The 245,966-nt window shown below is 35.1% G+C and overlaps 9 protein-coding genes across 13 annotated transcripts; 4 read left to right on the forward strand and 5 right to left on the reverse strand.

The window, feature by feature from the left end:
• The first annotated feature begins 18,592 nt into the window (after positions 1-18,592).
• Positions 18,593-37,159, forward strand: LOC138325041 (uncharacterized). Of its 2 annotated transcripts, none has more exons than XM_069270397.1 (5): positions 18,593-18,922; positions 27,503-27,588; positions 30,888-31,011; positions 33,667-33,899; positions 36,460-37,159. In XM_069270397.1, the coding sequence occupies exons 4-5, from the start codon at positions 33,690-33,692 to the stop codon at positions 36,814-36,816; spliced, it is 567 nt and encodes a 188-aa protein (XP_069126498.1). In that variant the 5' UTR covers positions 18,593-18,922; positions 27,503-27,588; positions 30,888-31,011; positions 33,667-33,689; the 3' UTR covers positions 36,817-37,159. The 2 variants fall into 2 exon arrangements, with proteins under 2 accessions (XP_069126498.1, XP_069126497.1); XM_069270396.1 differs by having other exon boundaries at positions 27,503-27,578.
• A 41,376-nt stretch (positions 37,160-78,535) lies between these two features.
• On the reverse strand, positions 78,536-83,822 carry LOC138325038 (uncharacterized). Its single transcript, XM_069270392.1, has 3 exons — positions 83,545-83,822; positions 81,706-82,105; positions 78,536-79,723 (listed from the first exon to the last, which is right to left on the reverse strand). The coding sequence occupies exons 1-3, from the start codon at positions 83,701-83,703 to the stop codon at positions 79,299-79,301; spliced, it is 984 nt and encodes a 327-aa protein (XP_069126493.1). The 5' UTR covers positions 83,704-83,822; the 3' UTR covers positions 78,536-79,298.
• Positions 83,823-89,796: 5,974 nt separating this feature from the next.
• LOC138325039 (lethal(3)malignant brain tumor-like protein 3) lies at positions 89,797-128,673 on the reverse strand. 3 transcript variants are annotated; one of them, XM_069270394.1, is made up of 20 exons: positions 128,565-128,615; positions 126,554-126,597; positions 124,307-124,520; positions 114,647-114,849; positions 112,638-114,260; positions 111,732-111,879; positions 111,142-111,277; positions 103,597-103,730; positions 103,102-103,184; positions 99,852-100,086; positions 99,501-99,595; positions 99,011-99,239; positions 98,529-98,611; positions 97,987-98,212; positions 97,531-97,633; positions 96,124-96,297; positions 95,360-95,551; positions 95,057-95,127; positions 94,485-94,729; positions 89,797-94,201 (listed from the first exon to the last, which is right to left on the reverse strand). In XM_069270394.1, exons 3-20 carry the CDS (start codon positions 124,509-124,511, stop codon positions 94,073-94,075), a joined length of 4,314 nt encoding a protein of 1,437 aa, XP_069126495.1. In that variant the 5' UTR covers positions 124,512-124,520; positions 126,554-126,597; positions 128,565-128,615; the 3' UTR covers positions 89,797-94,072. The 3 variants fall into 3 exon arrangements, with proteins under 3 accessions (XP_069126495.1, XP_069126496.1, XP_069126494.1); XM_069270395.1 differs by lacking the exon at positions 126,554-126,597 and having other exon boundaries at positions 94,485-94,726; positions 128,565-128,673; XM_069270393.1 differs by lacking the exon at positions 126,554-126,597 and having other exon boundaries at positions 128,565-128,673.
• Positions 128,674-128,847: 174 nt separating this feature from the next.
• LOC138325042 (protein-L-isoaspartate O-methyltransferase domain-containing protein 1-like) lies at positions 128,848-144,109 on the forward strand. Its single transcript, XM_069270398.1, has 5 exons — positions 128,848-128,954; positions 132,478-132,810; positions 134,703-134,977; positions 138,062-138,179; positions 139,390-144,109. The coding sequence occupies exons 2-5, from the start codon at positions 132,504-132,506 to the stop codon at positions 140,514-140,516; spliced, it is 1,827 nt and encodes a 608-aa protein (XP_069126499.1). The 5' UTR covers positions 128,848-128,954; positions 132,478-132,503; the 3' UTR covers positions 140,517-144,109.
• A 425-nt stretch (positions 144,110-144,534) lies between these two features.
• On the reverse strand, positions 144,535-185,649 carry LOC138325043 (myelin transcription factor 1-like). The gene is made up of 21 exons (XM_069270400.1): positions 185,511-185,649; positions 184,372-184,454; positions 179,303-179,381; positions 173,538-173,566; positions 172,436-172,478; positions 171,865-171,925; positions 170,832-171,670; positions 170,376-170,445; positions 163,563-163,603; positions 163,097-163,124; positions 162,427-162,492; positions 161,980-162,050; positions 160,890-161,039; positions 158,359-158,848; positions 156,313-156,336; positions 155,198-155,416; positions 153,996-154,139; positions 152,311-152,373; positions 150,122-150,232; positions 149,444-149,604; positions 144,535-149,045 (listed from the first exon to the last, which is right to left on the reverse strand). Exons 1-21 carry the CDS (start codon positions 185,527-185,529, stop codon positions 148,660-148,662), a joined length of 3,177 nt encoding a protein of 1,058 aa, XP_069126501.1. The 5' UTR covers positions 185,530-185,649; the 3' UTR covers positions 144,535-148,659.
• A 2,140-nt stretch (positions 185,650-187,789) lies between these two features.
• On the reverse strand, positions 187,790-200,788 carry LOC138325044 (EARP and GARP complex-interacting protein 1-like). 2 transcript variants are annotated; one of them, XM_069270402.1, is made up of 9 exons: positions 200,713-200,788; positions 199,252-199,335; positions 198,810-198,942; positions 197,520-197,664; positions 196,970-197,069; positions 196,222-196,358; positions 195,167-195,334; positions 190,334-190,498; positions 187,790-189,532 (listed from the first exon to the last, which is right to left on the reverse strand). In XM_069270402.1, the coding sequence occupies exons 1-9, from the start codon at positions 200,770-200,772 to the stop codon at positions 189,358-189,360; spliced, it is 1,167 nt and encodes a 388-aa protein (XP_069126503.1). In that variant the 5' UTR covers positions 200,773-200,788; the 3' UTR covers positions 187,790-189,357. The 2 variants fall into 2 exon arrangements, with proteins under 2 accessions (XP_069126503.1, XP_069126502.1); XM_069270401.1 differs by lacking the exon at positions 200,713-200,788 and adding an exon at positions 200,325-200,512.
• Positions 200,789-200,951: 163 nt separating this feature from the next.
• Positions 200,952-209,965, forward strand: LOC138326223 (trafficking protein particle complex subunit 12-like). Its single transcript, XM_069272349.1, has 10 exons — positions 200,952-201,000; positions 202,633-203,730; positions 204,230-204,483; positions 204,801-204,917; positions 205,570-205,692; positions 206,073-206,211; positions 206,535-206,647; positions 208,728-208,800; positions 208,972-209,045; positions 209,744-209,965. The coding sequence occupies exons 2-10, from the start codon at positions 202,644-202,646 to the stop codon at positions 209,963-209,965; spliced, it is 2,202 nt and encodes a 733-aa protein (XP_069128450.1). The 5' UTR covers positions 200,952-201,000; positions 202,633-202,643.
• Positions 209,966-215,363: 5,398 nt separating this feature from the next.
• LOC138325045 (trafficking protein particle complex subunit 12-like) lies at positions 215,364-220,375 on the forward strand. The gene is made up of 3 exons (XM_069270403.1): positions 215,364-215,391; positions 218,908-218,995; positions 219,892-220,375. The coding sequence occupies exons 2-3, from the start codon at positions 218,921-218,923 to the stop codon at positions 220,132-220,134; spliced, it is 318 nt and encodes a 105-aa protein (XP_069126504.1). The 5' UTR covers positions 215,364-215,391; positions 218,908-218,920; the 3' UTR covers positions 220,135-220,375.
• On the reverse strand, positions 218,086-242,367 carry LOC138325046 (uncharacterized protein C8orf76-like). The gene is made up of 11 exons (XM_069270405.1): positions 242,267-242,367; positions 230,403-230,537; positions 228,853-228,976; positions 228,035-228,147; positions 224,609-224,693; positions 223,719-223,872; positions 222,145-222,217; positions 221,290-221,349; positions 220,899-220,958; positions 220,438-220,531; positions 218,086-219,527 (listed from the first exon to the last, which is right to left on the reverse strand). The coding sequence occupies exons 1-10, from the start codon at positions 242,273-242,275 to the stop codon at positions 220,463-220,465; spliced, it is 882 nt and encodes a 293-aa protein (XP_069126506.1). The 5' UTR covers positions 242,276-242,367; the 3' UTR covers positions 218,086-219,527; positions 220,438-220,462.
• Between the last annotated feature and the right edge of the window lie 3,599 nt (positions 242,368-245,966).

Genomic DNA, 245,966 nt, shown 5'->3' on the forward strand with positions numbered 1-245,966 from the left:
TATGGAGAGATGGGATATGACAGGGCACTTTGTACTGTATATGGAGAGATGGGATATGACAGGACATTTTATATAGGTTGGGATGGGATATGACAGAGCACTTTGTGCTGTATATGGAGAGATGGGATATGACAGGGCACTTTGTGCTGTATATGGAGAGATGGGATATGACAGGGCACCATGTACTGTATATGGAGAGATGGGATATGACAGGACACTATTGTATAGGGCGGGATTAGATATGACAGGACACTATGTGTTGTATAAGGCGGGATGAGATATGACAGGACACTATTGTATAGGGCGGAATGGGATATGACAGGACACTATGTGTTGTATAAGGCGGGATGAGATATGACAGGACACTATTGTATAGGGCGGGATGAGATATGACAGGACACTTTTGTATAGGGCGGAATGGGATATGACAGGGCACTTTTATAAAGGGCGGGATTGGACAGTACGGATATGGGTAGCTGTAAATTAAACCTTTCACAATTAAAAGACACATGCTCCATTCTATTGTGTTTCATGATAGCTCTGTGTTTTGTGAGGGTATACCTGAGTTTCAGGAGAATATTCGTGACTTTTATAAAAAAAAACATTATGAACTTCATGAGTATATACGTGTGTTTTGTAAGGACATATCTGAGTTTCGTGGCCCAGTATTACAGTTTATATTCCTCCTTGACACGGTGTCTGTGACAGTTCTGACCTGAAGCATAGTGATGTAAAAATAATTATTATAAAAATAACGTATACACTACATATTATTTTAATAGATAAAACGTTACACACTTAGAGTTGTCTCTCTTTTATTGTCCTTGTTCAACATTCATCATCTAAATATATATTTTACCTCCGTATTCTAACGATACAGTGTTCATGCTTTCTGTTTTGTTGCTGGAATGTGAACATTAAAACTTTACAAAAACAATTACATTACATGTACGCAATGACATAATGACTATTTAAAGTTATATGTGTCGTATTTTTCATACTCACGAATCAAGATAAGCTTTTAATATCTTATTCATCACCAAAAGTTATTAACATTTTGAAAATAACAGTACTTTCAATGCATTGGTTTAAGTTTCACAACTATAAATAGGAGCAGAAAATGATTTTTAGCAGTACTGCCAAAAATCATTATATGTACATCTATAGTAAAGCGAAATGAGTTTCTGCAGGAAAGTTTCCATCTAAATATACATAAGGCATAAAAAACAACAATTTTCCAGTACATAATTTCTGTGTTGTAACTAACGTTCATAAGGCATTTGAAGCCATTTGAATGATTTTCACGGCTTAATTAACCAAACCTTATCATTTTCAATTGATTAACGAAGAGAAATCAACATGCCGAAATTTTCGCCCAGTTACGGCACATATAACTTTAACACAATCAAAGGAGTTACGGTTGGACGGTTTTATCTCCATCTTCATTCCTTCCATAAATGCTGGACCAATGTAATAAAGCATGTACTACAGTAAGCCATTAATGTGATCAATTGTGCATTAAGTTAATATTGGTAAATCTAACGTGCTACACACACAAGTGATCACAATAAACCACAAACGATTCTGTAGCGTAACCAACGTAAACGCACACACAATCTTGTAATGGTAAAATGAGCTATATCTAACCAAGACTTAATATCTTTCTTGAGATACGCATCACTGAATTAAAACCTATTTTATAGTCTGACAATTAAATGTTTTAGTCTACTGGGACTGTAATGTCATTACACTGAGCTAGTCTATTTTACATCGATTGCGAAACAAGTTATATAACTTATACAAATCACTTTCGATAGCCCGAATGAAAGCGCACTAGGGGAAACCGGAGTGCCCAAAGAAAACCCACTTGATCTGACAGGTACCCCGACTTTTTCAAGTCCATACCGGGTATCGTACTCCGGCCGGCTCGGTGAAAGACGAGTGACATAACCACTCTAATACCCTCCCACCCATTGGCAAAAATTGCCTAAATATAATAAAACATTTTCAATGGAAGTTACGTTTGTACATGTCTTGATTCCAAAATTTTACAAAACTTCAGTGGAGAAAACCTGGAGAAAAAGATATATGGATATATTTGGATCTGATTGATATTTTGTCAGTAAAATACTGGGCATGTTCCGTGTATGTGGGTCTTGTGCTTTCAACAGCAAATAATGTCCTCTGGATACTGTTACTTGGATGCAAAACCGTACATGGCATAACCTAGATAAATTCAACATACATGCACGTGCACCAACGTTGAATCCTGCTGTTGATTCGACACTAAACAACTTCCTGTTATGAAGCCAAACCAACCCCTGAGTATCTCGTTGATTGGTTTTCCGTTTTTGTACTTAAGGGACATGGAGTTCATATCGATTATACACACTGATGTGAACATTGATGAAACATGGCCTACACGAAGATGGCTGCACTGGTATTGCTTCATTACTGTATATTAGGTAGGTAACAATATATCTACTGTATTGACTTCATTGCTGTCTATTTGGTTAGAACGAATGTACGTACCCGGCCTATACCATATCTATCGGCCACAACTTAACGAACTCTTTAATAATGGTGTATATAATCATCGCTGTGCTCCATTAGCAGTAATAGGTACCAATTGTAGCTCTAAAGACGACACCATTATCTGTCTAAAATCTGTTGAGCTACATTATTGCAGCTATTTGGTATGTTACAATGAATCTACTGTATTGACTTCGTTGCTGTCTTTTTGGTATGTTATAATGTATCTACTGTATTTGTTTTCAGTTTTGTAGAGACTAGAGTTCGACATTACTGCATATTTATTACATATTAACAAAAAATATGTATCAAAATAGGGTTATGAGTTAATAAAATACTAAATTGTTCAATAGAACAAACTAATATTTTTAGATCATAGTCTATTACAAAGGACCATGGATGGTTTGTGCCTTTTTTTGGCCTTCATATCCAGCCAACTTCCAAACCTGTTATTAAGTGATTAAGTTAGTGAATTTCAAAAAAGGAGTGTATCCTTGATCCAATATATATGGTGGTTGCGTATCATTGCAGATGAAGTTGCTTCCGTAGCCATGCTAAACACGCAATTATTTTTCAAATATAAATATTTAGTCAATGTTTGTTTTTCATTCAGAACCCATAGAGCACACTCCTGAACATTTGCTTTCTCATAAAGAGATATCTACACGTTTTCAGTAAATATTTAAAAAAAAATTAAGATTGCGGATCATTGTTCCTCAGACAAAGACTATCAAAAAAGGCAAAACTTTCAAATTAAACTTAATTTCTATCTATAACTAGCTGATACGGGTGTAATATTGGTTTTTTCCGACCCAATACACTCATGCTGCCTGAGGTTTTGTTACACGGCTACCCATGCAATACAGCCTCATGACGTCACGGCGTCAACAAAATTATCATTTTATTGGTAATATTTAAACGTTATTTTCAGAAACACGGCTGGTTTTCTATAGAGAACACAAACAACGAATTCTGTGTTTAAAACATCACACAACTGGCATGTATAGAGAGTTGAATTGCAGTCACGATTTTCTTCGAAAATTTCTTCATAATTGTAAAATTGTAATTAAAACATCAAGGTAGGAGTGGAAAATATTCTTTCATAAGTGGATAGAGATATATTCTACCTTCGGGATCACAAAATGTAAACCCCGAGACTTTGACCCTCGGGTAGGATATCACTATCCTTCATATCCACATATGAAAGAGACTTATAATGTTACATCTTTCTCTCTTCTTTGGCTTTGTAATAACTGTTTGAGTAAACATTAGCGTAAATGCATTAAGCCGAGCAATCACTGTGATCGTAGTTAAATGTATCAGCTTATTCTGTCTAAAATGAAATCGCGCTCCATGGAATATGTCCGTTGGCAATGACGTTCATACTACTCTATGCACAGTCAAAATGATGATCACTCTTTAAATGAAAGATAGGTGAAAGTGAGCAAGTTTACAAATGAAATTATATTTAATCTTTTGTTGTCGTGTTTTTACATGGAGTGTAATACACCGTGCGTGCTCTGGGCCCGGCACCATAAAACTTTCTCAGACAGATTTTTTACTCAAGTTTATGTAAAATAATACATTAGAGTAAAACATCTGTCTGAAAATAGTTTTATGGTGCCGGGCCCTGGCATAGCCAAAAGTGTGTAAGACATATTCCTTAAGTTGCAATTTAATTTCCTTGATAATTTCCTTCCGTTCATTACATTGTTCTGTTAAATCGACATAAAGATCCATATGGCCTATTTTTAATGAAATGAATTCTTTTGTCCGCTTTTGCTTAGTTGTTTACTTGTTTAGACTGGACGGCGAGTCAATTTCTTTTATGTAATTTAGATAATTAATATTACTGTGTTTTAGGAGTTTTCCCCTTATTTATATTTTTATTATCTACACAAATGTATTTGTTTAAATTCTGACAGGAACCTATTCTTTGAATGATCTCTTGAACTCCGATGAAAGAATTACTACACCAGAGCATAACTCCAAATTATTGTTCATTAGTTCTAGTAACATAGAGGTTAAATTTAAAAATTAATTATTGAGAGTAAATGGGATATTGACAGTCACGCGTTAGGGAACTTATAACCTCTATCCTATTACCTTTATCTCTATATTTCTTACCGTGATGATCATTTGTTCTTGTTTACATTCAGGGAAACTAACCATTAAACACTGCGTCATAATGTCCTTCCGACACAAAATGTTATATAAATACTACCTGAATTAGAGGGTGACAGTGCCTAGTGTCACCCCAAGGATATCACTGTCACCCGTGGCGAATACCAAAAGTCTAGAAACAAGACTAGTTTTCAAGTACTTGCAATCATTGAAACATATTAACTGATTTTAGCAAAAGTCGAACAGTGTCACCGTCGGCAGTGGAATAGCATATCAGCTTCTATTCAGTAGCGCGAACTATCATTGCATTATAAAAAAGAATACTCACAATAAAGCATTCAGTGAAATATTCTTGTTGTCTTGTCTCCTGCGTTTGTTAAAATCTGCGTTTTTGTAAATCTCAATGAATTTTGGTTTCGTCCCGTCGTCTGTTTACAACATTAACGTGATGCTACCCAATTTGGAACGCTACCCAAAATGAAACGCTTTTAAAATATGCGATACTGAATTTTCAGTTTACGATCTAAAATAACAATAACAGTCCTGAACAAAAAATAAGGTGCTGACTAATAAATGTGACAATTTTAATATGTCGTTTTCTTTCCAGTTGCTTATTATCTGTATTTAAAAATGAAAATAATGAAATTTTGAAAAACTCCAGGAGACGACGTCGTGCGACAACCCTAAAAACACCATATATTTTAAAATAAGAAAAATAAATACTGAATGGAATATTTTTGAAAGATATGTGACTTGAATAAACTAAAAAATGTTTGAACTTTCTTTTAATGAATTCAAACATTTTTTATCATGCCAGGGCATTTAATAATCAAATTTTGTTTAGGAGGTGTTCCATTTTGGGTACTCAAACCTGCTGAAACACAGGGCTGGACCGGGCATGCTTCCAAGCTCTGTATTTATAAATATATGCACTGCTGACAAGTAAACAAATCATGAAATTAATAATAAAAGCATCTATTAGTGAAATGTTAAGAAAAACATCTGGATTCAACCACAAGTAAGAAAAATTTTACAATTATCTTGTAAATGTTCCAATTTGGGTAGCGTCACGTTAGCAACGTCACGAAGACGCTTGAAATCGCATGTCTTCCGTTCACCTAATCACCAACGGGATTAAGCAAAACCACCACATAGCGCTTAGACGGTAAGCGAAAAGGTGTAAACGGAAAGCTCCGTACTTAATTTTAAAAAAATATTGATAAACAGACTGATATGGCAAAAATATTATTAAATAGCTCGAGATAAATTTTGAAGCGTCGCTTCAAAAAACAAAGATGGCGTCGTAAAAGGAAACGAGTGCGCATCTTTTTCGGGCGGTTATTATTTTGCACTGTCAAAAATACACTATCACCCGTTGCTAGGGGGTTGCTACGAAGTGTCTATTGTCTCCTATTGTTATAATGCTTACTGCCGTGTGATAGTGTAAAATATCAAATTTCTCTCGACCAATCAGAATGCAGGATTTTCACTTGAGGTACAATAAAATATAATAACAGTCAGTTTTCTGTTTTTTTAGTACTTAACATAATAAGCAACTATCTGCGCTAAATGCGATATGAAAAGTAGTCCGATGTTTAAAGCCAATCGGAAACAAGAGAAATATAGGAGTTAACCAATTAGAGGCGCCGTTCGATATTTACAACCTGGGGTGTGTAAACATAAACGATCAAAAGCTGCTTTGATGTTTTTTTTTCATATTTTTTTCATTGTGAAACAAGCATAGTTATGTAATAAATACGGTGACAATGAAATGACAATGTAAATTTTAATAGTGAAAAAACTAACATTTCTATCTTTCACGCTTCATTTAAAAATGTCTCTGTTTTACATTTACAGGTATGTGTTTTCACACAGCCTTTAGTAATACAATGGAAGACGTCAAGACTCTGATGTCAGATCTAATGGAGAACTACCCCAATAAAATTCGGCCGGTAAAGAACCAGTCTGAAAGTGTTAAAGTTTCTGTCGGCCTGTCGATTTTATCAATTAAAGATTTCAATGAAGCATCCGGAATTATCTCACTAGTAACTAGTCTGTCTATTTATTGGAACGACGAATATCTTCAGTGGAAACCTAGGGATTATAATGGTATTAAATTAATCCAAATTTCTGACAGCGACATTTGGTTACCGAGGATGAAAATTGATTATCTTGCTGATGAATATAAGCCTTTAGGTGAACAACATTCGATACTTACTGTTAAGCCCTCCGGCAGTGTCTATTGGAATCAAGGAGGTTTACTCCATGTTCTGTGTAATACTGATGTAACTTACTTTCCATTTGATCACCAGAAATGTGTAACTTACTTTCTGCCAGCGGATATGAGTCAAGCCAGGTTTCGGTCTTAACATCATCATTCTATAGTTCAGACACACTGTTATTTTCTGGTGGTGAGTGGGAAACAACGTCGATTGACTCCTTCATTGGTGGTGTGTTTACCATTAAGATGCACAGAGTACCCGTCATGTTCATCATGTCTGTGCTGCTACCTATCTTTTTCCTTGCCCTCATTAACCCGTTTATTTTTTTACTTCCCATTACATGTGGTGAAAGAACGTCTTGTTTCCTTACAGTCCTGCTCGCATTGACATTGTACATGACAGTAGCTAATGAAAGACTTCCACAGACTTCGTATTCTGTCTTCACAGCCTTTTTGTTTTATTTACTTATTTCAAACGTTTTAATGACCCTGGTAAATATTTATCACATCAGATACTTCTCATATCAGCAAGATACAGCGACCCTGCCGTGGTGGTTAAGAAGGTGGATAGCACCAGGACTTACCTCGGAAGCTGCTGCTAGATTTGCAGACAAAGTAGTTTTTCATTTATTTGTCTGGATAAATATGGGCGCATGTTTACTTTTCTCGTGTATAATATACTTCGTTAACTTCAAACCTAATTGGTCATTTTAAATACTTCATATAAAATAGCTTCAAGCAAATGCCTATAGAGTGAGTAAAAGGTTTAGTCACTATCATAAACACTAATTAGTCTGTGTTTATACATGTATCAGGGTGATATAAAGGGAGAATACAAAATATTTACAATGATATTATGCATAATGCAGTTGAAAATGATGTTCGACCAGTTGGAATTTCAATGATGAAGTACGTAACTTTTTTTAATTTCGGAAATGATATACGAAAATGGGTGATTTTTTTCCAAAATAGTTCTAATTCATCTGTTAATTAGGGGGGGAATTTGTCTCCATTTTTTCTTATCAATCGAGAATGCCGATAAACTGATCCTATCTCCCCATTTTTGTTTATTTTTTGTGATGAAGTATTAGGCTATATGGTTAGAAATAATGTAAACATTTAAGGGTATTAACATTGAAGACACTCATAATTACAAATGTACGATCCCAATGATACACTAATCTTTCTAGATGGGCCAAGATAATCATTAAGGGAAACATACAAAGAATTGAAAACCTTTGCAGATATATCTAACTTAAAAGCAAACAAGGGTAAGACTGATTTAATTTGGATAGAGAATAAGAAATATAGTGATGAACAATTTTGTCCGGAGTGGAGTTTACATTGGGGAAATGGAGTTTTACAGTTTTTAGAAATGATTTCAACGTAGAATTGCATTGAATATGACAACAATCTTGTTAAGCTTAATTCAAATCTGAATACTTGAAATGAACGCCTTCTTACACCTATAAGTAAAGTGAAAGTTGTTAAATCACCACTAATTTCACAGCTAAATCACCTGTTCATAGCACTGTCAAATCCTGATATGTCATTCATAAAAGTACATAACTCCGAAATATATAAATTCATTTGAAAAAGTAAAGTAGGCAAAGTTAAGAGGGATATTATGATAAAGGAATACAGTGACGATGGTCTTAGAATGGTAGATATATATAATTTTACACTTTTATGACATCTTTTCGCAGTGAAATATAAGGTTTTACGGTGAACATAAAAGCGAGATACCTCACTCCTGTGAAAATATCAATTTGTCAATTTGTCAATATCGTATTTGACCAATCGGAATGCAGCATGACAGTAAAAATATCATTTTGTTTGTTACGTCATTAGTTTGTGCACAAAAATGAGGTCATATTTTTTTTAAAGAAATATGACATTATACTCACAAAAATACGACGTAAAAATCGCAAGGGTAAATAACTCTGTAAAATATAATGACGGAATAACCTTTAGTGGAACTAGTAGTGACGGTGTTCTGTAAATGGAAGCGAGAAAAAATGTAATAAATAGAATATTCCTTGTTTCTTGATAAATACCAGTAATAATTCACATCGTGATTATTAGAGCTCTGAAGTTAAGCATTAATCAGAAGATTTTATACAAAGTCGAGTAAATGGTAAATCATTCTATTAACATAAACATATTGTCTAATTGTGGAGAAGGATACATTGAAGAATGTGAATCTAAATATAATCATCAATTTTAGAATGATGTTTTTTATTCTTAGAATTGTCTTATTGAGAAACGAACATAGTTTTTAAAATGATCATGATATATCAGAAATATTAAAAAATAACAATTTAGTACAATAAGGATATAATAGGGAATAGTGGGTAGGAAAAAGGTATTCTATAAAGACTGGTACAAGAAGTGTTTTATTTTTCAAAATGACATTGGAAATGTCCTTATTCGTTAGAAATTTACAATTTTCGTGAATTTACGGAAAAATGTAATGTTAATACTAACTTTGTAATTTGCCAAGGAATTATCAATTCATGTGGGAACTACTTTACGCACAAAACGTTTGATTATATTAATTTGTCATATTCATTTATATATTAATTTAGAAATATTGTTTTCAAATATAAAAAAATCTTCAGATTTCTATCACATACGTTGTCAAAATATCATCAGATCGTTTAGTAAAAGAAAATGAATCAATTTATTTGAAAATATTGATGAAACAAACTTGCAAGCAAATTTATTTTCAAGATCAAATATTCAGTGATCACAATACGGAATAAAACAAATATCCTTACAACAAATTCATATGCATTTAAAATTTCAAAATGGGCTTAACTGAAAATTACCATTGCTCTTTCTGTGTGACAGAAATAACAATTACACAAATTTTGGTTATGCAGAAAAGTGCAATTTTTTTTTTAATTTTTTTTTTTTGGTATTTTGAATTTTTCCTAGACTCATACATTTCCTTTGTCTTTTAAGGATGTACTCCTCTGAGAAGTCAAAATTTTCTTGTATTAAACTTTTTTTCTCATATGAATTTTTGGAAAGAGGAGTTCATACCATGAAAGAAAATGGAAGAAAAAACATATGTCCGTGTGCTCGTTTTTTGAGTTATTGTCACTCAAAGATACCAAAATGACAAAATAGTGGATTTTATTGGAATTTCGCCGTTTTGACCACATACACTAGAATTTAAAGCCATAATTTCCTAATGAGGTGTTTGATATGTATGGATGTTTGAAGAATTTATTTTCCAGTAGTCTTCATTAAAAATGTATCAGTTATGATTAATAAGAGTCATATTTTTTCTCAAAATAACAACATATGCTACCCCTACCCCTTAATTTTGAGCTCCAAAATGCATCATTTTCAGCCATTTTTTCAAATTTAACCCTTTATAGAAAAAGTTCCGGTATTAAAGTTTTTGTATTGAGTTTGCGTATCAAAAGGGAAAGAGTTGTTCTTTCTAAATCAGGCAGAAAATGGGGGGTCCGTGTGCTTACTTTTTTGCCCAGTTTCAATATTTGTTATTTTAAAAGTGACAAAAGTATATTATTTCACACATTAATGTTCCATATTTTAATTTACATGAACCCAGTGAAGATTTACAGCAAGAATTAACTCGATACAGCTGAAAATACTGACGCGGTGATGATTTAAGTAAAACCAATTTAAGTAACAAAAATGGGAAAACGCTGGCTCTACTCAAAGCCAAAAAAGACACAATTTCAAAATGGCCGCCAAATGGGCCATTTCTTAAAATCGTTGTGTAAAAAAATCTACCAAAAATAGAAATGTAATTTTTGACAAAATTTGCTACAGACCTTATGCTACATATATTGATAAATCGTATTTGAAAATTTCATAACGTTTTTTATCTATGTCATTGAGCACAAAAAAGAGTTCTGAAGTTATTCATATCTAGGTAAAATTATACACTTTTGATTTTTGGGTTCAAAATATCAAATTTGATCATGGATATGTGAAGCATAGGACCTAGGCTTTAGTTATAGAATATAAAAACTGTATTTAATCTAGCAGTTTTGATAAAACATACCAAGCAATTAACACTGCTAGTTGGCTGGTCGTTTTTAGTGTACCGTTGTAACATGTTTCTGCATTATCCATTTTAGTCTTTCTATTAGATATTTTGGTTTCATAGCGCTGCTTTATAAATTCAAAGCAAGTGTATCAAAATGTCCCGACTGAACCCTGTCCCTAGCTCGTAGAGTAATGCAACTTTTGTCTAGAACTGCTCAAATCGCTCTGACAGTAGTGTGTTTACCTTATTAGGTGCATTGTCTTACCTAAAAATCATTTTATCACCTTCTCCGTGTTTATGAAGTTCATATGTTTAATGTGCGTGACTTTGGCTCGAGTATGGGTACAGCGTCCATAATGTACCTGCTTAATTGTATTGATCAACGATTTGATATTTCAACGATATTAATTAAAATACTTAACCATGTCGTGGAATTTGTCAATGTTTTACGTTATATGTTTCATAAGAAATGTAGAACAATACATTTATGCTATATTTTGCTTTTTGGTAATGTAAAAGAATTAGCCTGAGTGAATTGTCTCATATCTTGGGCTCATATCAACTGTATGTCCAATCTGGTAATAATTTATTGCTTAATTATGAAAACAACTTTGTCTTTTTTCCACAATAGTATCATTGATTTTAGAAACTGAAATATTCTGCATAAATATTTGTATTATTTATGTAGTTTGTTACGTATAATTTTACTAATCCTAAGGACGTCAAATCTGCCATTGGTGAAGTGTTATTTATTTAGGTCAATTTCACCTCGGGTTTCTCGAAGGAAATACAAATTATAAATATCATGGGCCGAAATAATGATTAAAACATATTCATCACGTGATGCGACTTTCAACGTACTGAGAACAACAATTTTCGGAAGAAGTAACTACCGCCCTGTTCCATATCTGATAGCTTTGTACCGTCCTGAGTCGTTCTATATCCATACAGGGCATTTCACAAATTTGTTTCTCGGAATACATGTACCCATTATAAACAAAATAAAAGATCTTATATATAAATCGCGATGAATGGCGATGTCAAACATTCTGAATCATCTCCTGATACCAGGAACATTTAAATTATGAAAAGGGAAACAAAGTTAGGTGATGTAGTTAAAACTCAACAATGCTCGGAACAGGTATATAGTACTTACTGGTAAATTGTGCGTTTATTGGAATGCATCCAATTAGTATAATGGACGTAATTATTGGAACCGTATAATATTAAGGGAGCATGTTTAATATCAAGCAAAATAAAATATAACTATATGTATATATTTATCTTTCTAATGAATAAACTAGACCATATAACTCACATAAGACAACTCACAGTCAAAGACTTGTTATACGATTTAAAACTAAAGTTGAATCCTTATTTAACAATTAGTCTTTTTTCAGGGCTTGTAGAAGTTGTAGAAATAACAACATCAAAATGAAGCTAAAAAAACCTTTTATAGACCATTTATACCTATTAATAGCCACATTCAGATAATACTAAAAATACTAAATGATCCAAACATATATACGATGCCCCCTCTACATTAATACTAATAACATTAATGAATTTTTCTAAAACAAGATACTATAATACATATAATCACATTAGCATTTATACCGTTTATATGGATGTATCAACTGTGATATTGATATAAATAGATAAACGCTTAATGATATTCATTGATTTTTATCACTGACAATGCACGATCATTAAAAATGCAAATGATGTTAATATTTTAAAATGAATTAATTTCAAATGACATAACGAAACTAAAACATATTTGAAATACAGTTGTATCAGCATAGCAAATTTGGTTTTAACTATTTCGCATAATGGTTGATTACACGAAAAATGCCAAAAGCGACCAAATGGCACCATTTGAAATCTAGATTTTCATTTCTTCCCTTGGAGACTCCCTCGGGCCCCTTCGAATCTTTTTCTCGCGCCTGTGGCGCTCGCCTAAAAAATGCTTACATCAAACATAATTCAGCTTCACGGCATAAGTCCCTTTATCATTACTTATAACATGGGAAATGTTAGATAAGGTTGAATACCACATCTTGGCTTTGAAAATGTGAACAAATTCGATATTCCTGTATTAAAACAATTTGTTTGAAGGTTTTATTTCTTGTCTTGAACTGTCAATCAATTAGATAAATATCCATAAGTTCTGATCTTCTAATATATATTAGATAAAACTGCTTTTGTCTGGATAGGCAGATGAACTACATTTGTATAGCAGGTCCTTTCTGAGATGGACTTCAGATATGGAGTAGATAACTTCAGTCTCCTTGGGACAGAGTTCCACGTAGATCTTAACGAAAATGCTTAAAATGAATTTTGAACATAATCAAGTCAATCTTAAAATCGCAAATTAAAAATTGTTTTTTTTTTTATTATTATTCCCTTTGCTGGTCATGGTCGTATATCAATCCCCGTTTGACTTGAGTAGTTATAGGAGAAACTGATCGTGTTAACTAGACTATGAAACTCCCTAGATAAAATCCTTTAATTATTGAAACGATTACAGAGGAGATATGAGCTATCCTTTTATATGTAACAAGACGTTAAATGGTTACAATATACAATCAATGATAACTGTCTAACAAACAATTTTTATTTGTACAAATTTGGCCATGTTAACAATACATATTGTATTTGTTCTGTATAATGAAAGGGAGATAACTGCTAATATTGTATGTGAATGTAGAGAAATTCAGCTCTTTTTGACCAATCTCGAAAACAAAGTAGGTACTCTTGATATGTTTTACCTTAAATAAAGAATTGATTGATACTGTTTGGGTGTATAAACTAAACTATTATTCATACCAGTATTAATAATAAAATAATGAAACTGCGTTGTTTATCAAACAGTATATTTGTACAACCACATGTTTCGTAAGTTACTTAAAGCTTAGAGGTATAAGTGTAATAACTGAGCATATAATTTCGACATGCTTTTTTTTTTCTTCAGAAAATTAAATACAGCCATCAGGTTTGATGAATTAAGCTGTGAAAATCATTCAAAGGCTCGGACAAAGATGTATGATGCTTTATAAACATTTGCAGCAGATTTGATGTCCTCTAATATAGTTCTTGTTTTTAAGCGTGTTTAGATGAACATATATCTGACGAAATCACTTTATAATTACTAATATCACTGTTAAAATGTTAAATGATCATATAGACCACAACTTAGCCTCTTACTTTTTTTTTTTTTTTTTTACTTGTTTTTCTTTTCTTTTTTCTTACTTTTTTTCCACTCAGAGTTGAGAATATTAACTTTTTTGAGCATTTTCTTTTATTCTTTTTATTTTCTTAAAAATACCGATTCATGCATATATATATACATACATACATACATACATACATACATGCTTGGACCATGTTTACATATTTCACTGTAATTTAGACGTTAATATCATGATTTTTGGCAGTGCTGCCAAGCTCCATTTTGAGCTTTTGCTTGACTTTGTAAACCTACAATGTAAAACCTATGCGTTGTAAGTATTGTTATTCTTAAAATGCTGATAACTTTGGTGGCGAACAAGATATCGAACGCTCTACTTGATTCGTGAGTATGAATATTACGCTATATATAACTATAATGTAAAGAAAACCTACTGATTCAATACCAGATTATAACAAGATAAAACAATAATATTCCTTTTCCTTATGACAATATAAAAATTGAATAAAAAATAACCTCACCTTATCCTGACAACTTTCTCTTACTTGCCTGATAACATGATGTATAATAATTTGTCATTTAATCATCATACAATTATCCAACCGGATTTGTTTTTCATCTACAAGATATCCACATATCTCTGCATAGAACTATGTTAAAACTATGTTAACCCCCTCCTCCACCACACCCCCAACGCCGTAGTCCCCATATCAATAGGATGTCTTAGCGTTGTCTTACTGTTATGATGAGGTTGCTGGTTTCAGATGTAGTGAAATCGAAATTGCTAAGCGAGAAAAGGGAAATAACTCGTATAAAAACAGAATGAAGTGCTATGTGCAGTAATTTTCATACTCACAAATCAAGAGATTTGAATATAATATTCACCACCAACTATTATCAACAATGTGAGAAAGGATAAGGTACGTTAGACTCGAATATGGCCCCAAAATTAATTCTCCAGTAAAGAACAATGTATTTTGCCATATAACAGTTGAATACATTTGTTAACACATTACATCCCGAAAATATCCCGCATGTGCTAATTATGTTCACTATGACGTCATCAACAGGCAGTTTCCCGTCATTTTTCACAAAAAACATTGTAAAATCGTACTTTTTGAGTGGTTTTCTCTAAAAATGAATGTGGCCGCCTTCGTGGAGCAGAAAGAGATTTCCACACGTTGTGTATCGTGTATTTACCCATATCCATGCAAAATATAAAGTTGCTCCAAGGTGGCGGCCAAATCCATTTCAAGCCTTTTTTAACTAAAGATGATGAATTTCTAGTAAAATTTGGCGAGAAGAGGAAAATCATCAATTTGATGACGTCATAGGTGGAGCACATCGTGTACATGGTTATAAAAAGTTATGTTTTGATAAATGGCAAGTATGGGAGTATTTATTGATGTGAAATTAATGTGGATCAGAGTTAATATTTTTCGGCCTGAAAAATTAAGGCCAAATACTGGTCCTATCATATCTACTCTTTTACGATGCATAGAATTGTTTTTTATGTACAAAAAAGAGTTCGAAATAAATTATGGAATTACTGCCACATATCATTGTATGTACGTCAACAATGCTACACACGGAAATCCATTTTCTAAACACCACTACGTTCCGTACGTGGTACAACACAGTAAATTAATGCGTGCGGCCAACCACTAAGCCAAGTTATTGTCTACAAGTTTACGTCACATTTCTGCAGTGTTATTAGTAATTGTAAATTGACTTATGCAGGTATGCTGTAATTTATGTTAATAAGGTATCATCTATGTTTGTCTGGCCAATCCAATGATTTTCACATCTTAGTTCATCACAACTTAATAATGGTTTTCAATAGATTACCGAAATAAAAATTCTAAGTCAAAATTTTCGTCCAGTATTGGTACATATGATTTTAAGGTTATTCGAGTCGTTTATACTTGTATTATGTGAAAAAAAAACTTTTTTGGTGATATTTAACCTTAAATTCTCATTAAGAAATGCTGAAGTCAGCTTAGCAATATAGAACATATTTGGACACACGTAGGAAGCAAAATACGGTTTCTTTGTAGATAATTACCTTTTCTGTTCAGTAAAGAATATTTCTTTACGCGTGAAAGGCGATGTAGGTTGCAGGAAGTCAGAGCGGGGATAAGTAAGATATATACATGTAACTAAATCGGTGATATTTAAATATATTATTATTATAGGGATGATATATCCACCACTGGACTTATTTCAAAGCAAAACTGAAGTCAGTTCATGAGAGTAAAACCCCATTGTATTGCAGCAAGGGATTATGGTATATGTTTTACAATAGATTCGATGTCCTTTCGCTAGCTTTAGTTAGATTGTATGAATAAATAAAGTATTCGGTTAATTTTCATCATAATTCTACCATAAATGTTGTTTGTTTGGATTACATGTTTTCGTTCACGTCCTATCAAGCTATTGCCAGGAACATTTAAGGTCATGTTATGGTGAACATACAGCGAAATTCCTGAGAAAATCATCGACTTACGGTATCTGGTAACAGTCTCACAAAGGCTTCAAACTCGACGGTGGAGGGCTAGAGAGATTATACTGGGAAACCTCAACCAATCGGTCATCGCGACACCATCTATCCTTACAGTAGGTGTAATATAATTCTCAATCGCTCGTTTGAGAATAACATCCTTTGATAGATTCTACACATTCTATTAACAGTATTCCAAGTGATGTGGCCGTTAAACAGTTATATTAACGTCTGTTTAAGATACAATCGTGTCCTTGATATTTACTTTACTTCTCCAACACATTCAACTCGTGTCTACATCGGTAATTTAATGAGGTAAAACATGGGGAATTCAAAGAAACAAACAAAGCGAACTCCTTTGACTCTATTTTATATCATTTGCCCATGCTTTTTGATGCAATTAAGGTCTAATTTATGACTATCAGTTACATAGTTTTATTACCTGAGTTTTGTTTTAAGACCGATATTTAGCAAATTGTTTTAAATTATATCTACGTCGTAATATCAATGAGTGTTAGACGTAAAGTGGCGTATCTCTCAATCGACCCCAAGCAAAAAAAAAACTCAATATTTCTGGGTTAATTGTGTATGAGATTAAAGGAAACCAAGACATTTTCCTACAAGTATTTAATTATTTTCTCATACCCGATAGGCTATTGATTATGCTTTAATAACTTAAAATACATTTGGAGTAGGCGCGAGTGTAAGATCCTCTATTTTTCATATATGCCTTGTGTTGTTCTTTTATTGTTTAGATATCCCTGTTAGTACTCATATCTGCCTGGTGACTTTTTGTTGTTTAGATATCACTGGTAGTACTCATATCTGCCTGGAGACTTTTTGTTGACTAGATATCCCTGGTATTACTCATATCTGCCTGATGACCTTTTGTTGACTAGATATCCCTGTTAGTACTCATATCTGCCTGGTGACCTTTTGTTGACTAGATATATCCCTGGTAGTACTCATATCTGCCTGGTGACTTTTTGTTGATTAGATATTCCTGGTATTACTCATATCTGCCTGATGACCTTTTGTTGACTAGATATCACTGGTAGTACTCATATCTGCCTGGAGACTTTTTCTTGACTAGATATCCCTGGCATTACTCATATCTGCCTGGAGACTTTTTATTGACCAGGTATCACTGGTATTACTCATATCTGCCTGGTGACGTTTTGTTGACTAGAAATCCCTGATATTACTCATATCTGCCTGGTGATATTTTGTTGACTAGATATCCTGGTATTACTCATATCTGCCTGGTGACGTTTTGTTGACTAGAAATCCCTGATAGTACTCATATCTGCCTGGTGATATTTTTTGACTAGATATCCCTGGTATTACTCATATCTGCCTGATGACCTTTTGTTGTCTAGATATCCCTGGTATTACTCATATTTGCCTGGTGTCTTTTTGGTGCCTGGATCCATGGATCGATATGGCCAGTCAAATGTCTGTCTTCATATTTCAATATCTTTTCCACCTTAAGTCATAAATTGTTATCGCCCAAAAACACATTCTGAAACTGGTTTGATTAAGAAGCAAGATAATGAAAAGTAAAATGATATATCATCATTTTTTAATAAATTTCTCCCAGTAATATTTATATTGATGCATGACTTTCCCTGCCTGACGAAGGGGTATCACGTGTGTATATACACGGACTGATAACAATCACTAAGGTATACCTACATTCACGAGATCTTACAATACCTGTATATAAACTGCAATCGATTAAATGAAAGCTTAGAGGTGCGACTGAATATAATCCGAGGCAGTGATATACAAATCGGATTGTGCAACATTCGCGTGAGCATTTTACAACTATAAACTTTGTAGTAGTATGCTAATTTATGGTAATTATGTTGTTCCCCGGGATTGGATGCTTCACGTATGTCTACCTATAGCCGTATTACCTGGACGAGATCAAGCTGTTCTCACTCCAGCGGGAGATTATTGTTACACAGAATAGTTAGACTGGGCAAAAATAGTTAGACTGGGCAAAACATTCCAAGCGATTGACTTCTGTGACTTATTAAGTAATAGGTTACATAAAGCAACACAGGATAGTTTACCTAACTAACTGATTACATCATAAAACATCCCGAGACGACCTTTATACCACGAGCGTAATGACAGATCATCAGGTGTTAATTACAGGTAGATCGGAGATAACATTAACGGAGATGTAACGATACACATCATCCAACACCATTCCAGAAAAGGTCTGTCAACCGACATCTGGACCAGTCAGCTATAACAGAAAGATTAAATTGATGGACGGACACCAACAGTTTACGTTATAGTAATACTTTCCAGGAGGTAGGTCTAAACTTTATTCATTAACATTGTTGCACTATTCGTCTTATTTTAAATAGTTACATACACAAAAGATTTGCAATTGTTAGGTTTTATAACCAAAAGTATTTTAACAAAAAATATTGTTCAATTTATCATATAAATAAGAAATTATTTCCTTTTCGCAGAAGCGCTCTCAATTTTTCATATTTGGTTAGAAAAACGCTTACTCTTACTTAACTACAGACATATCTAGCATTTGCACTTGTATACACGTCAAACATTCACATCCATTCAAGATATTTTTTTCCTTTTTAAGATTTCCACTAAATTCGCAATTTGATCCAAGCTAAATTAATAAACATTTTAGAATAACCTTCATTCATTTCCAAGCCGCGATTTTTAAATCGCGATAGTTATTTTGTAATTCGGTTCATACTAGACTGAAAACATAGAAATTAATCGTAAATTTCTGACAATTAGTGCCACTAAAAGCCAATGTTTAGTTTAATGTCGTGATAGACTTACACCTATAACAGAACAACCTTCATATCACAGATTGATAGTGACAGTTAAGTCGTTTTCGTTATGTTCTAATAATAATATCACAACGAGAATATACAACTTGGGTACGACGAATCATACAATGAAATACAAATACAGTGTAATCTGTTAAACCAATAGAAAATGAAAAATAAAGTAAGCTATGTTTATGTAAGCTATGTTGAAGTTATATGTGTTATTCTTTTTATCAAAAATGAATTAGCAACTGTACTTTGATTATGGACTTGCTGTGTAAATCAACGTCACGGTATTGGCCTCTACAATGTACATGGTGTGATGATAATATCAAACCCAAGGTCAATACAGTTAAATCTAAGGTAACGATATAATGGACTTCGAATGCAATGACAAAAATACCATCTGGTGAATAAAAAGCACAGAATAATCTTTACAACATCTTAGATTAAATAAAATTTAATGAGGCAACGTGTTTCAAATATTTTATTTTAAGAAACATTTGAAAGACAGCTTAGAGTCACAGACACTTTCTGCCAAACTAAGCCCTGTAAGGTGTTTGTGTACAAGATTAAAGTTGTATTGCTGCTAATTTCACTGTAACGATATGTAACTTAAACATTTGATATTTAAACATTGACATGTAACTTGATGATTTAGCTCCCCAAAAACATATGTCGGCCTATAAGAGAGCCGAAATCTAGGAATCATGTATTACTGATTTTGAATAAAGCGCCTTCAATCACCGCCATGTTCAGTGACTTCGGGTTTTGTCGGATTCCTAATCGTATCACGTGACTGACGTTCGACACGACCTGCACGTGGTGAACCAGGTAACTAGCGTAAGCACACATGTGTTTGTTTAAGTTTTCCTTCTGGCTTATATGAGCAAATCATGCTGGTACATCCAATTTACACATTACCGTAAAATGTTGTGTGTATCAAATATTGTAATGTGCGAGCATTATTTTCTTTGTAGATAGAGGTCTGATGAGGTCGACCACATATTTTGTTTATGAAAAATTGTTGATATTTTCTCTTGGTTTCACAACTCTCGTTTTACTTCGAGATTGTCGCGACGATGTTCGGAAGAGTTCGGAATGATTCGGCATCCTTCGAGCCTATTTTTCACGTGTACACGTTAAAAAGATTTTTTGTTTTATAATTAAAGATACTCCCAGTGCTGCAACTTTATAAAAAGTGGTAAAATTAGAAAGTTTAAACGTCAGGAAGACGGAGAAAAATATGTATAACACTTAAACAGTTTTCACTATGACCAAAAGAGCGAAAGTTATAGACCATACAACTTTAATCTCGCGCGTATTATTATTTATTTGTTAGTTTACTTTAGGGAGCATTGCGTTCTTAAACGTAGTTGACAAGGAATTATGTCGTTCTCACTACGAATTTACGTGGTTCGATTCACGTGCTTTATATAGGTAGTTGGTGAGAGTGTTGGAATACTGGTAGAAAGAAAAAATGGCAATTTCGCAACAAGAATATTTCATAAACTATTCTTGTAATATTTTATTTTATTATCTCACTTAAATGGGTTTTTAAACTTGCATTGTCAGCATCAATGTGCATTTATGATAAATCTTTATCCAAACCCCTATTCTACAAAGTGTTGTACCCATGACCTAGGGATTATTTTCTCGGTGTTCTAAGGTCAATGTCAGCTTATGTATCATTTATCTCTGTCATCCGCTAGTGTCTTAGCCTACTTAATACTTATACAATGGATGACAGCTGCTCCTTTAGTTTGATTAAAATACAAAAACATGATTATGTAGATAATTCGTGAAGGAAACATCCATTAGGATAAGTATGTATATATTGATAGAAACTTGTAAATTCGTGGAAAAATTCCTTATCAAAGTTAAGAAAAGAAATTATAGAATATATAAAGGGCTTTGTAATTATGAATATTTTCTTAGTGTTCTTAATGCCCATTAAATGAAAAGGCGGGCGATTGAAGTCTTCGAAATAATTTCGTGTAAAAGGATATTTGTGATAAACAAACCATGTGTAAAACGTATATAATTGAATATAGTGCAATCTCTGAGGACATTTTATAGAGGTTATTTGTGTAGTTAAGTAGCAAGGGTATGCTGTAATTCCAACTGATATCCCGTATCCTAATGAAAGCGTTTATAATCCCATAGTTGTTTTTTATGTGAAGACAGTTGTAAATGAATCGATGTTGTGACACTTTTATTACAGTTTCGGTTACACTTAAATCTAATGCTGCGCAATAACAAAGTTTAAAAGTGAAGATATTCGATTGGTTGTCACATCCTTGATAAGCTGTGACATTAAAACATTTCCATTAAAATACCATATTACATTAAAAAAGAAATGTATATCATGTTCACCGTTTTATAATATTTTAGCTTCATTGGGTTTGTACGAAATATATATTTCGACCCAACTCAATACGAGGTAATATGTTTGGGTCGGTCAGGAAAGCTTTTCAATCGTTTATAAAAGTCATGATTATTAGAGAAATCCTTTATACCCTGGGTTTAATTAGAATCGTTTAACTAAACCTATTTATCTACAATGCCAAATATAACGCTTCATTTGAAAATAACATTATAGAATTAAATGTATTGAAATTAAACAAAATCAATAACTATTATTGTACAATAAGTTAAACAAAGTGTTTATTGTGTAACAAAGAAAATGCATTAATTTAAACAACAACAACAACAACAGACCATATGTATTGGATTAGCTATGGTAATGTCCCGCACCAGTACTGGGGGACAATGGACGTCTTATTACATACCATCTAGATGGTTAGATTTATTCCCCGTAGAGTCTTTTTTATTTATATTTGTAATTCAGAATTTTTCAGTGCTTTTAGATAAAGCTTGAGTGCATAGGTATATGTCCATGAGTCGTCCTTATGACTTTAAGTGTTTATTTCAGTTAAGTGATCGTGGTGTAATTACATGTAAAATTTTACTCAAAACGTGTTTTTGTAATTTAATATCTTTGTCTTAATTGGCTATCGTAGAGGACATAGTGTCAGGAGAGAAGTGATTCAACATTGGGGTTTTTTTTTGTTTTTTTTTTAATGTGTGTGTGTGTGTGTGGGTGTGGGTGTGTGTTTGTTTTTTTTTGTGTGTGTGTGTGTGTGTGTGTGTGTGTGTGTGTGTGTGTGTGTGTGTGTGTGTGTTTAATGTTATACAGCATTACATTTTAGATTTCAACGTTGTAGAAAACATTTCTAGGTTGTTGTTTTTTTTTAATTTTTAAACAACTAATCTTTCAAATTTTATCATGAAACAAGAAACCAAAATACCATATTAAAGGTAAATGTCTTTAGTTCATAAAAGAAACCTATTGTCCTAATATCATATACTTTAGGCCTTTATTTCATTTTGATTGTTTTTATGATATACACATTAATAGCGTTTATGTTATTTATCAAACTTGTCTGAATATAGGTAAAGTGATATGTCACTCGCCGTAAATAAATACGGCATGACATAGTAGTTTGGTCCCTCGTCGTCGGTTAGATATGTCCCTCACCCACTCAAACACATTCATCACCATCTATTTATTTGTCACCTCTGCTTTTCGGTCGTCTTTCGTGTGGGGTAAAATAAAGGTAAGAAATGATACATTTTTATGTTAAATAATTCCGTCTGTTCTGGAGGTAAAACGATGGCAAGAAATGATACATTTCTATTTTAAATATTTATATGACCTCAGTAATTAAGCGAGAGAGCTAAAATGAGAATTCAAAATTCACGAATAATTGTATGAAACGTATTTACAAAATGTTATTACTTTATTTGTGAGTATCATAAATTTAATGAAGACGCGATATATTACACACGTGTCATAAAGTGTTGTACAGTAATGTTGATGCTGGTGAAATAGAAATAGTTTAATCTTTTTAGGGCTCTTTCTTTTGGTATTTATTCGCATACATGTATATCTTACCGATATTTTGTAAACAAATCGACTAAATTCGCATTTTTGTGCTCAACATCATTTTGACTACGATTTATTTTCTCTTTGTATAGGTAGGCATTCTATTCAAGCTGTAGCTGAATTCTACTTACGACCATCAGATTTTGCGAATTTGAATCCCCGCGCGCGAATATAAGTATGTTCGCATGGATATATTTTACTGCTTTTTCTTTTTCAGTTTTGAGCTGAAATATTCAAGTTGGTTATCACCCTTTGTTTTTTTGTTTTTTATTATATTCGGTTTTTCTTAATTTGAAGTTTATATCTATTTAGTAAGGAATTACATCCCGATGATGCTTGGATAGTTGCTTGGCGACCACTTTATTAGCGCCTGTTCCATCTTTGCAAATTACAAAGTTAGCTCCCTTGCGGGTTGGTATCGATTGTTACATCATTATTTTGTGAGCGCAGTTCACGTCGTTTTCTCCAAAAAATATGACGTTACGCTCACAAACAATTGACGTTGATACCTACCTACCAGGGCAGATAACTAATATGTAAATACATAATACGATTTGTTATACCCCTATAAAATAGTTTCTATATAAACTCTATTGACAAAAATGCCAATAAATGTACTGTTCCGTCGAGCGGTTCAAAGAACTGTTAAAATCGGCTGTTAGATGTGCTGTTGGACCGGAGTGACGTCACAATGGGGTATAAGAAAACAGTTTTCGACTGGGGTTGAGGGCAACAGGTGATTTGTTGGACCCTCACACAAACTGTTGTCCGAGGCCGGCCTCGGGCAACAGTTTGTCTTCGGGTCCAAATGTTGCCCTCAACCCCAGTCAACAACTGTATAATATCGCGTCGTTGTTATTTTCAACGTGTTCCAGCAGAGTTCTAACAGACACGCGATGTATTTTAATTCACGTTCAAGCTCTCCTTCGTAATGAAGCAAAAATAAAGTGTGTTTTACATTAAATGGTTTCCAATGGGCTGTTAAACATTGGTTATATCAGAATAAGTAGTGCTATCATCTTAGTGCATATTGTTACACTTTAGGGGATAACTGGAGACGATCAAATGAAGCGTTGCACATTTTTGATAAACAATGCAATACCTTTGGACGTGCCGTAATTGTCTGCCGTGGTTATATCTATATCTATATATTTTCGAATCCATGTTTTTCGACAAGAAAACCAGCCATTCCAGAATGTTTCCCTGTAGCTATGACAGGGGGAGGGGATAAACATGCGTGGTGAGTAACCGATACATTAGTCAATAGACGGGTCAAGTACCTTGGTTACCAGGTCTCCCCGTAACAGGTATACCCACGGAATATCTAATAACTTTTGCACCCAATACGGCGATGTTTCCCTATTTCGCTGTTTTTATATTTATTCTTGGTTTTTTTTTTTTTTTTTGGTTTTTTTTTTTTTGGGGGGGGGGGGGTTGTTCATTTTGGAAGGTCTCATGGAGGTGTCAATATTCTTTCCTGTGAGTCTCGTTTAGACCGGTAACTATTTTAATCACGGTTAGGGCTCAGGGAACCAATGGTTACTGCGTTCGACAATATGTATAATCTTAAAACTTTATGCTCGAATACTGTAAGTAATATATAATTGTCTAATGTAATTCTGACCTTTTTCTATTTAAAGATGTTCCACCGCTTACGAATGGCATTTTTTCTCAATCAAAAACAGGAGTAGACGTATTAATATTTACTTCAGTTACAAAAGTTTTTTTTTACATCATTACCATCATTGACAAGTGAATGAAGTAGAGATTACGGATGTACCAAAAGCAAAAAAAAAGTATTTTATATGGTTTTTTGAGCTAATAAGACACATATATACACGATTAAACATCAGATATTGTTCAAATGATGACTATCGTTAAAGCTCTGTCGGCGGTGGAGCATCTTTATATAGCTTGTAATGCTTTAGGGTATTTGTGAACCATCATCAGAAGAGATGAATGAGATTATCGACCTTGAAACTTTTCACGGAGTATTGTTCAATATTCAATAAATATTGATAAATCTGAAAAACATAGATCAAGGTTAAGAACAAATCCAAAGTTCACAAATCTGATAGACCTTATTGTGAAAAATGACCAGTAAAATCCATTTTAACCCGAGGCAGTGACAGACGTTTGATAAGCCTGTGTTAGTGACTTTACATTAAGTTGACCATACCACTGTCACTAGGCTGACCGACTGACAGTGTGAAAGTACACACCAGGCTATTGACGACCGGTCATCGCTTTCAAACATTTTGTATGGGGGAAAGTATTCCTTAAAAAATGCGCTCTCCGTAACAGACATAAAGTGTTCCTTTAAAGATGCGTTCTCCGTAACAGACATAAAGTGTTTCTTTAAAGATGCGCACTCCGTAACAGACATAAAGTGTTTCTTTAAAGATGCGCTCTCCGTAATAGACGTAAAGGTGATGTTGGGATATCAACGTTTTATTTATTATGGGTTCAAAAAGTTCTACTTCTAGTAAATGGCTACCGTATGTAAATATATAAATCTGTTTTCAACACAACACTTGTACAATAACATAAAATAAAAGTAAAATAATCTTCGCAGAAAATAACAAACAATGAGCCCAAGAATCAAACTTTAATAAACAGGCAACAATGTAAAGTTGGTAAAACATGTGGGAAAATGATTCAATCTTATTCCGTTCTTACATTTATGAAAACACAATACCATCACCTAATCAATCTCCATAAATATACCATCATAGATAATATATATATAATAATTGTACATCGGTGGTCCAACAAGGATTGACATACTTATGTTAACACCTCAGTGGTAATATTTTTTGGATTTTTCTTTTTTTTTTGAATTTACTTTAAAAGATACAAACAACGGGATTTGCTTTGAAAATATCAATCATATTTCCATGCACGGAGAATTGACTTGCATTCGCGTATTTTTTCGAACTTATTTCAAAATGACGGAAAATTATAGTAGTAAAATTGCAATAGGTATGAGAGAAAATTACTATTTCATACGTCGATATGAAGGCAAGTCTCGGGATTAACAACATTTTGTCATCCTCGGGTAGAATATCCCTATCCTTCATATCTACAAATGAACGAGTCTTATATTACTGTATCCCATGTCATGCGTTGCTTTATATTTGAAATCAAATGAACACCTGTTACCTTTTAAAATATCACATATCCCAAAATAGGTGTCAGAAAATAAATGATCTGAGTGAGATAATGGTTTGTTTACCACTCACGGATAAATATGCGTGACAAAGTACGACAGATATGTGCGATGTCCATGATTCGTCACGTAAAACTATAGGGCATGATTTTTATCACAATAATCATCCAATCTGGCTGTGTATGATGAATTGCACGAAGAGTAATTATAATAAAATCCATTACTACTCAGTAACGAGCTCGACTGAAGTGCTAGCATTTATTACTATAACATATGTCGGTAGTATGAGGAAGTATGCGTCATTGCTATCTGTGATATTATTTCATTCCAAAAGTTGTACGAGATGAATTATTATTATTGGTCATTGTATGAACATGTAATACCTTAATGCCGATGAAAGCCTTCTCCCCTAACTAGAGGCACACAATAATTTACAGGACATAGTACGCGGTCGGTCAAAGAGAAGATAGCCGCACGCGCATCCTTGCCCGACACCAAATGGTCATTAGCAATGCTTAGATTAAATTACGTTGAGAAATATTCTATTTGCATCATTGTAATTCTGTGTCCGCTTATTTTAGGAAATGGTTATCAATTGGATTTCAAGATGAACCCAATGTTAATCAGTACTGGCTGTTAGGGCTTATAGAAGGGCGGTAAGATGACCTTTACATCTATTTGACATCGCCTTCCCATCAGTTTTATTAAGATCCGGACAACCTAACTGTGATACGGTATCTTCAGTTAGAGACAGAATGGCCGACCTTGGATATGGGAGACCTGCGAATTACTCGCTTAACTCGCGCCAATTATGTTTGCGGAGGCAAGAAACAATGGAGAAGTTGGACGTTTTATCAAAAACCAAATTAGTTTTTAATAATGTAAACGGTAGAGTTGGCAGGAATGAGATTAGTGTATCGTTTCCTACTGACGAGTTTATCTCTATGTTATCATACTTTCTTTGCTAGGTAGGACCGCTGGGAGGTGAGGTATAACGCTGGAGAAAGTCACAGGTGATATCGAGGATACGAGGAGTCAGTACAGGTAAGTACAGGTAAGGAAATAACATAACAGACAAAAATACAAGGTTTACATTTGTATAACATCAAAACTTATAAAACTGTATCATTCACATATCATATAAATGTCATTATTTCGTGCTTATATACTATTTGTATTCAAATTGTATATTCTGATTGTACACTGACATGAATTTCTGTGATTTTATTTTGTTTTTATAAAACCCTCTTATTATCATATAGACTCCCTAGTGTATTCGGGATAAAAACTGTGCATTCCGATACATTTCTGTTATCCACAGCATCGTATATACAGTTTCCATAAAGGATAATTGTGCAGTGTGTATACTATATATATTGTTATTTTATTCATTTTTAAGGCTGTAACAGATAAATGTATTTATACACAAGTATTATATACCACCAGCGATCTCTATTGCTTTTCCGGTATCCTCGTTTATAACTAGACCAGATACCAAATATATACCATCATGTAAACTCCGCCAATCATTTCTGAGGTTAATGATCAAATTTTGTGTAAAATAGAAAGAGTTTTCTATCAACGCACATTAATTATCTCTACAAAGTAGGTAATTGGATTGTAAAGTTTTTTTAACCCATTGACGTCATAACATTCGGTAAAATAGTACCCTTTCCTCGAGTCCTATGGTATAGTTGGTGGTTCAACGTATTTCACATTCACCCTTTCCTAGTTTTAAATGATATGTACTCTTCGATCGATCTCTATCGTATAATACTCTTTCTATTGATAACTTGATTCCTGTTATAATGTTGCATGTAGACACCTCGATCCCTAATGTAATGTTGTATTTGAATACCTTGATCCCTGATGTAGAGTTGTATGTAGACACCTCGATCCCTGTTGAAATGTATGTAGACACCTCGATCTCTGTTGAAATGTATGTAGAGACACCTCGATCCCTGTTGAAATGTATGTAGACACCTCGATCTCTGTTGAAATGTATGTAGAGACACCTCGATCCCTGATGTATGTAGAGACACCTCGATCCCTGTTGAAATGTATGTAGACACCTCGATCTCTGTTGAAATGTATGTAGAGACACCTCGATCCCTGAAATGTATGTAGACACCTCGATGAAATATGTAGACCCTCGATTCATGTGGATCCTGTGAAATGTATGTAGACACTCGATCCCTATGTATTATACGTAGACCCTCGATTCATGTGTAATGTTGTATGTAGTCGATTCATGTGTAATGTTGTATGTAGACACATCGATCCCTGTTATAATGTTGCATGTAGACACCTCGATCCCTGGTGTAACGTTCTATGTAGACACCTCGATCCCTGTTGTAATGTATGTAGACACCTCGAACCCAAATATAATGTTGCATTTGAATACCTTGATCCCTGATGTAGAGTTGTATGTAGACACCTCGATCCCTAATGTAATATTATATGTAGACACCTCGATCCCTGAGATAAAGTTGTATGTAGACACCTCGATCCCTAATGTAATATTATATGTAGACACCTCGATCCCTGATGTAATCGTGTATGTATGTAGACACCTCGATCCCTAATGTAATATTATATGTAGACACCTCGATCCCTGAGATAAAGTTGTATGTAGACACCTCGATCCCTAATGTAATATTATATGTAGACACCTCGATCCATGATGTAAAGTTGTATGTAGACACCTCGATCCCTGAGATAAAGTTGTATGTAGACACCTCGATCCCTAATGTAATATTATATGTAGACACCTCGATCCCTGAGATAAAGTTGTATGTAGACACCTCGATCCCTAATGTAATATTATATGTAGACACCTCGATTCATGATGTAATTTTGTATGTAGACACATCGATCCCTGTTATAATGTTGCATGTAGACACCTCGATCCCTGGTGTAATGTTGTATGTAGACACCTCGATCCCTTATGTAGACGTTCTATGTAGACACCTCGATCCCTGTTGTAATTTATATGTAGACACCTCGAACCTAATGTAATGTATATGTGAATACCTTCGATCCCTGATGTAGAGTTGTATATGTAGACACCTCGATCCCTGTGTAACGTTTTATGTAGACACCTCGATCCCTAATGTAATATTATATGTAGACACCTCGATCCCTGAGATAAATTTTTATGTAGACACCTCGATCCCTGTTGTAATATTGCATGTAGACACCTCGATCCGATTCATATGTAGACATGTGACCTTGTAATGTATGTAGACACATCGATCCCTGTTATAATATTGCATGTACACACCTCGATCCCTGATGTAGAGTGTATGTTGACACCTCGGTCCCTAATGTAATATTATATGTAGACACCTCGATCCCTGTTATAATGTTGCATGTAGACACCTCGATCCCTGGTGTAACGTCCTATGTAGACACCTCGATCCCTGTTGTAATGTTGTATGTAGATACCTCGATCCCTTATATAGAGTTGTATGTAGATACCTCGATCCTAGATGTAGAGTTGTATGTAGACACCTCGATCCCTGACGTAATATTATATGTAGACACCTCGATTCATGATGTAATGATATATGTGGACACCTCGATCCCTGGTGTAATGTTGTATGTAGACATATCGATCCCTGGTCTAATTGTTGTATATAACTAACATTAAGCAAGTCTGGAATGTGTCTTACACGTCAAATTTATTAGCAGTATTTTGTTAATATTATACTGGGGTCAGAATGACATTTATAACCATACACCTGCGGTACCTTTAACCTCATACCGGAGTATTTATAACTACATTAGTGTTGATCGATCATCTCGTCACACAGGGGAGCTTATACTACTGTACTACTAATGAGAACATTTTACCTCTCCGATTGCCTTCCAACAGAATATTTGACCGTTTGTATCGATGTAATAACATTCTACTTGACAGGGTACCTTCACCATTAGAGTTTTTTAACGTTTATATCGGATTTTAACATTCTTCCTCTCAGATTACCTTCCAATAGAGTGTTTGACCGTTTTAATCGATGCATTAAAATTCTTCATCCCTGATTACCTTCCAATACGTTCCTCACTAAAGTGATTGTTGCAAAGTTGCCAACATGGCATTTTTGATTCAGCCAGCTAATATTGAAAACACGCCATTCTAAATACGTTTTTTTCTGATTATCTCCATTATAAGAACGCCAACACATGGTCATATGTAATGCTCAGTGATTTTACTGAAGAACAGATTTACTGAAAACTAAAGTGTGGTTACCTAACCCCGAAAGAGTGCCATTTTGTTATATGATAGACCCTTTCTTTAATGGAGAACAACATTTTTGTGTTTATTAAAATATGCCATGCTCTTCGTTTCAGTTCCAAGAGTGACAGTAATGGCGGAAAAAAACCAAGAACATCCGTTTCCCAAGCCAAAACGATAAATTTGTGGAACACGTCAGAAGTATCTAAACACCACACGACAACTTGATCCTCACATGTGGTAAGTATTGGTACATTTTGTAACATCATTTACGATGTGAATTAATTTAAAGATAGCCGTGCAAAGTAGAAATGCCAATTACACAATAAGTACCAGTATTCATAAGCAATAGAAATAAGATATTTCTCTTTGAATATACAGATAGGACAGGACCTGAGAAAAAAAACTATTGGTATAAAAATTTAAATCCATACTATTTTGATATTAACTTAACAAATGCTAGTTCTTTGAATTGAAAATGCATTTTAAGACGAAACAATTGATCACCAAATTCATTTGTAACGTTTGATGTTATGTGCATAGCTGGCTTATGTATGGATTATGAAGTTGGGTGTAAGTTAAAACTAAGTATCTAACTTCGTGTCTGGATACTAATAACGTGGTTGATCGCCTATGACACCACAATCCACTATGTATACAGAGTAGCATACAAAGAAAACTGGTGCATGAGGTTTAGATGGCTTCACTTAAACAGTTTTATCTAGACCTATATCACCAACCGTGCTAATTCATTGATATTACACCGGCTGTTACCGACGTTCATTTCACGCCTGAACGGTCAGATTTTTTACCGTAGGGATAAAAAGACGCTCTGTGAAAATATATCTGGTGTTTGCTTAACATTCCATCTTCGGCTATAATGAGCTTTCAGTCGAACGATAAAATACCCTACGTGTGCAGTGATATCTTATGTCGACATATGTCAGTCACATATAGTATAGTATGACATGTATATTTATGAAACCTTTGATTAAGATAATGTCTGACGTAGATCTTTCTACAAATCAATATATTTACCAAATGTGGTGTGTGTTCATTTGAATCTGAAATTTAAAGAAATTCAGAAAGAATATGGTTAAGTGAATATATTTTATCCCAAACACAATTTCATGAAAATTATTTCAATAAAGACACAATCATTAAAATCAAAATATTTGAGTTTTGTTCCGACCGATAATTAGCGGTACCATTCTTCGGAGGGATATATATTTCATTGCAAACAAAAGTGTACAAAGAGATAATTCACGAAATCCCTCATGAAATCAAAATATAGGATATTTGTATATGATTTGTTGATTTTCAACATGGATATTGGTGTTTCTATTGTGACACGTTCAACTGCATTCCATTGTGTTTTGGATGAGTGAATTACCTCCCTTTAACTATATATTACGCTTGTAAGGTTGCTTACTTTTCCGTTGGCAAAACTTAACTAATAAATTAAAACTAATAACTCTTTCGTTTTTTTGAATTCTTATAAGATTTTTTCATACATTTCTTATGTTCTTTATGTTTTTTATGTTTGTTTTAGAGTATGACCCACGAACAGACTGTGCGTTCATCACAAAGCAATTCCATACTTTAATTACGCCGTTTGCATTAAAAGCCCACTACCTTTCCGAAACGGCTTTTAATTTTTAAAATGGGAAAGTAAAACGAGATCGATATTTTTGTATAGTCGCTAAAGTTATTAACTTACCGTTAACGCTACACGTGTCATCACATTCTGAACAATTTGATTGAAATAAATAAAATGTTAATTTTCATAACGCGGGTCGTCTTATGTTTCCCGCCGTCGTCCTAAATACCGCGCGGTAGTTGACTATCACTGCGCCAGACGGCAAAACAGCGAAATAACTCTCCACTGTTATCAAACATTACGCAGGAAATCTTGCATATGTTTGGTTTTCTAACCTCAGCTTAGGCCATTGGTATATATTTTCTGATGTTATTAATGTTTTTAAGAAACCTTTATGTTTTCCTCCTGAAAGGTAGTGGGCCTTTAAACTACAATAAATTGTTCATGATATTTTATGCATTTTATATATTTCGCAGTTTGCCAAATAGACAATATCTACTACCGAAAGTTTTATCTCTTTCTAGACGAGAACCAGTCTTTGTCAGTAAACAACACGCATTAAAAGGAATACGTTTACAATTAATACATAACTTCGTTAGATATTTGGATCTCATCACATTGTTTGGCAATAATACATACGGCGGTCTACATAACTTCTTTGTACACAAGGTAGCATCCCATTAAGCTGTATCGGTATAATGTACCAGGCCTACTAAAGATATTTAAGTTATTAAAATTCTTTTCCTTTGCATTTTTCTTACTTTTTTATAATTGGTCCTTTTAATTAAAGTAATACATACTTTTTTTTATATTCATATAATGGTAATTGACGTATTGTGCCCGATATCGTATAACCCATATTTTACATTCATTATTTGTAAATGCAATATCAATGATAATTAATATGAGTCCTAAAATCCATTCGCGTCATGCAATGTTAAACCAGGTAAGGTTATAATACTTTACACGTTGTCTACCTTTGAGCAGCTGATCTCATAATTAAGGTTTATATCCTTAATGCAAACTCAGTGAGTCAGAAGACAGGATTTATTCTATGTAATACCGGTGACCTGGCTGGCATGCGTTGATAGACCTGTATTCCGCAATTGGCATGTTCTGCATAACTCGCCTCTTTTTAGGACATTTGATAAAATAAGTACTGCTTACGAAACGCATTCATATATTATTCGCAGTGTGTATTTTGATTACTGATAAACATATCTTAATTTTGTTTTTTATTAAAATTTACTTTCATTTTTAACTTCAAATAAATAACACTGTTACTATCTTTTCAGACATAGAGACAGAATGGACTCTGATGAGTATGGCGTTACAAGAAAGTAGTTGCGTCCCACTCCGACATTCTAGTCTCCCCGGTATTGTACGTCTACCAAGACGGTACAAAGTAGAGGAGTCTCGTTCGCTCGATAGTCGAAAGGGCAGCATTGATCATCTCCGTGGTGCGGATAAGATCGCTGAACGACTGTCAGACCTCAGCCAAGCCTTACTATGGATCAAACAAGAGCTGGTAAGCTTGTCAATCACTACCAATTGAGCTTCGATTTGCCGCTTTGCAATGTTTTCCTATTTCGTTTCTCATCTACCATTTTTACGATGATATCCATCAATGGTAAATATATGATCTGAAGACAGTGTTTCAATTTTTGAAACGGGCTTAGAGGGTTTGTTTTTCTTATTAGATTTTGTTTATAAACAGAATTGACACTGCGAGACGAGTTTTACGTTTATAAGAATTTTCGTTCCTTTCTCTCACTCACACATTTATAGAAGTTGTCGTTCCATTCTCTCACTAACACATCTATAGAAGTTGTCGTTCCATTCTCTCACCAACACATCTATAGAAGTTGTCGTTCCTTTCTCTCACCAAGACATATATAGGAGTTATCGTTCCTTTCTCTCACCAACACATCTATATGAGTTGTCGTTCCTTTCTTTCGCCCACACATTCATAGAAGTTGTCGTTCCTTTACCTCACCTACACATTTATTTTTCTCAACCACACATTTATAGGCGTTGTCATTCTTTCTCTCACCCACACATCTATAGGAGTTGTCGTTCTTTTCTCTCACCCACACATCTATAGGAGTTGTCGTTCTTTTCTCTCACCCACACATCTATAGGAGTTGTCGTTATTTTCTCTCTCCTACACATCTATAGGAGTTTTCGTTCTTTTCTCTCACCTACACATCTATAGGAGTTTTCGTTCCTTTCTCTCACCCACACATTTATAGGAGTTGTCGTTCTTTTCTCTCACCCACACATTTATAGGAGTTGTCGTTCTTTTCTCTCACCCACACATTTATAGGAGTTGTCGTTCTTTTCTCTCACCCACACATCTATAGGAGTTGTCGTTCTTTCTCTCACCCACACGTATATATATATTGTCTTTCTTTTCTATCACCCACACATCTATAGGAGTTGTCGTTCTTTTCTCTCAACCACACATCTATAGGAGTTGTCGTTCTTTTCTCTCACCCACACATTTATAGAAGTTGTCGTTCTTTTCTCTCACCCACACATTTATAGGCGTTGTCATTCTTTCTCTCACCCAGACATTTATAGGAGTTGTCGTTCTTTTCTCTCACCCACACATTTATAGAAGTTGTCATTCTTTCTCTCACTCACACATTTATAGGAGTTGTCATTCTTTCTCTCACTCACACATTTATAGGAGTTGTCGTTCTTTTCTCTCACCCACACATCTATAGGAGTTGTCGTTCTTTCTCTTACCCACACGTATATATATATATATTGTCTTTCTTTTCTATCACCCACACATCTATAGGAGTTGTCGTTCTTTTCTCTCAACCACACATCTATAGGAGTTGTCGTTCTTTTCTCTCACCCACACATTTATAGAAGTTGTCGTTCTTTTCTCTCACCCACACATTTATAGGCGTTGTCATTCTTTCTCTCACCCAGACATTTATAGGAGTTTTCGTTCCTTTCTCTCACCCACACATTGATAGGAGTTTTCGTTCCTTTCTCTCACCCACACATTTATAGGAATTGTCGTTCTTTCCTCTCACCGTCATATCTAAAGAGTTGTCGTTCCTTTCTCTCTCCCACACTTTTGCAACTGGCTAAAAGAGAATAATCTGTATATTACATGTATATGCAGTGATGCAAAGTTATATATGGTAAATTCAATTTGATACATAACATTCATTCCTTTTGTTAGAGGTTTATTTTACATAGACTAGAAAAATCGTGTATGGAGTATTATGACGTCACAGGCGGAGAATGGTTTCGCGGGAAATTTCAAAAGCGGCACAGTCATTTACCCAACTAAATTGATAAGATTATTGGCTTTTTTTTAGATTAACATGTTTTATTGTCGACATAAAAGACAAAAGGATGAGGTTATTACAACTTATAAAAGCCTTCTCCTAACATAAAAGGACGAAACAAGAGACAATAGACATAGACAATATTAATAACATTATATACAAAATTAACATTTTTATAAAATCAAAATCTTTTGCTGAACTTTATGAATTGATACACGTGTATGAAAATGCTTTGATTTATATGATCAGCATTTAGCTCGCTGTCACATAATAAAACTTTCAAATTTACAACCACATTCAAGTTTCTTAAGTTATCAAAGAAAATGATTCTAGTATTCACATACTTATTTACATTTGATTGGCAGAAAAAATGATAGGCAATCTCATACTTATGACTACATATACAATTTAGACTGTTGGTGAGGTTTATACGAAATAAGTCGAAATTTAACTCGCTACATAGATGTCTTAACTTTGTATGTACAATATTTGTATTTCTGTCAACAAAATTGTAGTAGGTTGGCTATTTTTCATCAGAATTACAGAAAATCCATTTCTAATAAATACCTTACTGAGTAATTTGCATTATTCTTAATCATTTTAGTGTTTATGAAGTCATAGACAAAACGCGCACGGACATTCTTTTTTTTTCTCATATATTTGCATCTATGAAGAATATACTTCCATTTTTGTCTGACTTCATAAACCCAAAATATATTGAAAATAATGCTTAATAAGTCGACTTAAAGTATATAATTATTATTTATTTACTTGCAGATTTTACTTCGCCAACATGATATTCTCCTTAAACGTCAGTTCTGTGACATTCATGACACTATAGTGTCTCTAAACAAAGCCAAACGGAGGGCGTGTTTTCGGGATAAACAGACATTAACCAGTTCCAATACAAGTCTACAGTCTAACACAAGCTTTCAGTCCAACACGAGTATTGATATCACACTGGACTTGGAAAACTATGGCGTCAGAAGTGCTAACAGCGTGACTTTGTTAAATGAGGAGGAGTCAGAGGACGATGATGAAATCGAGGAATTCCGCCCTCGAACGTGCTCAATGAAAACAACGCGAGATTTGACAGCTCTCGCGAGAAGACGTGGCAGTAAGGAGCTTATCTGACGGGTACATATCTATTGGTGAATAGATCAATCTGATATCTCAGATTGTGTTAATAAGATATCAAAAGTCTCCGCTCCCGTCGGTTAGTATAGTGAGACAAACATAGCCAATTGTGCCAAGGATCAGTGTGGCCAAAGATTACTCAAAATTGAGTTATGTTTCAATATATCATACCGAAACAATAATATATGATAAATGTATCAACACTGTTGATTAGGATTATGTGTGGGGCTATCCTGTGGCAGCTCGTACCTCATATTATAAGGGACGCAACTCCAACCTGATATTCATTGTGAAAAATTGTGTTTGTGCTTTCCAACCATATAAATAATGATATATAGTATTTTACAACGTTATTTGTTTATTGTTTATCGCCCAACGAAGTTGGCGGGGGATATACAAATGGGTTCCGTCCGTCCGTCCGTCTGTCCGTCCGTACGAATGGTTTCCGGAGCATAACTCTAAAACCAGTAGAGATATTTCCACGAAACTTCATACACACATTGGTCTTATGGTCTAGTAGTGCCTTTTGCTATTTTTAGGTTTTCATTTTTTGCATTTTTTCCGTAACCATGGAAACATTGCTGAAAATATCATATTTTTGTACCAGGTTCATTTCCGGAGCATAACTCTAAAACCAGAAGAGATATTTCCACGAAACTTCATAGACACATTGGTCTTATGGTCTACATGTAGTAGTGCCTTTTTGCTATTTTAAGGTTTTCACTTTTTGTACTTTTTTCTGTAACCATGGAAACATTGCTGAAAATGGCAGATTTTTGTGTAAGAATCGTTTCCGGAGCACAACTCTAAAACCAGCAGAGATATTTCCATGAAACTTCATAGACACATTGTTCTGATGGTCTAGTAGTGCCTTTTGCTATTTCTAGGTTTTCATTTTTTGCACTTTTTCCGTAACCATGGAACATTGCTGAAAATATCATATTTTTGTACCAGGTTCGTTTCCGCAGCATAACTGGAAAACCGGTTGAGATATATGCACGGAACTCCATAGGCACATTAGTCTTATGGTCTAGTAGTGCCTTTTGCTATTTTAAGGTTTTCACTTTTTGTACTTTTTTCTGTAACCATGGAAACATTGCTGAAAATGGCAGATTTTTGTGTAAGAATTGTTTCAGGAGCAAAACTCTAAAACCAGAAGAGATATTTCCATGAAACTTCATAGACACATTGTTCTTATGGTCTATTAGTGCCTTTTGCTATTTTTAGGTTTTCACTTTTTGTGCTTTTTTCTGTAACCATAGAAACATTGCTGAAAATATCATATTTTTGTAGCAGGTTCATTTCCGGAGCATAACTCTAAAACCAGCAGAGATATTTCCACGAAACTTCATAGACACATTCTTTTTATGGTCTAGTAGTACCTTTTGCTATTTTTAGGTTTTCATTTTTTTGTTCTTTTTCCGTTACCATAGAAACATTGCTGAAAATATCATGGTAAATGGTAAATGATACTTTGCAAAACTCAACCCATCTTTCTGTATATAGTCTGATATAAATATCAAGGCCTGATTCAACAATTGCAGCCCCGCTCTACTTGAATTATACTCCATCTTTCTTTAGCTCAACTTCCTTTTTCCGGGTTTTTTTTTCATACACATAAGTCTCCACAATCAAACTTACTTCAGCTTTGATATCTCCATTGGCGGGGGATCTGAATGACTATGTTGTTTGTTTATTGTTTATCGTTATCGTTTCTATTTATTTTAATAACAAAAAACTCTTAGAATTCCACATATTCTTGGAGTTAAATGAGTTTTCGCTAAAAAAAAGTTCAACTGCGCTGGGTTTTACACCAAAGGTAAACTATGAATATAGTTATTTTTGCAATAAAAATCGTTGAAATAATTTTTGGAATAAAATTATAAGTTTGCAATGATTTCACAATAATTGATGAATTACAGGAGTTGCAAAAATTGCAATATCATATTTAAGAGCAAAATTTCTGGCGCAAAAATTCTCAAGTACAAGATTACCTCAAACTATTTGTTACACGTGTGCGTTTGTTTATAGTTGTATGTGACCAAAAATATTTCGAGACTAATTTTATTAATTTATGCTTTTGTTGAAATGTACTTTTACCGATTATCTTCTTAACCTATTACCCCATTAAGTTACGTGTTCGTCTTTGTACAATACTATTAACTATCGCTAATTAACTGTAAACTTTTACTAAACGTCATGCACGTGTGGTCACAGATTTTAATATTTAGGTCTGTGTTCTTTTGATAAAATTACCTCACTTTTATTTGACAAACTCATACATAGGTTTACGGAGTCAGTAATCTTAATTCGTCTTGCGTATGAAAACAAAAACAGCACTCACATTTTTTAAAGTAATATTATGAGACTGCATGACTTATATATGTGTAGTATTCTTTCATCATTATTTATGTGTATCGTAAAAAAATACTAATAACCCGCACCGATACAATATTATTTTGACTGCATATAGGGAGATGCTTTCTCAAAAGTCAAAGATCGGAAAGTATGCTAAAGTTATGAACTTAGACAGTAGACAATTGTTTTGACCCGACACTTTATATACATATGCGAACATATCTTAAACAAACTATAAATACAATTTAATGTTTTAGCATGATGGATGAACATCAAATCATTCAGTGAGCTAATTTGGTATACAATTAAAACATCAATACCGTTCAAGTAGGTAAATTGCCCAATGATCCAACAATAGAATGGAAAATATTTCAATATTGAAATAGTAGAATAACGTTAGCGCATGGATGAAGCGAACCAAAGGAACGAGTTTGTACCCGATAACCTTTGATCACGTTTCTATCTTACCCCGCAACCCTCCAACTATTCTAATTAACATCGCGCTGCCTGATTTTTTACTATACATAGAAATGTATTTTAGTTTAAAAAAGGGGGGTTGACTACCATGTTTGAAACCACTTCATTCTTATTCGTTAAGTATTTAATAGTTAATCGGATAAGAACTTGATTGCTATCATTTGCGAATATTAGTCGAGAACTTGATCTTTGTCAATTATTTTTATGGCAGTGAAAGTTTACAGTTAAAATTGAAAGTCATCCAACTTTCTATTACAAGGCACTAACACCTGTAAATCCGATAATTACCGTTAAGTACATTCTGTTAACAATAACATTATCTTACCTGAGTAGGCATTACAACGATTATCTACTCAACTTCTATAGCGGTATAAACCGATTATGATCGTTTGTCTTGGAGAACAATCTCAGCTCAATTGCCACGCTGATATAATTTCTCTTACTGCATACTTCCAACCTCTCACAAAGGAAAAGTGTGGCCAATAAATGTCTTGCTACTACAGTTGACTCCACAATAACCCCCTTTCATGGCCAATCAAGATTACTTGACCATGAAAGGGGCTGAATCCCCCATTCATAGCCAATCAGGATTATTACCTGACCATGAAAGGGGCTGGACATGTGTGCAGTCAACCATGTTAACAAATGCTGTAAGAGAGGGGAGATAATCATTACTCACCTTGTTCTAATGATAAGACCAACTAACCAATGCTGACAAAATTTTTAAAAATACAATGCAATAAGAAAATGGCATTTATTTAAATGTACACCTAAAAGATTCATTAATTATTATTTCAAATAATTATATGATAGCAACTTCGTATCGTAAGGAGTTTTAATTTTTTTTTTTTTTTTTTTAAAGTTTTTAATTTTAAAGTTTTAATTCCTCATGAACCTGTATATCAACAAATGAATATATACATTTCATCAATTGAAAGCACATATGGAATTAATTTTAAATAAAATTTACTTACATATAAATTTTCCAACAATTCATTTTTTCCCATTTACTTATTTTTCTTGCAATCGCTGAACAGGGCTTGATAATAATCCAATTGTTTCGTACTGTACATATCTCCTAAAACATTTTGATGCAGCATTTTGCAAAATCAAAGTTTGTATCTCTACACGTTGCAAAACTCCTTGTGCTCCTTACGATGGACAATGACAAACTGAAGTATTTAACATTGATCAAAGAACCTTTAGCTAATACTGAAAAAATGCTCACAAGCATAATAGGTACAGGTAAGTCAAACAGAGGACAATGGAGGAGTGGGAGTATAGGGATGGAAAGGTGTGTAATTTTTCAATCAACCTGTCTTTTTGTTCGAGGTTGAGAAGCATGCAGTAAGTCAGTTATTGCATGATTTCTCGTCACTCGGGACTTATTACCCCCTCGCTTCGCTCGGGTGTAATAAATCCCTTGTTACTCGAAAGCCATGCAATAACCTTTACTTATTATTTACGGTCAAAATTATTGAATATTCAACAAAGAGATCTGATACAGTTTATCATTAAATACATACAGCAATACACATAAATAAATAGATAAAACTTACCACTTAATTTCCACTATACAAGTCGGTTGGTTGATTCTATTATCGTCCTACATGTATTAACAGCCAGGGTCATTTAAAGATGCTCCACCGCTGACAGCACATAAATGATATTCATTATTTGAACAATAATTGGTGTTTAATCAGGTATATATATGTCTAATTAACACAGAAAATAATTGAAATAATTAATTTGGCCTTTGGTGAATGGGCAATCAGTACTTCATTCCATATAGAATATAGTGCCACAGAATTTTTTCGGGATGCAATTAATTATTTTTTGTATTTTTAACTTAAAATAAAATTAGAAGCTCAAACTTTTCAATGGTGGTAATGGTGTAAAGTAAGTAACTTTTGTAACTGAAGAAAAATACTAAATCGTCTGCTCCTGTTTTTGATAGTGAAAAACTGCCATTTGTCAGCGGTTGAGCATCTTTAAGCACGGCTTCCAGTGTATGCGGTGTGTTAAGCGTATGCGTGGTTTGGGAGACTGCGGTATGTTAATGTTGTGACTCATTGTTACACTGAAGCTCGTGTCATATTTACAGTGCTATTCCATATTCCTGAAGCATAACACCAGATATATAGAGCAAGCATATCATAATCAAGACATTGTCGGTCACCATAGAAATATTTTAAGAATGACAAAACAATTACATACCAGTACCTTCCTTACTGTAGACAACTTCATTTTTGCAGCGACACCATTTCGCGTCTTTTGTCTTATAGCATTTTACTGCGTTTGTATTCATATGATTCCACAGTCCCTGTGCCTGAATCATTTTACAGCGTTTGTAGTCATATGATTCTACAGTCTCTGTGCCTGAATCATTTGACAGCATTTCACAATTGCCGTGCCAGCGATCATAGCGAATGCCTGTTTAAATGATTGTTCCATCCCTGACGATAAAGAATGATTAATTTGTTATAGATGCAAAATTCCTTGGTATTTCAACACAATATTTTAACCCAACAGGCCATAATAAATAAATATTGTATTGATTCTATGAATATCAAACAGATCGGACATCAGACTACGCCTATTTAAGTCCTTTCCGCAAAATTGAAACCAAATATGGCGAACCGATGTCATATAACATTTATTATAGAAATTATAATGGTCGAGATTTAATCATTTAATCAAATTATGGAAGGTGTTGTCAATAAGATAAACAATTGCTCAGCAATTAAACCGTAATGTAACAAAGGATTCTCACATGAAATTAAAAATGAAGACATTAGTTTCCAAGAAGACATACAGATAGAAGACCAGAAGACATCAGGGGTATACAATATATGTCACTCAAAACAGAGCTCTGGTCAGCTCGTTGGGTATCGTTAAATATATCAGACAGTCACGAAACATATATAAAAAAGTATTATTTCTGACGCAATATATCGTTTTGATATTTGACCCAAACTACAGTGTCACGTCACAAATTGTTACGTCATCAATATTTGAATGACACCATAATGTCAAACCCCTAAAACACGTTTCTTATGTAACATTCACTAGTGTGAAATAAATTCCCTATCAACAACCACTCCTTATGTAAGCTCTATATATTCATCATTTTTTGGAAGTGTTTAAATCATTGACTTTATACTACAGCGGGGACTTTGATTTATTCCCACGTGTCATCAGAATAATTTAATTAAACATAGAAATACCTAAATATACTTACATTGTTCTGTTTGTCTGTTAGAATTTAACAACCATCGACAGCTCGGGCCATTTAGGGTCAAATTTGAAGTTTAAAAGACAACAATGGTATATCGTTCAAAAAGATATTAAGGGAAAAGTAGCCACGTGCGTTCAAGCATTCTAATGTAAGTAACTAGGTTAAAGTTCACAGTATTGCCAACCTCTGGTAAGGGTAATCGGGTGGTCACCCTTGAATACAATGATAAAACAGTTAAAGCATGGGTCATGTAAAAAAAAAAAAACAATTTAACACAATCATATAGCACATAGAAAGCAAAACCAACAATATCATTATTGTATATACTGAAAATAAACTTTCTTTCGCGGCTACTTAATTTCAACATTTCAGTTTCACAAACAATTTTGCGAAGATGAAGTTTCGCGAATTTTAAATTGAATCGAAATATCATCATAATTGTGCAAGAATTGAGGAAGATATCAATTTGCGCGGAGATTAACTTTCGCGAATTTGTCTTGATCGCGAAAGTCGCGAAAATAAATCGCACGCGGAAGATAGTTAGTTTACAGTGATGCTTTCAAAAATATTTTGGAAAATGAAAAATATTTTATTTCGAAAAAAATTATCTTTATTAAAATCCGGATTGATTTTTTTGGTTTTTTTACGTCTATAACACCAGGTCAAAATCTTCGATAGATCCGTACTTTCTATTAAACATGAGTGCGGCTTCCATTGATATACAACGATAAATCAATAGCTGTAAAACTACAACGTCATTATGGCGGCGTAAAATTAAGTGACTCCATAATGGACTGGTGTTCAAGATCTGCCATAAAATCGCCATTAACGCGTCTACTTCACACGCAAGGTCGACTTTAATGATGACCGACTTGTTCTATTTTAAACCTGTAAGTCTGTTACAGGGATCCTCACATAAACAAACGCCCTATGTCTCTCCTGGATCATTACAGATGTCCGTATGGTTGGTCAGCCGAGTGCGAAAGTCACACGGATGATGTCACTGAAGTCTGGTTACACTGACCCTACCAATGTTAATGTTTTAGTACACATGTTGTCATGCAGCGAGATAAGCTATCCCACATACGGTCACACAGACGAAATGTCTTCAGGAAAATCTAGATCAATTCATTTCAGGTAACAAAAAAATGACAATTCAGGTTCGAGAACTTTCATTTGACATTACATTTACCTAATTTCTACGTATAAAATTGACCTCAATTTTAAGTCATATTTAATTTCAGATCAAGATTATTTTGCATGTGAAATATAACGTTAATGCATATCCATTTGATAAATGCCATCGCCATGGTTTAAAAAAGGGTCCAATTTAATTTCACACGTCAAAGGGTTTATTTCGACATCAAACCGTTATCAGATGTACTGGAATTTGGTGTTACAATGAGACTTAAATAGTCGTTGTACGCCAGTCAGGTTAATACGACAATACGTCTGATACCGATCACGGAACCAACTACAGAACATATAATTTAACTAGAAATTGTACTTTTCTTTTGACGTCACTGTTATATGATAAATCGATAACCAAAAAAAAATCGATAAAACACAATTACCGCACTTTCACAATGACACATGTATTTCTACTCATACATATATTTCCATGAGGATTTCGTGACAATATGAATCAACCAACTGACGAAAACATTTGCCAATGAAAACACTATGAATACACTATGAATACACTATGAATACACTATGAAAACACTAAATACACTATGAATACACTATGAATACACTATGAATACGACGATTCTCATGCATCGATCAGATGATTTCAAACATTACGCCAGTGTCATATCAATAAAAAATAGTCCTCCACAATATTTAAATGTATAATCTGCAATGCGTTTCTTGATGTAGAATCAACTAAGGTTTACTGTAATAAGTCAATCAAATCTTATTTAACTATCTTCCCTTTTCATCGCTTTTCATTTTCAAAAACAGGTCGACCGGAATGCGGAAGTTTAAACACTCGACGTTGTGGAATGACTTTGTCATCCAGCTGTTCCATTAATCTCGTTTCTCGTCGTATATGGGTGTCATGATTTTGAATATAATATAAAAACCTTGCAATATTTTTTTTATAAATCATTTTAATGTTAATATATGGATTGAATGAATTTTCTATTTTTCGTAGCGGCTATGAATAGCAGAAGCTTTCTACGTATCTTCCGAGGAGCGCTAACGCGATCCACGTGATATGCATAAATGCCGAATGATGAACGAGTAAGGGGAATTTTGGTAATATGCTTCGGAAGGCTGAGCGTCATATATGTCATCATCAACGACTTCCGTTATTCCGTTATTACCACCCGAACACCGGGAATTACCATTATGTCACCACCCGAACACCCGGTGTTACCACTATATCACCACAAAACACCAAGTGTTACATGTACCACTATATCACCACCCGAACACCCGGTGTTACCACTATATCACCACAAAACACCAAGTGTTACATGTACCACTATATCACCACCCAAACACCAAGTGTTACCACTATATCACCACCCGAACACCCGGAATTACCACTATATCATCACTAACACACCTGGAATTACCACTTTACCACTACCCATACATCTGGAATTACCACTATACCACTACCCAAACACCCGGAATTATCACTATATCACTACCCAAACACCCGAAATTATCACTATATCACCACCCCAACGTCTGAAATTATCACTATACCACCATCAAAACACACGAAATTACCATCACATCACCACTAAACATAAAGCTACATTGTAGTTCCGTGCCTTCCTTCAATTTGAGTAGTGGTTGTTTATAAATAGTAATGCCGTTTTTTTTCGTTCACACCTTGATAGTGAACATGTTAAATACGATGGTAATCAGTAGTACCTACGTGGGTTCAGTGTGTGGTGAGTAAGTACATTTTGTATGACTCGTGTCGAGTACTTTCAGTTCGATAAAGGATGGATGATTGATTTAATTAACACTAACACGCAGAACTGACATAGGTGTACCTATACATAGGAATATTTCAATTACTGATCCAAGGGCTTGGGTTCAAATTCCTATTTATTCCATATCACAATAGATCATTTCAATCTAGTGTCACAGGTATGGATACTCCATAACATAAACTGTTTTACTGTCGTGCCGATTTATTTCGAATTGTGTTGTTGTTGTTTAATGTTCGTTATTTGTTGTCGGGTGGATATACACTCATAACCAGATCGCAGATTATATTGTCAGTCCTTTTATTGCTATTCGGCTCTGACTTCAGCTTCGGCTTTATAGCTGATTATTCTAAAATAACATTCAACTACCCTGACCTCATCCAAGTGCACATTCAAAAGCAAAGCAAAGTGAAAGAAATTACACATGTAATCCTGAATATAATTTACTCAAAATACGCTCCGGACATTTTATGAAGTATCGACGTGTGCACATCCAAATACTAGTAGTCGACTCCAGTTTATTCATGTCAATTTAAAGACGTATCAGCATTAGGTGTAAGTTGAATCCGCAATTTTTGGCCAGGCCATCCTCTTCTACTATGTAGGAAATATATGGTTTAATGATGGCGATATAACTCATATTTACTTGTTTTCATACTAAATTCATTATGATTGGCAGATTCTTTTTCTTCATACTGCTATGAAGAAAAAATCCGACAATGGCGAGAAAACACGACGTTTTCATGATATCAAAATTTTAGAGACGTCGACGTTGCGTATTGATTTGGAAAAAAATAATCCATCGGAAAATCAATGGAATCGTACATTTACACGTACCTAATTTTACCAAATAGTCTGAAAAATTATTTGTAAGCATTGATGTTACTATCTTTTAACTTCATGGAGTTATGAAATAAATTGTGTTTATAAAGATTCGTGAGAATCCGCTTCGCGAATTTATACAGTTTTCAAACAAAATTTCTTTTATATCCCGATATACTCCCACTGATGAAGGTATGGGATGATGAAATTCGTAACACAGCCTCCAAAAGTACCAGGGTGTCGTCAGTAAATCAACATTAAAACTAGCTCAGACTATATTTGATTGACATAGATACATAATAAAGAAAATAAGACATTCTACTTATGGAATTAACACCTTTGAATTGGTTTATGAGTTAATTAATATTATGTTGGTCATATATATCTATCTATCGCCAGTTAGATGAAATCGTCAGGTTTTTGTCGTAGCTACCCGAATGGTTAAATCTTGTTTGCTTATCAGAACTATGTATTAATAATATTTAAATAAATTGTATCATCTGTGTAATAACAAATATACTATTAACTATACGTAGGTTTAGTCAGTCTTAGTATAATCATACTAAACATACTCATATCACTGAAAACCTTACCAACTTAGTTAGGTCTCAATCATTCAATTTTTATTGTAATGTCGTATACTAATGTAGCACATTCTTGTTTGTAACGAGCCTTTTCATTAGTTTAAATCATGTTAATGACGTCTCAGTTTGTAACGTCGAATCTGATTGACTGATACATGACGTTATGATATCTTGGCGGGGAAAGAGTCCCGCAAGAAATTTTGAATTTTACTGAATGAGATTTTGAATATACATTTTATCATATGGAGCTAGATCACAAATATATAGCTTAGTGCGATGATAAAGGAGTGCTAATCATGCTACACTCAACCACGTATTCTGCAATTGGATGATTGATGTTGCCAGTACGTGTGCGATATGACTAATATTTAAAACAAATCAAGATGAAAATATATTTAAGTTTTGTATTAAAACCACTTTCAATATGCTGCCATATCATGTTTTTAATAGTTTTCCTGAGTTTTACTAAATTAGATTTTTCTCGACATAATTTGTAAAATCGAGGAACACTATTCCCAGAATCTTACTCATCAAATGTAAGATCAGGATTGGGATATCTAACCTGAAGAGTTACAAAGAGTAAAGCACAAGACTCGAGCCGAGTGTTTGGTTTCACCTAATTTATTTATACCGAGGTTGGGATATCACTCATACCAGTATATGCAAGAGGTTTTTTTCACTCATATTGCCCCCTGTCTTAGAACGTATTACTGAAATTATATAGAATTCTGCCCCTAACGGGTCTATCTGACAAAGATAGATATGAGAGAATAACTATTCTTTTATCGCCCATTACCACGCTTTATGCGGAAACATCGACCTCTTTAGACAGATGAAGCAGAAAGTTATAGGGTTCGTGCCACCGGAAATTACACTTTAAATGAACCTTATTTGTCCTGATGACCTACTTAATATATTGTTATAACTAGATTTGAATTAGTAAAGACGTTACGTTTGTGTCATGGTAACAGATGTAGTCAAGACATTGTAAATATATATGGTAATCTTAATACAGTACGTGGTTCTTCCTTAAACCGGGATATATATGGTAATCTGAATATATTATAGGGTTTTTCCTTACACTGAGATATGTATGGTAATCTGAATATAGTACATGGTTCTTCCATACACTGCGGTATATATGGTAATCTGATTATAGTACATGGTTCTTCCATACATTGCGGTATATATGGTAATCTTATTATAGTATATTCTCACATAGCTAGCCATGTAAGATAGAGTTGTCCCATGAAAGACAGCTATGTAAGATAATCTATCTTACATAGCTGTGACATCACAATTGCCGAACAATCAGATGACGTCATATCAGCCAAAGATGACGTCATTATTCTTATATTTCGATTGATTTGCCGGATTTATTTACCATATCATTTGTTTAATTAGCATTTCAAACCGTTTTACCTAAGATTTCTTGTTTATATTTATTAATATAAACCAAACCAAACGATGAACTCTTTAGAATGGCGTTCTTATTTTTAAAATCGATCAATTATTTAAGAAGTTAAGATTTTGTCACAAAATGGCTGCCTCACCTTTCGTGCAAGTAACTCGACAAGCAATGTGAGAAAATAACTCTTTCATATGTAAATTATGTAGGATAGAACTATTCCACCCTCGGGTACAGAATTTTGGGTCAGAAACCTCGGCAAGCCTCGGTTCTGACCCAAAATTCTGTACCCTCGGGTGGAATAGTTCTATCCTACATATGTACATATGAAAGAGTCATATATGGTTCTTCCATACACTGCGGTATATATGGTAATCTGATTATAGTACATGGTTCTTCCATACACTGCGGTATATATAGTAATCTGATTATAGTACATGGTTCTTCCATACACGGGTGTATACATGGTAATTTGAATATTGTACATGTTTCTTACTTACACTGGGTATATATAAGGTAAATGTGGTTGTGTAAACAACTGGTACTATAATGCCATTCTCATTGGCACTTTACTCATTTTTTTCTCATTTAGAATTGATCAAATGTTATCTACTGACAAGGTTATCTAGAGGTAGACTGCAGGTCATCAGCCTTTAGAAAATTGAAAAAAGAAATCACAAAAATTTGGTTTCATTATTTTTGTCTCAGCTACATGTCTGATCCTAAGTTTCAAAATTAGGGGAATTATCTGGTAATGAACTCTGAGAAAGTCTTAACAACTAGTAAGGGTTTGGTGTCCAGTCTAATCTAGAGGTTACACTCCCATTTTCCATCCTTCAGATTGACAATACGTCAGCTGTCTAAAGAATTGGCGTATACATGGGATAATTAATGAAGTTTCATTTCAAATGATGAAACGAGTATATATATTGAAAGAACTATATGTTTTAAGACATGGCGAACCAAAAAAAAAAAGAAAGTTTGAGACAGGTTTGACACCCTATAGGAATTGAACAAAGATATCACATCACTACAACCTTGATCGAAACGTTATAATAATAATAAACTTATATATATCTGAAACTAAAAGATTTTTTTTAGATTTTTCTACTATGATAGGTTCGGGAGATACACTAAAAATAATATTCATTCATAATGTAATATTGAATGTTAAAATATTTTGTTGATAATTGTACTATACCGGATTTGTTTGGAGATGGCTAATATAGGCTTTGCCTGTTGCCAAATCTATTTGCATATTATTTGCAATAAAATTTGTTGAAATGAAAATAATAAACTTTATTTTCCGAGGATATCAACCTGCTTAGCAAAAGTAATCTTCTACAGGGTCCTCTGTTAATAAAAATTGATTGGTAAAAGACATCAAATAATATCACCAGGAGTAAATGTACACAAAATAATAATCACTGTTATAGCTATTAAGACAAAATATACTTGAATATAAAAGAGCAATTCATAATACTAATTTTACAATATATAATTGTAGATCTACAAGATATAGTTGTTAATAAAAAAAAACCATCAATTTATATTTACAATTACAATTCAATGATATATAGACAACTACTTTACAACTTTCACCTTAAGGGAGTGGCCAATCTGCAGTAATGACATGACCTAGTGCAGACAATGAAAACCATACTTCATGCTTTTCTAGTCAAATACGTATAAAAGTACTAAACTGACAAGGCTATATTATAAAGAGGCGCATTATAGATAAAATGAGAATGTTACCTGCATGTGTTGTTATATATTTTATCATGATAACAAAAAAATAAAGGCACATTAAGTGTCTGTTGATATGGTCATAATAGTTGTACACGCAGGGCAGAGTTTATTAAGTACATGAGTACTCGTGCTGTAGTATCTTTAAAGGATTTAATGTTAAAACAATATAAGAACATCATTATAAGACCATAAAGAATACCTGTGATACAAAACAATGACCTTCCTACTCTGACCTCAATAGCGTAAAATAGTGTGTACGATCGAGGTGTCAACACAAGAACGGTCACTCAACCTTATAAGGACCGGTTCAGCTTAAACGACAATTATTTGTTATTATAACGTCTTATCATTAAAGACTACTAAAATTTTGTTTTCTCTTATATGCGGTTAACATATGACGATATTTAAACTCATTTCCATGTAGTCTTTTTTCGCCTACACTCGGAACCTGCGGTAGTGTTTATTCTGAGCCATTAGACAATAGGTGACAGGGGCTATTTAAACAAGTGATCTATTGTTTAATGCTGTTAAAATGCCCTGTCGCCTTTGGGGGAAATTCCTCTGTTCCGGAGTGATGTTATTATCTCTGAATTTCCTTGCCACCATTTATTACTTTACATCCTTTCTCTTCAGTGGAGAAATCGGTTAATGTCTGATCACAAAGGCCGTCCATTTGTCCAGTAATTATGTTAACAAGCGGTTATCCTGTATACTGCTCTGTCGCTCTGTGAACCGGAAGTGTACTCCGGAAGTGGTGTCTGAAGTCACTCACACTTGTAAAGTATTTCACATTAAGAGCGTCGCGCAACAATAGTTATGATCAGGAACAAGGGTCGCCTCTTTATGTGTGAGATGGTAGTTCATTCATGTAATTAGAAACAAGGGCAGCGAATTACTCCATACTCTTTACAAAAAGTTTCACTTATGAAAAATCAATAGGCATGCATCGCGTGAGTCAGGGGTTGGGTATATAAAGGACTGGTTTAGTAAACAGCTATCAGATAGTGAATCTACATGGAGGAACTACATCTTAACAAGGAATAGAAGATCCACGCACACTTACATTAATTATTAACGATCAGAGTTAGTACAGTTTACAATAGCACGAGAAAATATTCTATCATTGATGAATTATCACGTTTTTACAGAATGTATGTAAGCATCAGTTGGTGGTCGTATTAGACATTAATGTATTGGTGATACTGAAGAGAGAAAATGAAGGGTTCTGGAAATGACCACTTCAGATATTATCTCCATCGAAATTCGCTTGAGGAAAAGGAACTGAGGCTCACGTTGGCAAGGATCGACGAAGCAAAATGCGAAAGTTTGAGTAAACTCCGAAGAAAGAAGGAGAATTTTGTTGAAAAGAACAGCAGGCGTATGTTCATGTTACATACAGACAGTCACTGTTCTGGAAAATGGGCCGTAAAGCCCAACCTATCAACAGAAGGTAGAAACATTACTGGTTTTAATTCAGCTGATAAAATGAAACATTCAATCCGTAAAGAACAGAAGTTAATGTGTCGACGGCAAAGAATGACAACATTTTCAACGATACAAGTCTCATCGACACGAACATATCCTCCCCGACTTGTGAAACATCTCACCGAGGATTGTATCAAACTGCCTTCCATCAAACATCTGCAGGCGTGTCCGAGGACTGGGAGGACAGATAACGCAATAACCCATGGACAGAGTGTTAACAACAGTCGGGATTCTGAGATCAGTGGTGACAGGGTCGAAGACGCAGCCGCGGAAGACGAAATACCAAGCACAGAGAAACTTGTCAGGACCAAAAGTGAAATCAGTATAATGAGCATTATACCTGGTTCTAAGCTTGAACTGTTCCGTCAGTTAAGTCATCGTGTCAATACGAGTTCGACGTGGACCTATTTATTACGGAACGTCTTTGAGAGGCTGACCAACGGTCAAAGTGAGCATATGACTGGTCAGCAATGTAAGCCTCTGACAGATGTGTATGACCAGCTAAAAGCGTGTCGGTACTTACGCATGCCAGTTCTACATAAAATCACACCTACGTACGCATACGATGCCGACGACGAGCGGGAGATAAATGAAAGCAATAACGAGGATTCTGATATGCACCAGCGATTGGAGGCGTAGCATAAAAATCCAGATAATATATATAATACTTTTAAATATGATGAATTTTTGACAATGGAAATGACATTTATATATTTAATTTACGTTTATAAACCGAATAAATCATTTATCAATAAATGTGCAACATGCCATTGAATACGATGACTTTCTGTGTTTATAGAAATCAATGGATATGCTGTTTATTCCTGGTAGCTACCAACAGAAAGCAACGCAGATATACAAAGATATTGACTGCCCAATCTAAAGCAATAATATTCATAACATCAAAGTAACCAAACACATAAATGTTGGAACAAATGCAAATTTCTGTATTGAATGGGTCGATTTCCTTTGGAGAATTCGATATCGGTATGATTTACAAGTGAATATTGCATAACTATGACGTTTATCTTCCGAACCGTATTCTCCCTGAGGACTCCACCATTAGTGCCAGCGTTCGTGAAAATGACTGTGTGTGTTCTGTAAGGTTTGTAGAATGTTGTGCCTTATCATTACAACACAGTAACTACAATGAGTTTGTACGAAATAAAACATGATTGCTCTTTATCTTGTTTTGATCATGTAAGTATAAGCATCATTTTTACAATTAGATCTTAAACTAAAAATTTCATCACGATATGAAATTATTTCAAGGTAAATTAAAACACATTTAAATTCATATTGCTTTAGCACGGATTTCTCTGTCAGCAATGACGATCATTACACTGCTAATGGTACATTATTAAATGGTATTTAGTCATAATCAAATTCATTTCAAAAAGAATTTTCCATGCTGTATAATCGAAAATATCAAAAAGTGATAAACACCATTTTAAATATCCTGGCAAACCCAAGAAGACATGCTGTATGCGTATATTCTAGTCTAGACATTTTATGTGTGATGTTTAAATACAAACACCTATTAAAACACGGATTTAAATACAATGTATTAAGAAAATGCAAATTAATTTACTGGTTTTTATAAACACAAATATAGAATATATATATAGAACAAATGCTTACTTCGTATTCAAATAGATACCTTTATTGAGAAATAGCTTCAAGTATATATCATTTATTTATCATTATGCTTTGTTTTATACATAAATTTCTGTAATTTACTCAGACGCAAAATTAAAAAAAATAACTTGGACTATAACATGCCAATCCCTAGCAATGTGAAACTGCGACAAGTACTACTGGTGTGTTATCATTGTCTTTTATAACGTTGAAAGGCCTCATCAAAGAAAATACTGTTTAAAAAATTAGACGAAAAATTAAAGGCCACTACCTTTCGGAAATAACTTTTAGTTCTTAAAATGGGAATGTAAATCGAGATTGATAATTTGGGTTGCAAAAGTTATCAGCTTGCCGTTAATACTTCACTAGCCATCAACTTGTGGACAATTACATTAGAATAAATTAAATGGCAATATTCATAATGTAAGTCGCATTATATTTTCTGTTGTTTTCATGGCTGACTATCATTGCGCCAGATTACAAAACAGCGAAATAAGTCTTCACTCTTGCAGTGTTGGTGTTGTAACCTCATCTTAAGCCATTGCTATTATTCTTTTTAAATTAATGTTTAAGTTTTGCTTCGGAAAGGTAGTGGATCTTTTTTTCTTTTCCTCGCACTTTTTTCTCAGATTAAGTTGACAAACCTATCTGTACAGCGTTATTGTCGCCGTCTCGTACGGCAGCTTCAGTATCATTCGAAATTAGTCTGTTTATTATTTGTCCTCAGGCGTTGTGTGTGGTCTGATAACATAGCTGCTGGCCCCAATTTCTCGAAACAAACTTAAGTCAAAAACATACTTAAGTCATAAATTTTCATATAAGTTACATAAGAAGAAAAACTTAAGTTTTGACTTGAGTCTGCACTTTTGTTTCGAGAAATCGGGGCCTGGTCCTTACATGTTGGAACATTGCTTAAAACAAATATAAGGTAAAAAAAACCTCCACCACAGACAGAGCATAAATGTTTCTCATCATTTGAACAATAATGATTTTTATCGTATATATATGTGTCTAATTAACACAAAATACCTATGAAATAATTCATTTTGCTTTTAGTTCATGCGCCATCAGTACGTCATTCCATATAGGGCATAGTACTGTGTTTGTTTTGTTTTATTTTTATTATTATTTTTTTTTTTTTTTTTTTTTTTTTTTTTTGTGGGGGGAAGGGGGGAATTAAATTATTTTAATAGTTTTGTCTTGAAGTAAAACAAGAAGGTCAAACTTTACAAATGGTGGAAATGGTGTAAAGTAAGTAACATCGTCCTGTTTTTATAGAGAGAAAAAAGCATGAGTCGATGGTGGAGCATCTTTAGGATTAAGAAGTGCCATGAAAAAAAAAATAAAAAAAAATTTTCGCGTAATTCAGATGAAGTAAAATATTAGCGATTTGCACTGTAAAATATTAACATATTCATGAAAACTCAATATCAAAAGCACATTTACATCCGCTTGTTACAGCATAATCACAATCCATCAATAATTACTGATTTGTTTTGCATTTAAACGCTTTTTCGTGCTGAGTATGAATTTCGGTACACGCCATGTGATAAAACTAGCATATGCTATCAATCGTTCTACTACTGCATAGCACAATCAACGCTGCAAAAATAATAGAAAAAAATATTTACTTATTTCAAATTATTCATAGTATTTTTACCAATTTGTTTTGTGATTTGTGTAAATATGTTTAACAACATTTTGAACTTGACAATCTTCGATATTACAGGAGTTACTATCACTGCCGTCATATTCACCCATAGACTATGTCATAGTAAAACTGAAGACTCTGCATGAGACAACCGACGAGCAGATAATTTGCTCCTTTAAAGATGCTCCACCGCATCAAAAACATGAGCAAACGATTTAGTATTTTTCTTCAGTTACAAAAGTTACTTACTTTACACCATTACCACCATTGAAAAGTTTGAGCTTCTAATTTTACTTTAAGTTAAAAATATAAAGATATAATTAATTGCATCCCGAAAAAATTCCGTGTCACTATACCCTATATGGAATGAAATACTGATTCCGCATGCACCAAAGGCAAAATTAATTATTTTGTTATAATTTTTGTGTTAATTAGATATATATATATATACGATTGAATACCAATTATTGTTCAAATGATGAATGTCATTTATGCTCTGTCGGTGGTGGAGCATCTTTAATGTACTGTAATCAAAACATTGAATAACAGTACAATGTGGTTGATCTGTGCTTTTGAAGATGGGCGTCACGGTTTCTGTAAGGAACTCTCTAAGGGAATGTGATTGGTAAGGTGTTTTTTTCATGAACTGCTTAGATTTCTAGAATCGTCAAGGGATAAGCGTAGATTGTAACTCTTAGACTAACGAGGTCGATACTTGAGGTATGTCTGTAGTTATCTGTGTTTGTACTGTTCCTTACTTAGTTTATGTCGGTTAGTTTATACTTGTCTGTAGTTATCTGTGTTTGTACCTGTTCCTTCTTAGTTTATGTCGGTTAGTTTATACTTGTCTGTGTTTCTGTGTTTGTACCTGTTCCTTACTTAGTTTATGTCGGTTAGTTTATACTTGTCTGTAGTTATCTGTGTTTGTACCTGTTCCTTACTTAGTTTATGTCGGTTAGTTTATACTTGTCTGTTAGTTATCTGTGTTTTACCTGTTCCTTACTTAGTTTATGTCGGTTAGTTTATACTTGTCTGTAGTTATCTGTGTTTGTACCTGTTCCTTACTTAGTTTATGTCGGTTAGTTTATACTTGTCTGTAGTTATCTGTGTTTGTACCTGTTCCTTACTTAGTTTATGTCGGTTAGTTTATACTTGTCTGTAGTTATCTGTGTTTGTACCTGTTCCTTACTTAGTTTATGTCGGTTAGTTTATACTTGTCTGTAGTTATCTGTGTTTGTACCTGTTCCTTACTTAGTTTATGTCGGTTAGTTTATACTTGTCTGTAGTTATCTGTGTTTGTACCTGTTCCTTACTCAGTTTATGTCGGTTAGTTTATACTTTATGTAGTTATCTGTGTTTGTACCTGTTCCATACTTAAGATAACTCTAGCATATGCACATTCTCGAGACTCCAGGGGTTCCGATCACTTACGATCTCTACTCCCCTGGACTATATCATAGTAAAACTGGAGGCAACAGAACAGAACAGGTAATTAAGTCATTTGATGTACATCAAAAGATCCGTATAACGGTACACTGTGTTTGACTGTGTGGCTCTGTAGTCTTCAAAGTAAATCTTTGCTGCCCTGTGAACGGTCAAATGTTTTCCCTGAGCTGTCTTCAATTTCACTATGAGATAGTCCAGGAGTGTAGAGATCGTGAGTGATCGGAACCCCTGGAATATCGAGGATAGCATATGTATAGACGGAATATGATCCCTTGTTACACCAGCTCTGTAGGTGTAAAAAGTTCATATTTTTAGTCAATATCCACTTCAAACACTCTAAATCTAATCGTTCGGATTTAGCTTAATTCCACTTGAAATAAAAGTACACTGTTTTGGATTACTCGAGTGACCTTGGCGTTAATACGTGTTTGTAAATGTATTTGACAGAATACAAAGGATATAAGACAAATACTTCAAGCATAATATTCAAATTCAACAACAATAAATGTTTTCGTGTATTTTTTAAATTTATTTCAAATTTTTAAATTTACACAATAGACGGAATAAAAGGAGGAGGAAGCGTCGGTAGAGTGGTCAAGACAGATTATCAAGAACCTCCATTTCTGGACCACGGTAGCCAAGTGGTTACGATGACCAGACATATAACTAGGCTCTCCATCTCAAGGCCGCGGTGGCCAAGTGGTTACGATGTCCCGACATTTAACTAGACCCTCCATCTCTAGGCCGCGGTGGCCAAGTGGTTACGGTGTCCTGACATATAATTAGGCCCTCCATCTCTAGGCCGCGATAGCCAAGTGGTTAAGATGTCCCGACAATCGGGTACTGGTCCGGTGTGTTTCCTACTTTTGATTTAAAGCGCGCTTTTCAAATTAAACAGACAAGCTATTACCCAAGTAATTGTGTCGAAGTACGTTTCTCACAATGTGATTTTTATTGGAGATAAACTTTTTCGTTATAATATGTGTACTACTGACCTGTGTCCTGTTTATAAAGAACGATCTGAGGATATTCTTCACCTTTTTGTACAATGTTCTAAATTAAAAAAAAAACATAACCATATCTTGTCACTCTCATAGAAGATCTTTTTGCGAAGGCAGATTGTTTAATCCTCAATTCCATAAAATACCAAACTTTAATTCTTTTTGGACTTATTGAAAAACCAAACATTGTTAGTTTTTATTTTGTCAACTTTATGTTGGATGTCGCTAGGTTCTGTATCTTTAAGCGACGTCATTTAAGTATGTGCGGTGAAGGTTTCATAGATATTAAGTCTTTCTTTAAATTTACACTTAAGAGCTATACAAAATACAGTTTTTCTTATTATCTGTCAAATCTGAACGCTCAATTATTTACAAAATATTTTGAAAATCATTATCTTTTTGTGAGTGTATTGGGGTCTTAATTAAATGTAAATCTGTGTTAACTTTTGGGTTTTTTACGTAATTAGTCCAAGTTTCATTTTATGTATGAGAGGGGAGATTGTGTATTCATTTGTTTCTATTTAACTTATCATATTACTTATACATATTTCTTTCCAGCTATATTTTGACTATTCTTTGCTGCTGTAATGATTGCATTGATTCAATTTTAATGGCGTAAAAGTGTGTGCATGTGAATATACTTACAAAGAATTTACATGCAATATGTGTGTATTTTGTTTTTAATGTTTAAAATGTATGTTACATATTCGTATGTATAAATTTGTTCTTGAATAAAATTATTTTTTGGAAAAAAAAAGATGTCCCGACATATCACCTTGGCCCTTCACTTCTGGGTCGCGAGTTCGAATTTTGCTTGAGGCATTTCAATCAATTCTTTTATTACCTTGAGCCTTTCGGCTCATCGGTTTGAAACAAACATATATACAAACACAATACACAATTTCCACACTCATGTGCATGCAAAAAAACCACACTCGCCATATTTACATACACACTGACACACAAACAACCCTCGTAAGTATACATAAGGCTAGTGTAGAGGGATTATGCTAATTTTAACTTATAAAATGTTATTTCTTATTTTATTACTTTATTTAATATATTTTGCTAAATTTGACAACTCATTTATGTCCTTTGTTTCTAAAAGTTGACTTAATTTGTACATACTCGGTTTAATGAAATAATATTCCTTAAAGATGCTCCACCGCTGACAAATAGTTATTTTTTTCACTGTTAAAAACAGGAGCAGACGATTTAGTATTTTTCTTCAGTTACAAAAGTTACTAACTTCAGAACATTACCATCATTGAAAAGTTTAAATTATTTTAATTTTACTTCAATGTAAAAATAAAAAAAAAATTAATTGCATCTCGAAAAAATTCCGTGCCACTATATCCTATATGGAATGAAGTACTGATTGCGACCAATTATTGTCCAATGATGAATATCATTTATGCTCTGTCGGCGGTGGAGCATCTTTAATAAAACGCTTTCTTAAAGCCAAGGACATATATATACTTATAAACCCTTGTTAAAGCTTAATAACATTCACATTTTAAAATAAAATGGAATTCATCTTCAAAGTCCGCACTGTTACAGTACCTGCATGTTCTTTCATTTCTTTCTAAATTGTTATACCTCCCCGTTTCAATGTTGAATTTGTGAGATGACAACCGTATTTTTGTTATTTCTTTTAAATTCATGACACCAATTAGTTTGTTCAATAAGGTTGTAAGCAGAAATTTTGACCAATAAACTTGTACAATGAACACTTTAAAGACGAATCAATTTGCTCTGTACATTCCTGCCTGAATATATCACATAATTTACATTTTAAAACATTTATTATATAGTCAGATGTATATAAATCCCCAAACTACCACCTATACCCAACCCCCTATCCTTAATAATTTATTTCTCACTCCATGCAACCATTCACTTCCATTTCTAACATTTCCTGATAGCAAACATTTTAAACACTATTGTCAGTCTGTTTTGATTTGATCCAAAACTTGAAAATTTTAAGTTTTCTCCCTATTTCTAAAGGCATTTACATACACCAGGTACTGACCACTGTTGCCGCAGAGAGATTCTTCAGTTCTTACAATGACATAACAAAGGATTAGTAACCAGTAAAAAAATAGAATTGTAAGAATAGATAACTAACGCCTTAGATGAATCAGGCATGGATTTTACAAATATTCTAAATACAACAGCTTAATTTTGTAACACTTAAATGAAAAACTGACGGATTTGGAGGTCAATGAGGGCACAAACCGTACATAGTCCTTTCAGAATCCTTTGTTTTGTTAGAGTCATTTTTGGTGCGAAATTCAATACACAATGGCAGCACCCACGTAAAAGTTAAGTAGGATGGTATATCTTTGATATTTTAATCACAGGTTTATGAGATGACCTTCAAAATCAGCGGTATATTTTACCTGGACAGTGATAAACCATTTGGTTCTGCGGTCTCTTAAAGGCAACACATACATAAAATGTTTTCATTATCATCAAAATGGGTTATCATTTTTAGAAATATACTTCAATAAAAAGTATTAAAATGTCGAATAAATTGCAAGAGTGGTATGTAAAGGGTTTAGAACGAGTGTCCTTGTCACCGGAGTGCATACTTCAGCTATTTGTCCCAATTTTGTTGATAATCATGTTTATATTCATAGACTTACATAAACCGATAACCAACAGAGGCGCCTGTTATTTTCGGCCGTTAATGATATAAGAATAGGCTATATCTACTAAATTTAACATTAACCACAATCTGGATATAAAACTTAAAATATTTTAAGACCATGTTTATTAGAGGTAAGCTTTAAACAGTTCTATTTATATAAATATGTTCTACAACGGGTGCCAAAAACGGTATTAATTTTTGTTCACTGACGTGTTAAACTAAAATATACGCAGTCAACAATAGTTTTCGATGTTGGATATATTTATGAAACAGTTTGTTTTCGTTTTATGTCAGCTTGATTATATTCTTTTGATGACTTACTAAATAAATTATAGGTTTCACTTGATTATCGATTTAATATTTTATTTACCAAACGGATTGCTCTCTCAGCGTTTTAATTTCAGATTTTATAATATCTAACGATTGTTTGGAAGCAAATGATGTCAAACAAAAGTTTATGTAAAATAGGCTTTCTAGATATCGTATAATTAGACATATTATATTAGACACGTATCCTTTTTCTCTCTTACCTTCAATGTAATACTGACTGTTCTCGGGCAATACACTCATATCGCCTGAGGTTAAAGCCCCGTGATGTCACAGCGTCAACAAAATCACTATTTTCTCGGTACAATTTAAACACCTTTTTCAGAAACTAGGCTTGATTTACTTTTACAGATACAAACAACGGGATTTTCGTTGAAAACATCACGCAATCATCATGTATGTAGAATTGACTTGCATTCGTTATTTATATTTCGAATTTATTTCAAAATGGAGGAAAACCGAAGTAGCAAAATTGCAATAAAACGTGGAGTTATGATAGAAAAATACTTTTTCATATGAAGGATAAGGATATTCTACCCTCGGGATCAAAAATGTTGTGAAAGTCGCGAAGAAATCTTTCTCGGATTCCAAATGTATAATGTAGGCTTTACTTGGTGCTTAGTTAAAATTGCATTTATCGGTCGATCGACAAACAACATGACAGGTAGCTATCCCTGATGAAACTCTTTTCCCGCTATGTCAACATTTGATTAATTTCCTGTGTTTATCAAATATTTCAAAAGATGAAGAGGATCAAATGGTAAAATCAGAGAAAATATTTTTCTCTGAAAGAAAAATATTTTTCTCTGAAAGATTTTCCTATGATGAAAACATAATATACATCTGGGATCTCTTTTGTAAATTGTCGAATACTTGCGACAAAGCTAATTTAACTTTTTCATCTCATATAATATTTAAAAAATGGCAAAAATGGTTTGTCAACTCCCAAATTTTAATTTTCTTGAAGTTTACTTTATGATTAGGTTTGATAGTATTCCTAATGTATCTTACGACAAAAAGAAATTGCCTAGTATCATCGGGACCAACACCGCCTGTAACAGAAGTGCCATCTTGGCAACAAATAGATTACACATGTCATTGTGGTGTTTGTAACTACCGGTAACAACATAACGGTGAATTGTGCTATACCATTCAGAAGACAGATATGTTCCCTTACAATGGTAATTGTTACTGTTTTTTTTTTTTTTTTTTTATTAAGAAAAATATATATATACTCCATGACTGTGTTATGTTAAGGTTTGTTGTCTTTCAATTGGAACTGTAACTGTTGTTTTTGGTTGTTTTTTTTTCTTTTTTCTTTTTTTCTTTCTATCTTAAAATAATTAACTTTAATACTCGATGACTGTGCCATGTTAGGTAAGTTGTCTTTCAGTGGGAATTGTTCCGTTGTTTTTAATTTTATGTTTTACAATTTTTATCATAAAAAAATTAACTTTAATACTCGATGACTGTGCCATGTGAGGTATGTTGTCTTACAATGGGAATTGTTCCGTTGTTGTTGTGGTTTTTTTTTTTTTTTTTTTTTTTTTCTTTTTTTTTAATTTTTTTTTTTAATTTTATGTTTTACAATTTTTATCTAAAAATAATAACTTTAATACTCGATGACTGTGCCACGTTAGATATGTTGTCTTTCAATCGGAATTGTTGCGGGTTTTTTTTTTTTTTTTTATCTAAAAATAACTAACTTTAATACTCAATGTCTGCGCCATATGTGTTGTCTTAACCTGACTTTACATAGCCTTGGTAGAAATCGGTTTCATAACTTACTGCTTTAGCTGACGAGCTGTCAACACAATCCCTCCTTTTTTTGCTCTTATCATCCTACTTTTCTGAACATCTGATCGTTGATTACACACCTGTCACAATCTCTGCATCAGTAAACGGTCGTGTTCCCTGACTGGGAGAGCAGTCCAAGTACATACTTAACTAGGAACCTCTCTTATTGTTATTAGCAAAGGGCCGATAAAGAAGTTCATAAAATGTTTTAAATGGGAAAACGTGATGTTTTCGAATGTGTGGGCATTATCATTTACTAAGTATATTGAAACATATTTATATAATCGTTGATTAATTTTTAAATTGCAACGCTTTAAATCAAAATCAATATGATATGTCCGATTATGAGGTCATCAAGTATTGTGGTTTGCTAATGTCAGCGAGTTGTGTGGACCTTATTTTCTTTCTGACTCAAAAGCATTTCTAGCTGGTCATCATTCTAAAACAATTAACGTTTAATACAAGGATGAACCACGAAGTGATCTCCTATGTTTCTACTGCTACAATATTATTACAAGCGGATTACATGAAATTAGTAAAATGAGTAAAAGTCTAGTGACATTTACTAAAATAAACTATGTGAAAATTTAACCCTGTTCATTCTGTAATGTTATGCTTATTGTAATTTCCATGTAAGATTCTATCAAGTGCGTGCACAAAACTTCAAATGAATGACATGCATGATCACGCATGTACAAAGTTCATGACATTAAACGCTTAAATTGCTACAGAAATCAGTTGTCGATTTCATATATCATGACCATAGGTTTCATTCATAAAAAAAAAGAAAAACTAACCAAAAATTTGTAACATATCTTCCCAAGCAATTTTTAAGACAAAACCAATTTGATTTTGTAGTTATCTGTTTGCTACAGGGCTCATTGCTCCTTACAATGAAACCCATAAAGAGGTATTTATTGTGATTTCTATTATTTTAATTTAGTTATTTTAATGATCATTAGCTTTACTTTCCATTAATATAGTCGTATTTCAAAATCAAGACTTCATTTTTCTCCTTACTATTAATCATTATTTCAAATATTGATTAATCAAAACTGTTCTATAAAATAATGACGAACATGAAGGCGCATGTCAAACATAGGCGTTGGTAAACCAAACATATATATGGTTGCCCTAGTTTGCCCTGGTAGTTCTAAGGACAGTGCCCAAAGCAGTGCTGAAGTCCTTACCGACCGACTGCATTAATACAACTTATTGATAACAATCCACTAATAGGCCTTCAGGGAATTACTAATAAATCCGGCATTTTTTCTGTTGTAGTTCCACCCTTGATCTTAACCTAAAAACGCATTATGTTATTTTTTCCACAGTTCTTCTGTGCAAATTTGTTTAAGTAATTTTGTTTCGTAAATTGTTTGTTACTATGGATTTTTTTTTCTTTTTCGTGTGCAATAGACAAAATACTATATATAGCTAAATACTTTAATTCTTTTCATATTCCATATCGACTATCACACTCATTCTCTCAACTTACTTATATCATCATCATCGTCATCATTATCACAACCATATACATGTCTATCATCATCATCATCATCATCATCTACATGTATATCATCATCATATCATCATCATCATCATCATCATCATCATCATCATCATCATCATCATCATCATCATCATCATCTCATCATCATCATCATCATCATCTACATTATCATCATCATCATCATCATATCATCATCATCTCTTCTCTTCTCATCATCATCATCATCATCAACCATCATATCATCATCATCTCATCATCATCATCATCATCATCATCACAATCATCATACATCATCATCATCATCATCATCATAACCATCATATACATGTATATCATATCATCATCTTCATCAAAATAATTATTATAACCATCATCTTTATGTATATCATCATGACCATCATACACATGTATATATCATCATTCCATGATTCTAAACATCTTACTCATATCATTATCATAATCTGTTTCCTTAACAGTTCAGTTGTTACATCATGATGTAATGAGGTTTTATATAAATAATGTTTGGGGTCAAGTTGCGTTTCGATATCCATGTACACAGATGTTTAACTGCATGTAGCACAGGTTAAGTGTCACAGAATAAATTCGATTTTTTTTTTCTGAGGGAACGATTTCTATCGTAGGACCGTTATATTGACCAATCAGAGACGGTTTTGCAATTGCCAACGTTAAATTTATGTTATAAAATATTTTTTGAAGCCAACAAGAATGCCCGTTTCAAGAATGAACGGTAAATATATTTGTTGTTATGTTACTCCTATGTAATAGGATTTAACCTCTGGTAAGATGTCAATATTTGTTATTTATTTCTGATAATCCTTTTTGAGAAGTATTCATTCGAGCTGAGATTTACAATAAAATGCCACCGCCTACCAGATTTAATAAAGACAACTTACCGGCACAAACTCGAATAAGATCGTATTTTCACCTTGTAAAGGTCTTTCTGAACTATTATTCTGTTGCTGGAGTCACTGCCACTTAGCTGTGTACTTTAACGGGTGCTCAAGTTCAATCCCTTTCTTTATTTGTGTTGTGTAACAGCCTTTATAACTTCTTTATATAAAATAAACTGTTGCTTTTAATCGCTAGATTTCATAAGAGTGCTACAGCCAAATTCAATGGGTAGTTAGATAATTGACTTAAATGCTTTCTTCATTGCAGATCGTTCGAATGTTTCCTACAGCGGCCGGGACACGGTCAGGATAATCTTAATCCAAATCCGTGAACTCTAGGGGACGTAAACTTGTTTACTGCAGTTGGCGATTACGATCTGTACTGTTCCGAGAGGTAAAAACCGGAGTTGAAAGGTCAGTTTTCTTACTGCGGTATATAAAGTTCAGTAATTAAGAACTCGTTCATTGCTGAAAGAAGATATGGCGTAACGAAAGTCTCCAAGAGGTATTCGTTTTAATAATATCCACACCTGATCTGGCTGAGATTTGGCATGCATCGGTAGAAGTGTGTTACAGTCTATATTTTGAAGACAGAAGTGTTGTGATTTAGTCATTTCGTCGTCACTCTCTATTTTACATCCAAGATGTTGGACGGTGAAACGGACTTTAAAAAGATGTATCGCGACCATGTGCAAGGACATATTGATCTTAAAAAACACGTGAACAGCATTGAAGCAGAGAAAATCAAGAAACTCCAAGAGTTTTCTCATTCTCAGAACTGTTTTCTTCGGAAATATAATAAATACGTGGATGGATCTTTACATCCGAGTAAGAGGAAGACGTCTGGTTTGAATAGCCCGGCCCCACTGCCCGGTATCCCGTCCCTTGGGAGACGGAAAAGTATTGTTGATATTTCTGTGACAAAGAACTTATCAGCCACTATGCCTGTCGACTCACCGTACTCCTTAGATTCTTGGCACAATCTGGTAAACAGTGGCTGTCGGGATTCCACTGAGCAGGATCCCATAGAACGCATACGGGAGCAGCTTGTCCGAGAGCCCATCCCGCAGGTACAGAGCCTAGACGAAGAAAGCATCCCCAGTTCGCCTTCGAAAGAGGCGACAGTAAGAGTAAAGCGAAGGCTTAGTAGGGATTATACGTCCCTGGATGGCGCTACAGAAAAAGCCGTCAAAAAACAACAAAGTCGTCGGGTTTCCATAGACATGTCCGATAATAAGATCTTGTTGAGACGGGAACAAACGGATATTCCGAAGTCTTGTTTAAAAACAAGTCCGGGAACTCCACGGAAAATCCAAAGTAAACATGTAGCAGTTATTTCTGAAGCTGACAGTGACGATCGTAATCTAACATTTGAAACAACAAAAGTGACCAAGTTACCAAATATAGAGCAAGCACGTGCGTTAACACAGACTGGCAGTGATGGGGTTGGAGAGTCCGGCCCTCCAAGTACTCCTGCTACGTGGTCCGGACTTAAGCCAAGAGTCCGGCGTGGCCGTAGTAACAGCCTTGCCCCAAACATGCTGGAAAGCTTTCAAAGAACAAAGTCTTTAATGTCTTCGACCATAGAGGAACAAGACGAAACTAGAGTGATGAAAACGGTGCGCAGTAACAGTAGTGGTGAGATCGACAAAATCAGAAATGATCTCTCATCAACCATCAAAGAAACCGCGACAATGGAAAAGGCAGCACTAAAAATTATGATAGAAAACAGTAAAGGAATTAATAAATTTAAATATCTTACTAAAATGGTCAACGTAGGACTCAAAGAAATGAAGTCTAGTGACAATAAATCTCCAAAACAGGACCCAGATAGCTATCAGGACATTGTCGCGTGCCGTTATCTGCGCTTGCCCAGAGGATCCATCAGCGGTACTCCTTGCGATACGTATGTTCCATGATTTTATCTCGCAATTAATTTTTATTGTGAAAATATAATATCATAGTTCTGTATATTTTATTTCCTGTTAAATTATATAAAATTGTTCGTAAATATTGTAGTTACACTTCAGCAAATGTTGATCAATATTGCCATTACGAGTGCTTTCAAATCGCTTTACTGTTACAATCGTTACTGTTCATTTAATTACAATAAATCATTACACAAACAGACAATATGTCCGTTGTTGTTTATGGTTTTAAAGGATATAAATCTGTATAAATCGCATGCATGCAAATCAATTTTATAATTCCTTTTACATTTTCCATCTGATATTAATGTACGATTTTTTTTTTTTTTTTTTTTTTTTTTTGCAAGTGTTCATCTTAATTAGTGTAATTGATTTCCTCTGCAATTTTTACAGTATGCAGTACACATATCCGTTGTAAAGTATGTCTCGCTGTACTAGTTGCCTAAAAACTTGTCATACCATTCACATCCAAAACTGCCGTACGATTTTACCGAATTGCGCATAGTTGTATTTGAGTTACATAAACTCGTACTTCCGAAGAGAATATTTAAACAATAGTTTGTTTTGTTTAAATCAAACGCCATTAAACAAACAGGTGCAGGTGTCATTTAAAGTTTTGAAAATAAATGAAAATCAGAGGGCCAGGAGAAAAACGTTGCGGGGGCGTTACCTAGCAACTCTCCACCTTGGTTTCGACATCGCACCTGACATGCTGGACACCCTTAATAAATAGCATATGAATTTTATTATTGATTTGAATAAACATGTATGTATAATTTCAAATAACGGGAGCATATTTTCTCGGAGAGAAATTATCTTAGAGCTTGTTCCGATTTTACATTGAGCAAATCCGACTTCCTTTTGCGATTGATTTTCGCAATTTTAACGATTAAAGTATTTTCGCAAATATTTATCTCCACAAGTTAACATCTTCCTAGTTTATATTGGAAAGCGTATCTAATTGACAAATTTGCGAAATTGTAGGATTGTAGCCGCGAACGAAATTTTGTTTACAGCGTTTTGTTATTAATGACATGTTAAATGTAGATAGGATGACAAGACAATTTTGAAACATCACTTCTCATTTGGCTTAAAACATCAACCTTCCGATTGTCGGAAGTAGCTTTGAAACATGAAAAATATAATTTTGTTAAAACGCGAGGCATCAACTTACGCGAATTTGGATGAATCCTCGAATTTAGCGAAACTAAAAACCCCGCGAATATTAATAAGAACAGTATTCAGTAGAATTTATTATTCATCGGGTTCATCGCTAAATTCGATGATTCATCCAAATTCACGTAAGTTGATACTTCGCGTTTTAACAAAATTATAATTTCCATGTTACAGCGTACGAACGACGCTTTCAAATACTACAACGATAATCAGCGAAAGTAAAGCTCTGCAAATACGTTCCAAGCCGTAAAATGCGAAAATTTGTACCCCGCGAAATTGACTCATTTTACAGCATACAAACCGTGAAATATTTTATGCTTTATGTAAATTATAGGATAAGGGTATATATATATACGAGTGCAGACACTCAAGGGTAGTGTTGTTTACACATAATTACAAAACCAATCTTTGATCTTTTCATAAACAGATTATACAGATTAAAAAAGATTAAAGCACCTTTGAGAACTTTTGAATATGACGACAGTTGTATATATCGGACCATACTGTGATATTTCGGGAATTAACTAACTGAAAATTTAAACCAAAAAAATGTAATGTTAAAAAGTCTTTCTACCTCTCGTGCATGTGCAAAGTACTAGTTAATTGATATGGCCATATTGAACGAGCGTCCCTTACCAATTTTCTCATCGGAAACATTCTAACGTGTTAACTCATTCTAGTTTTAGCTTATTTCAGTGTTGGAAGGGAAGCAACTCTATGACTTTTGTAGTGCTGTTGTCAAATTATCCGTATATATTATCATTCGAAGGCCTATAAGTGGGTTTTTTCTGAATTCATGGCAAAAGACAACAAGTACAAACAATTTCTCAAGCTTTTGTTACATGTAATGTTTACTGTTCTTCAAAAATAAATCATAGCGTAGAAGAGTTTTGATTTATAGATTTAATATGTTTAAAGATGATCCACCGCTGACAAATGGTATTTTTTCACTATCTAAAACAAGAGTAGACGATTTAGTATTCTTCTTCAGTTACAAAAGTTACTTACTTTACACCATTACCACCATTGAAAAGTTTGAGCTTCTAATTTTAATTCAAGTTAAAAGTATGAAAAATAATTAATTGCATCCCGAAAAAATTCCGTGGCACTATATCCAATATTGAATGAAGTACTGATTGCGCATGCACCAAAAGCAAAATAAATAGTTTTATATTATTTTTGTCTTAATTTGTCTGGTCCAGTGTTTGATGGTGAAAAAATACCATTTGTCAGCGGTGGAGCATCTTTAGGTACTTAATTACTTTTTTTAGGTAAGTTAATTTGTACGCATAAGACTGGCCATATTTGTACCATGTCCAATACTTCGTCTTAAAATTAATCCGTTAATTAGTTAATAAGTGTCAATGGTGTATTTAACCGTGTTGTTCTGGTTCTGTGACTCATGGACAGATTTGAGAGCATTTATCCGATCACCTTTCATACGTAAGTGGTATTAATGGTGATCCGTACTTAATCTCTTGACGTCATCACATCACGGAACAAATAACAAGATTCGTCATGTAACATAAGATAGACAGGTATTTTGATACTAGTGACCGTATGCTTATTGCTGGTTTTTGAGTATTTTTATGGGGTTGTTTTGTTTTAATTTTAGTGTTGTTTATGTAATGTATTTTGTATACGCGTTTTAAAAAAGTGTCTTTATCAAACTGTAACAGTTTCCTTATACAGGAGTTTGACGTTCTGTCAATGATATATAGTAACATGTATAAAAAACACCTTTATATAATATATAGAGGTATTTTTTTATATATTTTTTACCATATATTATTGACAGAACGTCAAACTCCTGTGCTCTATCGTTTCTTCAAACACCGATACACAAGTTATATATCTTAGTGACAGCGTGTTACCTGTAATAATACCGAAGACAATTAACCTGGATTACCTAATCATTTGCAACGAATACATCATCATTCAACAAATGTGTATTTAGTCGATTGGATTTTGGTACGTGACAGACTCGCCAACATTAAAGATGCTCCACCGCCGACAAAACATACAGTTATACTCATTTAAACAATATTTTTTGTTTAATCCTGTATATACGTGTCTAATTAACCCCAAAATATTATATAAAATTTGATGTTTTAGTTTTTGGTGCATGCGCAATAGTACTTCATTCCATATAGGACATTGTGCCACGGAATTGCTTTTGGGGCGCAATTAATTATTTTTAATGTTTTTAACTTGAAGTAAAATTAGAAGCTCAAACTGTTCACTGTTGGTAATAGAGTAAACTACAGTAGTTAACGTTTATAACTGAAGAAAAATACTTCGTCTGCTCCTGTTTTTGAAAGAGAAAAAATGTAATTTGTCAGTGGTGGAGCATCTTAAAACTTCTTCCAATAGAACTTACTTATATCCCTGTTAGATTAACAATGATTGTATTTAACAAGCTTTTTTTAAATACAGGAGCCTGTGCCTTTAAATACAGGAGCCTGTGCCTGTATCGTTTGATATAAGTATGCTATGGCTGTTGGTCAGCCCTATCACAAACATTTGTGTTACTGGATCAAGTAACACATATATATACATGAATGTGTCTCTATATATCAATAAATACTCACCCTTTGTTAAATTGTGTTTCTTTGATATGTCATAATTTACTTAAAGATGCTCCACCGTCGACAGAGCATAAATGATATTCATCATTTGAACAGTAATTGGCGTGTAATCGTGTATATATCTGTCTAATCAACACAAAACCTAATATAAAATAATTCATTTTACCTTTGATGCATGCGCAATCTGTACTTCATTCCATATAGGATATAGTGCCACGGAATTTTTTCGGGATGCAATAATTATTTTTCATATTTTTAACTTGAAATAAAATGAGAAGCTCAAACTTTTCAATGGTGGTAATGGTGTAAAGTAAGTAACTTTTGTAGTTGAAGAAAAATACTAAATCGTCTGCTCCTGTTATTGATAGTGAAAAAATATCATTTGTCCGCGGTGGAGCATCTTTAAAACACTATGTATCATATGCACTATGTGTTGTTGATCCAAAGATTTAAATTTCCCGTTGAAATTGTACTCCGATGATGATGATTATTAATAATTACTATTACAAGATACCAAATGTTTTTAAATTTCCACAGCTAATGAACTCTACAAATACCAAAACATTAAGAAATTTAATATCTAAATTTATATCAATTCTGTTTAAAAAATATAATTTATCCTGCTTATATGTTGCATTTGTTGAATGTTGTAAATATCGTGCAATGTAAAGAGATAGAGTAAAGTTTTATGTTTAAATTAATTTGAATTATTAACGTATACCAAAAGTCGGTTATCCTCAGGTTGACTAAGAATGCCGCTTAAATTAACATTAACATTCGGTGTAACAAAGGAAAAAACTGAAATCGATAGGCTTGGTTTCAGCTGAAATGGCACATCATGTAATAAAATTGGATAGGAGTTACCTTAAAGTATATTTTAAGTGTGAAAATGTAACCGGATTATCCGTGTACGGATATTTGAAGGATAGGGAATTTCCCTGTCCCTCCACAGGTGTACCCGCAGTCACGCGATTTTTGAAGGTGAACATTTTGCACCTTTGTTGTTGCGTGACGAATGCTAATGGACCACACATCTAATCACTAACCTATTATATAGCGAAGCACGCATCCTCGATACTCCACGGATTCCGATCACTTACGATCTCTACATACCGAGGGTTCCGATCACTTGCGATCTCTACACCCCTGGACTATCTCTTATAGGCCATGGGCTAGGAGGGTCCCACATGCACCCCCCCGCCCCCCCCCCCCCCCCCCCAAACCTCCGAACCAATATTTTTCTTAACCCTTATGACTCGCTGATCACAAATCAAAATGTTAACATTGCATGAGTTGGGATGAACTTCCGGTTATGTCGTCATCAAGATGGCCGCCATCTCAAATTTCACTAAAAAATGAAAAATAGTCATAACATTGATATTTTTCAACCGAAGTAGACAAATGAGGTATCAAAATGACCACAATAGAACACTAAAAACATATCAGGACCAAATAACCAAATATATGTAGTGATTTTTACGCAGGAAGTGAAAAAATAGGATTTTAAGCTCAAAAATGGTAATTTTTTAAATAAATTTTTCATATTTTGCTTGACGCAGCAAAAACGTTTTCCAACCGCAAACTATTTTTCTAATTAGTTTTTTGTCCACTTATAAATCAGTTTAAACAAAAACAAGAAAAAAAACAATGTTAACATTGTATAAGTTCCGGTTATGACGTCATCAAAATGGCCGCCATCACGAATTTCACTAAAAATGAAAAATATCATAACATTGACATTTTTCAACTGAAGTAGACAAATGAGGTATCAAAATGACCACAATAGAACAACAAATACATATCAGGACCAAAACATCCAATATATGTAGCAATTTGTACGTAGGAAATGAAAAAATAAGATTTTAAACTCAAAAATGGTAATTTTTCAGCAAATTTTTCATATTTGTCTTCATGCAGCAAAAATGTTTCCCAACATTTGATCTCTTATCAATCAATGAATCAATGATAACACCAACAAAAATTAAAATATTTAGAAATGCAAAAGATAATTATTGTTATACCCTCATTAGGTTTACAAAACATCACCAGGTGCGTATAATGGGCATATGCTATTTTTCGAACTCGAAACCGCTGACGCTGACCAGCGTCTCAAAAATAATTATTACAGCACAACACCTACTGATAGAGTAACAAATGTAACCTAAGCCTGTGTTTCTGTTTATATCATTTTCCAGATCGTTTGTGGCTTTGAAAATGAGAACATTCATTGTTTATTTCCTATGCATAGCATAGGCAAAATGTTAGATGGTTACAACAGTGTCACATATTTCTTTCACTGGTTCTTAATGATAACCATTATCATTGTACGTGCTTTCTCGTCTCACTGCTCCATCCACTGAAGAGACTCGGCATGTCTGGTAGCTGGTAGTCCAAATTATCAGAATAATCGAGATATCAGTATCCAATTCGTCGAAAGCCATAGCGTTGTCTTCAATGTCGATGAGCAGATGTGACAGTACATAACCAGTGTTGTTCTAGCCTGTCATCTTTCATAACCCATCCTTGGCCAGAGTTCATAACAGGAACAATAGGTTCAGAGATGTGGGATCTCCCTCAGATTCTAACATATCGTATATACTGTTCCAGACTTCTTCGGCATAATGGAAACTACACCAGATCCACATTATTCGAATGGTGGAATTGGTTCTCCTTAGCACATAGCTCCATAATTTGTATGAAGTACCATTCATTAATCTAGTGGACCCTCGTGCGCCCATAAATGGCACAGGTGATATCATCGAGGTCATTAATGAGGCCATTAATGTTAAATGTTTTTCATTGGTCTGACTTTTCCCACTCCCTTGAAGGTGCTGGTTGTGTCACATCTGGTGTATGCGTAAAGCGACCATTGAAGACTCTCCAGAAATAAAATTTTCTACAGTGCTTTTCAGACTTGGCAAATAGTGGAACTTCACTGCAGACCTCATGTATGACCTCAAAGAATCCACCTATGCCATCTATGGTCACTGAAGGTTCACAAGAATGAGGAATTGTGCTTCATACGAAATAAGGAGAACCAGCTCAAACCTTCGCAGAATGTGGATCTGATAGTGTGGAACATCATATACGATATTTGAATCACTAGCTTGGAAACAGGAAGAGCTGCTACATCCCTGACACTGATGTTTCTTATGTTAACTCTGGCCATGGACGGTTGACAAGCTACAACCACGATGGCAACCCGGTAATGTAATGTCACATCAGCTCATCGCTATCGAAGACAAAGAACTAATGAAAGAAATATGTGACACTGTTAAGTAACCATCTGACATTTCCTGACGTTATACACAGGAAATAACACTGGATGTGCTCATTCTAAAAGGCACAAAACGTTTCGGAAAGTGTCATGGTATTTACGGTATGACAGAATTACCCCAGTTTTAATTTGATACCATATAGCTATTAGTTGGCATTTTGCTGTAATAATTCAGTTTGAGACGGTACTAGTGTACAACATTTCGAACATGAAAGTGAATTATTTTGAAGTCCCACTTAGATATTCAGCCACCCTATAATTCTTTGTTAAGATTTAAATTTTCAATAGCCACTATTATATTCAGGAAATTCTAAGACACCAGGAAACTGTATAGTCTCAGCGGTTTGGGAAAAATACACTATCATATGACCTGTATATGCAAACGGTGATGCTTTGTAAACCAAATGATGGTATAACAATAATTCTCTTTTGCATTTCTATATATTTTGTTGTTGTTTTTACTGATTGACAAGAGATCAAATAACTGATTACGATCAATAATAATTGTTGGGAAACATGTTTGCTGCATGAAGACAAATATGAAAAATTTGCTGAAAAATTACCATTTTTGAGCTTAAAATCTTATTTTTCCTACGTACAAATCGCTACATATATTGGATGATTTGGTTCTGATATGTATTTGTTGTTCTATTGTGGTCATTTTGATACCTCATTTGTCTACTTCAGTTGAAAAATGTCAATGTTATGAATATTTTTCATTTTTTAGTGAAATTCGTGATGGCGGCCATTTTGATGACGTCATAACCGGAACTTATACAATGTTAACATTGTTTTTTTCTTGTATTTGTTTAAACTGATTTATAAGTGGACAAAAAACTAATTAGAAATAATAGTTTGCGGTTGGAAAACGTTTTTGTTGCGTCAAGCAAAATATGAAAAATTTATTAAAAAATTACCATTTTTGAGCTTAAAATCCTATTTTGTCACTTCCTGCGTAAAAATCACTACATATATTTGGTTATTTGGTCCTGATATGTTTTTAGTGTTCTATTGTGGTCATTTTGATACCTCATTTGTCTACTTCGGTTGAAAAATATCAATGTTATGACTATTTTTTCATTTTTAGTGAAATTTGAGATGGCGGCCATCTTGATGACGTCATAACCGGAAGTTCATCCCAACTTATGCAATGTTAACATTTTGATTTGTGATCAGTGAGTCATAAGGGTTAAGAAAAAATATTGGTTCGGAGGTTTGGGTGGGGGGGGGGGGGGGGGGGGGCGGGTGCATGTGGGACCCTCCTAGCCCATGGCCTAGTCAACAGAACAGGTAATTTAGTCCTTTGATGAACATCAAAAGAGCCGTATAACGGTACACTGTGGTTGACTGTGTGGCGTTGAAGTTGGGGGTCGCTCTCTCTGTAGTCTTCAAAGGAAAGTGTAGAGATCGTAAGTGATCGGAACCCTTGGAGTGTCGAGGATGCGAAGTACGTAGAATTATGTTAACGTGTGTACTCCTGCACTCCCCAGACGAAGCTGAGGCTGTTTTACCCCTATTCCCTTTATACAATACCATCCGACACATTGATGAATCTTGGCACCACTATCCAGCATGGTCAGGAGGTGTGAACACGGTCCGTATTTCCTCATCCACGATACTCTAGGGGTGAATATCATTAAGGTTATATCCACCTCTGAACTATCTCAGTGTAAAACTGAAGGCAGTTCAGAGAAAAGAACTATTCAATTATAGGCCAGTAAAGACTTCCAAGCATTACAGTCAACCACAGTGTACCGTTATACAATTCCTTTGACGTTCACCAAATGATCGCATTACCTGTGTATTCCGATGCCTTCAGTTTTACTATAAGATAGTCCAGGGACATCCTCGATACTCCAGGGGTTCCGATCACATACAATCTTTACACCCCTGGACTATCTCTTAGTAAAACTGAAGGCAGCTCAGAGGAAAAAACATGAAAATCACAGGCCAGCATAAATTTCTTTGAATACTAGAGAGAGAGCAACACCCAACTTCAAAGCTACACAGTCAACCACAGTGTACCGTTGTACGGCTCTTGATGTACATCCAATGATTAAATTTACTGTTCTGATCTGTTGCCTCCAGTTTTACTTTGAGATAGTCCAGGGGTGTAGAGATCGTAAGTGATCGGAACCCCTGGAGTATCGAAGATGGTCCAGTGATGGATACAAAATCAGTGGTATTAACCCACTTATTATTAATTAGTATCGAAGATGGTATTATCAGAGTATCGGCAAAGATTTAGATACTCTCTGGTTGCAGTGAAAATTGGCATAAATGGCTTTTGACGGATGCCTTTTCGGAACTCTACATGGTCATGATAACGGTATAACGGCGTCTGAATGTTTATAATTCTGATATTATCATATTCCAGCGAAGACTGGTATGTATGTATGGGTTTTGAAGGAATTCTTTATGTTACAGTATCACTTTCAAAAGCATTTATTGGCCTAGTAACTTAATATCGGCTTCTAATTGGTCAAAATTTAGATAGAATGAATGAAACTATCGAAGTAAGATAAACACGAATGCAGCAGTATACATTTTATTAGTATAAAGTTGGTGATAGTCTATAAAGATCTATCTCATTGGGAAATACAACCAAATTATATCAGTTGTCTCATATCTTTAATAAGATATTTAAAGTTGGTGATAGTCTATAAAGATCTATCTCATTGGGAAATACAACCAAATTATATCAGTTGTCTCATATCTTTAATAAGATATTTAAAGTTGGTGATAGTCTATAAAGATCTATCTCATTGGGAAATACAACCAAATTATATCAGTTGTCTCATATCTTTAATAAGATATTTAAAGTTGGTGATAGTCTATAAAGATCTATCTCATTGGGAAATACAACCAAATTATATCAGTTGTCTCATATCTTTAATAAGATATTTAAAGTTGGTGATAGTCCAAACTTGTTACAGATAAGATGTCATGTACCACAATGCACAACATTAAATACCTATATACATGTACATTGTCTTCAATGGTGTATAGGTTATATCTTTTACGATCTTGTGACTTTATAAAATATAATTATATGAGAAAATCTGTCTCATAAAGCACATATACCACCTGCAAAATCAGACCACCATTGTGTTCCATGCGGTCAATTTGAAAACAAATACAAATGTTAAAGCTACTTATAGCTAATCCAACCCTTTTTATTAGCCCGGGATGGTCTTTATAGACAGATTTTACTGAACATGTTTTTTTTTTGTCCCTGGATGATTTTTATAGACAGATTTTACTGTACATGTTGTTTTTTTGTTTTTTTGTCCCAGGATAGTCTATATAGACAGATCTTATTGTTATATCCCTATAAAATAATTTGTATAACTATATTGACAAAAATGCCAATAAATTAACTGTTCCGTCGAGCGGTCCAAAGAACTGTTAACATGTGCTGTTGGACCGGAGTGACGTCACAACGGGATATAACAAAACAGTTGTCGGCTGTGTTTTCGGGCAACAGAAACTGTTGCCCTCGGCATTCGGCCTCGGGTAACAGTTTGTCTTCGGGTCCAAATAATCGTCTGTTGCCCTCAACACCATTTAACAACTGTATACCATTGTTGTTTTTTCCTGGGATGGTTTATATCTAGGCACATCTTACTATTGGCTTTTTTATGTGTTCCGGGATGGTCTATATAGACAGATCATACTTTTGTTTCTTTTTTTTTTGTCCCGGGATGGTATATGGACAGATTTTACTGTTGTCTTTTTTTGTCCCGGGATGGTATATACAGACAGATCTTATTGTTGTTTTTTTCCTGGGATTGTTTATATACACAGATCTTCCTATATTTTTTTGTTGTCATATAGACAGATCTTACTGTGGTTTTTTGGTCCCGGGTTAATCTATAGAGACAGTTCTTACTGTTGTTTTTTGGTCCCGAGATGGTCTATATAAACTCTATTGACAAAAGTGCCAATAAATAAACTGTTCCGTCGAGCGGTCCAAAGAAGTGTTAAAATGTGCTATTGGACCGGAGTGACGTCACACATACAATTCGTAACGTCAAAACATTGTTTTGAGTCAATGGCTATAACAAAATAGTTATCGACTTGGTTTTCGGGCAACAGGTGATTTGTTGGACCCTCAAACAAATCATCTTTTGCCCTCAACCCTAGTCAACAACTCTATACTGTTCTTTTCCTGGGATGGTCTATATGAACAGATCATAATGTTGTTTTTTGGTCCTGGGATGGTCTATATGAACAGATCATAATGTTGTTTTTTGGTCCCGGGATGGTCTATATAGACAGATCTAAATGTTGTTTTTTGGTCCCGGGATGGTCTATATAGACAGATCTAATTGGTTTTTTTTGTGTCCCGGGATGGTCTATATAGACAAATCTTACTGTTGTTTTTTTGTCCCGGGATGGTCTATATAGACAGATCTAATTGTTGTTTTTTGGTCCCGGGATGGTCTACATAGACAAATCTTACTGTTGTTTTCTTTTTGTCCCGGGATGGTCTATATAGACAAATCTAATTGTTGTTTTTTGGTCCCGGGATGGTCTATATAGACAGATCTAATTGTTGTTTTTTGGTCCCGGGATGGTCTACATAGACAAATCTTACTGTTGTTTTTTTTTTTGTCCCGGGATGGTCTATATAGACAAATCTAATTGTTGTTTTTTGGTCACGGGATGGTCTATATTGACAGAGTTAATTGTTGTTTTTTGGTCCCGGGATGGTCTACATAGACAAATCTTACTGTTGTTTTTTTGTCCCGGGATGGTCTATATAGACAGATCTAATTGTTGTTTTTTGGTCCCGGGATGGTCTATATAGACAGATCTAATTGTTGTTTTTTGGTCCCGCGATGGTCTATATAGACAAATCTTACTGTTGTTTTTTATCCGGGATGGTCTTTATAGACAGATCTTACTGTTGTTTTTTGGTCCCGGGACTGTCTATATAGACAGATCTAATTGTTGTTTTTTAGTCCCGGGATGGTCTATATAGACAAATCTAATTGTTGTTTTTTGGTACCGGGATGGTCTATATAGACAGATCTAATTGTTGTTTTTTGGTCCCGGGATGGTCTATATAGACAAATCGTACTGGTTTTTTTGTCCCGGGATGGTCTATATAGACAGATTTAATTGTTGTTTTTGTCCCGGGATGATCTGTATAGAAAGATCTTACTGTTGTTTTCTTGTTTCAGGGATGGTCTATATAGACAAATCTTACCGTTGTTTTTGTCCCGGGATGGTCTGTATAGAAATATCTTACTGTTGTTTTTTTGCTTCCGGGATGGTCTATATAGACAAATCTTACTGTTGTTTTTTGGGTCCCGGGATGGCCTTTATGGACAGGTATGTACACAATTTTTTGATAACTTATATAATTTGGTTGTTAACATTTTTCCTCTTGAATAAATCTGATTAAAGATGTTTAAGTAAACTTTTTGAAGGAAACGAGCGTTTGTCATAATCAGGTCAGCTCTAGTTGCGCGCACAGTTTGCTATTTCAGACATCAGTAGTAATTGCATGAGCAATGGGCCTTGCTGCACGCGCCGCCGTCACACATGTCCTTACACCAAGAGTCTGGGTTGGCAATTAACCCGGCGTATCGACTGTTGACGAAGGAGCATTGACGAACTTTCCAGTCACACGTACACTTACACCTGGCACTGGTGCATTCACTGGAATGAGCACTGCACTGGCTTGTACACCAGCTGTTCACACAGTCAATGTCAGGCAAGGGTGCCACGGAGGTACAGCTGAGCACGTAATTATTTGGACATGACGTCACCATAGGGGCCTGGGTATAAGCCTGGGTGGGGGCCGGAGTCGGCCCGGGGCTCCAAGGCGCGGGAGTTACGTTGCCGTTACCTTCTATTTCGATGTCCATGCAGTTGCGGAACTCCTCTTGTTTAGCGTTTTTACCAGCATTATTTCCTATGAATTAGATAAGTAGTTTTAAATAGTGCAATAGATCATACAAGTAATTGCTTTCCAAAATGCTAAGTTCGCTACGCGGAAGCTTAACCATTTGGTTGGAAAGAATATGAAAATTAAACAATGATATGATAATATTGCTTAGCAATTGTACATGTAAATGTTTGAAATGGTACAAAACAAATCATTTATTCCATCTAGACTACTAATTATTTGCAAATACCTTGTTAATTAATACCTATTTGACCGTTGTAGGATCTGTATTGTATCGATGTGAAAAGATGTGTTTTCAATTTCCCTTTGTCATCTGAAAGAGGGCTACGTAAGCCATTAGAAATATGATATGTCTAGTTCACGGTGTTTGGCCTCTGTAAATCTCGACCCGGCACGTACTTTCCATCTCCACTTTCATACAGTTTATGGATCAGATTTAAATTAAAACACGCAAAGCCTTCATCAAACCTTTACTCAAATGTCAAACTGAAAGATCTCCTTTCATTCGATAAAGCAATTCGACAAACCTCGCAGATTCCCTTAAAACATACTTGTACAAAACTTACTAAACACAGTCAATTAATGAAACTAGGAGAACTTGAATAAACACTGACAGTTGAAATTACCGAATCATTACCCAGAAACGTTTGTAACCGCCGAGTGATAGTATGGTGATTTTGATATCTTTTTTTGTGTGTCTAGATTTGTGTGATGTGTGATGTCAGTATCAGGATGTGACATTAATAAGTATGATGTCAGTATCGCGATGTGACCCAGATTAGTGTGATGTCTGTATTGGGATGTGACCCAGATTTGTGTGATGGGTGATATCAGTATTGGGATGTGACTTAGATTTGTGTGATAGTGGATATCAGTACCGGAATGTGACCCAGATTTGTATGATGAGTGATGTCAGTATCGGGATGTAACTTAGATTTGTGTGATGTCAGTACTGGGATGTGACCTAGATTTGTGTCATGTGTGATGTCAGTACCGGGATGTGACCTAGATTTGTGTGATTTCAGTACTGGGATGTGACCTAGATTTGTGTGATGAGTGATGTCAGTATCGGGATGTGACTTAGATTTGTGTGATGTCAGTACTGGGATGTGACCCAGATTTGTGTCATGGGTGATGTCAGTACCGGGATGTGACCTAGATTTGTGTGATTTCAGTACTGGGATGTGACCTAGATTTGTGTGATGAGTGATGTCAGTATCGGGATGTGACTTAGATTTGTGTGATGTCAGTACTGGGATGTGACCCAGATTTGTGTGATGGGTGATGTCAGTACCGGGATGTGACCTAGATTTGTGTGATGTCAGTACTGGGATGTGACCCAGATTTGTGTGATGGGTGATGTCAGTACCAGGGTGTGACCTAAATTTGTGTGCTATCAGTACTGGGATGTGACCTAGATGTGTAAGATGTCAGTACCAGGATGTGACCTAGATTTGTGTGATTTCAGTACCGGGATATGACCTAGATTTGTGTGATGGGTAATGTTAGTACGGAGATGTGACCTATATTTGTGTGATGTCAGTATCGGGATGTGATCTTGACTTGTGTGATGTCAGATCCGGGATGTGACCCAGATTTGTGTGATGGGTGATGTCAGTACAGGGATGTGACCTAGATTTGTTGGATGGGTGATTTCAGTACCGGGATGTGACCTAGATTTGTGTAATGGGTGATGTCAGTACCAGGATGTGACATTGATTTGTGTGATGTGTGTGATGTCAGTACCGGGATGTTACCCAGATTTGTGCGATGACAGTACCGAGATGTGAATAGGACTTATATGACGTTAGCAAGATGTCCTCTGTTTATTTGATTGTGTTACGTTGGTATCAGGAAGTAAACTAGAATTTTACGTGTGATATCTTTCAATATACGTTTCTTCTGTCACTTATTTCAAATCATATTAGCAATATCTTTTTGAAATACGTTTCGACAAATATACCGTCGGTTATTTTAAGTACAATTACCTGCTACCCATCTCCAGCGAAGGACGCAGTGGTCACATGACACCCCGGCAGGTAAAACCACCTTTAGTTGGATTGTTCCTTTCCTGTCGGATGTTAAGTCCCACGTCAAGCCCCGGGTATTAGTCACGTCATCAACAATTTCCAGTGGGTGCTCGGCCAGGCAGTCCTCCAGTTGCGTGGTTCTCCTTGTCTTATCGGCGCTGGCACAGAGCTTGAAGTCAAAGAAGCCCTTATGATGAGCAGTGATTTTGACTGCCACTGGAATCGTATCCCCTGAAGCGTACTTGGGCCTGATGTAGCTTGGGTCGTAGTATTTGCCGTCTTCTTCATTATCTCGGGGCTGTGATTGAGAATAATCATCCCCGCAAGGTCCACACTTATCATTATTTTGTGTTTGTTTCTGTATAAAGATCAAATATAAAGAGTTTTGTCATTAACTGTGATAACTTTGCTGGTTACAGAAAACAATAAATACTAGAAAATGTGACTGGACAATTAGACGGACTTTTCACCGACAAGGAATTTCGGTCAATGAAGCCCTATATCTCAATATGTTACAGGTCCAATTTAAGATGTCTAGGCCTTTCAGAACTTGACAAAAAGTACTTAATTTATTACGGATTTTTGGCTCATATGACCTTGAATTAAGATCATGGTCTTTCATATTAACAAATTGGTAGCTATTTATATTATCATGCTACAAGCCTTTTGTCATTAGCTGTGGATATACAACATTACAGTGTACAGTAACTCCATCAAATAATCAATCGTTGCCATAATATTAACAGTATAAGCAATGTCAAAAGTAACATCTGCAACGATAGAAATTATTAAATTACTCTAATTTAATTCAATACAGCAATTTTAGCAAATTAGCGTATTCAAAATCAATGTAACGACCTTTCCGATATTATCCCATATTTCCCGCACGCTATTAAGAATAAATTACTGGAATTTAATTTAATACAGCAACTTAAGCGTATTCAAAATCAATGTGACGAGCTTTCCGATATTATCCCATATTTCCCGCACGCTAAAGTATAAATCACTCGAATGTAATAGTTCAATACAGCAACTTAAGCGTATTCAAAATCAATGTAACGACCTTTCCGATATTATCCCATATTTCCCGCACGCTAAAGTATAAATCAATCGAATGTAATTCAATACAGCAACTTAAGCGTATTCAAAATCAATGTAACGAGCTTTCCGAAAATTTTGTAGAGTCGCAAAAGTTATTAGCGTACCGTTAATACTATACTTGTCAACACATTTTGATCAATTAAAATAAATCAAATGTGGATTTTCATAACACGGATCGCCTTGTGTGTCCTAATTTCCGAGCGTTAGTTGACTATCACTGCGCCAGACAACGGAAACAGTTAACAGCGAAATGAATCTTTGAACATTGAAGCAAGAATAGGACCAAAATTATGGTCAATTTATGGTCGCAAATTCACTCCGAATCAATTTTACTTTGACAGGATAATTTACTTTGAATCAATTTTACTTTGACAGGATAATTTACTTTGAATCAATTTTACTTTGACAGGATAATTTACTTTGAATCAATTTTACTTTGACAGGATAATTTACTTTGAATCAATTTTACTTTGACAGGATAATTTACTTTGAATCAATTTTACTTTGACAGGATAATTTACTTTGAATCAATTTTACTTTAACAGGATAATTTACTTTGAATCAATTTTACTTTGACAGGATAATTTAATTTGAAAACAAAATGTGTTTATACAATGATCTCTAACAAAAGACAAAACTACTACAATGTACATTGAAGAAATATGTCAACAACAAAACACTCGGACAGATACCCACCCAGCGTCCACCACAGTTCAATCCTTGGGGTGTGTCATACCGGTAGCTGGGGTTATCACTAGCAATACTTCTGCTGGGAGGGTCCGTCATGTAGCCATGTCCGCGCACGTGCGACACTATGGTCACTAGGACAAAAACTGACCAAGTCAAACTAGCCATGCGGTTGCTGTCGTGTAACCAGACCAACTGATAGCCGCTCGCTGTTACGGTCTAGGTTATAGTCAGAATTCTCCAAGCATGAAATATTGTTCTGTAAAATTTTCTATATAGTCACGACATTGTTATAATGGTGGCAGTGTTATTGAATTTCATGTTGCGTAACCCTTAATCAAAAATACGGTATGCTAGAGGTCGCGTGGGGAATTTGGGTCACGTGTAGTTTTACTTTAATTTAAAATAAAATTTCCAGTGAATTTCTTAATACTGTATCAAAGAAAACCTTTAATGAACAAATGAGAGAGATCGGGAAAGTTACGTCTAAGTATGCCAGCACATCTGACCATAGACATTTGTTTTGTATAGAACTAGTTTTATGCTAATCGTTTCGATATACACGTAATCTAAAATATTTTAAAGAAAGATTTTATACGTTTTCTCTTTTTTTTTCTGTGTATTTAAACATTGAACTGCATTCACTTGGCAATTTTGAGAGCATTAATGCCAACTGGACAGTGGCAAATTTAATGACGAGCGCTGGAGCTTCATGTTGAATATCTCAGATTTCATGCAAAGTTTCCCCTAGGACCCATGTTGCGCATATTGCATTTTGAAACCTATCGTTCAACAAGATGGTCGACAGTTTGTTATCACTATATCTCAGAAAGTACTGTCGATAGGCGGCCATCTTTAATTTTGACAATTGAAGTTTGTTATTACTATTTCTGAAAAAAAGCACTGAAAATATCATAAATTTCATATGTAGTTCATCTTGGTTCCCCAACAGTTTTACCAATTTCATCTTGCATGTGAAAAGCTCTCTTGGATTTTGCCATTAACACAACATCATGCGGACAGCGGCCATATATTGAATTTGGCAATAAAATGTGTTGCTATTTGTACCCTTTTTGTGAAGTGCCTGATGTTAATCTCAGAAGTTGTGTGTCCGAAATAATTGTGTGAGCGAACACAACAAAGTATACCACACCACCTCTCTTTCTCTCCCGCCATCGCTCTCTCTCTCTCTCTCTCTCTCTCAATGATAACCCCCTTACACAAAACTTTATATTCAAGCAGTAGTCTTTTAGAGCATTTATTGCGCAAGAAATTGCATTTTGAGATATACTTTTGTTGATGGCAGTTTATATATGTAAATATCGAGAGAAAGTTGTTTGAATTTTTTTTTTAATTATACATTGTACACACACTGAAACGTGAGTGCTTCCATAGGTTTTTTAATAGAGGCCAATCACGGCATTACAGTTTGTGTGTAGGTGGTTCGAGTGAGTGGGCGATTATTTGGTACGACCCAATACTTGTTCAAAAGCAAGTGTAAAATTACACCAACAAAAACAGTTTTCTTTTCTTGTGTATCGTGTGGTGTCCATTCCACACTATATCGGTTCTAATAGCATCATTTTCGTGATTTCGATTGACACGAAAGAGATATTTTTAGCTTGAATGCATGTCCAAGATGAAAGTTTAAACGACGTCTTAAAACCGTGATAGGTTTCTAAAAGAAATCCGCTCTGAATACTCTGAATGTTTTGATAGTTCGGCCACAGAATTCTGACGCTAATAGCACACTTACACTGTACTTACTGTGATTATATTGATATGAGGATACCAAAATTGTGAGTTTTCAATGAAATCAGCCGGGGTTACATACAATTTACACGGGCTCCATTATCATTATACTTTCATAACCTCATCAAAATACAAATCTATTCCTTATCTTTACAGTACTTTTTCAAGCAAATGAATATAATTTATTCTCGCGACAGTTGCATATTTCTGGACACATCGTGTAAGTATAAGTTTTATTGTATCAATGTATATCAGTAATTTGTAAAGATAAGTGGACACATATACATTGTATCACTGTATATATGTAATGAGTAAAGATAAGTGGACACATAGTGTTAGTGTAAGTTTTATTGTATCAATGTATATCAGTAATGTGTAAAGATAAGTGGACACATATATATTGTATCAGTAAAGATAAGTGTAAGAAGATAAGTGGACACATAGTGTTAGTGTAAGTTTTCTTGTATCAATGTATATCAGTAATGTGTAAAGATAAGTGGACACATAGTGTTAGTGTAAGTTTTTGTTTATGTATCAATGTATATCAGTAATGTGTAAAGATAAGTGGACACATAGTGTAAGTATAAGTTTTATTGTATCAATGTATATCAGTAATGTGTAAAGATAAGTGGACACATAGTGTAAGTATAAGTTTTATTGTATCAATGTATATCAGTAATGTGTAAAGATAAGTGGACACATAGTGTAAGTATAAGTTTTATTGTATCAATGTATATCAGTAATGTGTAAAGATAAGTGGACACATAGTGTAAGTATAAGTTTTATTGTATCAATGTATATCAGTAATGTGTAAAGATAAGTGGACACATAGTGTTAGTGTAAGTTTTATTGTATCACTGTATATCAGTAATGTGTAAAGATAAGTGGACACATAGTGTAAGTGTAAGTTTTATTGTATCAATGTATATCAGTAATGTGTAAAGATAAGTGGACACATAGTGTAAGTATAAGTTTTATTGTATCAATGTATATCAGTAATGTGTAAAGATAAGTGGACACATAGTGTTAGTGTAAGTTTTATTGTATCACTGTATATCAGTAATGTGTAAAGATAAGTGGACACATAGTGTAAGTGTAAGTTTTATTGTATCAATGTATATCAGTAATGTGTAAAGATAAGTGGACACATAGTGTAAGTATAAGTTTTATTGTATCAATGTATATCAGTAATGTGTAAAGATAAGTGGACACATAGTGTAAGTGTAAGTTTTATTGTATCTATGTATATCAGTAATGTGTAAAGATAAGTGGACACATAGTGTAAGTATAAGTTTTATTGTATCACTGTATATCAGTAATGTGTAAAGATAAATGGACACATAGTGTTAGTGTAAGTTTTATTGTATCACTGTATATCAGTAATGTGTAAAGATAAGTGGACACATAGTGTTAGTGTAAGTTTTCTTGTATCAATGTATATCAGTAATGTGTAAAGATAAGAGGACACATAGTGTAAGTGTAAGTTTTCTTGTATCAATGTATATCAGTAATGTGTAAAGATAAGAGGACACATAGTGTAAGTGTAAGTTTTATTGTATCACTGTATATCAGTAATGTGTAAAGATAAGAGGACACATAGTGTAAGTGTAAGTTTTATTGTATCACTGTATATCAGTAATGTGTAAAGATAAGAGGACACATAGTGTAAGTGTAAGTTTTATTGTATCACTGTATATCAGTAATGTGTAAAGATAAGAGGACACATAGTGTAAGTGTAAGTTTTATTGTATCACTGTATATCAGTAATGTGTAAAGATAAGTGGACACATAGTGTAAGTATAAGTTTTATTGTATCACTGTATATCAGTAATGTGTAAAGATAAGTGGACACATAGTGTAGTGTAAGTTTTATTGTATCACTGTATATCAGTAATGTGTAAAGATAAGTGGACACATAGTGTTAGTGTAAGTTTTATTGTATCAATGTATATCAGTAATGTGTAAAGATAAGTGGACACATAGTGTAAGTGTAAGTTTTATTGTATCACTGTATATCAGTAATGTGTAAAGATAAGAGGACACATAGTGTAAGTGTAAGTTTTATTGTATCACTGTATATCAGTAATGTGTAAAGATAAGTGGACACATAGTGTAAGTGTAAGTTTTTATTGTATCAACTGTATATCAGTAATGTGTAAAGATAAAGTGGACACATAGTGTAAGTGTAAGTTTTCTTGTATCAATGTATATCAGTAATGTGTAAAGATAAGAGGACACATAGTGTAAGTGTAAGTTTTATTGTATCACTGTATATCAGTAATGTGTAAAGATAAATGGACACATAGTGTAAGTGTAAGTTTTCTTGTATCAATGTATATCAGTAATGTGTAAAGATAAGAGGACACATAGTGTAAGTATAAGTTTTATTGTATCACTGTATATCAGTAATGTGTAAAGATAAATGGACACATAGTGTAAGTGTAAGTTTTATTGTATCACTGTATATCAGTAATGTGTAAAGATAAGTGGACACATAGTGTAAGTGTAAGTTTTCTTGTATCAATGTATATCAGTAATGTGTAAAAGATAAGAGGACACATAGTGTAAGTATAAGTTTTATTGTATCACTGTATATCAGTAATGTGTAAAGATAAATGGACACATAGTGTTAGTGTAAGTTTTATTGTATCAATGTATATCAGTAATGTGTAAAGATAAGAGGACACATAGTGTAAGTGTAAGTTTTATTGTATCACTGTATATCAGTAATGTGTAAAGATAAATGGACACATAGTGTAAGTGTAAGTTTTCTTGTATCAATGTATATCAGTAATGTGTAAAGATAAGAGGACACATAGTGTAAGTATAAGTTTTATTGTATCACTGTATATCAGTAATGTGTAAAGATAAATGGACACATAGTGTTAGTGTAAGTTTTATTGTATCACTGTATATCAGTAATGTGTAAAGATAAGAGGACACATAGTGTAAGTGTAAGTTTTATTGTATCACTGTATATCAGTAATGTGTAAAGATAAGTGGACACAGTAGTTTTATGTATCAAAGTAATGTGTAAAGATAATGGACACATAGTGTAAGTATAAGTTTTATTGTTCACTGTATATCAATGTGTAAAGATAAGAGGACACATAGTGTAAGTGTAAGTTTTCTTGTATCATGTAGTAAGTGTAAGTGGACACATAGTGCAAGTGTAAGTTTTCTTGTATCAATGTATATCAGTAATGTGTAAAGATAAATGGACACATAGTGTAAGTGTAAGTTTTATTGTATCACTGTATATCAGTAATGTGTAAAGATAAGAGGACACATAGTGTAAGTGTAAGTTTTATTGTATCACTGTATATCAGTAATGTGTAAAGATAAATGGACACATAGTGTTAGTGTAAGTTTTATTGTATCACTGTATATCAGTAATGTGTAAAGATAAGTGGACACATAGTGTAAGTGTAAGTTTTATTGTATCAATGTATATCAGTAATGTGTAAAGATAAGTGGACACATAGTGTAAGTATAAGTTTTATTGTATCACTGTATATCAGTAATGTGTAAAGATAAGTGGACACATAGTGTAAGTATAAGTTTTATTGTATCACTGTAGATCAGTAATGTGTAAAGATAAGTGGACACATAGTGTAAGTATAAGTTTTATTGTATCACTGTATATCAGTAATGTGTAAAGATAAGTGGACACATAGTGTTAGTGTAAGTTTTATTGTATCACTGTATATATGTAATGTGTAAAGATAAGTGGACACATAGTGTTAGTGTAAGTTTTATTGTATCACTGTATATCAGTAATGTGTAAAGATAAATGGACACATAGTGTAAGTGTAAGTTTTCTTGTATCAATGTATATCAGTAATGTGTAAAGATAAGTGGACACATAGTGTAAGTATAAGTTTTATTGTATCACTGTATATCAGTAATGTGTAAAGATAAGTGGACACATAGTGTAAGTGTAAGTTTTCTTGTATCAATGTATATCAGTAATGTGTAAAGATAAATGGACACATAGTGTAAGTGTAAGTTTTATTGTATCACTGTATATCAGTAATGTGTAAAGATAAGAGGACACATAGTGTAAGTGTAAGTTTTATTGTATCACTGTATATCAGTAATGTGTAAAGATAAATGGACACATAGTGTTAGTGTAAGTTTTATTGTATCACTGTATATCAGTAATGTGTAAAGATAAGTGGACACATAGTGTAAGTGTAAGTTTTCTTGTATCAATGTATATCAGTAATGTGTAAAGATAAGTGGACACATAGTGTAAGTATAAGTTTTATTGTATCACTGTATATCAGTAATGTGTAAAGATAAGTGGACACATAGTGTAAGTATAAGTTTTATTGTATCACTGTATATCAGTAATGTGTAAAGATAAGTGGACACATAGTGTAAGTATAAGTTTTATTGTATCACTGTAGATCAGTAATGTGTAAAGATAAGTAGACACATAGTGTTAGTGTAAGTTTTATTGTATCACTGTATATATGTAATGTGTAAAGATAAGTGGACACATAGTGTTAGTGTAAGTTTTATTGTATCAATGTATATCAGTAATGTGTACGTACGGCCTAACAAAACAAAGGCACAGCAAGCTTGCATTTCATCCTACAACTCTCATCTTTATCAGTGTTCAAATTCACTCCTTTGAGTGTTCAAATTCAATTTGATTTTTTATGGGACATTTCATCTGACAATTCTCATCCCAATTGGTTTTCAAATTCAATTTGAAACTTCAATAAGAGACTTCATCTTACAATTCTCAACCCTAAAATTCTTCAAATTCAATTTGAAATTTCAATGAGATTTCATCATACAATTCTCATCTCTGTAACTGTTCAAATTGAATTTGAAACTTCTATAAGAGATTTCATCTTACAATTCTCATCCCTAAAATTCTTCAAATTCAATTTGAAATTTTAATGAGATTTCATCATACAATTCTCATCTCTGTAACTGTTCAAATTCAATTTGAAACTTCAATAAGAGATTTCATCTTACAACAATAAGAGATTTCATCTTACAATTCTCATCCCTAAAATTCTTCAAATTCAATTTGAAATTTCAATGAGATTTCATCTTAAACAATTCTCATCTCTGTAAGTTTTCAAATTCAATTTGAAATTTCTGTAAGAGATTTCATCTTACAATTCAAATCTCTAATCAGAAGACATTTCATGCTATAAATAAATGATATCAACTCTCATTTACATTCTCAAACTGAACCATGTATATCACAACTCATCATAAAGTCTTCAAATTCTGAGTGTCTACATTTTCTTAAACACACGGTTCAATGACATTAGCTGATCAGAAGTATAACAATGTAATATGTAGGAGTGTAGATATCAATGCCGCGAGACACTCCCTTTATTTTATATAATGATTTCTATATTTGCACCGGGACATCAGAAACCATATCTTATAGCCATTCCGATGTTATTAAAATCTGAAATATTTACAAAACGAAACCTGCTGATTGATGGTTTAGTTTTAAAAAAATTCAAACTTAACACCTGAATATTGTAAATTAATCAACAAGTTCAGCACAATAATTTATAATTTGATTTCATGTATTTGCATTCATTCCTGATTTATTAAGATGTAAGTGATGACCATTTCAACATAACACTTTTAATATTCCCGTTTCTGTAATGTGAATTAGTCAAACACTTCCTGTAATTATAGATCTCGAAAATTAAATTAGGTATAGGGTCAATATCAAATAAAAAAACATATGGTCTATGGTATTATAAATTGGGACAGGCTTGGTAAATAAAGGGGATGGTAAAGGATTGGGGGGGGGGGGGGGGGGGGTATTAAAAAGTGATTCAACATCACAATTTCTGATGATACAGGTGATGGCATTCACATGCAAATATGTAATTTTCTCAATTACAATTTTGAAATTCTACATGATTGTATCATCCATTAATTAAATGAAGCATATCAACAGACTACCTGTACATATATTGCAAAAATGAGAAGCAAATGTCAGGTAAAAGCCAAAAAAGACAACAAAAAATATCTAGGAATCTAGCTACATATAATACTAAAAGCCAAGACCAGTGCCAGTCACGTTATTTTTAAATCGGTATGTTAACACAAAATTAGATCTAATATTCAAATAGAAAAAGGGCATGTTTTGACTCTTCCAAAATCACCAATGTTGGGGGGTTGGGAGGCAAGACTTTCAAATACCCGACATGTATACCGGTAGCATGTCAAAATCTTTTATTTATCAGCGCACCACCAATCAACTTTTGACACAAATGTTTCTTCCCCTCCTACACAGAGAATCCTGGAAAAGCTTTATCCTAAAGACTCTTACATGTAACCACACATGTTATATTCAAGTTCTCCTGATACCATTACACGCATGACTAAGAATACAACATCAACAAGAGAGAATATAAAAAATCCATCCCAGACATCATTCGAGTAACTAGTGCCTGGAACCTTGATTGTGGAGGAATATATGTAATAACAAGCATACTATACAGATATAAAAAAAACAATAAAACACGCTAAAAAAAGTCTGAAAATGCACCGATCCTTCCTGAAACTGGTTGGAATACAATTCTCTGATTGGCTGAAAGCACTATGGGAATTATAACGCCCAATTTATATACACATATATACATATCACTTGACCTTTTCTCATCTGCTAATTTGTTTTTGCCATTTGACCTTACTCTACTATAAACAGAATAACTAGTCCCTATATCACACTCTGTATCCACAATTAACATCACACTCCTTAACTTTCCTCAACAATTTAATACATGTATATCTGAAATTTACACAATCAACGAACTATTTTGCATATATATCACCACCAATAACCAGAGCAGAGGATTTAACAATACAAGAATAATATATTAAAGCCTAATAATTTCATTTCAACAATATTAAATAAAAGTGGCTGGATTTAAGAATACCACTTATAATATTTACTGTGAAATATAATAATTTTGACGATAAAGATTAACATACATCTGAAATGTCGTTAGCTGGACTTTACATAACTCAAAGACAAGACTTTTAACTGTCCTGTTGGTCCCAACCAAAACTTTTGCTATCAAAAGTACACTTATCAAACATGAATACTCTGAGACATTGTATGTAAACAGGGTCCTGCTGATGATGAAACATTTCAAGTTTGCATCAACAAAGCTTCTGAGTGAGCCAAGGATTTAAACTCCCCCAGAACTTGTTTTATGACTTCAATACAACATAATTCTATCTGAGAGAAATTCATAGTCTCTGTGCTGAGCTAATGTGTTTTGTACATACAATATATCCTATAAATGTATGCCTAACAGACTGAACTAAGACTATTAGGTAAATCTCCTGATAACAGAAATGTCTATCCCAAGTCAAAATAAAGATTCACTGAATATCTGGCCCCATACTCACAGAACAGTTTTAAGTTTAGACTAAACCAACCACAGACGGTGTTACAAAGAGTAACATCACTTTCTTTGTAACATCAATTTTGATTGGCTTTCCTGATCCTGGAGCCCATTCCACTCAGTAAGTCTGACACAATATGAACCTCTACATCACAGTAGTTAGAGTAAGATTTTTGTTAACATTATCAACTCCTATGACCTTTAACTTGGGTTCACTTGATTGAGTCACAAAAACAGAAAAGTTAGACAGTGATTACTACAGACAACCTTCAACATCAGGTACTTGTTGATAAAGACATAAAAATAATCTTAATATAACAAATGTTCTCAACAAATATTCTGACAAAAGAAATGATGTATATCTGACCTTCATGGTTTTTTTATAGCATCTTTAAAGTGAACAGTCGGGCAAAGAAAACCAGTCTAAATGCGTTCATTGGCCTTCCAAAAGTTCTCACATATTAATACGACGGTCAAGTTCTGTTTAGTTCTGACCATTAAAGTAAAGAAAAGTTGAAAGCATTGAAAGCGAGGCTGCGTGGGAATGTAACCACGGACATAGTGAGCCGGGAGGACGTTTTAGAATTTCCATACTTTAAATTAATTTCTTCGTACGCAGACAGATTTTGACGACAGATTTTATTTTTCCATTTCATAAGAAGTTATACTGGATACCTTCACACCATTTTTACCGACTTTAGCCATCCTTGCCCGACTGTTCACTTTAAGCTCATTCACCCCTGAAGACACATATAGTCTCTTCTAAATCCAAGACTAGTCCAGTCCATTATGGAATTTCAGGGGTAAATGAGGTAATGTTGCTGTATCACATGATCACAGACTTGTACATTCATACTAGTCTAACAAACAGTAATTCTCTCACTCTCTATAACCACACAAGGATTTCGTTTGTGAGCAAATTCAACAATAAGTTCCACATACATAATGATAGCTACACACTATGGCACGAATCAATTGTTAACTTGTATTTATAAACAAATCTGTTAAAATTTTACGAGGCATCCTTCTACGATCAACTGTCACTGAACAAAAACTTGCATATAGCTCCAGCCCCTGTTTCTCCTGAAGAGTTCTATTTTACTGGAACTATTCATCTTGCTGTACTCCGATAACATCCAGTATTAATTCCCTTATGTGGACCCTGAAGAAGCAGGTTTTCCATATTTTTGACATCGCTTTTAAATAATAATAAGATTTTGAATTTCAATGGAAACTGTTACGTCTCTGGGAGAAGCTAGCTCCTTGTTCTTTGACGGCGACGCTTGTGTACCTGCTCCAGCCCACACAGAGTACCAGGGCCAGGAACACTGTTACATATATCCCATAATAGTCAAACTTCACTGAAGCTGCTATCATAATCAAACATCCAGCGAATTCTTGAACATGAGAATGCTGTTGAAGATTTTCAGAGCTGGACCCAACTTAACGTTCATAATCTTCACAATGTCTGTTTGTGTTATCAACATAAACGCTTCTCCGTCAATTTGCTGTAAGATAAATAAAAAACGATCAATTTCCAAGTTTAATATCAGTAACATACATGTATTCAAAATTTTCTACAAATTACAAACAATTAAAAAATAATTTTAATAGCTAAAATTCATACCATTTGCCATATAACTTTAGTCATAAAACAAGCTCGATCAATTTAAAAGTCAGTGGTATTTCACATAAATGATATTTATGTTAAACAAATGATTTCTATACTAATGCGATTATCAGAGATGTAAAATTGAATTAAAATAAAGAGAACTATAAGTTTGTTCCTACCTCATCTTTAAAAGCCTTGGCATGCTCCTCGCATCCAGGTAATGACCGGACAAACTGTGACACCTGGTCCACATTCCAATTAGAGACCTCGGAACCTTTCATCTTATCCACTCCCGGGAGAAGCTTGGAGTGTTGTTCCCAGCATAGGGGTAAGTCCTTGTTAGGGTTGGGAACCATGGAGGACATAAACACTGACTGATGGATCCCATTGTGTAGGTTACTGTTGTTTTTGTTTTCTGAAGCTGCTTCATAAACAAAATTTCATATCTTTATTTAGCATTAAACAAATGAATTACTAGAATATGGTGACCATTTTATACTACTTGTTATCAATTGATATTAACGAAATTTATCTTTGTGCCCATTATTCAATAATATTAAACTCCCTTTTCTTTATCAATATATACCTTTACTTATATCAACACATGTGAATCTAGTACTCTGCTTTGTTATACCTTTACCGTGTAGTCGTTATACTTTTCTATAGTAAAATGAGTCCAATATTTTGATGTTTGCACCTGTAAAATGTCAATACATGTGAATCTAGTACAAATGTACTATGCTATACATACCTTTACTGTCCTTTTCTCTCTCCCGTGACATTTTATGTGGGCCTCTGTCACCCATATTCAGGTAGTAGCTCCTAAGAAAGTAAATGTTATAGTTGAGCTCTATAATCATACAGACATACAATTTATTTCTAATCTAAGTACTCCAATTATACTATTCAGGCTGTATGTTTTTAAAATTCAAGCACTTTTCAAGAGAAAATTTGCTTTTTACCAAAATATATCACTTCTCATTCATAACTGGAACAGAACTGCAATGTAAAGATAATGTTGAACAGTATTGTATAAACTTAAGGCAGAGCTTACCTCGGTTTCCGACCTCGTCCAGATTTGACCTTCACCTTGCCTGTGTCACCGTTTGTCATATGCTGTGCTTTGCTCTGCATCTGCATCATCATGATGTTTTTCTCTGACAGAGGACAGCCAGAGACTTTATGGTGCATGGTGAACTTTCCTGTGATATGTCCTGATCCATCACAGCCTGGTGTTGGACATTTCCTACAAACATCAATGTCGTTATCAGATGATTAGTTTTATATTGACTTTGGTTCAAATCACTTTTTCCTAAAAAAAAAAAAAAAAAAAAAAAAAAAAAAAAGCCAAACTTTGAAATAGTGCAATTCAGTTTATTTTCAGCTAACTTTTATCACTCTAAATTACTTTGATCCTAATCCCACTTTTGTCTGCTTTTCTCCATTTCTTCTTGAAGTCTTTGCTTCCACATCTTGCAATCAAATCATAGTCTGTGCAGAAGTTCATACAATTTTTTATTAGGAAAATTAAAGCTTGGAAACAGACAAAAATCGCATATATGATGTGACAAATTGACACTAGACAAGATAGACATGAGATACAGAACATTTACATAGTACAGAGTTAACTCCCTTGCAGGTAGGTACTGAGTGTGATGTCACATGTTTGTGAGTGCAACGTCATACTTTCTAGAGAAAACAATCATGCAAGTTTTGCTCACAAAACAATGATATCACAATCGACACCTATCCGCATGGGTGATAATTATGTAATATGCTAATACAGATTATGAGTTGATTGCTTATATTTCGAATTACTTCTGTTCTGGTGAGGATGGGTATTCCATGCTCCTTTGGGACCTGAATGTGGGAGTACCAGGAGGTGAAGGGGCGGGAGTCTGGTTCACCTCCTCGGCTCTCGTCGACCCCAGTCTGTCCTGTAGAGTTGTTTCCTTGTTGATGTTGGAACTAGAGTAGGGACAGCCAAAAGCACTGAAAAACACAATCACAATTACCATATTATATTCCATGTTAATGTTGGAGCTAGCATGGGGAAAGAGCCAGAGTATTTAACATACTGAAACAACAGCTGGTTTGCATAATTTAACAGATATATATACAAGAAAAACAAGAGATCCCAGAGGGATCTTGGCGCCTACCAAAGAATGATCTATGTCTGACAATGGAAAGAGGGATCTTTTCTCTGCTTTTCAAACTTTTACTACATATTACTACACATGAAATTTGAGAAAGATCCTTTCAGTATTTTCTGAGATACATCTATATAACAGTAATAAACTTTAATTTTCAAAATCCAAGATGGCTACCTGTCAGCCATCTTGTTAACTGATCAGTCTGAAAATGAAATATGCACAACTAGACCCACAGAGGAACCTGCACATGAAATTTGAGACAGGTCCCTTCAGTACTTTCTGAAAAATAGCGGTAACAAACTTCAATTGTCAAAATCCAAGATGGTGGCCTGTCGGCCATCTTGTTCACCAATCAGTCGGAAAATGCAATATGCACAACTATTTGAGAGGGATCCCTTCAGTGCTTGCTGAGATATAGTGGTGAGAAACTTTAACTATCAAAATCCAAGATAGCAGCCTGTCAGCCATCTTTTTGACCGATCAGTCCCAAAATGCAATATGCACAACTAGGGCCCAAGGGGAACCTACATATGAAATTTGTGAGAGATCTCTTCTGTACTTTCTGAGATATAGCGGTAACAAGAAATGTTAATGGACAGAAGGACGGACCACGGACCACGGACAAAAAGCGTTTTGAATAGCCCACCATCTGATGATGGTGGGTTAAAAATGTGGTGCCTTCAGTACTAATGAGACCCATCTGTGGTGCCCTATGTACTAATGAGACCCACTTGTGGTGCCCTGTGTACTGATTAGACCCACCTGTGGTGCCCTGTGTACTGATGAGACCCACCTGTGGTGCCCTGTGTACTGATTAGACCCACCTGTGGTGCCCTGTGCACTGATGAGACCCACCTGTGGTGCCCTGTGTACTGATGAAACCCACCTGTGGTGCCCTGTGTACTGATTAGACCCACCTGTGGTGCCCTGTGCACTGATGAGACCCACCTGTGGTGCCCTGTGTACTGATGAAACCCACACGTGGTGCCCTGTGTACTGATTAGACCCACCTGTGGTGCCCTGTGTACTAATAAGACCCACATGTGGTGCCCTGTGTACTAATGAGACCCACCTGTGGTGCCCTGTGTACTTTGCTCCTTTGATGTGGCCAATACCCTTACAGCCTGGAGTTGGACATCCTCCTTTCTCTGCTGTGTCCACCAAGTCTGCTGGACCTGGATATAAGTAATAATTCTATTTAAACAACAGTTTAATTTACTTTCAAGGTAAATGAAGAAAAGTGAAGACTTGAAATAGTTTTTGGAGGTCAGAATTAGTTACAGAGAATGAGCGTACATTATATACAGTCAAGCAACTGTTGCTGTAATTTTATGATTTAGAGCTCTATTTATTGGAAGTTGAAACGTTCTTGCAGTGATTTATTTTCATAAATTCTTATTGAAATACAGGAAAGTTGATTGCATGCAGAAAAAAATGTAAAGTTTACGGTAATAATTCTGAAAACTGAATGAAACACACCAACTTGGGTAAAGAGAGAGTTTTTATTTCGATAGGGTTGTCAACGTACTTATTGGAGGAGTGAGAGGGTGGCCAGTCTTGCTGCACCAGCCTGGAGGGTGAATATCTGTACAGTCATCGTCCAGCCAGTAATCAAAGGTATCCGCCCAACCATCAAAGTGGATCTTAATCAGATGGCTATCCACTTCACTAACAGTTGCTACACGAATGAGCAGCGAGTTCCGTTTGTCTACCACTTCTAGTTTCATCCCAACCTTAAAACCTAGGGCTGCTCTCTGAAACATCACAAAAGGTTTCACACATTAACCTACACAGAGATGTTAAACTGATAAAGACGTAGAAACATATCATGGGTACACATACAATATCATAGCTAAGAACAGCAGTGGTAGAGGAGCGCCCAAAGGACAAAGGAAAAATAGTCTTTATAGCCAGGTGATCATCATACACACATTGTGTTGGAATTGACCATTTGGGACTCCATGAAAGTGGTCTTATTTGTCAGTTGGTGTTTATACAGAGGTAATCACTCTGGCAGGTTTGACTGTACTGAGAGCTGTCTATCCAGAGAGATCCGTTAGAATTACTTACAGGTTTGAATGCTCTAGCAGGCACTGCTACAGACTTGGTTTGGGCTAAGTAACTCTCCCATGTAAAATCGGTCTCCTTCCAATCTGAATAAAACAAAACATTCACTGTTAACAAAACAGTAGCATTCGCTTAGGTATTGTATAATTACTGAATGGTTTAAAGGGAGATAAATCCAGTAATATTGGCAGAATTATTAGATATTCAATAAATGACCAAAATAATTTTCTGGATTTATAACTTTGATAAACTAGACATGTCTGTCATACACCAATGCCTCCAAAAAGCATGATGGGACATGACAGGACAGCACTGTGTGCTCCCTGATTCATAGCAGGGACATTCAAAGTTTAATTATCTTTGTCAAGAGATTCAGACGGGTGTTTTTCCAATTATAGGCTACCAAACATAATCACTAAAGGACTTGAGGATTCAAATGGCAAAATGACATATGGTCTTAAGGTAAGATGTGAAGAGGTACAAACCACAGGGAAGAGAGAGTTGTGTGTTGTTTTCGTGACACCAGCCGACCGGGTGAATGTCTGGAGAGGCGACATCACACCAGTAGTCGTACGTATCCTCCCAGCCATCAAAGTGTACCAGTATCTTGTCACCAAGTGTGTCCGCCACGGTAGATACACATATTAGGTTGTTGTTTTTCTTATCCACAGCCTCAAGCTTACAGCCCACTCGGAATGCATTAGGGGTCACATTCTATATCAAAGAAATGTTTTATTTATAATGTGCCTAGATATAACACTACTTCTAAACAAGGCAATATCTCAGTAAGACCTTTTTGCTATTTTTAAGTCATTGCATAAATATTATTACATCACATAAAAAAACAAACTTCTTCACCATAACAGCATGATGGCCTAATGAATGATGAGACAACACACTGGCCTTGCTGCCCTCTGTAAGAGCGAGTTTTTTTGTACTCAGTAAAGTACAGTGTAGAATAAAAGTATGGTTTACCTGAGTGGGTTGGTTTTGAAATAGATGTTTCGGAGCTGGTACGGCTTTAGCCATCTTCAAGTACTCTGGCCAGCTGAAGTTTTCTGCCGTAAAACCTGTTAAACATTTACACATTTTAGTTATCATTACAGGATCTGTCTTTTTAATTTCTTTGGTTTTACAGTAATTTTTAATTCCAAACAGATTTGCCTCAAACAATCTATTCAGTGAAAATAGAATAAGCATAATTTGACATTTGCATTTCTAATAAATTAACTGAATTAGTAAAGGGAGATAAATCCTAATGACTCCATTAACTAGAGGTGGACAAGTTCTATGATCTGTGACATGCGGATAACTGAATTTCCTCACCTTTTGGGGGTTGTAAGATTCTTTCATTTTTATCACAGAATCCGACTGGAAATATCCAAGCTGAATCAGCATTGGCCCAGAAATCATAGCACTCGGAGTAGCCGTCAAAGTGTAGTCGCAGACGGTAGCCACGGATCTCAGCCACACTCAGTACACAGAACAGTGACTGATGCTTAGGGTCAATTCCTTCCAGCTTCATACCGACTTTAAACCCGATACGATTCTGTGGGAATGCCTGAAAAAAGGAAATCTTATCTTATTACCAACAGTGGAAAACATATTGTTTATATTTCACCCAAACTTATATAGAATGTACATTGGGTTGCACATCAAGAAATCCTATAATCTTATAAGTTTCTGTTAGTCCAGTAAAAAAATGAAAAATAGAAGCCAAACCTCCAAATAATTGCAACAGAATTTGTTTTCTGCTTTTTGGGTTGGAGGATCTTAGTATTTTACCATGAAAAAAGTCGCCAAAAATCACATGTTCGGAAAGTCGTTTTTTGAACACCCGAAAAATAAGAAAATATAAAGAAATCACACTTTTGACCACTTTTAAAGTACAATATCTGCTATTTTTGCAATACTTGAAATATGAAATCGGGTATATAGTAAGACAAACTTTAGGTAAGTACAAATAAGTTGAAATGATACAATAATTTCAGCCAATCCAAGAAATAAAGAAGGATGAAAACGGCTCAAAACCTTTGAATTTAGCTAGCAATACCGTTTTTGTTCTTTTTAGATGCAAACATTTATAAAATCTTACCCTGAACAATATCAGTTAATGTTTTATGTCTTAAAGGATTACCTTTTCTTTGATATTAAAGCATAATCGATAATACATTAGCTAGAAAAAACTAAATATTAACCCGTCAAGTTGACTGATCGTGCCAATTTGAAGTGTTTTTATACTTAGATTTTTGGCAAAACTCCCATTTTGGTAGTTAATATATCGGAAAATAAAAAAGCAAAAGCTTCCAAATATGTTTTATCCTTTTTTTTCATATTTTGTACTTGTTATTTTGATCATTTATTGTAAAAACGGTATAAATATGCACATCTTATTTAGTTAGTTTTGAAACCCAAAAATAAGAAAATAGTCGCATAAAAAAATCAACATGTTCGGAAAGTTCGTTTTTTGAACACACCCAAAAATAAGAAAATATAAAGAAATCACACTTTTGACCACTTTTAAAGTACAATATCTGCTATTTTTGCAATACTTGAAATATGAAATCGGGTATATAGTAAGACAAACTTTAGGTTAGTACAAATAAGTTGAAATGATACAATAATTTCAGCCAATCCAAGAAATAAAGAAGGATGAAAATGGCTCAAAACCTTTGAATTTAGCTAGCAATCCCGTTTTTGTTCTTTTTAGATGCAAACATTTATAAAATCTTATCCTGAACAATATCAGTTAATGTTTTATGTCTTAAAGGATTACCTTTTCTTTGATATTAAAGCATAATCGATAATACATTAGTTAGAAAACACTAAATATTAACCCGTCAAGTTGACTGATTGTGCCAATTTGAAGTGTTTTTATACTAAGATTTTTGGCAAAACTCCCATTTTGGTAGTTAATATTTCAGAAAATAAAAAAGCAAAATCTTCCAAATATGTTTTATTCTTTTTTGTATATTTTGTACTTGTTATTTTGATCATTTATTGTAAAAACGGTATAAATATGCACATCTTATTTAGTAGTAAAAACTTCCTCACACGTTAATTTGGCTGAATACCAAAATATGTCGAAGTCCATAGATTTGCAATACAAAAATCTAAATTTTTCGAATATGCTTTATTCGTTTGTCATAAAATTTTGCCAGTAAATGAATCAGAACTGTGATGATTTTCAGCTATAAAATTGAAATTGAACTTTTATTTTATCCTTTTATCTCATCGAAATTTATGTAACACCCATCTGGTTCCATTATGGAAAAATGAAAAACTGGACTATTCAAATATTTGATCAAAAAGAAACTTCACTTTCACTTTATAAAGAACGTTCCATTATGGTGCAAATACTGCCAAAGGATTTTGCAATCTGATAAGTCACAAAATAGATATTCACATTTTTGATATTTCAACTTAAGGACTTAGCCATAATAAGTTTAGTCAAATTGGCACTAAATGAGGATTTGATCAACCTCACGTCTTTTATTTTTGGGAATATCTTTATACAGTTGTCTCTTTTAGGTGAGTATAGCCTACATAGAATCTGAATTAATAACTATCTAAACACTTGAGACCGTACTTACTGAATAATTCTTGAATAAAAAAGACATATTATTCAATTTGGACTTGAACATATCCTTGGAAAAGGCCAAAAGACCAACTTTGAGCAACCATGTTATCTCAGGTAGTGAAAGTAAAATATTTTACTTTTAAAGCCTTTAATCAACAAGTTTTATTTAAAAAGATTCCACCAAAATGAGTATCAATGGTATTGTTGATAATAACAATTTTTTATCTTAACAATCCAACAAAAGCATATTTGGCTGTTACAAGGACATAATTATGCAATTTTCATGGTGTCATACTTTTTCCCTGTGTTGATTTCAACTTAGGTTTTTGGCAATCTGTGCTGTCCTTATAACGTTCTTGCCATACAGTAATTTTCTAGTATCTCATGATAACCATGTAAGTTTATATTTGGCTACAAAGTTGGCAAATTATGCAAATATCCCTATTTTTCTGATTTTTTGGGGATCAAGAAAAACACTTTCCCAAATTTTTACTTGTGGCGACTTTTTTTCTTGTATAAAACAAAGTCAGATCTGTATGAAAAACAAAGAAAAAATTTTGTTGCAATTATTTTGGGGTAACACCCTATCTTTACTGGACTATGAGGGAAAAGCTGGCAACTGTGCAAATAACATTGTCTATATTTCCTCTTCACTTGAAGGTGTATTGGGTCACACATCAATAAATTCTCACCACCAATTCAATATGTCCAGAGTTTACATTTAGCATTGCACAACTCTAACCATTGAATATAAAACTTTTCTGGAAAATGTTACCGATTTGGACTGTCAATCTTTCTGATGTTAAATATCCTCATTGTATTTTTATTTGGAAAGCTGAGCGAACAAGATGACATTGGCCTGATTTGGAATATCTTTCATTACATGAAAAGTTTCTCAATATGACACGTGAAACATGTTTTGCACCTAAGTGTTCCTTTCTTGGTGTAAGGGAGACAACTCTTGCAATATCATTGACAGCATAAAACTATTATTACCTCTTTAAACAGTCTATCTGGAGCTGCCTCACCACCTTCTTGTTCCAAATAATTCAGCCAAACAAACGCCTTAGATTTCCTTCCTACACAACATGCAACACAAACATTTATTACATATAATATTAAACTCACTTTACTTTGTTGTTTCAGAAGAAAGCATCATTATACAATATTAATAAATTTTGTATTTGGAATATCAACAAAAAACTAATTAGAATATTAACCAAAATTGTGCTCATCCAGAATAATATTCTAAAATCTTTTGATCACACATGTATGCTGTTGTCTGGATATTATGTCTTTGTACACTACAGAGTTATCTGTCCTTGTGGGTAGGTATCAACATTATCATGTATGTAATTAATGTATGAGCTAAACATACATCCTTTTGCCTAATGAATATCATGTTGTGCTCGTAAACACACCAGGTCACAATTAATTTCTACCTACAAGGGCAGATAACTCTGTAATAATTGTAATATATTAGGTACTTACCTGTAGCTAATCCTTTTGGATAGACTTCATCCTCACCCTGACCTCCCTTCATCAACAACAGCTTTCGCTTCTTTTTCTTCATCCCAAGCACCATTTTAGACATAACATTCTTCTTAACTCCTTTGCCATTTTTTCTGAAAAGTTTTACAGCATTATACATAAATGAATGAGTTAATGAGAGAAAATGACAAGTTTTATTGTTGAGGAAAAACTGAGTTAAGTATTGATATAAAAATAAAATACCAGGGTATGATACTGCAGTGTAGTTACAGAACTGCCACCAGTGGACAACTAAAACCTCCCGCTGCACAAATTTAGTAAGAACTCCATTAATAGGGCACTTTGTAGAATCCTATATAGTTTACTCAACTCCCTCTCATGTCAGCGTTCTGTGTACCAAATTTTCTCAAAAGCTGTCAAGTAGTTTAGGAGTTCCCAGACAAAGTTGTGTCTACAGGCAGACAGACGGATAATCCAATTCCAGCATATTCCCCCCTTAACTTTATTGCAGGTGTTATGTATGACACTAAATACATGTAGTTATGAGATAAGGGAGATAACTCCTATAGTTTTTTTTATCAATACATCCTATGAAGGTCATATCATTGATTTAGGTTATAGAACTTTCTAGAATATAATCATGTATAAACAAATATGTTTGTAAACATGTTGATTTTAAGTAGATATCTAGAATGATCTATTTCCAGAAAGTTATGTGTGTTTACTTGTTTACTGTTTTTAGTTAGATATTTCTAGAAGTAGGAGGTTCTCCAATATTCTTGAATTACGGTTTAGCTATATATACTCCAGCTGCCCAAGGCTAATCAGAACTGTAATGAGACCTGTAATAAGACATATCAAGAATTGTACAGCGCCATATAAGATTCTATTGGGAGAGCTATTGTGACTTTATCTGTGGATTATTACAACACTTTGTGTGGATTTATTCATATTGCCTGGAACTTTACAAATCATCTGTGGACATTCAATTTTCCTTGTGGATTTGTGATTATTGTTAATTTGAAACCTGGAAGGATCAAGGATTATACCAGGACATTCGCATACAGATAAGTAACACTTTAAATCATCGTACTAGTCTTGTACCACCACCAATTACTTTAGATATCGTAAACCATCTCTGTATAATATTGTATATATAATTAAATTTGTGTTTTGAATTTAGCTGCTGGTTTCTCCTTTCTGTTATTCGTTCATGTGACAGAAATTGGGGGCTCGTCCGGGATCGATATTCAATTTGTGAAATCTAACTTTGAAAAATTAATTAAGAAATTTTCAAAATTTGTGTACAAACTTTGAGTTTACATTTGAAACCAACAGCTAGATAAATATGACTTCTATGCAGGTAGAACAGTTTGTTAAAGCGCCATCCCTGGAAGTTCTTTTGCAAGTTAGTAAGAAGGATTTACTATTATTGGGTAAACATTTAGGCCTTACTATCAAAACTAATTTGAGGAAAGCTGAAATTAGGAATGTAATTATAAGATATTTTGTTGACAATGGCAAATTTGACTCTAGTGCATTAGATAGTATAGAGGAAACAGTCACTTCAGAAATCCAAATTAGACAAATGGAACTTGAACATGAAATGAAAATGAAACAAATAGAGAATGAAATGAAAATGAAACAAATAGAGAAAGAAATGAGAGAAAGAGAAATAGAAAAGGAGTTAAGAGAGAAAAAAGAAATAGACAAAGAAAGAGAGTTAAGAGAAAAAGAAATGGAAAGAAAATTAAAAGAAAAAGAGATCGAGAGAGATCAGATGTTAGAACTAGAGAAGCAGAAAATTCAAGCTGAAACAGAACTTAGAATTAAAGAATTAGAGCTAGCTTCTCAAGACGGTTCAAGTAATCCAACTTTTAGGGGTTTACAAGGAAACAGAGGTTTTGATGTCAGTAGAAATATTAGGTTAGTTCCTCCTTTTCAAAGAAAGAAGTTGACAAGTATTTTCTACATTTTGAGAAAATAGCTGATAGTATGACATGGCCTGAAGATAAGCTTACAATGCTTCTTCAGAGTGTCTTGATTGGTAAAGCTAGAGACATTTATTCTTCTTTATCTGTTGATGATATTTCAAATTACCAAGTAGTCAAGAAAGCTATTTTGAAAGCTTATGAGTTAGTTCCTGAGGCTTACCGCCAGAAATTTCGAAACTCGAGAAAGAGAGATGAACAAACTCATGTAGAATTTGCCAGAGAAAAGGAACAATTATTTAATAGGTGGTGTGATTCTAAAGAAATTGATGAGGATTTCGGTAAATTGAGGCAATTATTGTTGATAGAGGAGTTTTAAACGTTGTGTCCACTCAAACATAAAAACTCATTTAGATGAGAGAAAAGTTGAAACACTTAGTGAAGCAGCTACAATGGCTGATGATTACGCTCTCACCCACAAAGGCTCATTTGTTAAAAACAGTTCTCAAGACAAAAACAGTACCACAGGTACTAGTAAATTTGGTCAGCCTAGGAACCCAACCTTTAGTGGCCCTTCCAACGACAAACCTAAATTAGGTGATAAAACTAAGTCTGCTTCTAAAACAGATGATAGGGTAGGTGTGGGGTCTCCTTCTGGTCCTGTTTGTAATTACTGCAAGAAAGTAGGGCATACTATGTCTGAATGTTATTCTCTCCAGCGTAAGGAGCAAAGGCGTAAACAGTCAGTTCCTTCTGTGTTAGCTATGTCAAAGCCTAGTCAGAAACTTAGTGATATTGTGGAAGATTCTAAAGTGTCTGTTGAGATTAAGAGCTCAGAGTCTGATAGTGTCTTGGAGAAGTACTCTCCCTTCATTTCTGAAGGTTTTGTTTCACTTACTAGTGATATTACCAACTTGAAACCTGTGAAGATTTTGCGAGATACTGGGGCTTCTCATTCTTTGATATTAGATGGCGTAGTGCCTTTGTCTGAGGAGACCTCATCTGGTAGTAGTGTTTTGCTTCAAGGTGTAGAGTTAGGTTTTGTTAATGTGCCTCTCCATTGTGTTTATTTAAAGTCAGACTTGGTTACTGGGCCTGTCACCATTGGTGTTAGACCGGAACTTCCGATAGAGGGCGTGTCGCTCATTTTAGGCAATGACTTGGCTGGAGAGAAAGTTAGGGTAGATCCCTTAGTGTCCAGTATTCCAGATAAAACAGATGATGCTGAGACTATTCAACAGGAATTTCCTGGTATTTTCCCTTCTTGTGCTGTAACTCGTTCAATGAGTAAGAAGGTTTCTGATGTTGCAGTAGTTGAGGATCATTATAGTCCAGGGTTAGGTGACACTTTCTTGGCTCATGATATAGAGGATGTCGGGAGCAAGTGTGATCTTTTGAGCAATCCTGTAGACTTTGATAGTGATAGAGTTGTTCCTAACAAGGGTACTTCTTTGTCTGACATGATGAGCAAATCATCTTTGTCTAGAGAGGAGCTTATAGTAGAACAGGAAAAAGATCCTGAAATCTCCTTACTGTGTAATCGGGCTTTGAGTGAGGAAGAGGCTGAGAAAGTCCCGGTTTGTTACTTCCGTCAGTCAGGTGTGTTGATGCGCAAGTGGCGCCCCCCTGATGTGTCTCCCGAGGAAGACTGGAAGGTTGTCAATCAAATAGTTGTCCCACCGAGGTATAGGCAAGATATTCTGAGTTTGTCTCATGATGTACCTATGGCAGGGCATCTAGGTGTGACCAAGACTTATAACAGGATCTTAGATCACTTCTTTTGGCCCAAGTTGAAACGGGATGTGGCTGATTTTTGTAGGTCTTGTCATACTTGTCAGGTGGTAGGGAAACCTAATCAGAAAATCCCTGTTGCACCTTTGCACCCCATTCCAGCATTTGAGGAACCATTTAGTAGAGTCATTATAGACTGTGTAGGTCCTCTACCCAAAACTAAGTCTGGGAATGAGTATCATTTAACTATTATGTGTGCTTCCACACGCTTTCCTGAAGCCATTCCACTCAGGAATATTAAAGCCCCTAACATAGTCAAGGCTTTGGTTAAATTCTTTACACTGGTTGGTCTTCCAAAAGCTGTCCAATCGGACCAAGGTTCGAATTTCATGTCTGGTATTTTTCAACAAGTCATGTACCAGCTCCAGATCAAGCAGTATAAGTCTAGTGCTTATCATCCAGAGTCTCAGGGTGCTTTAGAACGTTTTCATCAGACATTGAAGAATATGATGAGATCTTATTGTTTTGAAAACAAAAGAGATTGGGACGAAGGTATACACATGTTGTTGTTTGGCGTTAGAGAATCTGTACAAGAATCTCTTGGCTTTAGTCCCTTTGAACTTGTGTTTGGACATACTGTACATGGTCCTTTGAAAATTTTGAAAGACAAAATTTTGGACGAAGATTCTAAAGTGAATCTCTTAGAGTATGTGTCTAACTTTAAGCAAAGGTTGACAAGGGCATGTGAACTGGCAAAAGAAAATTTGGCCGTTACTCAAACCAAAATGAAAACATGGTATGATAAAGTGCCCGTGCAAGAAGTTTTGATCCAGGTGACAAAATTTTGGCTCTATTACCAATACCGGGTCAGCCTTTGCAAGCTAGATATTTTGGACCTTATGTTGTTGAGAAAAAGGTCGATGATGTTAACTACATTGTACAAACTCCAGGGAGGCGCAAGAAAATCAATTATGTCATGTTAATATGCTTAAGAAATATGTAGATAGAGAAGAGAGCAAGACCTCTCAACCTATTGCTACTTTGGCCTCTGTACCATCACAAAGTGAAAGTACAGCTGATATTTGTAAATTAGACTTAGATGGTGGTGTACAAGATGTAGGTTTAGACTGTGGTGTTAAGTTACGGAATTCAGATGTGCTCGCGAACTTGGACAAGAAACTGTGTCATCTATCAGAAAAGGAACGCAATGAACTGAAAGATTTGATACTTGAGTTTAATCATTTGTTTCCGGATACACCAGGCAAAACAGATGCTATCTATCATGACGTGGATGTAGGCGATGCGCCACCTGTCAAGCAACATCCTTACCGTGTCAATCCTTTGAAAGAAGAACACTTAAAGAAAGAAATTCAATACATGTTGGACAATGATATTATTGAACCAAGCAAAAGTGAATGGAGCTCTCCATGTGTTCTGGTACCAAAGCCAGACAAGACATACCGGTTCTGTACTGACTTCAGGAAAGTAAACTCTGTCAGTAAAACAGACTCTTATCCAATTCCAAGGATTGACTCATGTATTGACAAAGTTGGCAAAGCCAAGTACGTAAGCAAGTTTGACCTGTTGAAAGGATATTGGCAGGTGCCATTAACAGAAAGAGCTAAAGAAGTGTCGGCATTTGTAACCTCACAAGGTTTGTACCAGTACAAAGTTATGCCGTTTGGTATGAAGAATGCCCCGGCAACATTTCAACGTCTTCTTAACAGCGTGATATCAGACCTGGAAGGCTGTGGTGGATACATCGATGACGTCATCAACTACCACGACACGTGGGAAGACCATCTACGCGGGATTCGTGAATTCTTCGAAAGACTCACTACCATGAAATTGACTGTAAACTTATTGAAATGTGAATTTTGTCATGCAACTGTTGAATTTTTAGGCCATGTTGTAGGACAGGGGCAGGTTAAACCTGTTCAGGCCAAAGTAGAATCAATTATAGATTTTCCAGCTCCTGGAGGCAAGAGAGAGCTGATGAGGTTTCTTGGTATGGCTGGATACTACAGAAAATTTTGTCAAAATTTCTCTGTTATAGCAGCTCCACTTACTGCTTTGTTAAAGAAAAATGTCAAATTTGTCTGGTCAGACGAATGTAAGTCTGCCTTTGAGAAATTGAAAGCCATACTATCAAGCTCACCAGTTCTGACTGCTCCAGATTTTAATAAACAGTTTAAACTGTTTGTTGACGCCAGCGATGTAGGTGTTGGTGCTGTTTTGATGCAAGAAGGTACTGAACAAATTGACCATCCAATTTGTTATTTCTCGAAAAAGTTTGACAAACACCAGAGATATTATTCCACCATTGAGAAAGAATGTTTAGCATTGATTTTGGCCTTAAACCAATTTGATGTGTATCTATGCACTACAGTTGTGCCTGTGTTGGTCTTCACCGACCACAACCTTTTGACATTCATTGGGAAAATGAAAAACAAAAATCAAAGAATTCTCAGGTGGAGTTTGACTTTGCAAGAGTACAATCTTGACATCAAACATATCAAAGGGAAAGACAATATTCTAGCTGATGCTTTATCAAGGATTTAAATATTACTTGATATGTCAAGAAAGTTTCCTTTTCAAGAAAACTTTCTTTTCTTTAAGGAGGGGTGTGTTATGTATGACACTGAATACATGTAGTTATGAGATAAGGGAGATAACTCCTATAGTTTTTTTTATCAATACATCCTATGAAGGTCATATCATTGATTTAGGTTATAGAACTTTCTAGAATATAATCATGTATAAACAAATATGTTTGTAAACATGTTGATTTTAAGTAGATATCTAGAATGATCTATTTCCAGAAAGTTATGTGTGTTTACTTGTTTACTGTTTTTAGTTAGATATTTCTAGTAGTAGGAGGTTCTCCAATATTCTTGAATTACGGTTTAGCTATATATACTCCAGCTGCCCAAGGCTAATCAGAACTGTAATGAGACCTGTAATAAGACATATCAAGAATTGTACAGCGCCATATAAGATTCTATTGGGAGAGCTATTGTGACTTTATCTGTGGATTATTACAACACTTTGTGTGGATTTATTCATATTGCCTGGAACTTTACAAATCATCTGTGGACATTCAATTTTCCTTGTGGATTTGTGATTATTGTTAATTTGAAACCTGGAAGGATCAAGGATTGTACCAGGACATTCGCATACAGATAAGTAACACTTTAAATCATCGTACTAGTCTTGTACCACCACCAATTACTTTAGATATCGTAAACCATCTCTGTATAATATTGTATATATAATTAAATTGTGTTTTGAATTTAGCTGCTGGTTTCTCCTTTCTGTTATTCGTTCATGTAACACAGGGGGTATAATTAAGTATTAATTACATAAACAAAATACAAATTACAGTCCAATGTAGTGTAGAAAGTAGACGCAGCTAGAGCACAAGTCAAAACGTACAAGTCAAAGAATGTTTTTTGGCATGAACAAATACCAGGTATACTATTTTGAAATCAGTTGTATTGAAATACTGCTTAATTTGAAACTATTTTAATCCATGTTAACATATATCCATTGTCTTTAACCTTGGTTATATTAAAATTTTGATAATTTGAATTTAAATCATTCCCCAACAACCTCAATATAACCAGGTTCCACTGTAGCCAGTGCTTTTCATAGTGATGATTTTTTGCAATTTTATGAAAAATTGTTATGATTATAAAATTTAAATCAAGATATATTTAATCATGTTCTCTTGTAGCTAGATTGCGGTTATTTTGATTTGCTTAAATTCTGTTTTTGTTTCAAGACAAACTCATGAACTTTTTTACCTGCAAAAATAACTGGCTATAAGGACCCTGTATAATTTTGAATACATCATTTTTCATAGTTAATAATACTGCCATACTTGGATTCGTATGCCTCCATACAGGCCTCAGAGCAAATGTCACCAGAGTTTCCCAGAAATTCACTTCGGAATCCATACTCGCCACAGTTAGTACAACAACACACGTCGTCCTTATCTCCATCAGTAGCAGATTTATCTGTGAAAAGATGTCAAATCATAAAATTTTACATTTCAATTTGTTCACTTTCTGTCACAAATTAGCAATTTTGACAACATTAGTTATGCAGTATATTTCAACAGTTCATTTCTTGATGCGAAATCACTATCAATTAACAAAGCAAAATATACCAGTAAGTAATTCTCCAAACAAGGTTGGGCACATATTGATTTGTTTCTCCTATTGTTTCTCATTTCTTATTCATGGCTGCCATTCCCTAGTGAGAGTGGTCTGTAATTGGTCAGAAATTAGTTTTTGTCTAATCTCTGCAGAAATTGGTATATACAGGGATTTTGGGGGATGGCGAAAGAAATGGTATAATTATAACTACAGGGGCATTTGGTGGTGGTGGTGCGGGACTTCTTCTGCAATAGTCACCCATTACAATTAGGAAACGTTCACATTGCTAACATTGTTAGCTGTTACACCCTACCTTCTGTTTTGATTTCAAATGAATTCAATAATTTCTTGTCGCCTGATTGGTCCATGGTTTGTTCCGACTCACTACTGGTATTCAAAGCTTCTGGACATTCAAGATCTTCTGTGACAACTTCAAGCACGCCAAACTCATTCATCTTAAACTGCACAAAAACATAATGCATGAAATTAATGAAGAAAGGATAAGAAATTTTAGGGAGTTAAGCTACATAAGTATAATCATTCTAGCATCATAAACAATTTTTCTTGTTGTATCACAGATGTTGAGATATTAAAGAAATTGGCAATGTTCATTTGTCTACATGTACATATTGCTTCTATTTTGCTATTTTGTCATCTTCAACATCAATGTTTATACATTATTTTGTATAAATAACATAAAGAAAAATCAAACATTAATTCATGATTAGTCATTTAATGTTCAAAGTAAATTAAATTAAATTAAATTTTTAAAGATGCTCCACCGCTGATAAATGGTATTTTTTCACTATCAAAAACAAGAGCAGGCAATTTAGTATTTTTCTTCAGTTACAAAAGTTACTTATTTTACACCATTACCACCATTGAAAAGTTAGAGCTTCTAATTTTACTTCAAGTTCAAAATATGAAAAATAATTAATTGCATCCTGAAAAAATTCCGTGGCACTATATCCAATATGGAATGAAGTAATGATTGCGCACTCACCAAAGGCGAAATAAGTTATTTTATGTTATTTTTTTGTGTTAATTAGGCATATATATACACGATTAAACACCAAATATTGTTCAAGTGATGAACACCATTTATGCTCTGTCAGCGGTGGAGCATCTTTAATTCAAACTTAATTATTTTTTCGTAATTTTATGATAAGCTACCCTGTATGACCCATGAAATCTCTGTGTTAATATAATTAACACTAACCTTGAGATTGCTGCCTTCAAGAGATGCCACCCCATTTTCCCATTGCATGGAATCCATGACATCAAAGTCTGTAGCTGGTGTGGGTTCTGTAGGCTCTGAACTTGGTTCCTCAGACTTGATAGTTCCAGACAAACTTGATACCTCAGCCTTAGGACTAGCAGGTTCCTTTACCTCTGAGACTACCTGAGACTCAGGTGTCTGATCCACCTCCATGGGTGATAGTCTAGATTCTGAGGAGTCTGCCTCCCCCACTTCTACTTTCACTTTGGTCAGAGAAATCTCGTCGGATTGTTTTGGAGCCGACTCAGAAGTTGTGTGGGTCGAGTTGACCTCAGTAGCTACTGATTCTTTAGATTTCAGACTTATGTCTTGTGATGACTTAATAGCATCACTGGGATTATTGTTTTCATTGTTTATCACAGATTTAGACTCTACATTTAAGGTGTTGGATTTCTCCTCCTTGGGTTTGGTGTCCTCGCCCACAGATGTCTGAGGATTACTAACAAGGTTGTCTTTGGGAGTTGTTTCCCCTGTACAGACTGTACTGGGACTAGTAATGGGTGTCTGTGGGTTTGGCACACTTTCACTGGATTTATCTACTATATCTTCATTAGACTTGGAATGTTTCACACTAGAGCTACACTCTGAATTCTCATCCTCCATTTTTTTGACCTGAATGTTTTCTCCTTTGTTGTTGCTGGTCTCACTATTCGATGTTTGGTCATTGTTAGTCTGCGCTTCACTGGTCACCGCAGTCTGTTTCACGGCTGTAGTGGTGGTCACTCCTGAGGGAACACTTTGCACTGGTGTAGACTTTGTGGAGGGAACTACATTTATTGTGGTTACGATAGGAATGGATGCCGACGTGCATACAGGGATAGTAACCAGGGGTGGTAATGACGTTGCTAAGGCAACAGTTGTTGGAGTAGTTACCAATGCAGCGGTCCTTATTGGTGAGGCTGCTGTAACTAAAGGAATAGTCGTTGGCGTGGTTACCATGTTGCCAGTCCGTACTGGAGACGGTGCAGTGACCATGACAACAGCACCTGTCTGTGACTTGGTCAGTGATGTGACTGGAAGTTTGTTTGAGGCAGATGTTAATTGTAAGGTGGAAACATTTGTTGTCATCTGTACCGATTGACTCCCGGCAGCCATCTGGACAGCCTGACTACTGGCGTTCATTTGTATAGCTTGACTATAAGTAGGCAGTCGGGGAGGGGGCTGGGACACCAGAGCTATCGGTTTACCTCCGGGAATCATCTTTCCTTGCTGTGCAGCATTTTGAATCGCAAACACATTGGGTGTTCCGACCTTGAGCTCCTGACCTTTGGCACCAATGAGAGGTTTGACAGTCCAGGCCTGTTGTAAAGGAACGCCGCCGGCTTTGCTTCCCTGCTGGATCTGATTGGACACAAATATCTGACCTTTGTTGTTCTGTAACAGTTGCTGGACAGGGGCACCTTTCCCAGGCCGGACCTGTAAATTGGGTGGGCTGATTTTGTTTACCATCTGTGGGGTGAACTTCTGTTGTACTGTGATGGCACCAGGTGGAAGAGCTTGAGCCATGATTCCTTGTGGGAACTGGGACAAAGTCACTTGGGTCATAGCTACCTGTCCAGGTACCTGAAAACATTATACACATCATTAGACATCAGCAGCACTACCTATCATGGTCAACTTCTACAAATAGTGTGTGTAACTAATGAGAAGTTTGTAATTTTGACTTACATGTAAATATCAAAATAAAATTTGACTAATTCAAATTCTGTGATCTGGTGATATATGTTATACTCATTACTTTATCATTTCATTATTAACTTTTCATGACTTCAATAATGTTCCACGAAATTATGACAAGATATCATTCCTGAGAAAATTATTACAGCTTATTTGTATCAGAATTCTGTCATCATTTTTCAAATGCTCAAAAAATAATTGATACAAGTGTTGAATTCTAACAGTTTGATATATTCTGAAATCAACAGTTTCACAGAACTCTCTTGTCTTACCAGTTTGCCTGCTGCCTGCGCCTGAGACTGAAGCTGTATGTGCTGTGAATGCATCGCTGGACGCATGATAGCCATGCGTGGTTTCATGGTGATGGTTCCGCCCGACTGCTGTACCTGGTTCTGGGCAATGAAGGTCGCGGGGGTCTGGGTCCTCATCTGTGGGACTGAGGTAGGGTTGGGGATCTTCAGTTGTGCCTGTTTGCCTATAGAAACCAAGTGTTAACAATAATTTTATATAGAAACCAAGAGTTACCTTACACTTTTATACAGAAACCAAGTGTTAACTATACTTTATACAGAAAAAAGTGTTACTTTTACTTTTATACAGAAACCAAGTGGTACTTTCACTTTTATACAGAAACCAAGTGTTACTATCACTTTTATACAAAAACCAAGTGGTACTTTCACTTTTATACAGAAACCAAGTGTTACTATCACTTTTATACAAAAACCAAGTGTTACTTTTACTTTTATACAGAAACCAAGTGTTACTTTCACTTTTATACAGAAACCAAGTGTTACTTTCACTTTTATACAGAAACAAAGTGTTACTTTTATACAGAAACCAAGTGTTACTTTTATACAGAAACCAAATGTTACTTTCACTTTTATACAGAAACCAAGTGTTACCTTTACTTTTATACAGAAACCAAGTGGTACTTTCACTATTATACAGAAACCAAGTGTTACCTTTACTTTTATACACAAATTGATTGTTACATTTACTTTTATACAGAAACCAAGTGTTACCTTTACTTTTATACAGAAACCAAGTGTTACCTTTACTTTTATACAGAAACCAAGTGTTACCTTTACTTTTATACAGAAACCAAGTGTTACCTTTACTTTTATACACAAATTGATTGTTACATTTACTTTTATACAGAAACCAAGTGTTACCTTTACTTTTATACACAAACCAAGTGTTACATTTACTTTTATACAGAAACCAAGTGTTACCTTTACTTTTATACACAAATCGAGTGTTACATTTACTTTTATACAGAAACCAAGTGTTACTTTCACTTTTATACAGGAACCAAGAGTTACTTTCATACAGAAACCAAGTGTTACTTTTATACAGAAACCAAGTGTTACCTTTACTTTTATACACAAATTGATTGTTACATTTACTTTTATACAGAAACCAAGCATTACTTTTTCTTTAATTAAAATCAATTTCTATATTCATGTCTTATATAGGGCTGAAACGATTAGTCGAATAATCGGAGGCGATTAGATTAATGAAACTAATCGCTAATAATCAATTAAAGATTTAAGTAATCTTTAATCGTAACATGCATAGCAAGTGCATTGTAAGCTGACAAAACACGTTGACAAATCATATATTTCTGAGGAAGCCATTCCGACTGTAGTTTCACCTCTTTATCTAAACATTTTGAACTTATGTCGCTGTGGAATTAAAGTCATTAATCAATGAGAAAATGGATTGCATGAGAAAGCTTGCAACACGCTGTTCGCCAACTTTCACTAGCCCAATCTTGAACATTTTAATTTTACTATTGCATGTGTTTATCATATAAAAAGAATGTTTTTGGTCATATTCTAATTAAAAATACGAGTTGTTGATTTATTTTATATTTTGTGATCACGGAAATAAAAAAGTTCATTGACGAAAATTTGGTCATGTCACTCCGTGGCGATCCAGATTTGGTTGATTAGTCGTACGTGTGAAGGTCACGTCAAAACAGCGGGTTAGCAGACTGGATTTAAACGATGTTACAGAAGATAATACAGGACCGGAATTCAGCGCTTTTTTGGGATAAGATATATGTTTGTTTTGTCAATAAATCTATTCTTATTTATTGGTGGGCTTATATTATGTAAGGCATGTGCATATCGTACAGTAGGTGTTATTATTAGTTGATACCAAAACATGGCGGACGTTTTCAGTTGCCTTCAATTCAAGTGATTAATCGATTAGTAATCGATTACATGCATGTGACCGAATAATCGAATACCAAAATTACTAATCGTTTCAGCCCTATATAATTATATTGTCTTTTCAAACAATACAAGAGGCCCAGAGGGCCTGTATCGCTCACGTGGTTTGTAATGCCAAGTAATGTTCTGAATACAAGTTCATTGTTTCTTTTCTGAAGGAATTTTAATATTAACCTCTAAATCCCCTATTGAGCCCCATCCCTCCTGCCCCCAGGGGGTCAGAGCCAAAATTTATACAAGTTCTGTTCCCTTTCCCCCAAGGATGTTTGTAGCCAAATTTGGTTACAATTCATGTAGAACTCTATGACTAGTAGCGATTTAAAGGATTTACCTCTATTTCCCCTATTGGGCCCCGCCCCTCCTGCCCCCGGGGGACCAGAACCAAAATTTATACAAGTTCTGTTCCCCTTCTCCCGAGGATGTTTGTGGCCAAATTTGGTTACAATCCATGCAGAACTCTATGACAAGTAGCGATTTATAGGATTTACCTATATTTCCCCTATTGGGCCCGTCCCCTCTTGCCCCTGGGGGATCAGAGCCAAAATTTATACAAGTTCTGTTCCCCTTCCCCCAAGGATGTTTGTGGCCAAATTTGGTTACATTCCATTTAGAACTCTATGACTAGTAGCGATTTAAAGGATTTACCTCTATTTCCCCTATTGGGCCCCGCCCCTCTTGCCCCTGGGGGATCAGAGCCAAAATTTATACAAGTTCTGTTCCCCCTCCCCCAAGGATGTTTGTGGCCAAATTTGGTTACAATCCATGCAGAACTCTATGACAAGTAGCGATTTATAGGATTTACCTCTATTTCCCCTATTGGGCCCGTCCCCTCCTGCCCCGGGGGGTCAGAGCCAAAATTTATACAAGTTCTGTTCCCCCTCCCCCAAGGATGCTTGTGGCCAAATTTGGTTACAATCCATGCAGAACTCTATGACTAGTAGCGATTTAAAGGAAATGTTGACGGACAGACTGACGGACGGACGACGGACGCCGCGCCTTCGGGCCAGGTGAGCTAAAAATTATTTATCAAAACTCCTTCAGTGTCACTTTGAGTATATCAGAGGTCGAAAAGAAAACCCCTTTGAAAATTTTATTTTCATTGATATAGTGATTTCTCTAATAAGTTTGCATACATGGCTAGCAAATATTCCACTGATGACTGAGGAAGTGATAGAGCCTCTTGGGTATGCAAATGTTCAAAAAGGTCTACAAATCCATCAAATGAACCGTGAGATACTAAAAGCTTTCCTAAACTACAACCAAAGACGGCCTATACTGTGTCAGCCCTATATGCTGGGGACAATCAATTTTTACATGGTACTTTGTACATCTGAATATTCTAGAGTAAATATGATGTAATTATTGATCAGGATATTCTCACACATGTAATACATCCTGTGCATGAGACACTCGGGATGGACTGCTTAATATGTATTACTATACCACAACATTATGTAATATAAAGCCCTTACAATACCACAGATATGAGCTAGATTCTAATATCACAATACCACAGATATGAGCTTGACTCTAATGTAAGCCTGTTTATCTTTCCTTCTGTTGATTATTTTTTTTATTGATTATATTAGTTTTATTTCCTTTTTCATTTCTTTATTGATTTATTTTCTGCAAATATTTCCTTTGTGTCTTTGAGTATGCTTTCAAATTTTGTATTGTTTTTGTTGCCTTTTCCCTAATGATATACTGTATTCGCTGTAATTAGCGCCCCTCACCCTATAAGATTCCCTCCCCTTTTCTGGAGAGAGTTGAAGTTTCATAAACACATGCTTTCCAAGGATTTAACAATGTTTTACAACATGTGATGCCTCTAACATCAGCATTGTATCCCATATTACATAAACTTGCGAGTCTTTTACATGTTAATCATGAGATAATAGTCCATCTCATACTAAAGGATAAAAGACATATACATGTTTACTGTAACAGATAAATGTACCACGAGTACAGAAAGATTTATAATATGGCAGATTAATGTTACATTTTGGTTAATTAATAAGCAGCCCCCCAGGGCTCGGTTGTTTTCAAAGGCTGATTAGCTTAATCACATGATTAGAGAAATCTTCATTTCACATTTGTTGTATAACCTGGGATTATATATCTTCATTGAAATCATGAAGTAGGTAAATAATGGGGTTTTTAAGGATCTTATAGAATTTCGAATAATTTGTACTACCATCAATTATTTCATCTTGATTTGAAAATTGTGGTTAAACTGTGATTAACCTGCAGCTGATCACCTTTGAACAACTGGACCCTGGGCGCTTATTACAGCGAATATGGTACCAATTTTTTTCCCTGTTTTTCCCAATAATAATCTGTTACATTTTCCCTGTAATATCTGTTACTATAATAGAAGCAGGAGGAGATTTCGAATTGTTAAGGAACAAAACTTTGATAATTTTTTTTTTGACAGCCAGCATGTAGAATTTGTCAATGGAGTTTGGTATGTGCAGCTTGTTCACTACTGTACATGTACAACTGCTTTTTTTTCACAGGGAATCAAATTTCACTATAATTACAGTGAAGGTTAAATTCCTCTAACTTAATTAGGAATTAAATAGAAAGAATGCAACATAAGATAACTGTGTACATATGCAGCTTATTACCAGAAAATTGACAAAGGGACGAACATTTCTCCCTACGAATAAGCATCAATAAGGAGTACACAAAATTTTCTGTCTGCGTAATTAAACAACTATATTGTCTACAGTACTACAGGTTTTGACCCGTCAACAGGTTTACACAATACACATAAATCAATATTTTAATTCAGACTGTTGCTACACATTTTAACAATAATGCCACAACTGAATTATTAACCAGCTCAGCCTGCAAGATGAACCAGCATCCATCCATACAGAGCAACAGTATTTATAGTAACGATAGAACTGTGAATCTATGAATATATTTTATATATTTTATCATCATAAATTTAATTTCATCTTGGTACATGGCAACATAAATCTATGAATGTATCTAACTTTCATAAGTTAAATTTATTTTGGTAAATAGAACTGTGAATTTATCAATATATTTTATGTATTTTTATATTTCAGATTTTTCTATACAGTGGAACCTCCCGAAACCGATCCTTCTCAAAACCGATCACCTCTTGAAACCGATCACGGATGTGATGTACGGAATGAATTCCTCTTTATTAATAGTAATTAAAACTTCCCAAAACCGATCCCTCCCCATTCCGAATACCGGACAGATTTTGAGACCGGAATAGTCAAATATAACTAAAAAAAACTTCTGAAAACCGGCCTTACCTGAGCGACACCGATCGCTTGAGGTCGGATCAACCGACCGTGAAATACACAAGTGTCCAAATAGTTGTCGCATGCCATGTCCTGGGGCGTGTATACAGGTGTGAAGGCTATATGTATGTACTGTACACGGTAATTATACCGGAGATGATGGTGTAATTATCTAATCATGTCTATTGTTTAAATATTAAACGAAGTGAAGCATGGAACTGTAGGCCTACCACGCGGTTTGTTTACTGTATGAAAACAAGCAGAGCTAGTAAAGAGAAAGTTTCGTATTCAATTATGAGAGGCCTCACATGGGTTATTTATTTAGCTGTCGGATAACGCACATTCTCTGTATGAAGAAGCCGAAGCCATGTATTGTTTTAGAAAATGGCCAAATCACATAATGACCGGCATCGACTGATCATTGTGTAATTAGAAACAACATGATTTTTAAATGATTCTCCATACTTTTAGTTGAATAAACAAATGTTCAAAACAAAAAATATTACAAAGTCTATCCGCTGTGATTATGTTTTAATAAAGAACTAACCAATGATAGTTATGAATTTTAGCCCTGTTTGTGCGGTTGCTTCGACCATATTTGATTCTTGTCATTCTTACTTTGAACTTTGACTCGTCAATATCATTTTGATTAATTCACTACACGTAAAGAATGTCAAAACCACCTACCAAACGAAGACGTCTTGAATTATCTCTGGACGACAAAATCAAAATCATCACGGAATCACAGACATTACCAAAACCTACACACAAACAGCTGAGTGAAAAGTATGGCATCGGTAAAAGTACAGTATCCGACATTTTAAAGCGGAAAGACGTCTACATGAAGAACATAGAAGAAAACAGCAATGGAAATATGTTTCGATTCTCGGCGACGACGAAATACGAACAGTTAAATGAACTTATGTGGGACTGGTTCCGACAGGCTCGTGACAAGTCTATTCCTCTTTCTGGTCCAATTTTGCAACAGAAGTCATTGGAATTCGCATCTTGGCTACAGATCTCAGACTTTAAGGCATCAAACGGGTGGCTGGATAAGTTTAAGACTAGACATTCTATAAAGGCCTTCAAAGTGAGCGGTGAAAGTGCTGGTATAGATGACAAACTGGTTGAAGATTACAAACAGCAGCTTCCAGAGATCTGTGACGGTTACAGCACCAGTGACATCTTTAACTGTGATGAAACAGGACTTTACTTCCGTGTGTTACCGGACAAGACACTTTCACAGAAAGGATCTTCCTCTAAAGGTGTTAAGAACTCAAAGGAACGATTAACTGTAATGTTTGCGTGTAGTGCTACCGGAGAGAAACTGAAACCTCTAGTGATAGGAAAAGCCAAACAACCAAGATGTTTCAGAAATCTTAAGTCTTCCAAGATGCCCGTTACATGGAGCCATAACAGGAAAGCATGGATGGACAGTTACATTTTTGGGGAGTGGATTAAAGGTGTAGACAGACAGATGAAACGAGAGAAACGGAACATTCTCATGTTTTTAGACAATGCCACATCACATGCAAAGGACATTAAGTTGGACAACGTGAAGCTAAAATTCCTTCCCGCCAACTGCACATCTCATCTTCAGCCTCTCGATCAAGGGATTATCCGTGCGTTTAAAGCCCGCTACCGATCAAAGATGATGAAGAGTTTAGTGACCGAGATTGACCGTGTTGACAATGTTAAAGAACTATGTAAACAGATTAGTGTGCTTGATGCTCTCTTTTGGATACGCGATGCTTGGAGCGAGACTCGTACCGATACCATCCAGAAGTGCTTTGCCCTTTCCGGTTTCTGCCAAACCGACGCTAGAGAGGACGACAGTGATAATGATGAAGAAGGTGATGACGACATACCGCTTGCCAAGCTGATGAGGATCGCCAAGACAGCTGACATCAACAAGGACACGCTTCTGACATTTGACGACAACATTCCTGTGGAAGATGACGGCGAGGAGTGGGAGCAGAGCCTGGTCACCAAACATCTGTGTACCAACGAAGATGCAGCTGACGACGATTCTGAAGAGGAATCAGGTGCTCTCACATCTGATGAACCCGCTGTGACACTGAAGGAGATCTCCGAATTCTCGCGACGATTGAGGCAGTTTGCTGTTCTGAGAGACGATAGGTTTCTAGACATTGCACATGATCTCCGTGTCCTTAGTGAGGATGCTATGGTCCGACACCATTGCAATTTGACTCAATCAACATTGGACAATTTTTTCCTGAAGTGATTATGTAATATGAAAGAAAAGACAGTGTTCTCCGGATTTAAAGCATGAACAGTATTCTGTGACATATTTGTTAACAGACGTTCCGTGTACGTATCAAGTGTTACCTGGATTTAAATTATATTCTGTGATGTATTTGTTGACAGACTGTCCGTGTACTTATCAACGAAGTGTTCTGTGGATTTAAATTATAAATTATATTCTGTGGTGAATTTGTTGACAGACTTTCCGTGCATTTATCAAGTTTTCCTGGATTTAAATTATAGATTATATTCTGTGATGTATTTGTTGAATAACTTTCCGTTCATATTGGACAAGAACAATTTCTTAAATGAATTCTTTCGTGACAGTGATTTATTTTTGGATTTCTGTCTAGGCGGAATTACGATCTATGAATGTGACACTTTTTGTATCCCTTTACATTCAGTAGAAATAAGTTAGCTGTGTTCTGCATATTAACGTTATAAGTCAATATCAAGTGTTGAAATAAAATGTACAATGCATGATAATTATATATCAATTAAATTATTCAAAATATATACAATGTTTGTTTTTATTTTGTTATGTGTATCATGTGTACCCTTTATGGGCCCCTCAACCGGAAGCGATCGGCCGTATGTAGGTCAGTACAGCCAAGAGCATTCCATGGAATATTCACGCAACTTACTACGCTCATAAGCGGTTAATAAGCGGTAACAAAGTCAAAATTGTTGTTTATCATTCATTTTAATGATACAATTCTCTTTTTTGTGACAACCTTCATATTAACAATAATATCGATCAGTTATACCGAACACTAAGCCTATATAGGCACATGTATATGGTTATATCATAGTATAGAAAACGTCTTCCGGTCAATTAAATCCGGATCGTAATGATCGATATTCGGTTAACTTCTCCAAACCGAACCCTCTCTAAACCGGCCGAAATTCTATGCACCGACCATGATCGGTTTGGGGAGGTTCCACTGTATATCTTTGTGAATAAAATTTTATCTTGGTAAATATCAATACATTCCGTCATTATTTTTTAAAATTAAATCATATATTTTACATACATCTTAAAGACTGTGAATCTCTATATATTTTATCTATATAAGTTAATCTTCGTTAGCAGAACTGTGATTCTATCTGTACAGTGCTCCAGATAGTTTTTGGCCGTGAGTAATTGTACTCACACTTTTGAAAAGGGAGGGGTACAACTTTATTTAACTCTTGACTTCAGTTTGAATCCAAAAGTTAACAGATATGTCGGAAAAAGTTATGTGGTTATAGAGTATAAATTATCCTAATGACAAGCTATAAATGTATATATGACTGTTATTTGTCTAATTTAACTAATTTTTTTCTGATTTTATTTCTGGATGTAAGCACTTAATAACAATTGGGTTGTGTAATACAAATATTGTTAGGGGTAATTAGTACACATTCATACTATTTTTAGGAGTAATTAACAAATTTTAAGGAGTTTTTTACCTGTGTACTCATCTTAACAGGAGCACTTTATAAATATATTTTATGTTATAAGTTAAATTGTATCTTGGTAAAATTGAACTTAAATCTCTGAATATATTTTATCTTGTAAGTTGAACTCTAAATATCTGGGTGTCTGCCCAATTGTACCACGTCATATCACATTTGTTGCTTTGACTTTTGTAAGTTGTTGCAGCTGTTGTACAATTTAATTAAATATTACCATTAAAAGGCTTTAACTTTATCATTGATGCAAACATAGTACATATACACAAATAGCATGCACACAACACATGTACAGCTGTCATCCTTTATAAATACCCCACACAAAAATAAATTACACGTAAATGATTTTTTAAGTCTTTCAATTAGAACATAGTGAGAGCCCCCAGTAACAAATACACATATACTGAAGGCTATGGGGGACGACACACTCAGTACTCACGCCAGCTTCAGTCATCTTCTTGTAAATCTAGCCGTATAAGGCATATGCATTTCGAAAGCCACCATTGTCATCATCAGCAGAATAAATCAATACAAGTGTTCATTTCAGGAGTGATATTTCTCGTTTCTGCATATATAGTGTGCCAGTACCAGTAGCACTTGCATGTTTCATGTCACTGTATTATATTCAATATTTCTTGACCATCTTATATTTTATAGTATTGATTCAGAAAAAGAAAACAAAACATAGACCTACCATTTGATATCGTGAGACTTATAGCACTGGGAAAATTAGCCGACGAGGATGAGATTACAGGAGTGGTCGTCATTAACGGAATGGAAGGGGTTGTCATAGTAACCACAGGAAGTTGAGCAACTGGTTTGCTCGTTTCAATGGCCTCAGTCTTGGCCTTTTTAGCCGGAGGTGGACTCGGCTCATTTGGAGGCTGTGACGAAGACATTTTTTAAACCTAATGAATAAAAAGAAAACATGCATGACGACAATATCTAAATGGTTACAAACACTTTCCTTGTTAGATTATTTGTTTTTTACAACTACAATTGCCGCACATGGATCTGACTTGATTAATTTTCAAACATTGTCATTGACTCATTATTATTATTATACATACAAATTACTTTTCCTTGATGAAAATTTGCGTGTGATGCATGAAATTGCCATGAATTTTTTTTTTCTCCCAGTTTATAATCATTAATTATTCTGAATCTTCATCGATTGATAATACAGGCTCAATTATATCTCCATCCTTTTATTTAAACTGACAGTTATAATTAACATAATCACATATATATTCTTGAACAATTGAAACAAACTGATTGCTTCTCTCCACAGAAATATTTTTTTTTATTCAAGGTTTCAAGCAAAATCGAGAATATCAGTTACATTGAAAGATTCATGTATTTCACTTTTACGATACTGATAGAAAGTTGAACATTTTTGTCTAGGTCTACTGGTTATGAGTGTGTATGTAAAGTGGAGAACAATCATTGTTTTATTCTACATTCCAGCTTCTGAGTTTGATGGAACCGTACAAGCCTCAAGTGCATACATACTTCAATTCTTAATTTTTTGTCTTTTTTTTTTTTAAATTAATGGCTGATTTTTTTATCAACTAATATTTTAATTTATCTCATATCAAAGGCTGGAAGATGTATTAATTGTCAAGACAATAGAGGGTGACCCATTTTTTTGTAAAAAGGGTGCAAGGGTATTAAGAGGGGAGATAACTAGGATTGTCTTCTTTCACATGCAGAGGATGGAAACTCTAGATCTGTCAGCAAGGCAAAGGATGGTGCATCACTATTCAAATTAAGGTTACTTAGTTTTGTTGTAATGATCCCCATCATGATACGACGTTTATCACGATATGGTGTTTTCTTTTTGATGCTCTGTCACTGATAGAGCATAAACAATACTTATCACTTGAACAATAATTGGTGTTTAATCATGTTTATGTCTAATCAAGAAAAAAAAAGAATATAAAATAATTTATTTTGCTTTTGGTGCATGCACAATCAGTACCATATTCCATATTGGACATAGTGCCACAGATTTTTTTTAGGATGCAAGTACATCTAATTATTTGTAATATTTTGATCTTTAAAGTAAATTTAGAAGCCCAAATTTTTCAATGGTGGTAATGGTGTAAAGTAAGTAACTTTTGTAACTGAAGAAAAATATTAAATCGCCTACTCTCGATTTTTATTGAGAAAAAATGCTATTTGTCAGCGATGAAGCAGTTTTAATCAGTCAAAAATTGGAAACTTTCTGTGGTTTTATTGTTCAACTTCAAATGAAAAAAAAAGAACAATAAAACACTTGCACTTTTGACTTCTGAATACAAATCACATTGCTTTAACATTGCTAAAATTTAAAATCGTGGGGTGTATAATAATAATATACGAAAAATGTACTGTGAAGCAAACCATGTAATTTATACCGCGACACATCTTCTGACAGGTTATCGGTGCAGCACAATTCATTTGATGAATTTGTTCTTATTTTGTCGTATTCCAATTTTTGTTATATGTCACGTCGTAGCAATGAAAAGATCGTACATGTTACTGAGGTTGAAGACTGGACCAAGCAGAATGTGTTTGGAAGTCTGAGTTCACGTCTGGCCGTTCTAAATTTTGCAATTTGATTGTTTTTAACATTTGATTGTGAAGGCCTATTATATCTAGATAATACCTGCAAGGTTTCAAATAATGTATTCAACGCAATGATTAAGCACCCCTGTAAGTTTTAATGTTTCTTTTTTTTTTGTGCCCTGGGATCGAAGGCACAAAATAAAAATGAAACATAAAAACTTATAAGACAATTCGGCTCAAGTGAGCTAAAAATGAAGGGGTCGGGGAAGACTCAACTCCACTTATTAGAACCAAATCTGGACTATCTTTCACAAAAGTTAATTAAAATCAATTTCTAAAATGAAATAAAATAAAGAAACAAATGTATAAGCTGTGACTTAAATTCTTTTACCTGAAACGTGTGGCTTAACCTTATTTTCTGTTGCAGCAGATACTCTGGAAAGTATATATGGTATATACATATACAGGTTTCATATTTTCAGTCTGCATTGTATCAGAAACATATACATATAGGGAAAGAGAAATTGATCAAGGCCTCTGAAAGGGGGAGAGGCACTTAGAAGAACAGGGGTATTTATTGGGTCGAATATGGTACCTAAATGGGGTGATGGGAGTTGAGAAATCACTTTGTAACATTAATACTGAAAATTAGATTCACATTTCACAGAAAGGGGGCAGGTGAGGTCACTTATAATCAACTGATTTTAACCATTTAAACCCATATTTTTCAAAACAATTTTTTCAACTTGCTCCACTTTGTCACAAGCAATATATTTTCTGACCTTGTAATAGTCTTTAAGTATCAAGTGTTGTTGTTATACTAGCATAAATTCATGTTTGAGTTAAATGCAAAACCATATGACTTTAGGGATCAATGTAAGGAAAAGGAATAAACTCGGTACATGGAATATTTATGGAAAATTTGTCCATATACTGAGATTGAGTATTTACAGATTCGGATAGATTTATCTTAAATCATAGATTAGCCACTAATTATTGTCAAACACAATGAGGCATATATTTATTAAAAAATGGTATGAAGAGAAAATTTTAACAAAATTAGAGCTCAACAATTAAACAAAAATTAAAGTAGTATGCAGTCTAAATATTGATTTTTAATATGATTTTAATAAAAGCTTTCTAACTCTTATAAATGTTTATTATTTTCAAAATGAATGAATGAACGATGTATCAATATTTTTTTTAATTGATTATTAAAGTTGAATGGAAAAAAAATAATAATAAAAAAACACACTCCAAAAACTTTTTTTAAGCAAACATGAATAGTCTACAGGTGCCAAAATATTATAATTAAATGATTGTATTCACTGGTTTTTTTTTTAAATTATTTTCTTCCATAATAAAACAGACCACAATTAACAGTAAAAGTATTCATACTAGATATTATTTATTTATACCTCTGAGGAAGAATCAATGTAACCATAGTGACATTGGTTTTACAACGTGAAACAATTTGAAATCCGTCGTCTATGCCTTAAACACGTCCGTACAAATAATATTGGGCCTGCCGCGTCCAGCCGAAAATAATTTTTACAGTATATCACATGATGCGTATCCTGTTTGGAGACATGATAACCTATTGAAAACTATTGAAATAAACAGAAAAATAATTATAGCACCTCCATAAAAACAAAATAACAAACATTTCAATAAATATTATACTTATAAAAATAACAGATGATCATTTTGATATTGACATGGCCAAATAAAATTGTACTTCAACTGTAAACAGTGAACAAGGAACCCGAAAAACTGTGACCTTTTTTACATTACAGAAATGGCGGCCCGAAAAGAGAAAGACTATCAACAAACACATTTCAAACACCGTCACTGTTACAGAAAATTAATTATTGCATTAGTTTTTAACTCAAAACAAATTTACTGATATCTGTTGAAATGTTCTTTTAATTGCACTGTGTTTTCCTGGCCTTTTTATGTTTTTATTTCCCGAAAACGTCGACGCGTGAGTGCGGCCTCGTTTTGGTGAGTAAATTATGAAGGTTCAAGAAATAGAAATAAACCAAAAAGTACTTCAAAAGTTCATTTTAGAATGCTGAATAAATTTATCATGCGCACCTAAAATTGCAAATTTACTCAGTTTCCACATATTAATAGGACGACGATTTGTTCCTTGTCTGGTTAAATAATAAACTGCGAATTTAGCAACGGAACGTTACTATTTTTGCCGAAGGAAACGCAAGCAAAAACGAAAACTTGGCCAATATACATATTTGACATAGAAAAACAGGTTAAAATCAAACAGACAGACAATAATTAACGGTAACGAAGTGAAAAACAAATTGGTTCCGTGTTGCTCTTATTTCGATTTTATCAGGGTATGTAAATGTAATAATGAAAACCTCAAAAAATGTTCAACTTACCTATGTTTTCAATAGCACATCGCCATCACACATATTTTGTGGTGGGAGGGTAATAGCACAGCCTTCGTATATTGTCGGCTGTTCCATTACCGTTCGGAAGTACTTTCGATTTATCTTCATAATAGTGCTTTTATTTATTGCTCCGCTTTAGGGATATTGATTTAATTGATTTTTTCCCGAAAAAAATAAATCAACAAATGTTTAGTCAGAAGAAAATTTTTTGTAAAATAGGTTGACTTTGAAGGCAAACATTAATTTTTTGTTGCCCTTTTCATCACGTTCATAATGCGTGTGCGTGATCTGACGTCATACTCTGTTGTTGTTTTGGTTTTTCACAGAGGAAAATTTTGTGAACTCGTTTGACAGACCCGTTGTTTTGAGATACAGCTGGTAAGGTTATGAATAGTATCGTAATGCTTAATGTATTCACTTAACTTAAAACTCACATAAGCCCTGAAAACAGAGCAGTGTCATGTGAGTTGATATAAAATGGTATGTGCAGGTCAAGTGGAGATCCGGAGCTCGTGCACAAAATGTCAGAAACAGCTGATATGGCCTCTTTTTGTTGACGTCGACCTCACAAACCCTTATCGCAACAGCATGACATATGCATCAATTTTTGAAAATGCGCGTTTGCATTATTGCATGGTTTGACTCTATATTTTTTGGTCATTAATAATTAAAAGAAAAATGTAATGGCACCACACCAATCACGTGACCGTTTGTTTATATATCATCAGTTGATGAAGGACATTCACTTGCACAGTGATATAATTATGGGTGGTCGGGTGGTGTAGTGGTTAAGCTGCCTGCCTTTCACCTAGCCGGCCGGGGTTCGATCCCTGGCACGGATGTGAAAAGGTTAGGGGTCACCTACCCGATCACATGGGTTTTCTCCAGGCATAAGTTGTATGACTTGTTTCTCAATCGATGTAAAATAGATACAGTTTATGGGTTGTCAACAAAACATGAAGCCATCCTTCTAAACACACTGGCAGATATCACATCAATGTCGATGTCAAATCTGTTCGAAATTGTTTCAGAGGGATATGCCTTTGACAATTTAATATATACATATGCATGCGCAGTACAGCATGATTTTTGTTTTATATTAAACACTTATGTAATAGGTCCTATAGATATATTAAATTCTTGTTCAAGAAATCCTCACTGACTGTAATCTGTTTAGTTAATGTTATGTAAAATATATATACCTTTGAATTTATACGCTTCATTATAGGACTCATTGCATGGCTTTTTGCACCAGGTACTTTTTGGAGGGGTGGGTTAATTTTACTCGCACATTTGAAAAGGTAGGGGTACAACTATGTCTTTGTGCAAACCCAAAATATCACAGAGGTATATATGTTGGAAAAAGTTATATGGCTATAACAATGTAAAGATTTGAAAAAAAATCTATGATAAGCTATAGCTACTGCAGTAGTATCCTCAAAACTCCAGAGGTTCTGATCACATACAATCTCTACACCCCTGGACTCTATCTCATGGTAAAACTGAAGGCAGCTCAGGGAAATATCCTGAACAAATCGCAGGCCTGCAGAAACTTTCTTTGAAGACTTCAGAGAGATTGATGCCCACTTTAAAGCCACACAGTCAACCATGCACAATGTACTGTTATATGGTTCTTTTGATGTACATCAACAGACTAAATTACCTGCTCTGTTCTGTTGCCTCCAGTTTTACTACAAGATAGTCCAGAGGTGAAGAGATCGTAAGTGAACTCCTGGAGTATCAAGGATGCTGCATTAGCAATTGTGCAATTATTTATTTATCTATCATAGTGTAACAGGGTGCAGGATTTACAGTAAATTGACCCGGCCACAATAGGAAAGCATATTATAGATTTCAAGGAAGGCTCCTTAACTTAAGAGTTTTTCCTTAACAAACATAAATTAGAGCACATAAAATGCAATCCTTTAAAGATGCTCCTGTTTTCCAAAACCCAGCTAGCGTGTCCAAATATATGTTACAGCTAAGTGACATTGCCATTCTTCAAAATACTGACCTAATGCCTCACACTAACTTTCCCTCTTGCTTTTATAATTGATCCTTACACTTTTTATGCCTAAGCCAGACATCTATCTGTCATAATGTCTATTATGCCTAAGCCAGACATCTATCTGTCATAATGTCTAAGTCTGGTGTCAGGGCCAGAGTCTCTCGGGTTATGTATATAATTACCTCATGCAGCAAAGACCAGCTCAAATTTTTCATCAAATGGGCCGAGACATTTCGTACCTGCGCTCTATAGATGTAAACAAACATGTAGACGAACAGGTTGTGTTCGTGATTTCGGACTAAAGAAGGCCCTATAGTGGCTGAATATATATTCCATAGAAATGATTTGATTTTACTTTGAATTTATATTGGCCGTTTATTTCGGATTATTATTATACTAGCTTTATACCGTTTTCACCTCATTATGAAACTTTTCCCTATATAAATATTGACCCCTGACCTTTTACTGTCTGGAACCACTGACCTCACACTGTTCCCTGTATATACATGTAATCCTTGACCTTTTTATGTCTGGAACCATTGACCTCACATAGTTCCCTGTATAACCCCTAGCTGACTTATTGCTGTCTGAAAAGATTGACCTCACATTGTTCCATGTATAACCCCTAACCATTTGTTGTCTGAAACCATTGACCTCATGCTGTTTCATGCTTAACCCATATGGCCTTTTGTTGTCTGAATCCATTGACCTCACATTGTTCCTTTTATAACCCCTCACCTTTTGTTGTCTGAAACCATTGACATGGAACTGTTCTCTATATAACCCCTGACCATTTACTGTCTGGAACCACTGACCTCACACTTTTCTCTGGTATAACCCTGGACCTTTTACTGTCTGAAACCATTGACCTCTAAATTTCCCCTGTATAGCCCTAGACCTTTTACTGTCTGGAACCATTGAACTTAAACTGTCCATTATATAACCCCTGGCCTTTTGCTGTTTGAAACCATTGACCTCACATTGTTCCCTGTACATGTATAACCCTTGATCTTTTGTTGTCTGGAACCATTGATCTCACACTGTTCCCTGTATAACCCCTGACCTTTTGCTGTTGTAGCAACTTTTGACCTTGAAATGTTCTTTATATAATTTCTGACCTTGTTCTGTTGTACATTGTAGCAGCTTTTGATCCTATTCTGGAACTTATATAATTTCTGATAACCCCTGACATTTAGCAGCTTTTGATCCTATTCTGGAACTTATATAATTTCTGATAACCCCTGACCTTTTGGTGTTGTGGTATTCAATTTTTGCCCTCATACTGTTCTCTATATAACCTATGACCTTGTGCTGTTGTGGAAGCCTTTCATCTCACAGTGTTCCTTTAGATACAACCCCTGACCTTTTGTTGGTGCAACAACCTTCAACCTCATACTGTTCCCTATATATATAACCCTTATCCTTGTCCTGTTGTGGTATTTAAGTTTTATTAACTTTTGGCCTCATAGTGTCCGATTAGATTTAACGCTTGGCCTTGTGTTTTTGTGACAACCTTTGACTTCACACTGTTCCTTTGGTGGACACAACCCATGCACTGACCTTGAGCTGTTATGGCAACCTTATATTGGACTCTTTATAACCTATGACCCTTTGCTATTTTACAGAAGTCTTTGACCTTACTCTGTCATGGGAGTCTACCTTTGACCTCAGGCTATTACTTTTATACCTTGTGCTGTTGTTGCAACCTTTGACCTCACATTTTTCTACTTCTGGCATTATGCTGCTGTGATAGCCTTTGACGGAACACTGAAACACCTTTTGACCTCTGACCTTGAACCTTTGTTGCCTAGCTATTATAATCTGACCTCATTTTAGTACAGCTACATTGTATTGAATCCTTCATTGTAATTACATACAATTTATACATTACAGCAGTCTTGTAACAGCCCACTACAGATATGGGTGGGGCAGTGAGTACAGGGGAAGATAATGATGAACTTGTGGATAACTTGATGAATGCGGAATACATTAAAACACCCATGGTGGAGAAGGTATTCCGGGCAGTGGATCGGGCTAACTACTACCTTCCGGACCAGAGAGGCAATGCCTACAAGGATCTGGCGTGGAAACACGGCCACCTGCACCTGTCTGCTCCCTGTATCTACTCAGAAGTGATGGAATCGCTGCTGCTGGAGCCTGGGAAATCCTTCCTCAATCTAGGCAGTGGTACTGGCTATCTCAACACCATGGTGGGGCTCATACTCGGTATGTATAATGGTCTAGTGATTTCCATTACTTTATACTGTATAGTATGTAGACACTAAAAGATATTGACATTAATATGGTCTTGGTTATTATACTAGGTATCTTGATGAAGATACTTCAATGTCTTCCAGATAATTCAGTTAGCACAATGGATTCAGTTAGCACAATGGATTCAGTTAGCACAATGGATTCAGTTAGCACAATGGTATTATAGTACATGTACAAAGGCTTTAGTGTGAAATCTGATGTAATTATCATTAAAATATGTACATTTACAGTAACTAAATGCTTTTCATAGTAAATGGTGGAAATACAACAATATGCTACTGGATCTGGAATTGAATGATTTCCAAAGAGATATCAATTTCACAATTTAGATGGATCGATTCTTGTTGTTTTGGTTATTCTTTACCATCTATTAACACTCATACTAGAATTCCAAACTTTAAATTTGTAGCGCACCATCATCAGATGGTGGGCTATTCAAATCGCTTTTTGTCCGTGGTCCGTGGTCCGTCCTTCCGTCCGTCCCTCCATCCGTCCCTCCATCCGTCCTTCCGTCCGTCCGTCCGTCCGTTAACAATTCTTGTTATCGCTATTTCTCAGAAAGTACTGAAGGGATCTGATTCACATTTCATATGTAGGTTCCCCTAGGGCCCTAGTTGTGCATCTTGCATTTTGGGACCAATCGGTCAACAAGATGGCCGCCAGGCAGCCATCTTGGATTTTGATAGTTAAAGTTTGTTATCGCTATTTCTCAGAAAGCAATGAAGAGATCTGTCTCACATTTCATATGTAGGTTCCCCTAGGGCCCTAGTTGTGCATATTGCATTTTGAAACCAATCGGTCAACAAGATGGCCGCCAGGCAGCCATCTTGGATTTCGATAGTTAAAGTTTGTTATCGCTATAGCTCAGAAAGTGCTGAAGAAATCTTTCTCAAATATAATATGTAGGTTCCTCTAGGGCCCTAGCTGTGCATATTGCGTTTTGGGACCGATCGGTCAACAAGATGGCCGCCAGGCAGCCATCTTGGATTTTGATAGTTAAAGTTTGTTATCGCTATTTCTCACAAAGTACTGAAGGGATCTTTCTCAAATTTCATATGTAGGTTCCCCTAGGGCCCTAGTTGTGCATATTGCGTTTTGGGACCGATCGGTCAACAAGATGGCCGCCAGGCAGCCATCTTGGATTTTGATAGTTAAAGTTTGTTATCGCTATTTCTCACAAAGTACTGAAGGGATCTTTCTCAAATTTCATATGTAGGTTCCCCTAGGGCCCTAGTTGTGCATATTGCATTTTGGGACCGATCGGTCAACAAGATGGCCGCCAGGCAGCCATCTTGGATTTTGATAGTTAAAGATTGTTATCGCTATATCTTACAAAGTACTGAAGAAATCTTTCTCAAATTTTATATGTAGGTTCCCCTAGGGCTCTAGTTGTGCATAATATGTTTTTGGATCGATCGGTCTACAAAATGGCCGCCAGGCTGCCATCTTGGATTTTGATAGTTAAAGATTGTTATCGCTATTTCTCAGAAAGTATTGAATGAATCTGTCTCAAATTTCATATATAGGTTTCCCTAGGGCCCTAGTTGTGCATATTGCGATTTGGGACTGATTGATCTACAAGATGGCCGCCAAGGAGCCACCTTGGATTTTGATAGTTTAAGTTTATTACTGCTGTTTCTCAGAAAGTACTGAAGTGATCTGTCTCAAATTTTATATGTAGTATGTTTGCACAAGTTTGAAAAGCAGAGAAAAGATCCCTCTTTCCATTATCAGACATAGATCATTCTATGGTGGGCGCCAAGATCCCTCTGGGATCTCTTGTAAGGTCTTTAGATAAATTTTTGATTGAACATTTTATGATATGGCTATATGAATGTTTTTAGGTCCCTATGGAATCAACCATGGTGTGGAGTTCCATATGGATGTTGTTGAGTACGCCCAGAAGAGACTTGAGGAGTTTAAACAGAAGTGTGCAACGTTTGAGGATTTTGACTTCTGTGAGCCATGGTTTGTACAGGGCAACTGTCTGCAGATTCCCTCCAGCTGTCGCCTGTATGACCGGGTATACTGCGGAGCTTCATGTCCTCCAGAACACGAGAACTACATGAAGAATCTGTTGGCTGTCGGAGGCATACTGGTGATGCCACTAAATGATCAGGTAAACATCGCTGTCGGAGGCATACTGGTGATGCCACTAAATGATCAGGTAAACATCGCTGTCAGAGGCATACTGGTGATGCCACTAAATGATCAGGTAAACATCTCTGTCAGAGGCATACTGGTGATGCCACTAAATGATCAGGTAAACATCGCTGTCGGAGGCATACTGGTGATGCCACTAAATGATCAGGTAAACATCGCTGTTAGAGGCATACTGGTGATGCCACTAAATGATCAGGTAAACATCGCTGTCAGAGGCATACTGGTGATGCCACTAAATGATCAGGTAAACATCGCTGTCAGAGGCATACTGGTGATGCCACTAAATGATCAGGTAAACATCACTGTTAGAGGCATACTGGTGATGCCACTAAATGATCAGGTAAACATCACTGTTAGAGGCATACTGGTGATGCCACTAAATGATCAGGTAAACATCACTGTTAGAGGCATACTGGTGATGCCACTAAATGATCAGGTAAACATCACTGTTAGAGGCATACTGGTGATGCCACTAAATGGACAGGTAAACATCGCTGTCAGAGGCATACTGGTGATGCCACTAAATGATCAGGTAAACATCACTGTTAGAGGCATACTGGTGATGCCACTAAATGATCAGGTAAACATCACTGTTAGAGGCATACTGGTGATGCCACTAAATGATCAGGTAAACATCGCTGTCAGAGGCATACTGGTGATGCCACTAAATGATCAGGTAAACATCACTGTCAGAGGCATACTGGTGATGCCACTAAATGATCAGGTAAACATTGCTGTCAGAGGCATACTGGTGATGCCACTAAATGATCAGGTAAACATCACTGTCAGAGGCATACTGGTGATGCCACTAAATGATCAGGTAAACATCACTGTTAGAGGCATACTGGTGATGCCACTAAATGGACAGGTAAACATCACTGTTAGAGGCATACTGGTGATGCCACTAAATGGACAGGTAAACATCACTGTCAGAGGCATACTGGTGATGCCACTAAATGATCAGGTAAACATCACTGTTAGAGGCATACTGGTGATGCCACTAAATGATCAGGTAAACATCTCTGTTAGAGGCATACTGGTGATGCCACTAAATGATCAGGTAAACATCACTGTTAGAGGCATACTGGTGATGCCACTAAATGATCAGGTAAACATAACTGTTACAGGCATACTGGTGATGCCACTAAATGATCAGGTAAACATCGCTGTTAGAGGCATACTGGTGATGCCACTAAATGATCAGGTAAACATCGCTGTTAGAGGCATACTGGTGATGCCACTAAATGATCAGGTAAACATCACTGTTAGAGGCATACTGGTGATGCCACTAAATGATCAGGTAAACATCACTGTTAGAGGCATACTGGTGATGCCACTAAATGATCAGGTAAACATCACTGTTAGAGGCATACTGGTGATGCCACTAAATGATCAGGTAAACATTGCTCTCAGAGGCATACTGGTGATGCCACTAAATGATCAGGTAAACATCACTGTTAGAGGCATACTGGTGATGCCACTAAATGATCAGGTAAACATCACTGTTAGAGGCATACTGGTGATGCCACTAAATGATCAGGTAAACATCACTGTTAGAGGCATACTGGTGATGCCACTAAATGATCAGGTAAACATCACTGTTAGAGGCATACTGGTGATGCCACTAAATGATCAGGTAAACATCACTGTTAGAGGCATACTGGTGATGCCACTAAATGATCAGATAAACATCACTGTCAGAGGCATACTGGTGATGTCACTAAATGATCAGGTAAACATCACTGTCAGAGACATACTGGTGATGTCACTAAATGATCAGGTAAACATCGCTGTCAGAGGCATACTGGTGATGTCACTAAATGATCAGGTAAACATCGCTGTCAGAGACATACTGGTGATGTCACTAAATGATCAGGTAAACATCGCTGTCAGAGGCATACGTGGCATATGTCAGCATACTGGTGATGTCACTAAATGATCAGGTAAACATCGCTGTCAGAGGCATACTGGTGATGTCACTAAATGATCAGATAAACATCACTGTCAGAGGCATACTGGTGATGCCACTAAATGATCAGGTAAACATCACTGTCAGAGGTAAAATGGTGATGCCACTAAATGATCAGGTAAACATCACTGTTAGAGGCATACTGGTGATGCCACTAAATGATCAGGTAAACATCACTGTTAGAGGCATACTGGTGATGCCACTAAATGATCAGGTAAACATTGCTCTCAGAGGCATACTGGTGATGCCACTAAATGATCAGGTAAACATCACTGTTAGAGGCATACTGGTGATGCCACTAAATGATCAGGTAAACATTGCTCTCGGAGGCATACTGGTGATGCCACTAAATGATCAGGTAAACATTGCTCTCGGAGGCATACTGGTGATGCCACTAAATGATCAGGTAAACATCACTGTTAGAGGCATACTGGTGATGCCACTAAATGATCAGGTAAACATCACTGTTAGAGGCATACTGGTGATGCCACTTAATGATCAGGTAAACATCGCTGTCAGTGGCATACTGGTGATGCCACTAAATGATCAGATAAACATTGCTGTCAGTGGCATACTGGTGATGCCACATGTATATAGATTATGATATTCTTTTGATTCCACCATTTGTATTTAAAAATTTAGAATCCTATAGCACTTTTTGAAGCCCTTATCTCAAACTAAATGCATACTGAAAATAAGAAAATCAGATTTTCTTTTGCAAATTGATTTGTGGCTTGCTTTGTGGAATAATTTAATGCAAGGCCTGCCCAAATTTGGTTCTGTTAAGTGTGCATGGCCTTTCTGAAAACCAGCAAAAACTCGTGTGATTCATGGATAGCTCAGTTGAACATGTGAGCAATTTGAATTTAGAAAAACTGATAGTTAGTACAATAGTACTTAATGTCTAAATGCTGTGTGTATATACATTTTATTATACAAAATATATGTATGTACACATATGAAATTTGTGAAAATGGTACAGTGTATTTATAGATTATACATACATATGTTTGACTTTGTTACTACTAAGTCTTATAACAGGATTTAATTAAGAATGATGCATCCTTGTAGCTTTTACAGATCCGTCGTACTGGGGAGACTAGTTGGGAATCCAAGGGAGTGATGTCGGTATCGTTCGCTACCCTGATAAGTCCGACTAAGGAAGACTCTAATGAAACGGTGGAGCTACGTAAGTATACATCATTCACATGTATGAAAAAGAACCTCTGCATACTAAAGACTGTTCTATTTCTTTCTGACCATACTGGGCCCAATTTCACAAACATTCCTGTTATCTGTAAAGAATTCCTTAACATAAAACTCCTCATAGGAAAGCTTTATAAAAGTTAAATACAATAGTTGACTTCTGCCGGGATCAGGGTTTAGATTTAGGGGTGATAGGTCACTGCCAGGGTAGCTTTCTAGGAGATTTCAGACAGAGATGCGAAATTATTTCCCCCTACGTCATACACTATGTGTACTTACATACATTACACCTGTGTATCAGGGTTTATTAGTCGCCATACTGTGTTTGTACCTTTGAGGACCCGGATGTAAACTTTCTGTGACGTCACGCCATCTTTTCTGAAATCTCCTATTTGTACACCTGTGTCTCAAGGTTATCTCCCCTACATCATACACTACGTGTACTGTCCTACATTACACCTGTGTATCGGGGTTATCTCCCCTACATCATACACTACGTGTACTGTCCTACATTACACCTGTGTATCAGGGTTATCTCCCCTACATCATACACTACGCGTACTGTCCTACATTACACCTGTGTATCAGAGTTATCTCCCCTACATCATACACTACATGTACTGTCCAACATCATACACTTTACCTGGGTCGTTTTCGTTTATTCGGAACAACCGGTTCGACCATTGGTTAAAGTCATTATTTCAAGTATAAATTTTGACGGACCTGCAGTTTTTGATACAGGCCTGTGAGGGCTTTGCTTAGGCTCGTCTGAAAACAATGTAAAAGCCCCAGGTCCGTCTTTAATTAATAAACGAACACTTAGGTCCAACCAGTCAAACCGTATAATCGAAAACGGCCATACTGTCCTACACTGTGTATCAGGGTTATCTCCCCTACGTACATTATCCACACTTTATAGTGCTCTGCAATATATCGTCCAATAGAGACACTCCTAAATCCTTACAAATTAGGATTGCAATGACATATTCTGTTATATTCAAACTGGCCAAGCTTGATTTCTTCTCAAAGTAAATTCAACAATCAAGTTAAAATATAATGACATTCAATTTAGTTGTGCTTCAGTAAGATAATGAAGATTTTAATATGATTTTAGGGAAAAATAAATTGTGTCAACTTAATATGATTTTAGGGAAAAATAAATTGTGTCAACTTAATTTTTTTTTGTATTTCAGCGGAGGCGAGCATTCCAATCCTCCAGGGCATTTGTCGAGATGGCATCAGGAAAATAATTCGTAATAATATTTATAAGGAACATCCATCTTTGAATGCTGTCCGTAAGCGACCTGCCAAAAAACAGAAGGCCAGACGTCAAAGACGAAAACGCATCAACATGGTGCCAATGAGTATGGGAATGATGATCCTCGGCCAGTTTGATGGAAGTGATGAGAGCGACGAGGACAACATTATAGACCATCAGGGTCTTTCATGTAGAGACGAAGGCGAGGAGGAGGAGATCTCTGGGTCAGACAAAGAACAGGAGGAGGAGGAGGATAGACAAAGGAGGAGGAGGAACGGCAGAAAGTCAGCTCGACAGAGAATGGAGGAGGATATAGAGGAAGATGTGGAGGAAGATGAGGTGGAAGAAGATGAGGAGGAGGATGAAGATTTTGAAACTAGTATCAGACATAGAGCCACTGCCCATCAAACTTTACAGGAACTGGCCACAAGACTTCATGAAGTCAGGACGCGGCTCAGTGCACAAAGAAACCGGGACCACATGGCAAGTTTACAGCATGAGGAGGAGGAGGAGGTAGAGGAAGAGGAAAATCAAAATACAAAAAGTGAAGGGAAGGATGATAAAGGGGTGGAGGAAGGGATGACAAGTAATGGTGTTGATGAAGGACTAGTGGAGGACATTAGTGAGGACAAGGGGGAAGTACAAAGTAAAAGTGGTGGTTCACTTGAGGACTTGGAGGATAAAGAGGACATGGAACTTGACTTCACTGAAATGTTCCCCCCTCCTCCTCTTCCTTCCTCTAGTGGCAGTCCGCCACATAAACAACGGTACTCCTCCAGTACCAGTGTTGACACCTCAGAGACCTCTGGCATCGGTTCTCTCTCCGAGACATCAGCTATGGGATCGCTGGGAGAGGACCTGTTTTTGATGCAGGCCATGAGCCCATCGTGCTCCCAGGCCAATCCTGTGGAGGGTAGTCCGACAGATCTGTTCTTGGGTACGGAGTGTATAGACATAGACGCAGCTCCTAAAGAGTGCATTAAAACTTACATGAAGGAGAAAATTGACTTGCTGCCTCTTCCCGAGGCTCTGAAGGCCTTCCTCATGTATTACAGAGAATGACGTAAGACTGGAGTGATCTCCCCTTACTCACTAGTCAAGTCATGCTAGTGTGCCTATGTGTTGCGGGCATTTGTACACCAGTTATATTGCAGATCTAAACACAATCATGATAAAAAATGTTATCAGTGGGGAATATCTTTCAGAATCTCTTATAACAGAGAAGAAATTCATTTCTGTTACATATATACATTCATGAAATGTGTATACGTAGATAATGAGAGACTTACATAGATGCTAGCAGTATTCTTGTTGTTTTATCTATTTTTCATTTGCTAATAATTATAATATACTATGTAAATAGCAAACAAGTAGACATCTCTGCAAAGACAATAAACAGCAGCGAGTACATTGTTGTTATTGTATGTCATGACTCTAGTGCTTCAGTGTTCACGTTAAATCTAAACTAGAAATACTTTTACAAAAGATATCTTTGTTTTCTACTGAAGTCTAGTGCCATTAATTTGTCATATCCTTTCATATTTGTATAGTTAACGAGGTTTTAGTGATGTGTCATATTAAACATCAAGGTAAGTCTAATTACCATAAAACACACTCATTTATTATGCAAATCTGTCCATTTATAACGGTAATTATGACACTGTCATATAACCACAGATAACAACTGGATTAATCCGACCTGTGTATTATGGTATCCTGTTTAAACTGACTCTTACTGTGATGTCTAATTTCTATATATTCGGATCAACTGTACAATCTGACTCTTGTTATTACCACAACCTGTTTAGCCCAACGTCTGTATATTCGGACATCCTGTGTAACATGGATCTCAAGAGCATCAAAATGCCAGGTTGTTTAATATACTGAAATCCAAAACTTATTTAAGCATTTAAACTGTCTCCTTTCCCAATTTGATTTGTTAGTCAAAGGATTTCTATTGAGATATGTTTCTCTGAACCTCAAATACTGTAACTGTACTTAAGGGCAAAATTTATTAATTTTTTTCTTTATCTAGTACTGGTTTAAACATCACAATCATTTTTGAGGACATTTATTTCTGGTAGTGAACGGTGCTTATAAGACTACTGTACTATATTATATACGTCTACAGTAAAAAAAAATGTCCTCTGAATTTATATATATTGTTATTTACCTATAAAGTTTTTAATTTTAATTTTCAATGCGTTGTCTAATACACAGGATAATATATACAGCGAGTATGCTGTGTATAGTATGTGCAATGTGCTTATTTTAGGTTCAGCATTTCAAAGATAAGTACCAGGTTGTATTGTCTCTTCAAATTTAAGAAATTTTGAGTGAAAGAAGATGTATTTTATTTTGTTTTAGAACAAAAATAAATAATGTAAATACACCACAAGATGTTAAAGCCAAGATTTGCCTCTAGTATAAATACCATTTAGTTGGAGACTCACAGTTGATTGCACTAGAAACCTATATTATACTATGCTATGCTGCACTCATCAGTCAAGCGTATAGTGTATTCGATCATGGGTGTCATATGATGAAGATACCCCTATATCCTTCACATCCACATTTATAAGGAATATCACCTAGAGCAAACTCACACCTGATTTCCAACCAAGTATAGGAGGTCAAGAAGCATTGCTTACGTAATATAGAAGAAATCAGTATATCTGTAAGTATAAGTTATATTCATGAGCTTTTAAACCAATTTTGATGTTTACATGACAGTCTTCTTGCATAATGTGTACAACATAAACACTTGCAGATATATTGATGGGAATTTTCCAGCTGTGATATTTGTCTGTTAATAATGTCATTTAATGGAAATTAAATATATTTAATTCATACACAAATTGTATATATAATTTAGTGATAAAATATAATGCATTAATTGGATTATAATTGTATTGTTGGTCTATGTTAAATGTGCATGCTTTCTATTTATATATACATGTATATAAATTTATTGTCTGTTATACAATGTAATTGCCCACTCACAGGGGCAAGCTGGAAATCCCAACCCACTGTTATATATCTAGCTACAATATACAAAACATGAGCTGTGGGCTAGGAATTCATGCCAAACCCCTGTGTGGTATTCTATAATTTGCATATCACAGAGAAATCTGCCCTTGTGGGTAGGTATTGATTGTGACGTCATGTGTTTGGGAGCAAAATGACGTAAAAACATTTATTTTGCTCACAAAATAATGACATGACGTTGAATTTACTTACCCACACGGGAGGCAACTCTGTAATTTACAAAACAGAATAGTTAAAGGTGAACCAGTTATAGCGTGTATGTATTTGTCTGGCGATGTGCCGGATGAGAAGCCCACCTGTAAGCACCATTCTTCTTCTTAAGTAGTTTTATCAACCTCGTTTGGTGTCAAGTAGGACTCCACAAGATTATAAATGCATTTTATACACATATACTCTCTTTCAATGAAAAGGAAAGAACCAATAGATGATATAGACATGCATTTAGCTTGAGAAGTAGCATCCCCATTGCTATGATAGCGATGGTGATTATGTACATTATGATAGGCCATTAATGTTCCTTTAATTGGATCATATGGAAATCAATATTTCTTTAATTCGTTGCAACTTGAAATTGATCTATAATTTCATTTTTGTGTGGTCCACGTTCAATACATTTTGTATTTCTCTATACATTGCATTTTTTTTGGTTTTTTGTGTGTACATTATGTCATTTCTATACAAGGATCTTTCATGCCTATGCAATTAGAGGAATGGGTTTACCTTAATTAGTGATTGCTATATCTAAATCATAATCGCTTTGGTTTTGGTCTTTAGCTCACAATAAATTGTTCACTTGTTTCTTTCATTTCTTTTGAAATTTAACATTCGTGAAATGATGTTGTACATTTCTCCACTACTATTGTCTTTCTAGGAGGATTTTACAAATTCAGAGTATCAGATACACATATTCATGGGTTCTTAATTTCAGCATAGAAGGCTTCGTAAATATCCTTCCCTTACAATCGTCGGTGACCCATGGTTGATTGCACTACATTACGCTTCACTGATCATAGTGATAAATGCACCAAAGAGTATAATTGTGCTCTCAAATATGGGTGTCTGACGATTGTTCCTACATGTTGGTTTTGTAATTCAAGAATGGATCACTAATCTGGAGTGATAATTCATATGTTAATTATGTTTATAGTTAATTGAATTAAGAAATCTACATCTATGATCATATGAATATTGGAATGGTTTTGAATCAGCATCCCTAAGTTGTAGATACATATATTTATTTATATGAGTTTTACTTAATACATGTTAATATGTATTATGAATTTGCATTGATTTGTGCCAAGGCTTTTCCGTATTGGAGAACAAACGGAAAAGGAGAAGGATTCATTTCTGTATGTACTAGATAAGGACAGTTACAGGATTTCTTTGAATTCATTCATCCCTGAAATTTCATAATGAACTATTCCAGCCTTATATAATTGGAAGAGTTCATACACATTTCGGGGGTGGATCAGTAAAACAATGGTGTTCATTTGTACTGTATTTACACAATGTGTATATAGCAAGGACTACACTCCACTAACCGATTCTTCAGTGATTGTTAATAAATATGTTGTACAGTGTGAACATTAAAAGTTTTGCAGTTAAAATTGTTCTTTATTTTGTTTGCCATTCTATAATTCTTTGCCTGTGGATGGGACACAAGGTTGTTTAAGAATTTCACATCATCAAAATTATTTCATGAAATTTAATATTGAATTTTTAATTTGTAAAATTGGAGAGTACACAAAAGACAAAATTCCCAACATTGAAATTAGAAAAGGATTATCACTATTATTTGAATTTGTATGTGTATTGTTACATTGTTTCCTGACCAGGCAACATTCCAAGAAGTATTAAAAGCCACATGACATTTAGTTGTTGAATATAGTTACTGCAGTTACCCTGATCCAACAAGGCAAAGCATCAAAATCGTGACACATTCTAAGGAATACTGACTTGTTCAAATGTTGTTTAATTTTTCCTTTGATCCTGTTTTTATGATCTTACATGCCAATAAGTGAAGGGCAACACATTTGAAAATGTAAAGCATTTATTACAATTATATAAAATATTGCACATTTCTGACACAACACTGTTTAACTGGTTCACTTGACCATCTGATGAGGCATGCTAAGTTTACAAAGCCTTAGCAGGGGAGACAACTGCAGCACACTCATAACATGTTGGAATGGTTGTCGCTGGGAACGTTACATATTTACAGTCAATTAATGTAGATGATACAACATTCACTCATTCACACACCTGACTTTCATCTTAAATAAAGCATGTGGGTGTACAAATAACATTTAATAATTAATCCAGTCATCTTCGCTTGATTTATTATCTATTTACAATCCTATCTGAATATCTACTTGTATATATTACAACCTGATAATGAGATTTACCTGGAGGGAACTACCAATTATTTCCGAGTTCTAATAACAAGACTTACTGTACGTAATCATGTTTAATTTTAACAAACGAATTTGGAGAACTTGTTTGGCCATCAGTGATCTAAAGTTAAGTATCAAAATGTAAGGCAAGTATGTAAGGCTTATAGAATTAGGACCAGCATGCACCACGATACTGACCGAGCAGACGACAGTCACCTGGTACAGCAGTTCAATTGACATCTTACAAAAGTAACATCTCGAGAATTATGTGATGAAAAATGATCAAGATTTACACATGGGATGACTTTTGGGTGAAAAACTCAATCATTCATTTTCTCGCATATCAAAATAAGCCTTTCAGTTTGAGGTATGTAAAATTTTAAATTCTAAATAAATGGTGGGAATGTAATACACATATGTAAAGGATTTGAATTTATATACATAAATGTCTTATATATATCAATATGTTATCACCATAAGTCTTCACTGTGAAGCAACAACAGAGCAAAATATTTATGGAAACAAAACTAACATACACTACTTCAAAACACAGCAGAAAGATTCTAATGGAAAAATGGCACTTTTTAACCTTATATGGTACCCTTGGTACAGGGAACTACAGGATCCCTGCATTCTGGAAATTAATTTTAATATGTATAATATAGACACAAATTGGTGATGTAACTATATAGTTTAAATCACCAATGCCTACTCCAAAGGGGGATAACTCTTCTATGAATGCAACAGAAATGGATCCACTTGGAATGATTGAAATTACTTGGAACTCGTATGTTGGTTCAGAAGGAATGATTGTGACTTCTTTTACTCATAAGATATTCCCTGAACACAATGCAGTAAAAAAAACTCACAAATAATTTGGAGTTTTCATAACAATATTTTGAATGTTTCACAAAAATATAAATTAAAAACAAACTTAGTAACAATTGCACCTACAACTCTAATATTGATAAGTATAACAAGTGGCAAGCATTAAAATACAAATGATATGGTAATGTAAAACATCAAACTAAGGCCAAACGACACAGCAAAAGGGCTGGAAGGATACATAACACAGACTGCACTCTACTATACAACTCGTGCCTTATTTAATGGAGAGTACGGTCAATAAATAGCTAAAAACAACTTGGAGGTCATCACTACCACATGGATGTCATCACTACCATTTGGAGGTCATCACTACACTTGGAGGTCATCACTACCATTTAGAGGTCATCACTACCATTTGGAGGTCATCACTACCATTTGGAGGTCATCACTACCATTTGGAGGTCATCACTACCATTTGGAGGTCATCACTACACTTGGAGGTCATCACTACCATTTGGAGGTCATCACTACCATTTGGATGTCATCACTACCATTTGGAGGTCATCACTACCATTTGGAGGTCATCACTACCATTTGGAGGTCATCACTACCATTTGGAGGTCATCACTACCACATGGATGTCATCACTACCATTTGGAGGTCATCACTACCACATGGATGTCATCACTACCATTTGGAGGTCATCACTACCATTTGGAGGTCATCACTACCACATGGATGTCATCATTACCATTTGGAGGTCATCACTACACTTGGAGGTCATCACTACCATTTGGAGGTCATCACTACCACATGGATGTCATCACTACCATTTGGAGGTCATCACTACCACATGGAGGTCATCACTACCATTTGGAGGTCATCACTACCATTTGGAGGTCATCACTACCATTTGGAGGTCATCACTACCATTTGGAGGTCATCACTACACTTGGAGGTCATCACTACCATTTGGAGGTCATCACTACCACATGAATGTCATCACTACCATTTGGAGGTCATCACTACCATTAGTGTCAATTTATACCTACATGTTTCTCCTAAATGACAGTTTACAATAAGTTAATTGATTAGAACTAAGGGAAATAAATAGATATAAAAACATGGCTAACTTCAATGTGATGACTAACTTGATATTAAGTATCAATGTAAATGACTGCTTACATTAGGTAACTCCAGATTAATTACAGCTAAAAGAAAATTTGTATATAGCAGGGATATGTAAACCCCAGACCTTCCAAATGTTTAACAAATTTAACTACTAGTACATACAGTATTTATTCGTCCTTAGAAGTCGTCGCAGTGTAATCCTTTATTATAGTGAGAAATGTACTCTTACTATATGTGCTATAAAAAATTCCAGATAAAAGCACAAGCAAAATTCATCATAAAAATGACAATGATATGTGTAGCATTAATAAATAAAACAACAACAACAACAACACAACACCCAATAAATAACACAATAGAAACAGACTCAAAGTGGAATGCTCCTTAAAAGGTCAGTAAAATAAATTATTGAATTGATGAAGCTCCTTTCGAGATCAGTATAATAAATTATTAAATAAGAAGATGATTAAAATTTAAACAGATAACAATATATGATCCCTTCAGAACTAAATGAATAACATATTGAGAGAAGATGTATATATGCATGATAATCGGTCATTTCACCATTGACATCATTACCAGGTAGACATTTTATTTTAGTATCTGGTATAGAAAATAGAGGATAGTCCTAAATATTTATTAACTTACATTTCATCAGGTGGGGTGGAAAGTTTAATATTTTTCACCAGGGCGACAATAATGGTAACTTATATCTTAAAGCAAATGCTAAAAAAGGAAAGTAAAGAGAAAATTAATAACATTTAAGCTTAAAGTGATGGATAAATTAAGATGAATAAATCATGATGGGTTACCTCCCTTGATCACACTTGACCAAGTATGGATTATGTCCCTTTACTAGTTTAGAGGAAAGGTATCACATGATCATGATGAAGCACCACATACACAGTATTCTGTTTTACAACAATGGATTTATGGATGAACAAGTCTGGCAGTCACGCTAATTTAGGTTATACATGTACTGATGAGGTACTCGGGATATATCTATAGACAGTAATCCTACTTACAAGTCCTCGTAAACTAAATCTCTCCTTCGTGTACTACCCAGAGTAATCTATAATGTTGAACTCAGCATATAAAACATACTCAAGGCCACACAATCATGACCACAGCATCACTGTAATCCAGTTTTGCTACATGTGTAGCAGGACGAGGTCGAGCATCAGTGACCAGGTATTACATAGCTCAATCGGTAGAGCATTTGGCTAATGTGTAGGGGTCCCGAGTTCAAGCCTTGGTCTGGCCAACTACATTTTCTCCTCTCCTGTTATAAATGTATTATCTAATGGAAAGGGAATTCTCAATGTTTTCATTACACTTTCCTAATCTTAATTAATGATCACCATATACTGGGTCAAACTGGGAAATACATTTCTCAAAATGAAGCAATGCTATGCCCAACAATAGAAGCCTCTTGCACTCGAGATGATTAAATCTATCAAGTATGTACATCTCACAACAAAGTGTAAGTGTTATAGAGTTAGCACCCTGTATCTTAAAGACAGTTGATAGATCAAGTCAAGCAAAGTTTTATACCATGCTTCCTATCTCGCACTACAAGTGTCTGAGCAGATCTACCCACATGTATTTGAGAAATTTTGAAGAAGTTAAGTCATTTATATTTCTGAGATAATGTCGAAACTTAAAGTATATCTCTTTCTGAAAAAAACTTGAGATTATAAACCAAGTGACCTATTTCTGAGAGAATTGGAGGAGATTCAGGCAATTTTATGTCTGGGAGAAGTTAAAGTGACATAGCCACATGTACCTCTGAGAGAGCTGAAAGATTACGCGACCTGTATTTCTGAGACAGCAATATTTACAGTGTTATAGAACACACTACTATCCCCAGACCGACTAGCGTACACACTCTGTAGCTGGCTGATACACGCCTCCAGATTGTCCTCATTCACTAGGCTTGGGTTGAGATGTGGTATATTGCGACTGGCTAGCACCCCGAGAATTTCCTTCTTGAGTGTGCTGAGGTAGGATTGTAGGTTTTCATTTTGTTGGGCAATAGCTGTGTTTTCTTTCTCCTCCTGGTGGACCTGGTTTTCAAGGCTGGACACCTCTGATCGCAGTTTGATCACTTTGGACTCAATAGCCATATTGGAGGTTCGTAGCTCTGATATTTCTTCATCCATCTGCTGGAATTCTTCATCGTCCTCTAAATCTGTATAGGAAACATATCAACAGCATTGTTAGTGTCTTCAATAATACAAAGTTATAATTCAGAATAACAAATATATTTTACAATAGATTCTTGTCATCATTAAGTCAAGATGATCGTAACATTTTTAGTTGTCAAAAAATGATCAGTATATTTAATGCACTATCTGATGACAAACCCTTACAGCTACAATCATGTACACAATAAAGCCTGTTTATAATAAACTTGTTTACAATTCATTGTTATCACAGTAATTTTCGTCCCCATCAAGGGTAGTATATAATATCTGTAATAAGCGTATAATAAGCTTATGACAGTGATTTCCTTTGTCCCCAAAGGTTCATTATAACTGTGTTTCACTGTAACAGAGATATATATATTATGTCACAGAAGATGTGTACCTTCCCCATTCTGTAGTTTCATGTGGAGGTTGGTTAACTCTGCAGGACTAAGTTTGGCCTTTTTCATCGCCTGAGTGGCTCTAGGACAGCCGGAGAGACTGCGATGAGAGAGGAAGCTACCGTTGGCATGTCCAGATCCATCACAGCCGGGGGTAGGGCACCTAAAACAAAACACCACCAATCTTACACAAACTGGGTCAAGTACATATATGTATCATTCTGTATTAAGGTAGAAATTTTCCTACAAACCTCTGCACAAAATGAATATGTTCGTAGGCACTATCATTTATGGTTTGCAGCTTTCAAAGTGTTTCATGGGTAAAACTATATCTGTTTACGACAGTGTGACAGCAGTACAATAATGTATAAACCAAATCAGTTGCCTCTTTATTCATAGTTCAACTCTAACCAAGAAAACAATAAAAGTTTGAACATTACAAATACTTCATTTTCATGCTGTACTTTTCGATCTTAGTTTTTTAGTGTCAGTCTGTTTTTTATGACTAAATGCTACCTGGTACTAAATGTATTAAATTTTTCATTTGTTCTAAAATTACTTCTTATTTTGACTTTTCCCATACTTTCACATTATTTTTAAATCAATAAGTATTGGTGTGAAAAATGGACCTGAAAAGATTGCAGGATATGTCTGTAAGCTAATAGAAAAAAAAATCTTACACAACACCATCCATTTTGAGTGACTTGGCTAATTCCGGATCTTGACCATCCAAGCTGGCTAACAATTGTCTCTGTAGTTTGTGTTTGTTGGCAAGGGGGCATCCTGAGGCACTGTAAATATTACATCACTTACATATCAATTACTGACTACAAGGGGGGCATCCTGAGGCACTGTAAACAACACATCACTTACATATCAATTACTGACTACAAGGGGACATCCTGTGGTACTGTAAACAACACATCACTTACATATCAATTACTGACTACAAGGGGACATCCTGAGGCACTGTAAACAACACATCACTTACATATCAATTACTGACTACAAGGGGGACATCCTGAGGCACTATAAACAACACATCACTTACATATCAATAACTGACTATATGGAGGCATCCTGAGGCACTGTAAACAACACATCACTTACATATCAATTACTGACTACAAGGGGGGCATCCTGAGGCACTGTAAACAACACATCACTTACATATCAATTACTGACTACAAGGGGGACATCCTGAGGCACTGTAAACAACACATCACTTACATATCAATTACTGACTACAAGGGGGACATCCTGAGGCACTGTAAACAACACATCACTTACATATCAATTATAGAACTTAAGGGAGCCACACACAATAGTAAAACTATTCTCTATTGATAGGAAACCACACTAGTGAATACCACTTCCTGTCTCCAATAAAACCCATTGTTCTTTAATCGGTCAATATAAATCTGATTGTTTTTAGTAAAACATATACTATTTTAGCAAAATTAATTTTTGCGCAAAAGCATTCTGAATCATGTTAGTGCAATAATGAATTCTTATCCTTTATTTAAATGCCTGTAGGATATACAGAAAATACAATTATCATAATCATAACTTAGCACATTAATTTGTGTACAAAACATGCTATTAAAACTAAGATTATCACTAAAATGTTCACAATATATTGGTAAGTTTGAATGATTGCCCATTACATATTCTTCTCGATATTCAATTTAGAAATAACGCATTACATGTATTCTAAAATATACGTAAAATAATGACATGCAATGCTAAGTAAATGAACTGTAAAAGTTGATAAATGCACATCTCAAACAATGCATGGAAAATGCAACATCTTTGGGATATATTAGAAAAACAATGTACATTCACTTTGAAAAATAAAATTATATATATATATATATCAAACTAAAAATATCCACAGGCAAAAGGTGCTGAAGGAAAATTGAATAAAAATTGATTGGATTTACCAATGGATACTTATGTGAATTTCACTGGCTTGTGTTGAAAGGATGAAGAAATATATACAACATCCAAATTTTGATCATGAAAGAAGTTTGAGACATAACTCTCTCAGAAATACAACAAATAAACTCTTCAAATAACTCTAAGGATGAAAGAAAGAAGAAGAGTAAGAAATACAGAATCTTATCAAACGAGTTCAACAATTTGATATGCCACGTGTCTTTAGGTAATTGGTATCAAATATTTTACTGAGCTTGTTAAAATTCATATCACATAGTCACAAGTGTTAGACAGTAAGATTCTATATATATATACAGCATCCCTTAACTTTAATTAATGGTAGGGTTGTCAATGTTCACCAATTTAGTACTGTTCGAATACAGCAACATCAGGAGACGGATCCATTGTGTTGAAGACAAAAGAAAATTTAACGCTAATGAGATGATATAGTGTGTCAGAGTTACATGTTAACCATAAAACGAATTTCGAAAAAGAAAAGAAAAAGTTGTTGAAATTCAGATCTACATTATTCTGTGTGGCTTCCGAATCTGGACAGCCAGTCCATGCATGGGTGACAATATAAGTATCCTAGTGGATTACCAGATTAAAACAGGCTGGCGAGCATAGTAAGAAATAAATATTAGGTAATACAGAATTGATAAAAGGACACAAATCTGATGCAGTATCCTGAAGAACAACAACTTGTGCAAAGTCCTGAACTTAAAAGTGGTGCATTTTAAATTTACAACATAAATCACTGGGTATACTTCTGAAACAATGGAGTAAATAACGCAATGCATCAACAGAATGAAATAGTATAGAAATGGATATAAAGTTCATGCAACCAAAGGAAGGTGCTAAAGGAATCACTGACATCTCACATGACAATCAAACATTTACAAGACCACGGAAGATTTCGACACTCAAGTACCTGCGATGAGATAAATATTTTCCGGTCACATGACCTGTCCCATCGCACCCAGGGATTGGACATCTACAAGCAAATTGTGTTAATAAGTCTACAGTCTATTGGCTTAGGGGCGACTTGCTGGAAAGTTAAAACATGCAACCAAGCGACCAAGTTTTAAAATATCAGTGTAAGTAAGCAAGGCTCTTTCTATCAATTTCCTAATCCTGGTCAGTAACTGTTAACCAACTTATTTTTGCATAATTCTGTATTTTTCAGCCTAAATACTTATAATCACAACAATTTAATTTCGTGATCTAGACTCTTTTGATTCTATCGTACTTGTTGTATGTGAAACAATTTCACAGCTTCCCATATTTATTTTCTCGATGATTTTTTTTCTCTCCACGAAAATATGCAAAAATCAAGCATGAAAATGCGTGAGTTTACAGTCCTTCCTTAAGCTATAGAACTGATTGATACAATTTCTTTAAAACATCTTCATATCAGTGATTAATGGCATAAAATAATCGAAATTAATTCACAATTCAAAATATATATTAAAGATGTCATTGACCTTGTTAAACATTTGTATCTTCAATACTTTTTAATTTGATTTAAAACAAACTTAACTTTGAAATAGAAAGCACCTCTTCATCTTAAGTGAGTTGTATCATTCAAGGTTAGTCAAGGTTAAGGTTACTAGTACATGTATTAGATAGTAATTCATATAGCTATTCAATCTAATCAAATTCCACTCAATCAAGCATCAGATTATTGTAGATTTTGTTGACCTTCATAATTCTAAAGCATATTTTTCTGTTTATGTTATGTACATAACCTATGTGAGACAAAACATTATTTTTGAGACTGTGGAGTCAATCTCACTAGATCACTAATTAAGCTGTGCACGCAGACTAGATGAACTCATATTTTCTTATAGATATGCCTTAGCGACTCATAGTAATGAACTCTGCACACTTCTTTTTAGAGCCGAACATCTTTTTAATTGAGGTCAAAGGATAAAATATAGGCCACAGTAACCATCACAATAACCTGTGTTTGGTGTATGACACACCATAACCTTGGTGTAGAAATAATGAATTCTCAAAATGCCAATAATTGAAATTAATCTTGCTTTATAGGTATTTCAGGGTAAGTTAATTCATGTTATTTTTAAGCACTCTGTCTAGTTATAGGTAGGTAAGCAGACCTATGTGAAGTTGACAAACACAAGCTATACATGTATATATACGGCCCGTCACCTGACCACCAGTAACCAATCCATCACCAGGACACTGTTATCTCTCTGTTACATTTCCTTCTGTACAATTGCTCGATGAAAAGTCGAGTCCCAAATTAATACATACCCAACACAGATAGCATGTTTTGATTCTATATAAATTATTGATAACAACCAAATGTAGATTTCCAGGTCATCCTTAAAATAGATCAGCTGTTTCAGTTCATGAATTTCATCGTATCACACCCAGTTGATTGCACTAGCTATGCTACACTGCTCTTTGTAGTGTAGGGCAACCAACCGTGGCTTTCCAATAACATGCTACAGTAGTGGGTTTGTTTTATAACAGATTTTCAATGAGCAATTACAGAAAGTTTTTCTACCTACATAGAGGATAAGAAAATAGTCCCAAGACTAGATCGTCACCAGACGACGGCTTCCATTAAAGATATGTATATTGTCTTACCTTAGTGGCTCATCCTCTTTCCTGTCACCTTCTTTACCAAGGATCTTTTTGAGTTTGGCCGCCCGTGGACAGCCGGACAGACTTCGGTGGGAGGCGTAGTTACCGGTCACATGACCAGAGCCGTCACAGCCCGGGGTTGGACATCTGTTAGGTTGATAGTGGTTTACAGGCATACAATTCATACACCAATAATTGGAGTATTACAGTAACTAGCGCATTGTTGTTCAAACGTCATGATGTTAACATCTAAGAAAAACTTTACTAAGGATATATCCTTCAATTTCCAACCATATATATACAAACCAAGGAATGGAAAACATACATTAAGAAGATTTTATTTTCAATATTTATATAGACTTACAGACATAATCATTGACATGTATACCACTGTCATGCATGTACCATTTTGTTTTATAGCGACTTGATACAATCTAGAAATGGTTCAAAGAACAAGTTATCACTTTAAAGTATCAACAAAAAAGACCGACTGGCCAAAGTTTGTCACTGCTTCAGAGTTTATATGAATTGAATTACTTTCACCCAATGTGTCTCACTATAAATTAATTTTGGTATCTGGTTTGATAATTCCTTTCCCTGTACATATGTCATAGTCCCAACAACAGCATATCATGTTCTGATACCCCAAGTTCTAGCCAATCAGAGGGGCTGGAATTAGAACAAAGGTCACCAAAACATGGACTCTGCTGTGGGTCCTTCATACATTGATGATATAGATCTAGTCATCACCAGACAGCCACTAGACTCTACACAAACAAGAAGTATAGGGAATGGAATTAACAAGCCTGCAAGTTTATGAATGTGATCATATATAAATTGCACATGAACCCCATACATGTTTTTGTTTTTACAGAAAGATTAAGACTATACATACAACTCATAATAAACACATATTTTATCCAAAAAACATTTCACTATTAATCATCAGTTCCTTAAAACCTTTGATTTTTTGTTTATGCAACCTTTTAAAAACATGAACAAGACAAGTTATGATGAAGATGATGATGATGGTATAATAAAATGAAATGAGAATGATGCAGCAGCATTCTTGCATTTCATGCAGGATAACAGGGTATACAGTCACTAATCGACCAATCAGAAAGCTCACAAGGAAAGGAGAACACTGACAGAATGACCCGTCACTATGGAGACCTATCATATTATAGCTATTGGTCAAAACTTACTTTAATTCAATCTGATTGGCTTGTACCGTGGCTCTATCAGCCAATGGGCACCCTGATAGACTTCGGTGGGAAGAATAATTTCCTGTTATGTGTCCCGATCCGTCACATCCAACAGTAGGACACTGAAGACTCTCTTTATTTTCCGTCTTGATCCTGATAAAGTCTGGACTTTCAGAACGAGCTTCGTTGTCATGGTTACTAGCGGGCTCCCCTGATAATCTAAGATGGCCATGCAAGAGAGGCGACTTGGTATCAGCAATGTATTTTCATGCAATAATGAGCATGGAGATGAAGAATGATATCAGCATTATTGTTACGATGTAGTTTTAGTAAAGTTTCTATAAATGTTCTCAAACATACAAGGCAGTGATAGATCCAGAGTCACTTAGGTACCTCTTTATGGAAACCTTTTATACTGTACTATAAACCTATTTGTTTCTAAAAGTTTGAAGCCCACCCAACCCACCTTTAAAGTTCCACCATTTTTAAGCATTCTACATTATTTACAGATTTTTCCTTTGATCTCTGGATCTATCAACTGTGGGTTATTACAACACATACCACAACAAGAAAGGAAGCAGGGAAAATTGGCAGAAAAAACAAAATATACAGAACTGAAATGGATGACAAATGAGAGGAGAGGATGAACAAAAGTAGGCACGCACAGAAGAAAGAAAAACTCAAAAAAGAAAAATGATAATAAAACAAAACAAAAAGTTGAAAAAGCAAACTAAAAGACAGTTGAGCGATAACAATGTTTTATTTTCTCACAATATTTACAACATGTACTACAACATAGAGTGGTGAACCACTGATCTGTTGTGACTACTGCCAAGGGAGTGACAACAATTAATGATGGGACACTCCACATAGTACTGGAGTACTAACAATGGCTGACACCCAGTTATCTCCCCTGTAACTATGGTAAAATTATATATACGGGTAAAATAAACTTTCATCAGTTGCGGTAAATCAAGAAAATTAAAACTCCTCAGTTAATTTCCATTTGTATAAACCTCCCCTACTTAGTAATAAGGGAGATAATATCTAGGGGAGATAATCCTGGGTGTGGCCATGGTTACGGAAACCATGTAGATAAATTTAACTTTAATTACCTGTCAGCATTTAAGTCCCCACACCTGGAAGTAGAAATTGGAGTTTAATATCCTGGAAATTTACAATTCCATCAATCTGTACATAGAAGCTGAATTCCATAAAAATAGAGTCTAGGACATACCAAATTAATTTGGATTATTGATTTCATTTTTGAGGATTATTATATTCTTTTTTTTTTATATATATATTATTTTATTTAACAAACCCAAAATAATTGCAGGGCTTGCAGGGACTTAAATGCCTGAAATCCAAGAATATCAAAACTAAATGTCTAAGGTGTTTTTCATTTCTATGAACAAAGATTTTTCACTGTTTTATTTTATTTACGATTCAGATGATACTGGTGTCACCTTCAAAACCAAACCGACATCAAGCAAACATGACCTTGAACTTGCAAGTTAACATGTCTGAAAAATATCTTTAAAAGTATAAATTGTATAATTATATATGACTTAATTTTATTTGACCCATTTTCTACTTTAAAATGTATAATAAGTTGATCTTAATTAGAAAACAGTTGTAAAGTTAGAATAACGCCAGAGGACTTGCCCTGGTAATTAACAAGGTGTAGAAGTGCTGGACTTCTATAAACAGATGTAACAATAACAAATTACGGTAAAACTTAAAGCATTTATCCTTAAAATGCCCTATTCTACTCTACCCCATAGGAATGACCATTCTGAATAATTTCCATCGATAACGACAATAATGACCAATTGTATTACATCTCAGGTTAAAAAAAAAAAAATCAAATACCTACAGATTCATTACGTTCTGAAAATGAATTGAATGACAATAACTCCCTCGCTCCATTAAAAGTATTATTTAAGATTGTTCTAACCTTGAACAAACATGTAATTAATTCCTATTTGGATTTTGTCTACCTTATTCTGTATCTGATATTCATTCATTATCTTCTCCTTCAGGTAGATATGAATTGTTACAGCGTGTGTCCATAATATCAATAGGTTGAACACAAACAAAAATGTAAGAATCCATACCTACGCATAAGGGAGATAACTCTGAAATACCCAAAAACAGAATAAATCACATTGTACTATGACCTTGAGGACACTTTCCCAGTATTCCATAACCTAGATATCAACGAGAATCCTGTCAAACTTACCGGTATATCAGAAGATTTCAATGAAATATTTGTTTTCTATCTAATACATTTATTGTACACATATATTACACAGAAAGTTAATACTGTCCACATGTATCTGTGCCTACACACCAGACACTCACCAAAGTTCTTTTGCGAAATTTTTCAAGTCAGTAACAGTTCACAATTGATATCATTTAGGCAATAATAAACCTTTTCACTCCTATAAACACTAATAGTATGACCCATGACTATAGAAGGACAGATCCACTATTAGGATATGGGTGTAAAAGGTTCTCTAAAAACTATAGGGAACTACCTACAGCAGTGCTTACCAAGTTTCTCTGTGATATTATAAATCAGAACCCTCGTAACATTTAACTAAATAGGAATCAATATTATAAGGACATTACTGATATAGTATATAGCCAGCTATTTCCGTGAGATAACATTTTCAGGATGACATTTTAATTCAAATGGTTTTAAATTTTGTCAATCTAGCATAATGGGTAATCTTGGATCAAATTTTCCCCATTATAGCAATGTCTTGCGAAATCACGAAAAATATTGTCCCCGACAAAATAACTAGCTACTCGACAGTTCCCTATAGCTTCCACTGTCCTGTAAGTCCAGTTTATTCAGGAGAAAGACATTCCTTTATCTTTTACCCCAAATAAACCGAAGTTATTCAAACGACAGCTTATTGTAAATACCCAACTCTGTACTTAATGAGGAGTGAAGTTAATTTTTCTTGTATTGAGGAAGTAAAACGTAGCCTGAAGGGACATTGATAGTTTGTCCTGAGGGGCTGACGTATATGGAGCTGATCGTGGGTTTGGTGGGGGGTCTAGCTTTGACTGAGGCATTGAGTATAGATCCGGGGGTGAGAGTTTTAGACTTGGCCATCAGGGGGTTAGGAATTGTCAACGTCGTAACAGACCTGGTAAACGCTACATTGGCCGACGTCGCCCCACCGGCGGGCACTTTTTTCCTGCCAAGAAGGTCACTAACACTGTTCATGAAGTCACTTCCTTCTAAAGAGGTGCTGGAGGAACTCCTCGATAGACTATTTGTAGACGATGATTGAGATGTTACACTACTGCTTGATGATGATTTCTGTGACTTAAAACTCGGTCGTCGTAGGATATTAGGACGGTCGGAGTCCCGTTTCATGACTTTGGGTTTGGCCGGGGGAAGCGGGGGTGTGGTAGATCTTTCTGGTGGACTCGATTGTTCAACTGGGGCAGTGATCTGTCCAAGGTTGAGTGTAGGGGCAGGGGCCGCTTGTGCCCCCTGTAGTTCTGGACGGTTATACTTCTCCAATTCCTTAGCCAGATTGCCTCGTGGCGTGGAGGTTGACACCACCGAGTCAATACTCTGAAGCTCCAGCTGTTTGGTCAGTATCATTGGCCGCAGCACTCTGTCCGTCTCTGGTGTAGAACAATCAAACAAAACTCATAACAACCAATTCAACAGCCAGCGAAATATTGTGCTTCAAAATAATCATTAAATTTCAAACTTCGTTAACAAAGAGCAACACTGTGTCAAGAGATGCAGTCAAACTTCACATATACAAAACAATTCATGTGACTTGTCCTCGACATCGTTACTATTTACTAGGCTGATGACTCTACTACAATCACATTTGTTAACTTGATAAAAATATCTAATTTTTAGATGAAAATATCTAATTTTTAGATGAAAATATCTAATTTTCAGCATGACTTTTTTGAAAATACATATTTAAAAAAAAATTGCAAATCCTCTGGACCAAGCTAGATGTTTTCCCTAATCCTTTTGATTTCAAGGAATGAAATTTGACTGTAAATAAAAACACATGTTTGCCGAAAACAGGGTAAACTAGCTGCTTTATCTATATGAAAATAATATTCATTTCAACATCTAATATCATTATTATCAGATTAAAAATAGCAATCATTCAAGGAGAAATTTATCTGAATTACCTTTTCAAATTGTAATTAAAACACTTTTTATCTTAGAGCACATGCTTTTGATGAAAACATCTCATTACGTTAAATGATCTAAACGAGAATGAAAGTAAAATCTTATCTATCAATATGTGAAAATTCATACATTTTTTCATGCAAATAGAAAAAGAACAGGAAACAGAACAAGTGAAGGGTTTATAAAAGGCATGCAAACAGAAGAAGATGATAACAAACAACTCTTATCGATCAAAGATTTGGTAATGAACAAAACATGATTGAAACATTTCCAAATTGTAACCCTAAACAGCTTTACATACATGTATGTACCCTTGTTGCACTTCTCAGGCTAGAATAGGGAAATAGAGCTCATGAAATGATGAAATTAGAAAGTTTGATATTGAGGAAAAGTCAAATTTAATGATGAGGCTATATATAGCTAATGGAGAAGCAAGAATTATTGAAAACTAATTATTTGGTTGGTGATAAAAGTTTGAACAGGATTTTCTGATAAACAAACTAAATGACAAAGACTACTATATACTAGCATTCTTGATTCCTTGATCAAAATTAATATCTGCTATTATTCTACAAAATAGTATTGTTTGATTCGTTTAATGTCCCATAAACTGTCAGGGTCATTTAAGGATGTGTCAGTTTAAGAGGTGGAGGAAAGCTGGAGCACCCTAGGAAAAAACCTACCAGCAATCAGTACCTGGTAACTGCCCTAGATGGAATTTGAACTTGTGGCCAAGTGGTGGAAGGCTTTTGATAATAAGTCGGGATATCTTTACACTCAGCCACCATGGCCCAAAATGAAATTATTTTTTTAATGATGAGTTTCGAATACCAATATTGTTCTAATAACCATATCTACTTGTAATTACGATATGAAATCACCAACAGCTATATAACTAATCCACAATATTAATTCTTCAAATGAGTAAAGATGAAAAAGATAAATGTTTGAAGTACTTATTCAGGGGTTTTACAATCAGGGTTATAAATTCTATTCCCTTCTATTGATAGGTGTTTGGCTGACATGACTACAGGTTATGTGTAGATGATTGATATAAAGATAGAGTGTTCGGAGATGGATGTGCTGAAATGACAAGTGTCTACATGTGCAGGAATTCACAAAAGAAACAAAGTGACATGTGCAGAGACAGATGATGCTACAGATTGCTAGGAAAACGGTGTATGGTTGGGCAATGACAGTCTGAGCCTTAAGAGCCAGAAACATTGTACAATGTCGTCTCATCCCATATTCAGGCACAAAGATTGTCAAAAAAAAAAAAGATCCAAGATATTCACAATCCATGTTAACTCATCTGCCACATCAAAAAGTTTGAAATAAATTTAAGTATGACGACAATCTAAATGCTGTCAGATTATAAGTTAAGTTTTATCTGAATAACACCTAAGGTTGATAATCCCATTTTCTCAGTAATATAATGATTTTGAATGCTTCCTGAATACGGATGAGTCAACACAAACACCAGGTGTACATGGAAGTGGTACCGACCCGCGGCAGACAGTCCAGCCAAGCTACTCATTGATTTGTCGGATAATTTGCACTTCTGAGCAGCCAATCGGATGAGCTCTTTTTCATTGCATGTGGCAAGTACCGCCTTGGAGGGGTCGTCTTCTTTGGGAAGCAGAACAAGATGGAGCCCTGACACCGATAAAAAACAAAAAAACAAAAAAACTTACATCAAGCTAAAACAATCACTGACCATCAAAACTACAAAGGAACCCACTATACGACCATTCAACAATAGCCATCGGGATACAAACTAAAGGCGGCCATGCTCTGTGTTGGTGAAATATCAAAAATCAAAAATTAAAACAAAGATGAGCCGAGCCTATGCAGATCATATGGCATACACTTTATATCATCATAAATCCATTTAGTCCTCTAACATGTCAGTCTACCAACATTTTCAAAATGCATAAGGTAATCATGAATCATAAACAAAATCTAAAAATATTGATCTGCATAGACTCGGTAACAATGGATCTAAAACAAAAATAACTGTCAACAGAAAAGAACTTTCAATTGAGATATACTGTGTGGTCCTCAATCAGTGTTTTTTTTTTTTTTTTTTTTTAACTTTAAATTCTCGATAAATAATGACTGAACCACACAATATATAGGCCTATACAAACCCAAATTTGGTTGTTTTAATATATCTACAAATCCAAAACAACATCGGGTTTTCTTTTTTCAGCTTTTATACTTGTGTATTTTACATTTATATGCGGTGGCATTATATTTATAAGCCATAAATTACATATTCATAAACCTCATCAGCATTTGATTCACATTTTCATATATCTACATCAGATCTGCCCATCTATCAAACCTATCAACAGGCTCACAGGGCCTGAGTTTTCTTTGGGTCAAAGTTCCAAATATTAATATGAGATTTGGGTCAAAGTTCCAAATATTAATATGAGATCTGGTAGAGGGTTCATTGTAACTTTAACCCACCACAGTCCTTTTTGTTATATTCAATTAGATAAAGATATCTTGATTCTATTTACCAATTACATGAAATAATTTGTAAACTGTTAAGATACAAGTTTATTTTCAATCAATAAATCTCACTCACCTGATTTTCTGGCGTTTGCCTGTGTGGAGCTGACTAACTTTCCCATGGCAGCGATCGGACAACCAGACAAACTATAATAGGACGGAGGATCAAACTCGATCAAACTCTTAACAAGCTCAACGCAAACTTAATGCCCTGATTCTACATTCATCATATAGTTTATGAAGCCAAGATTTTGCAGAAGATGACAGACACTTGAATAAGTCAATCAATTCTGTAGAGTTACATATTAATCAGCTAATTTAATTCATTTAAAATTTTTTTATATCATATACCTGGTAAGTTACTTATAACAACAACAATTCAGTCACTTAAAACAAGTTGCAAATACACATTTTCATAGCAGGTCAATTAAGTAATGCTGCTAAAAATAAGTCACTTATAGCAATTAATGTATGTTAGCTATCTAAATCTTTTAGCAAAGTGCATAATCTGTGTGAATCTTACCTTCTGTGTGTGCTACGAGTACTATTGATGTGGCCTTTTCCTGTACACCCTGGGGTGGGGCACCTGCTTAATTAAAAAGGTAGCAGAGCTTATGTCAATTAAGAGGGTCCTATTACCAGTAAAAAGTGGCAAAAGGAATTTGAAATCATACCAAAGACGATTTAAGTGTTTGAAAAGTTACAGGTATCTTCAAGGTGGGGAGCAACAATAAAAAAAATCAACAAAAGGAAAAAAGAATTTAAAATACATTATGAGAGGTTTAAGTGTAGGATCATAAACTGATAATGGTAAATACCAAATATGGAAAATTGATGTGACTGATGGACAGCTATATACAGCTACACTACCATAGCCACTTATTTATTGTGCATTTTGTATCTAAATATTTACATCTGAATACAAACCTCTGAATTTCTCAGGCTAAAAAAAAATATGTCTGTTTAGGGTTACATTGGCAAAAAAAAAAAGGGTCAGTTTTTTTAGTGTCTTTCACTCTAAAATATGGATGGCTGGAACTGGAGTCTGAGATCGAAATACTTTTTTTTTTTTTTTTTTTTTTCGTAGAAGAGTGGGGAAAACTTTTTAGGGTTGATGGTAAAATATAAGGGTTGGTTGGGTAACCCTAAATATACATATTTTTTGTTTGGCCTTATACAAAATAAACACTTACCTGGCAAGGCTTTCGTGCAAGGCAACAACTAAAATACAAGAATGAGAAGTCAAAGGTAAGTTTAAACAATATCAAAGCAACTTCAATGAGAAGGGTTCTGTGAATATTTCCTGTCTGAACTTGAGTTAAGAGGAATTGCTTTCAGTCCATTTTTAAATAAATTAGCTGTATGTGTTTAAAGGATTAAATGTACGTCATTTCTAATCCACAAGGTGACACAGTTTTCATTAAACATCGCTTTTGGAAATGCTCTTACTTGAATAATGTTTTAGAATAATTTTTGTTTGGAATTTCCTATTTCTATAACGAAAACAGTAGGTTGAGTTGTTTAAAACGGGTACAGCGATATACAGCATGTTTGCGTATCGATATTCGATACGCTGCTGAAAACCGATACATATCGGTATATCGATATATTGATCCAGCCCTAACGTCTATGTGGCAAAAACTTGACAAATGTTATTACCTTCTGGTGGTGCCATGTTCTTACGGGGACAACCCGACAAGCTGCAAAATAAACACAACAAGTGGTTCTTGAATTAATTTTTTAAAGTTTCACATTTCAAGATGATTATTCAACTACCATATTGCAATATTAGAAGTGTCTGCATTTTTAGAGGACTGGGCAAATAATTGGAACTTGAAGATGTAATTTTGGCATTTCTAAGCTACACTTAAATCTAACCTATGGGCATATATGTCCATTACAAAACACATTAAGTCATAATACAGATTTTACATAAAATCTTGAAATGACATTTCTGTATTATGGTGAACATTCAAGTCAGCCATTATAAAAGGTCTTTTTATTTTTTTTAAACCAACTTCATTTTCGCATAAAAACTAAATTTCATGGATGATCGGAAACTGTGAAAACTAATTGCCACGAAAATACTCTTGAGCACAGATGTAGCAGAAATAAATGACTCAAAATAGCAAAGTTAAATCGCCATGTTCTAACGGGGACAACCTGGCAAGCTTGCAGGTGTTTTTTTCTTTATTTCTGTTTCAAAGTTTCAAATCTCAAGATAATTTCTCAACTACCATATAACAATATTGGAAGTGTCAATATTTTTGGAGAACTGGGCAAATGATTAGTACTCGAAAATCTAATTTTGGCATTTCTAAGCTAGACGTAAATCTAACCTGTGGATTACAAATTAAAATACAAATTAATAATAGTACAGTCTACATACGGTCTCGAACTGACATTTCCATATGTTAATGAAATCACTGATTCACAAACTAAGGGTCTTCTAATTTTTACTCCTTTAAACTAATTTCTTTTCATTAAATTCTGCATTTGATCAGAAGCTGCCAAAATACATGAAGCAGATACAGTAGAAACATACAAAGTTAAATTTTTGTGAAAGTGTCATTAGGCATGATGGAAGTGTGAAACAAATCTGGTTACGGTTAAAATCATCAGTAACTAATTTAGCAAGAGAAGTAGATACAATTTTGATGTGCGTTACCTTCTATGTGATACTGTGTGTTATAATCTGTATTTTGATGTGTGTTACCTTCTATGTGATACTGTGTGTTATAATCAGTATTTTGATGTGCGTTACCTTCTATGTGATACTGTGTGTTATAATCTGTATTTTGATGTGTGTTACCCTGATGTGATACTGTGTGTTATAATCAGTATTTTGATGTGCGTTACCTTCATATGATACTGTGTGTTATAATCTGTTTTTTAATGTGCGTTACCTTCTATGATGTGATACTGTGTGTTATAATCAGTATTTTGATGTGCGTTACCTTCTATGTGATACTGTGTGTTATAATCTGTATTTTGATGTGTGTTACCTTCTATGATGTGATACTGTGTGTTATAATCAGTATTTTGATGTGCGTTACCTTCTATGTGAATACTGGTTCCATATGATACTGTGTGTTATAATCAGTATTTTGATGTGCGTTACCTTCTATGATGTGATACTGTGTGTTATAATCTGTATTTTGATGTGCGTTACCTTCTATGATGTGATACTGTGTGTTATAATCAGTATTTTGATGTGCGTTACCTTCTATGATGTGATACTGTGTGTTATAATCTGTATTTTGATGTGCGTTACCTTCCATATGATACTGTGTGTTATAATCAGTATTTTGATGTGCGTTACCTTCTATGATGTGATACTGTGTGTTATAATCAGTATTTTGATGTGCGTTACCTTCAATGATGTGATTACTGTGTGTTATAATTCAGTATTTTGATGTGGCGTTACCTTCTATGATGTGATACTGTGTGTTATAATCAGTATTTTGATGTGCGTTACCTTCTATGATGTGATACTGTGTGTTATAATCAGTATTTTGATGTGCGTTACCTTCTATGATGTGATACTGTGTGTTATAATCTGTATTTTGATGTGCGTTACCTTCTATGATGTGATACTGTGTGTTATAATCAGTATTTTGATGTGCGTTACCTTCTATGATGTGATACTGTGTGTTATAATCAGTATTTTGATGATGTGCGTTACCTTCCATATGATACTGTGTGTTATAATCTGTATTTTGATGTGCGTTACCTTCATGATGTGATACTGTGTGTTATAATCTGTATTTTGATGTGCGTTACCTTCTATATGTGATACTGTGTGTTATAATGTATTTTGATGTGCGTTACCTATCATGATACTGTGTGTTATAATCTGTATTTTGATGTGCGTTACCTTCATATGTGATACTGTGTTATAATCAGTATTTTGATGTGCGTTACCTTCTATGATGTGATACTGTGTGTGTTATAATCTGTATTTTGATGTGCGTTACCTTCTATGATGATGATACTGTGTGTTATAATCAGTATTTTGATGTGCGTTACCTTCTATGATGTGATACTGTGTGTTATAATCAGTATTTTGATGTGCGTTACCTTCTATGATGTGATACTGTGTGTTATAATCTGTATTTTGATGTGCGTTACCTTCTATATGATACTGTGTGTTATAATCTGTATTTTGATGTGTGTTACCTTCTATGATGTGATACTGTGTGTTATAATCAGTATTTTGATGTGCGTTACCTTCTATGATGTGATACTGTGTGTTATAATCAGTATTTTGATGTGCGTTACCTTCTATGATGTGATACTGTGTGTTATAATCAGTATTTTGATGTGCGTTACCTTCTATATGATGTGATACTGTGTGTATATAATCAGTATTTTGATGTGCGTTACCTTCTATGATGTGATACTGTGTGTTATAATCAGTATTTTGATGTGCGTTACCTTCTATGATGTGATACTGTGTGTTATAATCAGTATTTTGATGTGTGTTACCTTCTATGATGTGATACTGTGTGTTATAATCAGTATTTTGATGTGCGTTACCTTCTATGATGTGATACTGTGTGTTATAATCAGTATTTTGATGTGCGTTACCTTCTATGATGTGATACTGTGTGTTATAATCAGTATTTTGATGTGTGTTACCTTCTATGATGTGATACTGTGTGTTATAATCAGTATTTTGATGTGTGTTACCTTCTTATGTGATACTGTGTGTTATAATCGTTTTTGATGTGCGTTACCTTCTATGTGATATGTGTTTTAATCAGTATTTTGATGTGCGTTACCTTCTATGATGTGATACTGTGTGTTATAATCAGTATTTTTTGATGTTGTTACCTTCTATGTGATACTGTGTGTGTATACTGTGTGTTATAATCAGTATTTTGATGTGCGTTACCTTCTATGTGATACTGTGTGTTATAATCAGTATTTTGATGTGTGCGTTACCTTCTATGATGTGATATCTGTGTGTTATAATCAGTATTTTGATGTGCGTTACCTTCTATGTGATACTGTGTGTTATAATCAGTATTTTGATGTGCGTTACCTTCTATGATGTGATACTGTGTGTTATAATCAGTATTTTGATGTGCGTTACCTTCTATGTGATACTGTGTGTTATAATCTGTATTTTGATGTGCGTTACCTTCTATGATGTGATACTGTGTGTTATAATCAGTATTTTGATGTGCGTTACCTTCTATGTGATACTGTGTGTTATAATCAGTATTTTGATGTGCGTTACCTTCTATGATGTGATACTGTGTGTTATAATCAGTATTTTGATGTGCGTTACCTTCTATGTGATACTGTGTGTTATAATCAGTATTTTGATGTGCGTTACCTTCTATGTGATACTGTGTGTTATAATCAGTATTTTGATGTGCGTTACCTTCTATATGTGATACTGTGTGTTATAATCAGTATTTTGATGTGCGTTTTTTATCTTTTTTTATCTATGTGATACTGTGTGTTATAATCAGTATTTTGATGTGCGTTACTCTTTATGATGTGATACTGTGTGTTATAATCAGTATTTTGATGTGTGTTACCTTCTATGTGATACTGTGTGTTATAATCAGTATTTTGATGTGCGTTACCTTCCATATGATACTGTGTGTTATAATCAGTATTTTGATGTGTGTTACCTTCTATGATGTGATACTGTGTGTTATAATCAGTATTTTGATGTGCGTTACCTTCTATGTGATACTGTGTGTTATAATCTGTATTTTGATGTGTGTTACCTTCTATGATGTGATACTGTGTGTTATAATCTGTATTTTGATGTGCGTTACCTTCTATGATGTGATACTGTGTGTTATAATCAGTATTTTGATGTGTGTTACCTTCTATGATGTGATACTGTGTGTTATAATCAGTATTTTGATGTGTGTTACCTTCTATGTGATACTGTGTGTTATAATCTGTATTTTGATGTGTGTTACCTTCTATGTGATACTGTGTGTTATAATCAGTATTTTGATGTGCGTTACCTTCTATGTGATACTGTGTGTTATAATCTGTATTTTGATGTGTTACCTTCTATGTGATACTGTGTGTTATAATCAGTATTTTGATGTGTGTTACTTCTATGTGATATGTGTGTTATAATATTTTGATGTGGTTACCTTCTATGATGTGATACTGTGTGTTATAATCAGTATTTTGATGTGCGTTACCTTCTATGATGTGATACTGTGTGTTATAATCAGTATTTTGATGTGCGTTACCTTCTATGTGATACTGTGTGTTATAATCTGTATTTTGATGTGCGTTACCTTCTATGATGTGATACTGTGTGTTATAATCAGTATTTTGATGTGCGTTACCTTCTATGATGTGATACTGTGTGTTATAATCAGTATTTTGATGTGCTGTTTACCTTCATGATGTTACGGTTGTGTATACTGTGATGTGTATATATAATCTCAGTTTTTGATGTGCGTTACCTTCAATGATGTGATACTGTGTGTTATAATCAGTATTTTGATGTGCGTTACCTTCTATGATGTGATACTGTGTGTTATAATCAGTATTTTGATGTGCGTTACCTTCTATGATGTGATACTGTGTGTTATAATCAGTATTTTGATGTGCGTTACCTTCTATGTGATACTGTGTGTTATAATCTGTATTTTGATGTGCGTTACCTTCTATGATGTGATACTGTGTGTTATAATCTGTATTTTGATGTGCGTTACCTTCTATGATGTGATACTGTGTGTTATAATCTGTATTTTTGATGTGCGTTACCTTCTATGATGTGATACTGTGTGTTATAATCAGTATTTTGATGTGCGTTACCTTCTATGATGTGATACTGTGTGTTATAATCAGTATTTTGATGTGCGTTATAATCAGTATTTTGATGTGTGTGTTATAATCAGTATTTTGATGTGCGTTACCTTCTATGATGTGATACTGTGTGTTATAATCAGTATTTTGATGTGCGTTACCTTCTATGATGTGATACTGTGTGTTATAATCAGTATTTTGATGTGCGTTACCTTCTATGATGTGATACTGTGTGTTATAATCAGTATTTTGATGTGCGTTACCTTCTATGATGTGATACTGTGTGTTATAATCAGTATTTTGATGTGCGTTACCTTCTATGATGTGATACTGTGTGTTATAATCAGTATTTTGATGTGCGTTACCTTCTATGATGTGATACTGTGTGTTATAATCTGTATTTTGATGTGCGTTACCTTCTATGATGTGATACTGTGTGTTATAATCAGTATTTTGATGTGTGTTACCTTCTATGATGTGATACTGTGTGTTATAATCAGTATTTTGATGTGCGTTACCTTCCATATGATACTGTGTGTTATAATCAGTATTTTGATGTGCGTTACCTTCTATGATGTGATACTGTGTGTTATAATCTGTATTTTGATGTGCGTTACCTTCTATGATGTGATACTGTGTGTTATAATCTGTATTTTGATGTGTGTTACCTTCTATGATGTGATACTGTGTGTTATAATCTGTATTTTGATGTGCGTTACCTTCTATGATGTGATACTGTGTGTTATAATCTGTATTTTGATGTGCGTTACCTTCTATGATGTGATACTGTGTGTTATAATCAGTATTTTGATGTGCGTTACCTTCTATGATGTGATACTGTGTGTTATAATCAGTATTTTGATGTGCGTTACCTTCTATGTGATACTGTGTGTTATAATCAGTATTTTGATGTGCGTTACCTTCTATGTGATACTGTGTGTTATAATCAGTATTTTGATGTGCGTTACCTTCTATGATGTGATACTGTGTGTTATAATCAGTATTTTGATGTGCGTTACCTTTATGTGATACTGTGTGTAATCGTTTTATGTGCGTTACCTTCTATGTGATACTGTGTGTGTTATAATCAGTATTTTGATGTGCGTTACCTTCTATGATGTGATACTGTGTGTTATAATCAGTATTTTGATGTGCGTTACCTTCTATGATGTGATACTGTGTGTTATAATCAGTATTTTGATGTGCGTTACCTTCTATGATGTGATACTGTGTGGATTGTGTGTTATAATCAGTATGTGGTTACCTCTATTTATGTGTGTTATATCAGTATTTTGATGTGTTACCTTTATGTGATCTGTGTGTTATAATCAGTATTTTATGTGTGTTACCTTCTATGTGTACTGTGTGTTATAATCAGTATTTTGATGTGCGTTACCTTCTATGATGTGATACTGTGTGTTATAATCAGTATTTTGATGTGCGTTACCTTCTATGATGTGATACTGTGTGTTATAATCTGTATTTTGATGTGCGTTACCTTCCATATGATACTGTGTGTTATAATCAGTATTTTGATGTGCGTTACCTTCTATGATGTGATACTGTGTGTTATAATCAGTATTTTGATGTGTGTGTTATAATCAGTATTTTGATGTGCGTTACCTTCAATGATGTGATACTGTGTGTTATAATCTGTATTTTGATGTGCCTTACCTTCTATGATGTGAATATAACCCTGTGGTATGACCTGTTCCATCACATCCTGGGGTGGGACACTTCACGTCTACACAAGGGGGAAAAAGAAACAATTTCACTTCTCCAAGAAATAATATTCAATTCCTCAACATATATGATCACTTTAATACGACCTAAAGTATTCTCAACTCAAAATGAATATATTAGAAAAGATAAACTTCACACTTTACAATGTACAAAAACAAATCTTACAAACAATACAAAGCTATACCGGTAAGTCTATAAATTCAAACCTCATTAGCTAAAATTCAGCAGATCTATGGTAAAACTACATGTTACCAAATATTTAAATGCAGCATACTAAAATGTATAGTGAAAATTACTCAAAATACTCAGTATGGCTTTGGGGACCACAAGGTTGAGTTAAGAAACTAATATTGCTTCCAATCATATCTATTGGAAGCCAATACCAACCTTTATCTTTAGTTTCATCTGGTGCTAACATGGGTTTCATATCATCACCTCCTACTCCCACAGTTCCAGATGCTGTTTTGGCTGCTTCAGAAGCACCCCACTCGGCCACGACTTGGAAACCAGGCTCCTCATCCTCCTCCTCGTTTTCCTCCACTTTAGGGAGGACGTTTTCTGCCGTGGCCTCCATGGCAGCCTGGATCTGACTGAGGTTGCTGATGAGAGATATGGGGAGAGGAATACCTGTAGCGTTAGAGGTCTGTATGGTAGGTACCTCCATCTCCACCTTAGTGTCCATTACATTTGTTTGTGTGGTGGAGGTCTGATCAGTCTGGGACTGGATAGTAGCACACTGCTCCTCTATCTTGATGAGAATTTCCTCCTGAGACTGGTCACTAACAACACTTTCTGTGCCTTGTGACAATGTCGGTGCATCATCAATTTTCTCCACCTTGATCTCTACAACATCTGGTTTAGGAGCCGTTACCACTTTTGTGATCATTACCGTGTCCTCTGAGGTTGTTTCCATGGTAACATCCTCTCCATCACTACAGATTTCCTCTTTAATCTCCACATTAGCACTCGCATCAATGATCACCTCGTTTGTATCCATCTCACCTGATAGACTACGTAAGGCCTTCTCGGCCTCCTTAAAGCACTGCTGTTCTACATCAGTAACGACATTGTCCTCCTCCTTCTCGACCTTGACTTTGATCAGTTCTACCACTTCCCCAGCGGGGTCAACTTTCTCCACTTTGATACACTTAGTTACAGGTACATCACTATCCTCCCCTGCTTCCGCCTGTTTCCTCTTTTTAGCTGCCATTGGACAGTTATCGATACTGAAAATAACAAAGGAAGGATGAACATTTTAAATTTTGGTACCTGGTATGCACCAATGTACAGTCAACATACTGCTATGAATAATTTGTTTAAGATTCCTTGATGTTCAGATAGGACTTAGGAAAAGACCTTATAAAATGTACAAATTTCAATATTACATATAAAAGTCATAACATTTATAATATTAAATTACCTTCTGTGACTAGAATATTTTCCTGCAGAATGACCCACAGACAGACCAGTTATTACTGCATCTACAACACAAGGGATTAATTAGGTCAATTATCATCAAAATATACAAAGGAGTCCACAATAATTTAGGTCAATTATCATCAAAATATAAATGTAAAAGGATGACAATAAATGCAACAAAAATGTAGTTAGTCTATAGTTAAAATCTTTGATTTATGATCCAAGTTAAAATCTGCCCCCTGTATTCATAGAAAAGGTTGTCAGTTCTTATGCCTGCATGCATATGTACTATATAGGAAATTGTTTTTGTTTTTTTAGATTGATATTCTTACAGATCCGCTGAAAAGTGAACAATTGATGAATCATTTGCCATTATTACCAAAATGTAAAATTTGAAGAATGCTCAAATTTGATTTTCTCGTTATTAGCCCAAATCGTGAAAACTTGTACGAAAAATAAAAGAATTTATGGATGCTTAATAATATATATATATAATATATAATATATAATTTATGGATGTGTATAAAAATTGTTTAAGTAAAATAATCAAAACTTTGTTTTCTGATACATACCATCCTTTTCTTTCATTTCTCCATCAGTTTCATCATTTTTGTTCTGAAAAACAGAGTTGAAACATTTGTTACTGCAGTTTTTTGTTTGTTTAAGGATTAACCTGAATAGATTTTTTATGCTGTGGAGATATAACAAAAAAATCTGAGTGTACTCTAAATAAACTGCATAGCGGTTTATGATGAGTGACTGAGAGTACACTCAGATTTTTGTGTTATATCTCCGTAACATAAAAAATCTATTCAAATTAATCCTTATAGTTCAATTTACTAAAGATAATATCTTCAATATTCAAATTCATTTTTTGAATTCTTTTGTCAATGAAATCATTACGCTGTCATTTCAGACAATCAGAAGCAATGTTACAAACGGCGACGCCATTTTTTCCTATATGGGCCGGTAAAGAAAAATTTTTAGCCAATGAAAATGCTCGTAACAAGTAAAATTGAATTATAGTAAGATAAAGATGTAATGGGAAATCTCCGCCATTTTGACAATTTCATTTTGATTTTACGATTACAAACATTCTACATGGAATTGAAATAATTCATAAATTACAAGTTATGTAACATATACAAACATCCTACATGTAATTCATAAATTAAAAGTTATGTTATGTTTTTATATGTAAATCTAAATGATTAAAATCATTAAACTCATTAAAACTCTATGCCACTAATTCACCTAAATAGCTGGTAATGCTTGTGGTAGATTAAACTATTGAAATATTTTAATGCATGCATGGTCTTCCATAAAGTAAATCATAATCAATTTGTTAGGAATATAACATGAAGTAAATAAAGATTAAATGTCTATATGATCAACATCATGGCAAAAGAACAAGGTTAATTAAATAAAGGCAACTTCCGGATTTATGGCTTCTGATCATGAATAATCACAAATTAATTAGAATTTTAAAACTTTCAACATAGATTTAGGGAAACCAACAAGACCTAATGATCTGTCTATGTACAATAACAAACTAGTACCATTAGCTTCTAATTGGTCATCAGTCTATAAGGTTTCCTTCAGCACAAACCAAATAAAAACAATCGTAAATATTTTCTTTCGAATATCCTTGTTATATTGATTTAAGACACTAACCTCAGTAAAACCACATGTATTTGCAGCATCTGAAAGTACAAGTTATAATCTCGTTACCAGATCACAATAGTATTAAGTTACAGCCACAGACAAGTAGTTGTATCCCTCATTATCTTATGCATAGATTTCAACCAGAGATATAAACATGTATGCAAGACGTAATAATACTGCATGGAAAAAAGAAATGAAAGGCTGAAAGAAATGTTGTTGACTTTCATATGATTTATAATTCATCAGAACCAATGGGTTATATCCCATACTTTATATATACATTTGTATACTGTAAACCAAATTAATGTCACAATGACTTAATTTTGTTTTTCTGCCAAACGACTTATCCGACAATGCAATTTCTTGATCTACAATCTTATGATTCTATTTTGTTTTTTAAGCTACTTTGTGTTGATTACTTTTTTGAGGTCACCTATCATCTGCAAAATACCCAAAAATTAACTGCACACAAATTTAGGTTTGATAACAGTAATTATACAAGAGGTCGATAGGGCCTGTATCACTAATCTGGTTTGAAATGCCAAGTTATGTTCTGAATACAGGATAATTGTTTTCCCTAAGGAATTTCAAGATTTACCTCTAAATTCCCTGTTGGACCCACCTCTTTCTGCCCCAGGGGGTCAAAGCCAAAATTTATACAAACTCTATTCCCATGTTGCCATGTTATCCCTGTGCCATCCGTGGTGGCACCCCATGCTTTTGTTTTGTTGCCATGTTATCCCTGTGCCACCCTGTGGTTTTGTACTTATAATTGCCATGTTATCCCTGTGGTTTTGTATTGTTGCCATGTTATCCCTGTGCCACCCTGTGGTTTTGTATTGTTGCCATGTTATCCCTGTGCCACCATGTGGTTTGTACTGTTGCCATGTTATCCCTGTGGCACTCTGTGGTTTTTTATTGCAGCAATGTTATCCCTTTGGCACCCTATGGTTTTGTATTGTTGCCAAGTTTTGCATGTGCCACCCTGTGATTTAGTACTGGTGCCATGTTATTCATGGGCCACCCAGCTATTTTTATTGATGCTATTTTGTTCCTGTGCCACCCTTTGGTTTTGTATAGTTGCCATTTTATCCCTGTGCCACCCTGCTATTTCATATTGTTGCCATTTTATCCCTGCGGTTTTGTATTGTTGCCTTTTTATTCCTCTGCCACCCTGTGGCTTCATTCCCATTTGATCTCCTCATCTTGTTTTTGTGCCCATACACAGTAATAGCTAGGCCCCCCGTTACATATCAGATGCTCTCAGTTTTCATAGTTGAGCAAAAATCAATATTCTTCTTTGCTATTTAGTTGAAACCTTTACTTTCTTAACTGCTACAGGGTAAAAATGTCTTTGCTAAAGAAAAATATCAATATTAAATGTAAAACCTTTAATGCCTTCAGCAAAATCTATTCCAATGATTGTATCCTGTTATACATTAAAATATGCTTTTTTATCTCTTGTTCTAAGAAGACAGGTACTCTCCACATTGATCTGTCTATATATAGCTGTGTCCTGAATCTAAAACAATCCTTCCACATTTGTTGATAAGGATGCTTGATAAAAAGTGGAAACACTTACTATGCCAAAGGATAATTTAGAATTGTTAAACACGCTGTATCTATCCATGAGTCAGATGGGAGGTTATGGTGTAAGGTACTCTGACCTAATAATTTGACAAAATGAAAAAAAAAACAAAAAAAAACAAAAAAACTGAGCATGTTGGCGATTGTTAACCTATCATTTAAATCAGTTACCCACAGTTTTTCAAAGATATCATATAAATGTGATATGACAGCTAGAGATGTATATATGTATAGTACTTGATCTCTCAAATGGTGGCTGAGTGGCTAAGTTATCCACCTGCCCTCAACCTCTTGGTCATGAGTTTGTATCCCTATGTGGGGCAATCTTATCAAAATTAGTCTTGTAATTCCCGTCTACTATGATGCTCTACACATGCTCCAATACAAGATCCAACAACTCCCTATTCCGGGTCATCTAAGCATGACCCCTATGGTTAACCAATCAGTGAGTCGCATATGGAAACTTTGGTTTGGTGGGGTTAATTCTCACGCAAATATAAACAGCTACTAGTATGACCTGAAATGTTCCAATTCTAGGCCAGAGGTCATGGAATGTATTCTCAAGTTATCATCCTGAAATTAAAATTTGTGAAACAATCTATTTTTAGCAACAGTGACCTTTGTAGTTGACATTTTGATCCCAGAATCAATCCCAAGCTGTATTATTTCCTATGTTACCACTGTATGAAGTTTGAACAAATTCTGTTGATGTGTTTTAAAGTTATTATCCAGAAACTAAAAGTTGTGAAACAAATTTTTTTTAGTAACAGCGATCTTTGTAGTTGACCTTTTGGCCCCAAATTCAATCCGAAGGTATATTTCTCATATGCTACCTTTGTGTGAAGTCATCACTTTGTTGTCAAGTTTGGAAAACACACCGACTTGATCAAACACTACATAGTCCCCTGTGGTTTAATGTGGACTATTATAATAAGAAAGTTGGTGAGGAAAAAAGAGGAAGTTTAGTCACCTTTTTATGATCATGCAATAATCGGGAAAGCAGGTTTCATTAAAACACCTGTACCATATACCTGCAGAGTTGTTAACCAAAGTGGAAGTAAATTAATATTGAGAACTTTTTAGTGATTTAAAAGATTCTCAAAATCCATGTATTCAAGTGTTTTTGTTTATTCTAATGAACAGATATTTGATATGGTACAAATTTTAATCAATGGGTTTTATCTACATAAGGTTAATAAACATCTTGTTCTCATAATCATCTAGTTAAATTGATTTTTAAGTCAAAGGAATGACCATTTAGGGATATAAAACAAATTTAGTTTAAATCTGGGATGTCACATATGCACAGGAACCTCAGCATAAAGGCTACAATTTACACTATCAGTATGGTAATGTAATAGTCAAGAAGAACTAAACACTGTCATAATATAATTAGCTTGATACATCATGTGGCAGATATCTCATATGTTTACATTAGTACCGGTAATTTTTTACCTTTTTCTTAACAAGGCACCAATCATATTATGTGTAGTATTAGTGAATGATCACAATAGCTATGATTGAAATTTCCTTTTAGGATGACAGGTTTCCAATATCTGATAAGAAAAGTAATATCCACAAGATTTAGAGGCCAAAGGCCATTACATATCAGCCTGTATCATAATGCTCAATATCCCTATTAGAGTAAAAGTTGATCATGTCATCGGAGCTGGGAATCCTACCAACAGTTAATTGATTTCCCTAATGACAACCTTTACAAGTACTGACAGTAGTGATCATAACGACCAGCAATAACACATTCTCCTACCCAGTTAAAGGATTGCATTGAGGATGTACCCAGAAAGGGGGTTAACTGACGAATCACACCCAGATTTCTTTCATACTTCACAGGGATATCCCGTGGTTGCTAGGGAAAAGATATTTCTATCATACACAGGGGGGTGTAAGACAGCTCACACGCGCTAGACAATAACGTGAAGTCATCAATACATGCGGCGTAACTTCGGATTGCATTGTAGATGATGTCATCAATTTTGACGTATAACGTATAACGTTCCTGCGAGGAAAAAGTTGGAAACCAAGTGAAATTTCATCATTTTTTCTACTAAGTATGGAAGAAAAAGAATCTTACATGGGTCTGTGAAGTGGACAGGGATATCTCAACCCGAGTGAAAGATTTTGGCTGGTTTTGACGGCCAATTTCTTTCACGAGGTTTGAGATATCCCTGTCCACTTCACAGACCCATGTAAGATTCTATTATTCTCAAAAAAAAAACCAACAATTTCCAAGTCAAAGCTGAGTTAAGTAACTTTTTTTTCATTAAGTAAGTTACATAGGGTAAAAGGTTTGACTTAATTCTGTACTTTCGTTTTGAGAAATCAGGACCAGGTCTGATGATTAGAGCTAATATACATGTACTTTGATATATATACCTATGTGAGTGATATACAAGTATAAAATTTCAGAATTTGACAACAACATGTAAATAACAGACATGACGCACATCAACAGAGGCTGCCATTTTGCCCCGCCGTCCTCATAATCTCGACGTCACGCCATGTTTCCTGACGCCATTATATTGTTTCTGTATTATGTCACAATGCATTTCCAGCCAATGAAAATCGCTCCAGGTTAACTTACACTAGTGACATATGCAAAAATATTACACAGGCGAAATCATTGGATATCAGGCGGATTATGTGATAAAACAGATTTTAATCCATGATATTTAATGAAACTGGACTCAAACTTATATGTTTTTATAGAATCCCATACTATGACCATAATAATTATTTCTTCCTGGTTTTGAATTCATTTCATATTATAAACCTAATGTTGTTCATGATCAGGCTATTCTGAAAATGCTACTACATGCACATGTACATTACTCTCACAGAATTACCAACAAAACTACATTATAAGACCACGAGTTATAGTATTTTTTTTTAACATAAAGGAAATAAAAGCAATGTTATAAATACAAATTTATAAATTTACTGGGTTGTTTTTCATTGCTGTTATGAAGATAAATATGTAAAGGCTTTTATGTTACTTTAAAGGTATTTCTTTTTTATCTATTTTTTATCACTTTTTGGTTAATCACATATGCATGCAAACATCAGTGATATGTTTAATTCCCCTTAGTATCATGAAGGTCTAGAATCCTTAAGTACACACATGTACTCTTTGTCTACCCCACACTGTTTAACATTATCTATTCACCCTCTGAGAAACTTTTCAGAATCATTTTGCCATAACTCTGGAGAGTCTTTTGTGTAGTTATGTGAGAGTTTAATTTTCAGTGTGTAGTTTTGCCACGGGAGTCAGCCGGCACGCGACCAAACAATAGTCTAGGTATTTACTCTGAGTCTGTCTAAAGCGAGCCGTTCACGTGCGGTAAACACCTGCTGGTATCCCCTTTACCTGGCTAACATCTGCCCTTATACAGTTAGAATAGGGATAATTCTGTGTGTGACACATCACAGGTAAATCCTCGACAGGTATGACCCCACAAAGGCCAGAAAATCAATACCTGTTAATAGTAAGTCACAAAAGATCAGATTTCTTTCGTCATATCAACTATGAATATCTTCTTAATGAGGCCTATGAATATATCACATATATACTGAAAGTACCAGTTGGTTTTTAAAATAGAAGAACCATGTTTTTTTTTTAGAAAATACATAAAAGATTAAAAGTTACAAAATAAGTTAAAACAAAAACATTTCGGCCTTTTCCTTAAAGAACTAAACATTTACTTCAAAACCACATAAGGAATAAAAATAATGAAAATTAAGTACCTAATTTAAGAATAAATTTCAATTCTTGACAAGTTTAGAATTTTTTATTTCTTATTTTTCTTCTTCTAGATGTATTTATGTAAGTAGTCCAACTAATAGAGCAGATGTGATCTGTACAATTTCTAGATCTCTAAAATCATTTTCTATTAAATTCCATGCTTTCCTACACCTAATTAAATCTGATATTCAATACTGCGCACACTTTAATCCGTGACAGAATATTATTCCTCAAACAAAGTAACAAGAAAATCAATAATATATAACTTCACAAAGAAACCTTAATTTCCTGCTGGAGTTTGTAAGTATCTATTATATACCTATATCATCCTTTATCTGATGGTTACAATATATTTATAGCTGAAACTTATTAAACTGTGAAAATAAGTGTGTAACTGAAGTAAGATGAGTAAAAACAAGTAACTTACTTGATGCTGGTGCTGACCCTGGTTTTCTGGAGCGGTTTTCCAATCCGGTGAATTGTTGATTTGTTGATTTAATTTGATTCTGTCAAAAATCAATAAATATCTCCATGTATTTGTCCATCAAAATCCAACAGACATAGAAAAAGGTTCAAAATCAACATTTCCAACCACAATGAAACTATTGTCGTACACTACATCAACAAGTTTCTGAGCTATCAGCCATATTGGATCAAACTGGCAGAACTTGACTCATGTCATTAACATAAGTTTCCACGACTTAGTTGGAGACCTCATCGATTATGTACTTTTGTTCCAAAATGGTCACCTGTCGTATCCTCACCACCTGTCCACTTTACTTACCTGTACCTATATTCTGATGACCAATTCAAAGGTGTAACAAAAGTTCTACAAACAACCACCAATACTTTCAGTCTCATTAATAATTAATCAGTTTCATGCACAACTCTGTAGAAATGTCAGAGACTTGGACGACTTTACACAACTGTCGAAAAATAGCACAATCCGCTTCAATCTGCCTCCAAAGTGACACAAACAGGTGCAACATCTGTCAAATATACAACTCACCTGGATAATACCACTTTAAATGTGTAGGTTTTCACAATGGGTATGTAGGAACAAACTAGCAGGTAAGTTTGTGACGGCCTACAAGTACGGCAAGTGAGGCTACCCTCATTAACATGAAGCCTATAGAAGCACTAAGCCTGCTTTGTGTACACTGTTCTCCAAGCTGCCTCGGAGCTGCTGTGGCTGTCTCTCACAGAGCACCAACACAGGCCTTTGTCCTATGAGTCGAGCGCTCTGATTGGCTACTGGAGTTTTAGCTATGCATGGTAATGAATCTCTATTATCAAGTACTTGAATTATTGAATACCTTGAACAGATGTTGAACAATAACTCCCCTAGGAGTCACACAAAGTTAGGCGACACTTTTCAATAGTTGACAGTTACCTGTTTTGTACCTATGGCTATATGTTCTACCCCGAAAAACACACAAAAACAGACAAACAAATTGCTATACTATAGAGTTCAACTAAACATTCTGATGCTTTAGACAACATAACGGATTCTCTTTAGCCCTGAGGGGCAAACTCACTGTCTGATTATCTGAAAACTACACAATAAATAGTAGCGGTAAGAGATATTTATACTCTTGGCGTTCCTGAGGACCATTCCTATTATGGTAACTGGCAACAAAATGGAGGTCACTTTTAACATTTATATGAAGTATTGATCTGATGGAGATAATAGTACTGAAGGGGATTCTCTTCTACAGGCACACATGTCAATCAGTGGTGTGCAGTCAAGTGTGACAAACTATATAGAATCACAAGTTTAGTAATTATAGTGAAGTTCTACACTTCTATCATCCATAACTGTTCTCCTAGACAACAGAGATGGCGGGAATCTCTGTTCACAGGTACAAAAATCAATAGTTCTGAACTTGCTCATATTACACCGACTTTCTATCAGCCGAACACAGATATTGTTATGATAATCCAAAATCTAATGGATATTTGACACAAAATAAAATATTCAATTCACTTCATATGAAAATCACTTCATCGATGAATTATACAAAAATCAATACACACTTGAATAAGTACTGATATCATATTTAGTGCCTTATAAGCATGAATCTGTAAGACTACTGTGATATAATCTAATTGTCAAAGCCATGTTTACAAAATATCTTATATAATTCATTAATTTAAATATATTTGAAAAGGAAAGATATATACAAGACTACCCATGTTACAGGGGCTTTCGACTGAGGTGGGAAATTTTAATCTTGACTATATTTAATTACATTGGTACATTATTTTCTCGTTTTAGCAAGAACATTTCCGATTTGGTATTCAAGGAGATAGGTAATATCATGGATACTGTATTCAACCCAATAAATGCCTCATCCCTGAGTTTTTGAGGCACCAATTTTAATTACCTTCAATTAAATGAAGACTGGAAATATGAAAACCCTGTAGGTTTATTCATTTGATTTTTTGGTTTGTGGCTAATTTTGTACAATTTTAGTTTTATTTTTTATGAAGGCTAGTCCTAATTTAGTTTTGAACCCCTAATTCTTTTTTCAATAATCACAATTTTTTCAACTCCATAAATTTTAGTATTTTTTTTCTTTAAGTTCACAGTTTTTTAAACTCAAGAACAATAGAACAACATCAAAGTTATTCAAAAGTGCCATTGCAATCTTGTCTATAAATTCAGGGATCATTTTTCCATTCACTTAACAATATGGGCAATACATTTTTTCATCTTATTAATTTACACAATCCGGTAATTAGTAAGTATCTATGCTATAAAACCTAGAGCTAATTATCAATCAGGATGATCACAGCCTGTCAAATCAAATCATATGATTACTGTTCATCTATATTTTCAGAATAGTCAAATTTAAATGACCATCACTTTTCAGATTAGCTAACTTATATGAAAGTGCATGGAAAAGGTAGCTGAAGAGGTAATTAATGTAGTACTACATTTAAAATGTGGCAAATCTTGCTGACGAAATAACATATAAATCAACTGCTTTAACCACATTAATAAATAATTGAATCTTCCGTGTTTTTATTGTAAAATTATTCATAAAGTGTTACCACTTCTAGTATTCCACGAAATAAAATGGCCAACAAAATAAAAACAAAATTTCTAACATGTTTTATAAAACTTCATTAGTAGGAAGCTGCTGACGTTGGCCGAGATATAGACTCCATGGCCAGCGATCTGCTGGCCCAACATGTCCAAGTTAAAAGTTGGTGGAATTCCATCAGTGTACGGATCCTAATACTAGGCTCAGAGCCACGATGACAGACACAGCGCGGATCAATACCCCAGCATCCACACTCAACACTGCCTTCATGTCAAAATAGTGTTACCATGGTAACTTGACGATCGCAGCTGACGATTATCACAATAATAAAGGACAGTTCAGGTAAATTAAGTCTGTACCTGTATGTTTTAGCAAGTCGTTAGCCCTGGTCAACGTAAATTAGACACTGCGTATGATCATGGCTTCTATGGGTATCAACAAAACGAAAACACCAAACATATACTAATACTGTTGTTACCTACGGGTCCAACACACGTTATTTAATCCATCATTATATATCAGAATTAGAGGCAGACGCACAGTGTCAAGTCCTCAAGGCCTGCTCTGATAAGGAAACCTTGCCAATGCATGTTTAAACAATGAGCTCTGTGTCTCAGCATTAATTATAGGCATTAGAAAACTTTCACTACATCAACAGCCAGTTTTTAAAAAACAAAATCATCAAACATCATTAAAACTGTAACAAAGGTAACCGACATCACAATGAGGTGACAGTACCATAATCTCCAATTAACAATGAGTGAAGAGGCTTAGATGAATTTTAAATTAAAAACTATACTTTTTATCAACTTAGAGGTATAATCAAGAAACCTTTCAAAACACTTATGTCATTTATAATCTTACATGACATTGCAGCAGTTGTGTTAAGTTTCCGTCCTTCCATAAGCTATATTTATTTCTTTCCGTCCAAAGTTTTCTTAGCTTTCTTTCCTCTCAAACTTTTATAAGATACAAGTTTCATCCTTTAGACACATCAACACGTAAGTTTAAAAGTTTTGTTTGACCATGATGCTCATCAAATTGAACATAATCTTCTTTTGTCCATATTTTACCCATGCACAATACATAGACTCCACAATGATATTAATATATCAACCTTACAGAGGAATACAATTACTACCAGGAATATCATAACTTCACAGGGTGTGAACTTCACAAGGAGTTAACAGGGCTGCACTGAAATAAATTTGACATGTACAATTATACATGGTACTCAAACCACCAAATAAGTTCGAATTAAAATCAGTTGTTGCCTTAGAGTACTGCAGACTCCTCGTAACCTTGAGGACAGAAGGAGGGTGGGGGCCGATGTTGTGTAAGGTATGATAAAAGCTGTATGAAGATGCACACCCCTTGACCTTAAGGACAGTTAATGACCTTGAGGACAGAAAGGAGAGAACTGATGTTGTGAGAGCCAGTAATTTGTAGAAGACACACGGCTACTTCTATAACACTTCCTTGATGAAATACGACATCTATTGATTTTTTGTACAAGTCTCTGCATACATTATGTGGATGATGAAAATGTCGATATAAGGCCTCTCAGCAGCCAAGAGCTGGAAAGTTAAGAACTTATTACCAGCAGGGCAGCTGGAAGGAGATGTGGACTCCTGTAAAAGCTGAAAATATCCACAACCCCAAACAAATATATTGTAGCAGTGGTTCTCTTGGCTCTTCTCAGTTACTGATTTACCCCTAACTATACAGTGTAACCTATTTCTAGATTTTATCTTGTTCCAGGTCAGCTTCAACAATCAATAACAAAACAAATCTTAGGAGATGATGTTGAAGTAACAGATATTTGTTCTTAAACCTTGAAACATTAATTACTGTTCCCAGGTAATTGACATCATGTCCATTAACAATTGTCTTTGTAATGCAGAATAATAGCTAAATCTGTCAGGAGTTTACTGCGAGCATCTGCAGTAATACAGCTAAGAATGAAATGTGTGCTGTGTTTCAACCAAAAACAAACACCTGCAGCAATTAAACAGTTTGTAAAGATGAACATTTCATCAAAATGCAGATTCGGCATTTGACAAGCTTGTCTCTATGATGCTAATATACAATGGATGTCAACTTCCATGCAGTACTTATCCGGTATGTATACAATACATATATATGTTTAAACCTCACTTTCCGTGTTTTTACCTGGTATATATACTCAATAACTGTCTAACCATTTCAATGTATGTTCCTAACAAAAACTGGTAATCTCTTTAAATTTCTTTTTGGAGTAAACAATCTTGAAAACTTAAAGCTTGTGTCAAATCATTATTATATCTTACATAAACATTTTAGTGTAGCTTACCAGGTATAATAAATATAATAATTGTATGAACACCAAAGATTCCATGAATTTGTAACTGTTGATTGGTTTACATATTTCGGATCGATATATATATAATGATAAGTTTTTACTTACCTGTGATAAAATATGGCTTTTCGTTTTATTTCCAGATTTGATCGTGATTACTTCAATTGGCTCATCCACCATTCCAACCATTACTTATAAACAACAAAACAAACCAATAACAATATAAAAAAACTACTACTATATTATCATTTATCAACAAATTATAGTAACTTCAATTTTGTTAACACGCTTGTGAATCTATTTTCTAAAACTTCGCCCAAAAATTTAGTTAACTCCTGTTTCCTCTCAACAGGCACAGACTAAGATGGGGACCACTTGCTTCGTCGATGACGTGGTAGAACATCCAGCTAGTGTTCGGAGGTCCCAGGTTCAAACCCCGCTGCCTATGCATTTTCATATTGCACTTAACACTTGTTTATATAAATACACAGTTGTGCAACATAATATTGAGTTTGCAAAAGTTAATTTTAACATGTAATCAAAGATAACATAAAGTACAAATGTAAAGCCTAGGTAGTTAACGTTAGTACTAATTAACACATTTGTACGTCACACACTGTTAATTTATCATAATAACTGACAATAATGCACTTCTATTTCAAACACCAATAAAAAGTCAAGAAAAAATAGTTGTGATACGAAAAATATCTTTAAACTGGGCATAAACTGAGAGATTACAACCAGTCATAATCCGTCAAAACTGGTGACACTCCCTCGATCACCACATGTAAACACAAGCCAAAACGAAATTACAAAATCTAAACACACAACATTGCCTGTAACTACAGATCGTGGGATTTGCTTGTGGTAATTTTGTGGTGTCGTGAGCTTGTGTGTTACTTCAATACACAATGACATCTTGAAATTCCGAAATAAACAACATTAACGTAACTTTAATGGCGGGAATATATGCGCGTCATACAACACGAGGTCGGAATTGAGCATTGTTTACATATTGTAACAGGTGCCCGTTTTTACATAACAGTGGTAAAATATACAGTTATCTTACAAACATTGTTGAACAATGTAGCGACACAAAATACTACCCCGTGAAAGGCTGTACAACATTGTATCTGTTCCTGAATACAGTGTCCTATATGCTCATCACAGGATAGAGGATCGTTCAGTTCCTCTTTGTTCACATGTACGGAAGTAACGTAATTCATTTAACATATGTTATCACTTACCTTGTTTTCTTTTAGGCATTTGGAACCATTAAAAGTACCGAACAGAACTAAAAAATATTTGCAAAAAATTGTCCTTTGAATGGTTTGCTCTAGTGTGCATGCAAAACTTAGCATATCCCACAATACCTTTGTACAAACTTTGTGCGCATGCTTAGGAATGTAAGTTTAATGGCTGGATCTTTGAATTGATGGCGGGAATAATAATAAAATATTAAATGACTCGATTTTAGATGAGCTAGTAACCGTGTATGCGAAATAATTTATTTTACAGCCCCATGATTTTGATTAAATATCGTTTTCTGTGAAATTACAACAATGTATTTTTTAAATGTACAATGTACAATCAGAAACATGTATACTTAATACATATATATAAGTACATGTCTTTATGTTTCTGGTACAATGTATTACAAAGTTTCAGTATCCCAGCTATTCTTCATTGTTCTTCAATCTTCAAAGTTTCGTGGAACATAATACATATATTTATGCCTCTGGTTCACTTTTCTATTTTGTTTTGTTTAATTATTATTTGCTTTTTCTAACTAATAGAATTAAAACATATTGCAATAAAAACTTATACCAGATACATTAAATTATTATGTTTCTGTGTTGTTGTTTTTTTTTTTTTTTTTTTTTTTTAGTTTTGTGTCTTATTGCATCGAAACAGAAACAAATTCATAATTTACTAAAAGAAACATATTATTATTATGTATACATGTTTCTGACACTAATATATATTTATTTGTATGTTTCTGATTTAAATTAACTTAGGAAGTTTAGGGGGAGCGCAGTGGCTGTCCAAGTGGTTATGATGTCTCGACATATTATGTATTTAAGCCCTCTACATCTTGGTCGCGAGTTCAAATCCCATGTGGTTTTTTCTGTGGGTACTCCACATGCCTTCCTTTACAAACAAACCTGGCACATCTTTACATGACACGGGCTGTTAATAAGACATTAAACTAATAGCAAAACTAACAAATTGAAGGATGACAGCATAATCAAATAAATATTGAACTACTATCAGTAGCTGTAAAATCCCTTTGTGACAGAAATGTCTGCCGGTAAATTCAATATTCTTTACAGACTTAAATCTATAGCTGGCACATCCATGTTTGACAGGATTTTCTTCTTTGAAATTTGAACTTTTTATTTCATTTTTTTCATTAATTAGCTTTAAATGGATTGGGGGCACTGCAATGGTAGTATATTACTAGCCCATGACCTCTTGGTTGCAACTTCAAAACCCATATGAGAGAGTTGGCAGGTATGAAATGTACATCCCTTGTTTTTTCTCCAGTTACTCAATGTTTTCTCCACCTCTTTAATCTTGCACAACCTTAAAGCTGACAACGCAAGTTAAAAAGTATGCATTTGAATTTTAAAAATATAATGAAATTATTTTTTCTCAAATTGTTTCAAAGACATCCCCCAGTTATGACAGTATCGTATCCAAGAAGTGGCAGCCATATATTTCTTTTCCTCTACTTTGTAACCTTCACTTGTCAACCCCCTATATACAGTGTAATATAAAGCACAGGATTTGCCATACGTGTGTCATTGTAAACATATCTAGTCTTAGATACACATGTCCCGATTTTGCAAATAACAATGTCAAATTGAAAATAGACACTGCACTCACCTGACAATGTTTCATTGAAGTAATACACGAAAATATTGTCACCAGATTCCAAAATTTGTCCAATTCAGGTGTGTCCTTGCTAGAGTTGTTTGTTCGGGACAGATGCACATGGCCAGTCGAATGCATCAAGTACGATTATATGTGGAGATATGTGGACGGATTATTATTTGGATTTCTATTCACTTGTAGTTTTATATTTTTCATTTTGACAAACATCTAAATGATAGCTTAGAGGATACATGTTTTCTTACTAAAACAAGCCCAATACAGCTTTACGGGTAAGGACTTTGTTTGCGTATTAGTAGGTAATGCACAGTGGAAAACTGCTAGGTTTATATGTATAGACTGAGCGCACGTATGTCGATTCATATGCTTTATATAGTGGTTGGTGAGTACGTCGGAATCTAAAACAAAAATGGTTGTCCTCGACAGATGAATGTCTCATAAACGATTTTTGAAATACTTCATACATTTTAACTTGAATTGTCATCTTTAAGAGACTAGCTATTAATAGGATGATAAGCAAACTAAATCCATATAAACAATAAGATATTGGATGGAGAGATGATTGGTCACTTTGTACTTTTTGTCTGTTTATCCTGTGTTTTACCAGTAAAAAAAGACATTTGACAGCTGATAATGTAAAAGTTCTTTATTGCACTTGGTCCCTGTTCTAGGAATCATTTGTACATAACAAGTGTTATATAAATACCCAAACATACTCCTTAACAAGTCTTTATACATCCAAAACACAGATATTCATAATTAGCATATACTCCCCTCGTAAATAAAATGTAAATTCAGTGTTTTCCCTATATCACAACTCTCTCAAAACCCAGAAGATCCAGAGAATAAGATAAATCAAAAGCACTTTATAAATGTAGACCATTGTATGATTTTCTTATGTACTCCAACTACATTTTCAAAATCAAACACAAACTTGCCTAATGATTACTCTGACTTCTGTAATATTTCATTTCATCTTTTAGAAAGAAATATCCCCTTCAGTCATGCATGTCAGCCCAAGTGGACTGATATACAACTGCATGAACACAATAATTACAGAGTACACAACCAACAAAGCTAGCCCCTCCAACCACTGAGGATAATTAATTCCTAATTTCTGTTGACCTATCACTGTGTATGTAAGGTTCAAAATCATATCAAATATTTAAATATTGTATATGTAATTATTTAGCAGTAGATTTATTATTGCACGTTTAGCGCTGTCATTGAAGCACTTATTCATATACAGCACTATTTTGTAATAGAATTTTGACCCACCGAAGCAGCAATGATTTATAAACGGATTAATAAATTTTAATTTACATTTTTTATGCATTTGCGCTAAAATTAGTCCATGTAGTGTGTCCAAGATAGGGGACTAAAGGCAAGTGGTTAATTAACATCTTCTTAGATAATCTTACTAAAATTTTATGTTAAATTACTTTGTAGAATTTAAAGTATCCAATATACATATTTACACAAGCACTAATCATACTGTCTGTAGCCTAAGTATTTCTGGTCACATATTTTAATACACTATAGAATAGGCTGGCATCTTCTAAGAAGAACGTCATAGAGAATCATTTAGGCTATACAATCAGCATTCAAACGGCACTACCCCTTTATCTATCCTCCAATGAATGTAAAATATTGCAATCAGTTGAATTCATCCACATGAATAAATGCTACACCCCACGTAGATAACATTAACATCAAATTGTAATACATTATAATATTAAATGACATATAGATTATCAATTATAAGATAAACTTGGCAAAGTCATCAACAGTTATCTGAGATTAACCTCTACACATGTATTATCACAAATGTCTTTGCTAGATTACACCTGGTAGTATGAATTATCGCTAATCAATGGTAAATTGTACTTTGCCCACATCTTTTTGATATATGGAAATCAACATATTACAATGTCCTGTTTTTAACAAAATAAATACCCAGAGCTCAAAAATAAAAGAACCTTGATTGAATATGGTACTAATATTTGTTCTGCAAATGTACCTACAGCAGTAGAAGGTTACAGAAAGGTTCAGAGCTCATAAGGACTTTACATTAATTACAGTATTCTGATTTAAGGGGAAAAGGAACATTTTAAATGTTCTATACACTTTGTAATGTAATAACATCTGATTTGTACACAGTACACAATAACAATCATAACAATATTTTATATTTCTCAATCATAACAATATTTTATATTTCTCTGCCCTAGGAACTCTGTTGATGACTAAGCGTCCATCGTAACTAAGGGAGGCGAACACCCAGGGGTCAGCAGACGACCAGTCTGTAGCGTACACACTGTCCTCGTGTTCCTCATATGTAGCTATCACTCCATCCTTAGGTACTTCAGCGGAACTGTAACAACAAAACATGATTTACAACACTGATTTCTACACTATCCAGGATATAGGCAGTAACAACAAAACACAATTTACAACACAGATTACTATACACTACCCATTATATAGGCTGTAATATATCATACAGCCAAATATGCTAACAATAAGCTTTTGAAATTTCCCAATCTGAATTTCAGGTTATGTATACATCATATATGTCTCAATAATTCATGAATAAAATTTCCTGATCATAGTCATGACCTTCCATTTTGCAAAAATATAATCCCACAAAAATAACTGGCTTTACAGTAAGTAAACATCTGCAATCTTTAGTTATTTAGTTATTCGAAAATTGTTTGTAAGTAACATTTTGTAACAATGTGTTGTTATGTTATTAATGCATGAAATAAATTGATCTCTTTGGATAAAATACTGTTATAGGTTAGCCATTATATTTAAAAGTCAAGGACTCAAACATGTAGATTCACATAGATCAAAATCATTAATTTTAATCAGACTGTGATTAGAATAACCATGCAGTAGATGAAACCATCATAAAGACAACATGTTTCTGGAGACAAAGACATTACAATCACTAAGGTAATTAAGAGATGTATCAAATATATTGTAATAACTAATGATTATTATGTCCCACTGCAAATAAAAAAAAAGTCTGCTCCTCTTTTAAATTGTATAGAAGATGTATACTACCTGGTAATTTTGCTTTTTGCCAAAGTAGATAGCATTGTATTGGTATTTCTTATTTCTCGTTTTTATTTATAACTTGAATCACTATAGTATTGACAAAACATCTTACCGGTTCTGAACCTGTTGATCCTCATCACTATCATCATCATTCTCCACGAGGTGTCCAAAAGGTTCAGATGACAATGATACGATATTGTTGAGGATGACACGACTGTCACTACTGGATGATAGGACCAGTTGGTCATGGAAATGGTTGTACCTCACAGCCCATACCCTACAACGATAATACAAATTATAATGGTATGTTTTTAACACTTGCTATATATCATACTACAGTCAATTTGCCTTAGCAATCCACTGTTTAAAACATATCTCTGTTATATAACACCCTATGGGTTTTTTACTGTATGTTAGTTACCTGAACTAGAAAACTAAGTCTGATTTTCAATAAATTTTATTAACAATAAAGGGATGAGACAACAGGCAAAGCCTATAATCTGTCTGGAAGGGCCCTGCCCCCACTAATTTGACCCTTAGCTGCACTTAATGACTTGTGACTAGATTTCAATACTGTGAACATTGTATTCTGTGTTTCCATAATCCCCTGTATACTGATTTTCACGATTTTTAAATATTGATCACTTTAGGAGCCACTGTGACCATTCGGTATCCAGATGTTTTGCCCCGAAGTTGGTTCGCCCCCAGACGTTTCGCCCTAACTACTGACAGTTAGCCCCCAGTGGCAAAATAAAAATCGACGGTTCGCCCCCAACATGAAATAGTAAAAAATAAACCATTTATTTCATATTATTATTCAGTAATGTTACATGTACATTATGTATATTACATGTACATTATGTATATAACATGTACATTATGTGTAAAAATTCAATATAATTCTAAAACATCTTCCAGGCCTGTTTTCAGCTTTGCACAGCAAATGTTCCACATACAATCATTTTAAAAGCTGATTTCCTTTACAAAACTTAAAAACTGTGGAAATGTCACCCCGAGAAGAATATCATCAAACAGGATGATCCTAACAATATATGAATTCAACAGATATATTTCGTTTTTTGATGCAACGATAAAAAACAGTTGTCTACTGATGTGCTCCCGTGGCAGTCCCTTTGATCAATCAGTCAGTCAGGTATAATTGTGCTCCCGTGGCAGTCCCTTTGATCAATCAGTCAGTCAGGTATAATTGACACTACTGCAACAAAGATTGGGTTTTTTACTTCACGAGGAAAATTGATTACGGCAGAGATTTAAATAGTTATTATATTCAAATCTCTGATTACGGGAAGTGAATTATTTTGAGAAATAAAATGCACTTACCATTGTCATATCAAAATGGAATTAAGATATAATACTATGGGAATTTTTGCGATGTGGTGTGTCATTATTTGGTTTCGTATTGATGTACATTAGCTGAATGCACTTTATACCGTCTTTACCGTTTTCATACATGCCATATTTTTCTAGGGGTGGTAAGGGAGATTGATAACCATTTTAAGGGATTTTGGTCTCAAATAAGGGAGGTATACGCGCGACATATATGAATAAATTAAATATCTGCTTTTTTATGATGAAATTTTTTGCAAAATAAACACAAACACGTAATTTCATGTTCTGTAACAATTTTGCTTCATTTAGGTATCATTTTTCACATTGTATTTGCTTTCTTTGCTTTTTGGAATACAGCATTAGTCAGAGTGTAGCTGAAACAGTCTGCATTCGTATTGAATTTTACTGAAATAAAGGAATGTGTGGTTTTGCAAAAGTAGTCACATCCCTATATATACACCCAGTTCTGGAGCAGTTTTATTGTTCAAAATATTAGACTGGGCTTTTTAATAATCTTTCACAATAACGGATAATTAACTTAGATAAAGTTCTTAAATTTACAAGCTCTAAATTTAAAAAAAAAAACCAGAGAATTGTTACAGTAGTATTAAAAATGTAATTTAATATGAGAGAGAAAAAAGTAAATTTCTTTTTAATTTGATTTATTTAAATTCAGTTACTACTGATAATTTTTTATTTTTAATATATTTTTTTCTTAATTCACACAGAAATTCAAAAAAAAATAATACCTTTTCCATTTTTAAAAACGTGGTTATTAGGAAATCCAGAAATTCTATGAAATCCGGATCATCTATTACGATTACCCAAAATGGCGGCCATTACGATTGCAAAGTTTGTGACATCCATCAAATACAGATAGGCCTATTTAACATTAAAAACGTGAGTAAGTCATTCACAGTTGTAAGCAGTATTTGTTTTGTTGTAATTCTCACTAGCTGTAGTCATAAAATTTATTGAAAGGCCAGCTGATTGTTTTCTAGGCGGCCGATCGGCTGCTTGACTTTTACATAATACACAGACGTGAGTGAAAGTGACACCACAAGCCAAGATGGAAATAGCCCAAGGCTGCTTATTAGAGCTACTGGGGTGTTGGTCTAAGGGTCAGGGAGTGGTTACTCTCATGCTAAAATTAACCTAGTATGTACACAAATGTGGCTACAAAAATAAAACGGAGGGGTTTACAGAATACGGGAATTTAGACTCTCCTGCCGGGAGACAATAAAAGGCTTTAAAATACGGGAGGTTTTGTCTCACGCCGGGAGGTATGGCATGTATGCGTTTTGTGCGGATTTTGGTAATGTCGGAATGAATCGTTTAAACCATGATTTACAAGTGTAGACTATGCAGAGCTATTAGTACAGAACAACCATAAAGACTGGACATGTTATAAATATAAATTTGGGTATAAATATAAGTATTTTGACACGTCATATTTTTACTATCTGTATTTCATGAATTGACAAATTTTCAATTTAATATTGTAATTTTCAGTAGTTGGTAGAGTAAAAAAAAATGGAAAAAATTTTGGTCACGTCCAACTCGTTCCATTAATACAAAATCAATTTTAAAGACTTATAAGAATATACAGTAGTACTGAGCAATGAAAAGCGGATGACTGATCACTAAATACTGAGTCTAATCTATATTATATGTTGGGGGTAAAACGTCATCATGTATGGTGCGAAACGTCTGGAGGCGAACCAACTTCGGGGCTAACCAACTTCGGGGCGAAACGTCTGGCATTCAACCATTCTGGATTACCAGATCTCAAAACAGTCAACTTGTTTTTGAGGAAATCTCTTGAAACCAATTGTAGACAGTCATACAGATAGATGGACGAACAGACATGGAAATAGATGGAGGAAGAATGATGGGGGGGGCCTAATTAGGGGCTCCTTGTCAGACAAGACAAACAACCCTTAATTTCTGTGACCCAAATACCAAAAGAAGCATTCAAAGCAGTAGAAATAATTCTATTTGTAAGCATATATACATACAACTTAGTTACAACACATTGCCAATCAAGTTATTTCTAAAACTTTTTTTATATGTACAATAGCTTCTTTTTAATATAAATGAAATAAAACACCAATCTGTTTAAATTACTGGACAAAAAGGGTGATTAGGCTAATAATAGTTTAACAACGATTAAATGAATTAAATAAGGCCAAAAAAATATTAATATATGTCTGTTTAGGGTTACATTGGCAAAAAAAATAGGGTCATTGGTCGTTTTTTTTTTGTTTTTGTTTTGGTGTCTTTCACTCTAAATTAATGGCTTGTACCGGAGTCTGAGATCAAAATTCGGACTTTTAATTATATTTCGCAGAAAAGTGGGAAAAAACTAGGGTCGGTCAGGTAACCCTAAACAGACATTTTTTTTGGGGCCTAAAATGATTTCTTGTAAAAATAACTTTATAGAATTTTATAGATGTTTGAAGCATTTCATTTTCTACCTACCTGTCCATTTTAGAGAAGATACAATTACAGGTTTTGCGGAAAATAATAAATAAAAAAAAAATCACTAATCATATGATTAAGCTTATCACCTTTTGAACAACTGGGCCCTGATCTTCAGTACAAAAGTCTGATGTTGAATGAATAGAGTAAACTGAGTATTTGAAGTCTAGTGTTTCCCACAGATATATATCGACAACTTCCAATACATGGGGAAATCTTTAAAACTGTCTTGTTGTTTCATTTAAAAGCTTTAAACTCTCTGAGTTGCTAAGTAATATCAGGACATCTATTTAATTATTCTGATTGAAAAAAATGATTTTGAAAATTGTAATCTGCAGATCATATGATCATGACTATAATTGATTCACAAGAAAGATCTAAATTTCATTTATATTAATTAAAAGAATGAAAAAATTCAAAATGTGTTTCTTTATTTCAATCCAATTACCTTTATTTTAATATATATCTTTATTTAAATATTAAAAATACTGTATTGATTTGAATAAGATAACATGCTTCATAATAATGGACAATTAATTAAAATAATGTTCTACATTTACAAGCACTAAATTAAGAAAATACAGATAAGTGTTAGAGTAGTATGCAAAATATTTCAATTTAATCTGATAGAGAAAAAGTTGATTTCTTTTTAATTTGATTTATTTTAATTACTTTGCAATTAATAATTTTATTATTAAGATATCTTTTCTAAAAAAGAAATTCACATCGAAATTCTAAAAAAATAATACCGTTTTCATTTTTTAAAAACGTGAATATTAGTGAAATCCTGAAATTCAATACCTCCGGAGCTACTATTACAATACACCCAAAATGGCGGCTATTACGATTGCAAATCTTGTGACATCCATCCGATATAGATAGGCCTATTAAACATTAAAAACGTGAGTAAATCATTTACAGTTGTAAGCTGTGTTTGTTTTTGAAGTAGTGCTCACTAGCTGTAGTCATAAAACTTATTGAAAGGCCATTAAGGACTTTATAGATATATGTACAGCTAGCTGCAATGTTGTAGATTTCTAGACAGAAAATGGTGTCTTCTTTAAAGGTATTTTAGGCCAGGTACATATATATCCGTATAATGTAGCATACTTACCAGTGAGAGTGTTCTGATAAAACCTTCAATGGTTCTGTAGGATTTCTCGTGTCCCAAAACTTCACTTTACAGTCATCCCCACAACTGGCCAGGTAATACTGTTTATTGGGGTTAAAGTCTACATCTCTGACCAGCTGACCATGGGCATTCTCAATAACATAGACTTGTCTGGAATGTAAAATAACAAATTTAAACAAGTCTTTCATTGCTGACATCATATTTTATATATAAATATACAATATGACTTGTACAATCCAGTCTTTTCCATTTTCCAGCATAATTAAATGACATTTTCTTTCATAATTTATGGTAATTTAAAACTGTTTACTTGGAAACTATATCGGCCAAAAAATCTGGTCCCTGTGGCATCCTGTGTAGACAAGTTACACTATAATGGCATTAGTCCAAGCTAGACATGGACACAAGACAATATTGTCAAGTTTTCTAGTAAATGAAAATTGAAAAATGATATTGGGTGAAAACTTTTCATAATAATGCAATATCTGCTTTGAATCAAAGTGGCAATCTACCTCCATTTTTTGTGATTAATAGAGGCTGTAGGCAAGGATATCCCATAGCCCCATAAATATTAATTTTGTGTGCATAGGTTTTGGCTATTAGATTAGATTAAAAAATAATGTAGACATTTGTGGTATAAATGTCCATTGTTAGTTTCCCAATATGCAGATGATACTACTCTCATCTTGAATGGTACAAGAAAATCTTTAAAGGGTTCCATAGATGAATTTAATTTCGACATTTACTGCAAGAGCATCTTTCTAGAATTTATTACATGAAAATAGACAAATAATCCATTTTCAAGCCCAATGAAAAACACATCTTTTCTGGAACTAAAATTCAAAACTGTGAGTATATATTGTCAAGTTAAACTACATAACTCACTGCAAATATCCCATCCTCGTTTGGCAGTCAGCACAACAAGGGACTAATTGAATTTAATAATTGGTCTGTCAGGATGACAGGGAAATCTCAACCGAAAACTTTACTACACAAGTTTTTCTTGAATCAAACGTTTTAAAGATTACACAACTTACTGCATTGAGCGGATATCCCATCCTCGTATGGCAGTGTCGTTAGCAGTGGCCACCTGCTGGCTGTTGTGATGGGGGTTCCACCGGCCACAGGTCATCTTAGGCTGACCTTTACTTTCTAGCTCTGCAGAGGCGGTCAGCTAAGGGCACAACAATGAGTGACATGTATATCAGTAATATCTCTTTTAACTGATTTAGATGAATAGTAATAAGAAGGCAACAGCTACCAAACATATCAAACACAAAGTATAAAATATTCAATATTTGTACATTTATTTTTGGTTATAAAGTTCTTAATATAATGAATAACACATTCTTCTCCATTGCATTTATTCTTAATTCACTACATTACTTCTTTGAAAAACAATTATTACCGCAAAAACTGAACTATTCATTTAGAATCATTTGAGCTTCAAACCGTTTTGCTAAGTGATACAACAGCACTAAAAATCAAAATCCAACCTTGCCAAACGGTCCCCTGCCATTCAGACTTTAAGACAAAACCTTGTATTTAACATCTATGAGTATCCCAGACTGTCCACTGCGTTTTAGACTTAGGACAAACCTTTGTATATAACATCTATGAGTATCCCAGACTGTCCACTGCGTTTTAGACTTAGGACAAACCTTTGTATATAACATCTATGAGTATTCCAGACCGTCCACTGCGTTTTAGACTTAAGACAAACCTTTGTATTTGACATCTAAGAGTATTCCAGACCGTCCACTGCGTTTTAGACTTAAAACAAACCTTTGCTGTATTTGATGAGCTGTCGAGGTCCCAGAGAAGAATATGGTTGTCTGACAGACCAATCAGATTACTACTATCTCCAGTCGGATGCCAAAGGACACTGTAAAATATTGATAATCTCTCAATGATTAATGTTAGCTAACAGGGTCATCTCACAAATCTCAATCTCACAGGTTCACTATGCGTACCTCAATCTCACAGGGTCATCTAACAAACCTCAATCTCACTGGGTCATCTCACATACCCCAATCTCACTGGGTCATCTCACATAACTCAATCTCACAGGGTCATCTCAGATACCTTAATCTCACAGGATCATCTCAAATACCTCAATCTCACATACCTCAATCTAACAGTCATCTCACATACCAAAATCTCAAAAGGTCATCTCACAAACCTCAATCTAACAAAGTTATCTCATATGGGCATGTCAAGTACCTTTGGCCTCAGGCAACAGTTTGTCTTTGGGTCCAACAAATCATGTTGCCCTCAATCCCCGTCAACAACTGTATACTGTTACTTTAATAAACATCAATATCCATTACATCACCTTTTCATGTCTCCATATTCTGAGTTGTCAAGGTGACACACAAGCTGCAACGACTGATGGGAAGACTGGTCCTCTATCTGACAGCTGTCATAGTCTGCTGGAAGTTTCCACACCGCCCCTCTCATCTCTGTTTTGGATTCCGATGCTTTTCAATGAAAGCAAGAATACATCATTGATTAACATATGTAAATACATGTAGTTATTTTTCAGGTGTAGGAATTATGACAGACATTATAATAATTTAGATACATTTTACATCCACTTTATCACTTATGTAGTTATCTTCAAACCCTTAAGATCTAGAACTAAAAGGGTGATATTCTTAAATTACCGGTACTTGTGTTATCTCTCAGATACAACATGAGGTTAGTGATTTTTTTCTAATCATTCAGAGTAGAGAGAGGCTATAATTATTTCATCATATTTTTTATATTTTCACCATTTAGTACCCAAAGGTCAATATTCCAAATGGCTGACAAATATTAGAATAATATGCATTTATGGCCCTGGTGGCGGTGTGATATGAAGGTTTATTTACCCGAAGGTGTGATATTTCCCGATGGCTTGCCCGAGGGAAATATTACGTCTGAAGGTAAATAAACCTTCATATCGCACTGCCACCAGGGCCATAAATTGTTTATTTCACAGAAAATTCATGATTCACTATTCTGGGTTAAATATCCCTTAAACTTGCCATAAGTAAAAAATGATGTTTTACTCTTCATGCATCACTGTTGTACAAGGGGAAATAACTCCATGTGAGAGATGGGTGATTACCATAGGGGCCTGCGCCCCAGGAAAATACAATGTTTTATTTCCCCCGAGGGAAATACGACGTTTTATTTCATTTAAGCATTGATGTCACTATTTTTTAATTTTATCAGGGTATAAAAAAAAAATTTGTTTGCAAAGGTTTTCAAACAATTTTTTTTCATAACCCGATAAAATAAAAAAATAGTGACATCAATACTTATAATTAATTTTATACTCTATTTGATAAAATGTAGCATGTTTAAATGTAACATTATAGTGGTTTTTCAAGGATTCTTTTTTCCAAAACAATACGCAACGTCAATGTCTCTATTGTGACGTCACGATAACGTCAGGGTTTCGCGCCATTCTCGGATTTTTTTTCATAGTGGTATGCAAAAAAAATATTGGCCAATCAGAAAGCCAGATTTGGTATGAAAACAAAGAAAAATTAATTATTGTCATGTGATGTGTTTCAACTAATCACAGACACTGTAATGAACATGAGGTATAATAATAGGATAGATAACAGGGAGATACTTTTGTTGTAGCAGGTAGCTAGGAGGTTGCTGTCCAGGGTAGAAGCACTGATCTCCCAGATCTCACCCTCACGGTGTAGGTAAACTATTTTGTTGATTATGTTGTTTTCATCATCAAAGTCTATATGATGGATCTGCAACGAAAACAATGGAGATATTTCATACATTCATTTATCAAATAACTCAGACACTTACCTAATACAAAAGGTCTCTGTATAAAAAGCCTATACTATATAATCATTATAAAGGAAATTACCAATGTAATTCACACTAACTTTCATATCATGATCAGTACATGTACAATGTACTTCACTTTATGGGAATTACAAGTGCAACCTTTTAATGTCATTTTTGACATTATTCTTTTTTATCCGAATATTCTGGATCCTGGACATAATACATCTCAGCAATAAAACCAGTAATAGGTCAGTACTTTTAATTACCTGGTTCTCAGATCGAAGTGACTGCGTGCCGACGAGAAATCGTATTTTGTCTGTCTCTGCTGTCTGGGCAGATAATGCTCTGGCCTGTGGATGTTCCAAAAATATGAAAATTTCATACATGACATTGTATACTTACTCATCATTTTCTATCATAGTATAATAATATAAAGAGCTGAAATACGGTAAAGTATACAGTTACTCCATAGGCCTACTGCACATCATTTTCAAAACGAACAAGACTAACGGGATCTAGGACGAAACGACCCAAACCAATGCATTGAGACGAAGATACGCCTAACGTCATGTTACCCAAATTGGCACGCTACCCAAAATGGCACACTTTTTGATAATATTGTTCCGTTTTAAATTCACTTTGGAAATTTTCTTTCATCTGTTGCTATAATTATTCCCTGATCATCATGAAATACTTTAATGGTGATATTTCCACATGACCATAGCTAGGAGGGATTTTGTTCAGCTATAAACTTAAGAAAATACCTAAAATCAAGTGTTACGGTAAATATTGCCCCGTGCGATGACTCTAGTTTTCCACTTTTTGCTCATTAGTCTGCTCTAAAAAGTGTGGAAATGGTATAAACTATGTCTAGAACACAAATTTAATCAATTTAGTTGTCAGTTACTTGGTAGTTTCATAGTTCAGAGCTGTTTTAGCCTCAGTAAATGTTGATTTTCTAGTATGAAGATTTTTCATCTGCGATAATGTGCCCATGCGAAATGAAACAAAGGTGCGCTCGAATAGCACTTATACATCCAAGAGTTACTTCCCTTATGCCATTTATATGTTTATTTAACAGTAAAACACACACAAAGCTTAAAAGGGCAAAATATGCTTAAATATTATCGTAAAAATTATGTAAGAAAGGTAAGTGATAACCATAAAGATGAAATTTTACCTGCGTAATGACTGCATTGATTTTCACGTAAATCATTCAAATAATACATATGGAGAAAAGTGTTCAATGGCATTAATTGTTGATTTTTGTATTGTAGTTTCAATATAAGTCAAATCATATTTGAAATATTCCGATATTTCCTATGCTCACTGTTTTTACCTGGGTGTGCCAATCTGGGTACCCGCACCTGGTTGATAGCAGGTGCGTTCTAGACCTGTATCCAAGGATGCTATTTATGGAAACACGTGCAGAAAGAATTCCAAACATAAACCAACAGACAGATGATAGGCTCTATTTGTAAGATTGATACAAAAATTGGAATTATATTGCAATCTGAAAAATAGATGCTTAAAAATAAGAAAAATGTGTGCCAATCTGGGTTACATTACGTTAGCCTAGGACCACATCGGACCACACATGCATAAATCTATAAAATAAGGACGTTTCCATGATATATTTCCATGATATAAGTTGCATATTCACTTTATAATTTTGGTTAAATGTATTTTTACAAAGATATTGTTTGAGAACTATAAGTAAAAGTAACCTGAAATTCGAGTCCATAAATGACGGGTGCTTCGTCGTCCATTTTGAAACTTTGCGACATGCGATGGTAGTCGCAAAATAAATTGATTCACAAATCTATATTGCATAGAAAGTAAGCCCTTAATTTTAAATTGATTAGAAAATCATTAAAGTCAAATGTTATTTAAACAAGTGGATTCTAATATTGTATTTCTTAATTACTTCAATATTGACTATCTTCGCATTTCCATTTTACGACATAAACCGTCGTAAACGGGTCGTTGAACCTTGCACGAATCTGCATCATTTTGTAAGTTTATCGAAATAACAATTCAAATGCAAATTCTATGCTTAATTGTATGAAACCTAGATAGCAATATGTTTTTTATAGTATTAATACAGCGGTTGTGTTGCGTACATACGTTCCCATACCCCGAATAACGTTAGTTCTTATAAGTATAATAGACAAGTCATGGTGATCCATTTGGGTGTTTTTGTTTATTCGGAACAACCGGTTCGGTCGTTTGTTTAAGTCATTATTTCAAGAATAAATCCTGACGGACCTGCAGTCTTTTATTCAGGCCTTTGAGGGTTTTGCCAAAGTTTGTCTAAAAAAATATAAAATCACGAGATCCTTCTTTAATCATAAACTAAATTGCAACCTATATCGATACTCTGGCCCTGCCGACAGACTAAAACCACACTTATGCTTTAGTCTCAATCCCTTAAAGCTTCTTATTATGCTTAGGATGTACTTGCGGCATGATTTTTTGCCATTTTGGCCTGGTTCCAGGACAGACACCAAACATGGACGGCCCGTGGCCGCATACATCCCCCAGCTCTCTGGCAGCATCGGAATGGTTCCTGAACAGTTTCTTAACTACATATCCTTCACACATTGTTTAAGTATTGTCCTGTAAAACAACAGGAGATGAGGAAATGTAGCGGCCATTTGGGATTCGAACCACCAAACACTAGCCGAATGCTCTATCGTGGAGCTAACTGGTCACCAATGATCGACCCAGTCCAATCCTTTTACAGTCCGATATCTGGTCAGGAATCAAGTGGCAATCTCACCGCCCAACATTCAGCCAGCCCTGGAACAACTATTTTTCTATGTCCGTAAGATACCCAGTCGATGTTCGTATGATGTTCTGTGAATAGGCCGAAGCGTCATTTACCTTGGTCTTTTCAACAAATGGATAATTTATCTACGCATAACAATCCATTTTATCACACATGCACATTATATTATGCCAATACAGTAGTTTCTTTTCCACAGATTTAAATTTCCCTAACCTTCATCGCTATTTTCTTACAGCAAGCAAATTGGCACTAATCACGACGAATTGCTATATTTTGGTAGATAAATTATGCATTTGTCGAAAAGACCAAGATAATTGGTGCTCTGAATTCTCAGTGGTCAGTCTGAATCCGAGGCTATAATCTGATAATCGAAAACGGCCTAGCTTTACCTCTGGAAGGATGCTCCAACAATTGGAGGGATCTTTTGCTACAAGACGAGACGCAGCATTAGTCTGATATTTCATGTATAAACTAGCCTACATAGCAAGTATCACTCCAACTATGTTAGAGGTATAGCACGACGAGACACTTTTGAAACATTACATTCTGATTTCTACAGTTAGCAAAGTAACGTCAGATAATAAAAATGGCTGACCATGCAGTTGACTCTATTGTTATTGAAGTCAGCAAGTTTTTGAAGCTGCAGAACTAAATGATATTCACTTGTATTGGTCCCTCCTTTTCAAGATTTTATCCGATCAGGAAATATCTTTGTGAATCATGTGTACCCAATTATTAAGAATTCACATACCTAATATCAGAAAAGGATCATGATCAAGGGATTCATGGTTAGCATGATTATATGTGTCTTTTATTTTACTAGCTAGTATAAAATGAATCAATTCTTACATTTCAGAAACTATCAAAATGATGTCGGATGATAATTCTGGGGTTGGTGACCTTTTAGAAGATGAAAGTTTTGCTGAACCATCCTCTAAGGTGCTTGCCTTTCCATCAGAACCAATGCTGCGACACTCTGCTACCACAGATACACTAGACTCGGTCATACTGGAAACCACTCCAGCTGATGAAGATATTCTAGATGACAGTCATACAGACACAGATAAAAATGAGGCTGACAAAGACACAAGTGTACCCCTGCAGGTAGACTTTAACCAACCTGAAACTGATAAACCACAGAAAGGGGCCGAATCTTCTTTGTTAGGTACTTCTCCGTCAATGGAAATTTCTAGAAACATTGAAGGGAATGAAGAAAGTAGCAAAAAGGACACAGAGGTAGATAAACCTAACCAAAGTCCTCTTCACATTAGCAGCTATTTTAAAACAGAGACATCACAAGTTGTCGAAAGTGACCCATTTGGACAAAGTTTCTTTGACAACATCAGCAACACTCCCCAGGATGACAAATCTAAATCTGTTACTCCAGAGGGAGTGTTTGGTGAAATGGATGACCTTGGTAATGAAGAAGTTTCAAAAAGTGCAGTCCCCTCGGTGGCTGATGTATCAGAAGGGTCTAATTCACGACCAGATCCTATTGAAAGCCGACTCTCACATGAGGAGCCAGAAAGTGTAGATTTTCAGGTTGTCCCCGAGGATACGGAGACTAACATTATGGAGGCATCGCTACAGGTTATAGATGATAAGGAGGATTTCGAATCCTTTACGGCGGAGGGAACAGGTGATGGAGACCAGGATATTCTGAGTGGCCTGAGTATGTCACCTTCAAACAAATTAATGTCAGATCGTATGTCACAACTCCACATCACCGATACCATCCCTATAGATACGGTTCAGGACAGTGCGCCCATCAGCTATGATCGCCAGTTGTCAAATAAGTATCCTGATCTCGGCCTGTCACCGGCCCACCAACCCTTCCAGGCCACACCACTGCCTCCCATGCAGTTGTCTGCCTTCCCCACTCCAGCTGGCCCTCAGTCTATACCAGAGCCTCCTACTGACAGTCACATGGAGGTTCAGCTAGACGATAAGCCAAGTAAGTTAGAATTGAACACAGCAAGCTTGATATCAATCATTAGATAATATAATATCAACCAATATTTGGCAGTGATACCTAGAGAAACTGTTAAAATAAATTGGTGTACTAGGAAATGAAGATGACATCTAAACCATTTCATGTACTTGTATACCGTATTTTCCGGAGTTTAAGTCACGACTTTTTACCCTGAAAATCGGGAGTGTGACCTATACATCAGTATTCTAAAACATTCCTGCTAGCATGGTCAAGTGCAAATTAACATGTTATATTTCTATTTACTAAAAATAACGGTCTTACTTCAAAAACCATACTCCATTATCACCATCAGTAATGTGTTACCAGTAAACAACTTCTTTCCAGTTCTGTAAACTATAGCTGAGTGTACGACTGTACATAATGAATAGGGACAAAGATTTATTTTAATCAGATGACAATAGTAGATATATAATTCATCTTCTTTTAAGTATAAATATATGCATGTATATTTTACAAATAGGTGAAACCGCTGCAGCTGGCTCTCCACCTAAATCTGGAGGTTTGGCGTCAGCCTTTCAGACTCTCGGGGATGGCAGTACTGCCGACCCGTTCTCTGCCAGTCTATACATGAGTGATGCTGACCGACAACACGATGCCTGGCTCCCATCGGACGCCACACGACATATACTTGTGACTGTTACAACATCGCCAGGGAGTTTTGTACCAACAGAGGAACAGATCAGCTCTCCAAGCATTGTAGTGAACGAGTCCCAGGTAACAGCCAAATAAGAAAACGGATGTAAATCAACTTGTATTTGATAGCTCTATGACCACTTGTATCAGTCTAGGTTTGGTAACACTGAGAACATTTCATTTCACAAGGGTTTGATTCTCTAATAGGTAACAAAGGTTCGAAAACATCTCTACAAATCTGGCTCCACATCTGAACCATGCATAAAAAATACCAGTATGAATTTATCGTAAAAGTTCCGGTTTGTTAATCTTTGTTTTATGATTGATTAGTTCATATGAATTATTGAAACTCTAACATGTAGTAATAATCATTATATACATGTACGTGTGTTTTACAGGGTGATCCTGTACGAGACCTGGTTCATCGCTACATGGGGGAACAGGAGGCGATAAAGAGACAAATATTGACAGTCGACAGTGTGTCTCAAGATGTGGATGGTCTCAAAAAACTCCTTGTATGTTCTATAGTCTTACACCATTTTATTTAGTACAAACTTTACAAAATGAGTAATTACATATCTGTCAGTAACTCATATTTCAAGACGTTCAGCTGTTTAAATCATTATTGGTTTTGTGTTTTGATTCTAGGGTAAATATTATGTAACCTGGTTTTGAGAGACTCTTTATATGGCCTCTTGAAAACTGATGGTATTATATTAAACACCAGTTTAAAACAACAAATTGTAAACAGCTTAACGATGCTCCACTGCCAACAGAGCATAAACAATACCCGTCACTTGAACAATAATTGATATTTAATAGTGTATTATCTATATAGGTGTCTAATTAACACCTAAATACATTAAGATAATTTATTTTGCATTTGGTGCATGCAAAATATCTTGAAGAAGCTCAAAATTTTTAATAGTGGTAATGGTGTCAAGTAAGTAACTTTTTAACTTAAAACACCCACTAATTCTCCTACTCACGTTTTTGATAGAGAACAAATACCAATCATCGGCAGTGGAACATGTTTTAATGGTTTAAGTCATCAACACTTAAGTGCATTACCATTCCAGAGTTTGTATTGACTTTGTAATTATCCGACACAAAATGTTTGTAATACTTATACAGAGTAATATCATTGACTATGTCTGTTTTATACAGGAAGGTGGATGTTATAGATCGGCTGTAGAACTGACAGGCAGACTTCTTACTGCTGCTGGGCAGGGGTCTGACGCTCAAGGGGAGACAACTACTCCAACTCAACACACATCTCATACATTACAGGTAACAGGGCTGACACTCAGGGGAGACCCCTTCCCCTGTAAATGTATATCAATTTTTAACAAATAAGATTTAATTACATACATGTATAGGACATAGGTAATGCTTTGGTTTGAGAATGCATGTATGTGTAAGGTACATACATTTATAGGTAATACTTTGGTTTGAGAATGCATGTATGTGTAAGGAGAATCATATTCACTGCTTCTTATTGCAACTGCAAACATCGCTGGCATGAAGGTTTTGACAATATGATGAAGATGAACGGTTTGTAACATACTTAACCTTTACTTTTAAATAACAGATTCTTTAGCAAATACCTGGATACTGGTACTAAACATTACTTGTTACCATAGTAACTGTTGTATGTTTTATTTTTACAGCTGTGGTTTTGTCGATTATCACTTCTGATGAAGCTGAAGCTATACAACATTGTGGAATCAGAACTACAGGGCTTCCAGAACCTCGACACTCCAGATCTCTACTACGAATACTATCCTCAGATTCACCCGGGACGTAAAGGTTAGGTCCTCATACCTGTCCATTGTGTATCACCAGATGAGTGATATCATAGAGATCAATTAGATCCGTCAGTTATCAAAATATCTCATAACTGAATGCATTATGCTCTTGAACTAGACATTTTAAGAAAGTATTTATTTAAGATATTCGACTTGAATCTGTGTCTATTACCACATGTTTTGTTGTTTATTATTGTATAGACTGTATAATGGACAGTTATTATTGCATATGATTTAACTTTAGTATTTAACTACATGCATGTTTTTTTTTATCAGTTTCTCTATATATTTTGTCACATCATTAAAATTTTTTTTCTTGATCAGGTTCAATTGTATCGTTCGGGATGCGGCTATTACACGCGGAGCTCCCACACTACCTCGGGCGATCTCAGGAGGCTTTAGACCGACTACACTACATACTGGCTGTTACACAAAAGGTGGGTAGGAGAAGTGTTACTTCCATAAGACTCTGTACCATCTAAACAGTCAATGTACTTTAATTTGTTGAATTAAAATGTCAGGCATTATATAAGGTACATTAATCAATAATCATGGTGTCACTTATATTCACATATAGTGTTTTTATACCCCCCGCAATAGAGTAAGTGGGGTATACTGGAATCAGGTTGTCCGTCCATCCGTCTGTCTGTCTCTTTGTCTGTCTGTAGACACAACTTTGTCCGGGAAAATCCTCCTTAAATACTTGACAGATTTTGATAAAATTTGGTACACAGATCCCAGACATACAGGGGAGTTGAGTAAACTATAAGGTGCCCTATTAATGGAGTTATTACTAAATTTGTGCAGCAGGGGTATTAGTCGTCCACTCTGGCGACTGTTCTAGTTATGGTAAAAGGTATTTTAACGTTTACATCTACCTGACTTGAGGCTAGAGTGGGTAGAGCTAAGGAAGACAACTGGCTACAAACATATTTAATCTACACCTTCTCTGAAGACAAGATGTATACCACTCAAATTTTACAGGATGGTATATTGGTATACCAATGGGGCTGAGATTTGAAATTGGATAGAATGAAATTTTAGGGTTCAGACACGAAAGGGAATCCCATTGTTACCAGCAGATTCTTCTTTTGTATTTCAAAATATGTCCAAGTGATAAGGTTTCCCTTCTCCTCATCCACACAGCAGATTTGAAACAGTGTTTAAAATACATTATAACACAAATAATGTTTTAATATCCATATCAGTCATTCAGATTCTATCATGTGTTGTCCTCAGATCTATGACTCTATCATGTTTTGTCCTTAGATCTTATGATTCTATTATGGTTTGTCCTCGGATCTTAATATTCTATCATGTTTTGTCCTCAGATCTTATGATTCTATCATGTTTTGTCCTCAGATCTTATGATTCTATCATGTTTTGTCCTTAGATCTTATGATTCTATCATGTTTTGTGCCCGGATTTATGATTCCATCATGTTTTGTCCTCAGATCTATGATTCTATGTTTTGTCCTCAGATATTATGACTCCCTTTTGGTTTGGCCTCAGATTTACGATTCTCTCATGTTTTGTCCTCAGATCTTATGATTTATCATGTTTTGTCCTCAGATCTAATCATTTTATCATATTTTGTCCTCAGATCTTATGATTCTATCATGTTTTGTCCTCAGATCTATGATTCTATCATGTTTTGTCCTCAGATATTATGACTCCCTTTTGGTTTGGCCTCAGATTTACGATTCTCTCATGTTTTGTCCTCAGATCTTATGATTTATCATGTTTTGTCCTCAGATCTAATCATTTTATCATATTTTGTCCTCAGATCTTATGATTCTATCATGTTTTGTCCTCAGATCTATGATTCTATCATGTTTTGTCCTCAGATATTATGACTCCCTTTTGGTTTGGCCTCAGATTTACGATTCTCTCATGTTTTGTCCTCAGATCTTATGATTTATCATGTTTTGTCCTCAGATCTAATCATTTTATCATATTTTGTCCTCAGATCTTATGATTCTATCATGTTTTGTCCTCAGATCTATGATTCTATCATGTTTTGTCCTCAGATATTACGACTCCCTTTTGGTTTGGCCTCAGATTTACGATTCTCTCATGTTTTGTCCTCAGATCTTATGATTTATCATGTTTTGTCCTCAGATTTTATGATTTATCATGTTTTGTCCTCATATCTATGATTCTATCATGTTTTGTCCTCAGATCTAATCATTTTATCATATTTTGTCCTCAGATCTTATGATTCTATCATGTTTTGTCCTCAGATCTATGATTCTATCATGTTTTGTCCTCAGATATTACGACTCCCTTTTGGTTTGGCCTCAGATTTACGATTCTCTCATGTTTTGTCCTCAGATCTTATGATTTATCATGTTTTGTCCTCAGATTTTATGATTTATCATGTTTTGTCCTCATATCTATGATTCTATCATGTTTTGTCCTCAGATCTAATCATTTTATCATGTTTTGTCCTCAGATCTTATGATTCTATCATGTTTTGTCCTCAGATCTTATGATTCTATCATGTTTTGTCCTCAGATCATTAAAAACCTGGATGAAGGCCTCAGTGAAGATGGCAGTGCAGTAGAAATCAAAGAAGAAAGTAGAAAAGGTGATGGTTCTAAAATTAGTGTTGTAGTAGTATGATAGTATTTGTCTTACATAATAAAGTAATTTAAACATTTTCCAGATACATTATTGAGTATATGCAACATTGATAAATATACATAATGTATTCAGCATTTGATAGCTTGATTTTAGAATTGAACTTGGTGTCTTTCAGCCTCCAGAGAGTTGTGGTGTTCTCGTGAGAAGAAAGTTCTATTCATCATTGGAAATACATTTTTGGCTATCAAGGTATTTATCAGACTCCCACTACCTGGTATGTTGTTTTGTATCTGTCCATATGTATTACCTGGTACTTTGGTCAAACTCTTCTGAATCAGTCTTTGTCCCTGGATCAATCTTCATCTGGTTCACAAGTTCACCGATGTGTCATATTTTGTGTACTAAAATAGGTCACTGTGACTTAAAAACTTTCTAATCTTTGGATTATATAAAGTAAAATGCATATCTGAGCCCAATATGCCACTCCATATTTCAATGGAATTTAATTCCTTGATTGCGGGTCTGAAAAATGAAAGTGGCATAAATTATGTCATACTTACCTACGTATACAGTATGACCTCTGACCTATCTCAAGGAAAGATATTGTTGCTGTGGATTTCAAGTGAGGAAATGGGCTAACTTATCATCCTATCTTACTCATAATATGCAGTAATATTATTTCAATTTGTTCTACATTATCTATATGTACCAAGTACCTATCTTCACACAGGTGTCTTTATCTTACATGCTTTATATGTACATGTATTGATCAAGTAAATAGGGATATCTCAACCAAAGAGAAAATTGGAAAGAATAATCATTTGATACAACCCAAGACAAGAATGTTATTTATTTGTCATTAGATCAGTGTTCTTCATTTTTCTCAGTTTTATCTGTGTAACAGTTTGTGAAAGGTTTACATAGCTGTTGATAACAAACTGTTCCAGGATTACGAGGCCTCCATGACAGTATATGAAGCCCTACTGGTGAAGGATCCACAATCTAAGCCGTCTCTGTTAAGTGGTCTAGGACTGATCTATCTCCAGGTATCTAATTATACTGAATATTTTTATCTTTTACAGTCAAACCTCGATGATTCGAACTTCGATGAATCGAAATTCTCGCTGTATCAAACTTTTTGTCTGGTCCCGAATTTCTTTACTATATAACATTACTAACTAACCCATGTATGAATCGAAGTTTTATGAATCGAAGTTCTCGATGTATCGAACTTTTTTCATGGACCATTTGTTATAGAATCATAGGTAACTGACACTCGATGATTCGAATAAAAATTTACCTGTACAGATCAGGTGTTCGCCGATACCTCCGCGGCATGCTGTCACACCTAGCTGTCTCGCGACGGCCCTTCGCCGGACAATAGGGATTATGACAGCTTGTGTTGCTAGCTTGATATCATCAAGATAATTAATATCATTAATCAGGCCGATAACCGGTGCTTTGTTTTTACAAGCTGCGTTATTAAATCATTAGTACGGCGAAGATACAGTTAGTCGTTTTTTATGTTCGCCGCCACCATTGGAAGCGGTTTGTAGAATTTACGGAACGATAAATAGCGAGCCACATTATTAGTAACTCATACTCAAAACTGTTACATTGCACAACTTTGGCATAAATACTGGAGCAAATTGATTATTCTTAATCGAAGTATTTTGTAGGTGTTGTAGTGCTTTCGGTTCCTCCTTTTTAGTTTCGTTTTTACAACGTACGTGTTTTCGTTTTTATATTCATTCCGTAATATTAACCATCGCTTAAATAGTCACCAAACGAACACTTGTACATGGGTTAGGCCTAGTACACGTAAGTCTTGTTTATAATATACGTATGTTTTGCTTGTGGTACAATGATTATAAAGTTTACGGAACGGGGACGACATGTACATGTACACAACTACCACAGTTGGTCATGGTAAAAAAAACATCGGTCTAATTTCAACCACGAATAATTCGAAGTCTCGATGTTTCGAAGTTTTTCTGACGGTCCCTTGAACTTCGATACATCGAGGTTTGACTGTATGTTTTTCTTTGTAATCATTTAATCATTTGCATAACTGTGGCCCAAGCTCATGATAAAGATTTATCTAAATACATAAAAGTTTTGACCTCGTCAATCACAGACATAAAAAGTTACACTAGTTTTGATCATTTAAGCAGAAACAGATAGTTTTACAATCCTGAGCTTGGAGAAGGAACTCTCCAGTGGTGTCAGGGCTGATACAAGATAGTTGTGATTGACCAAGGACACATCAGTTACACTTGGACAGGTCTTTGTAGTGGTGTCAGGGTCTATAGTTGTGATTGACCAAGGACACATCAGTTATACATGGACACGTCTTCCTAGTGGTGTCGGGACCTATAGTTGTGATTGACCAAGGACATATCAGTTACACTTGGACAGGTCTTCCTAGTGGTGTCTGGGCCTATAGTTGTGATTGACCAAGGACATATCAGTTACACTTGGAGAGGTCTTCCTAGTGGTGTCAAGGCCTATTGTTGTGATTGACCAAGGACACATTAGTTACACTTGGAGAGGTCTTCCTAGTGGTGTCAGGGCCTATTGTTGTGATTGACCAAGGACACATCAGTTACACTTGGACAGGTCTTCCTAATGGTGTCAGGGCCTATAGTTGTGATTGACCAAGGACACATCAGTTACACTTGGACAGGTCTTCCTAATGGTGTCAGGGCCTATAGTTGTGATTGACCAAGGACACATTAGTTACACTTGGACAGGTCTTCCTAATGGTGTCAGGGTCTATAGTTGTGATTGACCAAGGACACATCAGTTACACTTGGACAGGTCTTCCTAATGGTGTCTGGGCCTTTAGTTGTGATTGACCAAGGACACATCAGTTACACTTGGACAGGTCTTCCTAATGGTGTCAGGGCCTATAGTTGTGATTGACCAAGGACAACACATCAGTTACACTTTGAGAGGTCTTCCTAATGGTGTCTGGGCCTATAGTTGTGATTGACCAAGGACATATCAGTTACACTTTGAAAGGGAGAGGTCTTCCTAGTGGTGTCAAGGCCTATTGTTGTGATTGACCAAGGACACATTAGTTACACTTGGAGAGGTCTTCCTAATGGTGTCAGGGCCTATTGTTGTGATTGACCAAGGACACATCAGTTACACTTGGACAGGTCTTCCTAATGGTGTCAGGGCCTATAGTTGTGATTGACCAAGGACATATCAGTTACACTTGGAAAGGTCTTCCTAGTGGTGTCTGGGCCTATAGTTGTGATTGACCAAGGACACATTAGTTACACTTGGACAGGTCTTCCTAATGGTGTCAGGGTCTATAGTTGTGATTGACCAAGGACACATCAGTTACACTTGGACAGGTCTTCCTAATGGTGTCTGGGCCTTTAGTTGTGATTGACCAAGGACACATCAGTTACACTTGGACAGGTCTTCCTAATGGTGTCAGGGCCTATAGTTGTGATTGACCAAGGACACATTAGTTACACTTGGACAGGTCTTCCTAATGGTGTCAGGGCCTATAGTTGTGATTGACCAAGGACACATCAGTTACACTTGGACAGGTCTTCCTAGTGGTGTCTGGGCCTATAGTTGTGATTGACCAAGGACATATCAGTTACACTTGGACAGATCTTCCTAGTGGTGTCAGGGCCTATAGTTGTGATTGACCAAGGACATATCAGTTACACTTGGAGAGGTCTTCCTAGTGGTGTCAGGGCCTATAGTTGTGATTGACCAAGGACATATCAGTTACACTTGGACAGATCTTCCTAGTGGTGTCTGGGCCTATAGTTGTGATTGACCAAGGACACATCAGTTACACTTGGACAGGTCTTTGTAGTGGTGTCAGGGTCTATAGTTGTGATTGACCAAGGACACATCAGTTACACTTGGACAGGTCTTCCTAGTGGTGTCAGGGCCTATAGTTGTGATTGACCAAGGACATATCAGTTACACTTGGACAGATCTTCCTAGTGGTGTCTGGGCCTATAGTTGTGATTGACCAAGGACATATCAGTTACACTTGGAGAGGTCTTCCTAGTGGTGTCTGGGCCTATAGTTGTGATTGACCAAGGACATATCAGTTACACTTGGACAGGTCTTCCTAGTGGTGTCAGGGCCTATAGTTGTGATTGACCAAGGACATATCAGTTACACTTGGACAGATCTTCCTAGTGGTGTCTGGGCCTATAGTTGTGATTGACCAAGGACACATCAGTTACACTTGGACAGGTCTTTCCTTGTAGTGGTGTCAGGGTCCTATAGTTGTGATTGACCAAGGACACATCAGTTACACTTGGACAGGTCTTCCTAATGGTGTCAGGGTCTATAGTTGTGATTGACCAAGGACACATCAGTTACACTTGGACAGGTCTTCCTAATGGTGTCAGGGCCTATAGTTGTGATTGACCAAGGACACATCAGTTACACTTGGACAGGTCTTCCTAATGGTGTCAGGGCCTATAGTTGTGATTGACCAAGGACACATCAGTTACACTTGGACAGGTCTTCCTAATGGTGTCAGGGTCTATAGTTGTGATTGACCAAGGACACATCAGTTACACTTGGACAGGTCTTCCTAATGGTGTCAGGGTCTATAGTTGTGTGATTGACCAAGGACACATCAGTTAGATGTGTAGTGGCGAGATGACTCCAAGGCCGACAGGTCTAGTTGAGCACTGTTCTAGTTAGACGCGGAGTCTTGCGCTATCAATTAGAGTTGACTCAGTGCGGGCCTGATAGTGAGGATATGTGATTAACACCCAGGTAGCCGGTCGATCAGTTAACATCTTTTGACATCCGGTCTTAGCCTAATCTTGTAGGAGAGTACGACGTTGGACTATACAAGGATATGTATCTACTTGAGGTCTCAGAGTGGAGCACGATCATTATTATACATTGACAGGTCTTCCCTTAAGATGTGCGAGGTCCAATAGTGTTGTGATAGACCGGAAGGGACACATCATTAACACTTGGACAGGTCTACCATAATGGTGTCAGGGTGTGGGGCCAATGGCACATTTTATTATTGCACATGTATTTTTGAGCGCCGGTCATTGACAGCATCAGTAATAGCACAATTTACCAGGGGATGCTTCGCAGGAGAATTGTGCGCGTGGCCTATAGTAGTGGATATTGAATATACGCGGGCAATGTACATAGGGTTAGTGGAGCCACTTGGACAGGACTTTTTAAAACTGTTGGCCGATATTTGGCAGTTGACGCCAAGCAAGCGTTTTTTATATTCAAATGTTCTTTATCCTTCGATAGTTGTTCAACAGAAAAATCAAATTTATTAAAACGTCTAATTTGTTTTACAGAGCTGGGGGTAATGTTTCCAAGGCAACAGACTGTTTTAAAACAGGCTGAAGTGTTGACATGGTCTACAGTTTGTGACAGACCCTCAAGAAACAAAACTGTTGAACCTGGACAGGTAAACTAAGTTGACGTCAGGGTCAGAGTACCATGGGATATGAACCAAAGGGACACATCATTATACACCTTGGAGACAAGAGTCAAGGTCTACCAAGTTGTGTCAAGGGCCGAGGGATAGGTAGTGATTGACAAGGACATACATCAGTTACACTTGGACATATCTTGGCCTAAGTGGAGTCTGTGCCCTGATATTTGTGGATTTGACCAAGGACACATCAATTACACCACTGGACAGTCATACCAATAAGTCATTACACCTGTGAGACAGGGTTACACCCTTACCAGGGTTCTAACATGGTCGAGTCAGGGGCTACTATACCTGACCATTGTGAGGTCTTCCTAATGACCAAGTAGAACCTCACTTAAACAAGTGTGACGTCTGATATCAGATTACACCCTGTAAGAACCTACACCTAAACAAGTGAGTCAGCTACCATAAATTACACCCTGTAGAACCTACCTAAACAAGTGAGTCAGCTACCATAATTACACCCTGTAGAACCTACTTAAACAAGTGAGTCAGCTACCATAATTACACCCTGTAGAACCTACTTAAACAAGTGAGTCAGCTACCATAATTACACCTGTAGAACTACCTAAACAAGTGAGTCAGCTACCATAATTACACCCTGTAGAACCTACCTAAACAAGTGAGTCAGCTACCATAATTACACCCTGTAGAACCTACCTTAACAAGTGAGTCAGCTACCATAATTATACCCTGTAGAACCTACCTAAACAAGTGAGTCAGCTACCATAATTACACCCTGTAGAACCTACCTTAACAAGTGAGTCAGCTACCATAATTACACCCTGTAGAACCTACCTAAACAAGTGAGTCAGCTACCATAATTACACCCTGTAGAACCTACCTTAACAAGTGAGTCAGCTACCATAATTACACCCTGTAGAACCTACCTAAACAAGTGAGTCAGCTACCATAATTACAACCCTGTAGAACCTACTTAAACAAGTGAGTCAGCTACCATAATTACACCCTGTAGAACCTACCTAAACAAGTGAGTCAGCTACCATAATTACACCCTGTAGAACCTACCTAAACAAGTGAGTCAGCTACCATAATTACACCCTGTAGAACCTACCTAAACAAGTGAGTCAGCTACCATAATTACACCTGTAGAACCTACCTAAACAAGTGAGTCAGCTACCATAATTAACCTGTAGAACCTACTTAAACAAGTGAGTCAGCTACCATAATTACACCCTGTAGAACCTACTAAACAAGTGAGTCAGCTACCATAATTACACCCTGTAGAACCTACCTAAACAAGTGAGTCAGCTACCATAATTACACCCTGTAGAACCTACCTTAAACAAGTGAGTCAGCTACCATAATTACACCCTGTAGAACCTACTAAACAAGTGAGTCAGCTACCATAATTACACCCTGTAGAACCTACTTAAACAAGTGAGTCAGCTACCATAATTACACCCTGTAGAACCTACTTAAACAAGTGAGTCAGCTACCATAACCTGTAGAACTACCCTGTAGTCTAATAACCCTGTAGACCTACTAAACAAGTGAGTCAGCTACCATAATTACACCCTGTAGAACCTACTTAAACAAGTGAGTCAGCTACCATAATTACACCCTGTAGAACCTACTTAAACAAGTGAGTCAGCTACCATAATTACACCCTGTAGAACCTACCTACTTAAACAAGTGAGTCAGCTACCATAATTACACCCTGTAGAACCTACTTAAACAAGTGAGTCAGCTACCATAATTACACCCTGTAGAACCTACTTAAACAAGTGAGTCAGCTACCATAATTACACCCTGTAGAACCTACCTAAACAAGTGAGTCAGCTACCATAATTACACCCTGTAGAACCTACTTAAACAAGTGAGTCAGCTACCATAATTACACCCTGTAGAACCTACTTAAACAAGTGAGTCAGCTACCATAATTACACCCTGTAGAACCTACCTAAACAAGTGAGTCAGCTACCATAATTACACCCTGTAGAACCTACTTAAACAAGTGAGTCAGCTACCATAATTACACCCTGTAGAACCTACCTTAACAAGTGAGTCAGCTACCATAATTACACCCTGTAGAACCTACTTAAACAAGTGAGTCAGCTACCATAATTATACTCTGTAGAACCTACTTAAACAAGTGAGTCAGCTACCATAATTACACCCTGTAGAACCTACTTAAACAAGTGAGTCAGCTACCATAATTACACCCTGTAGAACCTACCTAAACAAGTGAGTCAGCTACCATAATTACACCCTGTAGAACCTACTTAAACAAGTGAGTCAGCTACCATAATTACACCCTGTAGAACCTACCTAAACAAGTGAGTCAGCTACCATAATTACACCCTGTAGAACCTACTTAAACAAGTGAGTCAGCTACCATAATTACACCCTGTAGAACCTACTTAAACAAGTGAGTCAGCTACCATAATTACACCCTGTAGAACCTACCTTAAACAAGTGAGTCAGCTACCATAATTACACCCTGTAGAACCTACCTAAACAAGTGAGTCAGCTACCATAATTACACCCTGTAGAACCTACCTTAAACAAGTGAGTCAGCTACCATAATTACACCCTGTAGAACCTACTTAAACAAGTGAGTCAGCTACCATAATTACACCCTGTAGAACCTACCTAAACACTTAAACAAGTGAGTCAGCTACCATAATTACACCCTGTAGAACCTACTTAAACAAGTGAGTCAGCTACCATAATTACACCCTGTAGAACCTACCTAAACAAGTGAGTCAGCTACCATAATTACACCCTGTAGAACCTACCTAAACAAGTGAGTCAGCTACCATAATTACACCCTGTAGAACCTACCTAAACAAGTGAGTCAGCTACCATAATTACACCCTGTAGAACCTACCTAAACAAGTGAGTCAGCTACCATAATTACACCCTGTAGAACCTACTTAAACAAGTGAGTCAGCTACCATAATTACACCCTGTAGAACCTACCTAAACAAGTGAGTCAGCTACCATAATTACACCCTGTAGAACCTACCTTAAACAAGTGAGTCAGCTACCATAATTACACCCTGTAGAACCTACCTTAAACAAGTGAGTCAGCTACCATAAATTACACCCTGTAGAAACCTACCTAAACAAGTGAGTCAGCTACCATAATTACACCCTGTAGAACCTACCTAAACAAGTGAGTCAGCTACCATAATTACACCCTGTAGAACCTACCTTAAACAAGTGAGTCAGCTACCATAATTACACCCTGTAGAACCTACCTAACAAGTGAGTCAGCTACCATAATTACACCCTGTAGAACCTACCTTAACAAGTGAGTCAGCTACCATAATTACACCCTGTAGAACCTACCTTAACAAGTGAGTCAGCTACCATAATTACACCCTGTAGAACCTACCTTAACAAGTGAGTCAGCTACCATAATTACACCCTGTAAAACCTACCTTAACAAGTGAGTCAGCTACCATAATTACACCCTGTAGAACCTACGTACAGAGTCGGCTACCATAAATTACTTAACAGACTGTAATCAACTGCTTGGTTCAGTAAAACGGATTTAAGAAAATATATGAACATACTTGATATATTGAAACTCATCAAATCCGAACCTTGTCTAATCCGGATCCCTGTGTATATCAGTCTAAGTGCATGGTATTTTCCTTCTTAATTAATACTAATTAAAACCTATGTAATCCAGAAATCTGTCTATACCGGCCACATAGGCTGGTCCCTTTGATATCCAGTATAGACAAGTTACACTGTACTAGTTTCAGCATCAAGTAGTATAAGTACAGATTTTAGTTTAAAAGAGATATTTTGCTTACCATGGTCAAATAGGAAAAATATGTAAATAAGCAAATGTGATGTGTTTTAATTGCTCATTCAGAACATCGTAAGAGTGTTCTAACTATAGGTAGTACCAATTGGTTATTAGTAATCCTCTGTTCACTTTTAAATATATCTGGCAATCATTCAAGCTAAACACTACATGTAGTATATATAGGATAAAGTAAAATCTGTGCTGTCTTAAGTCAAAGTTAATCAATATTTCATCATACTACAGTAAAACATGTTTATAATGAACATGATATACAGTGACTTCATAAACATAATTTAGCCATTTTGATTCCGTCAAGATTTCATATATCTTTAATATATATATAAAGATCTAAGTTTAAAACAAAATGATTTTGTTGGTCGCCAGAGATTCATTATGACCATGTTTAACTGTAGGTGTGTGAACTTATAGATCAAAAACAACCAGTCCATTATTAAAGTGTTTAAAGTGAACAGTCGGGCAAGGATGGCTAAAGTCGGTAAAAATGGTGTGAATGTATCCAGTATAATTTCTTATGAAATGGAAAAATAAAATCTCTCGTCAAAATCTGTCTGCGTACGAAGAAATTAATTTAAAGTATGGAAATTCTAAAACGTCCTCCCGGCTCACTATATCCGTGGTTACATTTCCACGTAGCCTCGCTTTCAATGCTTTCAACTTTTCTTTACTTTAATGGTCAGAACTGGGAAACTAAGCAGAACTTGACCGTCGTATTAATAAGTGAGAACTTTTGGAAGGCCAATGAACGCATTTAGACTGGTTTTCTTTGCCCGACTATTCAACTTTAAGATTTATTTGTAAAATGATTGCTTGTACCCAATCACATTACTGTTAAACAGGGGACTAGAGTCTATGTGTACTAACAGCTTCTCAGACGCCTACCAAAATTTCAAAACAGCGGTAGAACACGACCCCACGAACGCCTCTGTAAGTATTTATCAAATTCATTGCTAACTTCAAAATTTATTTCTGTATAAGATAGTATTTTAATGTTACTTTGGCTGCCGGGTCTTGATCACTTGACATGTTGATTTCTATTCTATTCAACATTTTCAGTTATTGTTTCAGATAATGTCTTTAATTCACAAAGAAACATTTCATTAACCAGACATGTATTTGTAGACTGAAAAGGTCGAGACCTTGAGATCAGCCTTCATATAAATAATGAATGGTCCCTCACAAGGAGGCTCTCACGCACCACACAAATACCTTCCAACCCTCCAGCACAATCTAAACATCTTGATTACTTGATACACCGATTCCGATTTTATCAGATTCTACTTCTGTGACCTGTTGAATTCCAAGGTTCTAAACATCTGAAAAGGAGTTTTCAGAGTCTCTGTATATAGAAAATGTAGGTCCATTTCAAGGTTATCTAGACTATCACTGACGCTGGAAGTGGAGTCTGCAGTCTAGTACATTTTAGAACAGCTTTCACAATGTCCATCACTGCTTCTACCTACAACATAGGAACCATAGGGGATGAGAATTCATACTGTTAGTTTGTATGTGAATGGTTAGTACAATACTATATGTATACATGTACATTCATAATTAAACCTATAGATGGTATACATATATTGCTCAAAATATTCAAATTTCTTTCACAATCTTTTCACATTCTATGTTCTAAGAAAGAGTCCTGAAGTTGGGAATGAAATGTCAATTTGTTCAGATGGATCCAATATCTCCCTATCATCAGAGTCCTGCAGTTGATAGTGCAACACCTTAAATGTAGCATAGAGTGACCATCAATTATTTTTCGATACCGAAACATCTGTCTAGATTAAATTTTCTATATATTTTCTTTAATTGCCTTGCAGGCTGTCAATAACATGGCGGTGTGTTCGCTGTATCTAGGAAAGCTACGCGATGCTCTGAAAACACTTGAGGTTCTGGTTCACGAGGACCCTATAAGGAACCTACACGAGGGAATACTGTTCAATCTGTGTACCCTATACGAACTGGAATCATCTCGCGCCCTTCACAAGAAACAAGCACTCCTTGATTTGGTCAGTCGGTACAAGGGAGATGGCTTTCCGGTGGCTTGCCTCAAAATGGCCTGAGTTACGGTATTACAGGATTTTGTTAACACATTTTAATGACTTTTAGGATTATTACCCTTTAATTTACTGAAAGATGTGTTATTAGTAAATTATCAAGTCTGTGATTTTCTTTCTTAAAATTATGTTTTAAGTCATTCCATAATGTGGACCACGTGCTGATTTTTTCCAGAAGTGCAATATTTGTGTCAGAAGTGTTGTATTAACTGTGTCTGTGACATTAAAATATTTCAGATATCCTGAATCATTTGTTTGGTTTCTATATAAAACACCACTGTTCTTAGAAAGTGTGACTAATTCACATACCTGATTTATAATGAAATAGTTATCCTCAAGTTGGGAAAACGTCTTCTGCCCAGGAAAACCATCGCTTGTCAAAATCTTTAACCTCCATCTTTTTCTGCTGAGCACAAAAGAAAAAAAAGAAAAACATGGCTGCATACCGATAACAGGAAATATCTAGGCGACACAATAAATGTATTTCACAGGACAGATGTAAAAGTAAGGATGTACACCATGTACTAAAGACCCAATATTATGTATGAGCACTTCAGAATTCTACATGCCAAAGTTACTCTGGCTTTAGATTTTGTTTTGTGATAGTTTACATTTCAAATTGAAAATCGTTTTCAGTGCTCTTGCATTAAGATTGTTAAATAGATTTAATTCAAACTTTAGAATTAGAGAAAAATATTAACATTTATAACCTATAAGATTATAGACAACTTTATTAGTAATATAGTGTTAAACTATTAGCATGTACTGACCTGTACGGATTTATCTCCCCCTTCGGGCTGCTCACTTTTAGACATATCGTGGCTCAGAAACTTGAAGACATTTAAAAATGAGATTCATCAATTAATAACTTTAATGTGATACTTGGTAGTGGGTTCAATTTTCATTGTAATTCACATTCAGTAGGATGTGTTTTTAAGTCAAAGAATATTTAGAATAAGAAAGTCCGGCGGCTGACCTTGAAAGTTAAAAAATGTTCCATTGTGTGACCACATAAAGTTAACTTTTAGTAACATTTTTCAAACAATAACTTGTAACCCTTACAGGGTATATACAAATATTCATAAACTTAAATAGTAATGTTCAAACAATTCAATCTCTGCTTGTCAGAAAGCTTATATATTTAAAATGTGATATTTATACCTTCTTGGCCTTTTGTAGTATTTCTTCGCTGACATTCAGTTCTGTGATCTGTTCTTCTATCTGATGAAAACAATGGATAAAAGTTATAGTCTATAATAGGTCCATAACAACACACAAGGCCACTTTGAATGTGAATAAATCTTTCGTCACATTATAAATACGTCATACCAGGGCCTTGGGACAGTATTGATTAAAAGATAAATTAAAGCTATTGTGGAGAAAGGCATAAAGATGCTTGTTGGTCCCCATGTGAAGAGCATGAAGGGTATAATGTGGGCGTACGTACCCAAGGAAATAACAGGTACCAGGTAGTCGGGTGTACTGGTACCACATGCAATTGTGGATTGGGACATCTCAATGACAGGAAAATGTGTTACCACTATCCTCATCTCATATCAACATAATAATTATATGTCACAACACTTTTACATGTATAACCAAGACAGTCAAACCTGTCTATAACAAACACTCAAGTTAACTTACACAGGGCAAATTGTGCTGAAATGGAACACCAAGAAATTGGTCTTATCTATCAGGTGGTCTGTATACAGAGGTAGTCAATAAGGCAAGTTTGACTGTACCAACTATTCAATATTCTGAAGTTCCAAATTCTATAGAAAGAAATTAACCTACTAGATACAGTACTGTACCTATGATACTTAAATTCTATCTTGCATCGATATCAATTTTGCGGAGGTGAAAATAATAATATGGAGTCAAGATCTATCTAGAGTTCTAGTTTCCATATACTGTATCAACTATCATGATTGACCCTCCTCACAATTCAGTTAAAATTAAATTTTAGGCAAGTAATTTCCATGTCTTACAGTTGAGGATATCAGCTGTAATACTTGCCTGTTTCTGATACTCTTTATGTTTCTCTGCCACAAACATTCCAACAGACCTGCGCACGCTGTAGTACAATAACCTGGAGAAAAGAAACATTCATATCAAAATATTGATCTTTCTTTGTTTGCCATTTCTTACTTGTTACAGACCCAATATAAGGTCTTAATCCACATGGGGCTTACAGTTACTGTGCAACAAAATAACACAGAATATGTTTCCTTAATTTACTTTGAATGAAGGTCAAACTCTTACATTTGAAGTAACTACTTTGTACTACACACCAGCACCATTGAGGAAAAGTTGGTTCCAGACTTCATCACTACTATGACCTTCAATCAGGGTCAAGGTCATGCATATAATCTGTCCTTTGATCATCTGAAGCTACATTATATATCAGGGTTCTTGGGCTTCTATTTCATGTATCGTTTTGCTTTAAATGAATTTGGAGAATGCTGATACATATGAATTTGAAGGTCACAGCAATTGAGACTAGTGTTTAAGACCAACAGGTCCAATATCAAGCAATTTAATTTGTCTTCTAGGGTTTTCTGACAAAGTTATTTGAAGGAAAAGTTATCAATGAATAGACAAAGCTAAAACACCCACTAAAGAGAATTGAAATAAAATGAAATTCGTTTCAAATGAATAAAAAATCGAGGCATCTAATTTTGTTATGTAGTTTGACCTTGAGCGTATAAGACAGGTGACGAGCTGACAGTACTGTGGTGACCCCTGACTGTGGTGTCTGTACTGGTACCAGTAACACTGACCCAACCTTCTCCACAGGTTTCCACTGTCGGGGGGTGAAAACATAACAGCTGTTTAACGCTCTCCTCAAAATCTGAAAAACAACATCAGGTAATTTGCAAAAGTTTACGAATGTACTATATAACATATAAATCTGATGGTTTATTTTTGCTATATTCTAAGTTTTCAGTGATCCATGAATTCAAATCACCAAACGAAATATTTTGGATTTCACTACTGTTATTCAAAAGTGTAAATATTGCATACATTGCATTACATAGGAATCAGTGTATCGCAAAACTTTTCAAATATGTTCTCGTTAGAGAAACCATGAAATATATATCCTGCAAATTTAAATTTAAAGTGAATAGTCAGGCAAAGAAGACAAATTTAAAATTAGTTCATTGGCCTTCCAAAAATCTTTTTTCATATCAAAATGATAGTCAGGTTCTGTTTAATGACAGTGAAGTTCTGCTTAATTATGTTGTCCAGTTTTGACCATTGAAAGAATGGAAAAGCGTCTTGTAAATTTAGCTTGGTTATAAAAATAAAATTTGCCTATGTCTTTGAAATTGAGGCTGCGTGGAAATATCAACACGGACATAGCCAGCCGAGATGACGTTTTAGGATTCCTATGATATAAATTAAATTTTTTGCATACAGAGCGATTTTGAAGGGAAATTTTATTTTTCTATTCACCAACTTTAGCCTTCCTTTGCCCCACTATTCACTTTTGAGTGTATAGAACTTACATAAAATAATGGGTAATTCTATTCAATTTCGTTTCAAATGAATACAAAATCGAGGCATCTAATTTTGTTATGTAGTTTGACCTTGAGCGTATAAGACAGGTGACGAGCTGACAGTACTGTGGTGACCCCTGACTGTGGTGTCTGTACTGGTACCAGTAACACTGACCCAACCTTCTCCACAGGTTTCCACTGTCGGGGTGAAAACATAACAGCTGTTTAACGCTCTCCTCAAAATCTGAAAAACAAAATCAGGTAAATTTGCAAAAGTTTACGAATGTACTATATAACATATAAATCTGATGGTTTATTTTTGCTATATTCTCAGTTTTCCAGAGATCCATGAATTCAAATCACCAAACGAAATATTTTGGATTTCACTACTGTTATTCAAAAGTGTAATATTGCATACATTGCATACATAGGAATCAGTGTATCGCAAAACTTTTCAAATATGTTCTGTTAGAGAAACCATGAAATATACATCCTGCAAATTTAAAGTGAATAGTCAGGCAAAGAAGACAAATTTAAATTAGTTCATTGGCCTTCCAAAAATCTTTTCATATCAAAATGATAGTCAGGTTCTGTTTAATGACAGTGAAGTTCTGCTTAATTATGTTGTCCAGTTTTGACCATTGAAAGTATGGAAAAGCGTCTTGTAAATTTAGCTTGGTTATAAAAATAAATTTGCCTATGTCTTTGAAATTGAGGCTGCGTGGAAATATCAACACGGACATAGCCAGCCGAGAGGACGTTTTAGGATTCCTATGATATAAATTAAATTTTTTGCATACAGAGCGATTTTGAAGGGAAATTTTATTTTTCTATTCACCAACTTTAGCCTTCCTTTGCCCCACTATTCACTTTTGAGTGTATAGAACTTACATAAAATAATGGGTAATTCTATTCAATTTTTTAATCTGCGAAACATTTTAATAGTATAGGTCATACATAGGACTAATGATGATATCTACCTGACCAGTCGTGGGCATCCTCTTGTATGTATGCCAGAAGGACCCATGACTGAAAGTGCTGGTCAGGACTGGACGCACTGTCCTTCTGCAGGAATTAAACATGATTAAAAGTTATATACATGTATCATGATTTTCTGTTACCGTATTTGACCCAATAAGCGCCCAGGGCGTTTGAAAAATTGAAAAATGAAAAGGTGCTAATAAAACTTGACGAAATTATTGCAAATCTATACAGTTTTGTGTAGTTTTGGTCTTTATTTATGCGTGGACAATTGAAATCGAGGCCTTAAAAAGAGGGAGGGGCGCTTACAGGGACATGGGCGCTTATTGGGTCGAATACTGTATATGAATAGGAAGATAATCAATTTCTCAAAAGTTTAATTAAGATAATAAAATCTTGCACAAAAGTTTTAAATCAAGTGTTATAGGGCTAAAAATTTACAGAGACTTTTTGAAATAGCCTGTGATATTGTGGTGGTGACCATCACCTGCTACACAACTTAATTGTGCACTTATTCCCAACACGACCTTGTGGTTGTGTATCAATTCATTTTTTTGCCTTGGCATTTTTCAACTTGCTCTGCTATCACAATTTATAATCAACAATCAATCTTAGAAATAAGAATGATTTTAAAAGCACATCATATTGCCAATCAATGGTAGAAGATATTTCATTAAAAAATGAAAATTTTTGTTGTGCAGAAACTTTTTTTTTTGTGGTTGCCATGGAATCATGAATATGAATTATTTCTATTATACAGAGTGACTTTATATCACAAAAGTGGAATCATTTAAAATAAAGAGGAACCATGTGTCTATACCCACAGAATAAGTGGGAAGTTCCAAACCAGGAAAGAAAGTACCCAGTTGTAAGTGCCACAGTTATGAAGAGAATTGTACTGAAAGCATTGGTTAATAGCCTTGGTTAACGAAATTGTGGAAGGTATAACTTTATTATTTCATTTACTGTCGACGCGGAATTACTTCGAAAGGCACAGGTGAAGTACTAACTAGACAGACGGAGGAAGTTCCTTTCATCACAACAGGCACAAATTGAATGGGATAACAGTATGCGCGTGGCGATTGGTCGAGTCTGACTTCATAAGCCCCGCCCCATAAACAACAATGACAGCACGTAAAACTCTTCAATTCAGTAATCACCGAGATGTGACGGCGTAGTTACATGGCCTCTCAGTTTCGGTGTAGAACAAACAACTCGATATTTTAATATTAACTTTACATATATACTGTATGGTAATGTCCCGGTTAATTTGAACCGACGGAGAGTTCAAACACACATTTTTTAGGGAAAAAAAATAATTCTTTAACTAATGACAGTTCGAACACGTCAAATGATCAAAGTAAAGGTAAGATTTTTGTCGGCAAATCGGCACAATGGGATCCCCATAAATGACGGTATTTTGAATACTGCCACAAAGATTTTTGAATTAAAGACTGAATGAATGATCATTACAACAGCTAATGAATTAAAATGAACATTTTAAGTAATAAATAAAATTATTTGCACTGAAAGATTGTGCACAAAACAGCACCCCAACAATGTACATATTTGTACTTTATGTACGTGGAAGAAATCGCCAATGTTCCTTAGGCCCAATCTAGATAAAGATATCACTTAAAATTGACATTAAAATTCAACATTCGGTCTTATTACATGTAAACATGTACCGTACGCTGGTTTGGGCAAGCCAGTTACGCGGTGTCATGTCAGCGAGCACGCTGGATATTCAGCTCCGGCCAAAACAATCCACTTGTTGGTAATATTTTAACAATGTAAACGTAAACGTGCATACTTTTCATCAGTTTAAATATATCAACATAATCTGTATCTAATTTAGACGTAGACAATCTGCGATCACGGGGTAGACAATCTGACAGTTCGATTGTGACCTAATTTTACGAACAGAATGTTAACATTTTCAGCAGCAGTTTCGTAAAAGCAACCAACTCTTTTTATAATTAAAAAACATGTTTAGTTACGAAATATAACAAAGGACTAATACTTAACTAGATTTTCTGTGGTTTACTGCCAGTAAATAATTACGGACGTCGTCGTAGATTCTTAGGCCTCGATCAACGGTGCTGTTTTGGGGCTTTGACTACACGCATGGCTTCTGTTACACAATTAACATAAGGCCTACCTTACATGTTAGATTTCTAATTAGATGTACAAATAAATGCTCACGTTAATGGAGAATTCATCTTTCAGGTAAATCAGCAAAATGTGTGCTTTTCCTAGAAATTTTCTGCTTTACGTCGCTTATGTCAGATATGTATCGGTACTGAAACTGATTTTTAAATACCAATTTCAACTCGGATAGTTCGAACGCACGTTTTTTCTGAAGCTTATTTTTTGAGGAAATGGGCGTTTTTATAGAAATGAATCGACCAATGAAAACAAGCGCTGCATTCCCAGAATAAATTAACCACACTCGTGTGTATAGATACACAGGTAACTAGTTCATCCACATATCGAGGAAGTAATGCAGCCGAGCCTTTCGAAGTTATCCCGCGTCGACAGTAACCATTGATGTCACTATTTTTTCATTTTATCAGGCCCCGATAATCGGGTATGAAAAAACAATTTGTTAGCAAACTGTGTGAATCTGTGTAACGGATTCTCACAAAAGTTTACAAACAATTTTTTTTTTCATAAACCAATAAAATCAAAAAATAGTGACATCAATACTTATAATTAATCTTATACTCAATTTGATAAAATGAAGTATGTTTAAATGTAACATTATAGTGGTTTTTCAAGGGATTCTTTTTTCCGAATCAATACGCAACATCAATGTCTCTATTGTGATGTCACGATACGTCAGGTTTTGCGCCATTCTCTGATTTTTTTCATAGTGGTATGCAAAAAAAAATATTGGCAAATCAGAAAGCCAGATTTGGTATGAAAACCAAAGAAAAACGGTAATGACATCAATACTATATAATTAATCTAATACTCAATTTGATAAAATGAAGTATGTTTTAAATGTAACATTGATAGTGGTTTTTCAAGGGATTGCTTTTTTTTCCGAATCAATACGCAACATCAATGTCTCTATTGTGATGTCACGATACATCAGGTTTTGCGCCATTCTCTGATTTTTTTCATAGTGGTATGCAAAAAAAAATATTGGCAAATCAGAAAGCCAGATTTGGTATGAAAACAAAGAAAAATTAATTATCAATATTACAGTACAGTTATACCTGCCTATAAAGGTCACCAAGAGACAAAGCAAAATGTCCTTTATAAAGAAGAGTACTGTTACAGAGGTCAATTATATAGTAAACTGCATCAAATGGTGTTGAAATGTCACCTGGACTTTGACTACTTTTTATCTGTTACAAATATAAATGTTTTTTATTTACTCAGATCAATAAGATATTGTTTTTATGCCCATTACTCACTAGTTGGTATGCTAGTTGCAGGGCCTCCTTGTACATCTTCAGGGCCACGTAACTCCTTGCCTGACACTCCAACAGTTCCCTCTTCATCCCTTTATTGTTAGCTGGTAGTTTATCTGTAAGACAGGAAATACACAGATTGGTCATCTACAAATCAAGTTAGGGCACTCAAACAATTTTCTAAATAAAGTCAACATGACCTCTGACCTTACAACTGATACATTGATCACAGTAAGAACACTCAGTAGAAATATCTGTATCAAATTTGAGCTTACTGTAGACATTGATCTGTTTACCATTTTTTTCTGTTCACAGAGGGACAATTTTTGCTCTATACATCTATAGTCTAATCATTCTCATGTCAAAAAATTGCACTTGCATATATATACATTTGCAGAGATTTAATGAAGATAAAATACTAGTAAGCAAAAATTTCCATTTCACAAATAATTCAAATTTTACAGTCTACATATTTAACTAAGGACAGATTTAAGAGACACTTATCACCAAAATAATTTCTGATTTTGACCTTTCACATTCATATGATAATAAATATATCTGAAAAATATTCGCAAGTAAGCAATTTTGTAAGAAGATGTATATGAAGTTGCAGTTTGCAGAGAACTTTAGCAAATCAAACTTCAGATCTTTTCACCTCAAACTGACCCTCCACATTACATCACATACCTAGAGATTCCTTACTGACCATCCACATTCATCACATACCTAGAGAGACCATCCACATTCGATTCCCTCACTGACCCTCCACATTCATCACATACCTAGAGATTCCTCACTGACCCCCCACATTCATCACATACCTAGAGATTCCTCATAGTGTTCTATTGCTGCTGCGTATTCTTTGTTCAGGTAGGAGTGGTCACCTCTGTATTTTAATATCTGGGAGGCCGTGTGTTTGTCACTAGTATCAGCATCATTAAACCACTGAAAGTAGATCATTAGTAGAAAATAGTCATAGTAGAAAATAGTCATAGCAGAAAGTAGCTATAGAGCCATAATAGAAAGTTTTAGAGTCATTATCAAAAGTAGTTATAGTAGAAAGTGGAGTCATTGTGGTCACCTCAGTATTCTAATATCTGGGAGGCTGTGTGTTTGTCACTAGTATCAGTATCATTAAACCACTGAAAGTAACGTCATAGTACCGGTAGAAAGGAGACATGGTAGAAAGGAGTCATAGAAGAAAATAGTTCATAATAGAAAGTAGAGCCATAGTAGAAAGGAGTCATAGTAGAATGGAGTCATATCAGAAAAGAGTAGAAGTGGAAAGTAGAGTCAAAGAAGAAAGAAGTCATAGTAGAAAGGAAACTTAGTAGAAAGTGGCGTCATAGTGGTCACCTCAGTATTTTAATATCTGGGAGACAGTGTATCTATCACTAGTATCAGCATCATTAAACCACTTAAAATAGAGTCATAGTAGAAAGTAGTCATAGTAGAAAGGAGTAATGGTAGAAAGGAGGCATAGTCGAAAGAAGAGTTATAGTAGAAAGTGGAGTCATTGTAGGTCACCTCAGTATTCTAATATCTGGCAGGCTGTGTATTTGTCACTAGTATCAGCTAATTAAACCACTGACAGTAGATTATTAGAAGAAAGTAGTCAAAGTAGAAAGTAGTCATAGTAGAAAGTAGAGACATAGTAGAAAGTGGAGTCATAGTAGAAAGTGAAGCCATAATAGAAAGTGGAGTCATAGTAGAAAGTGGAGTCATAGTAGAAAGTGGAGTCATAGTAGAAAGTGGAGTCATAGTAGAAAGTAGAGCCATAGTAGAAAGTGGAGTCATAGTAGAAAGTGGAGTCATAGTAGAAAGTGGAGCCATAGTAGAAAGTGGAGTCATAGTAGAAAGTGGAGTCATAGTAGAAAGTGGAGTCATAGTAGAAAGTAGAGTCATAGTAGAAAGTGGAGTCATAGTAGAAAGTGGAGTCATAGTAGAAAGTGGAGTCATAGTAGAAAGTGGAGTCATAGTAGAAAGTGGAGTCATAGTAGAAAGTAGAAAGTGGAGTCATAGTAGAAAGTGGAGTCATAGTAGAAAGTGGAGTCATAGTAGAAAGTGGAGTCATAGAAGAAAGTGGAGTCATAGTAGAAAGTGGAGTCATAGTAGAAAGTGGAGTCATAGTACAATGAAGTCATAATAGAATGCAGTCATAGTAGAAGGAGTCGTAGTCGAAAGTAGAATCATAGTAGAAAGTAGAGTCATAGCTGAAAGTAGAGACATAGAAAAATTTATATAGAAACATTATAGGCAATATAGTGGCAAAAAATAGGGTTTTTTAGGTAGGGTAATAGTGTAGGAAGTGGATACATAGTAGAATGTAGAGTCGCTGTACATGTCATCATCAGATAGTTCTACATCTCACCTTGGGTGGACAAAACTTAGCATTGTAAGACACTGGCTGACTTGTCTTTGATTTAGTAGAACTTTCTAAATCCTCATCATCAAAAGCTAAGCCGAGTTCCATGTTGACTTTAAATCTACCTGAACCATCAAACACCTGAAAAAATCAGCATATTACATAACATAAAATGTACCTAGAATGGGGGGGCAGGAAAGTGCCTTCTACTAAGTGTTACCTTATATGTCGGTGTCCTACTGTCATGTCCTACATTGTACAATACATCCATCCTCAACACTCCAGGAGATACTATCACTGTCGTTATATGCACCTCAGGGCTATCTCATGGTGACAACAGTTCAGGAGAAATAATCTGACCAATCATGAACTGTGGAAACTTCCTTTGAAAGTTTCCTTACAAAGAGAATGATATCCAACTTCAAAGCCACACAGTCAGCCACAGTGTATATACTGTTATCGTATATCGAAGGACTAAAACTGTACCTGCTCCTCTGTATCATATACCATACAATATGACATCGAAGGACTAAAACTGTACCTGCTACAGTATAACATCGTAGGACTAAAACTGTACCTGCTACAGTATAACATCGAAGGACTAAAACTGTACCTGCTACAGTATAACATCGAAGGACTAAAACTGTACCTGCTACAGTATAACATCGAAGGACTAAAACTGTACCTGCTCCTCTGTATCATATACCATACAGTATAACATCGAAGGACTAAAACTGTACCTGCTACAGTATAACATCGAAGGACTAAAACTGTACCTGCTACAGTATAACATAAACATACGACAGGACTAGGACTCTGTACCTGCTACAGTATAAACATCGAAGGACTAAAACTGTACCTGCTACAGTATAACATCGAAGGACTAAAACTGTACCTGCTCCTCTGTATCATATACCATACAGTATAACATCGAAGGACTAAAACTGTACCTGCTACAGTATAACATCGTAGTACTAAAACTGTACCTGCTACAGTATAACATCGAAGGACTAAAACTGTACCATGCTCCTCTGTATCAGTATACCATACATATGACATCGAAGGACTAAAACTGTACCTGGTACAGTATAACATCGAGTAGGATTAAAAACTGTACCTGCTACAGTATGACATCGAAGGACTAAAACTGTACCTGCTACAGTATAACATCGAAGGACTAAATCTGTACAGGCCTCTCTGCATACATATATCGCATTACATGATGGGTACAGGATAGAAGGACTAAAACTGTACCTGCTACAGTATAACATCAAAGGACTAAAACTGTACCTGCTACAGTATAACATCGAAGGACTAAAACTGTACCTGCTACAGTATAACATCGAAGGACTAAAACTGTACCTGCTACAGTATAACATCGAAGGACTAAAACTGTACCTGCTCCTCTGTATCATATACCATACAGTATAACATCGAAGGACTAAAACTGTACCTGCTACAGTATAACATCGAAGGACTAAAACTGTACCTGCTACAGTATAACATCGAAGGACTAAAACTGTACCTGCTACAGTATAACATCGAAGGACTAAAACTGTACCTGCTACAGTATAACATCGAAGGACTAAAACTGTACCTGCTACAGTATAACATCGAAGGACTAAAACTGTACCTGCTACAGTATAACATCGATAGGATAAAAACTGTACCTGCTACAGTATTAACATCGAAGGACTAAAACTGTACCTGCTACAGTATAACATCGAAGGACTAAAAACTGTACCTGCTACAGTATAACATCGAAGGACTCTAAAACTGTACCTGCTACAGTATGACATCGAAGGACTGAAACTGTGTACCTGCTACAGTATAACATCGAAGGACTAAAAACTGTACCTGCTACATACTTATACAATAACATCGAAGGACTAAAAAACTGTACCTGCTACAGTATAACATCGAAGGACTAAAAACTGTACCTGCTACAGTATAACATCGAAGGACTAAAACTGTACCTGCTACAGTATAAACATCGAAGGAACTAAAACTGTACCTGCTACAGTATAACATCGAAGGACTAAAACTGTACCTGCTACAGTATAACATCGAAGGACTAAAACTGTACCTGCTACAGTATAACATCGAAGGACTAAAAAACTGTACCTGCTACAGTATAACATCGAAGGACTAAAACTGTACCTGCTACAGATAACATCGAAGGGACTAAAACTGTACCTGCTACAGTATAACATCGAAGGACTAAAACTGTACTGCTACAGTATAACATCGAAGGACTAAAACTGTACCTGCTACAGTATAACATCGAAGGACTAAAACTGTACCTGCTACAGTATAACATCGAAGGACTAAAACTGTACCTGCTACAGTATAACATCGAAGGACTAAAACTGTACCTGCTACAGTATAACATCGAAGGACTAAAACTGTACCTGCTACAGTATAACATCGAAGGACTAAAACTGTACCTGCTACAGTATAACATCGAAGGACTAAAACTGTACCTGCTACAGTATAACATCGAAGGACTAAAACTGTACCTGCTACAGTATAACATCGAAGGACTAAAACTGTACCTGCTACAGTATAACATCGAAGGACTAAAACTGTACCTGCTACAGTATAACATCGAAGGACTAAAACTGTACCTGCTACAGTATAACATCAAAGGACTAAAACTGTACCTGCTACAGTATAACATCGAAGGACTAAAACTGTACCTGCTACAGTATAACATCGAAGGACTAAAACTGTACCTGCTACAGTATAACATCGAAGGACTAAAACTGTACCTGCTACAGTATAACATCGAAGGACTAAAACTGTACCTGCTACAGTATAACATCGAAGGACTAAAACTGTACCTGCTACAGTATAACATCGAAGGACTAAAACTGTACCTGCTCCTCTGTATCATATACCATACAGTATAACATCGAAGGACTAAAACTGTACCTGCTACAGTATAACATCGAAGGACTAAAACTGTACCTGCTACAGTATAACATCGAAGGACTAAAACTGTACCTGCTACAGTATAACATCGAAGGACTAAAACTGTACCTGCTACAGTATAACATCGAAGGACTAAAACTGTACCTGCTACAGTATAACATCGAAGGACTAAAACTGTACCTGCTACAGTATAACATCGAAGGACTAAAACTGTACCTGCTCCTCTGTATCATATACCATCGAAGGACTAAAACTGTACCTGCTACAGTATAACATTGAAGGACTAAAACTGTACCTGCTACAGTATAACATCGAAGGACTAAAACTGTACCTGCTACAGTATAACATCGAAGGACTAAAACTGTACCTGCTACAGTATAACATCGAAGGACTAAAACTGTACCTGCTATAGTATAACATCGAAGGACTAAAACTGTACCTGCTACAGTATAACATCGAAGGACTAAAACTGTACCTGCTACAGTATAACATCGAAGGACTAAAACTGTACCTGCTACAGTATAACATCAAAGGACTAAAACTGTACCTGCTACAGTATAACATCGAAGGACTAAAACTGTACCTGCTACAGTATAACATCGAAGGACTAAAACTGTACCTGCTACAGTATAACATCGAAGGACTAAAACTGTACCTGCTACAGTATAACATTGAAGGACTAAAACTGTACCTGCTACAGTATAACATCGAAGGACTAAAACTGTACCTGCTCCTCTGTATCATATACCATACAGTATAACATCGAAGGACTAAACTGTACCTGCTACAGTATAACATCGAAGGACTAAAACTGTACCTGCTACAGTATAACATCGAAGGACTAAAACTGTACCTGCTACAGTATAACATCGAAGGACTAAAACTGTACCTGCTACAGTATAACATCGAAGGACTAAAACTGTACCTGCTACAGTATAACATCGAAGGACTAAAACTGTACCTGCTACAGTATAACATCGAAGGACTAAAAACTGTACCTGCTACAGTATAACATCGAAGGACTAAAACTGTACCTGCTACAGTATAACATCGAAGGACTAAAACTGTACCTGCTACAGTATAACATCGAAGGGACTAAAAAACTGTACCAGCTGCTACAGTATATGTCATCGTGAAGGACTAAAAAAACTGTACCTGCTACAGTATAAACATAATCGAAGGACTAAAACTGTACCTGCTACAGTATAACATCGAAGGACTAAAACTGTACCTGCTACAGTATAACATCGAAGGACTAAAACTGTAACCTGCTGTATATGACATCGAAGGGACTAAAACAGTAGTATAACATCGAAGGACTAAAAACTGTACCTAGCTACAGTATAACATCAGAAGGACTAAAACTGTACCTGCTACAGTAAAACATCGAAGGACTAAACTGTACCTGCTACAAGTAAAACATCGAAGGACTAAAAAACTGTACCTGCTACCGTATAACATCGAAGGACTTAAAACTGTACCTGCAACAGTATAACATCGAAGGACTTATAAAACTGTACCTGCTACAGTATAACATCGAAGGACTAAAACTGTACCTGCTACAGTATAACATCGAAGGATTAAAACTGTACCTGCCTACAGTATAACATCGAGTTCGGACTAAAACTGTACCTGCTACAGTATAACATCAAAGGACTAAAACTGTACCTGCTACAGTATAACATCGAAGGACTAAAACTGTACCTGCTACAGTATAACATCGAAGGACTAAAACTGTACCTGCTACAGTATAACATCAAAGGACTAAATACAGTACTGCTACAGTAAATAACATTGAGGACTAAAACTGTACCTGCTACAGTATAACATCGAAGGACTAAAACTGTACCTGCTACAGTATAACATCGAAGGACTAAAACTGTACCTGCTAACAGTATAACATTCGAAGGACTAAAACTGTACCTGCTACAGTATAACATCGAAGGACTAAAACTGTACCTGCTACAGTATAACATCGAAGGACTAAAACTGTACCTGCTACAGTATAACATCAAAGGACTAAAACTGTACCTGCTATACAGTATAACATCAAAGGGACTAAAACTGTACCTGCTACAGTATAACATTGAAGGACTTTAAAACTGTACCTGCTACAGTATAACATCGAAGGACTAAAACCTGTACCTGCTACAGTATAACATTCGAAGGACTAAAAACTGTACCTGCTATAGTAATATGACATTCGAAGGACTAAAACTGTACCTGCTATAGTATAACATCGAAGGACTAAAACTGTACTGCTATACAGTATAACATCAAAGGACTAAAACTGTACCTGCTACAGTATAACAATCGAAGACTAAAACTGTACCTGCTACAGTATAACATCGAAGGACTAAAACTGTACCTGCTACAGTAACAGTATAACATCGAAGGACTAAAACTGTACCTGCTACAGTATAACATCGAAGGACTAAAAACTGTACCTGCTACCTCAGAATAACATCGAAGGACTAAAACTGTACCTGCTACAGTATAACATCGAAGGACTAAAACTGTACTGCTAAACATCGAATACTTATACTGTACCATACAGTATAACATCGAAGGACTAAAACTGTACCTGCTACAGTATAACATCAAAGGACTAAAACTGTACCTGCTACAGTATAACATCGAAGGACTAAAACTGTACCTGCTACAGTATAACATATCGAAGGACTAGAAACTGTACCATGCTACAGTATAACATCGAAGGACTAAAACTGTACCTGCTACAGTATAACATCGAAGGACTAAAAACTGTACCTGCTACAGTATAACATCAAAGGACTTAAAACTGTACCTGCTACAGTATAACATCAAAGGACTAAAACTGTAACCTGCTACAGTATAACATCGAAGGACTAAAACTGTACCTGCTACAGTATAACATCGAAGGATTAAAACTGTACCTGCTACAGTATAACATCGAAGGACTAAAACTGTACCTGCTACAGTATAACATCGAAGGACTAAAACTGTACCTGCTACAGTATAACATCGAAGGACTAAAACTGTACCTGCTACAGTATAACATCGAAGGATTAAAACTGTACCTGCTACAATATAACATCGAAGGACTAAACTGTACTGCTCCTCCTGTATCATATACATACCATCACAGTATAACATCGATGGACTAAAACTGTACCTGCTACAGTATAAACATTCGAAGGACTAAAACTGACATGCTACAGTATAACATCGAAGGACTAAAACTGTACCTGCTACAGTATAACATCGAAGGATTAAAACTGTACCTGCTACAGTATAACATCGAAGGACTAAAACTGTACCTGCTACAGTATAACATCGAAGGACTAAAACTGTACCTGCTACAGTATAACATCGAAGGACTAAAACTGTACCAGCTACTCAGTATAACACAGAAGACTAAAACTGTACCTGCTAACAGTAAGCATCGAAGACTAAAACTGTACCTGCTGTAACATACAGTATAACATCGATGGACTAAAACTGTACCTGCTACCGTATAACATCGAAGGACTAAAACTGTACCTGCTCCTCTGTATCATATACCATAACAGTATAACATCGAAGGACTAAAAACTGTACCTGCTACAGTATAACATCGATGGACTAAAAACTGTACTCCTCTGTATCATATACCATACAGTATAACATCGATGGACTAAAAACTGTACCTGCTACAGTATAACATCGAAGGACTAAAACTGTACCTGCTCCACTGTATCTTATACCATACAGTATAAACATCGATGGACTAAAACTGTACCTGCTATACAGTATAACATCGAAGGACTAAAACTGTACCTGCTACAGTATAACATTCCGAAGGACTAAAACTGTAACCTGCTACTCTGTATCATATACCATACAGTATAACATCGATGGACTAAAACTGTACCTGCTCCTCTGTATCATATACCATACAGTATAACATCGAAGGACTATAAACTGTACCTGCTACAGTATAACATCGAAGGACTAAAACTGTACCTGCTACAGTATAACATCGAAGGACTAAAACTGTACCTGCTACAGTATAAACATCGAAGGACTAAAAACTGTACCTGCTACAGTATAACATCGAAGGACTAAAAACTGTACCTGCTACCTCTGTATCATATACCATACAGTAAACATCGAAGGACTAAAACTGTACCTTGCTACAGTATAACACATCGAAGGACTAAAACTGTACCTGCTACAGTATAAACATCGAAGGACTAAAACTGTACCTGTATCAATATACCAACGCGTATAACATCGATGGACTAAAACTGTACCTGCTCCTCTGTATCATATACCATACAGTATAACATCGAAGGACTAAAACTGTACCTTCTACAGTATAACATCGAAGGACTAAAACTGTACCTGCTACAGTATAACATCGAAGGACTAAAACTGTAACCTGTCCTCTGCTACAGTATAACATTGAAGGACTAAAACTGTACCTGCTCCTCTGTAACAATACCATACAGTATAACATCGAAGGACTAAAACTGTACCTGCTACTGTATAACATCGAAGGACTAAAACTGTACCTGCATACAGTATAACATCGAAGGACTAAAACTGTACCTGCTACAGTATAACATCGAAGGACTAAAACTGTACCTGCTACAGTATAACATCGAAGGACTAAAACTGTACCTGCTACAGTATAACATCGAAGGACTAAAACTGTACCTGCTACAGTATAACATCGAAGGACTAAAACTGTACCTGCTACAGTATAACATCGAAGGACTAAAACTGTACCTGCTACAGTATAACATCGAAGGACTAAAACTGTACCTGCTACAGTATAACATCGAAGGACTAAAACTGTACCTGCTACAGTATAACATCAAAGGATTAAAACTGTACCTGCTACAGTATAACATCAAAGGATTAAAACTGTAACCTGCTACAGTATAACATCGAAGGACTAAAACTTGTACCTGCTACAGTATAACATCAAAGGATTAAAAACTGTACCTGCTACAGTATAACATCGAAGGATTTAAAACTGTACCTGCTACAGTATAACATCGAAGGACTAAAACTGTACCTGCTACAGTATAACATCGAAGGACTAAAACTGTACCTGCTACAGTATAACATCGAAGGATTAAAACTGTACCTGCTACAGTATAACATCAAAGGACTTAAAACTGTACCTGCTACAGTATAACATCAAAGGATTAAAACTGTACCTGCTACAGTAATAACATCGAAGGACTAAAACTGTACCTGCTACAGTATAACATCGAAGGACTAAAACTGTACCTGCTACAGTATAACATCAAAGGACTAAAACTGTACCTGCTACAGTATAACATCGAAGGACTCAAAACTGTACCTGCTACAGTATAACATCGAAGACTAAAACTGTAACCTGCTACAGTATAACATCGAAGGACCTAAAACTGTACCTGCTACAGTATAACATCGAAGGATTAAAAACTGTACCTGCTACAGTATAACATCAAATAAAGGACTAAAACTGTACCTGCTACAGTATAACATCGAAGGACTAAAACTGTACCTGCTACAGTATAACATCGAAGGACTAAAACTGTACCTGCTACAGTATAAACATCGAAGGACTAAAACTGTACCTGCTACAGTATAACATCGAAGGACTAAAACTGTACCTGCTACAGTATAACATCGAAGGACTAAAACTGTACCTGCTCCTCTGTATCATATACCATACAGTATAACATCGAAGGACTAAAACTGTACCTGCTACAGTATAACATCGAAGGACTAAAACTGTACCTGCTAGTATACCTGCTACAGTATAACATCGAAGGACTAAAACTGTACCTGCTACCTGTATCAAATACCTAACAGTATAACATCGAAGGACTAAAACTGTACCTGCTACAGTATAACATCGAAGGACTAAAACTGTACCTGCTACAGTATAACATCGAAGGACTAAAACTGTACCTGCTACAGTATAGACATCGAAGGACTAAAACTGTACCTGCTACAGTATAACATCGAAGGACTAAAACTGTACCTGCTACAGTATAACATCGAAGGACTAAAACTGTACCTGCTATAGTATATAACATCGAAGGACTAAAAACTGTACCTGCTATAGTATAACATCGAAGGACTAAAACTGTACCTGCTACAGTGTATAACATCGAAGGACTAAAACTGTACCTGCTACAGTATAACATCGAAGGACTAAAACTGTACCTGCTACAGTATAACATCGAAGGACTAAAACTGTACCTGCTCCTCTGTATCATATACCATACAGTATAACATCGATGGACTAAAACTGTACCTGCTACAGTATAACATCGAAGGACTAAAACATCTGTACATATACAGTATAACATCGAAGGACTAAAACTGTACTTGCTACAGTATAACATCGAAGGACTAAAACTGTACCTGCTCCTCTGTATCATATACCATACAATATAACATCGATGGACTAAAACTGTACCTGCTCCTCTGTATCATATACCATACAGTATAACATCGAAGGACTAAAACTGTACCTGCTACAGTATAACATCGAAGGACTAAAACTTTACCTGCTCCTCTGTATCGTATACCATACAGTATAACATCGATGGACTAAAACTGTACCTGCTCCTCTGTATCATATACCACAGTATAACATCGAAGGACTAAAACTGTACCTGCTACAGTATAACATCGAAGGACTAAAACTGTACCTGCTCCTCTGTATCGTATACCATACAGTATAACATCGATGGACTAAAACTGTACCTGCTCCTCTGTATCATATACCATACAGTATAACATCGAAGGACTAAAACTGTACCTGCTACAGTATAACATCGAAGGACTAAAACTTTACCTGCTCCTCTGTATCGTATACCATACAGTATAACATCGATGGACTAAAACTGTACCTGCTCCTCTGTATCATATACCATACAGTATAACATCGAAGGACTAAAACTGTACCTGCTACAGTATAACATGGAAGGACTAAAACTGTACCTGCTCCTCTGTAATCATATACCATACAGTATAACATCGATGGACTAAAACTTGTACCTGCTACAGTATAACATCGAAGGACTAAAACTGTACCTTGCTACAGTATAACATCGAAGGACTAAAACTGTACCTGCTCCTCTGTATCATATACCATACAGTATAACATCGAAGGACTAAAACTGTACCTGCTACAGTATAACATCGAAGGACTAAAACTGTACCTGCTACAGTATAACATCGAAGGACTAAAACTGTACCTGCTGTACATACAGTATAACATCGATGGACTAAAACTGTACCTGCTACAGTATAACATCGAAGGACTAAAAACTGTACCTGCTATAGTATAACATCGAAGGACTAAAAACTGTACCTGCTACAGTATAACATCGAAGGACTAAAACTGTACCTGCTACACAGTATAACATCGAAGGACTAAAACTGTACCTGCTACAGTATAACATCGAAGGACTAAAACTGTACCTGCTACAGTATAACATCGAAGGACTAAAACTGTACCTGCTACAGTATAACATCGAAGGACTAAAACTGTACCTGCTACAGTATAACATCGAAGGACTAAAACTGTACCTGCTACAGTATAACATCGAAGGACTAAAACTGTACCTGCTACAGTATAACATCGAAGGACTAAAACTGTACCTGCTACAGTATAACATCGAAGGACTAAAACTGTACCTGCTACAGTATAACATCTGAAGGATAAACTGTACCTGCTACAGTATAACATCGAAGGACTAAAACTGTACCTGCTACAGTATAACATCGAAGGATTAAAACTGTACCTGCTCCTCAGTATCATATACAGTATAACATCGAAGGACTAAAACTGTACCTGCTACAGTATAACATCGAAGGACTAAAACTGTACCTGCTACAGTATAACATCGAAGGACTAAAACTGTACCTGCTACAGTATAACATCGAAGGATTAAAACTGTACCTGCTACAGTATAACATCAAAGGACTAAAACTGTACCTGCTACAGTATAACATCGAAGGACTAAAACTGTACCTGCTACTGCTAACATCGTAGGACTAAAACTGTACCTGCTACAGTATAACATCGAAGGACTAAAACTGTACCTGCTACAGTATAACATCGAGGACTAAAACTGTACCTGCTACAGTATAACATCGAAGGACTAAAACTGTACCTGCTATAGTATAACATCGAAGGATTAAAACTGTACCTGCTACAGTATAACATCGAAGGACTAAAACTGTACCTGCTACAGTATAACATCGAAGGACTAAAACTGTACCTGCTCCTCTGTATCATATACCATACAGTATAACATTGATGGACTAAAACTGTACCTGCTACAGTATAACATCGAAGGACTAAAACTGTACCTGCTACAGTATAACATCGAAGGACTAAAACTGTACCTGCTCCTCTGTATCATATACCATACAGTGTATAACATCGAAGGACTAAAATTGTACCTCATCATCTGTTGTCACACACAGATCCTTCAGTTTTGTTGACCAGAGGTGTCAGAGATAATAACCCATTGAATGTCGAGGATGACATCCATCCTGTCACATACGTCTTACGGTTAGGCCTAATGCAGAAACATGTTTCTGGCTAATGTAACGTTTTATTTGTCATTTATGTGGTCAAGTTGTTTCCTGTTTAATACACAGTCTGTAGCCTGAATATGTATTGAGTCAATAAAGTAGTTTATTTGGCCAGAAAGACAGTTCGGACTCTATTGTTATGATTGTAACATGGGTTTATTCTTATTACAACAAGTCCCTGTGGTCAGAAATACTAGTGAGACAGGGAGTAATGTACTAGCCCCTGAGCTTTTACTATTAACAATCTGACATTCTATTTTATACCATTTTTCAGCTGTAAATTTAATTAGTATATCAGTAGATTTTCCAATAAAAAAGTAGGGAAATAGCTGAATGACATGAAATGACATTATCATTACCCATAACATACCACACGCTACCTTCACAGTCCCATGCAAAGTATCTTGTAAACACGAGTTGACCTCATTCGTGCGTCACGCTAGAAATATACCCCAAATGTTTTGTTCTGGTTGCTCTCAATCGGAACACCTCGTAAACGTACACCAATTCACAAGCTAAATTTACGAGAACTTACGAATATGTGTTATGGGAGAAATACTACCAACTATTTTGTTCTAAGAGGCCCACTACCTTTCCGGAGCAAAATATAATGATTTCTTAAAAACATTAATAACATCATAAAATATATACCGATGGCCTAAGAAGAGGTTGCAACACCAAACATATGTAAGCTTTACCGCGTAATATATGAAAACAGTGGAGAGTCATTTCACTGTTTTGCCGTCTGGTATAGTGATATTCAACTACCGCGCCGTATTTAGGACGACGGCGGGAAACATAAGACGACCCGCGTTATGAAAATTAACATTTTATTAATTTTGATTAATTTTTTCAGAAGGTGATGATATATGTAGTATTAACGGTAAGTCAATAACTTTTGCGACTCTACAAAATTATCGATCTCGTTTTACATTCCCGTTTCAAAAATAAAAAGCCGTTTCGGAAAGGTAGTGGGCCTTTAATGTCAAATAAAATAAAGTTTAAGATTTTCTGGTTGGAGAATATATAGGGATTTTATTGCGCACTCGATATCTGGGTGTAAACTTTACTTTTTTAGATATTAAAAATATCCACTACATTTCCAGAGCAAAACACAAAGTTTTCTTACAGACATTAATAACAACACCAAACACATGCAAGACTTTTCTGCGTAATAGGAGGGTCATTTCGCTGTTTTGCCGTCTCTGACGAGTGTGCGTAGTGATAGTAACTACCACGCGGTATTTAGGACGACGGTGGGAAAAATAAGACGACCCGCGTTATGATAATGTAACAGTGTCAATTATTTGACATTTGCATTTGTATAAATTAGTATTAATTTATTTGGTATTTGTATTAACATTTGTATTAACAAATATGCACATCAGGTTACCGTATGTGTTTACCCGTGTGTAGTACGTGAGTGTATATACTACACTGTTATGTAACACCTGTGCAAACCTGTCTGCCAGGGTTCAGAGGTTATATCTATTTTTATATTGAGAGTGACCATGGGTCATTGCGCACCCGCGTTTTTTAGGGTAGCGTCACTCCCGTACTGGCCGTCGTAGAGGAAGGACGTACATGTGTAAATGACTATATGTAGATCTTGATCTAGAGCGTACTTTAGATAGATCAGCTCCATTACTATGTAAGTACTTTATTTATGAATTATCTATGTACATATTCATTATAAAGATTATGTTTAATTGTATTATTTATATCTTTTGTTTCATCTGTAAATCAGAAGTATTTGGAGAGAAAATTCGCTAATTGATTAGTATTTGTATTTCCCGCCAAATTGTATCGATTGTAATATTTGTGTTTTGATTATTCTGGTAATTGTAAGCTTTATGCATTTCATAGTCTGTGGTTTATACAATCCGCTAGACGTCCGACGCCAGTACGTTTATGTGTTTTTCAATATTTTGTCATTTGTTAAATTGTAGCGTTTTGTGTGCACAATCCATACGACGTACGGGTGTTCCATACTCCAACAATGTTAGAGGTATAGCACGACGAGACACTTTTGATCATTACGTCGTGTTTCTAATATTATTGGATTAGGGTGTTCCCGGGAGTCGGGCCCTCTTCATTCATGAAGAGGTAGGTTTTGTGAATTTTCCTATGTTGTAACTGTTTGTAGTAGCATTAAATTATTATAAGTTAATTTACCAATGTAACGTATTGCTGTAAGTGTTTTAAAAGCGTACTATTGTACTATTAATAGCGACTGAGTTATTCAGTAAGAGCTGCGTTAGAGCAATCGTATTGGTTTAGTGTGAGCTAGTAGCTTGTGCTGGGTGCGTACATCCGTCACGTTATTGTAAATGGATTAATTGTTCCATTATACTGTATCTACGATGGCCGACAGCGGCCGGCAAAAAACAACTCCTACAAAACGTTTTTCGTACTTAAATAGTCATTGATATTTAAGTACAACTTTTATTTTCTAAAAATATTTTTTGTCATGAAAAATAATTATGTACAAAATAATTATGTACAGAAAATATTTTCTAAATATTTTTTGTCATGACAAATTTTTATCAAATATTTATGTACAAAAAACAACAGGTCTGACGCTAAACCCTGTATTTAAATGGAATGTTCCCATTCTCAGGTATTCAATTAATCTTTCAGATAAGGAATGCAAACGCGCCTAAGGTTGGACTATTTTTACATTGTACAGACTCCATATGTCATCTTCATTGGCCGAATTCCTTAATCTGATGGTAGTCCTGATAATCGGGATTAAAAGTTAATATTGGTATATAATTCAACATTGTAAACAAAAATCATTAACGGGTTTACATTTCGTAGTTTTCACAGTAAAGTAAAACAAAAGGCGACGCGGTATTTTGTGAATACCACCCCAATTTGGTCATAGCCGTACTCCTTATCACGATGATTAATTGCATATCAGATACTTGTGGGGTTCTATAACACTGAGGATTGCAGGAAAATCTGGCGTGTTTTGCAACAAATAGTTAAGTTAAATGGACATTTAAACCTTTGGTATATAAAGATATATAAAAGGGATAATAATAAGGCAAAAACTAGAGATTATGACCTGTTTATTACCACTTACATTCTGCGACTTTTATGAACTTTCTCAAATATAGATAAAATAAAGTCCACTAAGAAACCAGTATCAATTGATTGTCTATGACAGAGTCTATGTTTTAAGCAAGCCAAATGGAACATTCATTGTTAAATTCCTTATCTGAAAGATTAATTGTACACCTGAGAATAGGAAGATTCCATTTAAATACAGGGTTTAGCGTCAGACCTGTTGTTTTTTGTACATAAATATGTGATAAAAAATTGTCAGGACAAAAAATATTTGCAGAAAATATTTTTTGTACATAATTATTTTGTACATAATTATTTTTCATGACAAAAAACATTTTTAGAAAATAAATGTTGTACTTAAACATCAATAAATATTTAAAGGTGATAAAAACAGAACGGACATGGAAAATGAGATAATACGCTAGAAACATTTGTAATGCCTATCTAAACATATACCAGTTTGATATTTACTTATATTTTGTCTCTAAATAGTAAAATTAATGAAAGCAATCTTCACATCTTTTCGACGACAGATTTTTTTTCTATGACTTACCTCCCTTGAGTTCCGATGAGTTGTGACGTCATCTGAGACAATCAACTACCGGAAGCCGGTGTGCCGATCGCGAAACTGTCAACATGCATGTGTATTTTAGCCACATGTCTTAGTACTTACGGAAATACACACGGAGAAAAATATGTTATATTTCGACTTATTGGGTAGCGTGATTTATCCCCTACATATTGACACATTATTGACGTCATAACCTATGAAATGACGTCACTACATGTAAATAATGATGTCATTAATGTCGCGGGTACATATGTCATGTGGCTTATGGTGTGCCAGGGGTTAAACCACGAATGAATAAGTAGTTCTTTCCTATTCAGTCCACCCTGGAGTAATACGACTGTGCATGTATGTAATTTATAGTTTACACATAAAATTAACAGTGGAGTTTTGATATACATAGAATATACTGGTAATTT

This window comes from Argopecten irradians, chromosome 6 (assembly GCF_041381155.1).
Source record: "Argopecten irradians isolate NY chromosome 6, Ai_NY, whole genome shotgun sequence".
Classification (NCBI taxonomy): Eukaryota; Metazoa; Mollusca; class Bivalvia; order Pectinida; family Pectinidae; genus Argopecten; species Argopecten irradians.

What these genes read in the sequence shown, in the direction of transcription:
- LOC138325041 (XM_069270397.1), top strand. Translation starts at nt 33,690, where the DNA reads ATGAGTATGGCGTTACAAGAAAGTAGTTGCGTCCCACTCCGACATTCT. An exon ending in TATGGATCAAACAAGAGCTG is followed by an intron (nt 33,900 to 36,459) that starts GTAAGCTTGTCA and finishes ATTTACTTGCAG; the next exon opens with ATTTTACTTCGCCAACATGA.
- LOC138325038 (XM_069270392.1), bottom strand. Translation starts at nt 83,703, where the DNA reads ATGGCTAGTTTGACTTGGTCAGTTTTTGTCCTAGTGACCATAGTGTCG. An exon ending in TGAACTGTGGTGGACGCTGG is followed by an intron (nt 82,106 to 83,544) that starts GTGGGTATCTGT and finishes ATCTTTATACAG; the next exon opens with AAACAAACACAAAATAATGA. An exon ending in TCGCTGGAGATGGGTAGCAG is followed by an intron (nt 79,724 to 81,705) that starts GTAATTGTACTT and finishes TCTAATTCATAG; the next exon opens with GAAATAATGCTGGTAAAAAC.
- LOC138325039 (XM_069270393.1), bottom strand. Translation starts at nt 124,511, where the DNA reads ATGTCTTCGTCACAGCCTCCAAATGAGCCGAGTCCACCTCCGGCTAAA. An exon ending in AAGTCTCACGATATCAAATG is followed by an intron (nt 114,850 to 124,306) that starts GTAGGTCTATGT and finishes TGGTTTCTATAG; the next exon opens with GCAAACAGGCACAACTGAAG. An exon ending in TCCAAAAGGATTAGCTACAG is followed by an intron (nt 103,185 to 103,596) that starts GTAAGTACCTAA and finishes CATGTTGTGTAG; the next exon opens with GAAGGAAATCTAAGGCGTTT.
- LOC138325042 (XM_069270398.1), top strand. Translation starts at nt 132,504, where the DNA reads ATGGGTGGGGCAGTGAGTACAGGGGAAGATAATGATGAACTTGTGGAT. An exon ending in CATGGTGGGGCTCATACTCG is followed by an intron (nt 132,811 to 134,702) that starts GTATGTATAATG and finishes GAATGTTTTTAG; the next exon opens with GTCCCTATGGAATCAACCAT. An exon ending in TAATGAAACGGTGGAGCTAC is followed by an intron (nt 138,180 to 139,389) that starts GTAAGTATACAT and finishes TTTGTATTTCAG; the next exon opens with CGGAGGCGAGCATTCCAATC.
- LOC138325043 (XM_069270400.1), bottom strand. An exon ending in AGATGAAACTAAAGATAAAG is followed by an intron (nt 170,446 to 170,831) that starts GTTGGTATTGGC and finishes CCCCTTGTGTAG; the next exon opens with ACGTGAAGTGTCCCACCCCA. An exon ending in GAACATGGCACCACCAGAAG is followed by an intron (nt 163,125 to 163,562) that starts GTAATAACATTT and finishes CTTGTATTTTAG; the next exon opens with TTGTTGCCTTGCACGAAAGC.
- LOC138325044 (XM_069270401.1), bottom strand. Translation starts at nt 200,432, where the DNA reads ATGTTTGGAATTCTTTCTGCACGTGTTTCCATAAATAGCATCCTTGGA. An exon ending in CACTTCGATCTGAGAACCAG is followed by an intron (nt 198,943 to 199,251) that starts GTAATTAAAAGT and finishes TTTTCGTTGCAG; the next exon opens with ATCCATCATATAGACTTTGA. An exon ending in GAATATGGAGACATGAAAAG is followed by an intron (nt 197,070 to 197,519) that starts GTGATGTAATGG and finishes AATATTTTACAG; the next exon opens with TGTCCTTTGGCATCCGACTG.
- LOC138326223 (XM_069272349.1), top strand. Translation starts at nt 202,644, where the DNA reads ATGATGTCGGATGATAATTCTGGGGTTGGTGACCTTTTAGAAGATGAA. An exon ending in ACACATCTCATACATTACAG is followed by an intron (nt 205,693 to 206,072) that starts GTAACAGGGCTG and finishes TTATTTTTACAG; the next exon opens with CTGTGGTTTTGTCGATTATC. An exon ending in ATACATTTTTGGCTATCAAG is followed by an intron (nt 209,046 to 209,743) that starts GTATTTATCAGA and finishes AAACTGTTCCAG; the next exon opens with GATTACGAGGCCTCCATGAC.
- LOC138325045 (XM_069270403.1), top strand. Translation starts at nt 218,921, where the DNA reads ATGTGTACTAACAGCTTCTCAGACGCCTACCAAAATTTCAAAACAGCG. An exon ending in ACGACCCCACGAACGCCTCT is followed by an intron (nt 218,996 to 219,891) that starts GTAAGTATTTAT and finishes ATTGCCTTGCAG; the next exon opens with GCTGTCAATAACATGGCGGT.
- LOC138325046 (XM_069270405.1), bottom strand. An exon ending in GGATGCCCACGACTGGTCAG is followed by an intron (nt 223,873 to 224,608) that starts GTAGATATCATC and finishes TTTGTTTTTCAG; the next exon opens with ATTTTGAGGAGAGCGTTAAA. An exon ending in ATAAAGAGTATCAGAAACAG is followed by an intron (nt 221,350 to 222,144) that starts GCAAGTATTACA and finishes TGTTTTCATCAG; the next exon opens with ATAGAAGAACAGATCACAGA.